The 288,358-nt window shown below is 45.4% G+C and overlaps 2 protein-coding genes across 10 annotated transcripts; one reads left to right on the forward strand and one right to left on the reverse strand.

Moving 5' to 3' along the window:
- Positions 1-77,060: 77,060 nt before the first annotated feature.
- On the reverse strand, positions 77,061-235,973 carry ARHGEF7 (Rho guanine nucleotide exchange factor 7). Of its 7 annotated transcripts, XM_063103174.1 has the most exons (22): positions 235,726-235,973; positions 205,013-205,099; positions 158,749-158,833; positions 155,141-155,271; positions 148,193-148,394; positions 134,452-134,540; positions 126,294-126,388; positions 125,962-126,057; positions 111,479-111,601; positions 105,053-105,191; positions 104,275-104,334; positions 103,454-103,600; positions 101,955-102,041; positions 99,083-99,161; positions 98,739-98,878; positions 95,875-96,099; positions 92,485-92,578; positions 91,304-91,393; positions 88,176-88,352; positions 80,222-80,321; positions 79,153-79,207; positions 77,061-78,073 (listed from the first exon to the last, which is right to left on the reverse strand). In XM_063103174.1, exons 1-22 carry the CDS (start codon positions 235,888-235,890, stop codon positions 77,951-77,953), a joined length of 2,589 nt encoding a protein of 862 aa, XP_062959244.1. In that variant the 5' UTR covers positions 235,891-235,973; the 3' UTR covers positions 77,061-77,950. The 7 variants fall into 7 exon arrangements, with proteins under 7 accessions (XP_062959244.1, XP_062959238.1, XP_062959240.1 ...); XM_063103168.1 differs by lacking the exon at positions 88,176-88,352; XM_063103170.1 differs by lacking the exons at positions 88,176-88,352; positions 235,726-235,973 and adding an exon at positions 205,279-205,333.
- Positions 205,410-216,477, forward strand: LOC134382549 (tigger transposable element-derived protein 1-like). Of its 3 annotated transcripts, none has more exons than XM_063103175.1 (3): positions 205,410-208,938; positions 215,855-216,094; positions 216,180-216,477. In XM_063103175.1, the coding sequence occupies exon 1, from the start codon at positions 207,058-207,060 to the stop codon at positions 208,732-208,734; it is 1,677 nt and encodes a 558-aa protein (XP_062959245.1). In that variant the 5' UTR covers positions 205,410-207,057; the 3' UTR covers positions 208,735-208,938; positions 215,855-216,094; positions 216,180-216,477. The 3 variants fall into 3 exon arrangements, with proteins under 3 accessions (XP_062959245.1, XP_062959248.1, XP_062959246.1); XM_063103178.1 differs by lacking the exon at positions 215,855-216,094 and having other exon boundaries at positions 205,410-205,697; positions 205,793-208,938; XM_063103176.1 differs by lacking the exon at positions 215,855-216,094 and having other exon boundaries at positions 205,410-205,684; positions 205,793-208,938.
- Positions 235,974-288,358: the final 52,385 nt, after the last annotated feature.

The following is a 288,358-nucleotide window of genomic DNA, read 5'->3' on the forward strand; positions in this document are numbered from 1 at the left end:
ACCTGGCCTCTCAGGCACACAAAAGTGACACCCTGACGCCCACATTTCAGATGCCCCCGTGCCTGGCCTCATCTCAGATGACTGCCCTCCTGCCACATTTGACAGCTCACGCCTTGGCCCTCGACCCCTCCAAGAGCAAACGTCAGGGCTCTTCAGCTAAAGTGTGTGTTTATGGTGGCACCATGTGTGTCCTATCCACACAGCACGTTTGAGGCTGTGCTGGCTTCAACGGGGCCTCAGGCTGCTGGATCCTGAGCTCAGATTGTGACTCCAGCATCCCCCTCGCCCCAGACCCCCACTCCACAACTTTCTAGAAAGAATGCCAAGCCTCTCAGACAGACAGACAAATAGATAACAGACAGACAAAAGACAGATGGTAGAAGACAGACAGATGATAGGTGATAGACAGAGGACAGATGTGGACAGATGAATGACAGATCACAAATGGAAGACAGATAGTGACAGATATGGACACAGACAGATGACAGGCGTACACGCACGTGTGCACTATATATTCTTAGGTAACACGTCGTCCATAGTTAAAACTAAATGTGAACATTTCAGCCCACCCAGGCCCACCAGCTCCCAGAGCACAGCTGCTGCTCGGACTGTAGGGAGAGGCCCGGGGCCGACAGAACAGCCAGCAGGAAGGGCGGCTGCAGGGTCCTCGGCGCCGGGTCCTCGCCGGAAGGTGCAGAGCAGGCCCCGCCGGCCACCTGGGCCTCAGCTTCTCTCGGGCGGGCGAGGCGGAGCCGGCGAGCACGATCTCGCGAGCGCCAGACCGGACGGCTTTGCGGAGACCTCCCAGTCCCCGGGGCAGGCGCGAGCTGGTCTTCTGCGCCCACGTGGCTGCGCTGCTCGGCGGGCCCAGCAAAGGTGGGGCCGGGGCAGCTCCGTCCTCCTGCAGGGAACTGCTACACTAAGTCCCCGGAGGGCACAGCCACCTGCGTCCCTGGAGCTCCCACACCTGCACTCGAGGGCGCCGTAAGGAAAAGCAGAGCGACGCGTGGGGGCCGCGCCCTGGGGTGACCACTACACACAGCCGGGCACACGGCGGGTCCGGGAGCCTGGAGGGCGCGCCCAGGAAGGCCGCCCCGGGGCCTCCTCCGGGTCGCCTCCTCACGGCCTGCGGCCGCCCACATGAGAAGGGGATTTGCCGGCTCCAGCGCAGGGCAGCGTGTGGGCTTCCATGCTCCGTGCGCCTCCCCCGGCCTCTGCACCCCGCGGCCCGGGCTCCGGCCACCGCCCCAGCTGTCCCCGTCTGCAGCATGGAGGGCAGCCACCTGACACGGCCGGGGTGGAAAGACGTGTGCAGCCTGCGCGTGTGTGCGTGCGGGCGTGCGTGTGAGTACGTGTGAGTGCTGCATGTGCATGTCGTGTGCATGTGCACGTGTGTGCATGCCCCCCCACACCGGGGCTCACCTGTGGCTTCTCCCCTCCACCCCCGGCCCTCCTGCCACTCCTCCCCGTGCACCGCACCGTGCACAGCGGCTTTCCCACCTCTGGGAAGGGACGAGAGCCGAGCTGCTCGCAGCCCCAGGGCCCGCAGCGCGGCAGCCGCTCTCGCTCTGCAAAGTTCTCTCTCCAGGAATAGCCGTTCTCCATGCACAGCCCAGAGGGAAGCGCAGGACGCGCTGGGCGCCGAGAACCCACGCGCGCTCCCGCTCACCACGCTCCTGCACCTGCGCCTCTACCCTGCATCCACTCCCCCGCCTTGGCCCAGGCAAGGGGTGAGGGCTGTCCCTGAGTGTGCGTGTTAGTCCTTCACGCCCGCACCCACTCACACATGCACACACGTGTGCACTCACATTCCCATACACTCACATGCATACACTCATGCACGCACACACACGCATGCATACATGCATGCATTCACCCATATGCACACTCACACGTGTACACACATGCATACACTATTGCACGTGCACACACTATCATGCATGCACAAACCCACACTTTCATATACACTCAGATACATTCCCATGCTCACGCACATGCACGCATAAACTCGTACACATTCGCACATGCACAAACATGTACACACTGCCACGCATGCACACACACACACACATCCTCTTTCTCACAGACGCCTAAGAGTGAAATTCAAAGTTTCACAGCAGTAGGAAAGGATGTGCTTACCAAGCAGAGGACCGACGTTGCGTCTTTGCCTGGGATGTCAGGGAGCAAGGACATGCGGAGGGACAGGCCACCCTGTGGCATCTGCCTTAACAGGGGAGCAGCCAGCTCGGCTCCTGGGACTGACCGAAAGCCCCCGGGAGAGGCATCATGAGCCAGAGAGAATGGAAGGGGGCACTTCAGATTCGGGGTCCATCCCATTCGTGTACAAGCGTGGGATCGGGTCCCAGGTGGACGGGGGCTGGAGTGGGCATCCAGCAGCGGCCCAGGCAACAGCAGTCACACAGTCACTGGAGGGCCTGCGCCCACAGCCTTTGACCCTTAACCTACCATCAGCGGGACATGGAGGAAGGCCAGGAGTCAGGGGCGTGGCCAGCGGGGCACCTGGGAGAGCCACCGTGGCCACCAGTGCAGAGAGAGGAAGGGAGGAGGGCGGTGGGTGGAACTGGAGCCAGCCCGAGGCTGTTTCCACAACCCACCACACGCAGGGCCCGCGTCCCCATTGCAGATCTGGACCCAGGAAAGCCAGGCACGTAAGGCTGACCGCCAAGATGCGGCGTTTCCAGTCGTTCCGAAATCTGATTGCAGGATCGAGGCTGTGGACATCACCTCAAAGTGCTTCTGCATCTGATGGACCCAACACTGCTTTTTTATGACAAGTGCTTTCTGTCAGCCCTTTACTGTCTTGAAGATAAAGTTGTGCCTGGTTTATTTCACTTAATATAATTTTCTCTATGTCCATCCATGTTGCTGCGAATGGTAGTATTTCATTTTTTTTTATGGCAGGAGTAGTATTCCAAATAAGCCAGGCACAGAAAGAGAAATATCGCATGCTCTCACTTATCTGTGGGAGCTAATAAAACTAAATAAGTAAATACACAAACCAAGGGGGGGGGGGGAGACACAACAATTCCTTGAACTTGTTAAGACAAGTGAACAGATACGATGCTGATGGGAGGGGAGGGGAGATGGGGGGAGGAAAAGGAGGAATTGGTAAAGGGACACAAAAAGCAGCTGTGTTGTAGATTGATAAATTATAATAATAATAAAAGAGATATACAATGCAAAGAAAAGAAAGTTGCGAATTATATTATCTTTCTACATCTACAATTTCAAATATATATAAGGAAAAAATAAAAGTAATTTGTAATAAGGTAACATGTACTAATAGGCAAATGCTCAGACCCAAGTGTTCTAGAGACTACTGATGCCACCAGTGACCTACACGTGTCCTGGCAAGCCTCGTGCCTGTGTGTGCCGCTGATGAAGTGATTCTGCCGTGACACACAACTTCTGGTAAATTCCAAACAAAGTATGACATCTCGACTGCCATTGCAGCTGCATTCTCAGAATAAAACCAGCAGGGTACGTTAAAGCTGAGCAAAAATGTTTTGTGTGTGTGTCACAGGGTTGGGCTCTAAGCCTAGCTAATGACCAGCTGTCCTCTCACCTGCCTGAATGCCTTGCAGGATACTAAAGGCCAGCAGCATGCAGACTGAGTTTGTTTCAAGCATCTCTGAATTCCAGCTACTAAATGCCACCTCAGCCCACCCCACAATCACTAGGACAAGCAAAAGTGCCCCTTCAGTAACAGCTACTGATGTGGTCCAAGTGTGTCATTGATGTGGGAGGACATGAATGCCCAGAGAAGTGACTTGCCCCACAGACAAAGAGCTGCTTGGTGGCCACTCTGAGACCAGAACACAAATCTGCCTCCTCTGCCAGAACCAGCCGTGCAGATGTCCCTGTGGACACTCTGGGAAGGCAGGGGCTCCTTCACGGCCAAAGGGAAAAGGTCAGGCACTCAAATGTGTCACCATTGACCACGGTCCTGGAAATACCCAGTCAGGCGGATGTCACATGGAAGGACTGACTGAGTCTCAAAATCTTTGAAAACATTTTATTGTGTTATTTCTCCTTGCAAAAATAAAACATTTATTGCAACGCAATGAGAAAATGCAAATATACAGAAAAGAAAAACCATCCAAAGATTAGCATTTTGATGTATGTTCTTTTACAAACACACACACAAACATGCACACACACTTATGATGGTTAATTTTATGTGTCAACTTGGCTAGGCTACGGTGCCCAGATACTTGGTCAAACATCAGTCTGGATGTTGCTTTGCGGGTATTTTTTAGATGGAATTAAGTTTTAAATCAGCAGAGGTTGAGAAAAGAAGATTGCCCCCCAAAATGCAGGTGGGCCTCACCCAGCCAGGTGAAAGCCTTAAAACTGACCGAGGAAACCGGCCTGCAGATCACCTCGGACCCAAGCTGGCAACGCCAACCTTCCCCTTGGGCCCCAGGCTGCTGGCCTGCCCTGCAGACTTCAGACTTGCAGCCCCTAGAATCATGCGAGCAAATGCCTTAAAATAAGTTTCTCCCCCCATATACACACACACACCCTATTGGTTCTGCCTCTCTGCGGAACCCTAATATGCACACATATACAAGCATTTTTAATAAAAATAGGATCTTATTGTTCGTATTGAAGTATAATGTGCTGTATACATTTGAGAGTAACATAAAAATCATAATTTGCTCATTAAATATTCTTTTCCATCCTCCCTCATTCCCGGTAGCTACACAGAACTCACGGAGGAGCCCTGAGGTCCACAGCCCCTGCCCTGCCCCCACTCGGGTCTGAAGAGACCACGTCCTTCCCTTGGGATGCCCTTGACAGGGCACCGGGCAGGTGGGTGCACGTGCCCGACAATGGCCTGCACCTGGCCTGCTCCCTAACTGATAACATGATTAGCAGGAGAGCCCTATTGCTGCACACGCAGCATTTTCAGCCATTTATCACAATGTTGATCTTTATTTTAAATATAAATCAGGCAATCATTTATGTCTTTTATGTGCTTTGTATTTATTCAAGAATATTTAACTGTAGACAAAAGGTGACTTACTCATTATTCATCCTGAACAAGCAAGTACGGCAATTTGAAAAGGCTGACATTTGAGCTTTTTGCCAACACTAGCAAAATTATATCCTTCCCATTGTAAATCAATGAAGTAGAATCATTGTGCACAAAGGAATTAAATTGCCTTGTCACTTTAATAAGGCCACCTTATATACACCCTTCAGCCAGCGCCATTGTGCGGAGCGGCGGTGGATCCCCAGCCTCAGCCGTGCACATCTCTGCTGGCTTTCCAATTACATGAATGTCCTCCGAGCCTTTCACACACTCCTCTTTCCTGAGACAGAGTCAGTGTCACGGGCATAGCTTGCTATCAGTGGCACGCACACATCGGAGTGAACTGGTGGCCTAGCTGCAGCAGAGTCGCTTGCAGCATTTTTCAAACTTGTTTGTCGTCTTCCTCCACTCATGCCCTCCCTCATCCTGTCTCACCGTTTCCCTCAGCACACTTCATGCATGCGTGCACACACACTCACATGCACATGCTCAAACAAAAGGCTTATATGCACACATGTTCACATGGATACGCGCATGTGCACAAACGTGCACATGCTCATATGCACATGCACATGCACACACATGTACACACATGCTCACATGCTTGTGTGCACGTGCTCACACATGCATATGTGCATACATTCACACATACACATGCTCATATGCACATGCTTACACATGCACTTACACACATGCTCACATGCACACACGTTCACATGCAGACATGCTCGTGCACATACACACACACTCACATGCAATGCTCACACATGCACGCACACACACGCTCACACATACACCTAGGAAAATAATTTTATTTATCCCATCTTGTTTCCATTAAGAAAGATCTACATTTCCCAGGCAGGAAACGTTTTTCTAACAACAAGCGACAACCCTTCAAATTTAAACATCTCAGGTAGACAGTCAAAAAAAGGGTAAGGTTGGGGAGCAAGGAAAAATATAAAATAAAGACGTAGGTTGACAGCAACACATAAAGCCACTTCCAGTTAAACACAGCGGTTGAAACATCCCTTTATCTCTGCTCTCTCTGCAATAAACTAATCATAATAGAAGAGAGAAGATGTGAACCTCAAGCACACGGAAAGAAAGAGGAGTTGACAGTGGATGAGCGGTGTTGGTGTGTCCTTGGAAGATGGAGAGCAGACAGGTAACGGCAGCTGACGTGGAGGAGCGGCAGAGGGTGACATACGTGCCTGTGGGTGACCCCAGAGGGGCTCGAGAACCAGAGACACCTGTGCCTCTCAAGGTAGCAGTGGGAGGGGGTGTGGAGGACAGGAGGGGTTGAATTTTGGATGCAATGATCCTCAGACCCCAGATCCCTTCTCCTAGCCCCACACCCAGGAAGCGGCCCCTTCTCCCCTCGAGTGGAGGCAGAGAGCCTGGTCTGGGCAGAGGCTGCACCAGCGAGCTCTGGCAGCAAGCGAGGGGCTGCGTGTGAAGCGGGGTACGGCCGGCAACGGACTCATGTTCTTCCCCTCAGCCCTCAGACCCAGCAGCCGGGCTCTTGCCACCACCACCAAGTAGCAGAGTTGTCTTTGGGAAAACTCACAGGCCAAAGAGAAAAGACGACAGAGTTTTAGGAGCCTCCCAAGCAGCCAGCAAAGTCCCCACCAATCACCTACCAGCTGGTGAGCTTCATCCGTGAAAACAGAGCTTCCAGGCACATACTTGGTACCAGAAATCTCCAGGCATTACAGGAAAGTCTCTAACATAAAATACGGAGAAAGAAAGGCAGAAAAAATGAGAATTCAGAGGAAATAGACACAGTAAAGGGGCAGAGGAAACTGTCTTTGGAAGGTATAATTAATACTACCAAAGAGATGAGGTGCTGATTTTATGAAAAAAGAAGAGGATGCCGTAAAAGACGTATCATTCAGAAAACAAAAAGGAAATAGGAGGAAAGAAATTTCAATTCAATTGGAGGAGCAGAGATAGGGAAAATCATCCAGATAATGAAAAACAAAACAAAGACAGACATGTAAAGAGAGAAAAAATTAAAGGATCAATCTAGGAAGGTTATTATCTATTTCCAATAGAAGGGGTTTCATGAAAAATAAAAAGAGCAGAGGAAGGAGTGGTGAGGCTGCCTCATCCCAGTGCTGTGGCCCCAAAGTCCTCCCGCCACTGGCTTCCCCATCCCAGGCTCAGAGCCCGGCCATGTCTGCAGCAGACCCTACAGGGAATAGAGTGAGGGCAGAGGGGACAGAGTGCAGACCAAGTCCTGCACAGAAAGCCCACCTCATGCAGCAAAGCCTAATGGACCAAAGAAATGGTTGCTGGGAAGTCACAGGCAAGTGGAGTATGAGGGTCCTAGAATCAGTGGCACCCAGTAGTAATGGGTACACCTGTCTCAAGATCATGTGTCTAACACCATCCTTCAGTGAAGTATCAAGGGCTCCTTAGAGACATGGGTGACTTCAAGCCAGGCAGGGAAGACACAAGGCGTATCTGGGGTATGGGGCATCCTGTGGTACCAGAATGTGAGGAAGTGCTGGAAAATAAGCAACAAGATGGGACATGTCAAAAAGACACAGGAAGCCACCTGGACATACTCACAGAGGCCTAAACTGAAGCAATCTGAGCAACATATTAAATAGTGACAGAATCGGGCTATAACCCCTAAAATGACATAGATACTCATGAGTCCATGCTCACATAAATAACTAAAAAAATACATTAATGTGGGAGAAGAGACAAATCTTCCTTATAGAAACATTCCACTTAATGCATATAGAAAGAAATAGAAAGTCACCATTAGAACACAGAATAATAATTGGTACAACAAAGATTCATTGATAAATGATAGTGTGCAAAGCTTTAAGGAGAAACAGAGTATTTACATGGCCTTCAAATATTTCCCCTAAAATGTGATCATTACTATATTGGTTTTAATATGCATCCCACAACTTATTTGACACCTCCATCTCCAGGAGCTGGGGCTTAATTCCCCGTCCTGAGTGTGAGCTGGACTTACTTACCTGCTTCTAATGAATAGGTATGGAAAGGGAAAACTAGTAACTTCACAGTGGAGGAAGCTGGAAAACACCACCTTAACTAAGTTCTCGAGACGGATACCAGCAGTAATGGCGTACTGGTATTGTGTATGCCCTGGTACGATTTGATGAGAAGGGCACGTCATCTCTGTCGTATTTTCCCCAAAATCCACAACTTGAGCATAATCATGAGAAACGTTAAGCAAAGCCAAACGAAGGACATTCTACACATACCTGACCACGACTCTCTACAAGTGCCAAGGTCATGAAAAGCAAGGGAAAACTGAGAAACTGTCATAGACTAGGGAGACTAAAGAGACATGACAATGAAATGCGTGTGGTGTCCTGGATTGGATCCTGGAACAAAAAAATGAATTAGTGGAAAACTGGAGTAATTCTAATAAAGTTTACAGTTTAGTAGATAGTACTGCACCAAAGCTGACTGCTTAGTTTTGATAAATGTGTGATAGTTACATAAGATGTTGCTGTTAGAGTGGGATTTCTGGACAGCCATTTGGAAAAAGGTAGAAATGGATTCACACCTCACACCATATACCAGAATAAATGCCAAATGGATCAGTAATCTACATGGGAAATGCTGTAGAAGAAAACATGGGTGAATCTTTTAATAACCTGGAGGTGGAGAACGGGAAGAAAGCTTTTAAACTATAATTTATAATTCATTTACAATAAAAGCAACCACTGATGAATTTGACAAATATATTTGAAAAATATCATAAACAAAATCAAATAACAAGAGACAAACTGGCAGAAGGTATGTGCAGCATCTCTTACAGATAAAGGGCTGATCACCCTAATATATAAAATGATCTTAAAAATAGAGGGGAAAAAAGGTTAAAAACCAGTAGGAAATGGACAAGCTACATAAACAGTTCACAGAACATAATATACAAACAGCCCTTCATGTGTGAAAAGATACTCAATGTCATGTGTAAATACAGACTAAAACTATATTAGAATACCATCTCTCACTTATCGTGTTGGCAACAATTCAAAGTTTGAGCACACACCTGTGGGCGGGACTTCTGGGGGAAGCCGGCCGTCCCACACACAGCTGGTGCGAGCACAAAATGATCCAGTACCTATGGAAGGGAATGTGGCGATATCTCATAAAACCAGCACTTGCCCTTTGACCCAGAAATCCCACTTCTAGGAACTAGCCCTGAAAAATACATCTTCACAAATATACGTCCAAGGTTATTCATTGTGGCATTGTAGTTGCAGCATATAACTACCCAAGTGCCCGTCCATAGGCAAGTGGTTGTATAAACCGTAGCACAGACACATCACTGAATGCCATGAAGCTATAAGAAGGGACATACGTATAAATTACAGAGTGATTTCCAAGGTACATTTTTAAGTTAAAAAAGCAAAGTACGAAAGAATATGTACAGTACACTACCTTTTGTGTATGCAAGAAGGTGAAATAAGAAATATGGGGCCAGCCCCGTGGCTCACTCGGGAGAGTGCAGCGCTGATAGCACCAAGGCTGCGGGTTCGGATCCTATATAGGGATGGCCAGTGCACTCACTGGCTGAGCATGGTGCAGACGACACCAAGCCAAGGGTTGTGATCCGCTTACCGGTTAAAAAAAAAAAAAAGAAAGAAATATGTATGTACAGTGTATGGTTTTAAAAAGCAAGTGCATCACACATGTACATACCTACATATACATATACATACATACACGTGTGTTTACAACATGTAACAATGTTTCAGTCAACAGTGTACCATATGTTCAATGGTGGCCCCATATAATGATAATGGAGCTGAAAAATTCCTGTTGCCTAGAGAGGCGGTAGCCGTCATAATGTCGTAGCAGGATTACTTTTTCTTTTTAGTTTAGCACAGCTCAGCTGCGCAGTGTTTACAAGTCCACAGTGTGCACAGTGACGTCCTGGGCTTCACCCTCACTCGCCGCTCATTCACTGACCACCCAGAGCAGTGTCCAGTCCTGCAAGCTCCATTCATGGCAGCTGCCTTACACAGGTGCACCATTTTCCATTTTTTATCTTTTATGCCTTATTTTTACTGCACCTTTTCTATGTTTAGATACATAAAAACTTACCAGCATGTTTTAATTGCCTACAGTGTTTAGTACAGTACCATGCTGCACAGGTTTGTAGCCTGGGAGCCACAGGCTGTACCACATAGCCCAGGTGTGTAGTAGGCTACACCATCCAGGTTTGTGTAAATACATTCTGTGATGTTCACACAATGAAGAAATCACCTAATGCATTTCTCAGAACGTACTCCGTCATCAAGCAACACATGACTGTATATGTATGTGAGTATGTGTGTGTATGTGTATTGTAAGAATGTATAAATATGGTATGAATTGAATTGGGTCCCCAAGTTTTATGTATTAGAAGCTTGATCCCCGCTGTGACTGTTAAGAGGGTGGGAAATCCTATTATGGTAATTGAAAGGTGGGGCCTTGAAAATGTGATTGGATTCTGAGGACCGTGCCCTAGTGAATGGATTGATAATGGTGGTCGTGCGTGTGGTTCTGAGGGCTTTACAAGGAGAGCACGTCAGAGTCTCTCTCTCTCTGCTCTACCATTTTCCACCATGTAAGACCCCTGGGTCACAGTCACCACCACCAAGACCCTCACCAGATGTGTTTCCTGAACTTTGGACTTCTGAGCTTCTGAAACTGTAAGCAATTACCCAGTTCCAGGTATTTTGTTATAAGCAACAGAAATGGACCGATACAATGTGTGTGTGTGTGTGTGTGTGTGTGTGTGTGTGTGTGTGTGTGTGTGTGTGTGTATCTATTGACACACACAGACACGGGAAGATAGGACAGAAACAAAAAATTATCCTAGCGCCTGGGTGGAAAACAAATAAAAGAGATGTGGACGGCAATAACAATTCTGATCATACTTGTTGTTATACAGTTTTGACTTTTAACTATGTAAAATCTCAACATATTAAAACAAGTCACATATGATGATAAAGTCATATTCTAACATTGAACATAAGTGGAAAGAAATGAACTCCATGGCAGATCGAAGGGAATCAAGCAGCTGCTGAACCCAGGTCCCCAGCTGCACACACTCTGTGTGACATGTTTTAGGGACAAAACCCATTGCAGGGGAATCTTGAACTGTTTTTAATTTGCTGTGGGTGAAGGTGTCAGTCTAGTCATCCTGAGAGGATTCTGTGCACGCCATAGCGTAAAGCAAGTAGGTAAAACATGTTAAATTTGGGGACACCAAGATCGTCACTGCAAAAGAAGGGAAATACCAACGTGGAATGAGGGAGACCGAGAAGTGCTGGGCTGGAGTTGGGAAATGAGTACAAATGCATGACTTCTAGCTCTGTCCACTCAAGGGCCAGAAGCAGAGACGCCCCAGCAGCAATTAGCACCCCTCGAGCCCAGGCCTTTGTCTGTAAACACCACTCCCCACAAAAAGCAACCAGGCTCCTCCAGGTCTCAGGCAGAGAAAGTACAAAGTGAGAGGTTTCATGTCAGAAAGGAGAAAAGCACTTAGCAACTAACGACTAACGGAACGTGTCAAAAAGACGCAGGAACCCAACTGAAGACAACCTGCCAAACTTGAAACAATTCAATCACCAAAAAGAATAACGAGGGTCATGGGTTATAAAACACTGAATTAAAAGGATCACTGAGTCTATAGTGAATTGTTTCCAAAAAAAAAAAAGAGGTGAGAGAGGGAAAGTTATTCTTTACAGAAAGAAAGCCAGTTAATAAATGCGGGACAGAACTAGACAAGCACCATCCTGCAGCTGTAACTGAGATAAGCAAAGGTCGCTGGGTGAAGAGTTATTGGGGAACAGGATACTCACACAGCTTCAATTTATCATCCCACGGATTTCTTACTAATTTCAAAAGGGGAAAGGTATTTTGCACTGGAGAAATGTGGCAGGCATCTTGAAGAACTGATAAGGTTAACAAGTTGTCACATGTTCCTACGCAATGAGACAGGAATGCACAATGTCAACCATGGAGTGGTCTTGCCAAAATGTGTGACCTGAATCCAACCACAAGGAAACAACCAGATAAATCCACTCTGTGGACTCTATACAAGATGACTCACCTGGACTCCAGATGTTGATGACTTCAAAGAAAAACAACAAGGTAGTGGTGACTATCCTAGATTAAAGAAAATTAGAGAGGCGTTATAAGTAAATGTAGTGTGTGGTCTTTAATTGTTCCAAGATTGAAAAAAATTCATAAAAGGCATCTGGGAACAATTGGGTGAGCTGGAGCATAAAGCAGATATGATTTGTGGGGGGTGACACAGTACTGTAGTTAAACTGGAGAATATCTGTGTTCCTAGGAGAGACACGCTGAAGCACGTGCAAACTGAGAATCGCGTGTGTGCACATGTGTTCGTGTGTGCTTGCGTGTGCGTGTGAGAGAGCACATGCAAAGACTGTGATTAGTGATCTAGATGGGAAAATGAAGTGAAGGAGATTATGAGAACTGGAGGATATCAGACAGTAAGTACCGGTCTTCGGTGATAGTGCATCAATACACAATATACAAAACTGGTAAGCCGAGAACACCGAGCCAGAGGGGCCGGATTCAAAGCCCATCTCTGCCTCTTTCTCAGTGTTTCTGGGCCACCTGTTATTTTCAGTTTCCTCACGGGATTGACAAGACCTCACTGGGTTGAGAGAATTCAGAGTTAAAACATGTAAGCACAAGGTGCTAGCCGAAAAAATAGCTACTCAGGTGGACCTAAGCAGCTGTTTAAAGAGATTGTTTAGAAATAAGGAGGAAAATACCTAAGTTGCAACCAAAACACCTGGCGCCCTGGTGCCCTCCAGGGAGCAGATGTCGGGGTGGGAAGGACCCCATTCTTCTTACACCAGAGCACTTCAAAAAGTTCGTGGAAACAGAATTAAAAAATGAATCTTTCCACAACCTTTTAGGAGTACTCTAGTAAACTGCGGGGCATTATTTGCTTGTTAAACTCTGCTCATGAATCAATTTGATGGAAGGCCATGTTCAAGTAAGCGGCAGGCCAAGATCAGCAGGTGGACTTCATCCATCTGGACAGACGCTGGCTGTGACACGCGGACACCTCTGGCTTCCATCTCCCCTGGGAAATGAAAGAGTCGAGTAATTGAGTGTTCTGTATTCTGAGAAATAAAACCCCACAACCAACAAAACATGACATCAAAGTCTTCAAGTTCAACAGAAAACAACAATAAAAGTGTCCTAGTGCCTGGCCCCACCCTGGGCTAGCTAATGCTGGGTAGGGGCTCCACCCTGGCCCACTGGGGCAGCCTTGTGGGAGTCGGGGCCACCCGGCCCCTTCAGGTCCACCTGCAGGCCTGGCAGGAGCAGGGTGCCCACCATCCCAGCCCACACTTGGGACAGGGCCACAGGCCAGCAAAGCTTGTCCTGAAACCACAAGGAGCATACTAAATACACATGTTTTTAATGGACAAACACACACACCCACATGTAGCATTAGAACTCTTTCTAGTTCCAATGTTTAGTCCTATTTTGAAAGTTTCCTGAAATTACATGACTAACAACGTACACACAGAAGCAGTGTGTGGGGACAATATTCTTAACCCTGCTTACTTTGCTAGTTTCAGTTGGAAAATGTTAATATTGAATGACCTTTTTCTGAAGGGTATTTTAAGGAGACACAGCAATTTTCTGTAATATGGTTACCATAGTGATTGGCCCTTTCAGAAGCTGGGGAGAAATGATGTGCATCTGTAATCAGCAGCCGCAGCAACAATGAACGGTTTGATAAAGCAACATTTCGGGATTAATTTGAAGCAGAATAGATAAGAGGCTTTTAAAAAATAGACCAAAAAAATAACTGCGAGCTGCAGGAGCAGGGCCTTGGTAGCGGGCTTGGTCCCACACAGGACCGAGCGGGGTCCCCTGCTGGGGCAACGTGCAGGCAGCATTTCAGGAGGACAGCCTGCACCTGCTCCCAAAGTCCAGTATGGCTGGAGTGAGGACCACGGATTTAAGAATAAAGGGGACCACTAACAGGAGCCAGGGCTCTCCAGATAAACAGCTGATCCCAGGGCTGAGGAGCGAAGGTTCCAGAGGAGCCTGGAACATGGCACATTGTCAGAAAGAAAGAAACTTCTCAAAGAATGATGGCAAGATGCCAAAGATGCAGAAACCAGCTTGCAGGGATGGCCCATGGCCAAACCTAAGAGAATTTAAGCATCGAAATAAGACAGTATCACACTAATAGCCCATTAAATAATATAGGAAACCATGAGCCCCTAGAGATATGAATGAATGAGTGACCAGGAAGTTTAATGGGATATTTGCATAATTTCAAAGTACCTACCCACAAAATGCTAATTAAGAAGGAGAAAAGAGTGGCATACGATGGGTAAGCCTGGCAGATGTCACCTGAATCGAGTGGTTGATGTGACCGTCCCAGCAACAGGGCTGCCTCAGTGCACGCGCCCCTGACACAGGTGACATCACCACAAAGATGCCTGAATCCACGAGGAAACATCACACAACCCAAATTAAGGCACATCCTACAAAGTAACTGGTCCATCACTTCATGAGTAGCTTTCCCATGACCGTCAGGGGAAGTCAGAGGACTGTTCCAGACCGAGGAAGACTAAAGGGACCTGAGGGCTAAACACAAAGTGTGCTTCCAACCTGGATCCTGTTGACATGATGGGCATTGCTGGGATAATTGGCAAAATTGGAACGGGGGTATAGTAGATTGAGTTGTGTCCTCCCAAAACTCATCAAAGCTTGAATTGTCCCCCAAGTTTCATGTATCAGAAACTTAGCCCCCACTGTGACTATTAAGAGTATGGGAAATCCTATTATTATGATAACTGAAAGGTGGAGCCTTGAAAAGGTGATTAGATTGTAGGACCCTGCCATAGTGAATGGATTAAAAATGGTGGTCAGGGGCATGGTTCTGAGTGCTTTAAAAGAAGAGGAGAGTCTGTCTTTCTCTCTCTCTGCTCTCTCTGCTTCCACCATCTTGCAATGTGAGACCCCTGGGTCACTGTTGCCACCACCAGATGGACTTTGGACTGCCCAGCCTCAGAACTGTAAGTAATAAATGTCATTTTTCTTTATAAACCACCCAGTTCCATGTATTCTGTTATAGCAACACAAAACAGACTAATACAGGGTCTGAGGATGAGTTGCTAGTGACTGTAAATGGTCATGCCCTAACCTTGACAGTCGGGTTGCAGTTATGCAGGAGGATGTCCTGGTTTATGGGAAATGCATGCTGGAATATTCAGGAAAAGGCAGCACGTCAGCATCTTGCTCTGAGATAGTTCAGTGGGGAGAACTTTGCACTGTAATGTACATCTTTTCCACAAGTGTCAGAGTGTTTGTAAAACTAGGCTTTAAGAAAGAAGTTGAGGGTGCTCTAGCTTTGGAGTGGCCACTTAAGAAAGGACCTAGAGCATTTCTAAATGTACGGCTTTCTGTACAACTAAGACAGCTGTGCTCTGTGTGCTGTTGGGGAGGACATAGCTCAGGCCAAGTAAAGACGGGGTGTTTGGGTGAGAAAGTTCATGACGAGAAGGTTGAGGCTTTTCCCCACTTTGGTAGTGACAGCCAGCTTCCCATGAAACAGAAGTCAGCTTTCACTGACCCTGTAAGATAGGTCAGAGCCCTGGCTCAGATGCGACATCCAAATGCACCTTAGGAAGAAGGGTCTTCCCCATCCAGACAGCTTGGAGGGGACTGAAGACGTGACCACCCTGCTGGGTAACTGTGGTCAGAAGCAGCATGCAAGCGACTCAGGTGTACTGGGCTGAGCAAAAAGAGCCAGGCGTGGACTATTGTTAAATTAAATCACCATGTTTGGCAGAACTTCTTGGGCATTTAAATGGGCAGTACCAAATATTCCCTCTAAAAAGTCAGTTCCTTCAGCCACATAGGACACCCTTTGACCTAACTCCACCCATAGGCTCTATTTGTATCTGAAAGTGTTCCCTGAACAAAACCAACGCGATGTCAAGAAAGGCTCAGGGGACTGGTGAGTGACATTGCTTGCATTTTGGAGGCCACAATAGTTTCTTCCAGGATTTCTGCCTCTGTATCTAAGTGCCTGTCCAAATGCTCAGGCGCAGTCAAAACGCCTCTTGAAGGAAATGTTGGTCACACCCACAGACCCTGCAGGACTTGCCACCTGGGCATGGAGGAGCAGAGCAGCCTCTGGTGCACTCCAATCTGGCACACACAGTGTCACAACAAAACCCCAGCCCTCCCTGCTGTGGTTCTCCCATGGCGCAGTGAAAAACAAGGGGCCACACGCATGGTGAGAACATTTCTGGTTGTTTTTGCATGAATTGAAGTCCAAAGGTTTGGCTCTTAACGCCTCTTGGGTAAAAATCCACAGAACAAATTGTGCCTCAAAGCAAGGCAAGGGAAATCTGTGTCTCTCAGGATGCACTTGTCTGAAGCCACTTGCAGATGGAAGGACCCAACATTTCCCCCTTCTCTTTGGCTACCAGAAGACTCAGCATTCACCTGAACTTGATGTCACCCCCACGCCCACACCAGGGTGGCAGCCTCTGCTGTTGAGAGTGGTTCTTGCTCTGCTCGCCACATGCCAGCATAGACTGCGGGGCCGTGGCAGCCGAGCCCCACTCCACTCTTTTCAGTCCTGGGTAGCTTGCACCTGGTTTATAACAGAGTTATGCTCATAGTTTGTCAAATAAACTGTACCATAACTGTCAGTGTCCTTGTAGGCATAAACATGTGTAAGAAGTTTGGAAATTAGAAAATAAAAATTGGCTGGCCAGTTGGCTCAGATGGTTAGAGCATGGTGTTGTAACACCAAGGTCAAGGGTTTGGATTCCCATACCAGCCAGCCACCAAAAACAAAAACAAAACAAAGAAGAGCAAAAATTACCCGCAATCCCTCCACCCAAGGACAAACACTGACAATAATTTTGCATGTCATCGCCCTGTGTTTTTATTCCGTGCATTTACTTTATGTAAATACAACTAAGATGAAACATTTATATATATCAGTCCCCCTCTTTGTACTTGACAGGATATTATAAGCAGTTTCCCACCAAATTCCTTGAAAGTATGATCTGTAACGTCTGCCGGGCACTTCACTGCATGGCTGTAGCAAACACTATTTTCCAGCGGTGTTGCTCTTGGAGATTTAGGCTGCTTCTAAATTTTTGCTACTGTGAGTAGTGTTTCAGTAAACATTTGTATGCACGTGTCTATCTGATTCTGCTTCTGCTTACATCCTTACATCAGTGAGGTGACAAAGAAGAGTCACGTAAGCATGACCTGGAAGACTGCCTTAACACACCGGGAGTTTGAGAGTAAGTTCCGAGGATTCTTTGCAGCGAGTGTGAAACTCATAACAAGCTGTCCTGCTGCTCGTGCTCCTGTGGCTCCTGCTCCTGGACAATTCCTTACTCTTCGGTCCTCTCCTGCCGTCCAGTTTCTATTCATCGTCACCTCCGAGTCCCAGGTAGTTTCCACCCCACACCTGTCTTCACCGGAAACAGGTCTTTTAGTAGCAAATGCAGAGTGGGGTTTCCCTGTGGATTTATATGTTCAGAGTTCAGAGTTTAGATAGAATAGTCTCATAAGAGACATCTCAATATGTGTGAGACGTCACCGCAGTGCCATTGACCCCACGAGGGGAGGAAGGGTTTCAAGGAGAAGGGGTCTGTCAACCATGTTGAAAGTTGACCAGGAGAGGAGGCTGACGACGTCGCTGGGAGGTCCGTCTGCTCTTTGAGGGCAAGGCTGGGCAGAGCTGGAGGGGAAGCGGGGCGTTGCCTGTGGAAGTGTGGGAGGTCAGAGAGCTGCCCCGTCGGGGGTGCAGGGCAGCGAGGAGTGGGCACTCCCATTGGGCGGGGAGAGGGAGGACCGTGGTGGTCCTCGCCCGGGCGTTCGAGCCTGTTGTCTGATGCAGAGCTCCCAGAGGCACGTTCCGAGAGACAGCAGATGGAGCGGGAGCCTCCATGATGACCAGGCCTCAGAGGTCCCACGGCCCCACTTCCAGAGCTTTCTATCCACCAAACCAGTCACAAGGACTCACCCACTTTCTGGAGGAGAGAGCTAGACCCCACCTCTTGTCCGGGACAGCATGCAGACCCAGAAACACTGTGGTGACAATGTCTGGAATGCAAGGGGTCTTCAAAAATTCACGGAAAAATCATGTTATCTTTCAATTCTATTTTTCCACGAACTTTCTGCCACAGATTTTTTTAATAGCTTATTGAGGTATAATTCACGTAACATACACATCGGCCATTCTAAGTGTACAATAATAGTTTTTCAAAAATTCACAGAATTGCGCAACCATTGTCACCATCTAAGTTTAGAGTATCTTTGTTATTTCAAAACAAAGAAACCCCTGTACCCATCAGTATCATTCCATACCTCCATTCGCCCTCCAGTCCTGCAACCACTGCATCTACTTTCTGTGTCTCTGGACTTGCCCGTTCTGTACACTTCATATAAACCAGATCTGCCAGCGCCTTGATCTTGGGCTTTCCACACCGCGGAGCTGCGAGGGAATGAATTTCTGTTGTTCATAAGCCAGCCAGTTGACGGAGTCTTGTAACGACTGCCCAAATGGATGAAGACATATGGCAACTCTGTGTGTAACACTTTGAGAAACTGTCAAACTGGTTTTCAAAGCAGCTGCACCATTTGACATTCCCATCTTTAATTGTAGCCATCCTGGTAGGTGTGAAACAGGATTTCACAGGGGTTTTGATTTGCGTTTGCGTAATGACTAACGGTGTTGGGTGTCTCTGCATGTGCATATTGACCATCTGAATATCTTCTTTAGAGAAATGGCTACTTAGCTCCTTTTCCAGTCTTTAGATTTTGTTATCTATCTTTTTATTATTGAGTTGTAAGAATTCCTTTTTTATTTTGGATACAAGTCCCTTATCAGAAATATCATTTTCAAGTATTTTCTGCCATTCTGTGGGTTTTCTTTTTACTTTCTTGATGATATTATTTGCAGCATGAAAGTTTTTAATTTTGGTGAAGTCCAGTTTATTAATTGTTTTCCTTTGTCATTTGTGCTTTTTGTGTGTATCTCGGAAATCACTGCCTAATCCACAGGCATGAAGATTAACTCCTATCTTTTCTTTTAAGAGTTTTATACTTTTAGCATCTACATTCAGATCTAGGATCCATTCTGAGTTAATTTTTGTGGATTGGGTGAGGAAGGGACCCAACTCCTTTTTCATGCGGATCACCAGAGTTTCCAGCACTCTGATGAAAACACTATTCTTTCCCCCATTTTATTGTGTTTCTACCACAGAGTTTTAGAAGGAGAGGGGAGACTCAAGCATGTTTGGAAAGAGGTTTAAGGAGTAAAAGCAGATTAACTGGATCAGGAGGGAAGATGGGTTTGGAGACCAGGCCCATCTCTAACATGTGCAGAACCCAGGACAAGAGGACAAATTGAGGCTCCAGACCAGACCATGCCTTCCCTTCTCATCCCCGACACTATTCAGCATTATGAGGAGCCACATGCACAGGTGTGTGGACATTCAGCCTGCACAACCACGCTGCCGCCTCACGTCCCAGAGCTGGCCTTCCTTGAGGCCATTCTTCGGGCCTGAGAGTATGCACGTGGCAGGAGGAAAGACCCAGGGAAGAGGCCTATAGAGACCAGCAGCAAGCTCAGGCCATTGTGCAGGGAGTGACGGGGCCCAGGCACCTGGAGCAGGACAAGAAGCAGAGTGTGGCTCTCGGTGAGTGTGTCCGCTGAGCCTCACCAGCTCCTCATATTGTGGCTAGAGAGGGCCAGAGAAGAGCTAACCAGCATCTAAAGCAGGATCAGTAAACATTTTCTGTAGAGGGACAAATAGTAGATAGTTTCGGCTGTGTTGGCCAGATGGTCTGTGTCACAACTACTCAGCTCTGCAGTGTGGAAGAAGCCACAGGCAGCAGCAGTGGCTGTGTTCCAGGAAACTCTCTACACAGAAACAGGCATGGGCCAGATTTGGCGAGCCTGGTCTGAAGCACGGGCTGGAGAGTGCGGGGCCAGACTGCCGAGTCCATTGAGGTGCTATTGCTCGTGGACTTCAGAGAGAAGCAAGGAAGGAAACTTGTTCCCTTCCTCAAGTGGAAAAGGCACAAAATGATGGACAGGAGCAAAGAAATTCCCAAGTGGAAGGAGGAGAGGTCAACGGAGCTTACACGAACAGATCACCGTCCTCACCTCAAGAACGAGGTGACTGCACCTCCCGTGACTTTCACGCTTCACCTTTGGGGATGGAGACAATAAATCAGTCCAGCACATGACACACAAGAGTCCAGAGTGGTCATGCTCCTGCAGCCCTGAGTCAATGACATGAAAATGCAGCTAGTGCTGTCAGAAAGAGCAAAGTAGCGAAAGGCAGGTCCTCGAGGCAGACTGTTTCCCAAGCGATCAGCGGTGATTCAGGCATGTCCTTGCAAGTCTGCTGGAAATAACTCTGATTATGCAATGTGGCTGAGGATCATTTTTAGCAATGCTAACACAGATTTTTCCCTCAGCTCTTCTTGTTGCTTTCTCCCTTTCTTTCCCTTCAATCATCCCTTAAGCCGTTCTATTTTTGTCCACTCTTCCTGAGCATTTTTGTCTCACTCAGCAAAGTAGAAAATCCACGTGTCCTAGGGAATGCAGGCTGTGGGTTCCGTCTCAGTTCAAACACCAGCTATGCGACTGTGAGGACATTACTCTGCCTCTCTGAACTTGGGTTTCCCAGTTTGTAAAAATGGGTATGATGATACTTTAGGGAGTTATTTGCGGATAGAATTAGAGTGAAAAGGTCAAATTAGAGGCCACAGTTCTGGCCACAACTGGCCACAAATATCTATTACAATTCGTGGTTGCAACACTGAGGACAGATTTCGTGGTGACACGCGGGAAGTGTCTGCAGAAAGGAATGTCTGTTTTCAGCTTCAACCCAAATAGGAAGCTGTTACCACGGTCTCGTTCTTGACTGTGCAGAACCAGTAAATCAGCTTCTCCGCAGTCTCAGTGTCAAGCCCTCTACCCTCCAGCTCCCCTGCCCCCTCCTACCCCAGGCTTCCCAGGACCACGACTGCACCGAGCCCCCTCCCCCCACAACCCCTCCCCCACGCCGTACCCTCCAGTCCTCTTTACACCATTTCTCCCGGCCCTTGTATTAGAACTTCCTCATAGACACCCTTGTCCCCATGTAGTCCTGCCTCCTGTCATCCTACACGATCAGCTTCTTGGTGTGAGGATGGTGATCTGCTCACATTAGCTCCGTTGACCTCTCTTCCTTCCACTTTGGAATTTCTTTGCTCCTTGGTGGTGGTAACAGTGACCCAGATCTCACATGGGAAAGAGCAGAGCAGATGAAGACCCACACGTGCTCTCCTTTTAAAGCCCCCAGAACCACCCCTGACCCGCATTATTAATCCGTCCACTACAGCATGGTTCTACAACCTAATTGCCTCTTCGAGGCCCTACTTTTCAGTTACCATAATAAGATTTCTCACCCTCAACAGTTACAGTGGGAATTAAGCTTCTAATATATGGACTTTGGGGGACACAATTCAATCAGTCCACAGCAACATGGGACAGAAAGAGAAGGGGGCCAAACTCATCCTTTTTATCTGGAACCCATTCCTGTGCTAACTAGCCCACTCCTGTGCTAACACACTCCCGTACTAACTAACCTACTCCAGTGCTAATTCACTCCTGCACTAACTAGCCCACTCCTGTGCTGACGCACTCCCGTACTAACTAACCTACTCCAGTGCTAATTCACTCCTGCACTAACTAGCCCACTCCTGTGCTGACGCACTCCCGTACTAACTAACCTACTCCAGTGCTAATTCACTCCTGCACTAACTAGCCCACTCCTGTGCTGACGCACTCCCGTACTAACTAACCTACTCCAGTGCTAATTCACTCCTGCACTAAATAGCCCACTCCTGTGCTGACGCACTCCCGTACTAACTAACCTACTCCAGTGCTAATTCACTGCTGCACTAACTAGCGCACTCCTGTGCTGACGCACTCCCGTCCTAACTAACCTACTCCAGTGCTAATTCACTCCTGCACTAACTAGCCCACTCCCACGATGACAGCAATAATTCATTCATGAGGGCAGAACCCTCACAGCCTAATCACCTCGTAAAGGCCCCACCTATTAACATAGTCACAATGGCAGTTAATTCTCAACATGAGTGTTGGAGGGGACAGGACGTTCAAAGCACAGCAGCAGGCAACCACCCGGACACAGTTAAAATGGAGATCCCAGCTTGGTCTCTAACAAGCCCCCAGTGATGCTGAGGCCGCAGGTCCCGGGACCACACTTGTCACTCCGCGTCCCGCCTGGAGACTTCCACTGGGATGGGCTCCCCTCTCCTCAAACCTCCAACACCCTCCCTGAGCTTTCTCTTGCTGCCTTAGCAAGTTACCACACTTTGAGGAAGAACACAACACAAATGTACTATCTTTTAGTCCTGGAGGTCAGACGCCTAACGGGTCTGAAGTCAAGGTGCCAGCAGGGCTTTGCTTCCTTCCAGAGACTCCAGGGGTAACTCATGTTGTGCCATGTCCAGCTTCCAGGGCTGCCTTCACCCCTGTCTCTATCTTCAAAGCTGGCATCTCTTCGCCTCTCTCCTGTGGTCATTTCTCCCTCTGACCACAGCCAGGAGGGGTGCTCCTCTTTTAAGGACCCATGAGCTCAGGTCGGTCCCACCTGGATGCTCTAGGATAATCTCTCCATCTCAGGGTCCTCAACCTGAATCTCATCTGCAAAGTGATTAACACGTGCACAGGTCCCAGGGATCGGATGTGAGGTGTTCAGGGTCGTTGTCCTGCCTACCACATCCTGGTTCCCGTCCTCTCCCCAGCTAGTGACCTTGATGCACTGGCAGGATTTTAGCAGTTCCCCTCTCACCCGTGTGCCAGCATGCTCTGTTTCACACGGACGTCACGCAGCACCTGGCACGTGGCAGACGTTTCAAAGAACCCAGTTTCCAAAAGGATGGAGCAGGCGCTGCCCTCAAACAAGGTGGAGCGTTCTGCTGTCAGCGGCTGAGCCACGCCGGAGAAGAGGCTCTGCGGCCACCTCCTGCCCCACATGGCCTCGCCCACTCCCTCCTAGGACACCGCAAACACCCCACGACCAGTGCGTCTAGGCCGAGCATGCCTGGGAGCCCCCTCTGCGCCCGCCAGCCCAGTCCCGTTCTCATCGTCTGCTGTGGTCTTTCCTCCTATTTACAGATACACCCGTAGACGTGAAGACACAAATCGTGCTTTGTCCACTTCTCAGCCACTCTCTGCGGAGAAAAAAGCCTCTGTGTGGAGGGGAAGACAGAGCCCCCGCAGCAGAGGGCTCCAGGCCTCTGGTGACCTGTATTCTAAGTACCCATATTTAAGTTTCAAATCGTTCTACGAAGGCAAGAGATCAAGATTCCTTTTCTAAAACTCTCTTGGCTGCAATCTAGAAACAAAAAAGATACACGCTTGAAATCATCCTGAGAAGGAAGGGTGAGCTTTGAGCCAAGGAAAATGCTCTGACTTGATTTTTCCTCCTCACGAAGAGTCGGTAGTGAGCTCTTTGTGGATTGGGCTGGAGGTGCCGCGCACCCACGGGTGACATGTCAGCACGTACAGATGCACAGAGAATGGGGGACTCGCCGAACTGCATCGAGGCAGCACTAAACACGCTGGATCCAAGTTAAGACTTATCAGCAAGTTCATTATCGAAAAATAAATCAGCTTTCCTTTGCTTCATGAAAAGATCACATTATAGTGGACACCGCCTTACTTTTGGAATAAAATGTTTTTATTCTGAACCACAAGAAGACGATGAAAAGGATTCCGTAATCTGTCAGGTGCTGGACAGCCACTCGGGGAATGGCACTGTCACCTGAGATGAGGGCTATCTGGCAGTTCCCCACTGTGAAGGGACAGTGGGCTTCAGCCGTGGAGGACAGAAACAGCTCAGTAATGCAGTCGCGAAGGAGAAAACGTTAACTGCAAGCGCAGGTTTCAGACGCGATGCTCATGCCCAGAAGCACTGGCGTCCTTCAGGAACAGGAGAGCCAGGCACCCCAAGGTCAGAACTGTCCTCGCCCCACCTTCTGCACGTCCTCAGCTCGGTCACTTAACTCTTCTGTGCATTTGCAAACTGGAGATGATTTTCACATGGGGCCTAAATCCCCCACAGAGCGAAAAGGGCCAAGAGGAGGTGGGTGCCATCCTCGGGCGTCAGCAGCTCTCTGCAGTGCTGGAACTCACCGCCCCCGCAGCCGGCAGCAGGATCCACTGCAATGGGGCAGGGGTACAACTGCACAGTCCGGGGGAACAGCACCCAAGAGGCGACCCGCACTAGGGTCTCCAGTCCATGAGGTGTGGGAGGGAGCCGCAGAAGTCAGAGAAGTGCTGCACCTGCAGTTACCACGTTACTATCACATAAGGACACAAGGTGGGACCAGCCAGTGAAGGACACACAGGGCGAGGTCTGGGAGGGCCTGGAGAGCACTTCCCTCCCCAGCCTCAGGCCATGCCTTTCCAATCAGGAAAGCCCCCAGCCTCAGGATCCTGAGTTTTCCCTGAGACTTCATCACAGGGACATGGCTGGCAGGAAGATCAGCTGCAGCCGAACTCAGTCTGCAACCCTGCCACCTTCCCAGGGTGAGAGGTTGGGCTGATACCAAGTATCAAATCCCCAGCCACAGTGTTTGATCTTCCGGGAGTGGCCGGACCCCAACTCAGCCATCTGAATAATATAGTCCCCCTCAGCCATCTCATGAACATAGGCCCCACTCCAGGCATCTCATGAACATAGCCCCACCCGAGCAATCTCATAAGCATAACCCCCACTCCAGCCATCTCCTGAGCATAGCCCCCACCCCAGCCATCTCATGACCATAGCCCCACCCCAGCCATCTCACGAGCATGGCCCTGACGCCAGCCATCTCATAAGCATAGCCCTCACTCCAGCCATCTCATGACCATAGCCCCAACCCCAGCCATCTCATGACCATAGCACCCACGACAGCCATCTCATGAGCATAACCCCACCACAGGCATCTCATGAGCATAGCCCCCACCCAGCCATCTCATGAGCATAGCCCCCACCCCAGCCATCTCAAGAACATAGCCCGCACCCCAGCCATCTCAATAATACAGTCCAACCCCAGCCATCTCATGACCATAGCCCCCACCCCGGACATCTCATGGGCATAGACCCCACCACAGCCATCTCATTAATATAGTGCCACCCAGCCATCTCATGAGCATAGCGCCCACCCCAACCATCTCATGAGCATAGCCCCACTCCAGCCATCTCATGACCATAGCCCCACCCCACCCATCTCATGAGCATAGCCCCCACGCCAGCCATCTCATGAGCATAGCCCCACCCCAGCCATTTCATGAGCATAGCTTCCACCCAGCCATCTCATGAGCATAGCCCAATCCCAGCAATCTCATGAGCATAGCCCCACCCCAGCCATTTCATGAGCATAGCCCAATCCCAGCCATCTCATGAGCATAGCCCAATCCCAGCATTCTCATGAGCATAGCCCCCACCCCAGCCATCTCATGAACATAGCCCCCACCTCAGTCATCTCATGAGCATTGACCCACCCCAGCCATCTCATGACCATAGACCCCACCCCAACCATCTCACGACCATAGACCCCACCCAAGCCATCTCAGGAGCATAGCCACCACCCCAGACATCTCACGAGCATAGCCCCCACCCCAGCCATCTCCTTAATATAGTCCCACCCCAGCCATCTCATGAGCATAGCCACACTCCAGCCATCTCATGAGCATAGTCCCCACCCGGCCATCTCATAAGCATAGCCCCCACCCTGGCTATCTCATGAGCATAACCCCAATCCCAGCCATCTCATGAGCATAACCCCCACCTCACCCATCTCATGAGCATAGCCCCCACCCGAGCCATCTCATGAGCCTAGCCCCCACCCAGCCATCTCATGAGCATAGCCCCCACCCCAGCCATCCCATGAGCATAGCTCCCACCCCAGCCATCTCATGAGCATAGCCGCACCCCAGCCATCTCATACGCATAGCCCCCACCCCAGCCATCCCATGAGCATAGCCCCCACCCCAGCCATCTCATTAATATAGTCCCACCCCAGCCATCTCATAAGCACAGCCCCCACCTCACCCATCTCATGAGCATAGCCCCCACCCCAGCCATCTCATGAGCATAGCCCCCACCCCAGCCTTCTCATGAGCATAGCCCCCACCCAGCCATCTCATGAGCATAGCCCCCACCCCAGCCATCTCATGAGCATAGCCCCCACCCCAGCCATCTCATTAATATAGTCCCACCCCAGCCATCTCATAAGCATAGCCCCCACCTCACCCATCTCATGAGCATAGCCTCCACCCCAGCCATCTCATGAGCATAGCCCCCACCCCAGCCATCTCATGAGCATAACCCCCACCCCAGCCATCTCATGAGCATAGCCCCCACCCCAGCCATCTCATGAGCATAGCCCCCACCCCAGCCATCTCATGAGCATAGCCCCCACCTCACCCATCTCATGAGCATAGCCCCCAAGGCCCACCTCATTAGCATGAACTACCAGGGCCTGCCAGGAAACTCATGCGCTTAAAAGTGACCTACCAGGAACCATGGACAAAGGACAGCCTTCTCTTGGGGCTGAGGCCAAATTCTTTATGACACGGGGGTCCAAGCGCATGTGTGCCTGTACCACAGGACAGGCTGGACCAACACTGAGTGACTAGAAAATCACCGGAATTGCCATCTACGACCCAGCATTGTCTAAGGTCACTTGGCATCATAGCAGCACGATTTATGTTTATCTTGTTCTTTTCTGAATGTTTTGTATTTTCTAAAATGGATTTTTTTTTAGAAGGTAGCAAACACTTCAGAAGCCACATAGCCCCATAAGTACAGTATATTTTGCTCAGTTTGACATCGATGCTCCTTCCCAACAAAGTGAGAGCTTAAATCATCCTTTCCACAAGGAGCAAGAGAAGCAAGGACAGGAACGTGTTCCTCAAAGGAAAGGGCCAATTGGCCCAGTGACCGTCAAGTCGGGTTCGTGGTCACCTGCTGCCCGTGCTGCCCACCCCGGACCCTGAGCAGTGAGGGTGGGTGACTGGATCTGTAGTTAACCTCCTCTGTCTCCAGAACTGTGCCTCTTATGCAGCTGCCCTGGCCTTGCACAGCTGCAGAGCACCTGACCTGCAGCCCACCTGACCTGCCATGCTCTGTGAGTGTGGATGTGAGAGAGTGCAAAAGGTCTCCCTGGTCATTTTATGGTCACTGACTGTATGTTGAGATGACGATATTTTGAATGCTGTATCAGTCCGTTTCTGTTGCTTATAACGAAATTCTCGAAACTGGGTAATTTATAAGGAAACAAAATTCATTGCTTACAGTTTCTGAGGCTGGAAAGTCCAAAGTCCGGGGAACAAAGCTGGTGAGGGTCTTGGTTGTGACAGTGCTGCAAGAGTCTCACATGGCAGGATGGCAGAGGAGAAAGAGCAGAGAGAGAGAGAGAGAGAGCGCACAACCTCCTCATGCACCCTCTTTTTAAAGCCCTCAGAACCACATCCCTGACCACCATTTCTAATCCATTCACTACTGCACGGACCTACAATCCAATCACCTCTTCAAGGCTCCACCTTTCAATTACCATAATAGGATTTCCCACCCTCAACAGTCACAGTGGGGGCTAAGTTTCTAATACATAAAACTTGGACACAATTCAAGCTTCAGTGAGTTTGGGGGCACATAATTCAGTCCACCACAGACACACTGGGTTAAATAGGTTACAGCACAAAACTTAATTTTGTCTGTATTACTTTTTCCACGTGGCTGCTGCACCAGGCAAGGTGATGTGTGTGGCTCCAGCTGATTGCTCAGCAGCACTGACCCAGGGGCAGAGGAGCTGCGAAAGTGCTTCCTCTGGGCACAGCCCTTCTGCTCCCCTGCATGAGTGCAGACTGATTGGGGTGGACAAATTTCAACCTGCTGCCTGGTGAAGGTCCCGAGCAGCATCACAGTCGGTTCTGACAGGGAAGCCCTGAGAGCAGGAACTGGAGGGGAGGGACTGTCAGGACACAGATGCCCTGCAGGCTTGGCCTGCCCACCTGGTGCACAAAGCCCCTGGGTGGTCACCCCTGTGCCAAGTCAGGAAGTGGGGGAAGGGTACGGCCCACAGTGACCCCATGCTTTCCCACCCCCCCACACACACCCACAGCACACACACAGCTCACACAGATACCCACAACACACACGCACAACACACACACACCACAACAGCACACACAGCATGCAATACACATACAACAAATACACACCATGTATACAACACACACAACACACATAGCACACAATACGCATACAGTAAACACACCATGCATACAACATGCACACACACACACACACACACACCAGGGCTTTCATGAACCACAGGCAGACACCCTGGCTTACTAAGAAGTAGAAATGAGGAGAACCAGTGACAGGGTGCTCCCCTGGAGAGGCAGCGAGTGCGGGAGCCGTGGGAAAGGCAAGGGGAGGGCCATTCCCAAGACAACAGGGAGCCTGATACACAAGCGTCATGAGACGTTGATCAGTAAATCTGCTTCTGGGTAAAAAGTCTGAGACCATGAGTGTTAAGTGGCTGTGCTTGGGGTAGTTTGCTACGTACACAGCAGTCACTGACCAGTACGGCCAAAAATCCAGTCCACAGGTGGCCGCAGGCGACATCCGAATTACTGCTTTTTCTTCTCCAGACTGCACCCCTTCCACAGCTCATTCAGAGCGTTTATCAGGTTTTAACCACAAGTCTCTCTGCTTTTCTGTCCTCTAGGCTGTGAGCTCACAAAGGGCAAGAGCTCTGTCTTGGTTTTGTCCTGTCCCCGCGTGGCCCACGCACTCTGCCCTCCCACTGCCAGTGTGAGCATAGCCTGTTCAACTTTACGTGCCCTTAGGAATAACTTAATTAGAAAACTGAATCTGCTTTTAAAATCACGGACAGTATTCCACATCAAAAGACACACTTCCTTCTCGTACTGGGCAGATCCTTCCCAGGAGCCTGCTCTGGCCACATGTTCTCCATGACCGCTCTCTCCGGCCGGGTGCCACGTGGAGCTCCTTTACAGATCTGAGTTCCGCCAGGCCAACAATGCGATCCAGTCATGACACCTCTCAGGTTTCAGTGTTCATGTTACAGAAAATGCACAGTACGGTCCTGGAAGGGACCTGAAAGAGCTCACAGCACACTTTATAGTCAAGTTGACCATGTTTCCAGTCCTTCCATCAAAGACAGACAAGAGCTGCCATCTGCCACAAGCCTCGCCCTCATCCATAAGCCCCATTCTGCACGCGGCTGTGGCCTCTGTCAGCCTGGAGCACACGCCAAGCCAAGCAACGTGGGAAATGAAACACCGCGGGACATCGCCAGCCTGTGAGAGCGGTGCCGTGGTTCCTAGCGCTGCAGGAGATCCATGCAGCCCTCGGCGCCACTGCCAACACTCAACAGTCCAGAATCCAGTGTGAGTGTGGCCAGTGAGCCTGGACACCTGCGACGTCCAGCTTCAGAGCCACGTCCCTGCTGCAGAATATCGGCCAGCTCTCCTCTCCCATTGTAAAGATCTACAAAACTCTCCTGAAAGTCTCAGTCCCCAAACACCCAGAAACTGTCACGCACAGTATCTCCTGACTGTCGCCTCCTTCTCCAATCACCGGTGTCTCTTGAGCATAATGTAGGTCCAGCTATTTGTCCTCTCCTCTCCCAGATCTTCCTGGACAGGACATCTGCGTGGCCATTGTCCTGTCTAACTCTTCAATTACCTGCAAGAAAGGCTGCACGTTTCCTTAACCGTTCTTTTATCCTTGTTACATACATTTCCATCTTGCAAACTTCTATATCAAAATGTGTCCACCCTAATCAAATGACATTGCAAACTCTCTTGCCTCATCTTTACTGATATTTTCTCCCTTTACGATGACATTTTGCAGGCTCCGTTTTTTGGATTAGTAAATGTATTTTTGCCATCACTTTGCAGACCCTAGTTCACGAGGTTAATGTTTTGTTGAGTAAAATACCTAAAGCACTTTCTTAAGGATTTACCAGGAAAGTCTATTTATTCTGAATTATTTGGAAACTGGGAAATACAGACAACCTGAGCTGAGCTTAGAATGAGTGACTCAAGACGTGTGGGGAGAGAAGACCGACGTGTACAAAGCAACTTCTGTGTTACCACTCACAGTGCACAGCCCAAAACAGGAGAGAGAAATAGCAGCATTCAGTGCACCCAGCAGAGTCTGATGCTTTAATCACAAATTTAATGAAAGCAGAGTGGAGGTGAGGACATACAAGTCCATTGTCACAGAGATGATACAGAAGGACATAAAGAGAACTTGAACAAAAGGACATGCAAGACCTTTTTGTCCTTGGGTGTGAAGATACCGTCTGAGTTAATAAGCACATGAAAGAAAAATGGTCACAAGACAAAACCATTTTTACCCAGGGGGTCTCTGGTCTTTGATATAAAAGTCTTTTAAATTTTTCTATTTTTATCAGCCTCATCAATGTGAAAAGATAGCTCAAATATAACTGATATAATAGTCACAAATGTGGAAAGCCTTTTTTTTTTTTTTTTGCAAAATCATATCATACTGAAAAGAAAACACAAAAGATGCAGGATAATTAAGGAACGAATCTTGAATTATTGAAGAGAGCCCAGTGTCTCAATAAAGGTTTCACTGTTGATTTTTAAAAAAAATAAAGGGTGTGTGGATAGGGTAAAAACCAGAAATCCACTCCAGGGAGCACAAGAGACTTGTGATAACTATCACGTGTGTGTGTGTAACTTGTTGGAATTATTGTGCAGTCCATATTCTATCATAGACTTTATTTCTCCTCACAACACAGATCTCAATCTGTGTAACAGAGACACAAAAAAGGATTATTCAAAGCACCCTGAATGCGATGAGGAGCCCGAAGGGTCTGCACCCCAGCAACTCCTCTGTTAGGAGGAGAAAACTGGGTACAGCCACCATTCAAAGTTAGCTTCTGTTTTTTATTGTAAAGACAAGGAAGTTTCACAAAAAAATTCAGCCGATTCAATCATTACAAAAGGACACAAGGACATCGGCAGTGTTACAAAAGTTATCTATGGCTAAGTATAGCTTAAACAATGGAAACTAGTAACATCAGTAAAATTAACAATGTGACGTTCCAAAGTACAATTTGTGAAAAACTAAGTTGGTCAAACTGTGCTCATTATCTAAAGTTTAACCTCTCCTTAAGCAAAAGTTACATTCTTATGATAAAATCTAAATATATTATCTCTAAAGTTTCCACCAACATACACCTTGCCCCTAGCAAACATTTTTTTTTTCACATCTTTCCCTTCAGCAATTTTTAAAATCTCTTAACAGGATTGGTATGACAACCACCCATTAGCTCTAAAATCATTAAAGTATATGATCCCACACCTAAGCAGCGATTAGATGGGCTGTTGCCCTCTGGCTGTAGGCTGTGCCCTCCTACCTGAGGGCTTTTGCCCCATACATGTATTTACCTAAAAACCCTATTCTAAAAATCAAATGAGAATGAAGATTTCTAACCGTCCACAAATCTGCACAGTGACTGGAACTTTCCTTTTGCTGTCAAGATGACCTTCATGCCCCGTCTGCAATCTGCAGACTTGGTGTGAGCTAACTGACTCTTTAGAGTAGGATGGGCATTTCATTGTGTGTGTGTGTGTGTGTGTGTGTGTGTGTGTGTGTGTGTGTGTGTGTGTGTGTGTGTGTGTGTGTGTGTGTCAGAAAGCCTTTTTCATATTTTTAAATTTTTATCTTAAAACAATCACAGTTCACAAAAGTTTCAGGTGTAGTAAAGAGGGGTCCTGTGTACCCTTCATTGAGGCTTTCCCAGTGGTGACATTTCCCGTGACTACACAGACATGTGCTGCATAACAACCATCTTGGTCAACAACAGACTGCCTATACGATGGTGGTCCCATGAGATTATAAAGGAGCTGAAAAACTCCTATCGCCTAGTGATGTCACAGCCACCATAACATCCTAGCACAGTGCATCGCTCACCTAGAAGCCACAAGTTGTATCACATAGCCTAGGTGTGTAGTAGACTATACCATCTAGGTTTGTGTAGGTGCACTCTATGACATTCACACAACTAAATCACCTAATGACACATTTCTCAGAATGCATCCAGTTAAACGACTCATGACTACTATAATACCAAAGCCAAGAAATTGTGTGTGTATGCTTCTATGACATTTTATCACATGTGGATTCATGCATCCACTTCTGAAATCAAGAAACAGAACTCTGCCATCATCACAGAGACAACCATCGTGCTACCTCTTTATAGTCATGACCATCTCTTTTCACTGCCCCCTGAAACATCCCTAACCCTGGAAACCACTAGTTTTTCCCCATCTCTACAACTTGGTCATTTCAAGAATGTTATCTTGTGTATGTGTCTTTTTGAGATTGGTTCTCCCACTCAGTATAGCGCCTTTGAGATCTGTCCAAAGCATTGCACGCATCAATAGTTTTTTCCTTTTCACTTCTGAGTAGTGCTCCCTGGTATGGATACACCACAGACCGTTAACCATTCACTCACCGCAGGACTGTGTTTCTAATTTGGGGCTATTACAAATAAAGTTGCCATGAACATTCATGTACACATTTTTGTTTAAACATAAGTTTCCATTTCTCTGCAATAGCTGCCCAGGAGTACAATTGTTAACTGTAAGTTAAGTGTATGCCTAAATTTTTAAGAACCTGCCTGTTTTCCAGACTGGCTGTACCAGTCTGAGGGAAGTGCGGAAACCCTATCTCCTTTTCAGTCCCCTTACCCTCTCCCATTTATAATATAATGGTCTTAAATATTTTCTCCACATATATTAAAAACCACATTGACAGTCCTATAATTTGTACTTTTATCACAAAACATAATTTAGAAAACTCAATAGGAGAAGGAAAATCTATTGTATTTTCCCATTTTTACATTACTCTTTCTTTCTCCTTGATGTTCCAAGATTCCTTCTTCTATCCTCTTATTCTCTCTGTTTAGAGAACTTCCTTTATTCAGCTTTTCCAGGTAGGTCTATTAGAGAAAAATTCTTTGTCATCCTTCACCTGAGAATGTTTTGAGTCCCCTTTTGTTCCTGAAGGATGTTTTCACTGGATATACAAGTTGGGGTTGGCAGTTTTTTTCTTTCGGTGTTTGAAAAATGTGGTGCCCCCTTTTTTGTGGCCCCCAAGGCTTCTCATGAGGAATCTGCTGTCCTTACAACCATTTTTCCTCTTTAGGTAAGGTGTCATTTCTCTCTCCCTGTTTTCAAAAATTTTGATTTTTCTGTAGTTTTTAGAAATTTGGGGTTCACTTAACTTCTTGAACCTGTAAGTCTATGTGTTGTACCAAATCTGAGAAATTTTCAGCCATTATTTCTCTAATATTTCTTCGGTCCCACCCCGCTCCTCCTCTCCTTCTGGGGCTTTGACAGCATGAACGTGAGGTCTTTTGTGACCGTCCTGCAGGTCTCTAAGATCATTTTTTTCACCATTATTCTGTTTTCTCTCGCTTGCTTGCTCAGATCAGGTCATCTCCACCTGCACGTGCGCTGACTCTTTCCTCTGCCCTCTCCACTCTGATGCTGAGCCTATCCATGAGATTTTTATTTTGGTTGTTGTATTTTTCAGCTCTAAAATCTCCACTTGCTACTTCTTTATATCTCCTGTTTCTCCACTGAGACTTTCTGCCTTTTTTGTGTTTCTAGCATGTTCACAATTCTTCATTAAAGCATTTTTTATGACAGCTGCTTTAAAATCCTCGTATGATAGTTCCAATATCCGTGTCATGTCAGCACTGGTGTCTGTTGATCGTCTTTTCTTGTTCAGGTGGAGATTTTCCTGCTTCTTGGTGTGATGAGTCATTTTCAGTTCAATCTCATATATTACATGTTGAGTAGTATGTCATGAGACTCTGGATCTTATCTAAATCATCTATCTTCGTAGGTTTCTGTGCCAATGTGCTGGTGAGGGGTGGGGACACCCTCCTGTTACTGCCAGAGGTGGGTGGGAGTCCTGCGTCCTCACTCCACCTGCATTAACACCCTGGGGTGGGAGGACTTGGGGGCTTGTTACCAGGTGAGGATGGGAGTCCAGGTTCCCCACTGGGCTTTAACTGACATCACCTTAGCTGGCAGGGACCCGGGCGCCTCATCACTCCTCCTCATGTGGCCTCCACTGACCCTGGTGGGGGGCGGGGGGCCTCACTATGGCCAAGTGGGGTTAGAAACTAGGCTCACAGTTTCACCGATGCCACAGGGTGGGGGAAGGGGTCTTCACCTCCTAGTTCCTCACTTCCCCAAGCAAGCATGGAAGAACTTTGCTCATTACTAATGTCTATGGTGAAATACTAGATAGAAGAAAAATAGTTGAAATAGATAAAGTGCTTTGGCAAAATCTCTGAGAGTGATTTCAGAGGAAGTGAGAGTTGGGGAGTGATAGTATGACCTAGTGGATGATTCATTCTGTTTCACGACTTGGGTAGAAATACAGACACATGAGCTACATTCAGCCTATGTCACAATGGTGATGTAATAAGTAGCATTAATTAGCTTTTGTAATCTAGGGAATTTTGGAATGTATATAGCAATAATAATCATAAGTAATATTTAAAGTACTACTTCTGGATTCTGATAATATTTTCTCATAAGAGCCTTAAATTATTCTCTAAGCATTACCAGTGCTCCTCAGCTTATGATAACATGAAACATGGAGTAAAGAATCAAAACATTCGTTTAAAAACAGACACATGGATCAATGGAACAGAATAAAGAATCCAGAAATCAACCCAGGTACTTACAGCCAACTGATCTTTGACAACAGCCCCAAGAACATACATACATCAGGGGAAAGTCTGCCTCTTCAGTAAACGGTGTTGGGAAAATTGGATATCTATGTGTAGAAGAACGAAACTAGACCCATACTCTCGACATATACCAAAATCAACTCAAAATGGATTAAAAACTTGAAAATGGATAAGACCTGAAACTATAAAACTCCTAGGAGAAAACATAGGGGAAACACTTCAGGACACAGGACTGGGCAAAGATTTTATGAATAAGGCCCTAAAAGAACAAGCAACAAAAGAAAAAATAAACAAATAGGATTATATCAAACTAAAAAGCTTCTGCACAGCAAAGGAAACAATCAACATAGGGAAAAAACAACCTACTGAATGGAAGAAAATATTTGCAAACCATACATCTAACAAGGGATTAATATGCAGATGAAAAAATGCTCGCATCACTAATCAAGGAAATGCAAATCAAAACCACACAATGCTAGATTTAAGGAACAAATTACACCAGTTTTACACAAATTATTCCAGAAAAGTGAAGAGGATTTATGTCAAAATTGACAAAATTGACAAGCTGATTCTAAATTTCATATGAAAATGCGAAAACTTTGAGTAACCAAAAGTACTTAGAAGAATAATCACAAAGACACTATCTTACTTCAAGATTTGTCATAATGCTATAGTAATAAGGAGAGTATAGGATTGCATCGAGATAGACAAATACAAAAAAAAAAAAAAAAGGAACAGAATAAGGTCCAGAAACAGATCCACATAAATAGGGTCAATTGATTTTCAACAAAGGTACAAAGGCAATTCAGTGAGGAAAGGACGCGCTTCTCGACAAACAGTGCCGGAATGACTGGATATCCATATGTAGAAAGTGTGTTTCAATTCATTCCCTGTAACAGATGAAAGAGTTAACTCAAAATGTAAAATGCAAAGCTATAAAACACCTGGAAGAAAACATAGGAGAACATCTTCATGACCTTGGATTAGGCAAAGAACTCTTGATAGACCAGAAAGCAGCAGAGGGGAACATGATCCATATAATTAAAAATTGATATATTGTATTTCATCCAAATTGGGAACTTCTCTTTGAAAGACACTGTTAAGGGAATGAAAACACAGGGTGCATACTGGGAGAAAATATTTGCAAATCGCACATCTGAAAAAATTACTTGTACCAGAACGTATACAAAATTCTTCACACTCAATAATAAGAAAACAACCCAATTAAAAACGTAAACAGTATTTGAATAGACACTTCACTGATGAAGATAAACAAACTACTGTACATGCAAATAATATGCTCGACATCATTAGTCATTAGGAGACTGCAGATTAAAAGCACAACGCGATGCTGATGTGCGCCTTTCAGAGCTGCAAACATTCCAAAGTCTGATGGCACCAAAGCTTAAGAGGACGAGGAGCAGACGAGCTCTCACACCCTGCTGGGAACTAACAGAAAATGGAAAACAGGTTGTCAGTTTCTTAAAAAGCTAAACACAAGGGTGCTTCAAAAAGCACATGGAAAGATTCACAGTAACTTTTAATTCTATCTTCCCATGAACTTTTTGAAGTACCCTCGTATACGCCTACTGTACGGCCCAGCCATTCCACTCCTACGTAATTTACCCAAAAGAATCAAAAGCGATGTCCATATAAAAACGTGCCCATGAATGTTCACAGCAGTTTCATCTGTAACAACCAAGAACTGGAAACAGCCCAAGTGTCAATCAACAGGTGAAGGAACAAACTGCGGTAGAGTGACATGGGGAGCAGAGGAAGGAGGGGTCACCAATCAACACACCGCCGTGGACGAGCCTCGAGCTACTTCCACCGAGTGAAGGGAACCAGACAAAAGAGGGTGCAACCGCGGGACCCCATTTTAGAAAAGGCACACTAATCTCTGGTGACAACGAACGGATCAGTGGCTGCTGGCAGTTGGGCGGGGGAAGGAGAAGGCAGGAGAAAGGTCACAGAGAGGCCCGAATAAATCGTGGGGTGTCCGGTGTGCTCATTAGCTGGATGTGGCAATGACTTCACAGGTACATTCATAGGCAAAAACTTACTAAACTGTGCACTTTAAATGTGTGCAGTTGTTGTATGTCAGCGATACCTCTATAAACCTGTTAAGAAGGAAAATCAACACCACAGCCTGAGGAGACGTCGGATTTTGGGGCCTCCGTGGAGACCGGGTTCCTGGGAGCTGCCTCCCATTGCGCTCTCACCCCCTCGCCTGTTTAGCAAGAACAGCAGCCGGCCGGGTCTGGGGGGGGGGGGGACAGCAGAGCCCTCGGATTCAGTCGGGTGTCCACGGCAACCGCAGGTGCAATCCCCAGAGTTGTCTCCAGTAAAACAAGGCAGCCAGCACACAACGCTTGCTGCTGCCATTTTGGAATGAACTCTTTCCAGTGCCTGAGTTAGGAAAATAGGAAACCGTCTGCCACGCCATGGCAGAGGCAGCAGTGCACCCCTGACGTGCTGCCCGGGGCCGCAGCCCCAGCCATGCTGGTGTTCTGGCACAAGGGTCAATAGCACCCCCTTTCACTCTCAGAAATGTCCTAGTTTGGATCATAAATCATCTGATTGCCTTATTCAGGACAACGCCAACTCTTCTGCTGTCTCCCACAGACAGTGGGGAAGGATCCTGGTCCCTGTAGCACTCTGCACACCACCGTGCAGGTCCCCTGCAGTCAGTAACATGTGACACATGGCCTCGTGACAGGAAGCAGCAGACGGCTCCACATGCCTTCATATGGCTGCACACGACGGGGGGCACCATGCATCGTGGAGTTCGGGTCCTGGTAGGTCAACAAGGTGATGAGGTGCCAGAGCCCGGTGGACTGGCTGTGTTGGGGAGCAGAGGCTGTTGGTGCCCCACCATGTCCCCGGGGGTCCCTGGGACAGGTCCCGTGTGCCTGTCTCCCAGCTGTGTCTGAGCTCCTGCCTACAGTTCACACCTGCCCCCTACCCCAGAGGCCTAACCTGAAGAAATGAAAGCCACCTTGCCCAGTGGAGCCTATGAAGTTGTGTCCTCCTTGCCCCATGGCTTAGTGGCACAGGGGAGCACAGACCTGCTCCCTTTCCTCAGGGAGCCCCCGTGCAGGCCAGGTTAGGCTCCAGATCTCCCTGGGCATCAGGAAGACACAGCTGCCCCAGAACCCCAGCCTGCTCAGCCCCTCCCACCCTGCGCCCCTCACTTTTCCTTAGTAAGTCACCTGCACAATTCCCCTCTCAGAATCTGCCTCTTCAGGTTTGGGAAGCAATAGTACCACATTTGGGTAAGGCTGCCATCTGAGGGGGCCCAGAACAGGAAAGGACCCTTGTCGAGGTCCAGACTGAAGTACAGGCTGCCTGGTCCCTGGTGTTACGTCCCATCAGCATGGGAAGCATCTGAGGAAGGCTAAGAAACTGTGTGGACCACCTGGCAAGTTCTAACAGGAGAGTCACTGCTCAGATCTCTGGGGACCTGAGTTAGGCTATCCCCTCTTCTTGGTTCGCTGTCAGGCTCTGGTAGAAACCGAAGCTTGAGCACAGGATGATGCATAATTATAAACCTGAACTCATGAGCATGGCGACCTCGGTGCCGTTTGATCTCTAAAATGGTAAAACTGGACATGGGTGGAAATGGAAGTGATAGAACAGAAGTGACGCACGTGAGACCAGGCCCAGGGGAGCCTGGAACACAGAGTGAGCTGCACAAGAGGCTGGCAGCTGACGCCCACACGGTGCACTCCTGCCTCCAGCCCTTTCCTCAGCCTCCACCTGAGGCCCACAAGAAGTGCCCAATAATCAGTTACAAAGGAGCGAAAAGCACCTGCAGGTTCCTGGCTGGACCTGTGTAGTAGGCTGGCCCTGCACACAGCGGGCAGGTCCCGCACTACAGCCGGACCGACGATGGCCAGACATGGCGAGGAGGCCCTCCTGGGGGCTAACTGCGTGGTACATTGGCCGTCCACTGGCTGTGGATGGAGACACGGCCTGACGTGCCGATCTACACTGACTTGTGGACAGTGGCTCCCACTGCGCCAGGTGGCCAGGGCTCAGAGAGGCCAAGACTGCAAGACTAGTGTCCAGGAGGTCACGGTGGGAAGTCCGTGTCTGCACCTCTGAGCCCATGTCCAGCACAGGACATCCACTGCAGAGAGGCCTTTAATGTGAGCACCACCCAGCCTTCCCTCAGCCCCCTGGGGCTTGCTCAAAGGGCTCACATACAGAATGGCCCCGCAGCAGAGGCAGAGGCCGTGCACGGGCGCCTCATCCTGGCCGGTGCTATTCAGGACCGCGACCACTGACCGCCTCCCCACCAAACCCAGAGACCATCATGGTGCCATGTTCAAGGGTGGCCAGATATACCTGCTGGCAGGTTGATGACACCGGACCTTTCCATCATGACGGAGATAGTATCCCAGGCGTGCACTTTTCTTTCCTACTCTCAGCACATCTGCCAACACCAGCAAAATCACCTCCAACTAGGGGCTGTACCGTATGGCTGTGGCAGGCCATTTGGTGGCCCCAACAAGCCAGGCCTGCTTGTTGTGTCTTTGCGCTGTCCTCTACCAAGCTGACCATGAGCGCGGCCGGATGACTAGCTTTGCCCGAAGGAACATCAGAAAACACGATGCAGACACTTGATCAGTACTTGTCCATGGGGGCGTCCCCTGAGCACCCTGTTGGCCACATGCACACTCTTCCTCAGAACCCAGCAATACGCTGTGAGAAGCCCACCCTAGCCACATAGAGCATGGCGGAAAATCCAAAGCAGTGGCCAGCATCTCCCAGCTGACATCCAGCAGCAGCATGTAGTCATGCTAGGGCTCCTCGGGCTGGGTACCCGGCACCAGTTAGGGTGCCCCGGATGACGCCGTGTGGAGCAGACACAAGGTGTTCTCACCAAGCCCTGCCCAAACTGAAAATCACAAACACGCACACTTTTGGTGGTGTTTTAAGCCAGTGAATGTTAGGATGGTGAGTTAGCACTGCCAGACGACCAAAACAATGACAAATTGGAGGTTCTAGTGTCCAAGGAAGGCACGTGCCCACCGGAGAACACGGCCCTGACGCTGGCGGGTGGAAGCTGAGGCTCCTGCCGCCATTTGCCTGTGAACCAACAGCCGGGGGGGGGGGAGCCGTGCCCTTCCTGGGGGACGTTTGGTGGCTGTTTCACGACAGGGCAACAGCTTTGTCTAGAATCCAGGGAATCCACTGGGGAAACTCAGGACTTCTTTGCCCAACAGTCCCAGTCAATGGGAAATCATGAAACTAGAGGAAAACAATATCAAGGACTCAGACGCTGCAGGTCTGGAGGTTTGAGTCGCCCCAGCAGGTGAGTCCCTCCAGCTGGCCCGACTCTGGCAGAGGTCGAGGGGTCATGAATTGGGCTGTGCAGCTGGCAGCCGTTCACTTGGAGCTCATCAGAGCTGCTGAGGCGGTGGCTTAGGAGGACACTTTACGTCATCTCTCCCTCCACCTACCCAGTGCTGGTGGCCGCTGGCATGTAGGGTTCAGGCGGGAGTGCAACTGAGTTCAGGTGACAGTCCGTGCTTATCAGGTACCGGACCACACCACACGGCATGGTCACCACAGGGCTTTCCGTGCTTCCTGCATCGAGAAGATTAACTTCTCACCCAGAAAACAAACACACAAACACAAGTGCACATTCTGATGAGCAAAACAATAAATATGGACTGTGTGTGGATCTGCCCTTACCTTCTAGATCCATTTGGTGTCAGTTGGCTGCTCTCTGAAACAGATGGCTCCCTGATGAGTTATGTGCTGTGATTTGATTTTGGACACGAAAAATGTTTCCTAGCATGGAAGTCACTATGTGACTGAAAATTTGCTCAGATGTTTTAAGATCAGTAAAGAAACCCAGGACCTCCTACTCGAGGAGTCTCATTCCGCATCAAATACATGAAAATGCATGCACATCCCATGTTTAATACAGTTTTGTCTATATAATTTTTGAAAATGTTTTATAATTTGACTTTTGAAATTATTGATTTATATTTGCCAGTTTTCATATTTTGATGCCAATGCAATTCTATTGGGCCATAGAAAAGCTTGCAGGCCCAAGCTGATAAAAATGACCCTTAGACATCAGTTTAAGTCATGAATGGTTCTTTGAACTGTGTTTTCTAGCTTCTTTGAATCTTGAAATTCCTAGAATGGTATGCAGCAAGAAAGCAGACTTGGTTTATAAATGATTCATATAGGAACAGTTACAAGGAAAAGCAGATTTTGTTTATTTTACTTTAACCAGCTCTAAATCATTCAATGTAAATATAGTAAAACATTCTAGAATTGTTCCAATTTTGATTTTGCCCTCCTGTGTGAGCAGGTCCCTGGATTTGTCCCTTAGTCACAGCAAGGATCCCCAAACCTCCCCCAGCATCAGAATCATCTCAAGGAGAATTGTGGAAAGAGATTTCCAGGCCCTATTACAGACTTGTTGCATTGGGAATCTGTATCCTTTTTTAAACTCCCGAGTGACTTTAATGTAAAGCTGCAGCTCTACAGAATTTATGTGAACCCTGCTATTTCAAAGATGGTACGACCACTTGCCCCTGAGAGGGAGAACACTTCCAGACTCACTGTATGAGTCTGAGTTCTCCAGAGAAACAGAACCAATAGGCTACAGAGTGAGGGGCTCAATGTGTGAGCAATTCTTATAATAAATCTCTCTGTATATATTTCTATATGCATAAGCCAATTCCTCATAATAATTATTAATATGCAGAATAGAGGGGAATAGAGAGAGAGAAATATAGAGACAGAAACACATATACATATACGTAAGGAGATTTATTATAAGGAATTGGCTCACACGGTTATGGAGGCTGAGAAGTCCCCAGATCTGCAGTCACGAGCTGGAGACCCAGGTGAGCCGGTGCTGTCCTAGCTCCAGTCCAAGACCGAAGTCTGAGCCCAAGTCCAGAGGCAGGAGGCGATCAATGCCCAGCCCAGGACATCAGGCAGACAGCAAGGAAATTCCTTCTACTCAGCTTTTTGTTCGACTCAGACCTTCAGAGGTTTGGATGAAGCCACCCACACTGGGTGGCCATCTGCTCTGCTCGGTCCACCCGTTCAAAGGCTGGTCTCACACAGAAGCGCCCTTGCAGACACACCCAGACACTGCCTGTCACGCCACTGTGCTCCTGTCATGGTCTCCAGGCCAGCTGGAATCTGGCTGGGCCACCAGTGTCCCTCGATGAGAGATGCTGAGCCAGGCCTGCCAGGTGACCCTGGTGCAGCCCAGTTCATCCTGGGGTACAGCAGAGAGGCCGAGGGCTCGGGGCCGGTGGAAGCACTGCGGGGCCTCCTGCTGCGTCCTGCTTCCCGCCCTGCTCTCGGCCAGAACCTTCTCCCTAGGAGGTGCGGGCACTCCCACAGCATCTGCCTCCTGGAGGGCCCAACAGCAGAGTAGCCACGGGTCTGCCACCACGAACGTGACAGGTGCTCAGCACGATCCCAACTCCCACCTCTGCTCAATGGCAGTGCCTGGGGAGGGGTGTCTCTCCCACAGCCCAGGTGCCTCCCAGATCCCACAGCTCACAGGACCGCCAGCGCTAAAACCCGAGAATCCTTCCTCCCTACTCAGCAAGGAGCCCTCGCCCGACGCCCAATCCAGGAACACAGGGAAAACGACGTCTTAGAAGACCTAGGGTCGTGCACTGGGCTGCAGCATGTGCCATGCAAATGGTTAAATACTTCCAGTGTCACCGGCCCGCAAGGTCCGGGTGCCGCAGCAGCTGCCCAGGAATCCACCAGGACCATCTGGGCAGCCTCTCGAGGAGGCCTCGGCACAGCTCTGGCGTCTGTCTTCTGCTCTGCTCTGGACAGACCACCGCACCTGCCCTGCACCTGCCAGGGTCTGCAAGCAGCAGCCACCTACTGCTGAGACTTCTGCAGCTACACCGGCTCCTGCCTCCTCGGCACAGCAGCGGCTACACGTGGCATGGAAGATCCAGGCTGCAGGGCGCCCTGCACACCCAGGGTGGCCAGGCTGTCTGTCACCAGGCTGCATGCACATCACCCACTCGTGTGCACTTGTGACTCAGGCTCTTCTCCTGGCCGGGTTCCCAGCAGGACTGTCCCCTACGCCCCGCCTTCTTTCTAGCTCCCCCCCAGGTTGCCTCCCTTCCATCCTACCTGTCCCACCAGCCTCAGCAATCCAGTCCCCAAGAGCCCTGGAGGAGGGTTTGGTGGGCTTTCTGGGGACCTAAAATGGGGAAACCCTTCTCTACCACCCTCCAACTGAACCAGAGGGACTCCCACGTGAGAGGGCTCCTAGTGGCCACTAATGTCCTTGAAGAGTATCCAGTTAGTCAGTAACCTGGCACCTTTCCAGGCGAGGTCATTACTGTGCACATAAGGGCCCATCATGGATCTGGGGGCACAGTTGAGGGCTTTGAAAGGGGTCAACAAAATGGAACTTCTACTTAGTGACTTAGGAAGAGTGAGAGGATCCCCGGGGAGCCCCACCTGCCCAGGATGTGAAGCTGTCGAGAGGCAGGTCCTGCACTCCTGGGAGACACAGTTGGTCGGTGTGGGCTTTAGGCGTTGTTTCTGGGGGGCACCTATTCTGCCTCATTTCTGCAAGGGATGGTCCAGACCAAGCTGGAAACATCGCAACAAGGACTCTGCAGTTAGAGCACCCGGACCCCTCCAAACAACTGCCCTTTGTAGCCAAAACCCATCCCCCGTGCGCTGGTCAGAGGACTTACTTGAAGATAAAGTCCTCAAACCCCAGATCACGGCCTCCAGAGCAGACGTCCAGTATCTCCAGACTGGGAGTGTCCAGACGACAGCTTGTGGGCCCGATCCAGCCCGTCACCCATCGTCTCACGTAGGTGTTGTCTGTGGCTGCCTCCGCACGCCACCAGCTGAGCTGAGCAGTTGTGACAGAGACCTTACGGTATGCAAAGCTTCAAACATTCCACCCACACACTTTCTCCTTCACAGAAACCATGCTGATGCCTGATGCAGGCCAGGGAGGTGCCCGTGAGAAGGAAAGGGTTAACAGCAGACCCCCAGCCCCTGCCCGTCCTCCCTTCCCCAGGAAGCCTGAGACAGGACAGACCTTGGCCAGAGCTTCCCCCAACATGCTGACGGCTTTACCGGCCAGAAAACAGAGTGGGCTGGGGGCGGCTTCTGTGCACTGCCTTCTCATCTACATAAGCATTTGGGCAGGATGTGCCCGGCCTGTCTGGATTGTTCACGATGCGAGTTTAAAGCCTGCAATGGACGGACACACGACCACAGCCTCCGGGCGCTGGTTGGGTGCGCACGTGGGCCCATCAGTCGCTCTGGAACGTGCGCAGCCCCGGGAAAGGCTGCAGCCGACGGCGCGGGCCTCTCGGAGGCTGAGGCTGCTCCTCTCTCCGTCCGTCGTTGGTCATCAGAGAAGCTCGGTGCTGGGGATGTCTTGAGTTCCCTGAGTCTGTGACACGAGATGCCATAGTGCCATGGTGCCAGGCAGCCCCGAAGGCTTTCTCTCCACTCAGCTAGGAATGGCCAGCAATGAGGTAGCGCCTGCGAGGAGCAGCCCTCAAACCCCTTTATTCGCCCTGAGCACAGGGACAGTGCTCCCCGAGCCCGGCCGTCCCGATGCCCCTGCCAGCCTTTGCATCCTCGTCACGCATGTCATTCTTCAGTCTCCTCAGCTTCTGTTATTGTCAGCATCACTAGATTGAAGAGAAAGGCTCTCTCAGATGGGTACGCAGCAGGCCCCCAGAGGCTGCCTCGAGTCTCTGCCACACCCACTGTGTGCAACGGCACCGTTCTCTCAAAACCCAGCTGGGCCAGTGCTCAGGCCCCCGTGCTTCCCTGCACACTCCTGGGGCAGAAGCATCTTTCTGAGACAGCGGGAGGTTCCCTGTCCCTCATCGTCTTGCTGCACAGAGTGCGCCCTGGATGTGAGGAACATGTGTCCTGCAGGAAATCTCACCTGCCAGAGCAGCCTTGGTCAGGGGCGAGGCATCCCAGAGCCTGCGAGAGCATGGCAGGCCTCTCCCCCGCTTCCTGCTTGCTCCAAGTCTATGTGGCTGATGGAGAAGGGACACCCACGTGTCCCCCACACTCACCACTGAAGCTAAAGCTTGTCACTTGAGACGGCTCCTTCTCTAACCTGGCAAGGTGCTGACCGAGGAAAAGCAGCAAGCAACCTCCACAGGCTGCAAAGAGCGGGGCTCCACCTTGGAGCGGCTTCTGAGCACCAGAAGCAGTCACTGCGCTATTGTCACCTCTTCAGCCACTGCCACCCAGCCGTCAGCGGGCCCAAACAGCACCCGACACAGCACTACTGCATCCCTGCAGGCAGGAGCTTGATTAAACCTACCAGTTCAGCTGGATTTCCTCCCAGACCCCAACCCCCTCTAACACACGGCCACAGACACACACACAGACACACACTACCCGTAACCCACAGCAAGGGCCTCTCCAGAGCAGGAGGCAGGGAGGCGGGGACGGAGGAGGACGAGGCGGGAGACGACCTCTGCGGAAGGAGCGGCGTCTGGAGCAGCGCCCTCACTGAAAGCAGGGTCCGCCTTACAAACCTCATCCTCCGTGGCTGGATTAATTAGAAATTGGCCTAAACCAAAACAGCAATTACAATTTTTGTGGGGGTGCCAAAAGAGTTGCCGAGGGTCTTTTGCAAGTAAGACCCCACGAGGGAACGAGCCTCGCCATGGACCCACGCCTGAGACAACTCCAGAAGCATCTCACCATTTTGCTGGCTCCCAGAACTCTTGTTCGAGGCCACATTCGTGGTCCTTGATGCTCTCTGGCTGGATGGGACGACCCCAGCCCCATTGCTGGTCTTGGATGAGGACATGACTTCCATGGGGATCTCTTTTTCTCTCCGACTCCCTTTAACAAATCTGATGGCAAGAGAGTTCTTATTGCAATCGGAGAAACCAAAGATGGAGCCCTCCGAGGCCCTGCAGTCCCCCAGGATGTCCTCTAAAGCACGGGTTTCAAGGTCATGCATGCATGCTTTTCAAGGCAAATGCTTTGCTTTAACAGTTTTCATTCTAGTTTCTAATGCATCTCCAAACAGACAATCTGCATGTGGCATCTGGACTCCCAAAGACAAAATCAGAGTGACAGGTGGTGGAAGTGATGCAGCAAGCTACGGCTAGCTCAATCACACAGGACTCCATGCAGCACCACCCATGGCAGGGATTTGACTTTATATGGTGCTGGAAAAAATGACTTAAGTCATCTCAGTGGCTAGTATTCGTGCCAGCCACAAGGAGAGGACTTGACCCTGAGTGAGAACGCTGAATTCCAGCCTGGCTGTGTGGACACTGACCACACAGGTGATGTGGCTCCCAGGGTGCATTTCCTCACCATTCAAGTGAGAGGGGTAGACTCCTGTCTGAAATGCCCCCTCATGCTAGCATTCTAACACATGACTCATGCCACAGGACAGCCCTGGATTCAGAACATTGGGGGGCTCTAGAGACAATGGGGGGGCCTGAGCTGGATCCCTGACCCCCTCACAAGCCTAGGGACCTCCTTGGTGCTGACGTTAATCACCCCAATGCGGGGACAGCATCGGCACACTCGCCTTCAGGTGCTATGGGCACTGAACAAGATGCACAGAGCAGCTGTGGGGGCTCATGAAATGCTGGCTGCATTTGCATCAACAAGAGCTCTGGAGGACACCACTGTAACCCCCCTGCACAGCCAGCTTGCATCACCCCAGGTTCATCAGCGTGCCACTCTGTTGTCCCAGCAGCATCCACCCTGGGGGAGCCCGGCTGGGGGTGGGAGGAGGCCCATAACCTGCAGGAGAAGCCACCTCCCCCTCCCTCCCGTGCCCAAGTGGGAGAGGACCAGGACTACCTGTAGATGATGGTGATGATGAAGGCCACGGTAATGACCACGATCAAGGCAGAGAACACGTGCACATATACTGCAAAGCAATGTCCTTGGATTATCATTTGGACCCGGGTTAATGTAAACATAAATAAGGAAACAAACAGCCCTGCCACCCTCCGACAGCACCCGTCCCCCATCCAGCTCCATTGTCCAGCTCACTTCCACGGAGACCTCCAGAGCCACCCACAGGCAGACAAGGGCTCCTCATGAAGGCGGCTCCCCAGAGGACGCTTTGAGACCACCCCGTCCACTGGGGTGGAGAAGACATGTTCCCTCCTCTGTTCTCCAGCAAACAGCAGTGCCCAGTCCCTCGAGCCCTGCTATCCCAGGTCCACACCCTGCCCCGTCTCCCTGGAAATGGCTCCTCACCCTCAGGTCAATTCCTCCCCAAAACTGAATCTAAGGAAGATACTTTTCGGATGATAGACAAATTCCACTGGTCTGGACTGAGCTTTCTGTATTTAAAAGGGGCTTCCACAATCCCCACATGGCTCTTTCTTCTCTAAGCCTGCCCTGACAAAAGACCTGGAGCCTTTCAAGGCGGCTGAAGGGCGGCCTCTCTCCACTCCCAGGGACAACTGAGTCGGGAGAGGAGACGAGGCCCCCGCGGGGGTCGCCCCTGCAGAGCCCAGCACAGAGGGCATCCGAGTCCAGGGGCTGATGTGTTGAGCCCCTCTGCTCACTGCTTCGGGACTCAGGCAGATTAAAGGGAATTATTCACAGGGCCCCTAAAGCTCTAATACTTCTATTATTACAATTGTTTTTTCCTGGTGGCTGGCCAGTATGGGGATCCGAACCCTTGACCCTGGTGTTGTGGGTTCCACACTCTCCCGAGTGAGCCACTGGCCAGCCCATCGCTCCCGCTCCTGCATGAGCATCGCTCGCATCGAAGTCCTGCAGTCAGTCCTATTCTCACCTCGTCTCTATCCTTTACATTCTCTTCACCAGGTTGATAGGATTTTTAAAAAATTAATGCAAGCAAAATTGGTAACGCAGCGCCCGGCGCGGTGGTCCTCGTCATTACTACTGTCATCCCTACCCCCTTCTCTAGCTGCTTTCTTTACTCTTTCCAAAGAAAGACACGGGCTTACTTGCAAATGCCCAGCTCAGGTGACGTGGCTTGCCTCACTCCTGCCACCACCTCCTGCTCTACACTCTGCTTTCAAGTGTCCCTAACCTGTGTAATGCTGTTAGACGTGATGTCCTTGGAAGGCACATTCGTTTCCTAGGACTACCTAACAAAGTAGCACAAACTGGCTTAAAACAGCAGAAATTCATTGTCTCACAGTTTGGAGGCCAGAAATCCAAGATCAAGGTGCTGCCGCATTCTCTCCACAGGCTCCAGGGCAGACACCCTTCCTTTTTTTTTTTTTTTTGTCCTTTTTTTTTTTGACCAGTAAGGGGATCGCAACCCTTGGTGTGGGAAGACACCCTTCCTTGACTCTCCATAGCTTCTGGTGGTCGCTGGTGATCTCTGACGTTGCTCAGTTTGTACGTGGATCGGGCCAATCTGTCTCCACTCTCACGGGGCTGCCTTCCCTCTGTGTTTCTCTGGGTCTCTTCTTTTTACAAGAATACCAGTCACACAGCATTAAGATTTCACTCTACTCCAGTACGACCTCTTCTTAACCAATTACATCTGCAGACTCTTTCCAAATAAGGTCACATTCTCAGGTACGAGTGATTTGGACTTCAGCACACATTTGGGGTGGACACAATTCAACCCACAGCAGAAGGTTAGGCACAGCTGCACAGGAAGCTGCCTCCCAGGCATGTGAGCGGGATTCCAATGGGATCTGCATTCCCTGACCTGTGGGGTCTCCGGAAATGGGTGAGATGACTAGGATTCTTTATGTGAGAATTAAAGTCATAAAACTGAAGGGGGTTGAAGCCAACCCGCTCGTAGTGCTAACCCAAATACTTGATTTCTCTGGTATTGATGTAATCTCAGTAAGTAATGATTAAATATACAGTGGGTGCTCGGTGATTGCAGGTTCATCAGGGGGAGGCTGGAGGGAGAGCATGAGCCTTGGGGTTGTGTGGGGTCAGATAACAGGCTCATACTTAACAATGAGCAAATTAGGAAACTGCTGGAGGGTTCTGCTCCAGTCAAGTGGCTTGTTTCTTTCAATGATGACTTTCCCTGGGAATGCAATGATTCCCACCCCCAGTAGACACACCCTAGATATACATTCCCACACTGAACAGCGTGACTTCTGTAACCAAAGGGATGTGGCACAGCATAGCTTCCAAGGCTGGATAAAAGACACACGGCAGCTTCTACCCTGCTCCTTCACGGACAGCTCAGGCCGGGGAAAGACCATTGCCACGTCAGGAGGATGCTCAAGCAGCCTGCATGGTGAGGAAAAGAGGCTTCCTTTGACATCCAGAACCTACTTGCCAGAAAGCTGAGTCATTTTGGAAGTGCCAGCCCCCGTCAAGCCTTCAGGTGACTGCCATCTCATGAGACACCAAGGCCAAACCACCCCTGAACCTCTAGCTTGTCCTTTAAGCCACTAAGTTTTGGGATAATTTATTACACAGCAATAGAGAAGCAGTACAAGAGGTAGCACAGGACTTTCACAGACAAAGTGTACTTTAAGTTGATGTTAAACAACTGATTGAATTAAATGAACAAATAAAGTGAAAGAGCGAATGAAGAGCTTTTAAGGGGCAAGAAGGCAACACTCGAATTCTTGAATTGCAGGAAGCGTTTACTCCGTAGTATGACTTTGCGTCTTAGTGAAATAAATAATGAAATAAATTCAGAATTATCAGTGAGTGAGGTCCTACTAAAGAGGGACACATTTTTGGTCAATGTTTAGCATTCAGTCGTCAGTGTATGATGCACTTCTTCATGTGAGCCGCTGTTTTCTGTTCTCGTTGTCAAGCTGTTGAAGGCAGAGACTGGATCTCTGTCATTCTCTCTGCACAGTGTCTGGTCCGCAGCATTCTGTATGTTGCAAACCACATGTATGGTTTATTACAAACCATCCAATTGATCTTTCAGAAACAGCAGCAATTGAATATAGAATTGTTTCCTTTAATGAATATCTTAGCAAATTCTTCCCAAATATAGTTAAACAAAAGTTCTGAAATCATCTCAGCAAGGCCCACGAAGAAACTGAAGTCAAATACTTAGAAGAAATGACACATTAAATAATGTACCCTAAATCAAGACTGAAGAATGAAGGCAAGTCTTTCTCTTTGAATTCCCAATCCTTTCTGAAAGATCTACTGCTAATTCCCCAAGTTCATATTCTTAATAATACAGATTATGCCATAACACAATGTGCACTTCAAACCAGCCAATTTAAGAAGCTGGTGAAAGGTTTTCATAACATAGAATTATGTGCACAAAGAACTCATAATACCCTGTCACTGAATACTACAACTTACACAGCACAAAGGTTCATGCGCCGTCTTGAACGAGAAAGATGTCAAAGAAATGAAAAATAATTTGAGGGCACAGTGAGAACCCACTGTACTATAGGGCTCACTGCCCGGACTCTTCCTACAGATGGCTCAAGCTTGAAAGAAGTCGCAAGTTAGGAAAAAGCAAAGCCCACACAACCTCTTTGTCAAAAGTGGAGGGATGGAAAGAGGGTGAATATTTGCTTCCTTGCGAAAATGACATACCCACTTGCAAAACAGTGAGCACTCTTCAACCACAAAAAGTTCTTGAGAGCCTGTGTTCTTTTCTGGGTTCTGTAATAACAATAGTAATTAAGGTGCTGTAGAGAATAAGGATCATTTTTCAAATGAGTGACAAGCATAAGGTGATTGTTTTAACTTAAACAATGTTTAATACACATACTAACATTTACAAAATGGCCACACCTGCAAAAAACTGTGATGAAAAGATGCTCAGGGATGGGGCATATTAAAAAAGCAGCAGCAGTGGCAGCTGGGATTTGAGTTCTCTTTCCAACTTGATCTTCCTTGAATGACACATTTCACCACCTCACACTGTTGGGTCTCCATATCATTGGGATACAAGGAAATTGAGGTAATTAATTGTCAAAGACCACGACCATCTCTGTGACATGACCTGGAAATTGGATATCTTCTATAGCTTTATATGATGAAGATTGACAGAATAAAGTCAAATACCTTTTGGATGTTGTTTCCTGATTTTTGGACCTCCAAATGGTAAACTTAAAAAAATTAAGGTGTGTAAGTGCCTAGGAAACTGGAATTCTGTAAGCAGAACCACTCCATGATGGAAACAAAGTGAGCCAGGTTGTAAACATCTGTGCTCTCCACATACTGAGATAAGAGCACCAAACCACCACTGCCACAAAACAACAAGATGATGAGTGCAAAAAGCAGCAAATTATGGCCAGATCGCCACCCAGTGCCATGAACTCAGCTTCAGGAGTACCTGTCATATACTAAAGTATATGAGAATGAGCTGTTGGAATGCAGCAGTGTGACAGGCCATTCAACCCTGGGTGGCCTGGGACTCAAAAAGACCTCTCAAGTAAAATCTAGCTAAGGGTTTTGGTTTTCTGATGAGACAAGCGAAGGATAATAGACTCCTTTCAGGAAAAACGCTCACTACTCAGTTGTGTACAACTGGACTACTGGTTCAGAGAAGCCCAAAATTAACTCTGAGGGTGAAAATAGCAAAAATGGCAGGTGAGAACACTGGTAAAAATTGTCAGTAAAAATCTTTTTCAGAATTCTGAAAATTAACCAAAAGCTTACAGAAATGTATTTATTCAAGATGAATAGCTGAATCTTAGTAAGAACAGCAAGCTCTGGACATTTCAGCGTGCCCCGTTCCCACCTCTCCTGCCACCCTCCAGCTCCATGGTAGCCTTGAAAATCAACAGCCCATAATCATGCTGAAAACTAGTGGCCTGCCAGCCACTGAAGGGAGCTGAACAGGGCTGGAGTGCCTTCGAAGTCCCACTGTCAGAGGTTTCTCATTATTTGATGTGTCTGGTATGTCCCTGCCAGATCCTACTTGCACAATCATCTTTATTTGACCTAAGCTCATTTGGTGAGAACAGCCTTTTCCCTGGGCATTCATTGAAAACAATCAGAGGCAATCATTGAAAATCATGACTGGCTGAAATGGTAGATAGCAGCTGGGGGAAAACAACAAGCTAACCAAAAACCTTAAAAGAGAAATCTGGGGGATGAGATGTCCATGGGGAACTTTGAAAAGCTGTGACATACTCCTGGAAATCTAGAAGGTCCATGCCCAGGAAAGACCTGATAATGCCCTGAGCTCTCACCTCTGGGTGACTTTGAGACTGCATAAGCAGGAAGTGAAGACTAAGACAGAGTTGGGAACTATCTAGCTGAGTGTTGAAGGCGTGCCCCAACACACACACACAACTCCTCAGCAAAGACTGAGAGACAGGCATCAGGAAATTTCTGCCCAGTCATTAGCTGGCCACCAGGCTAGCCAAGCAGAGTCTTCAGTGGTCACATACCACAAAGAATACAGACTTTACAGAACTAACTAAAAAGTCATTAAACAAACAATAAACCCTGGGGTTGTGGGAGAACCTGATTTTCAAAGTTGCTATATTATTTAAAATGTCCAGTTTTCAACAACAACAAAAAAATGAGACATGCAAAAAATGAGAAAATATGGCCATACACATGAAAATGACATCAATAGAAACTGTCCCTGATGAAGCTCACTGAACGTACTAGACAAAGATTTTAAATCAACTACTCTGAATATGTTCAAATAACTGAAAGAAACCATGTCTAAAGAACAAAAGGAAAGTATGAGAATAAGATTTCATCACATAGAGGATATCAATAAAGAGATAGAAATTAAGAAAAGAACCACATAGAAATTATGAAGTTAAAAGTACAACAGAAATGAAATATTTGCTAAAGGAGCTTCAACAATAGATTTGAGCAGGCAAAAGAAAAAATCAGCAAACTTGGAAATAGGGCAATTGATATTACCCAATTTGAGTAACAGAAATAAAAATAATCAAGAAAAATTAACAGAGCCTCAGAGACCTGTGGACACAACAAAGTGTGCCAAATACACATCATGGGAGTCCCAGATGGAGAGGAGAGAGATAAAGGGGAAGAAAGAACATTTGAAGAAACAATGGTAAAAGCTTCCTAAATTTGATTAACATTATTCCATACATCTAAGAAACTCAGTGAACTCTGAGTAGGATAAACTCAAAGAGATCCACATCTAGATGAACTGTCAAAAGTCAAAGAAAAAAATCTTAAAAGCAGCAAGAGAGAAGTGACACGTTGTGCACAAATTAAGATTAACAGAAGTTTCTCATCAGACCTTTAGGCCAGACAGCATGAGATAAAGTATTTGAAGTGCTGACAGAAAGACTGTTAGCCAACATTTTATAAACAGCAATGCTATCCTTCAAAAATTAATAATGAATTAAGACATTCCAGATAAACAAAGTCAGGATATTCATCACTAGCAGATCTTCCTTACAAGAACTACTGAAGGGAGCCCTTCAGGATGAAGTGCAAGTACAGCACATAGCGACTCAAATCTACGTGAAGTAATAAAGAGCACAATTAAGGTGCTCAATGGATGCAGAAAAAAGTCTGATAAAGTCCAACACTCTAGGCACCTAGGTCAAGGGTTCAGATCCCCATACCAGCCAGAGATCAAAAGAAAAAATAAATTCATTGCTCTTTCATGATAAAAACTTTCAACAAACTAGGAAGAGGAGGGAATTTTCTTAACCTGATAAATGGAATCTAGTAAAATCCTAAGTTACCATCATACTTAACGGTGAAGAGCTGACAGCAAGACAAGCACGTCTGCTCTTACCACTCCTATTCAGCATTATACTAGAGGTTGTAGTCAGGGAAACTACGCAGGAAAATGAAATAAAAACCACCAGATTGGAAAGGAAGAAGTAAAACACTCTCTATCTGCAGATGACATAATCTTGTATGTAGACAATCCTAAGGAATCAACTAAAAAAAACCAACTAATAAGCAACTTTAACAAGGTTTCCAAATACAGTATCAATATTAAAAAATCAATTTGATTTCTATATACTACAAATGAACGATCTGAACATGAAATTAAGAAAACAATTCCATTTACAATAACAAAAAAAGAGTAAAATACTTAGGAATCAACTTAACAAAAGGAGTTTGGTACGCTGAAGAGTACAAAATATTATTGAAAGAAGTAAAAGACCGAAATAAATGGAGAAACATCCGTTGTTCATGGACCAGAAGACTTAACATTGTGTTAAGATGGCAATACTCCCTAAATTATTGATAGATTCAACACAATCCCCATCAAAATATCAAAGGTGGGGTTTTTTGCAGAAATTGGCAAGCTGATTCTAAAATTAATATGGAAATGCAAGGGACCCACAACAGCCAAACCAATTTTGGAAAGAAGAGCAAAACTGAAGAGCTCACACTTCCTGATTTCAAAACTTACTGCAAAGCCAATATTCAAAACTGTGTGGTGCTAGCTAAGGACAGACATAAAGAGCAACAGAATAGAACTGAGAGTCCAGAAATAAGCTCTCACTTTCATGGGCAAATGAATTTCAACAAGGGTGTCAATTCAATGGACAAAAAATAGTCTGAGCTTGAATGTCTTCCTTGCACCACATACAAAAGTTCACTCAAAATAGATCAAAGACTAAACGTAAGAGACAACCGTAAAACTCTTAGAAGATGTTGTAGGGGTAGATCCTTGCAACCTTGGATTAGGCAATAATTTCTTAGATATGACACCAAAGCACAAGCAACCAAAGGAAAAACAGAATGGAAATCATCAAAACTAAAGATGTTTGCACTTCAAAGGACACTACAAAGAAAGCAAAAAGATAACCAAGAGAATTGAAGAAAGTATTCACAAATTGTATATCTGATAAGGGTCTAATATCCAGAGTATATAAAGAGCTCTTACAACTCCCTAATAAAGACAGTCAACCCAATTAAAAGCTGGCAAAAAGGATTTGAATAGACTTTTCCCCAGAGAAGATACACAAATGGGCCACGAACACATGCAAAGACCCGTGACTTCATTACTCATTACAGAAACACCAACTAAAACCACAATGAGAGAGTCACATCCAGTGCCAGGGCTATGCACAAATGTGCTGCATGACCTGGGTAAACGGTTCCGAAGTTCCTTAAAAATTTAAACATAGAGTTAATATGTGATACGACAATTTTACTCCTAGGTATATTTCCAAGGGAATTGAACATGTATGTTTGCACCAAAACTTGTACACAAATATTCAGAGCAGCATTTTCCATAATAGCCCCAAAGTGGAAACAACCCAAATGTCTACCAACTGATACATGGATAAACAAAATGTGGAATATCTATACAACAGTGGAATATTATGCGACCATGAGAAGGAATGAATTACTGATATGTGCTACAACACGGATACACCTTGAAAGCTGTATAGGCAAAAGACCCACATACAGTATTGTGATTCCATTTAAATCCAATGTCCAGAATAGGTAAATCCATAGGATCAGTGGTGGCTAATGCCTACTAATAGGTTTGAGGGTTGATGAAAATATTCCGGAATTAGGTAATAGTGACAGTTGCACAACTTTGTGAATATGCTGAACGCCGCTGAATTGTATACTTTTTAAAAGGGTTAAGTTTTGTGATAAGAGAATTTTATCTCACTAAAAATAACAGTCCAAAAAAAAAGGTAACTTCCAATTGTTTCTATCTGCAGACAGAGGGGAAGGTGTTGGATCCTGGGAATGCTGGCGGCTCCTGGAGGCAGAGGGTGGATGGAGCAGGTGGTCTGGTCCCAAGTCTTGTAAAACCAGGATCTGAGAGAGATGTTGAAAGTCCTTTCAGCACTCAATGGCATTCATTGTGACTTATGTCCCTCTTTCTGAGAAGTCAAGATTCATCTTTGTTTGACTAAGTGCCAAGTCTTCACCATTTAGCGAGAGAGATGCCCTCTGCTTGAGAGAGCCAAAATACTGCCAGAGCTTTTCTCCTTGAATCTTTTTGCCCAGAATACCACTGTCACCTTGAAGGAACAGGATGAAGGTTCTGAGTCTGGGGGATCGGGCAGCCCCAGGAGGTCAGCATTTGGTAAAATCCGTCCATCACTAATGCTTCTGCACCTTCTGAGATGTGCAAAGCCCAGAAGAAGAGGAAGACCTGGTGCCTTGCCTCTGAGGGACTCGGTTTAGATAAGGATGCAGAAGGAGAAAAAAGAAAGAAAGAAAAAAAGAAATCGTCCTGAGCCACTGGAGCAAGCACGTGCATTTACCATGAGACCGTGAAGGCAGAGAGAAGTGACCGAGGACAGGCGGGGCCCAGGGCAGATTCTTCCCGTTTGGCATGGTTGCGAGTGCCAGGCACCAGCGCCCGCTTCCTTGAGGGCGGCCCGGTGCAGGCTGGTCCTCGCTGGTCTCTGTTCTTGCCCTCTCTCCTCGGAGGGCTCCAGGAGCCCACTTCCACTCACTCCTAACGAGGCCATACACAGGGCAAGAAACGCTTAAACCTTCCAGCGAATGTGATGAGGGTTTGGAAACAATAATTTAGAAAATTTCAGAAGCACAGAAGGCCAATGCTCTAATGCATAAGAACACATCCAGGAGTTGCAATGAAAACACCCCTTCACGACCATGGCATGCTGGGTTTCTCTCTCTGCACACCTACACCTTCCCCCGCCTCCCTCTGACGACTTTTTTATAACCAGAGGAGCATGTCTCAGGGGAGCAGTCCCCCAGCTCCTACTGCCTGGCTCAGCCAAGGGGCGCCTGCCCCGCTCACCTCCCCACGCACACCCCAGGCTCCAGGCTGTGGTGCAGACCTCAGTGCCGGGCCTGTGCTGCCAGCCTGACGTGGGAGCAGCCACGGAGAACCCCAGGCGGGTCGAGGCTCTCAGTCGTCCCTGCAGGGTTCCTGGCTGGAGCACGCGGCTCAGGCCCTGAGTGTCCACTGGTCTCACATGTGACCAGCAGCCACCCAGTTGTTGCTGTGGCGCTGTTTCCTCAAAGCCAGCCTTCTGCAGCCCCCAGAAGAACAGCTTTCTTCCAGGAAGGAGGGAAGCCCATCAGTCCCCTTCCACATCGAGTCTACCCCATCCGGGAATGGAGTTCCCAGGGCAACCCCCCGCAACCCCCTGCCTCCACTAATTCCCTGAGCAGACAGCAATAAAAGGGTGTTTGCAGAAGCAGAGACCCGGGAAAGGCCAGCAGGCAAGGGCGACTGCTGTCAGCGTGCAGGGGTGGCCCGCCCGGTACTGACTGGGAACCGCTGTCTCGTAGCAGACGCCTTTATAAAAGCAGCACCCGAGGTCCTTGCATTGGTCCCTGGAGACAATGTAGTTGCAGATGTTATACAGAGGAGTGTCGCACACTGCAAAAGCACAGAAACACACAGAGCTGTCATCGCCAGGAACCAAGCCATGGGAGGGGAGCAGTCACGGGTGTGTTGCAGGTTTTGTTATTTTTTAATTATGCATCATACAAATCTCACTTTGAAATCAAGATCAGGAATGAGTTAAATTTCTGAACAAAATATCGTCAGGTTCATCACACAGAACAACGCAGGGTCCTCCGATGACAGGGAAGTTAACGCATCTCAGTGGAGCACACGCCGAGCCGCTGGCGCCACGGGACTTTGGGAGCTCAGGTGTCACGCGCGACTCATTCACACGCAAGCACGCAGCAGTTAAAGTGATCAGCACGGGCTGGGGATTAATTCATGACTTAAAAGTGGAATCAAAAGGGCAGAAAGTTTAATGTCAGTTTTGACCAAAAAGGAAAAAGAAAAAGGAGTTAGTGTGGGACACACTGTGGAAGATTAAAGGGGAAACAGCAGCGACAGCTCCCGGCAGAGGAACTTCGGGCTCAGCTCAGCGACCACGGACATCTGCAGCCGCGATGCTCCAGAGTCCCAAGACGGGGCTGGACGGCACAAGCCCCACCTGAAAGGAGTGCCACACAGGCCCAGGGCACAGGCGGCAGCAGACACCGTCCCTGCAGGAGCTGCACTCCCACCAGCCGGGCGCGGGCCCCCTGACAGGTCTGCACCCAGGCCCTGGGGTCTCCACCGTCCTCCCCGTACACTGTCACGAGGGCACAGGGGCCACCCCACCTACCTGACCCTCATCGAGCCCCAGCCATCTTCTTAGGGTGTAGTCTTCCAGACTAAAGGATTTCCAGTGGAACCCGCTGTTCCGACCCTGTTCCCCCCTTTTCCGAGACACTCCCAACTCCAGGTCTGCAGATGCTGCCACCAAGGCCCTCGCCCTCCAGTCAGGAGGGTCACACACCACGAGTGCGTCTGCTGCAGAATGCCAGAACTGTCCTGCAGGGCTCCAGTGAGAGAGGAGACATGTCCTCACCTCCAGCACCAACCTACCCTCAGGCTGGAGCGGGGTGAGGGGCTTCCTGGGCTCCAGCAGGCAGGCCAGGCACAGGGCCCTGCAGCATCGACTGCCTGCTTGTCATGCCACCACTGGCCCCGGCAGCATGTCCTCAGCGGGCCCCACACCAACCAAATCGCAGCCAGGGCAGCCCCAAGGCATGGGCTTCCCGCCTGCCACTCCATCCGAGCTTTCATTGTGCCCACGACAGCAGGGGAGGAAGGGAAGCCAGGCCCAGTGGTGGAAAAGGAAGACACCAGCACCTTGGGACAGGCAGGCCGGCCGTGTTCCTCCTGCTCTGGAGGAGCAGAGACCGAGATGCAATAAATAAGTTAAAATGCACAGGCACACACATGAACACGCATGTGCGCATGCACACATGCACAACCCCCATGAGAAGCCACCTTTGCCTCAGGAGGACCAGGGGGAGCGGCTCATGGCAGGGTACCTTCCGCCACGTCTGCCCCTGCAGCCCCACCTGCAGTGATAGCATGAACACAGAAGCCATCAGCCACGGAGGACGGCATGGCCCATGTTCACTTCCTCACTCAAGAGGCCCTGGACATGTCTTGCAGGTAGCCCCTGACACTGCAACCCGCCCCCATGTCCCCAAAGGGCCACCGGCTGACCACTGCCCAAGGTTTAAGATATACTCATGGGAACGTGATGATGCATGTCTTGCTGCTTTCCCAATGCCGTGGAAAATCTCCTCGCCCCATCTCACTCTCTGTGGCAGGAGAGGAAGGGGTGAGGGCACACGGTGCCCCGGGGTGGCCCAGAACCAAGGCTGGTCTTTCCACCTCCTCAGGACCTCACTGCTGTGCTCCAGACATGGTTGACAGTTGTGCGGGGTTTGCATGCCCATGGCCTTTCTTCACGTCCCTTCCCCTCTGTCTACTAAAGTCCGGCTGACAGGAGTGCTCTGTCGAGGAGAAGCCATATCCTAGAGACCATCCGATGACCCACAGGCTTTGGGTACCAACACCCAGGTGGAGGGGCACGGGGAACCTCCCTCCTGACTCCCCACCCAGGTCTCCATCCCGTCCTGTGTCGCCCTCTCTCCCTTTGGTTTTCCTAAGGATGGTCTGATAAGGCAACTGATCAATTAGGAAGGGACAGACAGCAGATCTCCTCTGCAGGAGGAGCCGGTAGACTCAGCAACCAGCCCCTCGCCACACTATGAAAGCAGCTGGAATTTCTGAGGTTCACCTCCCTAGTGACACCTTGAAGCCAAACTGTGTTCTCAGCCCCCCAGGATGTCCTAGCACTGGTTCCACAACAGCATTGCCACAGATGAGGCTGGGGCCCTGGGGGACTCTGACTCAGCAGCAACAGGACACATGCCAGGGGAATCCCCCATGGGGGCCCAGCCCCACCTCCCGAGCAGACACTGTGCAGGGAAGTTACCTGGGAAGACGCGTCTCTAACAGGCTCACATCACTTTCCCTTTGACATCCACCTTAAAACCAGAGCACATTCCAGCCAAAAACGATCATTGGTCTCAGTGCCAAGGGCTGACAGGGATGCTTGCATCCTGCGGACACCGCTGAGGCTCACGCTTTCCACCCTGACCCCGTGGGCCCCGTGGGCTGGCCTGCACGTTCCCATCTGTCTGTCCACAAGCCATGACACTGTCGAGAACTGGGCCAAGTGTGCCTTCACAGTGGATGTCACAAACACGTAAATCTCGCTAAATTCAGGGACGTGGCAACCTGACGTGGGAATTGATCTTAACTTCACAGAGTTAGACCGATGGCAGACAATAGACAGATGACGCACGACAGACCCACCGAGGCTGAGGGCCCTGGAGGGGCACCCGGCAGCCGCATCTCTGGCCCAGGTCAAATGCCCAGATGCTGACCGACCCTCTGCAGGTGTCCGCCTCGCCTGACTCACTCCTCATTTCACACATTTGCTCACTCACGCTCACGCATGCACACGCACACACACAGATACACACGTACAGACATGCAGTCACACACACTAACTCAACATACACTCACGCACACTCGCTCCCACAGCGCCACCTCACTGCCTGCAGCTAGGCACGCCCGTGCTGCAGGAGCGGATGGTGATCACAGGGGTCCCGGGTGAGCTGGAAGCTCTGGCGCCCGGCCTTCATCTGCTCCAAGCAAACACCTGAGCCAGCCCCAAAACTGGAAAGACCCAGCTTTGCTAGATTGCAGCTTATCAACATGCCCAAAAGGATGAGAACACTCAGTGACACAGCCACGGCCAAGTCCACGAGGGACAGCACAGGCAGCATGCCCTGTTCCTATGCTCACCCTCCAAACAAGAATAGTCGCATCTGGCAAAATGCAGGAGTGTGGCCTGTGAACTGCAGGGAAGCTGGCTGGCCTCGCAGACCAAGGCCAAAGTGAAAATGACCTCTCAGCCCCGGGGCGTACCTGCCGCACCTGAGAAGACCTCCCAGTCCTGGGGCGTACCTGCAGCGCCTGAGAGGACCTCCCAGCCCCAGGGACTTACCTGCAGCGCCTGAGATGACCTCCCAGCCCCAGGGTGTACCTACAGCACCTGAGATGTCCTCCCAGCCCAGGGGACTTACCTGCAGCGCCTGAGATGACCTCCTGGCACTGGCCCCACACACCTGGGGAGGGCGCCCTAGTCCTGTGCCTGCTCCATCAGGGCTCGCCTCCAGCAGCCCCAGGATCCCCTTGTGGTGGATGGTGGGGGTTGGACACAGCCCATTAACCCCACCCCCCCAGATAGGGAGGCCGGGTGCTCGTGGCTTCTCCCTCCTCTGTGTGCTTCGGCTACCGGCACCCGCAGGAGGCTGGGGGGCCCTTCTCAACCCACACGCCCGGGGCCCTCCCAAGGCAGCCTCCCCACTCCACTCCTGTCTCCTGCATTCTGGGTCAGAAACCACAAGCGCCCCTCCTGGGAGTCTTCTTCTTGTCCAAGAAGGTGCCTGTCCTCTGGTGCAATGGAGCCTGTCACAAGCACAGACACCTGAGGCCCCTGGGCAGTAGGACACCCACGGCCGTGCAGAGCCACGCTCAGAGCTGCAGAGCCACCCCAGCCCCCGGGCAGGAGACGTTTCCCAGTCTCGGGGCCTGGGGAGCACTCCCTAGTCCACCTTCAAGCAAAACAAACAAGAAAACCAAGTTCATCCTCTTTCCTTCCACCCGCACGTGCTTTGGTGACTGCAAAAGTTACACACGAGCACAAGCTCAACTGACAGAAAATTCAATTCACACACAAGCACGAGCAGTGGCGGCGGCATTTTCCTGTCCTCACCCAAACCCCAACGGCCTCACACTCCTCCCCAGGAGGCAGGTACTTCTAGAACTTTCCTTCACCTGATTTTAAGTAAATGCAATCACAGTGTATACACACATTGGCAGTGTGCCCCTGGGGAAAATCACATTCAGACATAGTTTTCTTCAATTCCCGGGGGCAAGCGTCTGACTCAGGATCACAGGCCCCTGATGGGGAGGGGAAAGCGTCACTGTTGAGACATTTCCCTTAATAGAAAAGTCACGCCTGCAATAAAAATGACAAAGTAGTTGAAGCGTATAGGTGGCAGCTAATGGATAAAACGCCTTTGACTTCTTAGCCCCCTGAGAAATGGTTAAATATTTCTTATATATGTGTGTGTGCATAGATATATCTTATTTCTTATATATAAAACCTCGGGTTTGGGTGGGATTTTGGGTAATGAAATTTAAGGCAATGAAGACTTCACGGTGTTTCCCAGGTGATTTCACACATACGAAGGTGTCCACCTCCCTTTCCAGCTACTGCTGTCCACACCTGGCGTGGAAAACAGGCCCCCACGGTCCTCTCCTCGTACCTGCAAATTTCTTCAGCAGGTGTGGCGGGGACTTCTTGATTTCAGGCGCGTACTTCATCGTGGCAGGTGACAGAGGACAAGGGGTCAAGTGAACCTAAAACACAGAGCCCCTCAGCACTGGCAGGACCCGCGGGCGTCCCCTGGGATGGACGAGGCATGCTTGGAGGACTCTGCCTGTCCCCAGGAGGGATCACTCGGTGGCTCACCTGTCCACAATGTCCCCGGCCGAGTACCCTCAGCCCTGTCCCTCTCAGTTACCTCCAAGTAGAGAACGATTCTTCGATCAAACAAGAAGCTGGCCACCTCCTCCGTCTGCCACTCGCAGACAGTGGCAAGCCAGCCCCCACCCGCTGTGATGTCACATAGCCCCGTGAGGTCACACAGGGCTCCAACTCAGGCTGACTGCCTGAAGGACACAGCAGGGCTCAAGTCCGGGTGCTGAAGGGTGACCTGGGCATCGTGGGCCTCTCGGGTCCCTCCCCTCCTGGGCCCTCTTCACCAGCCTGGGGCCTGCCTCCTGGAGCCCAGTTTCCTCATTTATCAAATGAGGCACTGACACACTCTCAGTGTCACAGTGGAGACACACGAGCCAGCTGTGCGGTCCTCTGAAAGGTAAGATCAGCAGGGCAGCTGCAGCAGCCATCGCTGGGGATGCAGGGACTAAACAGCCTGGTGGGAGGGGCGCTCACGACCGGCTTCCAGGCAGAGGCGCAGAGGAGCTGAGTTTCAAGGCCGACTAGCGTTTACGCAGTGAAAGAAGAGACAAGACATCGGGCAGAGGGGGCAGCAGTCACCTGCAGGGGACATGGGAGACCAGGCCATGTCCAGGGCCACAAGTGGCGTGGTGGCAGTGGGGTCCCTGAGGAGCCAGCAGGTGAGCAGGAGCTGCGCTAGAGGGCATATTGAATGAGGGGACACAGTCACAGTGGTGCTGGTACAAGCAAAAAGGAAGGGATGACTCCCAAGAGATGACTCCCAGGCTGCTCCCACCTGGGCTGGGCTGTGGCCTTCTGGAACACGGAGGTCCCCAGTGGCCCCTTCCGGGGCTGACCTTGCCCAGCATTAGCCCACCGGCCGCCAGCTGGCTGGGGAGTTGGGAAGCCCCAGCCAGTGGGGCAGAGCACAGAGGGGCAGCAAGGGGCACAGGCTGATGAAACACCTTGCCCCAGGATGGCCGTTCTCCCCACGTTGCCATGGCAGGGGGTGGCAGTGCTCCTGGACTTTACCACCATCCCCAGGAAGCCCCTGTCCCTACTGCTGCCTGGCCGCAGGAAAGAGCAGCCTGCACGCGCTCGGCTGTCTCTGCCTCTGTCCATCCTGAGTCCTGCTTCCACACGATCGCCGGGCCCAGGCTTACTGAGGGAGTCATGGCTCAGAGCAAGACGTTGCTGCAGCCCACATGCCGTCTTCTCACGGGAAAATCAGGCATCGTCGTGGGGTTGTTCAGAGATGGGAAAAGCACCTCAGACCCACAGCACATTCCGAGGACCCTTCAGCTGTCAACCCTTCCTTAGGTAACACCAGAATGGGATTTGACTAACAACTTGCAGTGGAACACTCAGACCTCACTTCTAGAAGGGCAGCTCACCAGGTAGAAGGCAAGGGATTAGGGTCAGTGCCCAGAAAGGGATGTGAGCCCAGTTTCCCCATCGTTAGGGCTGAATTGTCCACCCCCCACTGCCCCCACCAAAACAAAGAGATGGTACCCAAGAATGTGACTTTATTTGGAAATAGGGTGTTTGCAGATGTAATCAAGTTAAGATGAAGTTCTTAGGGTGGTCCCCAGTCCAGTGTGACTGGTGTTAAGATGAGAAAACAGTCACGGGGAGGACACCATGTGAACACCCAGAGAGGGGAAGACACTGCATGACCACAGAAGCAGAGACTGGAAGACACCACGGATGTCCTTGACCACAGAAGCTGGGAGGGGCAGGAAGGACCCTCCCCTGGAGCCTCTGGGGAGTGTGGCCCTGCTGATGCCTGGATTTCAGACCTCTGTCCTCAGGGCTGGGAGAGACTAAAGCCCTGCTGTTATAAGCCACCACATCTATGGTACTTTAAGACAGCCACTGCAAACTAATACACCCATGTAACAATTTTGCTGGGACAATAAACAGAGAACGAATGTCCTTCAGAATCTTAAAACACCTGTCTAATATTCCTGCTAGAAAACAAAACAAAATAAAACCCAAAGGCTTGAGGAGCATGCCAGGTTGGTCTCGTTGTGCATTAAAGTCCGGCCGGGTGTCAGGCCAGGGCCTATGACTTCAGCAACCCCCCCGGGCCGTGGGCCAGTTTGGTCTCAGGCCTAATTTCCCTGCCCTCCCCCGTGTGCCTGCTATTAACCACACAACACAAGACCGCCAATTAACTTTGTACTGGAACTGATTTGCCACAGTGTTGAAAGACAGCTGGTCACCAGCTTCATGGACAGATCCTCACACACCATTGTCACGGAGTGGGAGCTTCTCTTAGTAATTAATTCCCCTTGTATTGTGCAGCCGCCAGCTTTTAATTTTGCAGTGTTGCCATATGCAGAAGAGATGCCACTTGCATACCTCCTCTCAGTTATTAAATGCCAACCACTTCTGTTTACAAATAAACCAAGTTAATTAAATAGTGTCTAAGCTAGTAAGAAATTAAAATGCACGCATCTCAACCCAGGCAGAGCCCAGATGATCAGCGTCCAGTGATGTGCGATGGGAAAGCATCTGCAGAGATCTGCATGAGGCAGCACCCTCTCCTGTGTGTCCTGTGCCACTGTGGGGAGCAGTCCCCACTGAGACTGGCTTTGTCCCACGCCCCAGTCTTCACCCTCCCCTGGTTGAATTCCAGCAATGCCCAGAAATCACAGGAAATATCTGGCACTTTCCAAGCTAGAAATGAAAGGGAGAGCCATCTCACAGTAACAGCCCCACCCAATGACACTTGTCACTCCTCCAGAGGAAGGTTTTGACAAGCTGCAAATGGGGGATCCTAAGGGCTGACAGCCAGGACACATGTCCTTGGCCGGGCTCCACCCCTGCATGGGCCATCTGCACGTTCCACACCTTCAGAGCATGGAGCCTCTTTGAGCTTAGTTATGTCATCCCTAACCTCCTTCATTCATTAACAGACATTTATGGAGCATCTGCTTCCACTTCTAGCCAAGACTCAGTAGCTGGCATCAGGTTATTCTGTAAAACTGGGCATTATAAGGCCATTGTTATGGGTGGAACTGTGTCCCCCCCAAAAGATATATTGAAGTCCTAACCTTCAGTATCTCAGAATGTGACCTTTTTTTGGAATAGGGTCTTTGCAGATGCAGTTGGATTAAGACGAGGTCATATGGTGGGCCCTAATCCAAAATGACTGGTGTCCTATGGTAAGGGAAATTTGGAAACAGACACACACAAGGAAATGCCATTTGAAGATGAAGGCAGAGAGGTGATGTTTGTACAAGTCAGGGAACACCAGAAGGTAACCAGCAGCCCCCAGAAGCAGCGGAGAGGCCTGGAGCTGATTCTCCGTCATAGACTCAGAAGGAACCAACCTGGCCAATGCCTTGATCTTGGACTTCTGGCTTCCAGAACTATAAGACAACAAATTTCTGTTGCTGAGACACCCAGTTTGCTGTGCTTTGTTATGGCAGCCCAGGAAACTCAAACAGTCACTGTTTTTCAGGCACTGGAGAGCCGGCAACACAAGCCTATGTCCCATGACCACTCGGCTCCCGGTGAACGGGGTTCACAAAAGCAGGGCTGGCAGGGCACCAAGGCCCTGCTTGGGAGGAGCCAGGTCAGAGTCAGGGCTGCTGGAGCAGCTGACTCAGCAGGGAGGAGCAGAGGGAGACTCCCAGCCACCTACAGAGCCACCAGTAGAGGGCAGAGGATACACGGGCTCCAGCAGTGTGAGCAGCACAGCCTCTCACCACCCTCAGCTCAAACTTCCACTCAACTGTGCAGGCAGCCCTGAGGAAGCCAGGCTGGAAAATAAAAGGCAACAACCATCACAACCAAACTCAAAATAAAAACAATCAACAACTGCAACCAAAACTCAAAATAAAAACCACCACAACCAAACTCAAAATAAAAACAAACCACAACTAAAACTCAAAATAAAAACAATCAACAATGCAAACTCAATAGCAATCACAACCAAATGCAAAATAAAAACAGCCACAACCAAAACTTAAAGTAAAAACAACCACAACCAAACTCAAAATAAAAATAAACAACTGCAACCAAAACTCAAAATAAAAACCACCACGACCAAACTCAACATAAAAACAAACCACAACTAAAACTCAAAATAAAAACTCAACAATGCAAACTCAATAGCAATCACAACCAAATGCAAAACAGCCACAACCAAAACTTAAAGTAAAAACAACCACAACCAAACTCAAAATAAAAATAAACAACTGCAACCAAAACTCAAAATAAAAACCACCACAACCAAACTCAAAATAAAAACAAACCACAACTAAAACTCAAAATAAAAACTCAATAATGCAAACTCAATAGCAATCACAACCAAATGCAAAATAAAAACACAACCACAACCAAACTCAAAATAAAAGCAACCTCCACTGCTGAGCAATGACACTGTGCCCCACTTGAGAGGAGCTAGACTCCACAGACTTAGTCAGGACAAGTTACTTAACAAAGAAGACTTCAACAACCGCCACCCTCAGGAGGAAGAAGTCAGAATCCAGAGTTGCTGCAATATATCATGTAAAATGTTCAGCATTCAACAAAAGCTGGGAGACTACAAAGGATCAAGCACGAGTGGCCCTTCTCAAGGGCAAATGGAGGACACCACATGTGTGTGGCCCTGCAATCTGCAGAGGATGCACTGGTCACACAGGGCCAGCAGCAGAGAGATACCACAGACATCCACACACACTGTCTCACTGTCAACTCTTGTGGAGATTAAAGTCCGAAAATTAATTCTCCTTGCCCTTGTGAGCGAAAGCCTAAAGAAATACAAGAATTAAATTCAAATCTAAGACCCTTCTCCCCATTGTCTGCCCCGCTCCATCTCAGCCAGCAGGGCTTCCTGGGGTGTCCCCTCCACACCAGGCTTGGTGTCTTTCACGGGACCTGGAAAGCTCCCCTAGATTCTCCTGCATGCAGTTTCACAGAGCCTGCCACGCTCCCCAAATCCACGACCTAAAGCATCCCTCCATGGCAGCCGTTATCGCAGGAGGTGGCCTTCCTGTGATCAGCTCCTGCCGTGGCTCTCAGCCTCCCACACAAGGGACGCCCCCTCAGGGGTCTGCATGGCCCCACATCTCTGCCACATTGGGGCAGTCTACTTCATAAACACTTTCCCCAACAGATGAGTTGCTAGAGACCCTTCTGCCTTCTTGGAAAGTTGACATGTTTCCAATAGCGCAGCCCTTGGTGGGGGGAGGCGGTCTGAGGGTGACACAAAGGTCTGTGGGTTCTAGGCTGCCCCTGTCCACCTTCCGTCCCCGAGGTGGAAATCCCATCCAAGGGTCTTTTCCCGCCAGGCCCCCCACAGGCTGCAGTTCATGGCCTCTTCTGCGCCCACCTCCGGCTGGCAGTGTCACGTCTGCGCCCACTGCCCTTGCTTCCTCTTACTAACTTTGCAGGTGTCCTCCCACCTGCAATGTCTCCTTGAACTCGTCCACAATTCTGCAAATGTTATATTTATGTTTCCTGTCTTCTGTCAAATATGTCCAAATTTTCTGCAGCTAAAATTTCTGCCCCGATCGTCCACAGCCCATCCCCCACTGCACTGACCGCAGGCCCTCCAGCTGGAGCTTTGTGGCTCTGCTCGTGGTCCCCCATCCGGGCTCTTTCCAGGGACATCTGCTGAGATTTGACCTCCCTCTGGTCTAGCAAAGGGAGCCCCGTCACCTTGTCTCACTTGGTTTTAGCCAAATCATGTCTCCTTTTCGATACCCTTTTTCGAAGGGCACTTAGACCTGGGTGGGTCTACTCTCTCTCATCTCCGTCACCCTCAGTTTTCTAAGACCCACCCTTTCAATTAAGAATAAGTATTCTTTTCCTTCAACCTAGCTTGTGTTCTTTAATCACTGTCCATTCCTCCCTGAGAGGGACCCTGAAGCACGCTATTCACATGCTATTTCCTTCTGGGCAACACTGACCTTAATGAAATACAGATTACATCTCTCTCTAACTATCCATATATACATATGTGTAACTGAAAAGTACACAAAACGAGATAAACGGCTTAATGCCTTTGACCAGGTGAGCCCCAGACGGCTGCCCCAGAAGTCCTGCTTCCACCCAGAAGCTGCTTTGTCCTTACAAGCAAACCCCTGTCCTCGCCACTCCTTCCAGGGGGACACCCTCCCCACGTATAGGGTAATCACTTCCTTGTTTTTCTTTAAATTTTCACAACCTAAGCTTGATCCACTATATACAATTGCTGTGGACTGACTGAATTGTGTCCCCCAAAGTCCATATATTATAAGCTTAATTGCCACTGAAACCCTTTTATAGTAATTGAAAGGTGGGGCCTTGAAGAGGTAATTAGATTGTAGGTCAATGCCATAATGATTGGGTTAATAATGGTGGTCGTGAGCGTGGTTCTGAGGGCTTCAGGAGAGCACGTGAGTCTCTCTCTGCTCCACCATTTTCTGCCATGAGAGACCCCTGCATTGCTGTAAAGCCACCACCAAAAAGACCCTCACCAGATGTGTTCCCTGGACTTTGGACTTCCCAGCCTCCAAAACTGTAAGCAATAAATTTTGTTTCCTTACAAAGTACCCAGTTCCAGGTATTTTGTTATAAGCAGCAAAAATGGACTAATACAGAAAATTGTTAGCAGAGAAGTGGGGGTGTTGCTTATACGAAATACTTGAAAATGTGGAAGTGGCTTTGGAACTGGGTATTGAGGTGAGGGTGGAAGAATTTGAAGAAGAAAGCTAGGAAGAGCCTAGCTGCTTGTGGGAGTTTAGAAAAAAACCAGGGAAAGTTTGGGACTTCTTAAAGACTGGTTAAATGGTGGTGAGCAGAGTACTGACAGAAATATAGACAGTAAAGGCCATACTGAGGGGACCTCAGATGTAAATGAGAAGGGACTTACTGGAAACTGGGGCAAAGTTTACCCTTACTATGAAATGGCAAAGAACTTGGCTGCATTCTCTTCACATCCCAAAGTATTATGGAACGTGGAACTTCTAGGTGCTGACCCAGGGTATTTGGTGGAAGAAATTTCTAAGCAGCAAAGCACTCAGGAAGCTGCATGGCTACTTGCAACAGCCTACACTAAGTTATGGTGGCAAAGGCATGAAGACATAAAGCCAGAATTTAAAAGGAAAGCAGCGTAAAGCTTTGGAAAATTTGGAGCCTGGCCATGTTGTAGAGGAAGAGGGACCATTTTCAGGAGAAAAATGCAATGATGCTAAGAAGATTGGTACAAAAGAAAGTGATTATCAAGAGAAGGGGGAAAACACCCTGAAGGCATTGCAGAAGGCTCTGGGGCCAACCCTTCCATTACAGGCCCCAGGCCAACGGAGACAGAATGGTCTCAGGGAACAGACGTGAGTGCCCCCCACAGGCTTGCTGCCCAGGGCCACTTCCAGATGCTACTCCCCACACCAGCACCCCAGCTGCTTTGGATGCTCCAGCCCTGGCTAAATCGGCCCCAGGTGTGGCTGGCCCTGCAGCTTTGGCAAATAAAAGCCAGATGCCTTGGCGGCAACCACGTGTTGTTAGGTCTGCAGGATCACAGAATACTTGGGACCCTCCATCCCAATTTCTAAGGATGTATGGAAAAGCCTGGAGGCCCAGGAAGAGATCTTTTGCAGGGGCAGTTCATCACAGACAGCCTTTGCTAGGGCAATGCCGAGCAGTAACATGGGATCAGAGCTGCAGCAGAGAAACCCCATCAGTGCCATGTCTACTGGAGTTGTGACAGCAGGACTGTCATGGAGACTCCAAACCTGTGGAGCTACCAGAGTGGAACTCCAGCCTGCGAGAGCTGAAGTGTGGCCTGAGACCAGGAAAGCCATAGGAGCTGAGCTGCCTAAGGACATAGGGAACCAACCCCCACACCAGCATGCAGAGGAGGTCGAACATGGAGTCAAGATAAATGATTTACCAGCTTTGAGATTTAATGCCTGCCCTGCTGGATTTCAGATTTGTTTGGGACCTGTTTCTCCTTTCTTTTGGTCTATTTCTCCCTTTTTAAATGGGAATATGTACCCTATGCCTGTCTCACCATTGTATCTTGTCAGTAGGCAACTTGTTTTCATTTCACGAATGAGACTTTGGACCTTTTGAGTTGAAATAAGTTAAGATTTTGGGGATGGAATGAATGTATTTACCTGCGAGAAGGACATGAACTTTGGGGGCTGGGGTGGAATGCTATGGATTGTGTCCCCCAAGTCGACATCCTGCCACTGTAACTGTTGAGGGTGGGAAATCCTGTTACAGTCATTGAAAGGTAGGGCCAAGAAGAGGTGATCAGATTGTAAGAACATAACTAGGGAATGGATTAATAATGGTCAGGGGCATTGGGTCAGCGGGCTTTAAAAGGAGAGCACATGAGTGTCTGTCTGCTTTGCCATTTTTTGCCATGTGAGACCCCTGCATTGCTGTAAAGCCACCACCAAAGAAGACCTTCACCAGATGTGTTCCCTGGACTGTGGACTACACAGCTTCCAAAACTATAAGCAATAAATTTCGTTTTCTTACAAATTACCCAGTTCCATGTATTTTGATATAAGCAACAGAAGCAGACTAATATGACGATGGTTCAGTTCTTTTCTTTTAACTTTACATAAACCGAATCACTCAGTATACTGTTATATCTGGCCACTCCCCCAAACACTGTGTTGACGAGCTTGGTCAGTGCTGCTGAGCAGAGCTGCAGTTCAGTCCCTGCATTCTCACATGCTTATCCATCCAGATGCCGGTCGTCTTCTGGGCATTTCTGCTGGGCATACACCTAGGTGTGGTGGGAAGAATTCTAAAATGCCCCCAAAATTGCTGCCCCTGGTGTACAGGCCCTGAAAGCCCCCTCCTGTTAAGTCCAGGCAGGACCTGAGGATATGATGATGTCATTGCTACGGTTAGGGTCGTCACTCCTGTGATTTTGAAATGCTATGCAAGGTTCTGTCTTTGAGGAAGTCGGACGTTCTACCACCGGCTTTGAAGAAGTGAGCTTGTGTGAGAGCCGGCCCCATGGCAGGAATCTGCAAGAGGCCACTAGGAGCTGAGGGCGGTCCTGTCCCACAGTTAGCAGGAAGACGGGCCTCAATCCTACAACCACAGGAGCCCCACCCTGCCTGCCGCTCGCCACCTGCCCATCACCTGTGCGAGCCTGGATATGGCCTCGAGCTCAGATTAGACCAAGGTCCGGTTGAAACCTTGATTTCAGCCTGGGGGACCTGAGCTGAGAGCCCGGCTATACTGAGCCTGGAACCCTGACCTATGGAAACCAAGGCCATCAGTGGGTGCCGTTTGAAGCATGACACAAACTCCGTGTAACTTGTTACAGGAGCTGAAGGTTATTAGTACACATGGGTGATGTCTGTATCTAATAATGCCAAACTCTCTTCTAAAGTGTTTATATCATATTCACTCTCTAACCAGATGTGTACAAGAGCTCCATGCCTTCAAATATACTTACTAGTCATAACTTTAATTTTAGTAGTATTATTTGAGTAGTATAATTTTAGGACTTTAATTTGCATTTCCCTTATTATAAATGAGATCAAAGGCCTTTATGTTTATTGGCCATTTTAGATATTCCCTTTTGCAATGTCTTTCAAGTATTTTGTCTTGGGGCTGGCTGGTTAGCTCAGCTGGCCACACCAAGGTCAAGCATTTGGATCCCTTCACCCACCAGCAAAAAAAAATTCTTTTTAAAAACTTACAAAAGTCTTTTCCCTACCAATTTGATGACTGCCTCACACAAGCTGGGTACGGTGTGACGGGCATCACAACTGTCTGCGCCTACCCCTGGCATGACTTGCATCTTCTGAATGGGGTCTTTTGATGGGCAGCAGCTTGTCAGTAGTTACATTAATTTTAATGTAGTCAAATTTATTAATCTTTTCTTTTGTGATTAGAGCTTTTTGTGTCCTGATAAAGACTCTCTCCTAACTCTAAGGTCCTGAAGATATCCTCCCACATTATCTTCTAAAATTCCCTTGTTCCCCACTTGAGATTTAAATCTAAAGTCCACCCAGAATTAATGTGTATGGCATGAGGGAAAGGTCAAATTTTCATATTTTTCCATGTGGAAAAAAAAGTGACAAAGAAACATTTACTGAAAATACTGTTCCTTCCCCAGTTTTCTGCAGGGCAGCCGTTGGTACAGATCTGTCTACACGTGTGAGGGCCTTCTGCAGGCTCTGCTCCACCGCCCATCCATTGGATACCCTGTCCCAACTCCACGTAACCAGGACAAACCACGACATCCTGCAAAGTCAGTCTTTCACTGTCCTCCCTCTTCATGAGGTCCTCAGCCACTCTTGGCACTTTGCATTTTCACATAAATTGCAGAAACTATCTTGCAGGGAAGTGGGGTCACGTTTGGGAAAGCGACAGATGTTCAGTACTCGCTGTGGAGAGTGGAAGCTGGACCCAAAGAGCCATGTGTCCTCCCATCTTCCCCCACTCCTGGAACCTGGACACACTTCAGAACTGAAAGCCCTCCACAGCTGTGAGGGTGTCAACCTGTCTCCCAGCCGACAACGTCTGAGAAATGATGAAACAGGCAGAAGTGCTGAGGACTTGGGTTTCATTAAAAGTCCTTCTCCACATGGTTACTAAGCCAGTAAGCCAATGTCTACATCATATATGGAAACATAAAACACCTAAATTCAGCAGCCAGCCTGTTTACTAAACACACATGTGCATCCTCCTGGGTGTCCATGTATCATCACCATGCACTCCAGCAGAACACTGGGGTGATGTTAGGAAGTAGATCCCAAGATCACACCCTCAGAAGTTGGCTCCCTAGGCGACGGGGAGCAGCGGGGCTGGGCAATTTCAGTCAGCACTGGGGGAACCAGCAAGGAAGGCTGCTCCAGCTGACTTCATCTTGAAAAACATTTGCCTTAGAGTGATTCGGAGAGGAAGGGGCAGCCTACAGAAGAGGTTATGGTCATATACGGAGGTGAGTTTCAGTTGCTTTAGAAAGTGACCACTGCAATACAAAAGACCAATCTGTTGAGAACAGGGCCTGTGACAAGAAAGAACCAACCATGGCAAGGGCAGGGCACATGCTACCATGATCCTCTCCTCTCCTAACAGCATGCTCGGCCAGAGCCCGCAGCGTCAGTCGGGGTGTTGGGAATGGAGAACTGCTGTGGGCAGCACTGACCCTGTGACTCCTCTCCTGAGAAAGTGGAACCGAAAAACTGCCAGGGGTGCCATTTCTAAAACACCTTCTAGGAATGTGGCAAATTCCATCAAAATCAAGGCGCAAAAAATTTCTCCAAGTCGATCACACTCAGCTGTATACAAGGACACTAGGAGCACTCTTGCAACAGCCCCGTCCAAGTGTCCTTTGACAGGTGGCTAAGCTGCAATGCACCCACTCGGTGCAGTACTTATGTAGCCACCAATGACGACATGTCCAATCTACACACGGCTGCATGGAAAGACACCCAGGACAAGGCTCATAAACACAAGTCAAGAAGAACATATTCAATGTGACCTCACATGTGGGGAAAAAATACAATTACCACACAATGCATGTGCTCGCAAGAATGAACAGAAGAATGCACAAGGCACACGACGCTAGCTACTTCTGTGGGATAAGGAGAGGGTACTGGGAAAAGGAATATATGCTGGTACTTCAAGAAGTCCATGGAACAATTCACATTATCTTTTAATTCTATTTTTCCATGAACTTTTTGAAGTACCTGCAAATTCTTATACTTATACCTTCCTTTTACCTTATATTCTTGTGTAGTTTGTTCCCCCCATAAGCAGGTATTATTTTTATGATTAAAAACTAGCAAGAAAAATATAAATGCCCACCTCCTCCAATAAAATGAACAACTCAGATTAGAGATAATCAATGTACAACACATTTATCATCACAATGAAAATCAACAGAAATGATATTTTCAATGCCTACTCACTTTAGACTGAAATGAAATAATCCAAATCCCTGACATTTGAGATACTGGCTTCATCTGGGTTTGTGGCCAGGCGTTCTGCACAGCTGCCGCAATGACCCCCGCTCCCAGGCTTGCGTTTTGGGTGATCAAGGAGTAATTTATTAGAAGACAGTGAAAAATGTAAAACACCCAATGGATGTAAGTTATAACAAAATCCATAAAGACTTCTTGTTACGTAAGATACATAAACCATCATTTGTCTCCCTAAAATTTGGCAGAAAGAATTCAGAACAATAGTTACCAGGTCATCTAAAAAAACTTTCTTAGATCACCGTTTCTAGGATGACTATGCTAGTAGCTTAATTCCCTGAGATTTAAGGGTAAAAGGTCTTAGAAAGATGCCCCATCAAGAAAACTTTCTACATAGCTCCCCGCTCCCAACTCCAACCAGCGGCTTGTTTTCTTTCCCCTGAACACTGGTCCTTACCCTCTTCACTGGACTGATGCAGTGGATTGAATTATGTCCCCCCAAAACTCACTGAAGCTTGAATTCTGTCTCCCAGTTTTATGTATTAGCAACTTAGCCCCCACTGAGACTGTTCAGAGGGTGGGAAATTCTATACGGTAATTGAAAGGTGGAGCCTTGAAGAGGTGATTGGATTGTAGGACCGTGCAGTAGTGAATGGATTAATAATGGTGGTCAGGGGCGTGATTCTGAGGACTTTAAAAGAAGAGGAGAGTCTGTCTTTTTCTCTCTTTCTCTCTCTGCTTCCACCATCTTGCAATGTGAGACTCCTGGGTCACTGTCACCACCACCAGATGGTCTCTGGACTTCCCAGCCTCAGAAACTGTAAGCAATAAATTTTCTTATAAATCACCCAGTTACATGTATTTTGTTATAAGTAACAGAAAAAGACTAATCAATGGAGAAGCGCCTTAGCCAGTCAACACTCAGTAAGGCCCCAGCCTTGGGTAAAGTCAGGGGAAGGTAAGCCATTAACAGACAAGCTCACAAGCAATTTCCTTCTGCCTTATGACAACTCCTGTAATGGACTCCACAGGTATCTTCAAAGGGGCTTTCACTTATTTGACCTCAAAAAGCGGCTTATGCGCATCTCCCAGTGTGGAAGTCCCTGTTCTGAGCATGGCAGATGAGAGTGGCATCCCTAACAGTGAGACCTGCAACTTCAGTTTCCTCTCCTGCAGCTTTCAGTTCTCTTCTCTAATCTCATTTACCTTCAAATAGTCTCAAACTCTAAATTTTAAAGGCAAATGTGATATTTTCCAGGATCAAAAATTCATACCATACCAGAATCTTAAAATATAAAGCCAAAAGAAAACATAAAATCAGTATACATACAGCAAACACATCAAAGAAAATAAAATGACATATTTTGTGACTTAAGAAAAATAGTTTAATAATTACAACAATGTAGTATAAACATTGTAGTAGTCAACACCAGGACATTGTCTGTGACACTTAAGAGTTCCTCCCAGCTGTCAGTGGGTGCCCTGGACATCCCAGAGTGGAGAACTGATTGGCATCAGGGAGGTCCCAGCGCCTCCGCACGTCCACAAGAACAGACGTTGCCGAGCACGAGGAGGAGTTTCAGGTGCTACATCCCAACATGGTCTAAAACTGAAAGTGCTTCACATCTACTGGATAAGAAATGGCTTTATCTCCTCATCACAAAGGCGAGAGCAGAGGAGCGGCCCTGGGGGACAGCGCCCCCTTTCCACGTTCACATCAAATCCCACCACTTGGGAGTTACAGACAGTAGGGCAGGTTTAAAAAAAAAACTGCTCTCAGATACATTTTCTCTGCTCTCTAAAAAGCCCAGGAAGAAACCAGACCCGCAGAAAGAAAAGGCAACGCATAACATGAGGATCTCCACAGTCACCCCATTCACGGGAAGGGATGTTAAAGATGCAAGTGTTCTCATGAAATATTTCACTCTCATCATTAAGGCAGGTTCTGTAAGAGATGCGTCCTGGGTTCCAAGAAGATGTGCTTAAGCTAACTCTGGGTGGAGCAGCTCAGCAACATCGCCGGTCACCAGTGGCGGAGAGAGCAGAGTTGTTCCTGAGTTAAAATCTGCTGACAGCAGCAAACTTCAATACACTCAGATTTAACTGTTCCCCACTGCGATGTCTCACGCATCCCCAAAAATCGACTTGTAAAAATAAGGCTTACCCAGAAAAAAGGCTTGATCTTTAGTTGTGCCAGCATGAAAGAATAAAATGCTAAGCACAGAGTTGGCAACTTTAGTTGAAGATCCCAGTGGGGCAGGAGGTGAAGTGGGGGCTGGGCCCACGCTGGGCAGGAAGCCGGCGGGGCTCCCTTGGGCACCAGAGGGCATGGAAGAGCCATGAGCAGCCAAAAAACTACCGTCAAGGTTGCCCAGTTCGAAGGCATCAAAACACAAAGGATATGGGCGCAGGTGAGGAGCAACGTGACTAACAGATCTCGAATCACAAAGTCCCATGTGATGCCAACAGATTGTTCTGAGACCTCTGAGTACATGGTGCTGCAATTCTGGGTTTTAAAGATGTAACACTTGTTCTCTGTAAAAGTTTCTCTCACTTTAGAACTGACCTCTTCAAAGGAGGGAAAAACACAGCAACGTTCCTGTGGTAACCATTACCTACTAACTTATTTACTGCTGAAGCAGAACGAAAACCTGGCCCTGCAGGCTCTGCCCTCCTGCCCGGGGCTCAGGCTTCCAGGAGCCGGGCTGGGCCCGAGGCCAGCAAAGCCAGGTGAGGCCAGGCTTCCCTGCCCCGCCTCCCCTGCATCTGCACACAGTGGGGAAGATGTGCCCAGTTTTAAACTTTCACTACTCAGTTGAACTTAAGATGTGTATTGCTTTGTTCTTGCTGAGAGAGGGGAAGGTTTATTTTCACTGAGCAATGCACAGGGCTGGCTGCACCTGCTGGTGAAGCGCTCTCGGGGCTGACAGGGACACCCGCCATCCGCATCAGCTCATGGCATTACTGTTCATGTTCCTCAGCTGTAGGGACATATAATAAATAATACATTTTATTTACAGGTTCTAGTTCTCCTCCGGGGGAGGAAGAAACAGTGCACATTGTCGAGTTATTAAACGAGCCTATACAGAAAAGTCTGTGTGATCTCCCAACATACACGCTCGACAGCCACGGGATGCAGACAGCAGACAAGGGCAAGCCCCTGTAGGTGGACACAGCAGTGGTGTCTGGGATGTCTTCAGATTCAGGGCTGAGCGCAGGAAGCCAGTGTGCCACCCTGGGAACTGTCCCATGTCTGTGACTGTAACACTGCTTTAAGAGAGACTTTCCAATGGTACGGAAGTATCTTTGCAGACATAAATAAGGTTAAATTGTCTAGGCATGCTGCAGTGGGAAGTGCTTTCACAGCGCTGTGGAGACGAGGGTGCTCCAGATCAAGGACGTACCTTCCAGAAGCGTCTACAAGAGCGTCTCCCTGTGCCTCTGCTTCCAATGGGTACGTGAACATGACTGCTAATTCATGTGACCAGAAAGGTTAGTGGAAAGGAAATTCTAACAGGGGTATTAGCCCAGGCATACAATCATGGATATGCATTCAAAAGGGAGAATTTACAAGAAATATGTATATGTAATATTTATATATTCAGTGGAAAGTCTGAAAAACCAGGACTTTTTGTCAGTCACTGTACTTATTGCAAAATGAGGCAATTGAGATGTTAACAGAGTGGGATTAATGCAGGTCCTCAGTGTCGATACCTCATATTTGGGTTGTTCGGTGATGCTGGGTCATTTCTATTCGCATGGTAAACTCCAGCTTTTCCACGCACAGAAAGCAGGACGGCTTTCCGCCCAGAGCTGCCCTGTAGTCCTGAATGTCCAGCTTGGTCTCGTAACTGGTCTTTGACAGAAAGAACTAAGGGTGTCCCTTACAGATTGGTCTCATCCCATGCAGGATCGTTCATGTTCTTTAGAACTTTCCTCACCAGCTTTTCTAGGTCTTTGCGGGCTCTCTGTTCTTCCTCTAAAGATTTCTTCATCTTCTTGTTATCCTGTAAAATAAGCAGACCACAATGTGCTCACTATCTCTGGCACTAAATAGGGCTTCCTTCCCCCACTTGCATATCCTCAAGGAGACCTCTGAGGCCTCACTCAATGACATCCCGTGTGCAACTCCTGCGGGCCATGAGGTCAGAGGGGGTCGGCAGAGCTTCAGGTCTACACAGATGCTGTGGGCTCCTCTGTGCACAGTGCTCCTGGGAGCCAAGACAAATCACAGATGAAAAACAGTCCTAACAGCTCTTCAGCTCATAGATGAACCTGCATACAGCACACGATAAGAAAATGGCTGAAAACAGCAAAAGCAATTGTTCTATCCATCCTCCTCTTCTCCTCTTTATAACTACTCTGAGAGGCAAGATAACAGTGACTGCATGAGCACAGAAGTGAGTAGGTAGGACTGCTCCTGCACAGTGTGAACAGGCACTTCTCGGGGTGTGTAGAAAGCATGCACAAACATAGGTGTCCTGTTGCAAGGGGCAGAGCGTGAAAAGGAGAGCTCATCACACAAGGCAGAGACATGGCTGGCAGCCGCAAGGAGAGGCTGGCATGTGTCCAGATCCACAGGGCGGCCTGCCACAGCTTCTGCCCAGTCCCTCCCCATCCCAGGCCATGCTGTCCCCACGTTTCTCCTTGGCCTCCAGCTCCTACCACCCAAAGCTGGAGGCCACAGCCATCCGTCCATCCATCCAGATTACACAAGTGGACCAGTGCACAGCACACACCTGGCTAGTCAGCCAGACTGACTGACTTGTGGCCCAGCTTCTGTGCCATGGCAGAGACTACAGAGTTCTAGATATATTAAACTATTGTCCTGACAGAATTTGAGATGGTGTATGACATCAAAAACAGTCAAGTTAGAGTTTAAACAAGTCACTTTAAAAATTCATTTCCTGGTCCATCACACCCATGGAAGACCAATTGTTTTATTTGCTGAAATTCTGAAAGACATGATTTCCTTTTAGTATTTTTTGGCTTATGGACAATCAGCTTCATTTTTAACACAGTGTTTTCCTATTTTTTCCCACTAAAAAAAAAAAAAAAAAAGATTAAAAAACCAATTATGACACACCTGTCTCAACTCTTGGACTTCATCCTTCAATGCGTACACAGTATCAACAAGACTCCTGAAACAGGAAACAGAATAAACAAGTAAATAGGACAAGGCACCAGGAGGACTCGCAGGAGCTCTTATGGGAGATGCTACAAGCCGAGTGTAGTGAGCGGCCACTATGCCCAGCCCTGTAACCCCTAAATCTACAACTTCAAAACAACCAACTTCCATGCATAGGAGCTTAAATCGTGGTCAAGATTAACTCCAATCTAGGAAGAAATTTATTTATTTTTTTCCATGGATGTGTTCTTTTAATTTAATTTAATTTTATCAATATACAATGTGGTTGATTATTATTATTATTTTTTTTTTTTTAAAGATGACCGGTAAGGGGATCTTAACCCTTGACTTGGTGTTGTCAGCACCACGCTCAGCCAGTGAGTGAACCGGCCATCCGTATATGGGATCCGAACCCGGGGCCTTGGTGTTATCAGCACTGCACTCTCCCGAGTGAGCCACGGGCCGGCCCAATGTGGTTGATTATTGTGGCCTTTTACCGAAACCTCCCTCCCTGCTCCCTTTCCTCCCTCCCTCCCATCAACCTCATATCTGTTCACTTGTCTTATCAACTTCAAGGAACTGTAACTGTTGTGTCGTCTTCCCTCCCCCCACCAGTTTATCTGTGTTTTTATTTATTTATTTTTAGCTCCCACCAATAAGTGAGAACATGTGGTATTTCTCTTTCTGTGCCTGACTCATTTCACTTAATATAGTTCTCTCTAGGTCTATCCATGTTGTTGCAAATGGCAGTATTTCATTCTTTTTTATAGCAGAGTAGTACTCCATTGTGTAGATATACTACAGTTTCCATATCCTCTCACTGATGGTGGACATTTGGGCTGGTTCCAACTCTTAGCTATTATAAAGAATGATGCAATGAACACTGGAGAACAGGTATACCTTCATAGGAAGAAATTTAAAAAGTGAAGTTCCTGAAGCCATGCCCCAGCCCTTGGGGAATTTTTTTGACTCCACTACCGCACAGGAGAGGCCGCCTGCCTGCTGTAAAATACTGGAAGACACTTACTTTTCTTCCGTCACTGTCTGACCATTACTTCTAGTCTCTTCAACTATAATTTTCTCTTCTTCCGGAAGCAAAACTTGTGGAGCAGATTCTTTGCGTGAACCTAGGGTCATTAAAAAAAAAAAAAGAAAAGAAACCTCAGGTGAATACCAGGTAGAACTAAGAAAAATAACTTGACTATATAAGATTATTCAGTTTTTGAATCAGATTATGGATCTTTTAAACCCTAACACTTTCAACAAATAGTAAGTTACAGGTTCTGAGCATATTGCACCGGTTAACCACATTTTGAGCTTTAATATTACTCCAGGAATTTTAGAAAGACATGAGACCAAGCAGAACATATATACTAAATGTTTATAAATCAAATAACTGGCAATTAAAACATTTTGCTCTACAGCAGAATTTTAAAATAAAGATGAAGACGATATAATAAACTTTATTATTTGGTTCTTCTATAAAAAATTTATTCTACATTCCCTGGAATAGAAATGTTTTTCTAAATGAAACAAAGTAAACTTTCACAATGCCAGAGGACTGTTCCTGCCATTTAACCAACAACAAAAGTTTGCGTGGAGCAGCCTCTCAATAAATGTTACAAAATATACACTTGAGAAATTAATTGGGAAATCCAAATATTCATTTTAAAAGGTTAGGAAAGAAGCAAATCTTATTAAATAATGCTTAAACAAAAGATTATTTTCTTAACGATTACATAGCAGAACACATAACATCTATATTTTTGAAAAATTCTATCAGATGCAAATTGGAGAAAGGATATAATCGAAGGCAAAACACAAACACTTGCAAGTGGTATCATTAGAAATCCAACACTCCTTGGACAAAGTGTGCTTAACTGTTTGAAACATGCAAAGGGACTGCAGAAACAGTGGTTCCACTTGCTTGGCTGTTTTTTCTGGCTTGCCCTTTGTCTGTCTCCTACGAGCATCAGACTTCAACAGGGGCAGCACTTGCTTTGTGCCCTTGTCGTCATGGGAAAGCACACGTACAGACGTTCAGAGATGGGATTCTAAAGGCAGTTCAGCAGCGTTTTACTGTGAGCCACGGAGCAAGACTGACGACTGTCAGAGCTGCGGGCGCGTGGGCTCATGAAGCCCTCCCCATGTGCGGGGAGTACCTCCGGCACCTCCACGCAGCACGCCAACGGGAGAGGAGGTTACTGCCACGTGCTGCCCTCTGTGCACCTGCACAACCTGCTCCGTGGGTCTCACAGACAATGGAGGGCACCCACACAAGACCCCTGCGAAACCAGGAGGTCAGGGACTGAACACATGACATGCCGAGCTCCTGTTACCTTGGGGGTCAGCAGGTAAGATGGAGCTCTAAGTGAGCAATAGAGTACAGCTCCAGGTTACCAGCACAAGCTTCAAGAGAGACATTTTACCCCAATACAGGGAAGGGCCTTTATGTGTACTGGGAACCATCTCAGTCCTGTGACCAAATGCAGTCCTCAGAATTTTGTCACAAGCTGTAACAAGTTGGTATATCTGAATGTATTTATAAATTTGTCAGATACTATTTCAAAGACGACCCTCCCACTGATGCCATGGTTACTCTGTGCCAACCTCCCGTGGCAGTAGACCCACCACTGCAGGGAGGCAGAGGGCGTGCTTCCTGCATGTACCCTCCAGAGCACATTCCACCCACCCTTTCCCATAGAGACCTGCATCGCAGGAGTAACTCTTCAGACAGAACCTAATGAACTACAATTGTGACATGGTCCCAGAAAGGAACACATTTTTAAACACATTAGTAGGCTGACGACACCCATGATCCCCAGAAATCTGTGATAGGGTCCAGAGGACAAGAGCACAAACGCCCCTGTGCACGGGAGGGCCCTCGCCTGCTCCAGGTGCCTGCGGCTCCGTGGGATCACAGGAGGAGCCCTGGGCTGCGGGCATGCCTTCTTCCAGGCCTTCCCTGGTCAGTGGGGACCGCTGCTGGGACGTGTGGGCCACATGGAAGAACACTGCTTAGGCAGGAAACCAACACATGAAACAAATCATAGAAAGCATGGGACCAGTCAGGCGACGATTCTCCTGCACTTCCAATACGAATGCAAACCGGACCCATGTTTTCATAAGGAAAAGGTAATTCATGTGCCATTTGCCCAAAAAAGCACAAGAGGACTTACAAAAATTCAGATGTTTATACCGCATGTGCAGAAAACAAATGGCTCCACTGCATCCTCCCTGTGAAGAGGTAATTGGTATCACTGCTCAACGTAGCCCACCTCCCACTCTTCCCATGGCTGTCAGTCACCTGCTGTCCTGCTCTGAGCCCAGGTGGCCCCCATGTTAGAGCCAAAGTGTCAAGTGTCACATTCAATTCGTGATACATTTCTTTAAATGGATTAGCTCATGAAACAAGCTGAAAAAAGTTTTTATGTAACTGCACTTTAGGCAGGTTAAACCTCATTTCCTTCTGGTTATTTTTGCCTCTTCTAGCTTCCTAGACAACCTATGCCAATTCTGTTTCTGGCATTATAGTTTTTAAATGACACAGAATCAAAAGGACCTCCACTTTGTAAAGAAGGGGGTCAGACGGGGGTTGGCTGTCATGCAGAGAGCCGGCTGGGCTGTCCCTTTCACACCCCTCTGTGGTGACTCTCTTCGCTACCTCGGACACATCACTTATTCACTAAGTCTCAATTTCATTACTTGGAAAACAGAGTAACAAAACTAAACACCTCTGCAGAGCTGTCCTGAGGATTAACCTAATATTACATTTTATAACTATCTTTTACCAGATGAACTCATAAAAATAAAACCCATTCCATTATGTAACATCATTAATTTGAGGAACTAAAACCTGTAAGAACGGGTATTATGGTTACATATCTATGACATAGGTCTTATTTTTGCAAATATGATGGTAATTCAAAAAGTCCATGGAAAAATAAAATTGAAAGATAACTGAATCTTTTCATGGACTTTCTGAAGTATCCTTGTGCCCTTTAAGCACATGAGAAGGATTTAATGATATACCATAAAAATGTAAGTCTGAGAATATTCAGGAATGTACTGATTCCTGAAACACACTAATGTGAAAAATGCCATTTATGGATCTGACGGTGAGCTAGGAGGCTCATAAATGAAGATCATTTATTAGCTGCATAGAGATCCATGCAACACTAATAATCTGCCTAGTTTCAATATAACATATTTCTTTAAAATGAAAAATTTTATAGCCTTTCAACAAAACAATGAAGGAATGTTTAAGAACAAAGTTTTAGAAAGCAGGCGGATTTAACAAGTTGTCTCAGAAATTATTAAAGAACTTTTGGAAGCTTTATAGCACATTTTTCCTGAATTACCTGGGTCGGAAAAATAATTTAAAGGCAGAACTACCAGAGAATGTTCTACTGCTTCATTTAAAGCCACCTAACAAGGGCTCAGACACAGATAAACATATTCATGACATTTCTGGCACAGTCAAGATCTGTGTTTCCCAAACTTTTGTGTTTCTGGGAAAGAGGGGTTCTGCAACACATCATTTTGGGAAATGCTACATGCTACAGCTATTACCTGGAGATTCACAAGGCATCTTTAGCATGCTATAGGTTTTGATAAGGTCTGCCAAAACACAATAATTTAATTCAGCATTTCTGAAATTCATTTGAGTGCTGAACTCTTTTTTTTTTCTTCCAACATCGATATTAGCATCTTACAGTTGTCTGGATAACAGTTTGAGAAGTGCTAGACTAGCTTATATTCCTGTCTGTGTCTGTACATATAGACACAAAATTTCTAGTTGGTGGTTATGGTTATTGTTTCCATATGGAGGTGGGAATAAGAAAAACATGAATATAATAGAACAATTTATACTTCATGCCAATCCAATACTTTTCAACCTGGAGGACTCCAAGAATGTGCCTGCAGATGCCTGGTACCCACCCAACACCAGCTGAGAAACACAGCCGCAAAAGTGCTGCAGAGCCACTATCAGGGGCCCCAGTGCACATAGCTGGAGACACAGCAGGCACCAGGACCCTCACTCAAAGGTGAGACCTCAAAGCCTGAGAACATGTTTGTGTCAACATGAGCACAAAAGTAAAAATTTTAGAGATGTTTCAGAATCCTGCTCCTCCTGGCCCGCCCCCCAACATTCACAGATCCCCAGAGATCTGTGGACCTTAGTTTAAGAAACACAGATCTGATAAAATATTTCCATCTTTTAGACGAGATGACTTGCTCCGGCCAACAAAAGATTAAGGACCTGTCCCCAGGACTCTGAATCCCAGCTCCCGACCACCACCTTGGTTGTGCAAACACAATTCAGGACCTTCTCTGACGACACACAACTGTGTCAGGAATATAGGTGCCCACTATCAAATCCAGGGCAGCATCTGGGGTGTGTGTGTGCGCAATCAGGTGAGTCTGTCTGCACCAAAAGCTTAACAGCAAGTTAAGTCTGTCAGAGAAGGGAATATGCCTAGCTGGCTGGCAATCTAGTACACCTATGGCAAAACTCACATGCCTTCTTAAATTTATGATCTTTCTAAAATCTACATCTTATCAGCCAAAATCAAAGGAACTGTCAGAATGGAGCAAAATATAGTAACACTGAAAAAATCTATTTAATAAAATCTCTCCAGAAGTCATCTAAGCCACTTTATAATTTATGGCTGTAGACTTCTATCCTAATTTATTTTTTCTTAGGAAAAGGAAACATGGCTTGTCTCTTCACAGAGTTCTTAGCATTTGTTTATCGTTTGCATCTCGCACCTGCTACCAGGTAATTCCTTTCCTTTCATCTTGCTTCATTTTTCTCAGTCACCTGGATATGCACTTTATAAAACAAAAAACTGACCTCAGTCTAAATAACATCTTTTAAAGTTGTGCTTTTTCCCTCTCATGCACAAACATGATGTTTCTTTCTGAAGACAAACCTTCCAGTGATGTACAAGGAGTGACCTTGAATTGTCTAGAACACATTTAACCTAAGAAAGCGTGAACTGTCTATCAAGGCAGAAAGTGCTCGCTGCCTGGCCTGCCTGTGTTAAGACTCCATGTGCGAGCAGCAAAGCCAAATCACATTAAACTGCACACTGTTGGCTATTATTCCCACTCCCCCATGTAACAAATATTAAAAGCCACAGGCTAGCAAATGCAAAATTTATTTCAACTGTACATAACAGATTTTTTGTTTTATAAAACAACACTTCATTGCCATATGCAACCACAAACAGTAATACGCACGCTGTACAATACAATGCAACATTCAGATATACATCCAAGCGAGTTTTCAAATGCAGCCACCTACTAAAAATGGCTTTTCCCATTCACAGATAAAGAGCACAATATATAGATTTTTTCAAGATCTTACACCACTATATACATATTACCGTGTTTTGACAATTTTATTCAAAACACAATTAATATAGCTTATTATATATTTGTGGCAAGTGTTAGTTCAATGGGAACACTATTTAGGCCATTTGCAAAAGTTCTGATGATGGCTTGACCCTTCCTTCTAGTTCAGATTCATCCTATCATTATAACACTAACTGTGCACATAGATATCACAGAATTGCGTAAACATAAGGTACTACTATCAGCATGACTCAAGCTCCACAAAGGCAGAAACACTGGCCCTCTGGATGCCATATCACCACTGCCACAGGAGAACTGTCTTTTTGGGCCTGTGGCACTAATACTTCTACCCGGGTCCCAAAAGCTGACGGTGACAAACATTCAAAACAAATGCAAACAAAGAAAAAGTCAGGTTATTATTGTGCTGTGATCTCAGCATCAAAAAAAATCATCATCAAAATGGCTTTAACTAGTACAGAAAGGAACGACTGTAAATTGTCAAAACTTTGGTGTGTAGAATATCAATGAAAATGTCTCATTAAGACAACCAAATGATCTTTGATATTAAAGAAAAATCCAAGTGCAGCAACTGCATTTCAATGTTGTAATATGTTGCACAGGATGGAGGCAAACGAAGCTTACTAAGGCATGGCAAAGGCATCTCAACCAATGCACTAGTCATTACAGTCTCAAAGCAGACAAAAAGATACTCTACTATTAATATCAGAAAAGATGAATATTCTATGTAATATAAAAACAAAAGTACTTCTAAATCCATTGTATGATATTTTTCAGTAAATATGTAAACTTCATAGTTACCACATTTCCCCCAAAATTCCATTTGCTATTTGGCTGAACACACCCCGACTGTGCTGGAGATTAATATTGAATTCTGACAAATTTTAAAAGATTGCACCTCAACATCCTTATTTATACTAACTGATATAGAAATACAAAGTCCTCAGATGGCATAAGCAGTCCAGTAGCCACTTGCAAGAGCTGCCCTCACGACTTCTGCGCTGTCACCTTCCCCATACAGAATAAAGTGGCCTGACTCTCTAGACCATGGGCTGCTGCCAGGAGCTCAATGGCACCTCCAGGCTTGTGAGAGCAGGACCCAGCTCCCAGGATAGGACTGATATTGCACAGAGTTCACTCTGCACAAACAATATCACAACACTGAACACAGGTATGGTGAAGGATGGGGCGGTGGGAAAGAGAAATCACGGCCACTTGTAATTACAGCCACCCTGAAGAAAGGAAAAAATGTTATTTACATTTATATGACATCTTGTTTTCTGAAGCTGGTTTCAATAAATACTTAAAAGACAACTGGTAAGGTGCCATTTTAACACCAATAGAGCATGCGTGGGAGAGGACACAGTTCTGCCCCTCAAGCAATGACCAGATGCGGACAGATGTGAAGAATGACACATGACATTCAGTTCTTTCTGAAGCAGAAACTAGTCCAAATGAGGCCCGTGAAAATTCCTTACAACAAATCCCAAGGAAGTGGGGAGGCTTTTTAAAAAGTGAGTTACGTGGCAACCTGGGAAGTCACTGGTGGACTATGACACCCCATTACAACAAAGCATTAGGACTATGTATGGGGTTCAACTGCCTGCTGAGTTGACGTGTCCATGGCTCTTAAGACAGTGTAAGGGTGACGTCAGGGGTGCAGCCAGGCTGGGGCAGAGGCTGGAGCACTTGGTCTTTTAAGGGTACCAAATGCCTCTCTGAACGCAGGCTAGCGCACACTCACAGAGACTGAATGCTTCAGGTTTGGACTTTAAGCCTTTAGCACAAAGGTTTTAGGATAGAGTGGTGCAGCTGGCTGAGTGCCATGTGACAGAATCCCTGCAATTCAGACAGTTTGGTGTGACAACGAGAGCAAATGTCTGAGCTTTGACACTGTACTCTGCCCTCGGAAAGGAGAGCCCCCGCCCTCACAGCCATGCTGCAGCACAGAGAAGAGCGCAGAGCCGTGGGGTGAAGACAGACTCTGAAAGCACATGACACCCACCCTCCGCGCACCTGCCATCGTTCTGCATGATGACCAGGATCCGACCGTCAGAACCAGACTCACAGTACTGCTGTTGCACCTTCTTCTTGTTCCCCTTCCAAAACTACTTGATCAATGTGTCACTATACATAAAAAATTTAGGTCTCTCTATATAAGGCCAGAGTCTCCTCCATGTTGCTGGCATTTATATCACAAACCTGTGTGGTTTCAGTATAAAATTTAAAAGTGTTCATACAGCTATATCCAAAAAGAAATGAAACAGTTGCTACACCGAGAATAAAAAACCAAACCATTTGGAGCTGTAAAACAATAACTATCCATTAAGAGAAGCACCCTCAGGTATAGGCTCATGTGAATATACCATCTCCCTTCAATAGTCAGTCATCGAATGTATACTCGAATTGGCAATTAAGCCTCCACAAAGTACAATGGGACATATCAGGAACACTCTCAAAAGTTGTTAAAATATCACATAAAAGAGACGAGGAACAGCAAGAAAACATCTAAGAAAAGCAGGCTGTGATACAACAAGCATTTGTTAAGAAAAGCTCAGAAGTGCGTTAGTTCTGGTGAGAGATATATGAGCAACAGCTCTTACGAGATGCAGAACCCATTCTGTAACTATGGGCTGTCCATATACTGTCATAGTCAGAGTCTTCTGAGAGGTCTGAAGGCTCCAAGCGGGAAAGGCTACTGCGACGACCCAAGGAGTCTAGACTTGGTTGGTCATCATCAGCCAAGACGTGATTATGCATCAGGTCAGTGCCTTGCCATGCTAAGACGGGCAGACGGAGTGACAGGTGTGGACAGGCAAAGGTGGGAGAAAGGGAAGGAGAACAGACAGGAAGAGCCACAACCAAAAACATGAAACAAAAGCAAAAGGTGATGGGAAGAGAAGGAAAAGAGAAAATATTGTTAAAAAATGGTAACAATGTTTAATTCTCCTTATTTATGGCTGGGTTTTAATAATCAACTTAGCACAACCCTTAGAATAAACCAGATCCATCATCATTTAAATAATTCTAAAACACAATGTTGCTTCCAAATTGCTCCTTTTTAAAGATACTGCTATAAAGCTCTCATTTAAGAAATCTTTTCTAAATTATGCCCAGGTCTAAAGAATGACTGTATACATGCTTCGCGACTAACCAATTCTATTGCACATTCTATTAACATTAAAAAACAGTCTCATTTAGAACATTATTTGTAAAAGGCACCATTTATGTGGCTAATTAAAACTTGTTTCCTATTCAGTAAGTGGATGTATTAAAACACTTTGAAGTATTTTTGACTGACTTCTTCATCTATCTCTCTGCCAACCCTATCAATCACCAGAGGGGGTCTGAACTTACCTCATCAGTCTCTAACCACCATGAGAATTTCGGAGGGAGAAGGGGACTAAACCGCGTTCACAGCCCTCCCACCACCTGTGCACAGGGCTCGCCAGTGCTCAGGGCATGGGTTCGCAATGTTACCGATCCTGACGCAGACCTGCCACTGTCAGGCAGAGACGTGAGCTGATAATGCCACCATGTTAGAGGGAGGACGACAGAAGCAAGTGGTGCAAAACGGCAAGAGAGAGAGAACCCATGAGCGGAGGCAGCTGTGAGTAATGCCTGGCCAGGCAGTGGATGCAAGAGGCATGCAAGGCCGCTAGGGCTGCCTGCTGCCCGAGGCCCCATTGTGATGGTGAACTGCAAACCTCAGCAGCCATGGGCTCCGTCCCTGTTTCTACTCCTGGATCAAAGTGACCTCTGCCTCCAGACCATCGGACGAACTAAATCACGATAGTCTGTGAAGGCCATTCCTTCCTTGAGATAGAATCAGTACCAAAGGTGTCTGGTTTGTGGAGCCTTCTTGTACTTACAAAAGTACACTGAACAGAGCTTAATATCAGGTAAAATATATTACCGTTCTACAAACTATTTTTACTAAGTATTTAATGTGAAAAGAGCTGCTTTCACTATGATCCCATTTCCAAATGTCACATACAATTATAAGCCCGCAAGGCCCCAGAGTGGTTTGCCCATAATGTCAGTGAAAAACTCCACATACTGTCCAGTCCTCTTCTTGCACAGGAGAAAAGGAGACACATGACACAGGCAACGTGACCAACAAAGAGCTGCACAGACTACAGGCCTCTCCTTTCCAGCAGCCGGAGAAAGTGAAGCCCCAAGCTCGGCACAGGGAGCAGCCCCTCGTCACTGGCGAGGCATGGCCAGCACCATGGCCCTCGCAGAACTCACGAACCTGACCAGTCCACCTGAGACCACTGGGCTACAATGCTGTCTCAAGTAACTAAAAGCGAGATGACTCATTTAAAAAACCCCTCAAGTTCAAAATCCAAAAATCTGTGGCCACATTTTATAGCCTATAACTTAAAATACAATCACCACCAAACTATGAAACGTAATGCCTTTGATCACAATGATCTGTATTTACAAATTACTGCTGATTAGACATACACTTCCTCCACACTGTGACAGGTTACCCAGGCCTCTCAGTTTCTCTCCTATTCCACTGACAAGTTACTACAAATAGGTATTTTCACCAGAGTATAAACCAAAAAAAAAAAGATAGTGCTGACCCTTGGCAAAAAATCTTAAAGTCACAGGCAAGATATGGTGCAGTACTGACAAAATACTAGAAATCACAAAAATGAAGTTTCTAGACAATCTACAGATCGTACCAGAGATGTAACCCTGCTAGCCTTATCTTCACAACTGCAGTTGTCCTTAACAAAAGCTAATGCAGCTGAAAAGTGCTTTTCCCACCTTTTCCTTTTTCCCCAGCTTTAGTTTTAAACAGGGCATGATGCTCACTCGAGCCACCACTCGGCAGGTGATGAAGGTGAAGACGTGGGGAAGGAGGTGTGCCTCGAGTCAAGGTGGAAAGGGACCAGAGCGCAACACCTGAGAGAGCCAACTGCTCCTCAAAGTCACGTGTAAGTCATCCAGTTCTCAAAAAAACACACGAAAAATACAACCTAAGAAACAACGGCAGAAAGCACCCCTGTGGCGCCTGAGGCACCCCGCTGTGTGCCCCAGCCTCCCGGCCCTCCAGGCTGCAGATGCCAGCAAAGGGCACAGGCCCCTCTCTTCTGAATGAGCAACATGTGCCACTACATCCACTGCTACCATACTGCACCACACTCTCCACTGCTGGGGAGACCGAAAGGAAAGCTAACTTTTTATTGTCCACACAACAGAGCAGATACTGTTTTCATTTAAGATACTATACATAAGACACAGGAAAATTCCATGGTACTGAAATCTACCAAATAAAAGGCTTTTGAAGTGTTGCTCTAGCGTCATATTTGTGGACAATTCTGAGAAGATTAAAAAAACCAAAAAATACCCCAATATTACACAATAATTTAAATAGCTGAAATAACTAAACTGATCTTCCACTGCCTTCCAAATACATCTTCTCTAGGCAAAAGAAGCTTTATAAGTTCAGCTAGTACCTTAAACTTAAATGTTTCCCAGCAGAATGTCATCTAGAAAATCAGACACTTATCTGCCAATAGCCCAGGTCCTGGTCAAGTGATTCAAGGACATGAGGCTCATGCTGCTGCACCACCCACTGTGCTGCTCAAACCTCACACTCTAGGAACAGCTCAGGCCAATGAGCTGTGCGACGGGCCCACCCAAGCAGCTCCGTTTGGATTGCGATTTGAAACAGTATGAACCCCTGCAATTCCCATTATGTCACTGTGAAACTTACTCGAATTCAGCGTTTGCCGAGTTTTGGCGCTTGTGCAGTAAGCTTCAATGACTTTCAGAATCTGAGCATCTTCTTCCAACGCAGCCGTGCCTGTCAAGGGATGAACACACTTCACAATCTAACTAAAAATTGCTAGTACAGTTAACCAGATGAAGGCAAAGTCATCGACTCCACTAAAAATGACAATGAAGATCACCCCTCCTTTACTTTGTCAGATAACTATTTTCTAAATAGTTATAAAACAGTTATTTTCAAAGTGGTTTTTAGTTTTTAAATTTTTTTATCTGCAACATATCTGGCAAAGGATTGATATTCTAACTTTATAAAGGTTGTCTTATTAATTCATAAGAAACACAGTACCTCCACCCTCAAACTAAAAAAGGGTGAGAGACAGGAACAAAGAGTACACAAAAGAAGACACAGTAAGAAATGATGTTCAACCTCACGAAGAAAAGAAATGAAAATCACAACAATGTTCTCATGTGTTCACACACCAGCCTGACAAAAACGAAAGACCGGCAGCTCTCGATGCTGGCATGGACAGAGAGGGACAGAGAAGAGAACACTTCACTTGGCTGGTGGGAGTGGACACAGCCACACCTCTCTGGAAAGGCCACTGACCATATTTATTGAAGGCCCTTAAAAGGAACATTCCCTCTGATCCATGAATTCCTACTTGGAATTTAAGAAAGTTATAAAGCCCAATCTAGAGTTCTTCATTAAACTGAAGATTATCTAGACACTGACCACCTACCCTCAGAGATCATAGGTACCGACTGAGAATAGAATCTTCCAGAATAATAACACCTAACAGCATCAGCACCAGGCACAGCACCTCACAATCAGCTAGTGTTGAGTACATATTACACATACTGTCACATGATCCTATGGCCAAACTATTTTCTGTTTTCCTATTTCTATATTTTCTAAGACATTACTTGGATATATATATTTACCCACTCTAACAAAAAATGTGGCAAGAAAAGAAGGATAAGACATTTATAGCTGTACAATAATTATCCCTCAACGTCATTTGAGAGAGTAAAATATATACCAGACAAGCCATATATTCACTACTAGAAGACAAACTGCAGAAAGCCAGCACCCGTCGCTCCTGCTGCGCACGCTGTGGCCGCGGCTACATGCCGTGCTCCCACCCACAGGCACCCACGGGCACTCACTTTTCCTCAATGCGAACTCTTCATCTGAAGGCTTCCTTTCAGGTTTGCGCTTAGGGAGTAGCTTTTTCATGGTCTTGGGACTCTTACTGAGATCCTAGTGAAATAAAAAGGAAACACGATGTTGATATACTCCAAAGTCAATCATTCTTACTGGCATATCAGAAAAAGTGTCAAGGTGAGAAGTATTAAACCACGATAGCCATTGTTAAGAGCTTCCAACTTCTCTCATACTTTGATTTTTTCTTTGCTAGCTGCTGAACATTAAAATTAACAGGGCACTTTCAGTATTAGTCACTGGCTGACATTTCTCCTTAACTCTGATAAAAGCCCTCGTGGTCCGTGGATTCACTATTTCTGTGACAGTGCACAGCAGAGATGCTGCGGTGAGTGGCGAGCAGGCTGGCAGCATCTGCGGAGGAGGGAAAGGACAAACGGCCAGAGCACAGGACATCCAAGCACACTCTGGAGGGAGAGCACAGGACGGGGCTGCTGCTGATTCTGGAAGAGACCCACCTGGTGAGCTGACTAGGAGGACATGGGCCTGCTTCAAAGAAAGGTAAGTGAAAAACAATTCCTTTAAGAAAAGGTTTTGAAGCCTCAAGGGAGAAGCAAGGGCACGAGCTTCGGGAGCAGAGGCTGCGCACAGCCAGCATACACCAGTGCAGGTCTGTGCACATCAAGTGGTCTGGTCTGATCTGTGCAACACATCCTCTCCAGAAAGTGCAGGAGACAAAGGCAAAAACTGAGCAAGCAAGACACAGTCCTGTGGGGCAGGTGAGGTTTTGAATGTCAAGCATGTATGAAACACTGGTATCAAAAAAGGCTAACTCCCGCGTCACTTCAATATATAAGCCATTCATGAATCCCAAAATGAGGACCTGACACCCAGAAGGTGAGACGCACTCGGGATGAACCAGAGCCAAAGCTCAGAGGAAACAAGGCTTGATTTTTAAAGTTCTCTCTTAAAAATCTCATCTGTAAAAATAAAAATTTAAAAAGCTCTTAGAAACGCAGCAGAAATTAGTTCCAGAAGAAACACATACACGGTGTGCTCTCCGGCTTCCCCAGTTGACAGTGAACAGAGGTGCAGGGGCTGCTCAGGGTGCCCAGGCAGCACGCATGCACTGGGGCGAGAGCAGCTCCCCACACCCTGCACGACCCCTTCTCACCGGCCCTGCTGAGGTGCTCAGTAACATCGGAGAGTCCAGCAGAGCAAGAGCAGCCGATTAATCTACATGAAAACGTTAACGTTCGCTCAACACCTCCTCCCTCCCCTTTCCGCTTCTTTGCCTAACAGTTTTACCCCAATTTTCTTCCCTGGTAGTTAAATCTCCACCAGTTTTCAGCAGCCTTATCTCACTTTATCTTTGGACTAAACACTAAACTATACAGTAAAAACACCAACATTCTTCAGGCCCATGATAAAAAAAAATTAAAATTCTGACTTGAGCATATGACCACTAGAAAGGTATCTGCCATGGAAACAACCCAAAAAAGGGCTGATTATAATTTCTTACATGGTACTTTTCTATGGCTCTTAAAAATTCCAAGGGCTGCCAGTAAGGATGGAGAGAGGGCCTGCGCCAGCTCATGGCAAACACAGCCCTCGACTGGACGTGGAGGCTCACCACCAGGCCCCGCTCACGCACTCACTCTTGCCCACACGCATGCTCACGCTCACGCTCACGCACACGGCCGCATCCACTCCCACGCACGCCGCTCACACCACACTCCTGCTCACATACATGCTCACACGCACACAGCCGCATCCACTCCCACGCATGCCACTCACACACATGCTCACACGCACACAGCCGCATCCACTCCCACGCACGCCACTCACACACATGCTCACACGCACACAGCCGCATCCACTCCCACACACGCCGCTCACAACACACTCCTGCTCACACACATGCTCACGCACACAGCCGCATCCACTCCCACGCACGCCGCTCACACCACTCCTGCTCACACGCACACAGCCGCATCCACTCCCACGCACTCCTGCTCACACACATGCTCACACGCACAGCCGCATCCACTCCCACACTCCTGCTCACACACATGCTCACACGCACACAGCCGCATCCACTCCCACACACTCCTGCTCACACACATGCTCACACACACACCCACATCCACTCCCACGCACGCCGCTCACACCACACTCCTGCTCACACACACACAGCCACATCCACTCCCACACGCCACTCACACCACACTCCTGCTCACACACATGCTCACACGCACACCCACATCCACTCCCACGCACGCCGCTCACACACATGCTCACATGCACACCCACATCCACTCCCACACACTCCTGCTCACACACATGCTCACATGCACACCCACATCCATTCCCACACACTCCTGCTCACACCACACTCCTGCTCACACACATGCTCATACGCACACCCACATCCATTCCCACGCACGCCGCTCACACCACACTCCTGCTCACACACATGCTCACACGCACACCCACATCCACTCCCACGCACGCCGCTCACACCACGCTCCTGCTCACACGCACACAGCCGCATCCACTCCCACACACTCCTGCTCACACACATGCTCACACGCACACAGCCGCATCCACTCCCACACACTCCTGCTCACACACATGCTCATACGCACACCCACATCCATTCCCACACACTCCTGCTCACACCACACTCACGCTCACACGAACCACACTCATCATTTCAATTATCGGCGTCCTAAAGTGAAAATATTTCTCTGAATACACCTCCCAAGACACTTCCTTTCCTCATCAAAGTAGGTTTAGGTAGAAGTGTAAGAAACTATATTTATGGAAAAAGACTGTATTTTAAGTGCACCTAGCGTATACAAAAGTACAGGATTGGAATGGAGAAGAAGGAAGACTGCCTTACGATATCTTGCACATGAAAGGGGAGCTGCCTTAAATAACTTTTCCTCACTTTTATTTATAAGTGTTCTCTTCACCTCCAATAGCTCCTGGTGACAAAATGTAGGGCTCCTGGACTGCACCACAAACGTAAAGAGCAGGTCAGAAGGCGCAGCAGCAGAGCGTGCGAAACAAAGCAAGTCCCGCACAGAGCGCACGTTCAAAAGCGTCCTGGGCTGCACAGGTCTGGCCCTCCCCTTGCAGGGTTTGCCGCAGGCTCTCCAAGCCCCTGAAGCAGCAGGAGTGAAGAGGAGAGGACAAAAGCAGGCCCTTCTCCACAGTTCTGAAGAAGCTAATCTGTATCTCGTATGTCACAGACAGAAATGTAAGATTTTCATTTGTGAATTCGTTGAAACGGAAAAAACTGGGGTGAAGTACAGAACAACAAATCTAACTCCCCAGACCTGAAGGCATGTCACTGCTGTGTGGCGGTGTGAGGGACCGCGGGACCTCACCTCCTTGTAGCAGAGAGCAGCGGATGGTCGGAGGGGAGGTGCAGGCCGCAGGCAGCTCAGGCTCCAGGGCTTGGGGGTTTTCGGAGGCTCCAAGGGTCCCCAGTTGATGGTGGTGTGCGGGGTGCCGTGGTGGGAGGGATGGGGGAGCGTGTGGTAGGCGGGCGCCAGCGGCACGGGCTTGCTGTCGGCGTGCTTGCTGGATGGCGTGATCGGGTGGGAGGGGAGCTGCCAGGGCAGAGGGGGTAGAAGAGCAAACACAGAACTAAGACCCCAAGGCTCCCACTGTGAGAGGAACCTGGATCACACACAGTTCATTCGTTCTTAAAAAACACTCCCAGCGAAACAAGCCCCAGGTTATTGTTTCCATCCCACCTCTGACTCCCAGCAGTCAGTCTCTGAGCAAACGTGTCTTGTGCACCCCTGGGCTGGGTGTGGGGCTCCCCACTATCTGCTCAGGCCAGGGCCGTGCTACAGTCAGAAGGGAGAGCTCCACGCTGGGGGCTCCAAACCCAGACACTCCAGCCACATTTACTTGCCTGGAGTAAAGTTTGGAAAAAGGTACTTCATTTAGTATAAGTATCAAAATTTTATAAAATAGGGGTGGGCAAAACTAGGGCCTGACTCCTGCTTTTGTTTTTAAAAAAGAAAAGACAAGAAAGAAAAGCAAGGAAAGGAAAGGAAAGGAAAAGAAAAGAAAAAGGAAAACTTGTTTTCCTGGCACACAACAAGACTGTCCTTGTCCCTGGCTGCTATTCGTGACAAAGGCAAAATACAGCTGCAACAGAGACCTGTAAGCTGAAAATATTACCACCTGGACCTTTATAGAAAACCACCAGTCCCTGCTATTAAACAAGTTATTTTCTTGGAAAACTCAGCTCTAACCAAAACAATGTTTGTCGAAATCTAATTTCTCAGAGGAGCATGTTATTAATGAGGTTTACATTCCTGAAAAACCCAAAAACATCCCATCACACTGACAGTTAAATGATAAAACATTAAATAAAATAAGAACACTCAAACTCAGCCAACTCCCTTAAATTAAGCAATAACAGTGGGGAGGGCATACTTGATGGGAGAACGAGTTGAGTGATTCTGTGAACTGGAAGCTGGAGTGAGGCCGTCATCCTAAGGATGGGAACACAGTCTGAAACTCAGCTGGGAGGGAGGGAACGCCCACACAAGCTGATGCCCTGGCATGCAAGAGCAGAAGTGATAAACCTCCTGCAGTAACTACGTGCTAACTGTGGGGGAGTGGTGAGACTCACACTATGCAACCACTATAATTTTTTTCAAACTAAATAACTTACAGATAGATAAAATTACATAAAGCATCCCTTTTAGCATTAATGTCACAGTAAGTAATGCCTGGCTTTGTTTCCCCTCACTTGAAAAAGTCAGAAGAGGTATGCTTTACGCTAAAATTAGAATGTGATTCAAGATGCGGGGAAAACACATGCTCCCATAAAACGGACTCCCTACAAGAAGGCCGGAGAGCATTTCAAATGTGAGGCATGGTGCCGTCACACGGAGGGGCTCCATCACTCCCCGCTAAAGGGACCCTTCCCAGCTGCCAGTGATGTGAAAACAAACACTGTGATGCCAGGCCCAGGCGCAGGGCACAGCTGGCCTGTTGTAAAAGTGAACGGAGCCTAGTCTCACACTGTGAAAGGAAGCGTGGATGGAAAGCACTTCCACTGCTCTTTACACGCCACTGCTCTTCACAGACACACTTGCACACACGAGGGTATGTTAGGAAGTTCAGGGAAAAACGGAAGTAAAAGTTAATACAAATCTTCCCAACTTTCTGAAGACCCCTGGGATCAATTTAGTTCCATGAAAGCTAAGTGTCTTCAGTATTTTGAGAAGTATGGGGAAGTTATAAATGGCAGAACCACTCAAAATGAAATGTTAAGCTAAAGCAAATAAGTAGTTTTAACCTCCAAATTGTTGAGAGAAATAGAGTGAGGCCATGAAACTTTGGTCAAAATGTTACACTATCATGACCCTTCTTGACCTAAAACTTTAATATGAAGAATAACAAATGGAAGAATGAGCTACATGGTAGAAAATGTCCTAATAATTAATGTGGTTCAAATAATGAACCTTAATGTAAAGGCTAATGAATGGAGAAACTACACGGCATAAACTATCCTAATAATCTAATAAGGACATAAGAAAAATCTACAAACTAAAAACGCCTGTGTTATGATTCATTCTTTAAAAGGTTTGGCCCAGTTTTTCAATATTATTTGGTAAAGATGATGAATGTTAAAATAATTCAATACCAATTACCAGTAGAGAGGTTTAAATACTGAAACTTTGGTGCTGATCTATTTTGAAACACTGTAAGTCTCTAACATAACCAAAGAGCTACTGAACTTTCTAAGTGAAAGATAAATGGAATTTCTTAAAAATCAAAGTAATAAGTCAAAAATTATGTTTCAATGCTTTCAACACGAACCTCGCCCTTTTCATCATCATAATCACTTATTTTTGTTGTTCTTTTAAATGAAACATAATAAATACAAGTAAAATTCTCAGAAAAATCACTTATGGACTGGTGGCTCTTGGGGCGTTAGCAGGAAACTCCCCAGGGCCACTCCAAGCAGAGGAAGCTTCCCACCTGCATGTCACTGAACTGTGTGAGCACGCACAATTTAGGGCTGCTTCACAAGAACGATCACCGTGACACAATTCACCACAGATGGAGAGGACCAAATCTTTGCAAAGAAGTACGAAGCAAGTATTCTACACTCGTGGTCCAGATACTGATTGTGCTTAAAGCAAGTGATCCCTGGCTGATGGCTCCAGCACAGACTGCCACTGTCTGGAGCTGGAAGGAGGAGGAGCATGTGAGCCCTTACAGTGTGAGATGGCACAGAATGAGGCTTCATGGGGGGGTTTCCCACAGGGGTGACTTTCGTTTGCTTCTGAAGACGATCCACCCATTCATGCAGATCATGCTGGTTGCTGCACGACACAAATATTCGCTCAATCATGCTCCCTGAAAGAGACAAGAAAAGAATGGGCTGAAGGGAAACACCGGTAAAAAGCACACACAGGGCACACGCACACACCCAGAGCAGAACTCAACAGCGCTTAACCACCACCCTCCGAAATGTGCAAGCAGAAATCTGCACACGAATGGCCAGCTGCCTCCCCCTGCATCGCGGTGACCGATGGCATTCACACAGTTAGTGCCTGTCACCTGATATCTCAAAAGCATTTCTATGATTTTCACTGTCCTCAAGCTTTGTGATTGTCATTCCTGTCGTTGGTAGCTTTCCCTAAAAAAGAACACCCCCCACAAAAAAAATAAAATTAATAATTTTCTAACAAAGAAGATACCATTATTAAAGTAAATATTTAATGATTTTAGGAATGGCAGAGGAATTGTTTTTGCGAATCAAAAAAAATTCTTGTTTGTAGCAGATGCACATATAATATAAAAATCTCTGTCTCAAATAAGAAATCATGATACTATAATCAAGAAATTAAAGTGGTAAAAAGGTACAGAGTACAAAACAAGAACAAAAATTTCATCTGATGAATTACTCTAAACATAAATACCAGGACAATAATATTACACATTGTGATGGAAACACTACAGCACACGACAGCTGTTTCAATTGGCAAGTTCATAAAAAGGAAGCACCTATTTGCCTCATAGAGAAATGCAGAGGAAGCTTCAAGCCTGAAGGCAAAGTAAGGGTGGGAAACTGAGGCAAGAAGAGAGATTGTGTAACAGTTATTTTGTAGTTAACAGAAAATAAGCAGTTGTGCTAAATGCTGCCCACCATGAAGAAAACGGTGGGCAAACCTGTCCTCTGAAAATGGAAGGAATCAGTAACTGTGCAGCAAATGTCAATGGAGAGATACCAGAACAGGGATGCAAACTGGCCATTATATACAAAGCAGAACTAAACACAAAATAACTTGGTCCAGTTCATATAAACCGGGGCACATGGTGGCAAATCCAGTCCTCAGGAAAAGTCCATCAGTGTTTGGGGCCAAGCTGCTTGAGGAATGACTAGTCAGCCAAGGAGCTGGACTCTGTCTCTGCATTTCCAAAAACAATGTTTGTCAACAAGGTGTAGGGAATTCTATCCCCCACTGAAGACATCTGGCAAAGTCGGAACCTGGCAGGTGTCCCTAAAATCCAGCAGGTACAGGCCAGAGAGGCTGCCAACATCCTACAGGACAGCTTCCCTCCCCTCTGGACCAGAGTGAAGATTATCCAGTCCAAAATGTCAGCAGTGCCGAGGTTGAGGAACCCCGTCCTAAAGTATGATAGGTAGAACAGTAGACTGCTTGATACTTCAGTGCCCAACTGTATTTGAAAAATGCTACTACATACTGTACACTCCTTTCCAAGACTCACGATGCACATAAATATTTTAAAAGCTTGGAGAAGTCCTACAGAAAATAAAACTGCGTAACTGTCTAACCTGGCATATCCTAACACCAGCACACAGGACGTTATTATTGTTGTTGGGTTTAACATTTTCTAACATCCCTCAACGCCAGTGTGTTCTAAGAGTAGAGATGTACACTGATGATGCACATACCATGGGTCACTGACTTAGAGAAAGAAACCCCAAGAAACTGGACCCAGAGTGAGAACAGGATCCTGTGAGCAGGATGAGGTCTGCAGTGGCAAGCCACGACAGCATCAGGGCACATCCCATGTGAGCACCAGCCTCACAGGCAGGGACCTAAGCCCACCGCAATTGCAAGCTCTTCTCCCTTAAGAGAGCAGGGACCCATCTCCAGCCAACAAAATAAGATATGGGGGTTATAAAATACAAAGCCAGATAGTGCTGATGGGAATGAACTCAGATTTAGGTTTATCAGGGTCATTTAACAAAAGTGTAGCTGCCAGTTTGGGGGGAACCCATAGTGGGTACTATCTCAGCCACAGACAACCCCTCCTCAGCACTGGCCTCACAAATTAAGACATTACTTTTCTGAGTTTGTCCATATATGGCTATGCGCTGCTGCATCTACAACAGTGGCTAGGCCATAGGCTAACCATGCAGCCTTGGTGTGTAGTGGGCCCTACCATCTAGGCCTGTGCAAGTGCACAACGACGAAATCACCTAACAATGTGTTTCTCAGAACACATCCTCGCCATTAAGCAACACGTGACTGCATAAGCTTCATCAATGGTAAAGTCCTCTTCCGGGGTAACAAAGGCCTCTTTGGGTGGCAGATAAAGGCTTCTGTGCAGGTACAGTCAAGCCGAGTCAACTTTTGACTGAATATTCTCTAACATTCTTATTAGGAAGAACAAAAAGTAACACTCACTCTACAGGAAAGCAGCTCAGAGAGGACAAAGTAGCGTCGGCTGCCGCAGCAGGCTCTCACAACTGACCAGCCCTCAAAACTGATGGGAAGGGCATTAGATTCTGTAACTTCCCAGAAACAAAAATAATGAAACCTGCCAAGAGCATGTACTAGACATACAGGAAAACGGAAGCTACTTACTAACACCACTACAAATTAGTACAGCAATGGAAAAGACCCCCTTGCATTTTCTTCTCAAATCAGCTCTCACATTTTCTCAAAGCAGTGAAATGATTATAAAATAGCAAGGTTAAGTGATCCTACATTACTGCGTCAATCACCTGATGTTTGCCCGGGTACTTGGCTGGACCACTTACAACACCTCATAGCCCACACTACCCCACGGCACCCACAGCCCCTTACTGAGCCCACTTGGCAGAACAGCAAACTACACTGCAGAGGAGCAGAGTGCTTGGCACGAGAAATCCCAACTCAGGGACAGAGACTGATCTGCACCACCATGGTCTGTATCTTGGCAAGGTTGCTCTACAAATTGATACTTCTTTCCTTCTTTTTTGCTTAGAATTAAAATAAGGATATGTTTGCATAGTCACACAGAAACACACCAACAGCTGTGTGTCCATATATGAACATATAACATTATACACATAACACTACGCATAGCACATACCTAGATACATGTAGTATTTAACACGAAAATTCAAAGCCAACCTGAAAATGATTCTCACATCCACAAGAGACAATAAAACGTAAACTTAAAATGTGTATTTTACCTGATAGATAAAACCACTCATCCTAGGACTGGCAGACAACATTAGCAAAATATTTGGGAAGAGTAGAAGGTATCTTTCGTTCTTTTCCTAATATAAAAAACAAACAAATCCAAATAATTTTTTTATCAAACATCTACTTAAAGATGTGAGCACAAATACTTTCAATGTTGTTTTCATCCACCCCATAAACTTTAAATGGTTTACATGAAAGACTTAAAAGTATTGCTTACATATTAAAAATCATTTGCTTTAATAAGGTAAAAAAAGTCAGAGAGACCACAATTAGAAGACAAAAATTCCCAAGAATCTAAAAGGAGACATAGAAACAGAAATGCCACACAGCCCTTTCCAAATGCTGACATTTAAACCACTACCTTAAAAAGGGAAATAAATACTAAGAAGTAGTTTCCTTGAGCATATTCCTCAGAACACTAGACCTATGCAAAGTGCCTTGGGAAAAAAAAGTTTCTATACTTTAAAGAAATCATTGAAAACAACGTATTATATTCCCTCTGGAAGATTCACAACATGCACTGGGAATATTTAGAGCAAAGGCTTTGAGAAGTTCTGTCATACATCTTTTCAACTGATTACAATCTTTTCAGTTATGAGCCATTTCTAAAGGAGCACCCATCAATGCTGCTTAGGTTTACTATCACAAAGAACACACTTTGGGAAATGTTTCCACAGATAATTTTAAATAAAGTTAAAAAGCACATGATTAAGAAACAAATTGCTTCAGGAAAGATCTAGGGTTTTTGATAATGGTAGTAAATAAGAAAAGTCATGATTTCTTATAGTACCCAAACTATAAGACCTTAGTATGTAGAGGGCGTGATATTTTAAAATTTTGTAGGTGGGAAGAAATACACATTGTAAGTATAAGTTTCAGTTTTCTTACTGACTTAAGAGTTTCATGTTTCATTGGCAGGTCTGCTCATGTTAATTATTTCTGGCAAAAGTATAACAAATTTCAAAAAGAGGTACCTACTTAGTGACTCAATGAACATGTAACTTGTGTGAATCGTGAATCACAAACTGTTCAATTTTCACTACGTGGGGATAGAAGGAGAATCTGGTTTGATTGCTCACTCAAAAAGAACCCATTAGAAAACTGTGACCTCCATAAGCAACTACCAATTATTATACATTAATAGAAAAGTATAATGACCCAAACCATCAAAAACAGCAGATTCCTGAGAGTGAGAGCCTCGACAGGAAGCCCTTGGCCAGACAAGCATACATGCAGTCCTGCCTGAACACATGCTTCAGTTCATATAGGCTTTGGCCCAAAGTGATCTTGGCTGGATCTAAACTGGTCAACAAATCCACACACAGCTCTAAGTCACTCTAATATGCCATACGCCTCTATCATATTTGCAAGGATAAAAAGTAGGCCACAAATTTAAATTTTGTTATTACTCAACATCCTTTTAAAATCTTGATCACAAATCTTAAGAGTCGGGCAGACAGCAGGATGGCGCTCTGGACTGCAGTACCTCGCTTCCTGCACACTGAATGAGGACCTGGGACATGTAGATGATGCTGCCCAGGGTCTTAATGTCATCCCCCTCCCAGCTCCGGATGGCTTCTGTCAGGATCTGCAGCTCAAGCTCTTTCCTCTTCCGTACTTCCTGACACTGGGCCTGAGAAACACAGAACAACACTGCTAAAACAGAGAGATTCCCAGAATCTTAGGTTTTGACCACACTGCTTTGTAGCTTACTTCTTAAGACAGACAACTATCAAACTATTTGCTTAATTGTATGGAATTACAAGCATTTGCTTAAAAGTAGGGAAACAAGTCAAGAGAAGCAACACACAAAAATGCTCTGAAATATTAAAACACTATTTTGGAAAAATATAGAAGACTTTTGCCACTTTTAGAAAGAAACGTAGTGTGCACCAAAGAATTTTTTTGTTCTGGTTTTTTAAGTCTGACAACACAGAAGACTGAGAAGAGGGAAAAAGGAAATAAGGCAGATATTTAAAACTGCAGTTGGTAAGACAACATGACAACAGTTAAGAGAACCACCAGTGTTCCGTTTCTCAGTATATCACTAAAGACACTGTAGATGGAGATTACAAAACATTTTAAATAATTTTAAAGCAGCAATAACATCAACTATGTTGTGTCTTTTTAAAATTTAAATAATTATTGTGTCATTCTTCTGGTGTTCATAGTCCATTAATGCAAGAGAATTTACCATCCATGGAATGCCTACTATCTATTTTTGTTTTATCTGAGTAAACATTGAATTCAGTTCTCAAGTAATTTCTTTTTCATCTTTTTCAGTTGATAAAATGCTTTATCACTTACTGAAAGGTTTTTGAAGGCAGTCATAGATTTCTGAATATCTTGTCTATCGGGATGATAATCCTTTGAATAAAAGAAACATAATATTAACGTTCATAATCAAATCCTTCTTAAAAAGGCATACACTATAAACTAGCTTGAACATTTCCAACACTTTTCAACCCTTAACATGCCCTTTCTTCCTCAGCATTGAAGTGTTATTTCTTATTCCTTAAAGGAATCACAGAGCCAATGCACTTAGGGGAAAAGTAAGATGGAACAGAACAGGGAAGAGCAAGCCGGGGCCCATTCTATAACTAAAGTTTTTCTGAAACGCCGCAGCGCCCAATTGTCACAGCGGCCACAGGTTGCTTCTGCACGAGAGCGGGACAGCAGAGGAGCCACAGGAAGACCAAGGGCCTGCCACTCACAGAAAAGGTCCGCAGACACGAGCCAAGAGAAAAGCTTGCACCCAGCTTTGTTCCAGCCTGCAACTTGGTATTTAAAAATAAGATAAACATAGCCATGAATTAAATGGTTCCTTTGCTGTTATTACTCTGTAACTTATTTGCTTACTGTCTGTAGCAGCAGCGGGACAGGGGGAGGAGGAAAGGCACATGCCTTTCTATGGGGCTGGGGTAAGCAGGAAAAAACTTATAACATGGGATTTAAAAATATCAGTTTGAAAATACACAAAGTTGAAAACACTTTAAACTCTTTTTGCTGGTTCTGGCTTGTGAACTAAAACACACATAACAGTCTCTCTGGTGGTGAGGCTGGCCAAGGACAAGGAGCACAGTACCTCCATGTGTCTCTCCAGCTCCTTGAGCAGCGTGGGGTACTTGTCCAGGCGCATGAATGGCTTGCTGAGGCCCGTGGTCAGCACGAGGATCCCTGGGCTGCTGGCTCCTTTCATCTCCATGAACTCCCCCAACTCCTCACTGGGCAGCACGCGATATGGCAGCAAAAAAGAAGACACTGGAATTTAGCAATGGAAGAACTGACGGCAGGAGCCAGGATGTGTGAATACACGGTGTTTCATTCAGTATCTTGAAGGCTACAGCTATTATAACCTGTGCTGGTTGCTTCAAAGCACCAAAGGGGGACCCTCAAAGGTTCCCATTATTGCTCTCGGATGAACAACATGTGTAACAGAACGCGTAGGACTCCCTGTAATGCCATTAAGGAAAAGGCACTTGAGCATGTCGACGCCATGCAGACATGCCCAAACCTAAGCACACGCTCCTATAGCTGGCATGGTTTCTGCTTATCTCAGAACTTCGAGCTGTAAAGAACTACCACCGAGTTGCTCACATACAGGCAGCTTCAAAACTACAGCGCACTGAGTGAGCACACCGATACCCTCACTGCCCTGTGCCCAGCAAATGCCCCCAATGCCCACCTGCGCCAAGCTTCCTACACAAGCAGCTGGAAGCGGCTGTGACCTTGGAGTGTGCACATGCAGCACAACAAACAGGGAAGTGTTGAGGCTTCAGAATCTTAAAAGCATTTTCTTCTCACCGTTTCATTTCACCCTCACAGTGTGTGAAGAAGAAAAATGTCCTAATCTGAAGATAAGGAAACTGAATGTATATTCAGCAATTAAAGAAAGTTAGAGACAAGTTTTAAACCCTTCTCTAGTCTTCCTGATCTTCGCCATCACCTGTACTGTATTTCCTCTAACTTTCCCTACAACAAGGCCTCTAGTCCACACAAGTCATATCTGCACTCAGAGTTCCAACAGTCCTGACATCAAAGTGACACAGGCAGGTGCCAGAGGGGTCAGGCTTGGCCACCACACTTTAGTGACTGCTGACAGTGCCCTCAACGCTGTGCTGTTCCATCCCCCTGCTGCAAAACAGGTAACCTGGAACGCCCTGCCAGGCCCAGTCTGTCCTGCTCACTGCTGGGCGAGCATCACTGCAGGCCCTGGAGCCCTGTGGCCCATGGCTGGGGGAAGAAGGGGCACCAGCTGAGGTTGCCCATGTCCCATGCCAGGAGACCAGGTGACCCCTCAACCACCACATTCTACCCTAGAATGAGTATGAAAATCCTAAAAGAAATACTGAGGGAAAAGCTGGTCCTCAGTTCAGGTCTCACAAGAAGTGCAGGGATCCTCCACTGCCAGGCCTCCCTCACCATCCCACCCACTCACCCCCTTTATACCAGGCCCACCACCCAAGCTTCTGGGAACACCAGACACATTAAGGGCACCTGGAAAAAATACAGCCAATATTAGGCTAAGCCACATGGAACTGCTAGTTCAAAAATGGTGAATACTGACAGTTTCAGATGGTTCAACCTAAAACTGACTTCCAGTGGGGAGGCATGAGAACAAGCTGGTGCTGGCGAATCCCATCTCCATCCCACCCTTATCTGGTTCACATCGACCCTGCTAAGGCATCCCAGGGGAGAAACTACGCCAACTTAGAAATCTGAGGTTTCAAGTCTCAGGCTAAAAGCAAATCAATGAAGCACTAGGAAATTAGCCCTACATTTCTCAAGCATGTAAGACCTCTTTAGAAGACTACTATCTATAAACACCTGGGTGGTCTTATTAAGAAAAGGCGCCAGAGTGCGGGCCTGTGCTGCACAAAACACACAGCCGTAATGTGGTTGACAGTGCCTTCTGTCTATTCACCCATAGAATCAGTCTGTTAAATAAACATATGTACACATTTAGAGATATTATCAAAATCAGAGTGAACTATAAAGATAGGAAGCTTCACATATCCTAGTTATAAAAAAATAACAGGTAGAATAACCATATTCTCAATTCTATATATAAGGCTTCATAATTATTTTATTACTGCAAGACAGCCCCTAATGAAGATGCAATTTTAAAAATTATTAGCATAGAAATTGTCAAACGACTTCCGGGTGTGTTTGTGGGTGTGCACGCATGTGTGTTTGTTTTCACAGATGACTCACTGCTCTACATCTTGTGTCTGTAACTTTGTGATTTCTAAAAGTTGTTTTCTGGGGAAAAGCACAGCACTGGGAGTACTGAAACTGAACACGGTGATATCTTCAGGACCTTGTTGTGGATAACTGCACCGTTCACCCCCAAAGCTGTACTGGTTTGAAAAGTCATGATGAGCACCCTAGTACCTGAGTACACTTTCACGTTTTCACTATCATTTCTAAACACAGAGACACCCTTCTCCCTCCTCGACACTGACCTTCCCACCAGAGATGGGTGGTAATAGGAAGGTTGGGGACAGATTGCCCCCACTGCAGTGCCACCACTTCCCCCTCCCCCACCAGCTGGGGCAACAGCCAGCACTGCAGAGGGCAGAGGCATCAGGACTGTGCTGGTAACACACGCATTGTTGTGTGTGTGCTGCAGGTGAAGACTTGCCATGAGAGCCACTGTACGGGCTGCCACTGCTAGAAGGGCTGAAGATCTCCGTGTGAGTCACAGCCCAGTCCCTAGTGGACAGTGCGACTGGCCCGTCCTAGCCCCTCTGACCACAGGCAACGCTGTTGCTTGCATTCACAACAACCCACTCCTCCTTACTCAGAAATGCTCATCTCCTTCGATTGCTCACTCCACCAATGCCTGAGGCGTGAGCGGAACGCACAGGAGGAATTTACATATGACCAACATTTCTCCAAGTGCTAAGCAATGTACCAGGAACAGTCCCATAAAAACAAACTTCATGACACTCAAAGTATATTTCAACTCCTTTAAATATAATCCATACAGGACCTTTTCTACCAAGATACAAACCAAGCAGAAATCTGCTCAGGTCATTATTGGTATTTTGCAGTTTATTTGAAATTTCCTAACTAGTCTTGGCAGAGAAAAATTAACAAAACTACACAGGCTTTCATCATCACCCCCCATCCTAAAACTAAAAAATTAAGTGAAATTTTTACAAGGAAAAGTAACTTATTTAACATTCATATAACATTCTTAAGATGCCAGAACAGGTACATGCAGTTAAGAAAGGAAACAGAACTTCATAAATCTTCACAGATCATTGTTTTAGTTCCATTTTAGAGTTTTTAGAAAATGTAGTACCATAATAAAACAGAACAGCTAGTTACAGCTATTTTGACAAAACAATGGCTCTTTCAGCTTAATTTCCACCAACGCTAGCAACACTCACAGTGTCTACTCCCCTGCACTCACTGAAACGATGCTATGGGCTGCAAGACATCAACAAAAGGAACAGAGGGGAAAAGAACTACCACATAGCCATGCAAAAAGTAACACACTATTAGAGAAAAATCATTGTTCACAGACTAAATTATGAAACCAACAGTCTATTCAAAATAGCCAGCCACAGACTACGACGTCTGCTGTCCTATGATCACGCAGAGGTACATCTATCTCAGTGGTAACTCCATAGAACTGGTGACCCTGCACATTCACAAGATTTACTCAGAATTTAAACTAAAACAAGACAAGGACTGTGAAGTCATGTAAGTTTTAACTTTCAAAACACTACACTTAAGTCAATCCTTAGAAAGTATACTCAAGCACAGAAAACAGATTATCCACCCATAGGTGTGGCAGCTTAAAGACAGTAGCAAATATAGGAAAGCAGGCAAGGGTCAGAAGCTACAACTCCCAGCACAAACAGCAGGAACACTGAAAGAAGCTCTTGGCTATAAGAATTCACAGTCCCCATTCACCGACATATACTTTGGGAGTGGGCTGTGGTTTGTGGTAGACTGGGTGGGAACCCTCTCGGCTCAGGGACCTCAGGAGGGCACACAAGCATCACGTCCTACTGCCACCAGGCCCTGCTGGCTCTGGGGACTTTCCTCTCTCTGTGGCTGAGACTCTTAGGGCCGAAGGCTACAGAGACTTGCTCTGGGGCTGCTGTCGGAGCACGGCCTGAGCCCACCCACCTCCACACCCTGGGCATGCCACACGGAGGAGGCTCAGGCACTCACCGACTCAAACACTCATCTGTACTCTTTCCTCTGGTTACTCTGAGAAACACTGTGCTTACATTTCGCACACGACACAAACGGTCATCACGGGTAATAGCAGAGAAGAAGATAAGCAGCACAGTCTCATGGGCATCTCCCCTGAAGGTTAGGAAACCTGAACAGTCTTAGTTGCTTTAAATGTCATCTTTAGGATGGGGAAAATATTTTAGTCACACTCTTTCCCCAAAACTGTTTACCCTACTCTCTTTCTATATTCCCATCCCTACAGTGTCAGTCTTCCTCTCCCAAAAAAGGGGAGTGGGAGAAAAAAATGAAAAACCATTTTTACCATTTTACCCTAACATCCCACTTGATTTTTGTTTATCTCCCTGATCACTGCATCAATAATTCCTGAAGAATTTTCAAAGAGACAAATGTAATACATTTCACTTTCATGGAAATTTCACCTAACTCAAAAGTTCCTAGGAAGAGATGGACAGCACGTAACTGCACATGTGCTTCATGCTCGCTAATGTGGCCCACACTCCCAGCGTGGCGAGGAAGAGGAAGGGCAGACAGGAGAGCACTGAAGGCGGCCTCCTCGGGTTTTTCTTTTCTATGACTACTGTGTATTCTCTCATCATACTGCCGAAAGCTGCTGCTTCATTTCAGGATTGGAAATGCTTTAACACAAACGGGAAGTTCAAACATTTTTAATCCTTTAATATTTAAAATATGTCCAGTATAGGAATGCTGGTCAGAACTCACTGCATCCCTGTGGTCTCTGGAGTTCTGGATTCAATAATCACAATCTTTCCCCTGCACAGGTTGCTTAGCAACTGAGGAAGGGAAAGGAACAGAATGCTATGCTTGTGTAAGATAAGGGGAATGATGCCAGCAACCTCAAGGATAAGGCACAGGAGGCTGAGAGGCACCTGGGAATCTTCCACTTCTGCAGCCTCTTCCTTGGAATAGCTCCACTTTTGTCCCTAAGTCCCTTATAAGCTTCAACTCCACCCCTGGGGGTTATGGAGAAAGCAGCTACACAGCATTTGAGTGGACTGATACTCTGCCCAGTCCCCATAAATAACTATCCATCAATAATAATAATAGTAAACTCCTTGCATTATACTGTTAGCTCACAGACAGTCCAGGGTCATTTCATTTTTTTTGTTGTTGTTGTTAAAAACACGACAACAAAACAATGAGCATTTATTGAACATTTATCATGTTCATGCTGATATGACAGTTTATATATGTTTTGCTTAATGCTTATAATAACCCTATGAAAAGACACTTTTCAGAATCAGGAAAGGGAGCTGAAACCACAGAGGTGAGGTAACCTGTCCAAAGCTCCACAGCAGGAGGGCGGCAGTCAGGACTCAAGGCCAAGTCTGCCCTGCTACCACTTCTGCTACAACCTGACAATGCCCACATACTGCTACACTTGAACCTCACTGCGTTTCTAAACAAGTAAGCAACACCTGCTCATCAAAAGTGAGTTTAAAGTTGAAATGTTAAATTGAAGCTAAATATTTAAATTAGAAGCACAATGGCAGTTATCGGGATGTTACTAAGACAATAGGTGTTCCATTTATGGCTTTGAAAAACCTTGAGCTGTTTTCAAAAGAAACCATGATTTTTTTTTTTTCCCTTAAAACATTTATGGAAAAACTGCTTCTCTTAGAAGCAGAAAGCGAGCCTCTGAGTTCTCAAGTTGTGCGTACAGTTACCTAAAACAAAGCCAACCCTCCCTCCTCCACATTCACTGACTGCTGAGACTCCCCCAGGTACCGGAGACAGCTAAGCAACTCCCTCCGTCTCTTAGGAAACACACATCGCCTTGCCTTATAAAACTAGCAAAAAACTTGTACATTCTGTTCCACTTGTTTTAATTTGCTTCAGGTTGAAAAGCTAAAGTTAATGTCTCCAATTTAACATTCTGCCTATAAAATCTAGTCCTAATTTGAAATGAGACTCTTTCTCTTACAGCCTATCTAATTGTCTCATGAACTTCCCGTTTTATGAACTGAGAGAAATATGATTCTAGTAGCCTTGATGCATCCTTTGCTACATTCCAGAGTACTTACCAGTCCTTTCCACCTGTTTTCCAAAGGGCTCTTAGGCTGGAGGGAAGACTTCAATACAGATCCTTCTCTTTTACAAAAACACCACCACTTCAAAGACTCTTTACCAGCATTTCTCAAAGACTAAGTCTGATGGGTAATTAAAGTTATCATCATTTCATAATCAAGTGAATATTAACATTGTTTTTCACGTACTATTCAAAGACCACAGAACTGTCCCCCTTCCCTGCATCCAGATGGCAGAGTGAGCAAACCTGTGTTCTGTGAGGACGTTCACTGCAGATGGGTGATTGGCACAATATGCAAGGTACAAGGTTTTCATCTGTGGCATTAGATTCAAAAAGCAGCCTCCAACTCTCTGCTGAGCTTCAGGCAACCTGGAGACACACAACACACAGGGAGATAATCATTAGTTTCACACACAGAAGGAAAGCTGGGAGTGACAGACTCTGAGCAAGCAGACCTCCCTCTGCACCCATCTGTGAAGACAAGATGCACAAATCCAAGCATATATCTGCTCGCATCATGAGTCCAGCAGAGACAAGGGGCCACTGGGAAGCAGCTCTGCTGCACAGTTCTCTCTGCAGCATCTGGCTGCCAGGAATTGGACACAGCACAGCCACAGACCCACATGTCCAAGTTGTTAGGGCGGTGAGAAAAACAGATGCCATGAAGACAAATTTTACATAAAATAAGAAGAATAATCAAATGCAGTTATTTGGTTGGGTAAGGTTTTCTATTAAAGTAGCATAAAGACTGGCACAAGAAAACACACAAAAGCCACCTTTCAGTTCAGGTTTAAGACTGGAGCTGAGCGTGTCTACAAGACACCTCTTGTGGAGTATACTAACATTTATAAAGCAATTGTATTTCACAGAGCCTAGTTTCCAAAGCCCTGTAGTTTCAGGTTTAACCTAGCTTTTTGAAATTACCTCTAGAAATGTTAAGCTTGCAAAAGACAGGAAACTTTCCCCAGGTTAAAGTCTCTGCTGTGGATATAGAATTGTTAACACAGCAAAGTTGCTGGTTGTCAAGGACAGACATCCTTGGAGCAGGTTAACCTACTGATTGATATGTTAAGAAAGTTGCTTTATTGTTATGTAAAAATACTGAGGAAACTGCTGTAAGAAAACACAGTATTTGCTAAGAACAAGTTTTTGTTGGTGGATCTACTTAACCTTTTGCAAATTGCATTATGGAATGTCACTTTGTTATTTCACTGATGTTACCAGCCTCTATTGTTAAACTACACTTAGCCATAACTCCATCTATGTTCCTTTTCTGTAACTTTCTGGTTTGGAGAATAAATACTGAGACTGAACCCCAGTTCAGGATTAATTTTCCGAAGGAGGAATGCCTCTCTCTTGAGGGTTCCTGGAAATTAATCCCTCCAGGGTGTCTCACTGCTCAGAAGAAATGGGCTTTGAGTAATCCTTTTTGCATCTCCGCTACCCCGTGTGATGCAAAGCAACAGCCTCTCCCTCCCAAATCCATACTATGCCAGTGACAGTAACTGTAAAAGGCATCAACTCACAAGAACAAGAAGAACAGATAAAGAGGCAACCAGAAGCAGTGCTGGTAGCTGGATGGCAGACTCCACAGCCAAACCCTCTGCAGGCCCGAGCCCCGGGAGTCAGGAGCTCGGGGCCAGGGCACAGCAGGAGAATGTCTGCGTACGAGGGAAAGTATGCATCTCTGCAGACCTCCAGGTATCTGGGGTGGGGACACCAGCAATAACCTGGGGCAGAGACACTGGTGCTGCAAGCCTGGGAAGACGCCTGCCCATCTCCATTGCACTCCAGCTCATCTTTGCCCCAGAATCCTAGAACATGACAGGAAGGATGACATCCTTCTCCTTAGGGAATCTGACCCAGAAAATGTGACCAAGAAACATTAAAAACAAAACAAGAGTCAATACATCTCAACCCATGGTCAGAACTTCTACAGTGTTGTTAGTGTGCCAATCTTAATTACAAGAAAGCATGGAAGGATCAACAAACAGTTTTGCAAAGAAAAAAAGGAAAAATTTAACAAAACACGAGAGGCCTTAAAGGGAGAAAAGGCAAAACTCTTCCAGGTAACTATTATTACTAGATCCAGGTACACGTGGGGATCTGCCCTGCCTGCTTTCTCTGCCATTCTTCTTTTCCCGCCAATTCAGCAGCCACCAGCCACATGGGACTGTGTGAATTAAAGTTAATAAAAATTAAAAGAAATGAAAAGTGCAGTTCCGCAGTTCTATCAGCCTTGTTTCAAGGGCTCCACAGCCCCATGTGACCTGCGGCTGCTGTGTTAGGATAGCACAGACACAGAACGTTTCCATCAACACCAAAAATTCTACTGAACAGAACCGGTCCAACTCACCCAAACCATGCTTCCAAATGCTAAACATGCCATGCATTTCTTATGTTTTCACTGTGTAGCTGATTTGCACTTAACTGAAGTCAAAGTAAGCTAGTGTTTTCACCCGCTAATGGAATCATTCCCAAATGTGAGCTGCTAAGTGGGGTTTTAGTAGCCTTCAAGGCTTAGCCACAGATCTGTCTATCTGCAGGATAAGGATAAACAGTCACTGACTCAACTAAGTAATTTCAACTATTTATTCAGCACCATTACAGGGCACTGGGAACAGATTAATTAAACAGAGTAAGAAACAGCCTCTACCTTAAATGTGACTGCAATCTTTTGAGGAATACAAAACAAGCAGAAAAGTGAACTGAACTTGGAACAGGATATGATGTCTCAACAACTGGAGCTGTGAATGGCTGCCAGCCCACAAAGCAGCAAGGATGTGCCTCCCAGGGTGTCCTGTCAGAAGAGCCCAGCGCCCTCTGTAACCCAGGAGGCCCTAATGACCAAACACAGCAAGAACACTGTGGAGGAGTGTACTAGCATTTATAAAGCAAATGTATTTCACAGGGCCTAGTTTCCAAAGTCCTGTAGTTTTAGGTATAACCTAACTTTTTAAAATTACATATAGAAATGTTAAGCTTTCAAATGGCAGGAAACTTTTCCCCAGACTAAAGTCTCTGTTGCAGATAAAGAATTGTAACACAGCAAAATTGCTGGCTCAAGGATGGATGCCCTTGGACCAGGTTAACCTAAAGTTACTTTATGAGGAAACTGCTGTAGGAAAAGACAGTATTTGCTAAGAACAAGCTTTTGTTGGTGGGTCGACTTAACCTTTTGCAAATTACATTATGGAATGTCACTTTGTTATTTCACTGCTTAGCCATAACTCCACCTCTGTTCCTTTTCTGTAACTTTCTGGCCTGGAAGATAAATACTGAGACAGAAACCCAGTCCCGTGTTAATTTCCCGAGGAGCAATGCCTCTCTCTTAAGGGTTCTAGGAAATTAACCCCTTTGGGGTCTCTCACTGCTCAGAAGAAATGGGCTTTGAGTAATCCTTTGCGTCTCTGTCACCCAGGGGAAGAGAGGTGACAAAGAGAGTGCAACTAAGCATATCCATGGAGGACAAACTAGCACCTTCTTTCTGTGAGGAGCCAGACACTGAAGGCACCTGTGTTTTGAGAATATTACACACTTACAGGTGAGCCGGTGATTCATACTCAGAGACACAGTGAAATATTCGGAATGAGAGAGAACCCCAAGTGCCTCGCTCAATGAGGATAACTGCATCATTACAGGATGCAAAGGGCTTTGAACAAGAAAAGAACATTGCCAGAGACAGGCACCATCTAAACTGGGTTCAAGTGTGATGATGCACGAGCACCACTCAGTGCTGGACCACACCCCATGTTAGGACTTCATCTCCCACGTGGTCCAATGCTACAGCCCTGACCTATTCAAAGGAGAATATACCTAAAATCTAGATCAATGGAGTTTCGCTTCCTGTATTTCATCAATTGATGAAAATCCCGTCATATTTTAGTGTTGTGTATAAACAAATGACTTCATTACACAAATCACACGAGCTTTTTCTCTCTTTCAACCCACTGAGCTTAGCCCCTGGAGTTTCACTGCCTCTCTCAGCTCCAAACCAATTCTCCATCTCACTATCACTGCCACCACCAAAGGGTTTCACAGTTCACAAAGCCCTGGTCATCTCTGACTCACTGATGGCACCAGCAGATGAAGCTCTGAAAGGTCAAGTGAGTGCTAAGACTCAAGACCAGGTAACACACCAACACCTCCCACACGTGACACCATCTACACAGCTGAATTCAGTTACAGAAATCACCAATGCAGAACATGACTTAAGAATGAAAAGAGCTCTCTGTTGAGCTGCCCCAGGTTGTTGTCAGAATGTGATAATATGCAGGTAGGATGCCCGACACATCGCTGACGCCAGATGCAAAGGAAGGGTGCTCATGGGCTGTTTGCACCTGCAGCCTCCTGGCAGAGCCAATGCCCATATCTAGTAGCAAGTTTGGAGTGATCAATGAATGGTGTGACAACAACTGCAGTCATGCATACTGTCTCTTTGCAAAAGGTGAAAGGGGATAGCCAAGGTGTCATCCCAGAATGAAAATGACTAGGTCCCATCAAAAACATTTGCAAAATCAGACAACTGCTTAACAATTTTCCCTGTACCACATTCATATTGGTATCACTAACCAGGATAGAGAGAACGTTCCCAGTTCAATGACTACTGATTTCAGAGGGAGACCAAGATCAACGTCAAGACATTTAACATGCTGGGTGAACCTCAGTGTATGTCCCCCTCCTCAATGAACTCAGCACCATCTGTCCAGGATCAACAGGCAGCTTTCAGAAGGGAGACTCTGCAGGTGACCTCATGTTCCCACTCAGGGTGGGGCTATGGCCACAAGGCCCTGATGGTGACATGGCATCTGGCAGTCTTCTGTCAAGTCCTCTCTTGCCGGTTTCCAAACCAAGAATGTGAGCAGCTCTTCCAAGGATCCCAGCACCCCAGGGAAGAGCACCAGGAGGATCCACACTAGGACTCTGCCCACTGGTGTCCTGGGCTGACCCTTAAGTCCCAGTCACCACTGTCTCTAGGACACAGCGGGCAGAGCCCACCTGCACAGGTCGTTGATCACCCATCACTTTCTAGATTTCTTAGACATTCTAGATCGGGAAATGTGCTTTGAAATCATGTGTCTATGAAACCAGCAGTCTGAACAAGTAAGGATGGTATGGCCAACAGCTAGCTGTTAAGGGACCTCACCCAAGTGAAAGAGCATGGCAGCCCAGGGCCAGGCTCAGTGGTGATGTTATAAATCTACCATCCAGACCCTGCAGCCACGCCTTCCACTGACCCAGCGAGGCAGAACCCCACGACCTTGAGTCACCACTGTCTGTACCTCCTAAGCACCCACCTTCTACAAGCGTGCACAATCATCTCCAAATTAGTGACAAGTCCTATTCTTTGTTGCTTAATAAGGATGTACACAGACCAGAAGCATGCTCCATGTCTAAGCCAGTCTGATTCTACTCCAAAGTTAAATATTATTTCTAGATCACCCGTGCTTAAATTATTTGGATATTTCAAAAAGATGGTTTCCAAATAAAATAAATTACATCCTCTAGTTTTACATTTAAATTTTGATGATAATCTAAAACAAATGCTGTTGTGAAAATGTTACAGTAATGGTCCAATTAGTGTTTACAAAGATGCATTTACTTATATCTTAAAATAAGCTTTATAATTGTTTTTTGAACCAAATCAATACACAATGTATACTAACTAATATAACGGTTACATAAAATACTTATATACTACATTATTTTCTTTGACAAAGTGAAGTCCTCTCATATATAAGGCAACAAATGGGAACTCAGTCTATGGTTGTCATAATATGTTAAAAAGGAGTTTGTCACTGAAATAAAATCTGAATGTAAGTGTAAACAAAATGCAGGGACAAGGAGAAGGCTGTGGTGAGAACTGCATGTTCCCGGGGACTGGAAGAGTAAGCAGGGTTCAGGGAGAGGAGAAGCAGGACTGAGTCAGAGGAGAGCTGGGTGGGAAAGCACCCTGCCCAGCCCACCAGGAGCAGCAAGGCAGGCTGCTGCCCAGGCAGCAGAGGCTAGAAGGGAAGGCCGGCAGCTATTCTGTGGAGGGACTTCCATGGATCACAACAACTTTGGAACTGATCTAAATCAGCTTTCTTCAAGAAGTAAAAATCCCCAAGATTTTGACAGGTCCTGCTCAAACACCTGCAAGGCCAGTCGGCAGAGCAACACTGTGAGCAGGTACGTGAACGAAGGTATCTGAGTCACGTGTGGACTCAGTCCGAGGGTTTCAGAAAGAGTGCCTGTGCTGCAGAGAAGATGGATGGGAGGGGAGGACCCAGGAGACCTGAGCCACAGCCGGGCCATGGAGAGAACCCAGGAGTGGGCATCCAGGGGCAGGTCAGAGGCAGGACTGTACACCCAGCCACTGACTCAAGGTGGGAACAGCAGAAGAGCTAAACACACTCTGGGGTTTCCAGGAAGAGTCGACAGGTGGAGTGGTAAGGACCAACAACAGGAGAGTGGAGTGACCTGGGGGGCTGAGAGCACATGTGGCAGGCAGGGAAGAGAGGACGAGTTGGTTCCTGACCCGTCGACTGAATCTCTACACAGACAGGCACGAAAATGTTGTCAGAAACACAAGCAGAGCAATCACAAGAGAAATCAGATCTGGAAAGGCAGATTTGAGAGGACCCAGCAGCTGGCCTTGACAACTTAAACACCAGAGTTGGCAAAAATTACACCACACAAAGAGAGGGGACCCAGGACAGAATCATGAAGGTCAGCAGCAGGGGACCTTCCAGAGGTAACTAGATCAGAAACACAAGCCAGGTGGCTAAAAACACAAGAGTGCCTGCAATTCTAACCACCAAATTACCACTTCTAAGCTTCCTTAATCATCCACGACACTTCTTTCCCGATCACATTCCAAGTGAAAGTCTCCGGCCTTTCTCAATTTGTGACATAGCTACAGCCTCCTTCCAAGTTACTGACTAATGTCTGATGAGGGTAAGAATAAAAATACATTTTGCTGTTTTCCAGCATTTCAAATATATGCGATGATGGTTTAACTAACTGGTGGCAGTCTCCCCTGCAGCTGTTTTAGAAGAACAATGATTAAAACATCCACATTAAAATATAAAACCCAGAACAATGGACTGAACATCACACCAATTCAATAGATCATTCATTAAATTCATGAAATCATTCTCTACTGCCAACCCAGTCCCAGACATCTCCAGTGAGGCAAAGAGAAAGGAGGACTGAAAAGCAGCGCAGCCTCTCCACCACCTTCCACAGACGTGCCCTCAGACAGAGACAGCGGGGCACAGTAAAGCTAGGTGAGGACGAAGCCTGAGAAATGGGAGCATGAGAAAAAAGCTGCCCCCGAGGCCCTCCAAAGCCAGCATGAGTCTCATTTATGACTGAAGTTACCCACGGCTTCTGGGAGAAGCTGGAAAAACGCACGTGCACATGGGAAATAAACTCCCAGCCGCAGCCTCTACCACGGCCCGGCCGGCGTCTACAGACTGTCCGTGGGCCCCAGGCGCTTCCACTCCACCCTAGAGAAGCCCCGTGGAGGAGGCATTACCACTCTGCTCCACAGATGAGCAGCTGGGACACAAGGAGGCAAGGGGTCATGCAGGACACACAAGGATCTCAAACCTGAACCCATAACCTCACCCGAAATCCTTTCCTCAACCTTGCCTTCATCTGTTCATGGCACTAATATCCTCCCAATCAACTTGACTCAAAATCACAATCTTAACTATCACCAGAATAGAAGCTGGAAAATCATAAATATAGCAGTTTCAACACTTTTATAAAAAACAATTCAAACAACAAACATGCTCAGAATTTAGGGGGAGAAGTGGGGAGGAGGGAGGAGAGGTAGGAGGGAGGAAGGAGGAGGGAAGGAGGAGGGAAGGAGGAGGGAAGGAGGAGGGGAGGAGGAGGGGAGGAGGAGGGGAGGAGGAGGGGAGGAGGAGGGGAGGAGGAGAGACAGACGGAAAAGGAAAGAACCCAGAAAACACAACAGTGGCTGAGAAACGTGGTGTGAAAGGGCCCCCGCCCATTTGACAGCGGCCTGTCTGAGAGATGCCGCCAGCCCTGGCATTTCCACCATCTGCTGTCAACACTCTGGCACCTACTCATAACAAAGAGCTAGAGAGTTATTGGGTATTTTAGTTTTATTTATTTCTTTTTTTTAGGGGGGAGTGTTAGAAGAGCATCGAGTCACTACCAAAAAGTAAAAATAAAATTTGGTACAATAACAAGGTCATTCTGAAAGAGAACTTTTGAGGTTCTATCTTCAACAGAATTTAACCTGCTTTTCATCATATAATACAAGTCAATTTCCAAATTACAAATGGGTTTTACTTGAAAAACTTGTTTTGAAGACATGGCTGGAATTCATTTTCCCACAGAGGCAATTTTATTAGCCACACTTCTACACTCCCAGGCCAGCCCAAAATCATAACATAACAGGATTTGTAGTAAATCACATATTATTGGGAACTCTCCATCACTTAAAATGTTAAAGGAAAACTGCATTTCAAACGCTCTGAGAGCACACTTACCGTCCAGTCTCTCCTTACATGATTAAAATTCATTTTCCCATAAAAGCCATCCTAAAACCACCCCAGCCCCAAGTGAGGTGGGGCCCTGTTCCCAGCCAGGGGTGGAAGCAGCCAGGCCCCTGGGCAGAGCCCTCTGGCAAATATGCTGCTAATGGAAAGGAGTAAAGCTGTAAAACAGACTCTTGACAGGGAAGATGGATTCTCAGAATCGTTTGTGTCTCACACTACACTGAACAGAGTCCACCTGGCTCCAAATCTGATCCCACCAGTACTAGTTGTATGACCCTGGACAAGTCATTTAAATTAACCTCTTGATGTCCTTTCTTATCTTTAAAAACCTACCTCATGGGGTCATTTAAACAACTGAATGAATTAATACATGTAAAGAACTGAGAACAGTGCCTGGAACATATTAAGAATTTGTTAAGTGGTAGGTCTGTAAAAGGAAATTCACCTTATACAGTTATCTATCCTAAGACTTACAAAAGCAAGATTAAATGTGTCTAAAAATTAAGTAAGGGCTAAAAATGGTACAGTCACAAAACAGACAAATGAGCTGCTATTAAACTCAATAGGCCTTTGGGGAAAAGAAAAAAAAAAACCCTCTTGACAACACTGAAGTGGTGAGTACACCCCTGCAGCTCCCTCCCAGAGTGCCCTCTGCACATCTGCAACTGCTTCACCTGCAACCAGATCAACGTCTCCCATACTGGGTGTCCACAAAGGAGAGGTCCTGCCTGCAAGTCACGCCTGTCCCGCACTGAGGCTCAATCCGTTACCTCACTGCCCAAATGAAGCAGGCAGATTCTAAATCCTGGCCCCAATGTTACATGAGTTCTCCCACAAACCAAAGTTTAAACAAGCGAAGGGCAATATAAACAATATTTATCTCTGGATGGAAAGATTATTGGTGATTTTAATTTTCAGTTTGTCCTATTCTGTAGTTTCTGGATATTTTATGAGTCTGTAACTCTTTTATAACCAGAAAAAAATACGAATGCCATTTTAAAAAGTGTTCCCTGCCGACTGCCTTCCAGGCCTTTCCCCCAGCAGCGAGCAGGACGTCCACTGGTGCTGCTACCAGGCAGGAGGGTGAGGCCAGGAGGCCCCGCCAGTTCAGAAGGAGCAAGCACATCACAACCACAGGGGCCTCTCCTCAGGAAAAATCGTAGGAGCTGCAGAAGAGCTCCAGGCACAGGGCAGTTCTTGGGAGAAAAGCAAACAAAAATGGGAGAACGAGTGAGCACATGGGTAGGTGGCTGCAAGAGGCTGACCTCACCCACGCAAGAGTGGTCGGGAAGGAGGCAGCAACCATGGCCTGCAGTGGATTCCCAGAGGCACAAACCAGAAATCCCAAGAGAACAAGAGACTGTCCAAGTAACTTTCACAAAGAACTGAAGTCAAGTTCACTAACACCTTCACAAAAGCACTACCAAAGGGTCATTAGTGTGTGGCTTTTAAGCAGCAGATATTTATTAAACAGAAAAGAATCCCAACAAAATCAAACTGCCTCCTCTCTAGTCTCTCTGCATCCTCTAGCCCTGACCCCAGATAACTGCACAGAGCAGACAGCTCATTTTCACAAAGGAATGCTGACCATGACCCTGCCAACCTTAAAGCCAATGAATGAATGGCTTCTAACTACTCTTTAAGAGTCATCTAAACTCTGGTACAAGGCCTCAGAGGACATGCTCCAGCCTTGGTCCTGGCTCACGAGCTTCAGCCATGCCAAGGCCCCCCTGGGGTGCTCTCCTCCTCCAATGTGACCTACAATCCATTTGGTCTGTCTAGTTCCTGGCAGAGAGCACCTAGAACCCTTGGGATCTCCTGAGAGACAGGGGTGCTTTTTGTTACCCATAGTGAACCCCTTTCAACCATACCTGAGCTGAAGCTACGGAGGTGACTCTTGCTGGGTCCCTGGATAGCATTCAGGATGGGGGCTGGATGCCAAAAAGGTCAGAGGGCTGGAACTTTCAGCCCCATCCCCCAACCTACAGGGAGGTACAGGGAGGGGCAGGGGCTGGAGACGGAGCTAGCCACCAGTAGCCAGTGATGTAATCCAGCATGACTATGTAACGGAACCTCTCCAACTCTAACAATGGGGCGTGGAGGGCTCCGGGTTGGTGAGTGTGTGGAGGTGCTGGAAGGGTGGCATGCAGGAGAGGCAGGGAAGCTCCACACCCCTCCCCAGACCTCACCCTATGCATGTCTGCCATCTGGCTGTTCTGAGTTGTACCCTTAATAATAAACTGGTACTGGGAAGTAGAGTGCTCTCCTGAGTTCTGTGAGTCGTTCTAGCAAACGTCAAACCTGAAGGGGAACATCCAGTCTGCAGGAAGCCGGAGTCTGGATAGCTTGGACACCCTATGTGCAGCTAGGATCAGAAGTGGGGTCAGTCTTGTGGGACTGAGCCCTAAACCTAAACTCTGGATAGCCAGCATCAGAAAAGTATTGTACTGACTTGCTAGCAGTACATTGGCTGGTGCCGGAGGATTGCAGTAGAGGCTGGTGTGAGAAAGAAACCTCTCTCCTCCCTGTTATCTGTCTGATTAACTCCTGTGTTCCGTTATCTTCCCCCAAAATTTGTTTTCGGCAGTCTGTATGATTTCCTCCACAGCATTTCCACAACTGTAGTTCTGTGATTATTTATACAATTTTCAATTATCTGTCTCCCTCCCTAGACTATAAGCTCCATTAGGAGAGAGAACATTTCTGTCTCTTAACATCTGTCTCATCAGCACCTAGAAGGCTTCTGGCATGTAGCAGCACTGTGTGAACAAACACTACACAGCTAAGAGAAGCAAGAACTGTGATTTGAAAAACAGGAAAAGGAGATGGGTTCTTCAAATATGAGAGGCTCCACTTCTGGCTATAGCCAACTTACTCATCAAGCCGACGCTCCTGCAGATACCACAGAAACTTTGAACAAAATATAAAAAATGTAGACCTGGTAGCACTAAAAAGCAGGAATATTCTGGAAAAAGAAATAAGCACAGGGCAAGTCTCCTGTCCTCCCAGCTTTTTGGCTGATGCAGCCAAGTCTGTGTCAGGCAAACAGCTAAAACTCCAACAAAACCACAGGATTGGGTTCAACCAGAACCCAGGAAATAAGAGAGTTAGGGAGCAAGGCTGAATTTTGTCTCTATTTCTACCCAAATCTCTGGCTGACTGCTGGGTAGCACTTGCATAGGGCCAACTTCAAGCATCTGCCCAAGGGACAGAGCTTGCAATCTGAGTCTGACCAAGTTAACCGCCTGTTAAACAGACAAAATTTAACAAAACAAAGTTAAAACAAAGTTAAAAAAAACAACAACAAAGAAACCTAACATAATTGAGAGCATCCACAATTCATAATGCACAACACGCAACTGAAAATTACTAAAAATAAAAAGAAACAAGAAAACGTGTGACATCCTCACAACAAAAGACAATCAATGGAAACTGACTCAAGAAGGACCACTGCTGAAATCGGAAGACAGGATTTTAAGCAGTTCTTACAGCCATGCTCAGAGATGTAAAAAAAAACATGCTTGCAGTAAATGAGCAAATACAAAATGTCAGCAGAGAAATAGCATGAAAAATAAATTCTAGAACTGAGAAAATACAAAATAAAAATAAATCTCAAACTAAAAAGTCACTGCACGGGGAAGACAGGGGAAGAGGCAGGCAGACGACCTGAAGACAGAGCCACAGGAACCTCTCAATCTGCTGGGGAAAATGACAATGCCTCAGGGTGGGGGACGATACCAAAAGGTCTACATACACATAACTGCAGTACTAGAAGGAGAGCAGGAAGAGTGTAAAACAGAACAATATTTAAAGAAATAATGACCAAAAATTTCCCATATTTGGTAAAAGACATAAATTTACAGGTTCAAGAACAGAAAACCCCACCCAGGTAAATACTGTCAAAATGCTGAAAACCAAAATTAAAGGCAACATCTACAAAGCAGCCAGGGGAATAACTATTTGAAATCTGCTGATTGGAATATACGAAGGCAATCAACAGACAGAATCACCAGATGCAGTGAAGGCCTAAAGACAGCCAACAAATAGCCTTCACGTGCTGAAAGAAAAGACCTGTCAACCCAGAACTCAGTTTGCAGCAAAAAAATTCTTCAGGAGTGAAGGAAAGACAGACATTTTCAGATAAACAAAATCCAAGAGAATTCGTCCGTAACAGACCTGAATTAACCCCCCCCCCAAAAAAAGTCTAAAGGAAAATACACCAGATAGAAACTTCACCATTTTTAGGAAGGAAGGCACCACACATGGTAAATACTGAGAAAACATAAACATGTGCCACACACCAGAGGGAGGACAGTTCCCAAGGCACAGGGAGAGTAGAGGGCCCGGCTGAGACGGGGTCCCAGGAGAGAAAGCACTGGGTACATACGTCTCACCTAGGGGTCAGCAAACTTTCTGTAAGAAACCAAGTAGTGCTCAGCCTAGGTACGTGAGCCAAACAGTTTCTGTCACAACTACAACGCTGCTGTTGTGGTATAAACACAACCATCAACAATATGAATAAGTATGGTTGTGTTACAATAAAACTTTATTTACAAAAATAGGCAGCTGGCTGGGTGTGACTCACAGACCACAGTTTGCCAGCTCCTGAGTCTAAACAAAAGGCAACTCTGAAAGGTATTGCTGGAAATCTAGGAATTGAATCTGCAGTGGAAATGAAACAAACAAAAGAAATAATAAATACAAAACTGCTACACATAAGTGGCATTCAGTAAACTGCAAAGTGGTACAGAAATACAGAATATAGGACAAAAAAGATGAAATCTGCAGTCTTAAAAATGGGAAAGATAAAAACTTTCAGAATATTCATGAGAAGAAGGAGGAAGGAAATAGTTGACAAGGAAATCTACTCTCATGCATTCCATTTCACCATGGAAATCATGTACCATAAATCTGAGGAATGTGACTGAAATAATACCTAAGTCATACCAAATTCAGAGACAACATAAGGACTGAAGCTTTATTAGAGATCTGACTTGAAGACTATTACTTTACCTCCCTTTATTTCAGCTTTTTAATCAGTAACATGAGGACAGTAATTCACAGGGCTGAGAAAAGGTCCAACAGAGGTACTGCACTGCAAAATGTACTTTTAAATATACAGCTTACCCTCGAGCATCACAGGGATTAGGGGAACTGACCCACCCCCACGAAGTTGAAAATCTATGTATGACTTCTGACTCCCAAAATACTTAACTACTAATAGCCTCCTGTTGACTGGAAGCCTTACCGATAACATAAACAGTTGATTAACACATATTTTATATGTAATATGTACCATATACCATATTCTTACAATACAGGAAGCTAGAAAAAAGAAAATATTGAGAAAACCATAACAAAGAGAAAATACATTTACAGTTATCTACCGAAAAGCTCCACACATAAGTGGACTTGCACAGTTCAACCCTGTGCCGTTCAGGGTCTGCTGTACGGAACTAACTTACTTAGACCACATTACCTACAGCCGATGAGAAGAATGAAAGCAAGCACACCCCTCGATTCTGTGCACAGTATGGTCTCCTGCAAAGACCTCAAATTGTCAGCAAATTACCTTCAATCACTCAAAAGAAAGCAAAGTGATTCCCAAAAAACTCTCTTCATGGTCATGTAAGTAATGCCACTTTTTGAAAACCAAAAATGCTGCGAAAGAAAAAATAACGTGAATTTCTGTTTGAAAGGCATTATTTAGGAAAAAACTCATGGCCGATCATGCACAACACACCTCCACTCCTCCAAACACAAATCTTGGAAATGTGGCAAACCACGGCTCTCACACATCGGCACAGCATGGTGCACATATGGGTGCTTTATACCCCACCCACTCCTCAGGGCCAGGAACAACATCGTGCCGTGAGACAGCGTTGTCCTCGGCCTCGGCAACACAAGGCGGACATAGGAGCCACACCGTCTATCACCTTCACGCTCCCCACCAGCCACTCTCCTTCTCTTCTGGACTCTATTCATCCCTTCTCTTACTCCCCAAGACACCTTAAAAATCACCACTCTTGTGAAGTCATCCCCATTCCTCTGACGATCTCTGCTACAAAAACGAGACAGTCTAAAATACAACTCTTACTAAGTAACCCAGTTTGCATATTTGGAAATGTGAATTCTAAAATTATGTTAAAGTTGATCCTTTAAATACCAATTACACCAATGAGTTTTGCCAATGTTTAGCATCTTACTTACTTGGTGCATTCTTCTAAAGACTGAACAAGCATTTGCTGGAAAGAACATATTTCCTCTAGGTTTCCCATTAAATATGACGTATTTGCTGAACTTAACCTAGAGCCAAAAAAAATAACAGTAAAAATATGTAAATAGTTTTATTCATGTTCTTCTCCTATCCCACCCCAATGCCCTACTAGAGTCTTGACCTCATAAACAGGTTACTTATGTCTAAGGCAAATGGGTACACTGAGTTCTGTTCCACTGCTTCACCCTCTCTTATCTGGAAACACAAAAGCACAGCCTGAGTTGAAGACTATTTCACAATCAGTGCAATTTATCATCTAACTTACTTCTCACTGGTCTGCAAAGGCCGTAGATAGGTTGAAAGCACAGTCTGAAGTTCTTTAGAATATTCATTTTCTGTTTCTAAAATATTCTGTAGCACCTACAATAAATGATGAATAAATGTTATTTGACATTTCAAGTGTTATTTGACACTAAAATTTACAAACTTTGGAAAGTTCGTCAACAATTTTCAGTTCACATTGTGGCTTCCTTGTAATACTAATGTGCTAGTATCAACACTCCTGTGATCACTAACCACCAAGCCCATATGATGACCTGTTACTAAGGCCACACAGCTGACTTCATCTTGCTGCCAGCCACATCTGACACAGGTGTGTCAAGTGAGGCTAGAATTAAATCCATCATCACATAATAGCGTGGAGTCTATTCAGATGAGGGGAGAAGCCACCACGGGTCATCAAGAGAGCACGTGTGCACACCTACAACACTGCGTTGTGCACAAGAAGCTTCTCACAAAGGACATCCCACATGCTTCCCATTCCTGTTAAGCCCACAAGCAGATAAAACCACCTATGGTGACAGGATTCAGAAAAGACATAGGGTGGGGAAGGGACAGTGGAGAAAGGGGCATGAGATAAATTTCTGGGGTGACACACAGGATCTATATTTTGATTTGGGTAGTAGTTACACAGATTACACATTTGTCAAAGCTCACCGAACTGTACCTTTAAAATCTATACATTTTAGTATATGAAAAGTATATTTCAACTGAAAAGCCAAAGTTTACTCTTTAGATTGAATCTAAAAACTTAGAAGTAATTTCTGGCAACTATAGATTTCATTAGAGAATACAACAATCTCAGATCATCCTACACATTATGTTTATTAAAAATTTAAGGTCTACTAATGTAAGCAATCTTTAAATAGCCACTACTTTTTTTTAAGGTAGCAGATTATAAATTAATCTTAAAATGTTTCCTGATACCCTATATTAGTGTAGCAGATGTAACCAAAATTAGTTAACTCCTGGGACAGATACAAAACAGCTAAACTACAACATGACCACTTTTTATCAGCAATCACCAATAGCAAAGGCACTTGGCAGGGCAGGGCGTGAAGTTTCCAAAGCCCAGATGCAAAGCGCCAAGTGTTACAACAACTGGTGAGCTGGGTTCCCAGTTACTAATGCTCACTACACTCCTGGCACTAAGCAAGGTACTCTGCATATGGTATCTCTAATACTTGCAGAAAGTTCTCCTTTCAGAGAGGTCATCTTATCACAAATCAAACACCAGTGGGTAGCAGGCTCAGTGCCCCGCCCTGCTCCACCCCGCCCCTCGGTACCTGACAGGAGTAAAGAGAAATCCTCTCCCCCACTCTCTTCCCCCCCGCTCTGCCAGCCAGTGTATTCTTAACCAGGAAACCCTACTACGTATATTTTCTGAGCATCTAGTACGGGCACTAAGATGTGCTATTTGTCTTCCTATGCTAACAAATAATTCTAAATTAATCACACAAAAGAAACTATGCAGAAGTAATAAAGACAAACATGCTGTTTTCTCCCCATGATTTTTGATGTTCCAAATGTAAGTTTAATTGTTTAAGAAAAAAGTCTTCAATAAGTTATATTTAAATTTCACCCTTAATAAACACAACTCGGATTATTATTTTGTTCACTACTGTTTCCTGTAAATTCTATGGAGAGAGTATAGTTATTCAGGAGTAAACATAAACCTGATTAAATAACTTACATACTAAACTATTTAAAATGAAAAAAATCAGAGGCTCTTTCACTGGTGACACTGAACTCTGGTTCCATTCCTGAATGGCTCTATTCATGGCAGACAACTGGCAGGCAAGCCAGAGGAGGAGGGACCACTTGGGGAGTTCGCCTCCTTTGTGGGGAAATCTGGACGCTGATCCCATGATTATAATGTCTTCCTTCTAAGAAATGCTGGTTGGACACAAATGTCAAAGGCCTGGCAGACAGAAGACACACTGTGACGATAGCCACTGCACCCATCACCAGGGACTTCTACTCTGAACCAGACCTGACCTTCAAAACCAACGGGAGAAGTAAGGTGATGGGGACCTTGAACTAAGAAAATCTGTCACAGATGTATGTATAAGAAGAAAAGTCTTACTCCAATGTTAAAACATAGGTAAGAAATATGATTTAGTTTCTTAACCACAAATATTGGAGACCTATTTAGCAACAGTGCCTATATAGCACACGCTTGAAAACCTATATTTATTTTTTTCAAACAGAAAACCATTCCTGTGTGATGTAAGGAGGAAAATAACCAACAGAAAACATCACTGGTAGGAACATGAGTAGGAGAAGACAATGAGACACCCTCAATTGCAGCACTAAGCAGAGTACACAGACATAAATGCTTCATAAGAACATACCAAAACCAATTCCAAAGAACCCTCTTCTAGAAAGCCCAATTCATTAGAAAAGCTGGCTAATTTCAACTACTAGCCTTGGACACTACTTTCAAATAGGTGCTAAAGACAATTTCTATATACTCACAAGCAAACAACACAAGTTACACTTAGATTTTCCACAAACACATGACAAGACCTGGCTCCCTGGTTCCTGCCTGAATGACATCCCCTCTGCTGGGAGGCCACATGCCCTCCTGACCTCGGCAGTGCGTCCGGAGCTGCCAGCTGTCACCTTGCCTCCCCTCCTCGCCTTCTGCACACTCTGGCTGCTGCAGGACCCCATGGAACCTCACAGCCTGGCCGCCACAGCTCCATCCCACCACGGCTGAAAACCCAGAGAACGTGTGCAGTTCTCAGGGAAAAAGCTGAAGAACGGCCCAGAGAGCTGAGCTCAGCCAGCGCGAGCTTTCCCTGAGTCATGAGGCGTGGACAATCAAGTCCAGTCAAACAATGGTGCCACACAGGAGGGTGGACACATCAGTCAAGCCACAGACAATCCCTGAACTGTCAGCCTTAAAGCAAAACAAAACAAAAGGGCTGACTTCTTTCTTTGCAGACACACAGAAACTTACTTTATTAGTAGTCACTAAAGGAGCATTTAGGATCTCTGATTTTACAGATGGGTTCCAACTTTTTATATGTCATCAACAGTCCTTTAAAAATAAATAACTGATTTACATACATATAAGAGAAGAAACAGATAACATTTTTAAAGGTTTCATCCAGATAAAAGATCATCACCATAAACTAAAACCCCATTTCCTTATCATAATCCTAGTTCACAAGCATAAGAAGAAAAGCTAAAATGGCTCATGTACTAAACCTCTTCCATCCACTCTGACCAGCCCCGCCCCGCCTGCTGCCACAAAGTAAAAATGATCTAAACATTCTCCTTTCAATGCGGTCTATTTAACCTAAGTATTTAAATCGTCACAAAGTCGACAAGGTAGGACTTCAGCTACAAGTCAGCCTCCAATAGACGATCTGACTGTAGGGAGAGGAGGGAAAGAGAAGGCTGCGCAAGCAGCAGTCCCCAGAGCCCCTGCTGGCCCCACAAGTCCACACTCAGCAGGGAACCCTTCCACCACCCACCACCACCCCCCCACCGCCCCCGCAACTACTGAGTTAATGCAGATTACTGATCTGTTTGTCTTTAAATACTATTTAATACTTAGTTACTTCTTAACTCTCAAAAAAGAATTTGAAAGGGCCATATAAATGTTTCTGTTTTATGTTACTGTATCTTTTGAAAGAAATTACAAGTATGTTATTACAGTATTCCTAAATTTGGGCATTCACAGGGACTTGGGATATATTTCTTCCAAATGTTAAAGGTTTACTAGATAATAGCTACTGCAAAAGTCTGTGAGTCCACTATGACACATGTTCCAGAAGGAAACTGACACTAGCAAACGCCTGCTCACATGTGTCACGGCATGCAAAGAGCTGGCCTTAGAACCAGACAGACCTGGACTCAAGTCCTGGCTCTGCCACTTACTTCCTGTGACTGGACAATTCTATCGGTCTGTTTCCTTCTTGTACAAAAAGAGATTTTACTAAGTACACAGTTACTCAAGAGTGTCTGTCACTGACTTCAGGTAGAAAGGAATCTTACCAACCACCTAGTATAACTTTCCAAACCTGGAATCCTATTTGGAGCTGCTTCTTGAATGATTCCTTTAGTCAGGAGGTAACTGTTTAACAAGACAGCCTTTCCCATAATTAAACAACTCAATTCTTCATTCATTCATGAACTCTTAACTCCTACTCTGTGTCAGGCTCCTGCTACCTCATGAAAACCTTAATCTATATCATCTTATATTAAAAAAGAAATTATATAAAAAAACAATGGGGAGCAAAGTTCATCAGAGAAGCTAGCAGGCTCCTCACTGCCCGTATAAGATGTGGTTGGGATATGAGAAAGGAGGGAGACATCTCTCTAGAAGAACCACAAAGGAATGGAGCCCCACACCCCTCCCTAATTCCTCAAGGTATCTAATAATTAACCTTATTCGCCTACAGGCCCCAAGCAGAGCTTCAGATGTCACAGGATTTAAAAGAAATCTTGGCTAAGGTGGAAAAAAGCAAAAGATAAAAAGATGAAGCAAAACCAGGGTTTAGGGTTAGTGCTGATGGATGGTCACAAAAGACATCCTGGTACCACAGTCTCAGTTTTTCTGTCCCTTTTCCCCCACCCAGCACCCAGAGGCCACAGGCAACTACGGGGGCAGGGGGGACAGACAGGAGCAGTGTCTCCGGGGCACAGGATAGGTCCCTGGAAGTGTGTACTGGCATCTGATGAAAGATGCATGTCCTTTTTGTGTGTTTATGAATTAAAACTAGTGACTCCTACTTATTACATCATATTTGCAGTATTTCAAATGCAAAAGCTACCCCACTGTCCCAGGATGAGTGGAAGGAAAACCACTTCCTGTCCCCATACAGAGAGTACCGACTAATGAACTACCGATGAAAGCGAAAGCCTGCAAAATAAAACCGCAGAGCATCGCAACACGGAGGCCTTCACGACTTGTTCTCTAGTGACGAGTGAGAGCACTCCTCCCCACAACATGAGCAGACTCAAGACCATCTCTCCCAGGGCTGGGCAGCCAAACCCGTTCTTTGATCCCTATTGGGAAAGATACCGGTCACCAGGCTGTGGGTGCAGTGAAGGTACTTTCACTGTCAGACCTACCAAGCTCAGGAACATCACATCACGTCTCAACACGTCTCCTCTAACTGTAGGATCAGGCCACCCTGGCTGCAGCTCTCCCAGGCTGTCCTCAAAAGCTACTGGGATGCCTGTTTACAGAGTGGTGTGGTGGCCTCAGTAGTGCCTTCTGCTCCTAAACGTTCTTCCTGATAACCATAGAAACCTCCGCTGCCCAGCACTTTACTAGGCACAGGAAGGCCAACCACTAATCCTCCTAACAATGCTATGAGGCCAAGGCCAGCTTTACCAACCTTATTTTACGAATGAAGGAATGTGCTCAGGCAGCCAGGGGGCTTACCTCCAGCCACCCACTGCCAGGCAGCACGGACAACTAAACACGAAGCCAAGATTCCTTCCACTGTCCTGGGCTGCCCTGATCTTAGCTGAGCTACCTACAACAAGGGCACCCCAATCCTTCACTGACCTAAGACTCTGCTAACAGACTGATCTCCAACAGCAAGCATAGGAGAAACTGAAGGCAAGAGTGGGGGCTGGCTGTGCCACAAAGCTCACCAACTGTGTGGGTACCCAAACAGCTCTGATTCTCTTCTTCCTTCCACTGCTGCTCTCCAGGCCCAAGGCCCCCACATCCCTGCTCATGGTCCACAATAGCTTTCTCACTGGCCCCTAAGACCTCCAATTCCATCTCTACCACTGTGGATTCTGGGGTCAAAGTACTCCTCCAAATCACTATCATTCACAGAAGAACCTAAAACTCTGTCACTCAAAAGAAACCATTCTCTGCAGTGTCTTCTATGTCAACTTTTTAATACCATTAGGTCATATTACCTATATAATTTTTATATTCTACTTATCGCACTTAACACAAAAATATTCTTTGATATTTTTAAAGGCTCGTGTGCATTTTAATAATTACAAATGGACATAACAGAGATCACTTATTCTGACACAGCTGTTTATTCAGGTTGCTTGCAATTTATTACTATCAATGACTCACACACAGTCTATATTTGACTAAAAACAACCAAATAGAAATTCTACATTGAAAGGTGCAACAGTTGAAATGAAAAATTCGCTAGAGGGACTCGACAGCAGAGTTGAGTTGGCAAAAAAAATCAGCCAACATGAAGAGATCAATAGAGATTATCCAATCTGAGGAACAGAAAGGAAAAATGAAGAAAAGTGAACAGAGGCTGAGCGTCCTATGGGACACCATCACGCTTACCAACACGTGCACAATAGGAGTACCAGAAGGAGAGCAGAGGGCAGCAGAGGACAAGTACTCCACGGTGACAGTCCTTAGTCACTAAGAACCATTTCTCACTTCCCAATGCTTTCTGGTTGTCTTAACCATCACACCACTGTAGGAAGACACATACACCCCACTCACATCTGTCTCCTCACTTCAGAATGAGTCTCCCAGTTTCAGAATGTCTGCACCTTCATCTGGAATACTCTCCCCTCACTCCCCTCCAGTGATCCCACGCTGAGACTAAAGTCCTTCACTTAACCTTCCCTAATAACATCAGTCCACAGTGCAAAGCCTTCTTATCTCTCCATGGGGTTAAAAATACCTACCCTCTCTAATTTCTGGGAAAACAAAGCTACAAAGGGAGTTGAGGTGAAAGTCAGAGTCCAAATTAATCAGATGAAGGGAAGTGAGAGAAAGAGAAGAAAAAGGTGCAGAGGGTAAGACTCAAAGTATCTCTAGGGAAGAGCAGGATCTGGAGTCGATCAAGGAGGAAGGAAAAAGAAGTCAAGGACTGCTCCAGAGGCAAGTTCAGCAGCATGGTGCCTAAAGAGGCCTGCCAACAAGGAGGAGGAAGAAAGGAAACCATGAAAAAGAGGCAATAAAGACAGAGGCAGGAGGCGAAAGAAAACAATCGTGTCCATGTACTAAACATAAGCTCCACAAAGGAAGAGAGTCTGCCACTTCCGTTCACCGTGATACCCCCCATGCCTCTAACAGTACTTGACATGGAGTAGGAACTAAAAAGTGTTCATTAAACGAGTCAGTCGTGCTGTAATAAGACATGGGAGGTGCAAGGGGAAGGAAAGTGCTCAAGAGAATACTGACTGTGCAGACCCACAGCACAAGACTGTGGCAAGAAGTCAGTGTGGAAGACCACTCCTATTCAAACTCAACACCATTTCTCACCATTTCTTAACAAAGATACAGAAAATGAAACACTCATGATAAAAGGGCCAAAAAACACTTAAGTTGCTATTTTACATGAGATATTCAAAGATATCATGGGTTTACATTTATATCTCCTGAACACAAAAATAAGGAAGATTGGGGATAGGAAAATAACAAAATAAATGCACATTTTCCAAATAATTCAACATTTATACACGTTTAGAAAGTTTACTGTTATCATACTGAGTAGATACACACCAGCAATTTAAAAATGTTATCTAAATAAATGCCATTTCTGTAGCATATGCAATTGTTTAGGGACAAAGAAGGTTCAGATTACACACATTTAATACCACAGATTTTCTTTTTAAGCTCCACAAAATGATCATATTAAGTTTCAAAATGCAGCCAAGTTCAGGATCCAGAAACACGTGTCTTTAACATGTGTAATGTCTAGACACTCTCCTCTAATCCCATGCCATCTGATACACATACATCAATCCCAGGAAAGACTATATAAAGATACAAAATAAACTAGAAACCATACTGACCTAAAGTATTTATAGTCTATTCCAAATACTAATATAATGGCACTCACTACATATAAAATTTTTAAATCGAATTATACACCTTTTAAAATCTCATGTTTGAAGACTTAATGGTATGAGGAAATATTCACAATACCACATTATGTGGCAAGAGCAGTGTACAATTCCATATATACAATATTAAAACAAAAATGTAAGATTATAAAAATACACAGAGATTAGAATGAAATATACCAAAACATTAATGGTGGTTGTATCTCAGCAGATACCAGATCATTTTTATTTCCTCTGTCATATTCTAGGTAGTATACCTACATTCTACATTGCTGAGTTTTACAGGGGTTTAAAAAATGAAAGTTATTTATAAAAAATGTTTTGCATTTACTCACCACATTATAGTAACTTTTGTTAATGGCAGTCGTATCAAATCCTTTGGGAGGACTCTTCAATGTTCCTGATTTGGGAGACACAGGCTTTTCTGAAATGAAAATGTAATGTGCTTTTACTGATCCATACTAGAGATGACCAGTGCGCTGGCCCTCACGCAGCCCGAGGCTACTCATCCAACAGCCCCAACCGAAATGAGAACCCAGCAGGGAAAACCGAGGAGAAGGCCCCCACAGAGTGACCGCGGAGCAGGAGAGACCACGTCTCTCCCGGGCTCAGCTCAGTCACCGCATAACCATCACCCACCCCATTCTCCTGTTTTGGGTTGAAAACATCTGAGAGATTATGCTCCACAAGTGTCAGATAAAAACAGACCAGTTTAGCCACACATATAGCTTATCAGTGAAGTTAATATGAAAGATTACCCAAATAGAATTAGAGAAAATGTTGGCATGTGAAATATGCATAAAAGCATATGTATTTCACAGGGTCTGGTTTTCCAAAGACTTGCAGTTTCAAATATTAACCTTGCAAAGGACAGAAAATTTTCCCCAGGCTACAAAGTCTCTAGGAGCAAGCTGTCTGCTGGGGGAACTTTAGAAATAAGAGTATTTAGATTTTATCATAAGAATGTAACTTTTGCTTAAGGAGAGGTCATTCTTTAGATAATGAGCCAGTTTGACCAACTTAGCTTTTTACTAATTGTACCTTGGAATGTCACTTTATTTTACTGATGTGACTAGTTTCCATTGTTAAGCTATACTTTTGTAACACTGCTCTTGTCCTTATGTCCTTCTTTGATGATTGAATCAACTGATTTTCCTTGTGAAACTTCCTTGTCTTGTCAATAAAAAGGAAAGCTGATTTTGGATCGAGGCTGCTCCCCTGATGGGTGGCAGTCCCTCCAGGCCTCAGTGATGGTACTTTGAGTGAATTCTTTCTTTCTCTTTTCTCTGTCTCAGTTACACAGAGGAAAGTGTAACAAAGTGGTGCCCCGTGTGAGGAATTCCCCGTGGATCAGAGACTGACCTGCCAAGCATTGGAGAAGAAAAGGATGTCCGGCTCATCCTGGCAAGGGAGTCCCTAATAAGGGAGACGCATCCCGGTAAGGGAATCACAGGTGGCTTTCGATTAGTGATTGTACGCCTGCGGCAGTGTCTAATTAGGGCTTCACCTGGAGGTTTTGCTTTCTCTCTCTTTCAATTTTCTATCTATTCTTCCAGCTATGGGTAACTCACTGTCTACAAAGGAAGCTCAACATAGGTCACAACTTCGATGTCTCCTTAAGGCAGCAGGGTATAAGGTAACTAAGTGTCAACCAACTGAATTGTTATTGGTTATTAGACAACAATGCCCTCAGTACCTTAAAGAAGGGAATCTTGATATTGAGGGTTGGGAACAAATTGGCTGACGGTTAAAAAAATGCAATAGGTCCGGTTAAGGCTTCTCATCTAACGGTTTGGAGTTTATGTCGAGTTGCTTTAAGACCTATTCAGGACCCTAACAAAAAGCAACAACATGTTTCTGTCACTAAGGAGGATAAGAAACAATCCTCACCTCCTCCTCCCCCACCACCTTTAGAGGTGAACAATTCAACCACTCCCTTGATGGAGCATTGTATTTAAGAAGGACACAACATGGAAACTGATACTTGTCATGTCTTTCCTATTGTGAGAACTGGGACTCAGCTCAGATATAAAAACCTCTCATTTTCCTTGCTTCAGAAATTTAGAAAAAGCATAACAGAAAATGGCTTACATAGTATTTTTACTAAGGGGCACTTAGAATCAATTGCTACTGGGTATAATATGACCCTTTGGGATTAGAAGACACTTGGAAAAACTGTTTTAACTACTGCTCAATACACTGTATGGCTGCAAGAATATCGGGAAACCTTACATAAGGCACAAGCTTTACTGCCTCAACAAGGATTTGACCAGACAACCCGGGCAACCGTAAAAGCTTGGAACAGAATTTCTGAAACAAATACTCCCACTAAATCTTTCACTACTATTAGACAGAGCCCCTCTGAGCCATATATAGATTTTATTAATCGTCTTCAAGATGCCATAACTAGACAAATTGACAATGCTGAGGCAGCCCAAGTACTTTCACTATAATTGGCTTTTGACAATGCTAATGAGGACTGCCAAAGAAAAATAAAAATTCCACTCTTGCTGATATGATCAAAGCCTGCCAGAATGTGGGCACTGAAATCCATAAAGCCCAAATTCTTGCTGCAATTCTCCAATCTAAAACATGTTTTAAATGTGGAAGGGAAGGTCATTTTCAGAAAGATTGCAAACCAAGAGAGGTAGAACAGACTAAACCAAAACAAAAATGCCCTAAAATGTAAAAAAGGGTTTCATTGGTCAAATCAGTGCAAATCTAAATTTGATATAGAAGGCAATCCTATTTTGGCAAACGAAGAAGGGGGCGCCAGATCCTGCGCCCCAATAAACAAAGGGGGTCAAATTCTCAATGCTGAGGCTCAAGTCTGGACTCCTCCTCAGGACAATATTTCTCTCCCAGACTTCAAATAAATGATCAAACAATTGTCAATTTGACCTTAACAAAAGATGTTATTTTAGATGAAGCAGGACAAGTGAAGTCAGGGACAACAAATTTCTCTGGTCCATTCCCTTTTAACGCGCCTGATATTGTACTGGGCAATCCAAAATACTCTATAAATGGTGTCCAAATTATTCCAGAGTTAATTCCACCTGATAAGTTGGGACCAATTCATGTTATGATAACTAGTTTAGGATATCATGTAATTCCGAAAGGGACTCAAATAGCTCAACTTGTTCTCTTGTCCTCTTTGTTTTCTGAAACAAAATCTGAACCTCAGTCTCCTGCTTCTCCTGATGCTTTCTGGATACAAAAATTAAATAATGCTCAGCCACTGTTAACATTATCTGCTGAACAAAAGTTAATTACCGGGCTGGTAGAATTGGGGGCTGACATTACTATAATTGCAAAAAAGGATTGGAATCCATTATGGAAAATAACTTCTTCTCCAGTTACACTTACTGGACTAGGCGGGTCCAAATCCCCTTGTCAAAGTAAAAATTCTTTACTGTGTACCAGCCCAGAGGGACAAACTGCCTCCATTATGCCTTATGTTCTAGATCTCCCTCAAACTTTATGGGGCCGAGACCTCCTTATTTAATGGGATGTTTATATTGGAACATCTTCAAATTTATCATGACAGCCGCTGCCACACTCCCGCCATTTAAACTTCAATGGACCCCCAGTCCTCTGGTTTGGGTGGAGCAGTGGCTTCTTAAAGGGGAGAAATTAAATCAAGCTACTTTAATTGTCAAACACAGTTACACCTGGGACATTTGGAGCCATCATATAGTCCCTGGAATGCTCCTATATTTTGCATTCCTAAAAAATCAGGCAAATGGAGATTATTACATGATTTATGAAAAGTTAATGCCTGCATTCTTCCCATAGGGGCCCGAAAGCCTGGGCTCCCTAACCCAGCCGTCATTCCTAACAATTATCATTTAATCATCATAGACCTAAAAGACTGCTTTTTCACCATATCTTTACACACAGAAGACAAAGAAAAGTTTGCCTTCTCCCTTCCTAGCATTAATGCAGGAGCGCCTGCTCAAAGATATCAATGGAAAGTTCTCCCTCAAGGGATGATTAATAGCCCTACTACTTGTCAGGACTTCGTGGATCGAGCTATTTGACCCCCTCGTCAGATGGATGTCACTCATTATGCTCCGTTTGGAAGTCTTAAATATTTACATGTTACTGTTGATACTTATTCTGGTCTTATTCATGCCACTGCCCAAACAGGAGAAACTGCGAAACATGTTAAAAAACATTGTCTTTCTGCCTTGGCCGCCATGGGGATTCCAAATCAAATAAAAACAGATAATGGTCCAGCATACCCCTCCAAAGTCCTTCAAGTATTCTGTGACAACTGGAACATTGAATATGTCACAGGAAACCCATTTAACCAAACTGGCCAGGCAATTGTCAAAAGAACTAATGGCCTTCTTAAATGTCAAATAAGTAAACAAAGGAGGGGTAATATAGAAATAGGACTGGCCTTTCACGAACAGGTCTTTAAAGCTCTGTTTACACTAAATTTTTTAAATTGTAACTCCCCAAAATTAACGGTCACAGAGCGACACTTTATACCTCCTAAAAAGAGATGTAGACCCTTGGTTTTATATCGCCATCTGCTGATGGGACCACAATGATTGAGATCTGCCAAATTGTTAACATGGGGGAGAGGGGTACGTGTCTGTTCTCTCACCCACAGGCCCACCATGGATTCCTGCTAAGGCTTTTAGACCTTATGTGGAGACCCAAACCAGACGAGGAATTGAATCTGATCCCAAAATCTCAACACCACGCCATCACACCTCAATCCATCTCACCGAGGATGGTACACATCAGACCACTAGTAATGAAAATAATGACAACAAGCTACAAATTGACCTGGGTAAATTTAAAAACTTCAGCAGTCATATAGCTTTCAATAGCTCAGCAACTCATTTAAGAAACAAAAACTAATCTAAAATCTACCAGTTTAACTAGATAGTCTCAAATTTTCTGGCATCCACTTGGTTATCTTAAACAGACTTCTAAATTCTCTTCTAGTCTCATCTATGTATTTCTTCACAAAATCCTATGGTAGAATTCTATGCTATTTTCTTAAAAGGAAGAAAGTCTTCTCTGCATCTTCCTGAAAAGGTCTGCATACTTTGCTTTACAATGTAAATTTGTTGTCTTGCTTTCTTTAAGGCAGGGAGAGGCCTCACCAATAAGTCTTTAAAAAAAAACACACACACAATCTAAACCTGGCTGTCCTTTTTACTAGTGAGCTTTTTTTTTTACATCTTGAACAAAATATAAGATCCTTGTTTGTTGTTGTTGTTTATGTCTGCATATATGCATGTGTAAGCTGTATGTTCATGTCTGTTCGTGTAATTGTTTTATGTGCAAGGTACCAAATTGGCTTATAATTAATGCATGCTCATTAAATAAGCAAGTATACTTTTCAAGTTCACGTGACTTAAATCTTCTAAAGGTTTGATAAATATATTTTCAAAATTTGATTTAAACCTTTTACCTAAAATTGTCTCTAGGTCAATATGTCTCCTTGTTATCTCAACTCTGCCTCCTGGCCATGCTGGGAGAAATGATATCTTTTATGTATATACCACCCTCAGTCTTAAGCTCCACATAGCTCCAAATGCCACATGGAAACCCGGGACCTGAAATGGCCAGTGAAAAGAAACCTATGCCAAATATTGCATAGGCCCTAGTTAGCATTAACTGATAAGGGTATAGATCTAATACACCAAGTTTTTGGCTGGGAAACCATAAATATGTATTTGGTAAAAACAGCTAAAACTCAAACTGGGCTTTCTGTAATCTGCTCTGACAAATGGATGCCTATTTACTAACCTGTATGTGTAAAAATGTTCTTTCTTATCAGCACACATCACTGACTGGGTTTACTAATCAAACAGGATTACTAAAGGTCTTTTCACTTAACTGCTCTTGGTGCAAAGTTGTAAAAGGTTTTCTTTGTCCCTTAGATAACTGGTTTAAGAAACTTATTTCATGATAAGTCCTTGGGTTCTCTGACTTTAAAACCCTTTGTCACTTCAGTTTTATTTTTTTGTAGTAATTTGTGATCTTATTCAACTACATGTTTTAGGGCTTTTGTTATTTAACAAAGCTTTCCAACACGAAATTCTGAACGTTTAAAATAACTTTAAGGAATTCCAAGGGCCCTGGAGTTTCTCAAATGATATATAATAGATGTATCAAAACTAATTGGCTTACTTAATAAATTAGACTATATGGGAAAACATTGTTAGTACTGAAGGTGTTATGGATATGTGTTCCTAAATCTTGTAAGGTTCTTAAATATCTGTGTCTTGATATAAATGCTGGTCATAATCTTGGTTTAATTATAATTTTGAAATGTTATGTCTTCAAATGTTTCACGAGGAAACGCTGATACGTACAGCTTCCAACAAACTTTGAGTTCATAGCTTTGGACTGAAGTTCCAAAATTATAATGAAGAAACTGATGTGTTTGTGAAATTGTTCACAAAGGTCAAAACAACAAAAGTTAACTGGTAAATTAATTAGGAAAAATTGTGGGTTTTTACAATTCCTTGTTTTGGGGCACTGCTGGTTTTCCTAATGTTCTCTGGATGTGGGAAAACTCTCTCTCTCTCTCTCTCTCTCTCTCTCAAGCTATCTATAACTAACAACAGTTTGGTAAAATGTCATTTAAAACAGAAGTAAAAGTATTTTTCCCCCCAAATTTAGTGACTTTAAGTATTCTTATGATTATTATGACAATGTGGCTATTTTTATAAGTTCAATGAAAATTAACTCTCTCTTTATAACAGGATATAATTTAAAACTTTGGATATAAGACAGCATGTCTCATTTCCAAGTTGCTGATCTCTCTTTCATGTTTGCCGTAATTTGGCCTAAACTGCTGCTTCATCCTGCTGTTCATCTTTCCCCCTGACGTGGGACAGATCACTGAAAGAAAGTGAGCCAAGATGCTTCTTTCAATCACCACCTGGGAAAGAGCCTTCCCACCACAGAGAGATTTATACAAAGAAAAGTAAAACCTTTTCAATCTAGATATTGATCAACAATGCTTTTATGAGGAATGCCTTGATCATCAAGGGGGATATAACATCCTCTCTACAAAAGCAGTTCTCTAAATTCTCCTGGCCTTAAAGAGCGTGTTTGTAACTTGGATGAGACATCCTGTTCTTAAACAAAAGATTTGTAATTAATTGATCAAAAATTTTACAAAGACTAGATGCTTTGGAAACAGTAATGTCTTGGACAGTTTAACATTAACAAACTTTCTGGACTCAGAATCAACTATTATATGGAGCAGTATCCCTTTCCAGAGTTTCAACAATTGGTAATTAAACCCAATTCACAGCACCTGGAATGATGCAGATGCAGCCACTCTGAGATGACGACATCATCAGTCCTCACCTGAAGCAAATTAAAAGGACTCGCCATGCTATATGATACCAACTTTGCTTTAAATGCTTTTGTCTTAACTGTGAAAACCTGATCTATAGCTCTTGCTTTTCTTTTAAATAAATAAACGGGGGAGAGGTGGAATATGCACAAAAGCATATGTATTTCACAGGGTCTGGTTTTCCAAAGACTTGCAGTTTCAAATACTGACCTTGCAATGGACAGAAAATTTTCCCCAGGCTACAAAGTCTCTAGGAGCAAGCTGTCTGCTGGGGGGAACTTTAGAAATAAGAGTATTTAGATTTTATCATAAGAATGTAACTTTTGTTTCAGGAGAGGTCATACTTTAGATAATGAGCCACTTTGACCAACTTAGCTTTTTACCAATTGTACCTTGGAATGTCACTTTATTTTACTGATGTGACTAGTTTCCATTGTTAAGCTATACTTTTGTAACACTGCCCTTGTCCTTATGTCCTTCTTTGATGATTGAATCAACTGATTTTCCTTGTGAAACTTCCTTGTCTTGTCAATAAAAAGGAAAGCTGATTTTGGATCGAGGCTGCTCCCCTGATGGGTGGCAGTCCCTCCAGGCCTCACTGATGGTACTTTGAGGGAATTCTTTCTTTCTCTTTTCTCTGTCTCAATTACACAGAGGAAAGTGTAACATTGGCAGATACATAACAGTAATAAAGCATCAAGACCTGCAGTTCTAGACTAAATTTTAGGGGTTCAGATCACTCAGAATGCAAAGGCTCTCTGAACAACTAGAATCTGGCTCAAGGCTTGAAATAATCACCACATAGAGCAGACAGAAAGGAGGAAAGGCACCACAAGCAGAAGTAAAGACCAGAGAGAGCCTCATCGCCTTCAGAACCTCCACACCAGGCACAACAATTACAGCAGTCACAATTACCCAAGGATTCACGTGTTTTAAAATGGCACTGCTTACACTCAGCATCCATTCAACAGTCATTCAGCATAACAGCTACTGAAGCAGTGCTTACTAAGCAAAAACATGGCACTGTGTGTGTGTGTCTATCACTGGGTCTATGGGGTATGTGTGACTATCAATGGCTGTACAGGTGTGTGTGAGTGTGTCTTCCGTTGGTTCTATGGGATGTGTGTGACTATCAATGGCTCTACAGGTATATGTGTGTTGGTCTACCACTGGTTCTATGAGATGTATGTGTGTCTATAGCTCTACAGGTGTGTGTGTGTCTACCACTGGTTCTACGGGATGTGTATATATCTATCTATGGCTCTACAGGTGTGTGTGTGTGTCTACCGGTGGTTCGATGGGATATATGTGTGACTATCAATGGCTCTACAGGTGTGTGTGAGTGTGTCTACCACTGGTTCTATGGGATGTGTATATGTCTATCTATGGCTCTACAGGTGTGTGTAAGTGTGTCTACCAGTGGTTCTGTGGGATGTGTGTGTGAATATTAATGGCTCTACAGGTGTGTGTGAGTGTGTCTACCACTGGTTCTACAGATGTTTGTGTCTATTGAGTGGATGCTGAAGGAAAGCAGTGCCAGTGTAAACATCTGAATCTGTGCCACAACATTTCATGGTACCAACAAAGGGAACCAACAGAACGACAAAACAGGAACATAAAGGACAAGCTTGGAAGGAGGAGAGAGGGAAGAGAAGCTAAGGAGTCCAAAGGTAACGTCCAAAGGGCATAAATACAAGAGAGAAGCCTCTGCGCACTGAAAAGAGCTGTGAGGTGGCCTCTGGAGGCAGAAAGGCAGCTGGGAGGGACAGCCTCTCCCAGGGCCAGGGCCTGGAGGGGCAGAAGACCTTTGCTGTTCACCACAAGCTCCTCTGACCTACTTGCCTTGTTATCACGTGCTTGCATTACCTTCGCATCAATTAAAATTTTTGAAAAAGAGCATCTCTAATACTGGCAGACTAACAACCCTGAGCCCAAACTACTGTTCGTCAGCTGGTCTATGGGCTGTGCCTTGAAACTGAGGATATTTCATCACTGTTACTGGGTGGTGGCCACAACCACAGAACAGCCCCCACTTTGCACCGTGACATCGGTGTTTGAGTGCACGCACACTAGGTATGTTAATCTGCAGGAATATTCATTTCCACATTCTGGAAAAAATCCCAAACCATCTAATCCTGGACCCCTCAATACATAACACGACATTCCTTACACATGCCTGAGAGGCTGATATCTTCTAATTTATGCTCTTCCATCCTCTAAAAAAGTGATTTATATCTGGAAGAAAGACTGCTGTGACACCCACCCTGTAATGCAGCCTTATCCTGGGTGCTTTCAGAACTTAATATCCCTCACACATGCGCACATTTGCAAATGCACACGTGTCCAAACCCAATTCACACCAAAGAAGAGTAAGGGACAGCACAACTGTTTCCAGTGACACAAAGGAAAACAGACTCCACATTGCCTGTGCCCCTCCCCTGCACAGGTTATATTTATATCAAACACTTAACACAACTAAATTAATAATTGCGTCCAAAATGCAGCTGCATGTTATGTTGCTTTTTTATGTCAAAAGTAAGCAAAATATTAAAAAGTGACTAATTTAGAAAGCAGCAGTGTGAACTAAAGATCTGGGGACTGGCAAATGAGAGTCCCATTTAAGTTCTCATACCATTGCCGAGCACAGGTTATTAGTCATACTCTCGAGCTAACCAGGTCCTAAAATAAGTGAAAAGAAATACCTTTACATCAGATAAAGAAATGTCCAGAAATGGAAGAATTAAATTCAGCACATTAGAAATAGTCACCTAAAAGATAGCCAGTTAGTGTACACACACGTGCACCTGCAAGCACCGAGAGCGTGACTTCTGCGCTCACCCACCCAGGCTGGCCTTGACGGTGTTCATCTGCTCCCTGCTTGCACCATATTGTGCCAACCAGCTACGACTGAAAAGTTCCTCCACTTTTACTGAGTAACAGCAACAGCCAACGTCACTCACTCTTCTTGGATGGGCCTTGTTGCTTCCCTCTCCTTGCTTCTTCCTTGGATTTAGGAAATTCTGCATTGTGTGTGTGTGTCTGTGTGTGTGTGTGTCTGTGTGTGTGTGTGTGTGTGTGTGTGTGTGTGTGTGTGTGTAAAAAACACACAGACATCTCTGTGTACAAAATGCAGTAGAAATCCATGGTATTCATATACCCTAAAAGGTGCATAGAAAATAAATGCTAAGTAACAATTATGTATCTTCCTTAAGATTGCACATATTCAGGAATAACATACAGTGCTTTTGATGCAATCTTTAGGAAGATCCTTACACAGAATCTTAGAAGCTATCTGTCTTCAAAGAGGGACTATTTCAAACAAGAAACCATACACACGTTAAAAGCACAAATGCACAGCTTGACAAGAACACTTCTATCTCTAACCACAAGAGGGCAAATAATCAATGGCTATTTAACTTCCCTAGGGAAGTAGAGAAATTGGACAATTGATAATTTATCTGGTCATACGCAGCCTAAAAAATATCATTTAGAGGCAGACCTTGGTTTTTGTTTATTCAATATGAACATTTGTAAATCAAAATGTAACGCAGAAGTGAAGCCCTCAACTCAAGGAAGTCAGTGCTTTCATTTCATAAGAAAATGATGCCAACAGAACTGCCGTTTAGAGAAGTCTATTTGTCTGAAAGCTGGCACAATTTTCTTTTCAAAAAATTAAGCACTAATTACATTATAAATTACCATGCTTACATTAAACATTCTCTTCAAAAAAGAGGGAAAAAAAATCAGAAAGCCTCATGAACTACTGAAAAAAATACAATACTGAAATGTACCTGTGATCCTAGGGTTTCATTCTTAACTACCATAAAGTGATATGGTAAAAAATACAGTTTCATGCCTCCTGTCTCAAAGGCCCCATTCACAATCAGACCGGCATAACTTCCCTACAATATACACAGGTGATCTGAGAAGACTAGAGATGGGGAGTTATTCCCAAAAGAGGTTATTCCCTTGGTTCAACTATCAGATAAAGAATACTTTGCATAAAAAATCACAAATATAAGCAAATAAGGTAATTTCTTCTATTTTAAAAAAATAGGAAAAGGAAAAATTTCCGAACAATCCTACTTAGGTCTCAGTTAAGTATAAAAACTACAAATCTGGTGTGGCCCTGCCAAGAGCTCTTTGACAGCAAAGCACTGTGCATACACATTTAAACTATTCCCACACACACACTCAGAAGCACAGACTACGACACACAAATGGGAATTTCAGGTAGAAGGAAGTGATGCAGCTGTTCCCGATGTAGGCTGACAGTCCCAAGCACATCACAGCTGGTGCCTCTTAGAGCTTCTTACGCCGCAGCCAGCTCCCAGGGCTCTCACTCCACTCCAACAACGGGGCCCCAGAGCAACAGGTATGCAACACAGTCCTCTGGACTTTGAAAGGGAAACAACACGCTGTAAAACAAACTACTACCACAGTGGACACAACAGCATTCAAATACATTTGAAAATCACTCCCAGAAGTCACCTGAAGAGGAGACCCACCAGGTTAACTCTGAAAATTCCACAAAGGGAAATACCTGAAAAGTAAATATTCACTCATCCATACTTTTACTATGGCCATTCAAAATGAGACCAGAATTCACATTTAAATGAGCAGTTCACACAGAAGTCATGAAAGCCACATGATGGTCAGAAAGAGCAGACTCAATAAGCGCCTATGCATCTGGGCCGCGCCACTCCTGATGGTCTGCCCCACGTGGCCGCATGGGGCCTCAACCCCTCACCTGGGCAGGGAACGATGAACCCTCCTTCCAGCCTCCCACTCGTCCCCAGAGAAGACAGAGTTCTCCAACCAGAGCCTGGACTCGGGCAGTGGCCCAGCCCCGTGCTGAGTCGTGGAACAGCCACGTCCCAGCAGCTTTGGTGCTAGGTTACCATTTCCATCCCCTCAGGTAGCTCTACACACAGATAGAGGTTTTTCTGATTGTCATCATTTATTTGTACCCTACCCCTTAATATCCCAACAGTACTTGTCTTCCGGGGTTATGGTGAAGACTGACTGAGGTCATAGATGAAAAGCACTTTCTACAGTGACAAGAACATAATAAGTAGCCAAAAAATCTTGGCTGACTTTATTAGTATAATAATGAAAAGCACTTGCTTTTTTAATACTATTTTTAACTACAAAAAACCAGCAACAATGACCTAATACAATGGCTATTATCAAAACACAGAAAACCCAAGGTGGGGAGGCTGTCGGGAAAATGGTGGTAAGAAATGTGCCACTGCTGTGGAGAGCAGTGCGGAAAGCAGCTCCTCAAAAGCCCCTGTCCAACCAGCAACCCCACCATGGGCACACACCGAGGAGAACGGAAAGCAGGGACTCCAGAAGGCGTCCACACGCTGTGTCCTTAGCAGTGCTATTCACACAGCCAAGGGGTGGAAGCAAGCCAGGTTTCCATCAAGGGATGAATGGATTAAAAAAACATAGTATATATGTACAACGGAATATTATTGGGCCTAAAAAAAAAGGTAATTCTGACAATGCTACCACATGGATAAACCTTAAGCACATTACACTACGTGAAAAAGCCAGTCACGAAGGTAACAACTATATGATTCTACTGACACGAGCTTCCTAGAGCAGTCAAACTCACAGACAGAAAGCAGAGTGGTGGCTCCCCAGCAGGGGCTGGGGGAGGCGGCGAGGAGTTATTTAGTGGGACAGAGTTTCAGTTTGGGGAGATGAAGAGTTCTGGAGACGGATGGTGGGGAGGGCTGCACAACAGTGTCCATGTGCTTAATGCCCCGGACTGCCCACTTAAACATGGGAAATGGTATGTTACACATATTTTACAACAACTAAAGAGGGAAAAGGCATGTGTTGTTCCTAACAAATCGAATACCAGAACACTTCACAAATAAGGGCTGCCTGCTGCCCTATTAAAACACTTTTCTTCTTGTTACCTTGAAAAACTGAGCAGCAACTGCCACTCACTGAGCCCCCTCCATGCCCCACAGGACCCTAACAAGTGAGTGGTCATCGCACTCATCTCATGCTGGGGACACCGGCAACTCTGAAGGCTGTCTCCCCTCGCCCCATGCACGGCTACGACTTCACACCCCGCCCTCTCCACAATGCCTGCTGACCCACTGTTCTCCACAAAGCACTCTTTCCCCAAAGAGAACCAGAGACACTGCATGGTACAACAGCTCTGCTCAAACACGAGGGCAATACGCAAGTCAAGTTGGATGAGACTCACCCACACTTCCGTCTGCCCACCCACACTCCTCCCCTGCAAGACGGTGTTTCTGAAATCTCACTCTGCTTCTTTTACATCTCATAAGAGCAGCCATTCATACACACATATGAATCCACTGTAAGCTCCCTGAAGGCAAGAACTACGTGGTCACATTCATGACACCTGGCAGTCTTTGCACAGTTTCTTCCTAATAAATAACGTGGATCCATGGAATGAACATGGGCTGAGCAACGCCTGCATTCAGGAAGACAGTACGCATGTTCCGTGAACACAGAGAACCTCTGCCAGGCACACTATGGAGTCCTTTATCCCAGCACACCAACATGGGGGTAAGGTAAAAATCAATTCCGCTGAACAGAAAGTTTGATCCTAACACCAGGAGGGTCCTGTATGCAAGTTCAACTGGAGAATAAGCACTTAGTGTGCTGACTACATCCACGTGTTGCTGCTGCTCCTCATCAGAAGCAAAGCGCCAGTCAATGCCACACGCAGGCCAGGCTTGGCCACTCACCGCTTGGCTTGATCTCGCGCACGTAGTTGCTGGGGAACCAGCCCGTCCTGCCATTGTGCGTGCCCTCCCACCAGCCTCCTTCCTCCACGCGGGTGACATGGATGACGTCGCCTTTCACAAAGGAGAGCTCATCCTCATTGGTCTGCTGGAAACTGAACTTGGCTCTTACTACGAGTTGATTGTTGCTGTTATCAGTCATGTCCTGAAAAGGGCGGGCAGGGGGAGAAAAATTACACAAAGTACAGACTATTTCCCTATGAAATAATTATATTATATTTAAAGTAAAGAAGCTGAGGTTTCCTGTCCTTCTGTGGGTGGTACCCTGACCACCACCCTTGCCCCAGTCCCCAGAGAAAACCCTTTTACTGGCTTGAAAGGCCTTAGTCTGCCACTATTATGCCTGCATAAACATACCCACATTTCTGTACATACTTCTCTACAACTTACAAAAAATACATTGTGGTCACTTTTCCAGCAGCACTTACAGTTACTTAACTAACTGCATAACATTACACTGTATGCCTGTGCCATGAATTATTTTATCAGCTCTCCACTAATGGATTTTTACATTATTTCCGGCTTTTTTATACTGTAAAACGAGGATGCATTAAAAATACTTGCACATATATCTTCAAACACACTTGTAAATAAGCCCGTACATTAAATTCTGGTCAGAGAACAAGTATATACCTTAATTTTAATACATATTTTTCTAAATTGCTCCCCAAAAAGGTTCTACAAACTTACACCAAGCTACCTTCCCACTAACAGTATCTAAGAGTTATTACTTCTTCAAACTTTCACCAACACTGGATATTGCCAAACACTTTTATGTTTGCTAAACTGATGGGGAAAAATGGTACCTCACTTTAATTTGCATTTTTCTCAGAGACGGACCATATTTTCGGACTTCTGAAAGATGGAAAGAGGAAGGGAGACTGACTATGGGTTTTCTTTTGATCTCCATCCACCCAGGTCTTGGCTCTGGAGAGGCTGGCAACCCAAACCTGCCAACGAGAATAGACCAAAAGAACTCCCCAAGAGAAGCCTGCTGTCGCTGGCCAACAGGGTGGCCCAGCAGATACTAGCAGAAAGCCCACTCCCTGACTCACTCCTCCCACTCAAATCTCTTCACAGCAACACAGAGAGTCTCATCAATGGTCCCCCAGCCACTGACAGCAAGTGACCCACATGCATCACAGCACCCACATGCAGGTGATCCTCCTGCACTACGGCACCCACAGCAACAGGGTAGAATGTCCCCTGGCCCATGGAGCACCAGGTTCTCCCCACACCAGTCACCTCAGCACCCACACCCATGGGGGCAAACAGCCCTGCCTAGCCACACTGGCCTCTCCTGGCACACCACCCACACCTGCAGGAAAGGAGCAAGCTCAGCAGCTCCCCACCCCCACCATCCACAGGAGAAGAGCCAGGTCCAGCACCTCCCCCCACACACATGCACCAGGGAAGACCCAGGCCCAGTATCTCCCCGCCATCTACTCAAAGACAGGAGAAGAGCCAGGTCCAGCACCTCCCACCTCCATCCAGCCACAGGGAACAACCTAGTCCCAGCATTTCTGACACTCACACCGCTTTACTCCTACATCTAGCAGCACCAGGGACCCCATAAGAGCCCCCACCACACAAGGTGGAAGAAGCCAAGCAGAGACCTCCACAAGGACTCTGAAAAGTGAGCTGTCACTGGAACCTCAGCCAACTAACAGAGGCCAGGACCATCACAGAAACCCAATCAGGACTGTGGCCTGCTAGGACAGAAGACTGAAACAGGATCCAGTACCTCCTAGCATACTCTCTGAAGTGTCCAGGACGCAATTCTCATTCTGAACACCAGGAAATCACAGCATGAATGAGGAAAGATATCAACTGAGGCCAACACCAAGAGCAACAAAGCAGGCACTGAATCACTGCAAAGGGCTTTCAGGCAGCCATCATAAAAAGGCTTCAAAATGCAACTACAAATTCTCTTGAAACAGACAAAAAGAAAAATAGAAAACCTCAGAAAAGCAATGGAACTTATAAAATTTACTCAAACGGAATGGAGAAAAAACAGACTGAAAAAAATGAACAGGAACCCAGTGACTTGTTGGAAATAACAAAACATCTAACAGTGTATCATCAGTCCCCGAAGCAGAGTTTGAGAAAGGGGGTGGGGCTGAAAAGTAGTATTAAATATATGGCTGCAAATATCCCAAATTTGTCAAAAGTTGTAAACATATAGATTCAGGAACCTGAGTGAAAACCAAATAGGATAAGCCTAAAAAATTCAGACTAAGTCATATCACAATTAAACTTGTGAAAATTAAAGACAGAAGAAAATCTTAACATTAGGACAGTAAAAAATATCCATGGATATACAAGATCACAAAACATTTACCTCCCATACACCTTTTCTCAGAGATTGAGTGAAAAATGTGCTCCTCCAAAACAGGGGAATTAACCAAAAGAAAAATGAAGATGGAGAGGGGATCAACACCGGTCAGAGGGGGTCTCCACGTGGTAAAGAAGGATTCTCAGCGCCAGCAGCTGTGCTGCGAGGCTGGACAGCAATCCAGAAGGCGTGAAGTGGGGAGGCACATGTTTGAATGTGTAAGAAGAAATCTTAGAAACAGGCAAAAGACTAGCCCTGCAATCTGAAAAGGGTACATATGAGACTAAACAAACAATTACTAATTCCAGAAAACAAAACGCTATTAGGAAAAAAAAGAACAGTCATGGTACACAACACGGCTCTGCTGAGATTATTATTTACCTAGTCATAACAACACATAATGATATCTGCAGCCATGCTTTTTATACTACTTTTCAGCCCTGCCCTGCTTCTCAAAGTCTGCTTCTGGGACTGATGATACCACTGTTAGACGTTCTGTTACTTCCCACGATTCGCTGGGTTTGATCCTGAACACTGACCTAACAGACACCACGAGGAAGCCCGCACCAGGAGGCACTTGTGCAGGTACAGGGCAGAGGCAGAAAGAGTCCTAACCCTTCCTCCACTGTAGGAGTCCACACTAATAACAGTCAAAGTAGCCCTCCCCCCCCCCCCGATATCGTGCATATTCAACTTCATCAAGTACTTTATTTTATCCAGTATTCTGAAATTATCCTAATAATCCGAAACCAGGACATCTTGGAGTGTTGTCTTCACACAAATCCCGCCCTCTCCTCCATTCCCTAAAAGTAGCTATAATTTCATGTAATTTCATATACATTTCATGCATAACTTCATGTACAGTAGAATAAAAGCTTGTTGAGGAGTCAAAGACCCAATTCCTTCTCCAACAGTAACTATCCCCCAGTTCTGTGATCTTGTGTGGATATCCACCTTCTCCAGGCTTCAATGCCCTCATAAAGTACGTCATGCAATGTTAGATGCCAAACATTAGACAATGCCCGTTATATTATATTACACCATATACCATCAATTAAATTATGGTATACCTTCAAGACACGTGCTACTTTCAGTTGTGTTAAAACATTTAAGAAGAAAAAGGACCCAGAATTGATAAAATATGGTATATTAAAGAAGCACAATGTTTTTCACGTTTGTTGTATGGGGAGTTGAAAAGATTTAACAAAGCATATGTAATACATAGTTTCCTGCATGCCTTAGACACACACTTGTGAACTCAGTGATGGGTACCAAAGTAAGATTACTTGACAGTGTCATGCCAATACCAAAAGAGAGCTGGCATCCCCGGTTCCAAGAGGCAGTGGGAGGCCACAGGGAAAGGAAATGCTTTAGGAGCTCAAGTCTTTTCTCCCAGAAATGAAGGTTGACAGAAGCAACAACCTCACAAGCACTGTCCCCAAACTCTGAGGAGTGCGTCGGGAGTTTGAAGTCATACAAACGAGCGGTCACAGCAGATGGAGACTCAGAGCACAGCAGCAACACAAGAAATTTCAGGAGCATCACCAGAAGTTCTCACAAATAAAAACGTGTGATGTTGAACCTCACACACAAGAAAATCCACACCCAAGTCTACAGCCTGGGCCTGCCCACTCGTAATTTAATTATGGAGCTTCTCCTTCTGTGGGTGGGTGGGAGGCACATCACAGAGCAGAGCTGGATAAAGAGCTCAATTCAGCTCATAGTATTGGAAAAGCGGTAGAAATAAATCACCCAAAGAAAGGAACAGTCAGGAACAATGAAGTAGCACCCAAGTTAAACACTGACTTTCTGCACAAACAAAACAGAACAAAACACCAAAACTGTCCAAATCTGCCTGTATGCCGTGCAAGAGATCTGTCCTTGAGCAGAGAAATGAAAGCTCTGCACGTTAAACACAAGAGTATGAGAACCACCAGCAACGGAGAGGGTGGTCAGGTGAGACTTTCTCAAACTGAAAGAGATGCGAGCACAGGAAGCAGTGCGCGAGCACAGGGTTTGAGGCAGCACCCTTAAAGGACTGCTCTTCTCTGGGCATGGGGGTGCTCCACACAACGTCAAGCTAAGCTTCACTATCAATGAGACCACAAAACTGCTGTTCAAGAAGATTAACTTTTTATTACGGGAACTTTCAAACACTTGCAGGAGTAGAGAATAGATAGGGGGGCCACCTTGTGCCTTAAATTATTTTTAACCCAAGAAAATTACCTCAAAGCACTATTCATAAACTACATACAGAAAAGTCTAAGCAAAGAAACAGTCACTCTCCTAGCATAGTAAGACGTGGCATATACTATAAAGCAAATGTATTTCACAGGCCTCCAAAGCTCTGTAGTCTCAGGTTTAGCCTAACCTTTCGAGATTACATATAGAAATGTTAACCTTGCAAAAGACAGGAAACTTTCCCCAGGCTAAAATCTCTGTTGTAAGATATAGAATTGTAACACAGCAAGGTTGCTGGCTCAAGGACAGACAAGTTACTTGATTGATATGTAAAAATGTTGGGAAAATTGCTGTAGGGAAAAACAGTGTTTGCTAAAATCAAGCTTTTGTTGGTGGATCGGCTTAGCCTTTTGCAAATTGCATTATGGAATGTCACTTTGCTTGTTCCACTGATGTTACCAGCCTTTACTGTTAAACTATAATTGGCCATAACCCCACCTATTCTTTTCCTGTAACTTCCTGGTCTGGAGAATAAATGCAGGGTGAGAACCCCAATTCATGGTTAATGTCCCAAGGAAGGAATGCTTCTCTCTTGAGGATTCTGGGAGATTAACCCCTTCAGGGTCTCTCACTGCTCAGAAGAAATGGGCTTTGAGTAATCCTTTTTGCAGTTCCATCACCCAGGGAATAGAGGTTACAAATCTGTGTAAAGCAAAGCAACAGTAAGAGATGCCCTGCCGTGTCCCATGAAAGAGAAGTCATCTCACCAGCAGCCCACCAAATACCAATCACAACCACAAACAGACATAGGTAGGACAGCTTAAGACTTCATTTCTAGTAAACTTAGTATTTGTCTAGCTAATGAAAAATTAATACTACAGTTATTACGATCTCAGTAACTTTTATTATCAACATTACATTTAACTTTATTTTACTTGAAATTATAAATTTTCAATCCAGTCATCCTTTACTCAAACAGAAAAAAAGAAAAAATTAGATGAAAATTGCCATGGTTGAATGGGTAAGACATCAAATATTTCTTTACCCAAAGCATGCTGATTTCTCTTATATTTTTCTCATGTATTTTATAGAGCTAATTTAAAATATGTTTAAAGTGGTTTGTATATTTCTCCTTAATTTGAATCATAATGTTGCCAATGGTACTCTACAAGTTCCTCCAGCACTCAATGTCATGAAGCAGAGAGAATGGCAGTACCTAGACCCACAAGGCCACTGCGAGGACTGTGGAGCAAGGTGCAAAGTGCTGAGAACAGGGCCTGGCACAGGCAGACCCCAGCACGGGGGCACTGCACACAGAACCAGACCCAATACAGCAAGGCTCCTCCAAGAGGACAGCAGAGGGAATCAGCGGGAGTTCAAAGAGCTCAAGAATGCATGAAAATTATACTCCTATGTCTTTCAGTTTTTAACACTGCCTTGTAAATTATACTCAAATTTATTTCCCTCTGCAAAATATAGGAGTACTCCAAAAAGTTTGTGGAAAAATAGATTTAAAAGATACTATGAGTCCTTCCTTGAACTTTGTGAAGTATACCCGTACAGCTCTATGTAAGTTAACTTTTATTTCTTGAGGATTACTATTAGCTTACTTAGCAATATTCTTCCATGTGTTCAAGCAGAGAGAAAGCCACGGTTCCCTAAAGACTCTAGAAGAATCAGGTTCTCTTAAGCCTCACATTATAAAATCATTTTATGTTTTTTTTTTTTTAACATAAAATAACTTTCTAAATGTGGCATGAAAGAGAAGTCATGTCTCTAGCAGCTAATCAAAATAACTGCGACCATCCATCAGCTCTAAAGAGGGCACGTGCCTGCGCACAAGCAGCCAGAGCCTCTGCCTCCTCTCCAACCTTCGCATTCAGTCCGGTATTTAAGCTTTCCCTAGCCTCTCATGTCCACCTCTGCCGTTGCCTCCTGTACCCTGAACATCCATACACAGATCCTTCTTCACCTTCCAGGATCACTGTAAGTTTCTTTCCCCACACCATGAACACCCCCCCATTGTAAGGGATTCTCTCCTTTGTAAACTGCATCTTAACTTAGTAAAGCACTCTAAGTCATGCTTTTATGAAGAGAAAATAGCCACCTTTAGATTCTTTCATTTCAACCATCTCTTCTTTGAACAGCTAAGTACTTTCATATACATATTTCTTATTCTCCTATATTTGTACGTTTGTGCATACCAGATTAACCTAGTTTTTCAAAGGCACTCACTAGCATAGTGTCTGGATGCAGGAATGATGGAGGCAAAGGCAAGCCGTCTGCCACTGTTAAGAGAGGCATGTGCATCTATCTTTCCATACACACTCGAATCCCCCAATCATACACAAATTAACAAAATCTCTCAAACTTACCAAACTTCGATACTGGCCCTGGAACAGTTTTGAAGTCCGACTGTGTGAAGACTGGGATCCAAGGGAATCAAAAGACTTTATTCGATGAGATGAAGGCCGAGCACACACGGAGTCACTTCCCAGTCCAATGTCTGAAAAGGCCATGCACACAGAAAGAGAGGGAGCTTTAACGCCTGATACCACACACCCTTGTCCACACCGGACTTTAAAACTAGGGCAGCACGATGGATGCACCAGAGACCACAACAAAGCAGGCCATTTATGCAGCTAACAAAGAACAAATTCTGCATCCACTACATAAATGACTTGCATTCATTCCCAATTACCTTTCCAGAAATTATCTGGAGATAACTACTTATCGGTTCCTCTCTGGTACAATTTTTCAAAAATTTGTGAAATGCTTCATAACCATTCTTAATATGAGAACAACCAAGGCCCAGTTCTCAACGCCCCACACCTGTGCACCCACAGCTCAATGAGTGCGCGGCGTGCCAGGAAGCAACAAGAGGGACTATGCAACTCAAAGAAAAGAATTATCCGAACAGCAGAGGATGCTCATGTACTTTTTTGGCCAGAGAACACCTTCTGAGGATTGTTTCCTCAAATCGAGGGCAGCACATGCTCAACGTGAAGTGTGGAGAGGATCAAAGTAAACGGACATTGAAGGACTTAGTTCTACTTTCTGGATTCCCTTCATGATCAGACACTCCACTCAGGCCAACCAACAAGTAAATGTTAACAACCCATTTCTTAGAGGTGATTAGATTTTAAAAAAATAAAATAAAACAACAAAAAAAGCCAAGACTGTGCAAAAGTCTTCTAGGGAAATCATTGTTCGAGATCCGGGTAACCTTGCCGAGTCCTAAGGCTGCCCAGGGAGGCTTCTATAAAAGCCCTCTTAAAGTGATGGTCTCCAGGTCCTGGGTTTGTTTGGGTTTTTTTTGGCATATCTGTCTGGATTTGTCCACAGAGTGTCTTACACAATTTTGAACTAGCTGTCAACATTTATAAGTCTGAAGCTATCACAGAAGAACCCAGATTTCCAGCTCTTCTTGGCGTACTTCGGGTATGGTAACACCAGGGGGTTATACTCCCTCCCAGTACAGCTAGGCTCAGAGCTGGGCAGGGGCTGCACCAGGGATCGGAATGATCTCCACAAAATCTGCACAGCACATTTTTTACTTGAGAACAACAGAGCCTTGTGCAACCTCAAACACAAAACCAGTGATAAAGGGCATTTCCTGCAGACTATGCCCACAAGGGCCACCGCCACTGCCCCTGGCCTGCAAAAGAAATCTCAGTACAATGAAGGCATCTAAGGAGATCTATTACTTTCCCATCACCAATCCTTCTGTCCAGTTAAAAGGCAAATATGCATCTAAATGCCTTGAGAACACACATGGCTTTCCTTAAGTGACAGAATTGTTCCAAAAATGCCCGCGGCAACCCTGGAAGCAGCAGCTGCAACTGTCAGTCAATCATTCAAATTTGAAACCTAAAAAGATACCAACATTTCCATCACACCGACTTCAAAAACAAAGAGCAAACAACAAACAGATGAAAAAACTTTTTCATCTGAGAGGGGTCACCCCTATTCTGTAAAAGCTGAAAAGCACCATGTTTAACTCACAACTTCCAGATACTCCTTGTAAAGGACAACGCTACTTATCTTACAGCCAACACATATCCCATGCTATCAAGACCATATGAAGAATGCTTTTGCATAAGGTGAGGGTAAAAAACGATGGCGATGTGCCCAAGAGATATGTGACCCCAGGTCTCTTCTGTAAATCACAGCCCTTCAAACCTGGACTAGTGACAACCACAGGACCAAGTGAGCCTCTGCACCCCTTCTTCCTACTCTGATCTGCTTTTACTACTTAGCATCTCCACTTAAAACGTAAGCAGAGGAAGCATCTCTGCTGAAATCCAAAGTTATCTTTTCTCCCTGTGAGCAGCTTTCAGAGAAGTATTCCATGGGAACAGAGGAGTCAAATTAAGGATTACTTGTACATTTCACCTATCTGTGCTATCCTTTCTTGTCCCTGTCTGCCACAGAGATCTGGGTTAACTAGAAGACCCATCATCCAACACTTGGAGGCATAAATGGACATGCAAGCAGTTCGCAGCCAGACGCCTCACGTGGTTAGGGAACATGCGCCTGCCACACCTCATGCATGATCTCACACAGTACTTCTGCATTACATCCTAGCGTAATCAATCCTAAATATATTTTCCTCTCTACATCACCCACAACTCCACGTAACTCATTTTCTTCCTTATTTCTCTTGGTTCATATTAAAGCTATCATTTTTACAATGTAGGGATAAAGTCAACTTCAATGTCTAATTAATTACCTTTATAAAACTCTACAAATGCTCATTTGCAAAACATCATTAAATGATGCGCCAATTTCAATTATTTATATCCATTTTTGTTTTACTGCCCTTAAAATATTTATTTCCTAGATGCTTTCAGCTGAATGGTCCTAAGAGGTTTGCAATCTTTAACTCTAAGCCAAGCTATGAAAACGCAGCCGCATTCAATCATCTGTGTGAGGTCTCAGCCCTGCTCCCAGTGGTGAGGCCACAGCTGCTGACCAGGGCACAGCAGCCAGGCAGCTCCAGCAGCAGTCACAGCAGTGTGTGCTGAGAGGTGGCACTGAGGCCAGTCTGTGCCACAGAGGAGGACTCTCTGCCCAGTCTTTCCTCCAAACGCACCGAGGTAAATGCACATGGCATAAGGGCCAGACCGAACAGAGAAGAGACCCTGACGAAGAAACTTAAGATGTTTCTGTTTGAAAAAGACATCTCAACTTCCCCCCACAAATCTGAAACTTAAAAGTCTGTAAAGGTAAATAGAAAAAAACTAACTTGAAAACAAAAGAGCCGCTAAAGTTCCTTCTTTCTTGAGCCACACAGCGATCCAAGATAGAACTCTTCAGGGCTCACTGGATGGCGTGGGCCTGCCCTCAGGGAACTTCACGGCTCACGTGCCTTCCTCGGAACCTCATAAAGAACAGCGCCTGCCCTGGCTGTGATCTGAGAGCCCACAAGAGGGGCATGCCGTGTCCCCACTTCCATATACCCCCTTCTCCATTTCAGGAACAACCAGGCTCAGACCATGCAAACAATGTACCTTGGTGCCTGGCCGCCCTCAGGAGACCTGGACAGACAGGTGTTTACTCTGGAGGCCAATCCGCTGGCCCCTCCTTTGTCATGGTCACAGCTCAAAAACATACTGCTCATTAGATATGAGGTTAAATCAGCATAAGCTCAATAAAAACCTAGAGAAAGGTGCATCTAGCTTCAAGACAGCCTGTGCACCTTCCCAGGTGAACAAGACACTTTTCCTCTGCTATAGCTTCAGTGGGAAGTCTCTCTACCACAAAAAGGAAAACACCTCATATCTACCAGAGGACCTAAAGAGGAAAATTCTGTTCTACTAAGGAAAAAAAAAATCACAGCAAAAGGAACAATCAAAAACAAAATGCAACGAAAGCTTATATTTCAAATTCAAAGTGCTCACTTTGCCTTGCTAACAGAAAACCAAGTTTCCTCCCTCTTGTCTTCCCCCCACTCAAGTTCAAAAAAAAAAAGGAGTCTTACCTGCTGTTACTTTATTTAGAGTCACTAAGGAACTGAGGACCTTGTTAAAATTCTGCCCCTGATACAAATCATTTGCATCAAATGTCTGAAAGAAAAAATTAAACAAGTAAAGTTAGCACAGTCTTTCGTTGGGTGCAGGATAAATCCAGTTCTCCCAGCGACATCAGGGTGCACACGTACAGAATTCTCAACCTGAAACCACAAAGAGGAGGCTCTACCTGCCAGAGCAAGGCCAGTGAGCCCAGCTTCGGGCAGGGCCTGGGGGAAGAATTCCCTTATTCAGGAGCAGTTTAAGCCCTTGGCCTTAGACCAGTGTCCTACCCACCAACACCCCACCCCTGCTCCACCCCACCTTTATACCCCGAGGCATGAGCTCTTGCACAGAGTAGAGACTCCTGGCACTGCCTGCTGGCACTCAGCAGATGCTCAGCGGCGGCCCCGCCAGCCTTCTCTCCCTAGATTGAGGCAGAGGCGCTGAGCAAGGCACACAACAGACGTCCCTTCCTAGCCACTGAAAAGGCGCTAAGATGACAGTCAACTCCAAAGCTAACAGCAGCAAAAGAGCACACTGGATATGAGACTTAAAGGAGGAAAGGCAGAAGAAGCGGATTCCAGAAGAGGAGCGGTGAGGCACAGGGGACCCTCCACTCTCAAGGCAGAGCTCTGAGGTCAGGACCAGATGGTCTACGTGCAACCACATTTACTCCAGTCCAGGGCTGTCTAGAGCCTGGGACCACAACAGAGGCAGTCTCATCGTACTAACGGGGACTTCACACCACCTCCTGAGGAGCTGTGAAAGATAACCACAACAGCTGGCCTAGGTACATTACGGCTGGAGTCAACAAAGGTGTGCACACGCACACACACAGACGTGTTCAAACACAGCTCTCATCCCAAATAGCGTCCACAGACTACACAGAGCTTTGGATAACCTCACACGAAAATGATCTCAATCATCAAATCATCTACAACTCTGTCCCAGAAAAATTATAAAATTTCTTTCAGAGGTGCAAATAACAAAAAGGCATATTTAGGTACCAAAACGTATATCATGTTAACATAATTTCACTGAGCCAAAAACCAAAATCGTCCCAGGAACGTGTATCAGCAGATGAGGGTCCCACCTCCTCTCCAGGTTCGTCTGTCACCTCTGCCCTCATCTGGAGCTCTGCCACCCTCTGCTGGGCGGTCCCTCCCTCTCACCAGGCCTCCTTGCAGACCCTGCCAGGAACTCCCCGCTCTTCCTCTTCCTGCCTCCCACCCCCACCCCCTTTCCTGGCCAACTCTTACTCATCTGACTTCCTGACAGGGCTCTGCCTGGATAGCCTTACTCAGCTAGGTCCCCAGCCAGGCTCCCCCAGAACATTTATCACAATAACTTTATGGTCGATGCCTGTGCCCCACCTAGACTGTAAAATCTACTAGAACACACTGTATGTCTCCCAACACCTAGCAAAACAGCTGGCACACAGTGAAAGCTGCATGTGTGATGAACGGATAAATGCACCAACCCATCTGGCCACCCATCCGCAGGAGCTAAATGTGACTATAGGAGTGGAGTTCACACCAAAAGAAGCTAAGTAAAAGATTGCAAATTTGAATAAGTATTGCTGTCTTATTCAAATATCACCTCCAGCTAATAGTCTTTTGTCTATAGTTTTTACAAGAATGAGTTAAGGTAATCATGAGTCAAAATAAATTTTATTTATTATAAATAAACATAAATAAAAAAAGAAAATCTAAAAGTTGAAAAACTACCTCAAGAGGGAAAGCCATCAAACCACTATAAATCAAGAAAGGGGTTGAAAACCTCAGCTCTCTCCTTAAAACCTTAAAAACTCACAAGAAAAAATTAAATGGAACCATTAAAAAAAGGAACAATGTAAATACATCTATATATGAGGGTACTTCAAAAGGTTCATGGAAAAATTGAATTAAGAGATAATACAAACCATCCTATGAACTTTTTGAAGACCCTCGTATGTTTGTTAATATCATTTCTAATATGGATGAAGTGCAAAATATAATTGATTTCATGAAGTCAGATCCTTCCTATAAAAATACTCCTTAGAATAGTCTTTAAAATCACCTTATAATACAGAATTTAATTAATCCACTGTAATATGTTTTATTTAAGAAGAAATTCCAACTCAAATGAGAGTCTCATCTAGGCTGCCCTATCCATCTACATTTTTAAAATGACAAATATGAGTTAAGTTGCATTTATTAAGGTTAAGAGTTAACCTTAACAGGCCTCAGTTTCTTTATATGCAAAATATAAAGTTCCCTTACTTATAAAATGCTTAAGTAGGTGATATTAATGTCTCACAACTCTAAAGATCTAATTCCAGAGCTTGGAAAATTCAAGTCATGGTATTCTACAAAAAGAAATACATATACAAATTTTACTAACCTTCATTGTGGCAAGGCAGCAAGTCACAAAACCCAGAACAACAGGATGCTAAAAACGTGAAGCTTCCTGTTATTCCAGAACTATACATCTTTCTTACTTGGATACCAGGAAGCATGTGATTGGCTGAAACTGCCCACCAATGGGCTTCACCATGACGTCAGGACTGAAGTGAACACACCCCCACTTCTCAGCAGGAAACTGAACAATGAACAGACAACTGCATGCCAGTTAGAGGGAAGAATGCACGTCCCAGGCCAACAAAGCGCTGTGACTGAAGCGCTGCTCTAGAGAAAGATAACAGACGACTTCCTGAAATAGGAATCTACTCAACAAAAAGCAAAAACAGAAGAGTCTTAGTACAGAGAACCATGGTACTACGAAAGTAAGAGGACGGTCTCGTTAGAAATTTTACAGAAACATCAGTACAAAAAATTAATGTGTGTATTTAAGAATTACCAGGAAATTTAACACACTTAGTGTTTCCCTCACACGGCTAGGTGCTTAAGACGAGATGAACGCACAGCCTTCAACAGGACGCACACCACCCTCCAGGCCCTCCCGCCTGAGCTGCCCACAGAGCAGCACGGTCACAGCCCTGGCAAGAGCAAGGTGCACCCAGGAGGGAAGGAAGCAGCAGCCACTGTCCTGGGCCTTTCTTCAGGCAGCTTCTGGAGCAGTGGTTCTCAATACAAGCTGCACATCAGGATCTCCTGGGCACGCTGGAAGAGCAAGATACTCAAGACACCTTCCAGACCAATTAAATTAGAATCTTTAAGGGAGGAACCCAGAAACCAAAATTTTATCACTCTCTAAGTGATTCCAATATGCAGCCAAGGGTGAAAAGCACCTCCCTGGGGAGCAAAGGAAGGTCATTACGAACCCTGTCTGGTGGCAGGCTCACACAGCAGCAGGTACACAACCACCTTGTCATCTTGTCACAAAGCCAGCAGGTACACACTCCCATACAAACTCGTGCTGGGGGAGAATGTGGCTCACAGACACACGGGAGGAAGGATCACTCACCACCCAATACCTTCTAGAATCTATCCATCTGGAAGGAGTATTACAAAAACTCACCCTAGTTTATGTGTAAGTAAATCAAATTATTCTACATTAAGCAGAATAACCCAATACTCCCAAAATATAATTACCCTACCAGTTTTCCACCAAAAAGCCCATAATATTAAATTATTGTTTATTTTTAATATTTAACTTTCAATAGAAGCAATACTACACAAACACCAAACCACATAGAAATCAGGGATAAAAGAGACCCAGAATTCAAAAGTACTGCCTAAAAAGTTTCTAGTGTCTCTTGAAAAAAGACAGGTAAGGCCTCGTGAAGCATCTGATTCTCAGCGACTCACCCTCATGGTGGGGATGAGGGGACAAACACGTACTGTGGGGACACCACCATGACAGGAGGCAGCAACCCACAAGTGCCTCACATCTTCCAGACAGGAAAGGATGCTCTGAACCTGCCTTTCCAAGCCCCAAAATCTCCTGTCAAAACTGACCTACCTGATGACGTCCTGCAGAGGAAAACTTTTTTTTTTTTTAAATACAAAACTACCACTAAGGAGAGAAGAAAAAAAAAAAAAAGTTCCTCAACTGCACTGAACAGACATACAGAACAATCGTGTTACATACATTTCAACCCTCTCATTTTAGAGATGAAAACGAAGCCCAAAAGTAAAATGACTTTTCAACTCTACTCTAAGTCACTAAGATTGGTATTGCTGACTGTTAATCCCATTAATAAAAAAGTACATCTGTTAGACTCCACGTTTTTGCACGGCTCTGCAGAGAGTGCTCCTTAAGAACCTGAATTGCAGCTGGCATTACTTAGGCAAAATATCTTGCCTTACATGAAACACAGACCACATACGATACAATCTGGGCATAAAATAAACAGAGAAATTGTCAGTGGCCACAAGAGTGTCAGAGAGAATCTCAACCACAGGGACAAGGTGCAGGGTAAGGAGGACTTTGACACACTCTGGGGAGGACTGGCTGGAGCCAACCAGCACAGGATCAAGGGCTAGATCCACAAGGCAACGGTATCAGTGATGACCAAGAGCACCATTTCTGACAGATCTCTGAGCATCACTAACACTTAACCCTAACGAAAAGAAAATCTCTCCCCTGACACAAAGCAGAAAAAAACGTCTTCAGTATCTTGTCCACATTCTTGTTACTGGGTGCTGCGGATTGAATGTCCCCTGCGAACTCACTGAAGCTTAAACTGTGTCCCCCCAAATTCCAGGTATTGGAAACTTTGCCCCCACTGTGAGTGTTGAGAAGGTGGGAAATCCTACTGTGATGACTGAATAGTGGGGCTCTGGGGAAGTGATTAGATTGTAGGACCATGCCGTAGTGGATGGATTAATAGTGGTGGCCAAGGGCATGGTTCGGAGGGCTTTAAAAGGAGAGCACGTGAGAGTCTCTTTGCTCCACCATTTTCTGCCATGTGAGATCCCTGCATTTCTATAAAGCCGCCACCACCAAGAAGACCCTCACCAGATGTGTTCTGTGGGCTTTGGACTTCTCAACCTCTGAAACCATAAGCAATAAATTCCATTTTCTTATAAGTCACCCAGTTGCAGGTATTTTGTTAAAAGCAACTGAAACGGACCAATACACTAGGTCTTCACTGAACAAGAAGCTACTGGACTCCTATAAAAAGCTAGATACTAAGTCTCATCCACAAACCTGTGCCATGGAAAACAAGACTGTTTTAGATTAGAAGAGACTTAAGAAGGACCCTGTTTGGGATAAACCATCTACAAATGACATTTGGGAATGAGTGGGGAGATCTGAACACAGACTGGGTATTAAAAGGTGTTCAAAAATCATTACTAAAATTGTTAAGTATGACATTACTCTTTTGGCTATGTCAGAAAAATACCCTTATTTTTGGAAAGATGTATTTTTAAGTATTTAGTGATACAATGTCATGATGAATATAACAGGTTAAAACGTCACATATTCAAAAAAACAAAACGAATTTAAGAAGTTAGGCTTTGGGAATATAAAGACAAAAGGGGGAAGGTCATGGTCTCCCAGCTCAGTAGGAACCTCAGGAGAGGGCGTGGGGCCACGAGCAGCAGCAACACAGGGTCAGGAGTGGCCACATCCTGAAGGGTGAGCAAGAGCTGTCCAGTGAGGGAGGGTGCCCAGACAAGGAAGGCACGGAAACTGCCAAGTCTCTTCTTCCAGCTGTTAATGCTTCTCAGATGAAAGGTGGCTCCAGCATTGCACAGCTTCCTCCACAACCTGGGTTGTCAGGAAGAGAGAACCCTTGCACCTCCGCTATACAGATAAGCCGAGACCACAGTGATAGTTCACCCCGGCTCACAGGAGCCTTCTCTCTCCTAACCCAATGCTCCTTCCCTGACCCCACACAGCTCTCAGTCCAGCTGTGCAAGAACGCACTGCTTGTCTCCAGCCCCCAGCACTGCCAACACAGCACATGTGCAATGCAGGGGCCATCCTTCCATGGTCTATATCAGCAAGAGTCTAACTCTTGCACCAATGGGAAAGGCTTCCATCCATACGCCCCAGCCTTGAGGCAGCTGCCCCAACATGCACTAAATGACCAGCTTCACCTTTCAGGCATGAGAGCCTTGATGGTCCTCACCAACCCAAGATTCATGTCAGGATCACAGATATCGACACAAAAGAGGACAGACAGCCTCCCCGCCTGCACTCTGAGTTCACTCAGGGTTCTGGTGAGCAGTGCTGGCACCCTCACTGTCCTCCACCCTCTCTCTCCTGGCTTCTCTTATTGACAAGAAACAGCTACCTGCCTTGAGACTCCTCAGGCAGACCTGCCAGCCCCCCCTCAACGCTGAACTTCCCAATGCCCTTCGACACCGTGAACTCTCAGAGTGGCAGCCACAGCCAACCTTACCTAAGCCTCTTTCTAATAGGGTGTGAGCGATGCACAATCACGAAGTCACTGGCCACAAAGGTGAACATCAGGAAGCGTGTGAACCTCAGTGGGACTCACGCACAGCAGAGAGAAAGTGCCTGGCCTCAGAGCAGCAGGAAGGGGCACTGCCCCGGAAGACACCACCAGCACCCTTTCTCAAGGTCCTTTACTGGGGACACCGGGCCTCCTGGCAACTGGAAGGGGAAAAAAGTAAACCTCAGACTCAGTGCAGAGGGTCCCACCTCCCCCATACGGAAAGGGTGTATCTCTCCTGCCACTCTAGTGTGGGCCACATGAGCCGCACACCAACTCAGGGGCAACTCGGGGTCAGCAACCACAGGCCACCCACACGCTGCTCTCCTCCAGGTCTCAGGTCCCCATTCCCCCATTACTGTAAGGAAATAATCTAAGTGATTCACTTTCAGAAATAATTCAGGCCCAGCCCAAAAGTTGTCTGACTGGTCCAGCCCATTCCTGGGGGGTCGCTGAATAGATAAAGTTCTCCTTGAGATGGCAACGAGTTACCAGCCCTTCACTGTTTACCTCGAATGGATAAAGTTCTCCTTGAGATGTAACGAGTTACCAGCCTAGTCCTTTTCTGTTCTCTTCATTCCCTAGTGTTTCTCCTTTCACAGGGTTTCAAGCGGGCCTTTTTCACAGACTTGTCCTGAGCCCTCAGACAAAGAAATTTCTTACAAGGGGGTAGTAAATTGGGGTAATCTTAGACACCAACCAGGAAGATCGTGCACCCCACAGTACTCTTGACCTATGACGAGGTGGGGGCAGGGACTTGTTCACTAGGGAATAAATTGCTTGCTACAGCCCTTTTCCATGTGCCTTCCCTTCAGACACCTGAACATTGCAAGGCCATAATCAAAGTCTCGCTTTGCTGTACCTCATGTCTCTGTGTCCATCCTTTGGCCTTGGACGGGGGAGGGCATTTCTCACAATTACAGACTGAAAACAGAGCTCCCTTATGCCTGCAGCCTCCTGGAATAAGCTTTGTAAGGCCCCACACTTACCAATAATTACCACTACGTGGAATGAAGGCCATGGCTTTCTCTACCACCCGTTGTCCAAAGAAAAATAAGAAATTAAATTATTTCAAAGGAAAGAAAAAATGTTCTAAAAATAAGGTTGATGAAAGTATACCCAAAAAGTACAGTTACAAGTAAAGATGTTTTAAAAGAAATATGCCAAATATGGATGTGACAAAATCACCCCAAAAGTAACAACTTCTTTTATCAAAGAAACTTTCCAAATACCAAAAGGATCCTAGCCAAGAATATATCATTCTCTTTGACTCAATCCAAGCAAGGACTGCTATAACCTCCCTAAGTATCAGCATGAGCATCTTTTCTTCAGAGGCATCACCAAACTCAAGGCGTCACACAGGCCACTCATCACAGACAGTGCCGCACCTGTAGACTCAAACTAGCACTCACCGAGAACCGTCACATCAGCTTGCATGACCCATGCTGCTTCACTCTTCCACCTGAAAGTGTGGCTCCCTCTAAATCCCAGCCCCGTGTGCCCACTGTCCTGCTCTTGCAGTACACATAGCCTCTGTTGGGTGAAAAACCTGGAATCATATAATCCAGACAGAGGATTAAAATTATCTTTATAAACAAAAGATAATCACTAATTCAAAGAATATCACCAATCCAGCCAATTCCAAAAGAGCCTATTGAAGATTATAGGCTCTTTTCATTTGGGCTGTTCTTTATTTTCGTTTTTAAAAATACTGGCTAGTCTTGGACATCGTCTTATATGAGATACAATTTGAGGGCAAACTTGACAGAAAATGAAAAAGAGGGTTCCAAACACAAGAATGGCACAGAAGATGACCTGAAGTCTAGAGTCCACCGGACATGGCAGTGTGTTGGACGCTCATGTAACTGGCCACACCAGATCACTTTTGAGGGAGAAGGGAGCGCTATTAAAAATCAGTCTGGGGGCCGGCCCCGTGGCGCACTCAGGAGAGAGCAGCGCTCCCGCCGTGGGTTCGGATCCTATATAGGAATGGCCGGTGCGCTCACTGGCTGAGCGCGGTGCGGGCGACGCCACACCAAGGGTTCCGATCCCCTTACTGGTCACAAAAAGACAAAAAAAAAAATCAATCTGGGACAGCAGACTTCAGTAAAGCAGGACCATCCCACACAAACATGGGTATGTGGCTACCCAAAGTCTCTGAGTCAACAAGGAGAATGGGGCGGTGCCACGGGGAGGGAGCCCCGCCAATGCCAAGCAGCTGGAGCCTGTGCACAAGTCTGCACGGCCATGCACTTCATTGTGTTCCTCACCTGGGAGAGGAGAAGGGAACTAACTAGCCTCCAATGTCACTTCCAGACTCCTCTAACGGTGCAGTGCTTAAAAAGTGACAAGTGACTTTGAAAGAGGGAGAACCAGGTTGAAGAGAGAACAAGGTAGGGGACAAGGTGAGGGGTACGAAGCTCAGAAGCGGGCCATTAAGGACGGAAGGAGAGTAAGAGAACCGAGTTAAAACTCCACAGAAGGTCAGCAAGGCACTACTGGGACGCAGCTGCTCCTCCTGCATGTAGTGCCAGAGAAAGGAGCTCTGACTTCCAGATGACAGGAAGAGAGATGAAGACACTGTGCTGGGCCTACCACGCAAAGAAGGCCCTGCACCCTCTGGAGAGGAAACCCCAAAGGCTAGCCAGGGCACTTACCTTTAGGATCCTGGCACACCCAGGAGGCTAGAGAGGAGGTGCAGATGTCCACACACACAGAAGACTGTGTGCTGCGCAGCACACGAACCGTGGCCTGTCCTCAGATGAAACCAGAGGTTGCTGAGGGTCAGCTTCATTCGACACATCCTCACTGACCATGGGTGGTGTGCTGTGCTCGAGCAGCAGGAAGGTCTGCCCTGGCTTCAAGGAGCTCACAGACTGGTAGCAGAAAGAAAGTGCCTGCACCATGCATTGAAAAGGGCTTCACAGAGCAGGTGACGACTGTGTGTGCTCTCAGTGGATGTATAGACTTCAGAGCAGACAAATGGAAAATGATGGACCCATGCAGATGCAGACGTAAGGCCACCATTGGCACAAGGAACTGTCCTCTGGCCCGGTGTCCCTCCCCTGCTGTCCAGCCTCCAAGCCTGGGGCAGTACTCCTCAGCGCACCCAATACTCTGACTCAGAGACCCACAGAAGAACCAGCCACACGGCCCCAGAAGTGCCACAGCTGATCTTCAGAGACTTTACAATCTGACCAGACCCACTTTCAGTCTTCACATTTGCCACTCCTCTCAAAGTACTCTTTTTCACATATTCCTTATTTTATGGTTACACTGTAATAGCCAAATTTAATAAAGTTTAGTTCCTGAACTAACACCTGCTATAAGGAGGGCTCACTTGTGCACAGGGAAGATGGGGTTTCACTTGTCACCAGTGTCCAACCGGTAAGCTGATGCTATCAGGGTGACCCCACGTGTGTGCATACAGCAACAGCAGCAGGTGCACAGTCACCTTTGCTCCCAAATGCGATACAGAGGATGGGCCAGATGGAGGATGACTTTGTCTTTGCAGAAATATCCACAGGGGTCCTCAGGAAAACCTCAACCAAAAGAATACTGTTGCAAAATGAAGAGGCTTTAACAGTGCAAGTTCTAAAAGCGATGGTGATTTAATCTTGTGTATTCACCCTGAGCAGACTATTCCCTGATTTCCTGTGACTAAACCAGGCTCACGGCAACAGACTGTGTGGCTGCTGTCTATCAATCACTCCTCTTCACGGAGAAGGAGTCTGCAACCCTCCCACTGCTGGGCAGCTGGCCTGGCCACATGACTTCCTCTGACCAATGAGACGTGAGCACAAGTGACAGGCACCAGCTCCAAGCAGAGACGCACACTGGTTCTAAGCAGAAGCATCAGGAGCCTCAGGGTGTTTTAACCAACCTCCCTGTTCTTTTCCTTTAAATGAGAATTGCAAGGCCCAAAATGAAGCTGCGCTGTCATCCTAGATCCTGGAGTAAAGACAACACTTGGAGCACAGCAACACCTTATGTGCAGCTAACACACAAATAAGTGGGATAATGAACCTTTGGTGTAAGGCACTGAGATGTGGGAGCCGTTTAACACAGCACCATCTAGAAAGAGGTGACATTATGTCCATATTCCACATTTTCCCCAACAGAAGTTATTCTTGAAGACGAAGTGAGTACAGCTCCAAAAAAACAAAACAAAATAGAACTTATTAAGTGAAGCAGATAGGTCATTTAGAGTAAGACCATTTTAACACTAGGTGGTAAAAGTTAACATCTCTTGGCTGGCTAAGTCAGACACGGAATTCTCTGCTATTCAAAATAAGAAAGGCTGTTCTCAACAAAGTACCTATCACTCCATATGTGGGGAAAATAGGACAATTTAGTCAGGCTCCCTCAGCTCAGGTCTGTTTGGGGGTCATGCGGCACATTCTTAATTCTTTGTGAACAAGCTGTGTGTGAGTGAAGTTAGTGCACATGTGCACCAATGTATCCTTTTAGTTTGTTGCTACTGTGTGTTCTTGAGTTTGTTAGCAGAGCTAGGCGGCACAGCTTGCATCTAAAAATAGAGTATGTTTACTCTGCGGGCAGCTGCTCAGTTTTTCTTTGGACTTTGCTGGTAGCAGTTGAGTTTCTGAATTTCTCTTTGTACTGCTTAGCTCTCAGACGTGTGTCTGCTGAATAAAGACTATTTCTACTTCAGCCAAGGCTCCAACGACCTTTCTGCCGGTTACCTAGCTCATAGACCTGTGTGTGAAGTGTTTGTGAACGGGCTCAAGGGGACTGTAAGCTCCATACAATTGTCATAGTTGGCAGGATTCTGAGCAGGTACAGGAGCCAAGAAGCCCTTGGAGAAGGAGGAAATGTAGCTACTTTTGAACACGTTGTGCCCTGTGGCCACTTTCCTGTTGACGGGGATCTGGTTGCTGCTCGCTGTAATGCAAGGCAGCCTAGACCAGGCACTGAAGCAGAAAGCCCCTTGGGAGGGGGAGGAAATGTGGCTGTCCTTGAGCGTGTGGTGCCCAGTGGCCACTCTTCTGCTGACCAGAGTCTGCTCACTCTGCTGCAAGTTGATCAAGATTTGAAGAGGAAAGCAGAGTTGTTGGCGGATGACGTGCAACGACTGGAAGATACGAAGCAAAAGGCAGAGTTGTTGGAAGCACGGATAAATGTCCTGGAAGATGACATGCAGCGACTGGCCACTCCAGCTTCTCACACCAGGGAAGATGACGAACCCAGCAGTGAGTCGGGGGAGACTATGCATCCCCAGGCATGACCTATTGTGCATCAGAAACGAAGCACGAGGGCCAAGCCCCATGGCTCACTCAGGAGGGTGCGGTGCTGATAACACCGAGACCACGGGTTCAGATCCTATATAGGGATGGCCGGTGTAGACCGCACCAAGCCAAGAGTTGCAATCCCCTTACCGGTCAGGAAAAAAAAAAAAAAGTGAAGCACAAGCAGCCTATGGGTGGGACCGGGCAGGCAACCAGTAGGCAATCCACAGGTGACCCAATTTTCCACCTATGTCCCGTATACCCAGGTTGAATTAGTTGACTTGGGGAGACAGTTTTGGCAGAAACGGGGAGCCCCTGGCTGCTTGGCTATTGCAGTTATGGGACCTAGGGGTGGATAGTGTGATATGCTCTGGTGAGGAGATGGAAAAATTGGCCTCCATCACTATGCACCCATCCCTGAGGCAATGGCTACAAAATAGCCACAGGTATGCTCAAGGACCAGGTAATCATTCCTTAATGGAATGGGTGAGTACAGCTGCCCGAACCATGTGGGCAAATGCTAGAGAACTGCCCAAAACTGTTAGTAAATGGCAAACGTATTCTGAGTTAGTTCAAATAATTTGGGAGCTGGGGATGAGGCAATCCATGTTTAATGTGAACACTCGTGGCCAGCATGATGAAAATTTTACAGGCAGCATGAGAGACGTAGTGCTACAGAATGCCCTGTCAACGTCCTTTGGGTCACTGACGGCCATGCTGGCCCCATACATTAGTCATCCTATACATGAGGTAACGACCATGATAGCCAGCTTCGGTGAAGCAGAGGAGAGGAGACAAGCAAAAGAGGTCCGAAAGGTGGCTAAGACCAAGCCTCCAAGAAATACTCAGGATTTTATCCCAGAGGGACGAAGCAAGACTAGCCGTAAGCAGATGTGACTTGACTGGCTTGCAGCAGGGGCTGATAGGAAGAAAACTGACTGGCAGCCAAATGCAGTTCTATTTGCCTTGTGGCAACAATTGTACCTGAACAGCATTGCACCAAATGTCCAGAAACAGGTAGCAAAGTGTGTTCAGTGGATTTAAACGTTTTTTTATTGCTCCCGAGGAGACAGATGAACTGTTCCATTTTGACTAGGGAGCAGGCCAAAGTGCTCATGTTTTGGGGGCAGGCGAGGACTGGAGGCCTCATGTTGAATTGGCAATGATGAAGCCGATGCGCTGGCTAAGGTAAGGTGGCTGGAGAGAGCTCCAGCAGTTGATGTAGCCCGGTGGTTACATCGACGAATGCAGCATCTGGCAGCAAAACCATGTGGATGGTGGCTCAAAGATGGGCTCTGCCTATAAAATGGGAAGATGTAGTGAATGCCTGTCATGTTTGTCCAATATGTGCTCAAGAGAATCCACACCCCTGGCGGATGCCCCATACAGATGGGCAAATAACTCGAGGAAGGGTGCCCCTGACTCGATGGCAAATGAACTTTGTCGGACCAGTGCCAAGGTCGGAGAATTTCAGATACATCTTCACAGCTGTTGATATGGCTACTGGTCTTCTGTTTGTATGGCCTTGTAAGGCCCCAGATCAGGTAAACACTGTGAAGGCATTGAAAAGCCTTATGGCCGTGTATGGCCAGCCTGTAGTCATTGAGAGTGATAATGGAACCCACTTTACTGGACATGTGGTTCAGAGGTGGGCCTCCCAGTTGTCCATCCAGTGGAAGTTACACATGTCATGATCATCCCCAGGCAGCAGGAATGACCAAACGGTAGAATGGTCTTTTTAAAAAGCAACTAAGGCTCTCTATTCAACCCCCATCCCTGAAGGGGTGGACATGGCGGTTATGGCCAACAGTCAGGATTCTAAATGAGAGACCCCACAAGGGCGGGCCCTCTCCAGTGGAAGCTCTGTTATATAGAGCTGCAGTACCTATACGACTGCAAGTCACTACTAAAAATGACCTTTTGAAGCCAGGATACCATAAGAACGGAAATGTTCTCTTACTGGCCCCAATCCGTTTGCAACAGGGACAGACAGTACAATGGGAATGGCCTCAGAGAATAAAAGCCCCCCATATACGCTGGGTTGGCTTAACAGGGCCTTGGGGAAAAGGATTAGAGGAAGGCTTGCAAGTTTCACCTTGGGTGACAAGTACCTGGTCTCCTCGAGTAAAGGTAACGTGGCCTGGAACAGATAAGCATTCTATTCTAAAAGCCACATTTGTATTATCATTATGACCAATTATAGGTTCCCCTATACTGTTAGACGTAGCACCTATAGATCCCACAGTGTTAGCAGATATAGTATGGTATCATAAAACAGGTAAGGTACCTATTCCTACAACCATCCTTTCTCAGGATGGCAAACTGGCATGTATCTTACCAGAGGGGCAAGAACTTCCCCTATTGGTACCAATAACCCTTCTGTCTTTTCGCCCATAGTGTTCTGGCTGCAGGCACTGCACCAGAGTTGAATGGGTACATGCATATGTTGCCATGATCATCTACTGAATATGCACTGAACTTCACATCAGTATGACTACAAGATTCCCATGGAAAATCACACCAATGATGACTACTAACCGGACATGTGCGGCTAAAGGGCAGAACTACAGGACAAGCCTTAAGGCATATTGAAAAGACAAGAGGTTGTATAAAAAAAAAAGCATCATTTATCCTCGCTAAGGGAACATCGCAGAAGATTTTTAAAGTGTAGATTGTACGCAAAGGGAACCTGAATGAGTGGATTGTGCGGAAAACAGGATAACTTAGGCTCCCTCAGCTCAGGTCTGGTTGGGGGTCATGCAGCACATTAATCCTTTGTAAACAAGTGTGGGTGGAGTTAGTGCGCATGTGCACCAATGTATCCTTTTAGTTTGTTGCTACTGTGTGTTCTTGAGTTTATTAGGAGCTGGACAGCAGAGCTCAAGTCTAAAAATAGAGCATGTTTACTCTGCGGGCAGCTGCTTAGTTTTTCTTTGGACTTTGCTGGTAGCAGTTGAGTTTCTGAGTTTCTCTTTGTACTGCTTAGCTCTCAGATGTGTGTGTGCTGAATAGACTATTCCTACTTCAGCCAAGCCTCCAAGGACCTTTGTGCCAGTTACCTAACTCATAGACCTGAACGTGAAGGGTCTGTGAATGGGCTTGAGGGGTCTGTGAGCTCCAGACCCTAGCCCTAGCTCTACACCACAGCAAACCGGATTTTCCGTTCTTCCCAAATTCTAATCCAGTGATCACGTAAAACTGCTAAAGGCTGCTATTTTACGAAAATCTGCAAGAAAAAAAACAAAATTGCCTGTAAGTTAGCGCTGAAGGAGCGCATTCGTTCACAGCAAACTCAGGCTTCTCTCAGCTGATCCATACCCTGTGCAGGCAGTCCAGGAGCAGGCAGGAAGGCAGGGCAAGAGACAGGGCACAGCCAGGAGGGCTGTCTGGGACAGGGACGCAGTCCCACTTTGCACATCTGGGCACTTATATTAGTACTCCATCTCTACAAACAACTTGCTCTAAAACTCAGTGGCTTAAACAACATTTGCTGTCTGACAACATCTGTTTGTCAGCATTCAGGAGTTGGCTGTGACTGTGGCTCAGGGTCTCTCGTGGGAGGCCATCAAGGTGCCAGCTGGATCGGGCAGCCTACCTCACTGGGTTAACAGCCCAGCTCAATCAAATGACTGTCGGCAGGAGGCCTCAGTTTCTTGTATCCTCCTAGCATGAACGATGCCTTCCCCCCAGCGAGTGATCTGCGAGAACAAGCAGGAAGAAAGCTAGTGCCTGCAACTGCAGAAAATTCATGCCCTAGTCTCCAAAGTCATGCATGCCACACTCTATCCATTAGAAATAAGTCACCAAGGGACCCCACCCCCAGCCCGGGCAAGTGGGCGCCAACCAGAAAGGCGCCCCCCCAGAAAGGCCCAAGACCCATGGCGACCACAAACCCTGAGGCACCAGCACGACCGAGAAGGTAGGTGTCGCCACTACCAGATCCCCCCCCCAGCCCAGGTGAGTGAGCACCTAACAGAGAGGTATGAACCTTCCACCCACAGGCACTGAGGAAGCTGTGCCAAATTGGCAGTCCTGGCAGGATCCTAGCCAGACAATAGTGTCAAACCAGTGGACCGTGAAATCCCTTGCCACAATGACTAAATACCAAAGGAAAGATACCAGAAATATGAAAAATCAAGAAAGTACACCACCAAATGGTAATAACTCTCCACCTCTAGATCCTACAGAACAAGAAGCCCTTGAAATGTCTAATAAGGAATTTTGAGCAATAATTCTAAGAAAACTAAATGAGATACAAGAAAACTCAGCTAGACAACACAATGAAATGAGGAAAAGTATACAGGACCTGAAAGAAGAAATGTACAAGGAAATACCCTGAAAAAGAATGTAGCAGAGCTTGCCAAGCTGAAGAATTCATTCAACAAAATAAAAAACACAACAGACTTTAACCAAAAGGCTTACAGAGACAGAAGAGAGAACTTCTGATCTTGAAGATAGGCTGTTTGTAATAACATAGGGAGACAGAAAAAAAAGAAAAAAGAATTAAAAACATTGACAGACAACCTTAAGCACTCAAATATCCAAGTCATAGGTATTCCAGAAAGGGAGGAAAAAGGAGATTGCATTGAAAACATATTCAACAAAATAGTGTAAGAAAACTTCCCAGGTATAGGAAAAGACAGAGATCTTCAGATTCAGGAAGCTCAAAGATCTCCAAACGTATTGAACCCAGAAAGGTCTTCTCCAAGACATGTTACAGTCAAATTGGCAAAATTCAAAGACAAAGAGAGAATCTTAAAAGCTGCAAGAAAGAAGCGTGAAGTTACCTATAAGGGAGCCCCAATCAGACTAACATCAGATTTTTCATCATGAACCCTAAAAGCCAGAAAGGAATGGGATGATACACTAAAAATACTAAAAGACAGAGATTGCCAGCCAAGAATACTTTACCCACCAAGGTTATCCTTCCAAAATGAAGGGCAAATAGTATTATTTCTCAGACAAACAAAAACTGCAGGAGTTCACTACCACATGACCACCCTTACAAGAAATTCTCAAGGGAGTACTGGGTTTGGTACCTGAAAAATAACTACCACTGCCATAAAAACTCAAGAAAAATCAAAACCCACTAGTAAAATAAAAATGCTAACAATGAAGAGGGAAAAAAAAAGTTTATTCACAACCCAAGAAACCAACAAATACAGAAGACAAACAGTAAATCGGAAAGAAAGGACCAAAAGAAACTTAAGACATCCAAACAAAAATCAACAAAATGCTAGGAGTACATCAACACTTTTCAATAACAACTCTTAATGTAAAAGGATTAAATTCCCCACTCAAAAGACACAGGCTGACTTACTGGATTTAAAGGTGGACCCAACTATATGCTGCCTTCAAGAGACCCACCTCACCTATAAAGACACACACAGACTAAGAGTGACAGAATGGAAAAAGATATACCATGCAAATAGAAATGAAAAGTGAGCCAGAGTAGCTATTCTTATATCTGATAAAATAGACTTTAAAAAAAAAACATAAAAAGAGATAAAGAAGGCCACTACATAATGATAAAAGGATTCATCCATCAAGAAGACATAATCATAAATATATATGCACCCAATGTCAGAGCAGCCAGATTTATAAAGCAAACTCTATTAGACCTAAAGAATGAGATAAACACTATCCATAATAGCAGGGGACCTGAACACCCCACTATCAATATTGGAAAGATCATCTAGGCAAAGAATCAGCAGAGAAACACAAGATTTAAACAACACTCTAGATCAACTGGACTTGGCAGATAACTACAGAACATTCCATCCAACAACCTCAGAATATTCACTCTTCTCATCAGCACATGGATCATTCTCCAGGATAGATCACATGTTAGGTCACCAATCAAGTCTCAACAAATTCAAAAAAATTGGAATTATCCCATGTATTTTTTAAGATCACAATGGATTAAAATTAGAAATTAATAACAAACGAAATTCTGGAAACTATACAAACACATGGAAATTAAACAGTATTCTACTTAATGATATATAGGTCCAAGAAGAAATCAAACAGGAAATCAAAAAATTTATTGAAACTAATGAAAACAATTATACATCATACCAAAACCTGTGGGATACTGCAAAAGCAGTAGTAAGGGGGAAATTTATTGCATTAAATGCTCACTTCAGAAGAATAGAAAGATGGCAAGTGAATAACCTAATACTTCACCTTAAAGAACTAGAAAAACAAAAACAATACAAACCCAAAGTTAGCAGACAGAAAGAAATCAATAAGATCAGAGCAGAACTTAATGAAATTGAAACCCCAAAAATGATACAAAAGGTCAATGAATCAAAAAGTTGGTTTTTTGGAAAACATAAATAAAATCGACAAAACTTTAGCACAGCTAACTAAAAAAAAGAGAAGACACAAATAACAAAACTTAGAAATGAAAAAGGTGATATTACAACTGATAGCTCAGAAATACATGAAATCATTAGTGACTACTATAAACAACCATATGCCAACAAATTTGAAAATCTGGAGGAAATGGATAAATTTATGGACACACACAAACTACCAAAAGTGAGCCAAGATGATGTAGAAAATCTGAACACACCAATAGCAATAAAAGAGATTGAAGCTGTTATCAGAAGGCTCCCAACAAAGAAAAGCCCAGGACCAGATGGGTTCCCAGAAGAATTCTACCAGACATTCTAAGAGGAATTGACACCAATTCTCTACAAACTATTCCAAAAGATTGAAACAGAGGCAATTCTTCCAAACTCATTCTATGAAGCAAACATCACCATGATACCAAAACTAGATAAAAATACAACGAAAAAAGAAAACTACAGGCCAATATCCTTGATGAATATAGATGCAAAAATCCTCAATAAAATACTAGCTAACAGAATACAGCAACACATATGCAAAATTATACACCATGATCACGTGGGATTCATCCCAGGGATGCAAGGTTGGTTCAACATATGCAAATCAATAAATGTGATACACCATATCAATAAGATCAGAGACAAAGACCATATGATCATCTCTATAGATGCTGAAAAAGCATTTGACAAAATTCAACACTCATTTATGATAAAGACTCTCTACAAGTTAGGTATAGACGAAAAGTATCTCAACATAATTAAAGCCATACATGATAAACCCACTGCCAATATCATCCTGAATGGGGACAAGCTGAAAGCTTTCCCCTAAAGAACAGGAACTAGACAAGGATGCCCACTGTCTCACCACTCCTACTCAACATAGTGCTGGAAGTACTAGGCAGAGCACCTCAGAGAAGAGAAGGAAATAAAGGGCATCCAGATTGGAAAAGATGAAGTCAAACTGTCCCTGTTTGCAAATGACATGATCCTATATATCGAACAGCCTAAAGCCTCTACAAAAAAACTCTTGGAGTTGATAAATGATTTCACCACAGCAGCAGGATACAAAATCAACACACAAAAATCAGTAGCATTTCTATTCTCCAATAGTGAACATGCAGAAAGAGAAATCAAGAAAGCCTGCCCATTTACAATAGCCACCAAAAAAATAAAATACTTAGGAATTGAGTTAACCAAGGAGGTGAAAAATCTCTATAATGAGAACTACAAACCACTGCTGAGAGAAATTAAGGAGGACACAAGAAGATGGAAAAATATCCCATACTCTTGGATTGGAAGAATCAACATTGTGAAAACGTCCATACTACCCAAAGTGATATACAAATTCTATGCAATACCCATCAAAATTCCAATGACATTTTTCTCAGAAATGGAAAAAACTATCCAGACATTTATATGGAATAACAAAAGACCATGCATAGCCAAAACAATTCTAAGCAAAAAAAATAAAGCTGGAAGCATAACACTACCTGACTTTAAGCTATATTACAAAGCTATCATAACCCAAACAGCATGGTAGTGGCATAAAAACAGACACACTGATCAGTGGAATAGAATAGAGAATCCAGAAATCAACCCACACAACTATGGCAATCTGATCTTTGACAAAGGCACCAAGCCTATACACTGGGGAAGAGACTGCCTCTTCAGCAAATGGTGCTGGGAGAACTGGATATCCATATGCAGGAGAATGAAACTAGACCCATACCTCTCACCATATACCAAAATCAACTCAAAATGGATTAAAGAATTAAATCCATGAAACAACAAAACTTCTTAAAGAAAACATAGGAGAAACACTCCAGGAAGTGGGACTGGGCACAGACTTCATGAATACGACCCCAAAAGCACGGGCAACCAAAGGAAAAATAAACAAATGGGATTATATCAAGCTAAAAAGCTTCTGCACAGCAAAAGAAACAATTAACAGAGTTAAGACAGCCAACAGAATGGGAGAAAATATTTGCAGAATATATATCTGACAAAGGATTAATATCCAGAATATACAAGGAACTGAAACAACTTTACAACAAAAAAACAAGTAACCCAATTAAAAAATGGGCAAAGGAGCTGAACAGGCATTTCTCAAAGAAAGATATACAAATGGCCAATAGACACATGAAAAAATGCTCAACATCACTCAGCATGCAGGAAATGCAAATCAAAACCACACTGAGATACCATCTCACCCCAGTTAGGATGGCTAATATCCAAAAAACTGAATGATAAATGCTGGCAAGGTTGCAGAGAAAAAGGAACTCCCATACACTGTTGGTGGGACTGCAAAATGTTGCAGCCTCTATGGAAAATGGTATGGAGGTTCCTCAAACAATTCCAGATAGATCTACCATATGACCCAGCTATCCCACTGCTGGGAATATACCCAGAGGAATGGAAATCATCAACTCAAAGGTATACCTGTTCTCCAATGTTCACTGCAGCACTCTTTATAATAGCTAAGAGTTGGAACCAGCCCAAATGTCCATCATCAGCTGAGTGGATACGGAAAATGTGGTACATCTACACAATGGAATACTACTCTGCTATAAAAAAGAATGAAATACTCCCATTTGTAACAACATGGATGGACCTAGCGAAAATTATATTAAGTAAAACGAGTCAGGCAGAGGAAGAGAAATTCCACGTTCTCACTTATTTGTGGGAGCTAAAAATAAATAAATACACAAACTGGGAAGGGGGCGGGAGAAGACACAATCACAATTCCTTGAAGTTGTTAGGACAAGCGAACAGATATGAGGTTGTTGGGAGGGAGGGGGGATGGGAGAGAGGAGGGAGGTTTTGGTAATGGGACACAATAATCAACCACATTGTATACTGATAAAATTTTTAAAAAGAAAAAAAAAATAATAAAGATTATGGAGTGCACCTAAAAAAAAAAAAAAAAAAAAAAGAGTCACCAGTCCAGCCCATACTCAAGGGAAAGAGAACAAGGCTCCACTTGTACAAGGCAGGAGTATCAGAACCATGAAGATATGGCTGTAAAGTCACCAGACGATCTTGCCACCACTGAAGTCCTACGTTGTTCTCCTCAATGTGTGTTACCAGTCCTTCTCACCAGTTACGTCAGATACAGTAGCCATTCTGCAGAGTGCTGACACAACTTGACAAAGAAATGGGACAGGGTTCCCTAAGGTAACAGAAGGACATCTGAACATTCAGCGAAACTTGAAAGCCTCCCCCACCTATACCCCAAGGTCAGTGGCTTCCAAATTCCCAGCTACTACTGAAAATCGGGAATATCTTCCATATAATAAAAACAGGAAAACAAACTTTACGTTTCAAAACAGATTGTTTTACATTGCAAAACAGACCATATAATGAAGATCCTGTTAGAATATCTCCATTGCAAACAACTGTACCCGACTCAAATTGGCTTAAAGAAAAAACGAAATTATTGGTTCACATAACTAACATGTCAAGAATGGCAAGAGCAACACGTTCAAATATAGGAAGCTTTCTCCAGCTGACTCTACTCCACTCTCCTCAATGTGGGCTACAGTTTTGGTCTCCCTCCCAAGGCAACACAACCACCAGTCGCCCCAGGCTCATAGCCACCAAGTCAGCAATGTCAGCTGCATCTCACTGGCCTCACCTGAGTCCCATGTTCCTGTGGCCCATCAGGCAAGCCAATTCCATGGCCAGCGAGGTAGAGCAAGAAGAGCTGCACAAGCAGCCAACGGTACTGTATGCGATGTCCTAGCAGACCTGCTCACGAACATGAGATTTCAGAGGCACACACGCATACAGACAGCTCCTGGTGCTGACCAACAGCTTCCAGCACTAAGACTGAACACACGCACACAAAGACAGCCTGGTGCAGAATGACTCCCTTGTCATCTCTATTCCATCACAACTGCTTTCACACACATGCCCCTCCCCAACATTCTCACCAAGTCACAGCAACCTGGCTGGGCCTCACAAACGCAGACAGCACCCAGCACGACCAACTTCGCCCCACCTTGCAACACAGACGCACAAAAAGAGGTAAGGTGGTTTGCACCTAAATGTCCTCACTGGCTGATCACACTTCTAGGTATACCCAGAAAGAAAATGCCAGAGAACAGTGGGACAGAAAGGTCTTTTTCCTTCTCCTCCCTTTTCACCACCTCAATACTAGTGGAGAGACCCCTGTAATGTAGGCCTGAAGACTTTCTCAACTCACTGAAGCTTTAATAGTCTAAATGCCTCGAGTCCGCTCAGTTCCCCCAATGAGTTCACAAGGAGGCTATTTTTGATGCAAGAGATTGTTACTTTTGGCACAGTTCTGGAGCGTGGTTTGCAAAGTTTAAAAATATAATTTTACTTAATTCCACCTACTTCTACACCCCAGGGATAAAATTAAAGTTTGATGATGGATTCTATCAATTATAGCACTTTCACCCAAGGTTCCCCCAAACAATTTATCTCAGTTTAAAATGAGAACCAAATCTTATTCAAGTCTGTGGATTCCACTGCATCAACACCCAAACACTAGGATGGGGAACACATACTCAAAAAAGAAATAACCAAAGATTTTAGGCAGTTTCCCGGAAGGGGCAGGAGGAGCGGAGGAGGAGCCGGGGCACAGCAGCAAGAAGAGAGGCGAGACAGCCCCTCTAAGCAAGCGGCAGCAGCTCTCCCTTCTCCAGCCTGCAAGCAATCTCACACAAGACACATCAGGGAAGGTGCAGCACTGTCAGGCAGGGGAGAAAGGAGGAAAGCCACTCATCTGAGGACCCCTGTGTGCGTGCTGTTTAGACAGCACGCCAATCAACCTTACAGACAAGGAGAAGGAGCCTCCCAAAGACAGCATGACAAAGATTACAGACAGCGTGACAAAGGTTACAGAGGCAGACCCATGATATGAGCCAGTCAGTCAGGCTTCGCCCACAAGCCACACTGCCAGCCAGGGGAGAGAAGTGTGAAGCAGGCAGGGAGGGGGAGCCATTTGCCTCAGGTGACAGCAGAGTCCCACACAGGTCACACAGGCTGACTGGGCAGCACCCAGCAGGGTGAGGGGCAGTCTCAGACACAATCCATGGCACACGCATCCCATGCAGCCCACACTCATTCACTAGACTTCCATCTTCAAGTGCTAGGGATGCTGGCCTGCAAAGAATAGCTGGCTGTCACCATAATTTGAACACTATCACAGAGAAGGGTCTGGGCAGAGACACGACACCTGCTTGAGCTAACAGTACATGCAGTGTTAACACTGAGTGCTAGGAAGGCGAAGAGTACCTCCCATGACTTGAAACACAGGAGAAATGTTTCATGCTGGTGTCCACAAGCACGTTGGCTCCCACCCATACCAGGTGCCACTGAAATGACAGAAATGAAAAGCTCTCAACAATTGGTGGAACAGTCAAAATAAGAAATTCTTAGGGCTGACCCATGGCTCACTTGGGAGAGTGTGGTGCTGATAACACCAAGGCCACGGGTTCGGATCCCTATATAGGGATGGCCGGTTGGCTCACTGGGGAGAGCATGGTGCTGACAACACCAGCTCAAGGGATTTTAAGATCCCCTTACTGGTCATCTTTTTAAAATAAATAAATAATAAGAAATTCTTGAGGACAGGGAGTAGATGGAATCTAAATGGCCTCACAGAGTTCAGAGCAGCACCGGGGAGTCACCTAACAGCTAGAAGGGGACGAGCAATGCACCTTAGGAGTGTCACTACGACAGCCCCTCCCTCCTGGATAGGAAGCCAAGCACCCAGACCCCTCTCTGCGGAGAAGCCACTGCTGGCACCGGACTCAAACAAGAGATGACCCTGAGGTGCTACTAGACCCGTACGGCAGACACTAAGAGGAAGAAAACGGAAAGACAATCCTCCCAGAAGTGAAGTCCCCTCAGAACTCAACCACCAGAACAAAGCCTGGACCGTCCCCTACCTGGAGTGTGGCGTGGGAAACAGGTGTAGAATTCCATCCCCTTGGCTCTGCTCATGGAGATCTACCCAGAGCCTTCCCACTGAGTTCTCCCTGCTGCTCTGGCCACACCCCCACAGTAAAGCCCTCTGGACCAATGTCCCACCATGCGACTGCACAGTCATGTCAGCTACCGATACCACCTGACTGGATCTTTAGTCACAGACAGGTATAACTGACGAAGACCAAATCCGCAGAAAATAACAGCACAGAAGAGAACAGCCAACTTCTGGTTCCCAAGAAGATGCAGAAAACACACCTCCCCATGTTTCCAGCTACATGCAGCTAAAGGCCCTGGAAGCTACATATAAAACAAATGTAAGACTCAGAAAGCTACAGAGGAGAAGGCAGGCTGGCAAGGGCTTCAGGGCCCAAGAAACAATATGAAAAATATGGTTTTTCTTTTTGCTTCAAATGCCACAGACTGGGCACTGAAGAAGTCAGCAACCCAGAAACACCAATGGGCACAGACGAAAACAGCCCCAAAGAAAAGCCTGCCTTCTCTAGCCAAAGGACCAGGAAAGGAGCAGCCCACAGTACAGAAAACTTTTCGACAATAACCACCCTACCTCAACCAAACACCAAGGGGAAAAAATGCAGTCCTACCCTCAATGGTAGAGGCCAAGAGGGGAGCCTGGATGTCCACCCTCACTGGGCTGAGACAAAGGGCCACTCCTCGGCCCTACCGCAGCAGACCTAGTGGAGAGCCACCGTTTCTCATATTTCACACAGGAGGAAAGACTAAGATGATAAATCAAGAAATACAGATTTTTGGAGGGGCTAGCCAGTTAGCTCAGTTGGTTAGAGCACGGCCTTATAACACCAGGGTCAGGGGTTTGGATTCCTTTATGGGATAGCCACCAAAAGAAAAAAAGATATACAGATTTCTGGTACATTATTTAAAATTATAAAGGCAACTACTGAAAAATCAAAAATCATAAAAGAGCACAATTAGCAAAAACTGGAATACAGAAGGGGTTGTGCGAGAGGCTGGGGCAGGGGAAGTGTACTGCATACCTTCCCTTTACTGGAGATTAACCCAAGGAACCCACAGTGAGAAAGAAAAAGAAGTGGACTAGAAAAGGATTTTATAGGTAAATATCCACAAGGCTTCCTAACAATTAGATATGACAATGATAAAATGAGAAAGTACACATTCTTTATAAACTATCCGATGCTGTGCCCATATAACTTTCACTAGGAGACATGAAAAGTTCAAAGGGAGTTTGAGTAACCAGAAAAGACAGATCAGCAGATGGTGCTTGGGAAGTGACTTGAGCGTAGATGCCACCAGGAACAACCAGATCGAAGTGAAAAGCTCACCAGTTTCAGAGAGAAGAAAAAAATAAAGAAAAAGTAAGCTTGTGACCAAATGATTTTTCATTGAGAATGTTTTTGTTTAAAAATAACTTAGGTGCCAATTCTTTCATCTAAACATTATAAAATGCTACATCTGTCTGTCCTTCTCCATTTAATCACCAATTCTCAGTATATGCACACTGCATCCTTACCTCAAAATAAGTACCATTTAACAAAGCTTGCTAGCATGGATACAAGGACGTAATGTGACCCTCACGTGACTGCTTCTTATAACTCTTGACTATTTATTGGCCTTAGTTCTGCTTTGTAGGTGTATGTTTGAGTTCCTAGTACTGGGCCCAATTTCTCTTAACTTAAAAAAAAAAATCTCTTTCTAAAACGTTTGGGCACATGTCTAGCTGGGCTGACCATCTCGTTCCACACCTACTGCAATCTCCAAGATTAACAGTGAAAGGCTCCCCCGAAGCACCTGCTCCGTCTGTAATTCCTCTTCACAGACTATAACTGTACTAACAACTCTTCCCTCTTCTCTTCTACACTGCTTAAGATTAAACACATGAAGATAAGAACGTCAACAATAGGCTCAACTTTTAACATAACAGTATCTTTAAAGAACGTCTCAATAACTGCTGAAAGCTGGCCAGCACTCCTCTCTGGCTCTTGGTTCCAGTTTCAGGATGTGCATCAGGAAAGAAGCCTTAGTGTCCTTCGTGCGCCTGGGCAGTCCGGAGAATGATCAAGCACACACACGCTGTGCTTCTTCCACAGCCCCGACGCTCACAGAAGCTCCTTCACGGCAGCTACTGCCCGGCCCCTGCTACCAAATATGCTTCATCTGAACAAATATCAGGTTTATCTCATCCCCTAGCAGATAGGACCCAGAATGCTACAGGCAGTTCAGACTCCCCTTTAAGTCCCATTTAGGACGGTTCATCAAATCCAGGAGGTTTTGTTGGTTTCCACTCAACAAACCAACTTGAGAAACCCAGATGCCAGCCAAGCAGCAGCAGCAGCAGGCTTTCCCCACGCTGCTTCATTCTTCCATCTGGAAGTGCTTCTCCCCCTAAATCACAACCCCATGCCCACTATCCTGCTCTTTCAGTACATGTGGCCTCAGCCCTGTGCACCAGTCATGTGTGTTCCTTCCATTTCCTTTCAGTTCCATGCACTTCTCTATAATGCTCCAGTCCAACTACCTTGCTCATCCGTGCACTCCCGCAGGGCCAGGCACAGCGTTAGATCTCCTCACAACTGTGTGCAAACTGATTAACACCACCTGGAGAAATAATCCAAGTTCTCCACTCACAATGAAATCCAAGCTGTGTTCCTCAGCTTTTTACAACCTACCCAAGAAATGCTGCAGCCAAGGTGCTCTTGATGGCATCCCATCTCTTCCCAGTAATGCTCCAAGTCACATGAAATGACCTCACCTCCTCCAGGGGCCGGTCCTAATCTAATATTTCAATAAAATGCTGAAAGAACAGGAAGAAGGTAATTTTCCAGGTCTCCTGTTGGCAAAGGAATGTAAAATATGAAGTTGGGACAGCATGAAACTCTTACTACGCAAATCTCCCAGTCCCAAAGCTGCTTTGTCCTGGTCCTTCTTACACCTCCACTTGATCAGTGTTCAAATTCTTAACAATAATAAAAAATGCATTTTATTTTATAACCAGTACACATGCAATCCATAAAGTTGTTGTACAGTTTGAATTTTTAATAAATTCACCACTAAGAGATACACCATTAGTAAATATAAAGTGGGTAGAATTTACTCAACCTTGCTAATGATTCATTTGCTTCAGTCTCTTTATTTTCCAAGTAATAAATCTTTCACTATACTAAATGGCTATTAATTGAGTTATGCTTCATACCAAAATTATGGGGAATATGTCGAAAAACTAACATTTTTGCAATTACACATCCTAAATCTTAAGTAAATTTCCTTCCAGTTGCATAGAGCAGATTATTTATGTCATCAGTATGAACACATTTATTAAAAATTCAAACTGCAGAACGTTACGGACATTGCATTACATAGTTTCCTAAAATGATCAAACGCCCAATTGTCTATAATCTTCCACCAACTGTACAGCTACCATTTCCTTCTTGGAGCATCAACTTACTTCAAATTTAGAAGTTTTGGAATCTCCATAAACCTGGATTCAAATGTCAACTCTGCTACTTAGTAACTGTTAGACACAGGCATATTTCTCACCTCTCTACATCTCCATGTCTCCTGCTGTGGTGGGACAACTGCATTGACCTGCAACACTGCCTCCTAGCAGGTCTGGCACCGAGGAGCTACTCAGGAAGCAGGAGCTATTACTACTAAGCAGTTGGCATACATTTTTTAAAATTATTAGTACATTTCTACCTCTTTTTGCATGTGCACCATTTCTTCTCATACATAAAATGGAAGCTGTTCTATCTGTATTTGATCTTTCTTTACCAATTAACTTTTTTCTATTTACACCTGAGGCCCACATGAATAAAATTCAGTTCATGGCTTCAGTGTGAATCAGAGACTGATTTTTTGCTTGATAATGAAAAGCTCATAAAAAAGTAACAGAGAGCTCAGAACTGACTGGCTAAGTTCACAAATAACACCATAAAATCTTTGGATTCTTAAAAGCAGAATAATATTTTCTTCTCTTCCATATCCCGAAACGCACACAACTTTCTAGCTTAGATGCACAGCATCATCCTCAAATGCTTCTTACTGACAGAGCTTGAGGTCCCAAGGGCAGCCTTATATCAAAAGGCCTGGGTACTACCTGGCAACCACCAAAACAGTAAGTAATTCAGGCAAAAATCATCACTGGATACAGAAGTACTGGGTGAAAGGCTGGTGGTGGGGAGGGGTTCACAGGTTTTAAAGTATCACCCACAGATGGCTAAGTACAAAGGGAAAAGGCACCTTTACAATGGAGAGATCTGGTGGACATCACTTTAATCAAGTGATGGAGCTGAGCGACATCAGTAATGGAGAGTAAGGTAGTGTACTTCTGATATGACACAGTGGCATGTACAGAATATTCCTATGTAGAACTCCTGACAAAAATGTCCAACCCGAATCAAAGCATGTCGACTGTAGGGCACTCTCTTACAAGAGAGCAAGCCTGGATTCTTCAAAAATGTCAAACTTGAATATGGTTCACATAAAAATGACATTATTAAAAGAGGGTTAAATTTCTTGGGTATGATAATAGCACTGTAGTTACATAAGAGAATATTCTTACATTTAAGATGTACAGTCTGAAGTATTCAGAGGTAAATATCATGAGGTCTCCAACATGATTTAAATGGTTAGTAAAATAAAATACAAATGGGTGTGTCTGAACTCACAGAGAGAGAAACAAAGGGCAAAGTGCCAGTCTTGGTGGTCTACACGAAAGATACATGCATGTTCACTACTCTAGTCTTCCACACCCTGTTAGCTTTACACTTCTCAAAATTAAAAATTAAGAGGAGAAGGGACTATGGGCTCTCTCTAGCATCCCCTCACCATACCTAGCCTCTCTTTTAGGTAGAAAAATAACAGCAGTTGCCATCACTCATAGGTCTTTCCTATAAACAAGCACCCAGATGAACAATCCTGACAGGCCTGACATCTTTTCTTAAAGATCTCAATTGCTGCCACACTAATTTTCCTTCAAACTCCCAGCACAGCTGGGCTGCCCTAGTTTTGCAATGAGAAACTCCTCTCTGCCTCTGGATGCTAGGCAGCACTTCCTTGCTCTTCTGCAGGCATGGGAAAACCACATGGCTCCCTCTCCCAGAGGCATCTCTCATGCTCCTCTCTACACCCGACCTTTAAAGGGCCCAGTTGGTCAGCTTTAAATACCAAACTAATCATATCAGACACTCTGCAGGGGAACCTGGAGTCACTATTTTTTTTTAAGCTCTCACACTCTGAAACCCAGGTAGGCACTGTCTGTCTAACCTTAAGTCTCCCTGAAGGTGAGAGCAATCACTCCACCTGCTCAGAATGAAGAGGAAAAACACTGATGGCCACAGGAACCACAGCACCACTTCTCAACTGGAGGACCAGTTAGTTTCTCTAAACTATCAGAGAAAACACCCAATACAGACTAATATAAATTTGGTCAGAATACATATTCTGGATAAGAAAGTTATTTTTTTAAAACATACCAAGTGCAGATTTTATATCTAAATATGGTCTGAAAAGGACTCGGGCTTTGTTTTGTTGGTTTTTGTTTGTTTGTTTGTTTGTTTGTTTCTTAATTATTCACTGGGAACCTGTCTTGTTGCTGGTTCCCAGGACATAAAGAAACTCCTCAGGAACTCAAAGTGCTTCAGGGCAAGTACCTGTCAAGAGAAAGAGGGAGGGGGACTTCCCCCTTCCTACAAGACAACCTGGGATTTTCTTGGTTTGTTTTCAAATGAAAATATAAAAGTGATGACTAAAAGATAATCAAAGAAACCTGTTTTATTAGACTCAGAAAAGGTGGGAAGCAGGAAGTAGAAGAGGGGAGTGAGGTGGGAAGCGGACCCTGAGCGACTGCAGGATGTGCCACGGACAGAGGAACAGGCAGCTGTGCTGCTACAGGGTTCCTGAGACCCTCCGTACTGTTCCACTCATCAGTCACGACTGTTTCATTTTTCACAGAGACTTACTGGAAAATAAAAACACACACCCTCAGTAAAGCTGTTTTCACCACCATTTGACCAACACTGAATATCCTTGTTCAACAGCAAACTGAAAAATGCACATATGACCTAACATATTCAAGATAATGAATATTTCATACACAGAAAAACACGTCTTTTACCTATTCTGGGCCAATGACAACCTGCCTGAGGCCAGTGAGAGGCCCTGCCAGCGACATTCCCAGGACATCTGTGGTCAGCTGGGCTGGCCCAGACAAGCAAGCACCAGAGCAGTGGCAGTGTTACCTAACATGGGAACCTGCAAACACAATGCTCAGCTCTGGAGACCCTGCAGATTCTCCAGAGGTGTGGCCCTCCCTCCTCCCTAGACTCCAACTGCATGCAGAACACATCCTATCCAGTGATGGCATGTCTCATCTCTTATACTCCCACTTGAGTCCAGCTTCCAAAACTCCTGATGGGCCATCACCACTTTGCAACAGGAGGAAGAGTCTGGGCTCCTTCCAGGGTAGAGAGAGATGATGACGACACAAACCCACACGTGGGTTTCTTCAATACACACACACCACCCATTCCAAGATTCCCCAAGGTCTCCCACAGTGGTCACTGGAAATGTCCTGTCCCTGTATGAGGATCTGAGAAAGCTCTGGATGTTTTCCTGACCCATAACCCTCAATGCAGAACCACCGAGGGACAGGGAAAGAGGCTACGCAGCACTTACTCTCTGTCTCGCTGCTGCTCTCTGGCGGACCTTCTCAACAAAGGTTTAGAAATTTGCCAGATACAGTTTTCTAACCAGACTTGAGGTCCTTTCCTACTCTAAAACTCCACAGTAACGTGTAAGTCTAAGAGTCTTCCCAGAAACACAGAGAAGCAGAGCCTACAGAACCCCAGCTGCCTTCTCTGGTGCTCTGCCAAAGGTAAGCTAGCACCAAGAAGAACAGGAGCCAGGACCAGCCAACAACCAGCCAGGCTACACAGGACAGCCAGCAGCAGGGATGCCCAACAGCTGCCCGTTATCTCTCAATCTGACCCTCGTGTATCAGGACTGGCAGCACCCATGTGATAAACTGCTACAGTTCATATGAGCTATTTGACACAGATAAAAAGGCTCCTTGTTTACCTACACTTTGGCTAGAATGAATTTATAAAGCAAGGCCCTGAAGGAATAAATAAAACATAAAAGTTTAAGTACTGATGAGAAAGAAGAATAAAGGTATGAATGGGGACGGGGATGGGAGAAAAGGCTACACCATGAAAGAGAACAGATGGGGTGGTGCAGACACTGAGCCCCTTTGCTACAATCCTGCACAGGCGCCCCATGGTCTCTGAATGGGACGACCAGAGATCCCAGGATGGAGCATCCTGGGGGGACACTGAGCGCTATTAATGAGGTATCTGAGACCCCTGGATGGGCACCCCATGGTCTCTGGATGGGACCTAAACAATTCCTTGAACTTTCAGAATACGAGAGATGCTGGGGGGGGGGCGGGTTGGAGAGGGACAAGTTGGGTAAAGGGCATAAAGAAAAATCACGATTTGTAATAATAACATGCTTATAATAAACAATACTTTAAAAAAAATAAAACACCAAAGCTGCCCTCGAGGAACTTACCATTAGGTAAGGGAGACAGGTATATAAGGAATGACACTGTGTTGAAAGTGTCACAGACAGACAGAAGCAAGCAGCAAAAGCCATCCAAAAAGAAAACAAGCAGCACCAACAGGGATGACGTCTTGGCTGGCTTTAAAGACTAGAGCTGTGCAGGTGGACACAGAAATAAGTGCGTTGCTAGTACAAAGGGAGGAAGTGCATCAAAACGGCCCCATATGGCAGATGCAGCAGGCATTCACAGCCTGGCCCCACCACTTGCTAGCTGTGAGACCTTGGCAGCATTCCTGGACCTCTCAGCATCTTGATTCCCATCTAAAGTGGAGCATACTTCATAAGAGTTGTTACAAGGTTTAAATGAGTTAATACGTGTGAAGCCACCAGAACAGCACATGGCACAGAACACGGGCCATGTATTTGTAAAATAAGCTAATTAACACATACTACTTAGGGACATCTCAAATAGTTTGACACAACTGGAACCGAAAGTTCAGGAGCACCAGTGAGGGATGGAAGGGGCAGAGGTCCCATCATGGTCAGGCTCCTGGATGGGACGCCCTGCCTGACAGGAACCCTCCCAGGCCACGTGAGCAGGAAAGTAGCGCATCAGTGGCAGGTGGCAGCAGGACACGAAGAGAAAGGAGAGGAGGCGGCACAGCAGGTGGAGCAGACATCCCAAGAGCTAGTCCAGCCAGCCAGACCCCCTGTGCACACAGCTGCACATCACACACAATTCCCAAACAGAAAATGCCTTACGGACCTCAAAAGTAAACAGCAATTGTACAGCAAAAAGCATCTCTGCTTGTCGACAGCTCATTCTTCTCTCAGCAGCAAGTCATATTTTTTAAGTGTAAACAGATCAGGAACTTAAAATCCTCCAGTAGTTTTTCACCACAACTAGAATAAGACCACACTTCTACCACCAGCCTACAGAGGAGGAGCTCAGTGTCCTGGGGAAGAGCGTGGAGCTGGTAATAGACACCTGTGCGGCCTCAACAAGTGTCCTTATCTACAACTAGGAATGGATCGTGGCCACTTCCCAGGGCTGTTGTGAGGATTTAATGAGATAACACGTGTAAAGCACCTGGGACAGAAAGGCACTAGTGGCAGCAGCTGCAGCAGACGTACTAAAAGCCTGTGAGACCATCCCCGGGCCCTCCTTCAGCCCCTTCCTGAATCTGCCCCCTCACCCACAGCACTCAACACTTGAGCCTCAGCGGCCTCGTCCTCTGACACACCAGATCAACTCTATCTTGGGGCTTTTGCACCAGCCATTCTTCTGCCTGTAAGCTCTTTCCCTCACCTTTGCATGGGACTTCTCACCTGAAAGGTCACCCCCCACCCCCAGAGAGGTCCTCCCAGGCGTGGGGTCCTACAGCCTTGGCCAACCCTCAGCGTCCTCACTACCCCCTCACTCTCACTGGCCTTTGCACAGCCTCCATGATCATCAGGAAGTCTCCTGCTGGCTACCTTGTTTATTCTCTGCAAATCTCAACCATACAGAAGTGTGCCTTACCTGTAAGCTGCTAAGACAGTGCCTGGCACCCAGTGGGCATGCAAAAAGAAGCTGCTAAATCAATAAATCAGTTCCTTAGTGGTTATTTCAGTGAACACTTACGAATAGAAATAAGCAGCTTACCGCCAACAAATGAGTATCTAGAGAAGCACACAAGAAATGATGGAAGCTAAGGGAAAGTGGCAATGCTCAATGTGAGGCAGGTCTACCTAGTAAAAGGTCAAAACCCAATTTAAATACATTTAATGCAGGAATGAGTCAAAACTCACACTGTGCTATGTTCACAACGAAAGAGGGTGGCTAAAGAGGAGATACTAAGATCCCTGGAAACACCCAGTAGATGGAGTCTTTAAATTCTGCCAGACACAATGACGCACGTGCTGGACAGAACCAACCCAGCCACTGCCCGCAACTCCTGCCCCACACAAAGCCCAGGCATCAGCCACACCCAGAATTCCTTCCCAGGAGCTGCGACGGATTCTGGGCATTTTCCTTCTGCTCACGACCCCCCGTGTACAGATGAACCGGACAGCTGGCGAAGGCTGAGGCATGGTGGCTGGGCAGTGTCTTCACAATGCTGAAGCACAGTGGACCTGAGACACCAGCTTCCGCTAAGGCAAGACAAAAGACTCGGAAGGGCTTTAAATGAAAGCTCAAGTTAGCTCAGCTGCTCAGACAACTCACGGCGCTTCCCAGCTCCTCACAAGGTTCAGGAGTCATAAAACAAGAGCGAGACCGTGGGGGAAGGTATAGGGAGAGCAAGACAGAAGAGCCACACGAGGCCTCTCCCTTGCTGGGCATGCAGGTCTCTGCTGAGGACCAGAGAGGAGAGTAACGCCTCTGCAGAACCACCAAGAGAAAGAGACGCTCACACACAAGTAGGTGCTGACCAAGGATTTCATGAGTGTGGTTAAATGTGAAAACCAGTAAATGATGTGACAGTATAAGCTCTAAGAAATAAAACAGTAACCAATTTTAATTATCCACAACCCCAAAACATCTTCAGTGGTCTCTATAAAAACATTACTTTAGATTTGAAATAGCACCAAATACCATTCCCTTTTAAAACAAACCTTTCATATTGAAATAAGCTAACTATGATTCTATCTTACTTCCGCTGCTCCTGGGAAAGCAATCCTTGGATCACACTTCACAGGCTCCATCCCTACCAGTTAACATAACCGTGACCCCTAAGAACACTCTGACTACTTAGTAACTCTTCCTCCCTGTTCTGGGCTGAGCTCACAATACAAAATACCCCCAAGTGATGCCACAGAAGCAGGTATTCAGGGAGAGCACTCTCCAAATAAAGACAGAGGTCCAGAACGGGTCAAGTTCCTTTTCCTGGTTCCAGAGCCCAATCTGACCCTGCTACTCTGTGAGAATAAACATGTAAAAGTGACGGGAGGTCTTTACAAGGGACAAGATGAAAGGCGGGTTCCGACCCCAGGAGCTGAGCACATGGCCCCACCACACTGCCATGCTCCACTGAGACGGGCAGCATTCTGCCCTACCGTAGACATTCGGGAGGAAGTAACGTGCAAGATCGGTGTGAACTCTAATGCCAACTTTGTGAAAGTAGAAGGAAAAAGGTGTGAGTGGGAGACTGTGTACTCCTGAAAACTAAAAGGAAATATACCACAATATGAATAGAGGTAACTTATTAGTGGTACAAGTGGAATGATTTTATGTAACTTCTCTGTGATTTACACTTCCATATACACACACATATCTCATACAGTTGGAAGAAGAAAGCAGCGTTAAGTGTGGCTGGCTGGTGAACAGCATCTCTGCTGCTGTCACGACGACAACGGAGCAGCTGCGAGAGCACTCTGCCTCCAGCACCTCTGATAGCCCCACCCAGCTTCTTACAAAACAGTTTGCCAAGCCCTGGTTTACAGCTCCATGACCCCTCTTTCCACCATTAACACGGTCTGATCCATACACTTATACACCTAAGTGTGTGACTGTTCAAATCTAATGCGGGTTTACAATGGCATGTGGTGCCTTAAGGGTCAAGGCTGGCACAGTCCGAGAGCAGGCAACACCGTGACAGGATGAAGGAACCACAAACTTCCCCACAGCCTGGGCCAGAGGAGGGACTGGAGAATCGTTGATTTCAGGGGATTTTGAGAGATCTGTAAGAGCTATTTACGTATTTGGGATATCAGCCCTTATCATGGATATACAAACTTTTTCTTAGCGTACCACTTTTTATGCTCTCTTGACACTGGCTTCGTCTGTTCAAGCTGTTATAAAAATATACCAAAGACTGGGTGGCTTATGAACAACAGAAATTTATTTCTCACAGTTCTGGAGGCTTGGAAGTCAAAGATCAAGGCACCAGCAGATTCCATGTTTGGTGAGGGCCCACTTCCTTATAAATGGACATCTTCTTATAGTACCCTCACATGGCAGAAGGGGTGAGGGTCCTCTCTGGGTCTCTTTTATAAGGGCACTAATCCCATTCATGAGCCTAGTCACTTTCCAAAAGCCCCACTTTCTAATACTGTCACCTTGGAGGTGCGATTTCAACATATGAATTTGGGGGAGACAAACATTCAAACCACAGCAGCCACATAAGAGCTTTTAGGTTTTTTCCATCTGCTTTTGGAGCCTTATTCAAAAACATCTTATACCTCTTCTTTGATGGCTTTTTAAACATATTTTAAAAACTGTTCCCCAATTAGAAAAGCACTCAAACTAATTTTAAAGATCACATCAATGGTAATCCACCATCTGCAAACCACATGTGCAAATCGAAACACACATATTATGAGCCAACTTCCTGAAGTTACAAAGAGTGAGGGACTTGTACACGCAGGTATATAATCTGGAGCAATATTAACCAAGAGGCATTTTTAATGCTTTTTACTTTTTCTACTTTTTAAATTTGCTTTCAAAGAGTGTTACCAACAAGCCCCATTCATTTTCAAAGAGTGTCACCAACGAGCTGTTCCACAATCTCCACGGTCACCTGTATCACTGCACACACATAGAGCTCCCCATGCTAAATTTGGATAAAATCAAAACCCAAATACCTTAAATCTTCATTTGAAAAACAGTACCAACCCACACAGTTTAAAATAACTTAGCCTCTTCATCACAAACAAAATGCTCTGACAAAAACCTACCAGGAGCATCTGTAATTTCCTCCTGTTAATTCCACTTGGTTATATAGACCCCTGAACAAAAGTCACTATAGGAGTGCAAAAGTGAGCTCGAGCTTAAAGAAAACCACTTATTTCATGTGTTCAAAGCTCTTGTTTGACCAATCTCAAAACTGTAAAAAAAGAGAGGAAAAAAAAAATCCAGTGCACATAAAACTCTTAGACTCCCTATTTCATGACTATTTAGCAAGCACATTCTTCTTATGAACACAATCAATGGAACAACGATAAAAAGCTTTAAAAAAAAATTAAATATTACCACAGCTGCTTTTCATATTGAAACAGAAAAGACTGAGGCCCACTATCCTTGTACCTGCCATGACATAAAACCCAGTAAATCTGAGAACTTACCTGTGGTCCTTGCTAGGAGCCAGTCTAACATATGGTCTTGCTATCATTAAACAGTGTGACTAATTCTATGCCAGGTAGCAACATGCTTGCGAGAAGCAGCCAGCTTAGGGACCTGCTGGATCTGAGTTCAAATCCTGAGCCTCTCACTTGCTTGGCTGGGACCTGGCACCTCTTAACCACTTCAAGTCTCAATCTCCTAATCTGTAAAATGGGAAACTGCCATCTTCTCTGCAGGGCATCATGATGATTAAAAAAACAGTACATATAAACACCCAGGCACATAATCTGTTCTCAACACATGTGGGTTCCATCTCATTTCAAAGACTATTGTATTCCTTCCTCTTAAATGATCTAGGCTCACCATGCCCAAAGTGGGAGCCACTTATCACGAGGGCCATCGAGCACCTCAAACACAGCTATTTCAAACTGAGACGTGCTGTGCCTGTAAGAAATACACACCAGACTTTAAAGACTCAGTGTGAAAAAAAAGGAAAATGTCTCATTACTACATGTTGAAACAATAATTTTATGGATACAATGGGTTAAACAGAATGTATTTTTAAAACTCATATTTCTTTTTACTTTTTTACTGCACTTACCAGGAAATTTAAAATCACATGTGTGGTTCATATTATATCTCTATTTGATAGCACTTACCTAGACAATTAGACATTCCAAAGACCTGAAATGAAGGGAAAAGTCTAGTTGTTCACACTAGAAATGCCGCCTGGATACAGAGGTGACACTATTGTGTACATCCTTCAAGACAGTTTGGCGAGGCCCTAAGATATAAGACAGAGGCCATCTCTGACACTTTTTGCCAGATAAAATTATAATAGGATTACAATGTCTGAGTAGAATTTGTCTTTCTTTGCTTTTAAATATCTACAAAATATTCAGAGAACAATTACTCACTTCTTCTGAATGACCCTTTTGTTACTTAATTTAACTCAACTTTCTTAACTAAAGGAAAGTTCTAGGCATGAATAAACTGACTTCAAGAGTTTATTCAATAAATCAGTCAATAAACACTACATCCTGACCAACGATTTCATTCTTACCAGAGTTAAGACAACAAAAAGTGCTCAGCTAAAAACAAAGACTAGTGTGTGGCCTCAAACATATCTCCAGTGCTTCATAAACCTTCAATGCCATGTTTTAGTAAACAGCTTAACTATACATCTGTCTGAATCCAGGACAAAGATAGTACTTGGGTGGGGCATCCCATCCCTAGCAAGGAACTACAGATTTACTTCTGTTTTTATTTAAATTCTTAGGCCTGCATCAACAAGTTTGGAGTTTCAATGTAAGCTGTCTCCATGTTTTCTTTCAATAGTACTTTTTAAATACTCTTTTGGACAAAATCCCAATCATAACCTTGGCTAAAAAGTCTAGAAGAGAACTGCCAATTAGGCAAAGCAACATAATAAATTTTAAAAAACTCGGCCTTCAGAAATACACAGGGAATATTAGTGTTTTAGAAATAGGTAAGTCAATTTCTTTCCCAAAACTTCACTTTCATTAAAGCATACCAGCTCATTACAATGCTGGAGAGCCCACTTGAACCACTTTCAAACTCTCCCAACTTTCGAAAGAGAAAATGAAAACCTCATCATTCATACACAAAGGAAAACCAGCCTTCTCTCCTCTGCAGTTTCAAGATGCACCGACAACCAGAGCTCCTGCTTGCACAGAGCAGCCCTAGAACACCCCTGCCCAGCACGACCTAGGTCACCTGCGTTAAAGTTGGACGGCAACATTGCCAAGTTTTGAGGTTTTCAACTTTTATTTCCTATCCTCGTAGCTTTTCCTTCACATCCTCCTTCAAAAGTCCAGTGCAGGAAATTCTGAGTGCCTCACATGTACCCAGAAATGTGGGGAACTGAGCAAGATATAAGAAAGATAAGCCAAAATATTTATCTGTAAGAGGTTTCCATCTTCCTGAGAGGGAAGAAAGCACAGAACAGGTGTAAGAAACTCACAGGACAGCCTGGGAAGGAGTGCTCACGTGTGTCACTACTGGCAAGGCAAGCAGAAGTATTTCTATTTACATACTTCTAGGGACAAAGAAAATTTCTCCAAAGACAATATGGTAGTAGGTGTTCAAAGCCTTTCAATGTCCCCACCTTTGACCTTGCAGTGCTTTATCAGGGAATTTATCCTACAAAAATAATCAAGGATGAAGGGATTGGTACAGAAATGTCCATCACAGGGTTCACTGTTTACAACAGTGAAAACTTAGAAACCACTTCTACATCCAAAAATGGGGATTATTACAACAAACTAAGAGGCAGCCTTTAAAATAAGTGGTTGGCAAATATTAACATGGAAAAAACAGTCATGCTGTATCAAGTTAAAGCATGTTACAAAACATTATGTATACAATGATGTCATGGATATTTTAAAAGTGTATTTCCACCATATGCTACCAAAATAGTCATAAAGTATAGAGTCAGAACACTTCATCCTAAACAGTCTCATAGTCAAGGGAACTGCTTTCTTTCACAGCTGTAAACACAAATGAACTAACTATAGCATTATTTCCCGTACATGAATCTGCCACTTCTGGCTTATCTGCGGTCATCAGTGACATAAATTAGTTTGTAACTGTTAACAACTTACCTACAAACACAGGTGAGTTTAATGTGAACAAATGACGTGCTCAATGTTTCAATCCCAAACCTCTGCAGGAAGGATCGTAAGCAAGGCCATCCACTGCACAGAGGGAGAAGCCCCAACAAAGTCTGCATGCCTAGATCCTTGCCCCAGCACAGTTACACAGCCCCATGGGGTTTCGTCTGTTCAATTCAGGTGTGGAGACTCCCACATCCCACCCCACTCCCCACGACCTGAACCTGTGAACTCTGGAGATGGAGTTCAAGCATCAGTATTGTTTAAAAACCCAACAGCGGTTCACATGGCAGTTATGGTGAGAACTAACATGCAGCCATGTGTCCTTATCCGTGAAACAGAGGCTGTAATAACTCACGACATCACATGAAGAACACATAAGGCGGCATGTGACAAAGCTTTCCTCATCTAGACACATACAGTTCAAGAGGGCCACCTCACATAACATCTTACCTTATTACAACATTACAAACATAGAAAAAAACCTAAATTCTTATCAAATTCCATAAAAGTTCATCCATCTAAGATCAAGAACACCACAAGGATGCCCACTCTTGCCACTTCTATTCAACACTGTACTGAAAGTCCCAGCCAGAGCAGCTAGGTAAAAAAAGAGTAAAAGGTACAAAGTAGGAAAGGAAGAAATAAAATTGTTTGATGGTGGCATGATCTTACATGTAGAAAACCCTAAACACTCCACCAAAACCTCTCAAAACTGATAAACAAATTCAGTAAAGTTGCAGGATACAGAATCAATGTACAAAAATCAGTAGCTTTTCTCTACACTGACAACGAACTATCTAAAAAAGAAATTAAGAAAATCCCATTTACAATAGCATCAAAAAAATAAAATAAAATACTTAGGAGTAAATGTAACCAAGGAGATGAAAGATCTTTATACTGAAAAATATAAAACACTGATGAAAGAAACTGAAGAAGACACAAATGGAAAGAGATCCTGTGTTAATACAGCAGAATTAATGTCATTAAAATGTCCATACTACTCAAAGCAATCTACAGGTTCAATGTAATCTCTATCAAAATTCCAATGGCATTTTTCACAGAAACAGAAAAAAAAAAAAAAAAAAAAAAAATCCCCAAATCCTTATGGAACAAAAGACCCAGAATACCCAAAGCAACCCTGAGCAGGAAGAATAAAGCTGGAGACTTCATGCTACCTGACTTCAAAATATATAACAGGGCCAACCCCGTGGCACACTCGGGAGAGTGCGGCGCTGGGAGTGCAGCAGCGCTCCCGCCGCGGGTTCGGATCCTATACAGGGATGGCCGGTGCGCTCACTGGTTGAGTGTGGTGCGGCCGGTCACAAAAAAAGACAAAAAAAAAAAATATATATATATATATATATATATATATATATATATATATGTATAAAACAAAAGTGTACTAACCGAAAAAGCATGGTACTGGCATAAAAACACACACATACACCAATGGAACAAAATAAGGAGCTCAGAAAGAAACCAACATATTTATCTTCAATTGATCTTTGAAAAAGGTGCCAAGAACACACAATGGGGAAAAACAGTCCTCCATAAATGTTGCTGGGAAAACTGAATATCTACATGCAGAAAAATGAAATTGAATCCTATCTCACACCACATACAAAAATCAACTCAAAATGTATTACAGACATAAGCATAAGACCTGAAACTGTAAAACTACTAGAAGAAAACAGGGAAAAACCTCCATGACATTGGTCTGGGCAATGATTTCCTGCATATGACCCCAAAGCACAGGCAACAAAAGCAAAGACAGACAAATGGGATTTCATCAAACTAAAAAGTTTCTGTGCAACAAAGGAAATAATCAACAGAGTTAAGAGACAACCCACGGACTGCGAGAAAATACTTGCAAACTATCCATCTGGTAAAGGGCTAATATCCAAAATACATATAGGAATTCAATTCAATAAGAAAACCACCTGATTAAAAAATAGGCAAAAAACCTCAATAGACAATTCTCAAAAGACATACAAATGGCCAGCAGATAAATGAAAAAATGCACAACATTACTAATCATCAAGGAAATGCAAATTAAAACCACAATGAGATTTCACCTCACATCTGTTAGAATGGCTACTACCAAAACCTCTGTACACTGCTGGGGGGAAATGTAAATTAGTACAGCCATTTTGGAAAGCAGTATGGAGGTTCCTCAAAATACTAAAAATAGAACTACCATATGATCCAGCAATCCTGCTTCTGGGTATATATCCAAAGGAATTGAAATATTATGTTCATTGCAGTACTACTCACAAAAGCCAAGATATGGAAACAACATTAGTGTCCATCAATGTATTAAAAAAATGTGGTATAAACAATCGAATACTATTCAGACTTAAAAAAAAGAAGAAAATCCTGTCATTTGCAACAACATCAATAAACGTGGAGGACATTATACTAAGTGAAATAAGCCAGGCACAGAAAGACAAATACTACATGATCTCACTTGTATGTGAAGTATGAAAAGTCCAACTCATAAAAGCAGCGAGTAGAATAGTGATTACCAGGGCTGGGGGGACGGTGGGAGGGACAGGGGCTGGACTGGGAAAGTGGAAATATTGGTCGGTCAAAGGGTAAAAAGTTTCAGTTAGACAGGAAGAATAAGTTTTAGTGATCTGCTGCACAGAATGGCCACCGTAATGCATATTTCAAAACTACTAAAAAGAGTAGATTTTAAATTTTCTCATAAGAACTGATAAGTATGTGAGGTGATTCATATGTTAATTAGCTTGATTTAATCATTCCACAATGTATTCCTATATCATAACATCACATTATATCCCATAAATATATACAATTATTTGTCAATTTAAAAAATAAAACATATGCATTTTTTAAAAAAGAAAAAGAAACTGGAGTAACTGCAGAGCAAGCTTTATGTGAAGAGCTGATCTATATTTCATGCAGCAAAATTTCCAGCAGTGAGGAAGGGAAAAGAGCAGATTTCTGTTCTGAACCTCCCGGGACTCTGGATGATTTCCACTTTTCCAGAGGAACAGTTAAATAAATGAACAGCAATTCTGAAACCAGCAGATAGTTTAGTTTAAGTATAAGCTGGTATACCAAGAACCTGAGAAGTATTAATTATATTAGGGTTACCTTCCTTATCGGGTCAAACACACCTGTGCCAGAAATGGCCTATGAGAAAGAAGAGCTTTGGTTTGCCTACATTTAACAGATTCCCTTTTCTCCTTGGCAACTGTGAGAACAAGCTCATCCAGTTTCATAGGAAATGTTTTCCTTTTCAAACCAAGGAAGGTAACATTAGGTGACACTGTATGGGAGTTCACAGCCAGTTCTTAAGCAGAAAAGCCTCATTAATATTAAACTATCTGTCAAGATTACCCTTTTTTAGTCATCCAAAAGAATTCCCTCCTGCGTTCATGAATGGCTGATCCCATCTGGGTAGAGGATTATACTAAGAAACAATGAAAAATAACTACTTGGGGGAACAGCTCTCACTACATAATTATAATTTGGATTTTACAGCAGCTTGAAAATTCAATAAACTTAAATACCTGAATTTCTAATAGTGCTTAAGTCCATCTTTTCTGTCAACTTTTCAAGATTCATAACTATAAAAAACATGTATATTATATACATATTTCTGAATATGTATGAATACACTAAATACCGAGAACAGTGGACATTTTTTTTAAACAGAACTAAATCAGAATTAATAGCTATATCATATTAAATAATAATTTTGTTGCCGATATCCCTAAAACTACATGTTATTAATCTAGGTTTAATTTAATGATATACTACTTAAACAACTAGAATGTTATATCTTTAACTTTAGATCTTGAAATAAAAAGCTGGTAAACATTTCACAAGTGTGATGGCTTTAACCAAATGGCTTTTCCTAGGAAGGTAACCTCTGCTTTTGCTAGTTACATTTCGCCTGCTTCAGTAGTTTTCAGACGCTTAATTAGATAAGGTTGCACTGGATGGGAAAATCTTGGAAGCTAATATATTGTAATCATTTGAATGGACCAATAAAAGCAAATGCATACACACACTCTAGTAGCTGCAACACTTGAATCAGAACTCAAAAGTAAAAGAGTAAACAGGAAAAAAGAAATTAATCTTGATTTCTCTGTGGCTATTTCACCTGAGGAAATGCAAAAAAACGTCCTATCACTTTCCTGGCTTACCCCACTAAGTTACTTCTTCAACAAGACTCTACATGCACCATTATTATTATTATGCTTATTATTTATTATTTTGGTTGTATTTGAGATACAAATAGATAAAAATTGGAATTGTTGTGCCCAGTTTTTTTGTTCTAACCAAAAAATAAAAAAGATTTTAAAAGATGCATGCTAGGTAACAAAGAAAAAGAAAATGAAGAGATCGTTTAAGTTGTATGCACTGCTTTCCAACACAAAATTGTCCAATATTTAATTTTTTTAATTTTCCAAATTAAAAATTTTTTTCCTACAGTGCCTCTCAAAGTTCAACAATAAATGCAAACTGCATAATATTCCTTTAAAACTCATTTATAAAACTACTTTCATAATCAGAACACATTGGGGGATAATATATGATTTTCTACCACTAAGACGTGTGTGCATATAAATAACTGATATAGTAACCACAAAAGTTCAGCTCCTCTTTTCCCATCAAAAATCTTAGAGGAGAGTTTAAACTGGCAGTAAACTAAAAAATACACACACCAAAAATAGTCTGTTAAAAACACAATTCAGTCTAAACTAATTCCTGGAAAAAAGAGCCTTGTCATTTAAAACTATAGAACAAAAACTAATTTAGAACTTAAGCTATCACCTTTAAGTTTCATGCTTGTAATTCCAAAATGTTTCTTGTCTCTCCCCTTTCAGAGTTTTGTAAAACTGAAATGTGTAAATCCTAGAGCACATTTCAAAAGTGCAAGCATATTTCCCTGCTAAGTGCTCATCTCTCTTTAAAAACCCTGGGAAATTTCTGCACTGTGGTACACATGGGAGACCAAGTCCTTCAGGGCAGAGCCCTGTCCCTTCACAACACAGATTACAAGGCTGGAAGCCAGAGTTGGATCCACACAATACAGAGTACCTTTCTCAGACTAACTTTCTAAAAATCCCAGTAAATGGCCAATGTATGTGGTTTTACCCATGCTGTTTTGTTTTTTTTTAATTTATATTATCTCTTAAGTAATAAGGAATTTAAATGTGACATACTGAACTTGAAAGAAAACTAACATTTGCCCATACACACATATATATATATTTTTTTTTTTTTTTTTTGGTCTCAAAAGATGACCGGTAAGGGGATCTTAACCCTTGACTTGGTGTTGTCAGCACCATGCTCTCCCACGTGAGCCACGGGCTGGCCCCTATATTTACTAGAAGAGATATTGACTCCTTAAATGATGGCTGGCTAGTACAGTAATTTTTTCTTTACAAGCAAACTTACTTGCTATCAACCACAACTTCAAGCTCATTCTATAAGCACAACTATTTACTGAAGGCCTATGATGTGCCAAGCACTACTCTAAATGCCTGGCATATATGAGGGAATAAACTCCCTTCTAGAGCACCTTTAAATAAGCTCTTATTACAAAAAACAGTTGCTATATGAAATATCAACAGCAACCTTTGGAAAACTAAAATCCAGGCTTTTTTTAAACATTTAACTTCTTTAAAACAACATTTTCTCAAAAAGTCTTACACTAAAGTCATCTTAATGTGCAAATTGAGTTTCGAAAATATGGTAACATAAGGAAAACTCAGTAGTTTGAAGAGGATAATAAATTCCCACAACAGAGGTAAAAAAAAAAAAAAAAAAAAAAAAAAGTAAAAATTGCTACCAGATAAGCAAGTTCAATTATAAAGTGACAAGCTGATACAACAGAGGGATAGACCTTACCGAAACAATGTCTTTTCCACCTTTTAAATCCCCTAAACACTTTCACTTATTTGTAATGATTTCCTCACTGACATCAAATACCACCAATGATAAAATATCTTCGTGTTTACAATCATTAACAAAAACAGTAGCAGGGGCTGACTGGGTTAGCTCACTTGGGAGAGCGTGGTGCTAACACCAAGGTTACCGGTTCAGATCCCAATACACGCCAGCCGCCAAAAAAGAAAAAACAAAAACAAAAACAAAAAACCAGTAGTACTGTACTTCTGTCAATTCCCACATGTTTAATGTCAATTAAATATACTTTCCATATAACCTTCCCTGTACATTTGATGACTTCTAGACTTTTTTTCCCCAAGAAACCTACAGTAAGAGACTGTCCTTCACGAAGGGAAACCTCCGTGGGTCGCTCTATGTAACATGCTGTGTCAGAGATGCTGTCAAATGCTGTTATCCAGGGGCTTGGTACCATGCGTCTTGGTTCTCAGATAAAGACACCAAGGCTGAAAGTGGTAAAACAGCAGACATAAGAGGAGAGATTTAAACACAGAACTGATTGCAACCACATCGGCCGGCAATTCCCAAGAAAAGCTAGATTTCTGGATCTAAATCACTACCCCAAGAATGAGAAAAATCGCAAACGGTAAAGTGAGATGAAAGAGAAATTCTCAAGGAGCTGCCACTGAAGGACTGAAAATACCACGCTTAGAATAGCTACTACAAAAACATGCAATATGAAAAAGACATCCAGCCCAGCATTTTCCCCAAAAGCATGTTTTATAAGCCCCAATCACAGGTTAACATGTATTCTCTAACCTAAACGTTCAATGCTGGAGTTCCAGTAAAACCACCGAGTTTGTGGTCTGAGGAGGAAAAAGCAGGGAAAGGAGTGAGCCCAGCAGGGTCTGGGGCCCGTTTCATGTCTGCCCGGCTTCGCCTGACCCCTGCCGAGGACGCGCGTCCTCCGAGCACCCCTCACGGAGGAGACGAAGCTGGAGCAGGCGCGGGAAGTCGGCTCCCAGCTCCGGCAGGCGAACGGCGGCTGAAGAGCTAAACCACCGGCAGCCCCAGCCCCGGGACCGCTTCTCCCGGTCGGCCACCGGCCCGGCGAGGCTGCACACGCTGGCTCCTCCCCGCGCGCCGCCGCCGCCCTGCGGGCCGTTACCGGCCCCGGCCCCGGCCCCCGCCCCGGGCCCCGCGCGCTCACCTCCAGGCGCAGGGAGGCCCCGCAGCCGCGCAGGAACTCGCGGATGTTGCTCAGGCACTCGCTCTCGCTCCGGGGCTCCGGGTACACCTGCAACATAAGAGCACAGCGCTGAGCGCCGCGGCCGGCGGCGGGAGGCCGCGGACCGGGCCCGGCGGGCGGCCCCGGCACGGAAGGCGGACGGGCGGCCCCGGCCAGCGAGCCGCGGCGGCCCGGAGCAACCCCGCCGGCCCCGGGCGCCAGCCCGCGCGGCCGCCGCTTCTCCTCACCCTCTTTCCTTCCTCCCGGGCTGCACCAATCTCGGTCCCTCCCCGCATCAGGAAGTGGGCCCGGCGCCGGAAGTGACGTTGTCAGACCGCGCCCCCGCCGGCCCGCGCACCGCTTCTTCCGGCCGGCGCCGGGCCCTTACCTCCATCGCCGTCGCCTCCCGCCGGGATTTTGGCCGCAACCCGGAGACACAGCCCACCAGTCGGCCCCCACGCGCGGCGCCGCCTCCCGCCAGCCCCTCGGCCTCAGGCCCCCACACACAGCACGGCAGGCCCGGCGCTGGACCTCCGCCTCACCCGAGCGGACGCCGGCCCGCCCACAGGGTTCCCGGAGAACTCGACCTTGGCGGCTTGCGTGTCCCTCGAAGGCATGGGAAAGGACCTGATGTTCCTTCAGTTTCTCGCCTAGGTTCCTGGCCAGCGTACTTATTTTCCTAATGCTTCGACTTAAGATAATTAGCAACATAAATTATGCATGTCGGGATTACAGTCCAGTGTTTTCTTTGCCCTAATACAGGCCGTGTACTTCTTGAATGAGTAACCAAATAACTTGTTGCATGACAGTGAATAAAGCGGCTCGGAAGAAATCGTGCTGGAGCCTCCACCCCAGGCGCAGAGCGGAGGTCAGGCGCGAACAGGCTCGCGGTGGAACCGTGCGATTCCGTGGCAAGAAACTAAGGAAACCGGGATGAGTACCAATGACTGGCACAGTCTGAGGAGAGGCATGAAACATCAGAAAAGCTGGGGTTTGTTTTGTACTTAAGGATTATTTTAAGTGGTTAAGAAGAAAACTTCTGTTCTGAACTGTACGGGAAGACATTAAGTGTTGGTATTTACACTAAAGCATCATCCAGAATTCTAGCATTTGAGGACATTCAAGGCGCTTTTTGCCTTCTGCCCTATAGGAGGAAATCACTCCATTCTATCAAGCCACTAACAGGGATCCTGTGGTTTCATTTCAAAGCGCTCAAGTCAAGTCAAAAACAGGGTGTTCAGAGATGCCAAGAGGGATGAAATTAGGCCTATTTTCCCCTGAAGTTGAGAAATTCTTACAAGAAAGTTCTGACATGTTTCCCTCCAAATTGAACAGATTTGTTTTTTCATTGGAATGGAACAGCAAAAGCAAAGCTACCTCCTAGTTCCATTTTGCTCCTTTCCTCCCTAAAAGAATTTTCAAAAATTATGTACCACATATGTAATTAACAACTGAATTTTTTCTTCATGATTTTAATTAATTGGAAAGAGTGTAATTTCTGACATTCTGATAACGGCATTTTAAAGTGAAACTGACATTCTTTTTAAGAAATATATCCAATGGAATCTAATAGAGAAACAATATCCATTCTCTATCTACAAACTATATGAAAAACTCTTCTTTGAAAGTCAGATGTTAATTCTTTTTTCTTTTAACTCACTTCCATTCCACTGTGCCCCCAAATTGTATCCTAATGCAACCTATTTTTATGCTTGGAAGTCTTACTGATTACACTTATCTTTTTTTGCAAGAGACCCATACAGTTATTCATTTACAGATTCTCCATTTCTGAACTAAAACATATGTAACCCCAAAATCAATACTTATACTTTCTCATTTATAGAACATGCAGAACAGTGAAAAATTTGAATCACCTTATGTGCACATTCCCACCTGGGTGTCAACAAGGCCATCCTATGCCTTCTTGTTTTAGTTCTCGTACTATAAACAAATGTCCTTTTCTTGATCTACTTAGTGTCATGTTTTTTGAATTTTTGTGCTTTTTGTTGGTGACTTCACTGTTTTAAATGGCCCCCAAGCGTAGTGCTGAAGTGCCGTCTAGGGTTCCTAAACGCAGAAAGGTTGTGATGTGTCTTACAGAGAAAATACGTGTGTTAGATAAGCTTCGTTCAGGCATGAGTTATAGTGCTGTTGGCCGTGAATTCAATGTTAATGAATCAACAATACGGTACATCCAGAAAAAGGAGGAGGAGATCCGCCGATCTGTACGTGAGGCTGCTCCAGGAAGTGCTAAAGTAACGTCTATAGTGCGTGATGAAGCTATGGAAAAGATGGAAAAGCAGCTGAATTTGTGGATTCATGAGATGATGACCAATAAAAAAAGCATAGTGGACAGTATCATTGTGAGGCTGAAAGCCAAAGAAATTTACAGTCATGTTACCCAGGGTCAGGAGAATGTTAAACCCTTCTCAGCCAGTGCGGGCTGGCTTGCTCGTTTCAAGAGGCGATACAGCATGAAAAATTTTAAACTTGCGGGCAAGGCCGGTTCTGCAGATCAAGAGGCTGCAGAAGAATTTAAAAAATACCTGCTAAGCATTATACATGAAAAGGGTTACGTGGAAGAGCAGATTTTCAACGCTGATGAGACTGGCTTGTTTTACAAGAATGTTGGTAAACGAACCTATGTAATGCAGATGGCTTCCAAAGCCCCTGGCTTTAAAGCATTCAAAGACTGTGCAACCTTGCTATTGTGCACCAATGCCAAGGGCGACTTTAAGTGCAAACCCCTAATGGTATACAGAGCCCAAAACCCACCAGCACTTAAAGGGAAAAACCTGAACTGTATGCCAGTCCATTGGAGGTGGAACAAAAAAGCATGGATGGTATCCAAAATATTCTTGGATTGGTTCCACAATTGCTTCATCCCAGAAGTTGAATGCTATCTCCAGGGTAAAAACCTTGCCTTCAGAGTTTTATTGATTTTGGATAATGCCCCAGTTCATTGCCATGAAGAACGTGAAAATGCCCACCCCAACATAGAAGTTCTTTTCATGCCCCCAAACACTGCATCTCTCATCCAACCCCTCAATCAGGGTATAATGAAAGCTTTCAAGGCTCACTACATAAGGCAGCTTTATAGTAAGGCTTATGAGTCTCTTGACACCAACGAGGAAACCACCGTGATAGACTCCTGGAAAGCAGTCACCATACGCAACGTTATTGATTATGTTGGCTCAGCCTGGGACAGCATCAAGCAGGCTACTATCAATAAGTGTTGGGAAAATATCTGGCCAGACTGTGTGAAAAATTTTGAAGGCTTCAAAAGTGTTACAGAAAATATAAAGAACAGTGTCAAAAACATAATGCATATTGCACAGCAAATAAGTGGAGAAGGTTTCAGTGACATGAAGGAAGAAGACGTGGAGGAACTTTTGGCAGAGAAGGCAGTAGAACCCACCAACAAAGACCTGGATGAGATGGGCAAACACAGCATCAGAGTCAGTGATGAAAGTCAGCCTAGGACTCCAAGAATCGTCCCTCTCACAGCGGCCAAAATATCAGAGTGGAATTCTGCCTTGGAAAAAATTTTCAATGACATGGAAGAATGTGACCCTGTGCTTGAACGCAGCCTCACATTTAAGCTCCTAACCTCCACTGCATTTGTCCCGTATTCTGAGACACTTAAAGATTTGAGGAGAAAGGCCAGGCAGACAAGGCTGAAGCAGTTTTTCGAGCCAGTTTGAAAGGTGCCGACACTGTCGACAAGTTGCAGAAGCCAATGTCCTGAGGAGAACTGCCAGACCATGGCATGCCACCCTCACTGTCCTGCTCCTCATCTGCAGGATATATTCCCCCAGCCTCTCCTTTGGTTTTCATGGGGCAAGCCAAGGTCAAGAAGTTACACCGCATGGACACTGACCATCACACATCCTGCAGTTCCATCCACAGTAAGATTTTAGTTAATGTTTTTATAAAACCTTAAATGCTTAATCTTTGCTTAATGCTTTTTTCAGGACTTTCTGTATTTACATTTTTCCACAGTATACAGTGTGTGTTTACAGTACTATGTGTTTACTATCTGTGTTTATGTGAATGCTGTGTATGTGTACTATGGGTATGTATGACAGAGTTAAACTAGTACAATCATATGCTGTAACTGAAAAAGTGTTTTATTATAAAGATACTGCATATAATTATTTGTAAGAAATATATATTAAATAAGCTGTCTTTGAACAAAAATACACACAAAATAAGGTTATGTGCTGATTGGTTGACAAAACGTTGTGACTAGAGTCTTGCAGGAACCTAACCCTGTATTTCCCCAGGAGCCATGTTGCAGTCATCAATAATTCAACATTCAAGTAACTTTATAGCATGTAATACCACAAATGATGAGATTATTAAGCCATAAGGGTCTAATTGTGATGATTTTTCTTCTGAATTGAGTTAACACAGCTATTATGAGTACAGAAATCATGGAAACAATTATTACAGTTTTCAATAATTACTAAATATAAAATGCATAATTTTATTTTGGAATGTATATCTTAATGAAATGTATGGGGCTTTTTAAAAAATTAGTTCATTTACACATAGATGACTGTCACTTTTTGCTAGAGTGAGATGTGGTCCAGCATCTACTGTTTTCCTATCTTGGGGTTTTTTATGCAGATGCTGAAAAACCTTGTACATAAAAATAAGTACATAAAAACTGGAGGAGTTTTATTATGATGTAACTCAGTTCTCTCAAGCCTTCTGAGTTATATGGCCAAAGTCCAATATGATCTATCATAAATTTAAAAAATTTTAAATCATCAATTACCAACTTCATTAAGGTCTCCTTCAATTTCTGTGAAAGCTAAGAAGTGGAAGCCCTTGAGTTACAAAATTCTAGGCATTAAGTTCATTGACTCCTCGACACCACGGATAGTTCTAATTGTCCCTTTGTCATGTGGCCTGGAGGTATTCCATCTTGCAGCAGTACACCTCAGGAAGAAAAGAAATAAGAGAGAGGTCTGCCTTTTTATGTGGAAGTGGGAGAAGAGCCCCCTGTGAAAGGGGAGGTGGGACAGCCAACCCAGTTTCTTGTCTTCCACGGCCACAGGCACCTTCTCAGCTGGTCACTTTTAGATGAGTGCATATGCAAGTGGAGGGTCTGGAAATGGATTTCATTAAAACTATCCTGTGCCAGCACATCCCTTGGAAAGTCTTCTGTACACATCTAGCTAGTTCAAAGAACACTGTACCTAAACAACATGCCTGTTCAGAAAACTAATGTCAGAGAGTCAATACTTTATAGCAAGTGGTGCCTGGCTCTGTAACAAACATGTTGTGTCATCTTGGACAGGTCACCTGACCTCTCTGGGTCTGTGCCCTTATCTCTGGTTTAAAGCAAACACAGCCTTTCTCAGAGAGCTGCTAGGAGGATCACATGGAGAATAAACCAATTCAGCAATATTTATTGGGCCTAGACTCCATGGCAGATCATGTTATAAGCATTGTGAAAGCAAGAGAGATAAGGTCCCTGCCCTCTTAGAGCCAGGGAAGACCTGCACACAACATGGCGAGTACACACAGGACCAGGGCAGGGCCAGCTGCTTGACCAACACAGAAGGTGACGTCTTAGTTGGGCCTCTACAGGTGAAGAGGCAGATGGAACTGCATATTGGTGTCACATTTCAGAAGTCCATGGTGTTTCCAAGGATGGTGAGTCACCAAGGGCAACTCAGATCATGGGTGAGGCTGCAATGGAAAAAAATATATTTGGAACACTGTGATACAAAACAAGATAGTTAAAAGTCCCCCTTCATCCGTTGCTGAAGAAGTTATATGAATGGTCAGTGAGCACATGAAGAAGTATTCAACATCGTCAGTTATCAGGGAAATGGAAGTTAAAACCACAGATAAGGCTGCACCCCATGCCAAGACGCAGTGCTGGGGCTGAAAGTCTAAAGATGTGCACCTTCTGAGACTCTGCTTAGCATTTAGCGGTTCACCTGCTTTTTAATTCTATGGCAGTCATTGCTTTTTTCTAATCAGACTGCAGCTGTCTCCTGACTGGGACTTGTTCTCATTCCCAGCACTCTGTGCGCACTCCACAGTCAGTGATGTTAGAGGGAAGGAGAATGCAGGCATGTGGTTTTCACTGGGCAATTCTGCTGGACACAATTCTTCTTCCAAATCCACTGGAAAACAAATGAAGCAGGCAGAAATTTCAAGACATGGTTGCTAAATATCAGATAGGTAACTACTTCCAGAAAATGAGTAGCCTGGTAAACAGGTAGTTTACTGAAAGAAATTAAAGCCTTTAATAAAGCACGTTTTTATTTTGCTTTTCTTCTTCAACAAATCTCAAAGTTCAAGTCTTAGAAGGAATGCTAGGGGAAAAACAAAATGTTTTCCATAAGTAGGAAACTGGCCAAATTACAAAGGCTAATAACAAACAGGAATGTACAAAATCTCTGGTTCCCAGTCTAAATTCAGATATGCCCAAGAAATGAAATGTTAAGAAGAGGACCAACAAGACTACATTGCTTAAATTAATTCATGTATCCCCTGAGGCTTGGTTCCCACAAACTCCAAAAGCACATGTTAAATCCTTCAGAGCTGGTGGCAACGGTCCCAAATTCATGCCAATACCAAAAATGGACAAAGAAAATATTTAAGGATAAAACATTCATCAGATAAACTAGAATAAATTTCTCCACTGAGTCGTACTTTGTTTTTGCAATAATGTATGTTAATTGTCAAGTGAGAGCAAGCAGGAAAAGAGCATGTGCCCTGCCACAGCTCAAGGTCAGTCTGCAGGGGTGTAGACACCAGTGAAGCAGGTGTGGCTGGGCTGAGCCACTGGTGAAGTATCAGCACATTCTATCAATAGTGGCCATTTCTTGTGCCTTTGAAGGATCTTGATACAGGAAAACAGCAGTACAGATTCATAAGACAACTCAAATTGAGTCTTGTAGTCAGAGATTTTTTTTAAGTTTTTGCCTGTTCATATGCAATAATCATCTTTTTTTTTTTTTTTTTTTTTTATCTTTATGCTTGTGACCTAATGAAAACAATCTATAAATTATGGCATGGTATTCTGTAAATATAAGCTACTGATTACTTTCTCCTTAAGCTCCATTTCTCTATTGTTCCTTTGTTTCTGTATCGATCCTTTGGCATGTTTCCTCTCCTCCTAAATGCATTTCAGAGTGGATGGTGATATCTTTTCTTACTGTCAACTGTTGAGGAAGCCTATGGGGACATGTGGCCTCTGATGGATAGGTGCTAATAAATCCAGCATGGGTACTTGCTGTGTATCCTGATGGTAATAGTGCAGGCCCATAGGTTCAGAACCTTCTAAGAGAGGTGGAGTTAGGCCCCCTGTGAGCACGTGCTCTCTGACTGGGACGCGGCCTCATATATCTGCTATGTGCCTCAGTGACAACTCTGTGTCCTGCCTTTGATCAGGACACCGCAGGTGAGGGTGTTAACCCCGGCCATGCGGTCCCTGACGGTGCAGCACTGTTTAGATGTGTGCTGTCAGACGTCTCAGAGGGTTACTGCGGCTGCCCTGCCGCTTTGCGTTTGCTTCGCCTCCACCACTCAGATTTGCTTCTGCGGCATCCTCCTGCCTTCCCCTCCACACACAGCAACACCAACGGGCAACACTAAGAGCTCCAGGGCTGCGTGCTGGCCTTGCTCCTGCCCTCCTGGCCAAAGAGATCGCCTTTGGCTTTTAAGCTGCCCAAAAAGCTGCACTGACGGCAAGTTAAAGCCTCAGAGCCATAGTAGAGAAGACTGGACACGACTACCTGGAAAAAACCTATTTTAATCCACATGCGAGCTTGTGGGATTTGAAGACATGCGAAGAGGGCTGGCTCATTTTGCAGAGGAGATGATGAAGCCAACGGGAGCCATTCCCCCAGAGGAAGAAACCCGAATACGGGGCTTAGAAACAGCTGAGAACACTTACGGTTAAGCACCTCTCTCTATAAATAGCAGCTGAGCCCTGCCCTAGAGCAAGGCAGGGGAAAAGAGGAAAGAGGAGGAAGCACTGGCCTGGGACACTTGTAAGCCATGAAAGCCTTTTCCATGAAAGAACTCAGGGGCCCGTTGGGACTTTCATGTTAGCTCTGAGTAATAAAAATGTGACAAAAAGATCATTATCACTCAGAACTCAATTGTCAACAGAGTGTGCACTGAAATAAATAGAGCCATGGCTGTGAATAAGATGTGTAGCAGTCTATACTTGGGAAATAAATTTTTTAAAAATCACTTAGAAAAACTGATCTTCATTAGTTAAAGACTACTAATACATGCACAAGAATTTTATTTTGTTCAAGTTACTGTAACTGAAATATCTCATTGCTTATTTATAATTTACCTGTCAAGTCAGTCCTCTATTCAAAATCCTTAAAAGCTCCCCATTTCACTCAGAGGAAAAGCCAAAGTCCTTTGAGAGAACAAGAAGACAAACTACAGCCTGGAGAAGGTATCTGCAAAACACACATCCAGCCAAGGACTTGTATCCTAAATATACAAAGAACTATTAAAACTAAACAATCAGGAAACAATCCAATTTTTAAAATGGGCAAAAGATCTGAACAGACAACTCACTAGAGAAGACACAGATGGCAAGTGAGCATGTGAAAAGATGCTCAGCATCATACGTCATCAGAGAGATGCTAGTCAAAACCACCACCACTGCCCACCTGACAGAATGATCAAAATCCAGAACACTGACCGCACCAGATGCTGGTGAGGACGGGGAGCAACAGGAGCTCGCATGCACTGCTGGTCGGAACACAACGCAGTGCAATCCTGCAGAGGCAGATGGGCAGCTTCTCACAGAGTAGCCCTAGCCTTATCACACAGTCAGCAGTGTGCCCCTTGTTGGTACCCAAGTGAGTAGGAAACTTACGTCCACGTACAAGCCCGCACACAGATGTTCACAGCAGCTTTATTCGTAATTGCCAACACTTGGAAGCAACCAAGATGTCCTTCAGTAGGTGAGTGGATAAACAAACGTGATACATCGTACAGTGGGATTATTCAGTGATGAAAAGAAATGAGCTATCAAACCACAAAAAGATATGGAGGAACCTTAGTCTACAGCCATACCATCCTGAACACACCTGATCTCGTCTGATCTCGGAAGATGTGGAGGAACCTTAAATGCACATTGCTAAGTGAAAGAAGCCAATCCGAAAGGCAGCGTACTGTATGATTCCAGCTACAGTATATGACGTTCTGGAAAAGACAATATTATAGAGACAGTGAAAAGATAAGAAGTTGCAGAGAGAGGGATGACTAGGTGGAGCACAGAGGGTTTTAGAGCAGTGAAATTATATGATACAATAAGGCAGATACATGTCATTATAAAAAGGCAGCTGGCTGGTAACAGGGATCAAACCTTGGACCTTGGTGTTATCAATACCATCCTAACCAACAGAGCTAACCAGTTGTCAGATGCATAGGATGTACAACACAGAGTGAACCCTAATGTAAACTATGGACTTAATAATAATGTATCGATACTGGCTCATCAGTTGTAACAGGTGTATCACACCAATGCAAGATGTTAATAATAAGGGAAACGGGGCGGGGGGGGTGAAGGGAGGGTATATGGGAACTCTACTTTCTGCTCCATTGTTCTGGAAACCTAAAATTGCTCTAAAAAATAAAGTCTAATAATAATAAGCCAAAGTCATTACAGTGGCCCAGCAGGTCCGACGCAGTCTGTTCTCTTGTTACTTCCTTGACCTCATCAGCTAACTACTGCTCTCCCACTCACACTGGCCTCTGCTGTTCCTGGAACTTGCCACAGGCTCCTACCTCAGGACCTCTGCACTAGCTAATCCCTCTGTCTGAAACACTCTCCTCCTGACCTTCACCTCACCCCTTCCTTTGCTCATATCCATCATCAAGTCTCTGTTCAAGTGTCCCTTCTCAGTAACGCCTACCCTGACAACCCAATCCAAAATTGTTCTGTTGCCCTACGTGCTGGCACCCCCCCACACACACCCGCCCTGCTCTGTTTTCCTTCATAACACTTATCACTGCCAAACACATGCAATTTACTTAAGTGCTGTGTCTACAGAATATCTCCCTGCATTATACAATATATGCCCCATATGCAGAGTATGTGGTCTGTTTGGGTGACTGCTGTATCTCAACACATGGCATGTACAGGCACGTATTATGTTATTTATATAGTGAACTAATGAATTGAGGACCTGTGCCTATGACAGTCCACGTACCATAAATCTCTTGATTATAGCTACCAAATGTGAAGTTGAGTGATGCTGATGTAGAATCTAGAACCAAAAAATAATATAATTGATTTAATGTAAGAATCAAACATTTAAGACAAACTATCCTGAAAAAAAAAAAAAAAAAAAAACTTGGACATATTATCACTGCAGGCAAAGTGATAGAAATGACTCTCTTGCTTTTACCTTAGAGCCTTAATCCCTGCCTGTCATGACTGACAGGTTCCTGTTACTGCCATTTTGCCTGAGGCCAGCTGGTGGGCACCTGCTGCCCAGCCCTTGCCCTGGACTGTCCACATTCGGTGTCCCAGGCTCAGTTTTCTCTCTGTGTGTATCTGGACATCAGTCCAGCTAGTGCTGCTGAGAGCGAGGTCTGGTTACAGCCCTCATGTCCTTATCACTAAGGAAAATCGCTGGCTCCAAGGTGGGTTCCCCCTAACCAGCTGGCCTGGTCCCTCGGGCCTCGTCAGGCTCCTGTCGCCTGCTTTATGCAGCCATCCATAAGCCCTGCATGTCTAGTAGGGCTGCGTCATGTTGGTTTCCTAAGTTTCACAAGGTGGCCAGAATCAGCCGCAGACCTCATGTGATTCTGACATTTCAGAGATGACAGAGACAGAAGGAGAGACACAGAGACAGGAGGCAGCAGAGAGGGAAGGCAATGAACAAGGAAACTGCCACACTGCACTTACGTTACCACTGACACGCTGTCTGCTCGGCCTCGTGACAGCTTCAGGAGAGTGGACAGCCCTTGGCATCCTGCACGTTCTCTTGGGTCTGTGTTCTCTCCGTTGCTCACTGATTCTGTCGTCTGTCATCTCCACTCCACTTTTGAGCCCATCCAGTGAGTTTTACTTCAGTTATTCTATTCCTCAGTCCTGTACTTTCCACTTGTCTATTTTTCGTAAGTCTTATTTCTTTGTTTCCAGAGAACCTGTAATGGCTTTTTGAAGCCTCTGTATGACGACTGCTTGGAAATCCTTGTCAGATGATTCCAGCCTCATTCACTGGGAGGAGAAATGGTTGCTAAGGTCACCTGTGCAATGCCACTAGAAAAGGAATCATCTAGAAAAGGTTCCATGCCGACCAGAACCAGATCTCCAGACCAGAATCCAGTTATGTCTCTGCCTGGTCTAATGAGTTCTCCAGTGACCAGACTTGGGGGTGGGGCATTGTCAGAACTGTCATCATTTTCTCCATATTTAATAAAACAAAATGGATTCTCAATTGCTACTGAATTGGAAAGCATAAATCGGAATGAAATCAAGCAACATGTCCTCAGTTTTGCTGGAAGGACAGAGTGAGCCATGCGGGCTGCTTCAGACCTTCAAAGAACAAGGGGCCCCAGCTGAAGGACAGTACCCACTACCATCCCTCAGGAGCAATGTCAGAAGGAGCTGCAGCTTAGATGAGCTCCATAGAATGAAACATGTCCTTAAAGAGCAACCGTCTGCCCAGTTCTGTTTTGAACTGGCACCCAGATCTCTTCCCCAAGGCCACTCCCTAACTCCCACAACCTAGCAACAAGGTTGCTTTACTTTCTCTTAAGAGCCTCAATGTTAAAGAGAATCTTTACCCAGAACAGTGTCCACTTCATCTTCTGGTGGCTGTCAGTGACTGGTTATCTTAGGTAGCTGCCATAGTGCCTCCCAACCCTTACTTGAATATTTCCAGGGTGCCTCCTTATGTGCCTCAATTTAAGTAATACATTTCATCAAATCTCACAGACCTCCTGAGCTTGGTCTCTTAACAGAGATTGTGTTTCTCTACTGTTTTATGAAAAAATGTTCTAGATACACAGAAACAAATGGGGGCTCCTATTTTTCAGATAAATTCTGAGTCCCCTTCCCACCCAAGCAGGATTTCTTTTCGATCTTTCTACCTCCATGTTTAAATACTCTAAAAGCCCAAGGAGAAGCAGACTTGGGGTCTGTTAGGAAACTTGTCAAGCACATGGGGGGACACACCACACCACGGTCAGCCAGCAGCCTGTGCACCTGTGGAAAAGCCCTCAGGTGAGCACACCTTGGGCTCCTGTCTTCTTAAAAGGCCATGCATACAATCTGCTGGTCCCAGGTTATGGTACTGTGGGTTGATTAGCTCAGTGAGCTAAGTCAGTGGTTCTCAGTGGTGGTCACCTGGACCAGCATCAGCATTACCTGAGAACTTGTTAGAAATACAAATTTTCAACCCCAGACCCAGGCTCACTAAATCAGAAATTCTGGGGTTGGAGTCCAGCAATCTGTATTTTCACAATCCCTTCTGATGATTCTAATGTACACTTAAATTTAAGAACCACATAACCACCTAAACCAAAGGTAAAAAAGATGGAAAAATAATCATTACTTGAAAAAAACCCAAAACGCACGTACTTCTAATTCTGATGTCAGTAATGTCACTAACATCTTTATATGTGATGGGCAGGTCAGTGTTGAACAGCCTTTCCACATCTGGCTGTAAGAGAAGGAAAACCAAACCAATCCAGACATCATTTTTAGCCCATAAGCTCTTCGATGGTGTGTATATGTATATACATATCTATCTATCTATATATATATATATATTTTTATGGGGACACACACGTCACACTCCCCTCAACACCCCATCCCTATTCCCAATAACACTCTCTCCCCACCATCCTCCCAAAGAAAAAGGATTAACTGGAAAGAAATGACTAGTGTGCTCACTGCTCCCACACGTGGAGCCAGAACTGAATTGTGCATGTTTCAATGCTTTGAACTGGAAAAATAATACCCACAAATGTTGCTTAGATTTATTGCATCTACTTAGGAACAATATTCTCAATAAACACCACTTGATTTATTTTATCTCCTTCATTTCTCATGATATGTATACATTATGAGTATTTTCTAAATGGAAAGAGAAAGTAAATCCCAGGAGAGACACACATATGTTCTTAAAATTGTCATACAAATAGCCCTCAACTTGAACCTGAACTCTCTAAAAATTATACATTGACATCCTTAAAATACCTTAACTATACCAAATCTGTACTTTCAGACGTCAACTACAAAACAGACATAGTAAAGAGCATTAGTTTTTAGCAGTGTCACCATCCTTACCTTAAAATCCTACAAATAAATCAAAGGGGAAAGATTAAACACCTGACGTTAATGCATTTATAAGATAAAGATGAATATCATAGAAGTTCTCAGAGTGAACTGTTTAGGCTCAACACAACACTCGTGACTTAAGCCAATGGGTTCATCCATCATGAAGGAAAAGAACACATTTTAAAATATGGGAAATGAAAGAAAAAGATCATATACATTTCCCTGAAGCTACTGATTGAAATACAGTTTTCTAGAACCTCCTTTATCAAGAAAAGTACAGCTGAAGGTCAACTTCCTCTTAAGAAAATTTTCAGGAAACTTGACCAGTACCGTAATATGCTCAGGCCCCTGCAGATCGCTATAAATTCATACGCCCCAACACCCGGCAGGGTTCCACGGGCGCCCAGCCATCCAACACACTTGCGGGGTGGCTCGCTCTCACTCCACAACTGTGTTTCCAGCATCTTCTGCTCCCCTCAAACCTCCATGCTCAGATGCCTCCCAGTTGTAGAAAACCTGCCTCCCTTCTGGACTCACGCTGGTTGCTTTGGCACACAGGCTCTTGCTGAGGTCACCAAGGACAAGGGTGACCACATATCTAGGTTTGTCCAGGCAGTCTGGTTTACACCTGTTGTCTAGAACAATGATTAACAGTGCCTTCTTCCCCTCCAGGCGTATGGCTGGGGCTAACAGGGTTTTTTGAATTGCTCACTTGACCTCTCAGCAGCATGCTAGCGGTCCTCTGCCCCCAAGCTCCTGGTCACGCCGCCCCCACTCCCGACTGACCACTTTGACCACCCTCCCTGAGTCTTCCCAGGCTCGTGGGCACTGCCTGCTGATGAATGTCCAGCACTCCCTCGGCTGGTCCTAGGCCTTCCATAGTCACACCACAGCTTCCCCAGAGGAAATCTCCCCACTCCTACACCTCAGTTCGCATCTCCAGATGACGATTCCAAACCCGTACTCCATCCAGGTGTCCTCTAAGCTCCCACTACCCCACGCCTAGATGCCTCTAGCAACACGCTCAATGCAGTGCTTTTGTGATCTGCCTGCACCTGCCGAGGCCTCCCGCAGCACTGACTCACAGGCCACACCGCCTCATCCTGTCACGTGCGGTAGAAACCCAGGAGTCACCCGAATGCCTCTCCCTGCCTGAGTCCCTCTCCACGCCCCCCTTGCCTCTCCACTGCCTCCGATCTAACACCCGCCCTGCTGCTCTCAGTGGGCTGCATCTGACCTGTTCTCCACACCGCCGCTGGAGTGTTGTTTCTGAAACACACAACTGATCACGTCATTCTCCCCTTAAAAAACCCTGAAAAACCTCAAAACCTGTGCAAACAATGGCCCACCAGACCCCGGGCTCCCTGGCCCTGCCATCACTCCCAACACACCGGATCGCCTCTCACTGGACCTTGCATGCACATACCCTGCCCCAACGACAGCTACTCGCCCAGCAGGGCTCACCGCAAATGCCACCTCTTGAGAACCTCTCCTAAACCGTCACTGTCCGCATCCAAAGGTCCAGTCAGGCTTCTCTGCTGCACACGTGTGAAAATCTGCTCCTCGCCTAGAGCACGCGTGTCATTCATAACAGAATCGATCGTGCGACTTCTTTACTGTTCGCCCCCATGAGACAGCATGCTGTCTATTTGCACTAATCACTCAATCTCCAGTGCCTAGCACAACTCGTGGAATATGGTACACTCCCATTAAAGACTTGAGGAGAAAATAAACAAATAAGTAAATAAATGAGCTCTCTGGAAAGAATCCCTTCCCCCCATGAAATGTAAGTACACTATTAACCTTTGTACAGTAAAATTTGTACGGTAAAATTCACGTTTTCTAGATTCACAGTTAGATTCAAAAGTCGGGAATAGCCAGTAAAATGAATTAAAGCTCCACTACACACAACAAAAACATAACTATGCACCGGGTGAAGACTGTTATAACACGTATTGAAGTATCATTGACATACAAAAACTGCGTACATTTAAAGCATTAAATTCAAGAAGTTTCAACATATATGCGCCCTTAAGAAACAACACAAGTATCAATATAATGACCATCCCACTACCCGGAAGGTCCCTTGTGCTGCTTTGTAATCACTTCCTCCTGCCGCCTGAAGAGCCCAAGGGACACCGATTACTTTCTGTCTACATTGCATTTTCTAGAATTTTATATAAATGGAATCGTACAGTATGCACTTTTTTGCTTAGCTTCTTTTATGTGACATAATTTTGAGATTCATCCATGTTATAGAGTATTCTTTTTTATTGCTGACTGGTATTCCAGTATGAAGAGACGCCACAACTTGTTTACCCTTTCACCAGTTAAAAAACATCTGAGCTGCTTCCAGTTTGGGGCTATTAAAAATAAAGCTGTTATGAGCATTTGTGTGCAAGATTTGGCATATTATGTCATTTGCATTTTCTTGGGTAGGTACCTAGAAGTGGAATGCCTAAGACATTTGGTAGAGGTATGTTTAATATTTTAAGGAACTGATATGCTGTTTTCTGAGGCTGCTGTGCAGTGTCACATTCCCACATCACTAACGTTCCCTTCTTTCACATACTCGTCCATGCTCGCTACGATCACTCTTTTAGCCCCTGTAATAGGCGTGCAGTGATATCTCATTGTAGTTTTAATCTACATTCCCCTAATGACTAATAATGTTGAGCTTCTTTTCATGTGCTTAATTTCCGTCTGTATATCTTCTTCAGTGAAGTGTCTGTTCATACCATTTGCCCATTTAAAAAATTTTTTTTATATTAACATTTACTTGTACCTATTTGTGGAGTACAGTGTGTTGTTTTGATATATGCACAATGACTCACTTAGGATAGAAAGCACAGTTTTGTACCTGTTAGTCCACCACTTCTCATCCCCCCACTCCCCTCCCAGGATCTGGGAACCATTATTCTATTCTGCACTTCTATGAGAACCACTTACGGTGTTTGTCTTTCTGTGTCTGGCGCACTTCAGTTAACATGATGCTTTCCAGTTCCATACATGTTGCTGCAAATGATAGGATATCATTTCTTTGTACAGCTGAGTAGTATACCATTGTGTATATCTACCAGGTTTTTTGATCCATTCATCCACTGACGGGCATTTATGTTGATTCCATCTCTTAGCTATTGTGAATAGTGTTGCCATGAACATGGGAGTGCAGGTGTCTTTTCCATATATTGATTTCACTTCCTTTGGGTATACACCCAGTAGTGGGATAGCTGGGTCATAAGGCAGATCTATTTTTAATTCTCTGAAGAACCTCCACACTGTTTTCCACAGTAGCTGTACCAATTTACATTCCCACCAGCAACATAGGAGGGGGTTCTCTTTTCTCCACATCCTCACTAGCATTCATTATTTTCTGCTTTGTTGATAATAGCCATTCTAACTGGAGTGAGATGATACTGTGGTTTTGATTTGCATTTCCCTGATGACTAGTGATTTTGAGCATTTATTCATGTGCTTGTTGGCTATTTGAGTGTCTTCTTTGAGAAATGTCTGTTCAGCTCCTTTGCCCATTTTTAAATTGTGTTACTTGTTTCTTTGCTGTTGTTTGAGTTCCTTATACATTCTGGATATTAGCCCCTTGTCTGATGTATAGTGTGCAAACACTTTCTCCCGTTCTGTAGGTTGTCTCTTCACTTTGTTGATAGTGTCCATTGCTGTGCAGAAGCTTTTCAGTTTGATGTAGTCCCATTTATGTATTTTTTTGCTTTAGTTGCCTGTGCCTTTGTAGTCTCACTCAAAAAAGCACTGCCCGCTCCCATTTCGTGCAGCATTTCCCTATGTTTTCTTCCAGTAGTTTCATAGCTTTGGGTCTTAAATTTAGGTCTTTAATCCATTTTGAATTGGTTTTTGTGTATGGTGAGAGGTAGCTGTCTAGTTTTAATCTTCTGCATGTGGATATCCTGTTTTCCAGCACCATTTACTGAAGAGGCTGTCCTGTTCCCCACTGTATATTCTTGGCACCTTTGTCAAGAATCAGTTGGCTATGTGTGTGGGTTTATTTCTGTGTTCTCTATTCTGTTCCATTGGTCTACTTGTCTATGTTTATACCAGTACCATGCTGTTTTCGTTACTCTAGCTTTATAGTATATTTTGAAGTTGGAAATGTGAAGTCTCCACCTTTGTTCTCTTTGTTCAAGATTGCTTTAGCTATATGGAATCTTTTGTGGTTCCATACAAATTTTATGGTCATTTTTTCTATTTCTGTGAAGAATGTCACTGGTATTTTAATAGGGATTATGTTGAATGTGTAAGTTGCCTTGGGTAATATGGATATTTTGATGATGTCAATTCTTCCAACTCATGAACATGGGATATCTTTTCATTTATTTGTGTCTTCTTCAATTTTTTTCACCAGTGTTTTATACTTTTCATTGTAGAGGTCTTTTACCTCCTTGGTTAAATTTACTCCTAGGTATTTCATTTTTTGGTAGCTATTGTGAATAGAATTACCTTCTTGATTTCTTTAGCTATTTCATTATTAGCATACAGGAAAGCTATTGATAATTGTGTGTTAATTTTAAATCCTGCCACTGTACTGAATTCATTCATTAGTTCTAGTAATTTTTTGGTGGAGTCTTTAGGGCTTTCTACATGTAGGATCATGTCATCCCCAAATAGGGATACTTTGGCTTCCTCCTTTCCAATGTGGATGTCTTTTATTGCTTTCTCTTGTCCTACTGCACTGGATAGAACTTCTAGTACTATCTAGAATAAAAGTGGGGAAAGTGGGCATCTTTGTCTTGTTCCAGATCTTAGATGAAAAGCCTCCAATTTTGTCCATTCGGTATGATATCGTCGTATATGGCCTTTACCGTGTTGAGGTACATTTCTTCCATACCTAGTTCGTTGAGTGTTTTTATCATGAATGGTGTTAGATTTCATCAAATGCTTTTTCTTCATCTATTAGAACAATTATGGTTTTTTCCTTCATTCTGTTGATGTGATATATCACATTTATAGTTTTGCGTACGTTGAACCACCCTTACATCCCTGGGATGAATCTCACTTGATCATGGTGAATGTCCTTCTTAATGTGGTGTTGGATTCTGTTTGCTAGTATTTTATTGAGGATCTTCATACCTGTGTTCACGAGAGACATCAGTCCATACCTGTGTTCACGAGAGACATCAGTCTGTAGTTTTCTTTTTTTGTTGTGTCTTTCTCTGGTCTTTTCTGGCCTAGCCCAAAGTCACAAATATTTTCCCCTATGTTTTCTTCCAAAAGTGTTTTAGTTTTAGGCTTTACATTTAGATCTATGATTCATTTTGAGTTAATTTTTGTATACTGTGTGAGGTATAGATTGAAGTTCATTTTTAAATATATGGATATCTAATTGTTCCAGTATTATTTATTGAAGAGAATATCCTTCCAACAGTGAATGGCCTTTGCACCTTTGTTGAAAATCAATTGTCTATGCATTTATGGGTCTAATTCTGAACTCTCCATTCTGTTCTATTGATCTATTTCTCTGTCTTAATGCCAACACCACAGTGCCTCAATTTTTGTAGCTTTATGAATAGCCTTGAAATAAAGTCCTCCAACTTTTTCTTCCTTTTCAAAGCTGTCTTGGCTATTCTAGATCCTTCACATTTCCGTATAAACTTTAGAATCATTCGTCAATTTTTACCAAAAAAAGAAAAAAAATTCTGGAATTTTGGTTGTGATTCTTTTGAACCTACAGATCAATGTGGAGAGAACACCTTAAAAATAGTAAGACTTCTGACCCAGATGTTATGTATCTCTCCATTTAGTTTGGTCGTCTTTAATTTCACTCAGCAATGTTTTCTTGTTCAGAGTATTCAGGTCTTTCTTATTTTTTGTCAGATTTATCCCTAAGCATTTCTCTTTTCTTTCTTTCTTTTTTCTTTTGCTATTGTAAACAGTATTTTTCATTTCAATTTCTGATTGTTTCTTGCTAATATATAGAAATATAATTAATTTTTTTATATTAATCTTATATCCTTCAACCTTGCTAAACTCACTTACTAATTCTAGTAGTTATTTTGTACATTTCACCTGATTTTCTACATAGATTACACATAAAAACAGTTTTACTTGTTTTTTTCCAACCTGGATGCCTTTGATTTCTTTTTCTTGCCTAATATACTAGCTCAGACCTCTAGTATGAGGCTGAACAGAAATAGCAAGAGTGCACATCTTTGTCTTGTTCCTCATCTTAGGGGGAAAGCCTTCAGTCTTTCCCATTGAATATGATGTTGGCTGTAGGTTTTCATAGATGCCCTTATTAGGCTGAGCAAGTTTCCTTTTATTCCTAGATTGCTGGAAGTTTATATTTTATCAAGAATGGATGTTGAATTTGTTGAATGCTTTGTCTGCATCTATTGACATAAGCCTATGATCTTTCTTTTTTTAGTTTGTTAATATTGAGAATTATATGGTTGATTTTCAAATGTTAAAACAAATTATAAACCCCTCTTGGTTATGATTGTTACACTTTTCATATAATATTGAATTTGATTTGCTAGATTTTTTTGAAGATTTACATCTATATCCATAAGGGTTATTGGTCTATAGTCTTTTCTATAAGGTCCTTAAAAGATTTTGTTATCAGGGTCATGCTGACCTTATAGAATGAGTTGAAAAGTATTCCTTCATTTTCAATTTTCTAGAGGAGCCTGTGTAGAATTGGTATGATTTCTGCTTAAATGTTTGGTGAAATTCATCAGTAAAGCTATCTGGCCTTGAATTTTCTTTATGAGAAGCTTTTTACCCACCAATTTAATTTCTGTAATAGATACAGGGCTATTAAGCTTATTCATTTCTTCTTGAGTGAGCTATGGTAGTTTGTGTCTTCCAAGGAAGTTGTCCATTTCATCTACGATGTAGAATTTATTGGCATAAAAATGTTTATGATATCACTTATTATCCTTTTAATGTCTGTAGGATCTGTAATGATTCCTCATGTTGGTCATTTGTGTCTTCTCTCCTTTCTTCCTGATCAGTCTGGCAAGAGGTTTATCCATTTTATTGATTCTTCTCAAAGAACCAGCTTTTCGTTTCATTGATTTTCTCTAGCAATTTTGTGTTTTCTATTCCACTTGATTTCCATTCTATTCTTTATTATTCTCTTTCTCCTACTACTTACTTTGGTTCTAATTTGCTTAGACCCAACTTGTCTAGCTTCTAAGGTGAATGCTCCATTACACACAACTAAAGACTTAATTGTGTGCAGGGTAAGTACCATCTCACTCCCACAACATCATTTTAACGATTCATAAATAGTGTGCACAAGACTCACTTACTGTTACTTGCTTGGAGAGCCAACCTTAGATAGCTGACATAGCAGTTACTCAGATTCAGTCTAAGTAAATGTGCTTTGTCAGAGGTACAGTAAACGGAGTCTTATTCTCCATGTATCATCGATTAATTAAGTCAGAAAGACACTCAAGTCTATTCTCCTGTCACTTAAAAATATGGCTTGTGTGGTACTTTCTGCAAGTTTAACCTTTGCCACAAGTCTGTGAAGAATTTGACCAATCCTATTTATAGAGCCTGTTCTCAAAAGAAACAAAAATGCATTATCAAAATAGAAGCAACTATAACCAGAAAACTAGTTTCCATTAGAAGCAATCTGTTACCAGCACTGATATGTTATGAGATTAATTATACAAACACTGGTCTTAAGGCAATTTTTCCAGCACCATGGGGGAAACACACACACACACACACACACACACACAGATTATTTGAAAAAAATAAAGGCCTGGGCTCAGATTCCACATGTTCAAGTCAGTCTTCTGCTCCTCCTAGAGAGCCAGCAACAGAGGCAACTAGAACCAGGACTATTCTTCTCAAAACCCTAATTTTTCTGTCAAAATCCTAATTTTCTGTTTAAATAAGTGGATATTTTACATCTTCCCTTAACGTAAATGGCCAAGTTGTAATCTTTTGGCATGTGTTTAGAAACTAATAGGCTTCTTCAGAAAATCTGAGTTCCTAACAAAAGACTTCTGAAAAATCTGCTAACCATAGATGGACACTTTAAAGTCTCTTATGAACTTAAACTACTTTAAGGACAAGAAATTGGTGGGAAGCCATCTTGGCATAGGAACTTAGTAGTGAGACGTTCAGAATTGAGGGAGAAAGCCATCGCAGGCCATGGGATTCACAAATAATCCAAACTAGACCATCTTAAAGAAGGTGTTGCTAACAAAAATCATACTGTCAGAACAAGACTTCATGGCAAGAAACTGCAAATTCAAAACAAACTTGGAACTGTGGATTCCCATTTTAGACCAAAGCAATGTAATATAAACTGGAGAGGCTTAAATTGCTTTTATATCCACGTTTTTCAGGTCCCGAATATATATATAGCTTCTTTAGAGAAAAGGTAGGACTATTACCAGCTCCTTAAAAAAAAAAGAACGGCTCCAAGTATAATAATAAAGTTATGCACACAATATCAAGCAATGAGAAAAAAAGAACACTTTAAATAACTATAACATTAAATAACTCGCACAGAAGAGATAAGAATGCAAGAAAGTAAGACATGGATATTTGTGCATGCTCTGTCTCTGACCCTCTCTCTTTCTCTCCTTTTCTCTCTCTAATGATGTAGGGATTCCAATTCTAACACAGTGATTCTCTTGAAAAATCCCTCCAAACAGCCAAGAGAACAAGAAACACAAGCACGACCTTTAACAAAACTAGAAGGTACTGAAACCACAGGCCACCACTGTGAAGTTAGGAAGCATGTTGCAGGGTGGAATTGGCTTCAGCAGGGGCAGGAGGGTGCCTGCCAGGTGGCGGCTGCAGGCAAGGGGGCCCTTTCAGCTGGGGGTGCTGCAGTGTTAGACACAGTCATTGGGCCCACCCCCCACAGTGGCCACCCCTTGCCATCCTTGCAGGAGCTGGAGGCTTATTCTCTGGTGAAAAGTGAACCAAAGAGGTCCAGAACTTGGGAAGAGCACGTGCAGACAAGTGTCAAGGGGAGGCTGAGTGCTGATGTGGACCCTGCTCTGAGCAGGCAGCTGTAGCCTGCTCTGGCCAGGTGGCAAGGCCACACAGGAGACAGACCCCAACAGGTCCAGACCTGTGGGCACCGCCTGAGTGGCTCATAGTGAGACTCAGTCACCCTCGACCCCAGCAGGCACACAGCATCTCCTAGTCATGGGGGTGCCTCACTCTTTAAAGAAACCCTTCAAGGAAACGATAATGAATATCCACAGTAAGAGAAAGAACTCATCCAGAAACAAGAACGGTGGTGTTTATTAAAAAAGAAGGGAGAAAGAGACAGAGCCAGAGGGAGTGACAGGAAGGAAGAGACAGTCAGGGAGGGAGAGAAAGAAAGAGAGGGAGAAAGAGAGAGCAAGGAAGCAAGAGATGGAGAAAGCAAGAGGGACTCCAGAGAGCAAGAAACAAAGAGCTCGTAGACATGAGAAAAGGCTAGTCAAAATAAAAAATTTCAGTAGAGAAGTTAGAAGATAAAGTCAAGAGGACATCTTCAAAAGTAGAACAAAACACAGAAAAGGTGGGCAAATCAGACGCCGCGTGCAGGGGCCGCAGCCAGGCAGAGGCCCCCGGCCAGCTCAGCACTCGTGCCAGAGCCTCCCTGCAGGGACCTCACGAAGGTTGCGTTAGTCCTCGCAGGTAAAGAGCTTAGAACAGTGCCCGGCACACACACGCCCTCGACGGACGGTGTCTCCGCTTGGTATCGACAAGAGGTCTCAACAGGTAGAACAGAAAATACTGGGGAGGCAATTATCAAAGGAAGAGTATGTTTTTCCAGAAATGAAGCACACAGGATATTTTTTAAAGTGTAGGCAATGGTTTGGGATTGAATGTATGTATGTATATGTGTGTGTTCCCTAGTTAAGGGTGTGTGTGTGTGTGTGTGTGTGTGTGTGTGTGTGTGTGTGTGTGTGTGTGTGTGCGCGCACATGGATGTACAGGTAACGTGTATGCACCTGTTATCCACGGCCACAGTACTGCTACATAACAAACCACGGAGCCTCAGCAGCGGACTACAGTGAGTCTGGCCTGGGCTTGCTCACACGGCTGTGTCAGCCCTGGCATGGGCAGTAGGCCTGCTGATCATGGCTGTGCTGTCTCCAGTGTTTGAGGCTGGTTGTAGGTGGGTCCGGGATGGCCTGGGGATGGGACAACTGAGTTTTCCCGTGTGGTCCCATCCCTAGCATCCAGGCCCTGAAGAGTCCTCGTGGTGGAAGCAGGGTCTGAGACAGGTGGAAATGTGCGAGGCCCGCTGAGGCCTAGGCTGGGAACTGGCACTGGTCACTTCTGCCGCACTACGTTGGCCAAAACAAGCCAAGGCCAGCTCAGATTCAGAAGTGAGGAAACGGACTCTGCCTCCCGATGGGGGAGTGGGAACGTCACCTTGCAAGGGGGGTGGCTATGGGGAGGTTGGAGAATCAGGGTCACTTTTGTAATCCACCTTCTCTACTCTGCTCTGTGCATCATTCCCCAGAGCCACCTGCCAGCACAGTGCTGGGAGCACCGTCACTTCAACTGCAGCGCAAACGGTTCTCCTAAGGCTGTGCAGTGCGCAACTCACATACCCATATGCAACTGCCTCGTTATCCCGTCTGTAAAACGAGGCGTTCGGGCTGGATGACCTCTACTCCTTCACACCGAAGGCTGACAAACGGTTTATACTTAAGACCCTGTTGTTTCTCTCATGACCTGCTTGAAAAGGTGGTACAGAACACGTGTTGGTACGTGCGTGTGTTTCTGTGCATGTGACGTGGTTCGCCAGCATGCACATAACAGCAACCTGATAAATACATTGATCTGATTTAAATGAATTTGAATAAATATTTTGAAATGAATTTTGCACACATTCCACTTAAACATCCTCACCCTTCCCCTTGTCTTTTAAACAACAGCAGACACAGCACTACCCTGCAAAGATGGAGTTGAGAACTACCAGTCTGGTTCACAAAACTTTGGAAGTTCAGAGCTAAAGTTAGAAATATAAAAACGTCAAGAATCAAATTCTCCTAACCTAACTCTGTAGACTGATGGACGAGGGGAAAGCCCAGGACCCAGGGATGGCAGAGGCAGGGTGGGACTGGCTGGGCCCTCACTTCCATCTGTGACTCCTGGCCTTTCTCATGCATGAAACTTTATATAAGTGAAACCTGAGTCCCCCCAGCTCGGCCCTCTGGCCCCCAGCCACGGCTGCGTGGGCTCAGCAGCTGCCGAGACCTGGCGCTTGCCAGAGGGCCCTGGGAACCACGTTCAGCAGCTCCACTGACCCAGACAATGGTGGTCTGTCCAGGGTGGGAAGGGAGGGCTGCCAGCCCCCGAAAGTTGCAAGAGTTTTCCCCGTTGTGAGAATAATGCAGTATGCCTGGATATTGGTGGCTCTGGGGTTCAAATCCCGGCTTAGTGTTTTCTGGACACAATGGGGAAAGTCAATTGATAAAATAACAATGACTGCCATGTGCTGAGGGATCACTCTGTGCCCAACACATCCTCTCGTCTATCCTGGTAAAGACCCTACTGCCTGAACAGGCCATGCCTCTCAGCTGGCATGCCAATCTCATTTTTAGGAGGAGGAAATTGAGACTCAGAGAAGTTAGGCACGTTGCCCCACATCACAGGGCACATGGCTGTGGCACTGAAGCCGGGTCGTCTGACTCTGGAGCACACAGAGGACCATGTCCTACAGCGTCTCTGGGCAGGGACTGGGGGTTTGGGGGACCACTGGCCCTCCTTGCCCTGGCATTTCATGTGGCAGAGCCCTATGCCCAGAGGAACGATGTGCCTTTGCCACCTTCCACCTTCAGTGATAGACGCATAGGCAAATCTCCAGCTCACAGGAGGTTCTGTCCAGAAAGCTGAAAACATCCTGACGACACAACAAGAACGAGCAGCTCTGTCCGCCACCCATCCCTTCCCCCAGTCTCCTCCACTTGTTACATTTACAGCAATAGGTTACCTCCAAAGGGAGAAAAATGCATGAAATATCTACAAAGTACTTTAATTTTCAAGGTTTGCTATGCATGCACATGAGCTGGGGGTGTATGTGTGTGCAAATGCAAATTGCACTACATGGAAACCAACTAAACCCCAGCAGAGGGGAGCCCCAGCACCGCAGTGACAGTTATTAGATGCAAGAACTGCACTGGTGTCCTGCTGGCGCATCCCCCAGTGGCTGTCGGGAAGGAAGTCGATGCTGGGCAGCATAAGCTTTCCACGGGGCAGCACGGACTCTTCCCAGGTGCCTCTGGTTTGTGTCCACTCCCAGGGAAGAATGGCTTTCAAACTTCCTGGGAAACCGAACACTGGCAGCTGAGCTGTGCCCCTCCTGATGGCTCCCTCTCTGCCCTCTTCCTTCCTGCGACCCCGTTGAACAGCAGTCCATGCCACACTGTGTGATACTCAAGCCTGCTCTGCCTGGGGGGCTCATTTACGTCATCTTCCTTTGTTTTGTTTCCTGATCTGGTGTGTAAATTCATAAAGGCAGTAACTACCAATCTTCCCTTAAATTCAGCATAGGTGTCAGCAGCAGTTTTGTTGTCTGGGGAAAGGTCAGAGACTTGAATTAGAACCTCCACCTCCATGTGCCAGCCGGGTAACCTGGGGCAAAGCAAACTGCCAGGCCTCAGTGTCCCCATCTGCAAAATGGGCATCACGTGAAACGGCATTTGTAAAGGAGGTTAGCACCATGCCTGCAACTCTGGGCAGACACATCTTTTTTTTTAAGAGAGAGGTACCCAGTACCAGCCAGCCGCCAATAAATAAATAAAGGTGTATACAAAGGTGGCCGTACTTAAAGGAGAGCACACAGATTCCAGGGAGTTACTTCTATTAATAGAATGAGGGCCTGGTCTGGGGTGGCACAGGCTGGACTCAGGCTTGGAGAACTCCCAGAGCAGCCGCCCTGATGACAGCCATCTGGCCTGTCCTTTCCCCCACTCCCTCCAAACCCCAGTCAGATGCATGTGTGCGCATGTTTGTGCATGTGTGCACATGTGTGTTTATGTGTGCACATGTACACGTGTTTTATGAGTGCAAGCACGTGGGTGCGCGTGCACTTTGCATACATGCACATGTGTGTATGTGTGTTTGTGTTTGCACACCTGTGTGTGTGCTCATTCATATGCGCATGTATCAAATGCCAACATAAATACTATAGCGTTTCCAGTCTGGCTCTCAGGAAATCTCTTTAAACGTTCCTGATTTAAATTGAATTTCAGTTTGTTTGCCTTATTTTGAATGAGCCAGCAAATGCAGTTATAGCTACCCTCTTCTCCAGGCCCTGAAACTCAAACCAAGAATCACGCTGGTTGAGGACTTTACAGTTACATGCTTCAAAAGTAAATGTTTATTATTGCAAAATTAACTATTCTGAAACCTTAATCAAAGTAGTTTAGTTAGAAGCAACTTGATCTAACAAATAATTCAGTTTGCAGGGTTTAAAGAAGTCTCCTTAGAAACGCAGTCTGGAGATACCCTGTTTGATGTTTCCTCTAGGAGTGACTTACCTGCCAATCAGCAAGTCTGTATGAACAGCCATGGGGCACAGCCCGCGTGAGCACCTCAGCACCATGACTGCATTCTTGAAAGGGCCACAGGCCTGTGGAAAGGCAAATTCCCAGCAGTGGGCACGCAACCTCTGCTGAGAGCCACTGAGATTCATTTCCCACCCACCCCAGCCCCTGGCCCACCCCAGAATCCTAAGACTGAGCAGCAAGTGAGTCTTAAGTCAATTGAGAAGAAGCTTTTTCTTTTTTTCATGCTACAACAGATTCGCTGATTTTCTGCAAGCCTGCAGGAAGGTCAACGAGGGCTGCCAGGTTACACTTTGGGGAAATACAAACCATGCTCTAATTTACATGTCAGGAAAATCATCAGTGTCTGACCTGCTCAAACGCTCGTCTCCTCTAACTCCTTTACTCTTTGTTCTTTTCAATCTATACCTGACATTACAACTTTTGATTTCCTTCTGTCTTATATTATTCTTGTTTTATGTTTTCTCCCATACTTAAACCCACAAGACCCTGTTGTCTAGTTTTTTTTTATCTCCCATGGCACCTGTCATGATGCAGACAAGTAAGACCTTAAGTTGATTTGGTTCAAATTTATTACACGCCTGATATGAGTTGAATTACGTCCCCCTCCAAATTCGTATATTAAAGTGGGAACCCCCAGTACCTCAGCATGTGACCTCATTTGGAAGTGGGCTCACTGCTGATGTAATTAGTTGAGATGAGGACATACTGAGGTCAGGTGACCCCTAATCCAATATGACTGGTGTCCTCAAGGGGAAATTTGGACCCAGAGTAAAGACCACCCGGAGAACATCCCCTGAAGACTGGAGGTGTGCTGCCACAAGCCACGGAACTACCAGAAACCTTAGAGAGGCCTGGAACAGATCCTCCCCCAGCACCTTCAGAGGGAGAATGGCCCTGCTGACACCTCGATCTCAGCCCTCAGGCCTCCAGACTGTGAGACAAATGCACACACACAGGACATCCAGCAAGGCCACAGGGTAGCATCTGACTCCCAGTCACATTCCACAAAGGTTGTTGGATCCAGAGTCTCCCACGGAGCACACCCATGGATTCCACAGGGAAGCCTCTGTGTTCTATTCCCCTGGGACACCGAGAGGTTGAACCAAGTTTCTTGACGTTTTCATGGTGAATTAAACGACTTCATCTGCTCCACAGTGACGTTAAAATAGCATTTCATGATTCCCATTATTTTAACATGTGTTGTATTAATTGTAAAGTAATTTTTCATCCTCTAAAATTTCTATATCTTGATTTCACCTCCTTCGGCTAAATAGCCTAGGGATGGGAGGAGTGTGAACTTACAGGAAGAGCGCCACTGGGACCACGAGCTTTCATGGCTTCCGCGTGTTTCTGATCACAGGAGAAGCAAGGAAATCCGTGAGGGCAGACCCTCCGAACGCCCCAGCCCTGCCTGCAGAAAGCCCACGTGCAAGACCTTCAGACACGAGGACTGGGGAAACTTCTTCATTCCCATGTTTTCCTCCCCTACAGCAAAAAACATGTTGTTGGCAGTAATGAAAACTGTCTCTTTTCTGAACTGCTCATGTAAAATTTATAATTCCCTCTTCCCAGTTTCTAACCTTCCACCTTAACAGAAAAGAGGTAGAACTTCACAGAAGGGAACCAGAATGAAAGATTTCTTTAAATGAGCAGAACAATCTGAAACTCAACGAACGTCCTTTCAGTTCCCTTCACTCTTTTTCTAGCTCTAAAAACAGAACAAATGAACGTAATGGAAGGAACACATTAGGACATGTTTTCTTAAAGAAAGACGCGTGGGAAACCGGAGCCACCCCAACACCGTCCAGATCAGTTGCTCAGGCCCAGTCTAACGGTCAATTTCACGTTGTGAACTTGCAAGATGTTAAGTTGCAGCTGCTCACGCTGTTCACTGGGGTTAGAGAGCTCACATGGCAAACAGGCCAAGTGAAGACCCTTTCAATTCCACATGAATATTCAGTTAAGTTTGCAAATAGGTCTGAAAGAAAAACGTTCTCAGACTCACATACCCACATGTACGTAAAAGTCATTCGGCACGTGTGTTTTGTGGCATGCATTATTTGGTGTGCATGCAAACTTCGGAAAGCTGAAACAAATAACTCTTCCCAGGAATGGAAAAAGCTCACCGAACTTCTGAAACCAGGGATTTCAGAGGTAGAGAATGGCTAATATTTCATTCTCCAAAAACCTACCTTTGAACCGCAGAGAATCAGTAACTCTGCAATTTTCTGCTTTGACATTAATCTTCCATTGTGATGAGAGTCAGTTTAAAACAAACCAGTTGGGCCTCAAGGGGACTAAAACAGCTTCAACTTAAGAAATTTCCAAATGGCTCTAGTTTCAGAACTACATTTCAGTTTGGCTCCTACAAGCTAAACATTTTATTCAGTCTTCTCTTTGTTGTTTTAGAGATTAAAGGAGTGGTACAGTTTTCTAAGAAAATCTTTCCAGAATTTAAAAGAAAATGATCATTGAAGTCTGTCAACCAATATTAATGCAGTTAACACACTAAACATGCGTTTTGATGGTGACATGTTTTTCATCAACACAGCATATGAACTTTCTTAAAGATTTGCTCTTAGAAATGTTAAAGTATTTTATTTAAGCCTATTTTGGTAAACTTAGCATGCATTTTCAATGCTATTCAACATCTGTCTTTTATTACCAAAGGTACCGATATCCAGATGACAACAGAATATCCTGAGTGCCTTGAAAGTTAGATCCTTCTCCTTAGTGCCATCTTAAATCATAATTTTATTGTGATATTAGGTTCATTTACAAGCAACATTTTTGTTTCATGAATAGGCAGGCAGCTATTCATTCTAAAATGCAGATTCTGCTTTTATAAATATGTTCCAAGTAAGAAAAATACCCAAAACTGGAATACATGCAAAATTCACATTCAATGTTGTCTGACCTAATTTTAAATGTAGAACCTGAACATGTATAAACTTAGTAAGATTAAACGTTTTACTTTTTCAAGTCACCTAACATTTTATTATCAGCAATGGTTTGTCATCCTGCATGGAGGCCAACACACCCCATTAAAACATGAAATACTTCTTATTATGGTGGACTTCGGTTTCTACATCTAACACCTTTTAAGTCATGGTTGATCTTAACACTACATATTGGCAAAAAACATTCGGGATAACATTTTAGTATTTCTGACATGCGGGAGAGGCATCTCGTCTTAAACGCTGTCCTGTTTCCCCGGCCTGCTCTGTGCGCTTATGGGAGCTGAAAACAAACTTTAATCGCTTGCAGAGATGCGGGTCAAGGTTCACTGTCCAGCCCCAGGGGACCCACCAGGCAGGAGGAAGAGCAGCAGGGTCTGCAGGACCAAGGATCCCGTTCACAATCAAGTACGAACCTCAAGCTACAGTCTAGAATCCCGAGCGAGCCTTGGGGAAGGCAGGGCTCGTGAACCCCGTGTTCGCCCGCCCTCCTCCCGGCGTGGGCACATGAATTTTTTCGAGGGGAAAGTAGTAAATCATTTGGCAGCCCAGCCCTCGGCCACTGCTGCAGGAATCTTTAGAACATGCACAGCCACTGGTCCATTAAACAGAAGGAGGGTGAAACTCACGCAATGCCACCGACAGAAATCGTTCAGACAAAGCCAGGGGAGGCCACTGCGTGCTGCTGGAACAGGCTTTGCGATCGGGCCACGCGAGGGGGCGAAGGCGACCTCCCGACGCGGAGGAGCGAGTCAGCAGCGTCCGGGCGGAGCAGAACCCTGGCCCGGCCGCCCCCCGCCGCCCGCCGCCCCGCACACAATGGCGCCCCCGAGCTCCCGCCGCGGCCCCGGCTCGGCGCACAAAGGAGGGCGCGCACCCCGGGCCGCAGCGCGCCGGGGCCGGGGGCGCCCGGGCGGCACTTACTTTCTCGATTGTGCCGGGCAGCAGGCGCTCCAGCAGCCTGCACAGGACCACCCCGTCCTTCAGCGACGCCTGCAGAAAGCCCTCCGGGTCCGAGACGGTTTTCTTGGGCGACTCCAGCACCCCCAGGGCGATGAGCCACGTAACGGTCTGCTCGGCGGAATTCATCGCGGCGGCGCCCGGGAGGCGGCCGGGGAGGGGCGCCGGGCCCGTTCACCTCGGAGCGGCCGCCCGGCCCGCGGCCCCCGCCGCCCCCGCCGCCCGCTCGCCCATGGAGAGGCCGGCGCCGGCGATTGGCTCGGCGCGGCCCCGCGGGTCCGGCCCGGCTCGCGCTCCCTCCGCGCGTCCTGGCCCGCTGTCAAGTGCCTGCTCCGGAGACGCACGGAACCTGCGGGCGCCCGGCGCCGCCCCCGCCGCCGCCCCCCGGCCTCGGCCGCCGTCGCCCGATGACATCACCGCCAGCAGAAGAAAGACGCGGCCGCCCGCGCCCCGCGCCCCCGGCCCCGCGCTCCGACCCCGCGCCCGGCGCAGACCCGGCCCCGCGCCCCGCGCCCCGCACCCCGCGCTCCGACCCCGCTGCCCGCGTCCTGTCCCCGCGCCCCGCGTCCTGTCCCCGCGCCCCGCGCCCCCGTCCCCGCTCCCCGCGCCCCCATCCCCGCTGCCCGCGTCCTGTCCCCGCGCCCCGCGCCCCCATCCCCGCTGCCCGCGTCCTGTCCCCGCGCCCCGCTCCCCGCGCAGACCCGGCGGCCGCACCTGCGCTCACCTGCGCGGCCCCGGCCCCGCGCCCCCACGCCCCTCCTGGGGACTCAGCCCTTTGTTTACATTTCCAATTCGTGGACGTTGAAATCGTTATGAATGCTCTTTTTATTTTTGCCAGTTTATTTCAAGAGGTTGGGGTGCAGAGGGAAGATGCTGAAAAGGAGGCGTTCGGCTCTCTCCGCCACCGTGCAAGCCAGTCATTAGGGAACTCAGATGACAATTAAATCTGGAACCAGATGGGGCTGGTGCGGGGAGGGATTGATCTTCCGGGGCTCTCGAGGCCCTGGAGACGGGGGTGCCCGCGCGCGGCTGGCGTCTCGCGTGCCCCCTGCCGGGAGGCGGTTGACACGGCGGTGACCTCAGCGGGTCGGGAAGGGGGTGGCTCTGCCAGCTGGTGGCCCAGGCCAGAAGCCTGGCGTGACTCCGCTTTAAATTGACGATGACGTTGCAAACCCTGCTGGAGGGAGGTCAGGAAAACAGCGCAGCCCGGAGTGGTTCTGCGCAGAGGACCAGGAAGGACTATGGGGACAGCTCGGTCCAGACAGGGCGCCTCGCTGCGTGGAACGTGCAGGCCGAACCCAAAGAACTCAGACATCAACTGTCACGTCATGTGCAAGCTTCTTCACATATTCACATCCAAGGAAGGAACGGAGCCTCTTTGCAGAAGGACATGGGCTGCCATCTACTCCACCCAGGCCCCTGAGTGCTTTCCCTGTTCTTGTGCTGTGACTTCCCATGGCATTAAAGTAGCCTTAGCAATCACCTAGAGGGAGCTTACTATGTGCCAGGCACATGCATTAGTCCACTGAATGACAAAGTCTAGAAACCATAAAAGACTTTAAAAATAAAGAGGCTTAATTTTTCTTCCTCTGCTTTCTTCCAGAGCACTTCTAGTGCAATTTTTAATTGCATGTATTTCCAGCTTTGAGTTAAGTGGTTAAATTTTCTTTGCAAATACAAACACGAAATAATTCAACCAGCAGTATGGATTCTGGATTATGAGGGTGATATATTCGGTGATAACAGTTACCATTTCCTGAGCGTGCACTGCTTCTCTAGGAAGCACTCTCTAGCTGCGTTGTCCCACATCGTCATGACTATAGCCTATGAAGTTACTCACTGTCCCCACTTTGCCGGTGACACTCCTATAGCCAACCAGTGGCAGAGATGGGACTCAAACCTCGGCTATCCCACTCCAGGACCCACATACCTAACTGGTTTTCTATTACAACCTTGTAAGCTTTCTAGGAAACAGCGCAAATAACAGCTATCTCAAGTTTTGTACCCAGAGTCTTTCTCAGTGGAAGAATGTCAACCCAAGGGTATTTGTCCACTGAAAGTCCTATTTATTCTCATTACTGCTGAACTGGAGAAATAGTTTAGAATTAGGTCTGGCAATTATAAGCTGGTGTACAAGAGTAAGACTCAGACCAGCTCAATAAAATGGTCCTACAGAAAGCCAGCTCTCAGGTACAAGTGCCCTTAAGAGACCATTGAAACCGGGTGCCAATTATTATCAAAATGGGGACTCATAGGCCAACTGTTATACCTAGTCTTTCTGGCAGAAGTCCCCAAATTTTTAAATGCTTTATAGTTATTAGTTGTATTCTTTACCTTGGGTATACATTAATTTCAAAAAAGTTTATTTGGAAGGGATTCTATAAAGTAACATGGCTCAAAGGTAGGTGTTTTTAGGTGTTTAATTGAATCGTCTTAGTATCCAGGGTAAGCATTTGGTTAAACTCTCTTTAACATTTTTCCTGTTTCCTATTACAGAGCGTATGTTCTGTGGAGTAGAATCTGTAGCCATCACTCATTGATAGGTCTATTGGGTTAGAGCCAATTAAAACTGTTGCTGTGGTTTGAGTGTCCAAACCTCCAAAACTTGTGCTAAAATTTCTTTCTTTTTTTTTTTTTTTAATGGGTAAAGGGATCGCAACCCTTGGCTCAGTGTGGTCCGCACGATGCTCAGCCAGTGAGTGCACTGGCCATCCCTATGTAGGATCCAAACCCGCGGCCTCGGCGCTACCAGTGCCGCACTCTCCCAAATGAGCCACGGGGTCGGCCCTTAAAATTTAATTGCCATTGTGACAGTATTAAGAGGTGGGACCTTTAAGAGGTGATTAGGTCATGAGGGCAGAGCCCTCATGAATGGATTAATGTTATTGTGGAAGTGTGTTAGTTATCACGGAGTGGGTCAGTTGCCACGGGAGTGGATTAGTTATCACAAGTGGGCTCCTGATATAGGGATTAAGTTCAGCCCCTATTTTTTTTCTCTATTCTACATGTTTACTTCTGCCTTCTACCCTTCTGCCATGGGATGACCCTCACCAAATGCCAGCACCAAATGCTCTTGGACTTCTCAGCCTCCAGAACCATGAGCCATAAACATTTCTATTCATTATAAATTACCCAGTCTGTGATATTCTGTTAAAACAACACGAATGGACAACAAAAAACTTGATACTGAGAAATGGAGTCGTTGCTGTTAAAAATACCTGAAAATGTGGGAGCAGCTTTGGAACTGGGTAATGGGTTAAGGTTGGATTAATTTGGGAGAGCAGGCTACAAAAAGCCTAGATTGCTATGATTGGGGCATTGAAGGCAATTCTGGTGAGGCCTCAGAAGAACAAGAGCTGTAGGGCAAATTCAAATCTTAGAGATTACTTAAGTTGTCATGACCAGAATGTTGGTAGAAATATGACAGTTAAGACCATTCCGATGAGGTTTCAGATGGAAATGAGGAATAAGGAACTGGAAACTAGAGGAAAGGCCATTCTTGTTATACAGTTGCTAAGAACTTTCTGGAACTGTGTCCATGACCTGGGACTTTATGGAATGTAGAGCTTAAGAGCAATGAGCTAGGATATCAGGCAGAAGAAATATCAAAGCAGCATTCAGGCTGCTGGGTGACTACTTTTGACCCCATACAGTGAGATGTGAGAGGAAAAAAATGATTTAAAGATGGAATTTATCATTGAAAGAGAAGCAGAACAAAAAGATTTGGAAAATTCACTGCCTGGCTGTGTAAAGAACGATAAGGCATGTTTAAGAGTGAATACCAACAGTGTGGCCAAGTGACCATTTGCTAAGGAAATTAGTATGTATAGAAGGAAGCCAGGTGCTATTCATCAGGACAATGCAAGAAAGACCCCAAAAGCATTTCTGAGATCTTTAGGCTACCCCTTCCATCACAGGCCCAGAGCTCTAGGAGTGCAGAATGTTCTACGGGGATGGGCCCAGGGCACCCTACACAAACTCACTTCCCAGAGTCACCTAGAGTCTCTACACCCTGCATTCTGGCACAGCATTCCTAGCTGTCCCAGCCATGGCTCAGGTGGGCCTAGGTGTGGCTTGACCTTCTGCTCCAGAAGGCACAAGCTGGAAACCTTGGCAGTTATTCACATGGTGTTAAGTCTGCAGACTTGCCAAATGTAAGATTTCTAGGGGCATCCCTACGTCCACCCTTATTTCAAAGGATCACAGCCTGGGGGAAACAGCCAGACAGAAACCTACTGCAGAGAGTCCTCTCTAGAGCAGGGCCTAGTGGAGCCAGGGAAGTGGGGCCATCCCCAAGACCACAGAACTGTAGGACCACCAGAGTGCAACTGCAGCCAGGGAGAGCTGCAGCATGAGACTCCAACCTGTGAATGCTGCTGGGTGGACTGAACCCAACAAAGCCATAGAGCAGGGCTGCCTAAGGCCTTGGGGGCCCAACCCTGCCCCAGTATGACCAGAAGGCAGGACATGGAGTCAAAGGAGACTATTCTCTTGTCTTAAGATTTAAAGTTTTCTCTGTTGGATTTTGGGCTTATTTGGAACCAGTTACCCCTTTCTTCTTGCCTGTGTCTCTCTTTTGGAATGGGGATGTGTATCCTATGCCTATTTTGCCTTGTATTTTGGAAGTAGATAACTTGTTTTTGTTTCACAGGTTCACAGCTGGAGGGAATTTGTCTTGGGATCAGTTGTACCTTGAGTCTCACCCATATCTGATTCAGATGAGACTCTGGACTTTGGACTTTTGAGTTGAGGCCAAAGTAAGTCAAGATTTTGGGAGCTATTGGCAAGGAATGGATGTATTTCATATGTGAGAAGGACATGAGTTTTGGGGGACCAGGGGTGAAATGCTATGGTTGGAATGTCTTATCCAAAACTCATGTTGAAATGTATTACCACTGTGATCGTATTAAGAGGTGAGATCGTTAAGAGGTCATGAGAACTCTGCCCCAGTGAGTGGTTTAATGCTGTTGTCACAGGAGTGAGTTGGTTATTGAGGGAGTAGGATCCTGATAAAAGGATGAGCTTGGCCATCATTTCTCTCTGTCTCACCTGCTCCTTGCCCTTTCACCACGTTGTGATGCAGCACAGAGGCCCTCACCAGATGCCATCACCATGTTTTTGGACTTCCCAGACTCCAGAACTGAGAGCCAACTAAATTTCTGTTTCTTGTAAGTTGCCCAGTCTGTTGTATTCTGTTATAACAGCAGAAAATGGACTAAGACAGTTGTGCAAGGAGAATGTTGGCCCTGTGTGTACCTGCCCCTTCACTCACCTCGAAATGGTGTGCAGCGGCTTTGCTGGCAAGCCTCCGTCCTTCAGTTCACTCATGTCTCATGAGAGGACTTCAGCTTCACTCCTAGCTTGGCTGCCTGCTAATGCCTGATAGCCACACCCCAGGTCATTGTTAGCAGCACACCTACAACCCCAGCTGCAAACCAGAAACTACCCAAGCTCTGCTGAACTATGCTAACTCAGCTTGTGTTGGGTCACTTGGAAGATGGTCTTATTAAAATGTTAAAGTCTGTCGCAACCTTAAGCGGAACAAGCAGATGGCTATTCACCTAGAGTGTGCAGGAATCACTCCCCACAGAACTGCTTTATTAAATCGGGCCATCTTCCTGACTGAAGAATGTGATAAGAAGCATTTCTACGGAACTCATTGAATCTACTGTATGTTATTGAAGGTATTCATTCTATAAAACAATGTTTTATTGATTTGGGATAAACATGATCAAATGCTAAAAATTAAAGATCCAAGGCAGCAAAATCGTTTCTAGACATATGTGGCTGAAAAAACACACAGGATCAGAAAACATTTGACCAATGCATGTACAGAAACATGATGCCAGTGAGACGTTTATTCTGGTTTGGGTTCCTCTAGAAGCACATCCGGAGCCAACAGCTTGTATGCAAGTAGTTTACTGGAGAAGTAATCCCAGGAAGGACAGTGCAGAAGGAGAGAAAAGTGGATAAGGGAATAAACGTGTGTAAATGAGCAACTGGGGCTCCATTCCCCTGGGGAGCCTCTGAGATGCAAAGCGGCACAGGTCTCAGAGTCTTCTGACCAGCGGACAGGGAGGCTGAGACTTTATCCATCGATTCCCACCTCCTGTGGTTGAGGGCCTCCCCCGGGCATGGCCCCTGGTTCAGCAGAATCCCAGGCCCTTCAGGCCTCGGGGTCACTTCATCAGCCGGTGCTTCCATTGCACCTGATCCTCGCTCCAATCCAGCACAGGTGAGAGTCACAGCACAGAACCAGGGGTAGAGGTATTACCACCTCGTGTAGCACCAGCAATGGCATCTGTGATGGTTAATTTTATGTGTCAACTTGACTGGGCCATGGGGTGCCCAGATATTTGGTTCAACATTATTCTGGGTGTGCCTTTGAGGAATGAGATCAACCTTTGAATCAGTAGACTGAGTAAAGCAGGTTACCCTCCCCAGTGTGGGGGGGCCTTATCCAATCAGTTAAAGGTACGAATAGTACAAAAATGCTGACCCTCCCCTGAGTAAGAAAGGGTTCTCCAGCAGATGGTCTCTGAACTGGAGCACTGGCTGTCCCTGGGTATCCAGCCTGACGGCTCACCCTGCAGAGAAGACTTGCCCCTCCATGATCATGTGAGCCAATTTCTTATAATAACTCTCTCTTGATAGATGTAGATACAGACAGATAGATACAGATGTCCCGTTGGCTCTGTTTCTCTGGAGAACACTGACTGGTAACAGCATCCTGTGGCCATGCCATCTGGCTGGTGAGAGATGTGTGTATCTGCTTCCCAAAGTCCCTTCTGATACCACCTGCCTTGGTCTGGGCCTTCCGCCACACCTCCCGATACCCACAAAGTAGAGTCTGAGCCAGAGCTTCAGTGCAGGCTGCTTATTGGGAGGTGATCATGAGAAACACACAGGAGGAAGTGGGAAGATGAGACAGGGAATGGGAGAAGCTAAAACAAAGTCTGAGTTAGTAAGTGGTTACTGCTGTAGGCCCCTCGATTTCATCACACTGGGGCCCTGCATTTGTTTCCCGTCCCTGTGGCAAAAAAGTCCCACAGACTGGGTGGCTGGAAGCAACAGAAATTTATTCTCTCACAGTTTGGGAGGCTGGAAGTCTAAAGTCAAGGTGTTGGCAGGGCTGGCTCCTTCTGGAGGCTCTGCGGGAGAATCTGCCAGCTCCTCTCCCAGCTTCTGCTGGTGGCCAGCAATCCCTGGGGTTCCTTCCTTGGCTTGTAGGCAAATCACTTCACTCTCAGCCTCTGTCTTCACGTGAAGTTCTCTCCCCTTCTGTGTCTCTGTCCAAATTTTCCTCTTCTTGTGAGGACACCCATCACTGGGTGAGAGTCCACCCCAATCCAGAATGATCTCATCCTGAGCTGATCACATCCTCAAAGACCCTATTTCCAGGCCGGCCCGTGGCTCATAGAGTGCGGTGCTGATAACACCAAGGCCACGGGTTCGGATCCTATATAGGGATGGCCGGTTTGCTCACTGGTTGAGCGTGGTGCTGACAACACCAAGCCAAGGATTGAGATCCCTTACCGGTCATCTTTAAAAAATAAAATAAAATAAAAAGACCCTATTTCCAAATAAGGTCATATTCACAGGTACTGGAGTTAAGACTCGGACACATCTTTTGGGGGACACAGCTCATGCACAAGAGGACCCTCTGAGAAACCATCAGGCTCCTGCCTCAGGAGCATCCCACCAGAGGAAGGGAGGTGGAACGTCCCATCATGTCACTCAGGAGGTGTCCCGGGCCCTCTTTGTGATGCTAGGAGCAGTCAGTGGGTCCTGGTGTGGTCATCCAGATCCATCCACTGTGGACCCACCTGCCATCATCTGTTTGCTTCAGCAGCTATTAATAATTTTCACTAGATTCAATATTTCACTTGGAATTGCTGTATCTTGATAGTCCCTGAGTTACTGATCAGCTGCCGTTCTGGTGAGGCTCTGTTCTTCAACGCTATATGGCTACCCTGCAGTACAGTTCCTACACGACAGGCAAGCTAAATGCCCTCGTGTGTTCTGTGTTCACCAGTTTCAGCATCATGAATTGGTGCTCCAGACAATTCAAAACAGACCAGTGATTTTTTGTGTGTGTCATTATGAATTCATGGACTTTGAAAAGCACATTTAATGTGTTTAAGTTTATTTCCCTCTTCCTAGCTTCTCTTTTCATACTTGTTGGGAGATATTTCCCCACGAGCTCTCACATTTCTGAATATCCAAGCTGAGTTATGACAGCTTTTGTTCCAGACTATTCTTTCAAGAGTGCCTTATAGTAAACGGCCTCAGAAGATAAGAGATATTGCCCTCCCAGGCAGAGGGCAAATTTGCTTGTCTCCATCTGGGACAAAGTTTGAGCAGGTTTGCTTGCAATCTCTTTAAAGATTGGGGTCCCCTAAGCTCGGGGTCCTCAGCTGTGACACAAGCCCACTGTGGGTGGGCCCTCCACCCGGCCCACCCTGCATGTCCTCTGTGGGCCTTGGGAGCAAGACGCACTGATGTGAACCTGAGGACCCTGCAGCATGCTCAGCCTTGAGTGATGAGGTCCTTTGTCTCTGACCCAGGAGTCTCACATCTTCTGCCAGAATCCCCAGACTACAGCTATCTGTGTCAGCTTGCAAGTAGGGTAAAACCTCAGGTCCATTTAGCTCTTCACAGTGCTCGTTCCCAAGATGTATGCTCAATCACTTCTTTCTTCTGGATATAGCTTTTACTGCATCCCATGAGCTTTAACAGAAAGCACGTCTTTCCCATTGCTTCCAAGGGGATTTGTGGCTTCTCTTTTACTTCTTCTTTGACTAGGCCTTTATCTAGGAGCACATTCCATAATTACCAGGAAATCCAGAGTTTGTTGTCCATTGATTGTGATTAGGCAGTTGAGTCTACAAATCTCTGCATTCATCCATTTCTATTGCTTATAACAGAGTACCTGAAACTGGGTTATTTATAAAGGAATGAAATTTATTTCTTACATTTTTGGAGGCCAGGAAGCCCAAAGTCCAGGGAACACCTATGGTGAGGGCCTTGTTCTCGGCGGTGGCCCTCTAAAGCAACCCAGGGTGTCACATAGCAGGAATGGCCTGCGCAACAGCGAGCTGACCTTCTCATCTCTCTCCCTATAAAGCCATCAGAACCACACCCGTGATAACCCATTACTTCACAAATGGATTAATCCATTCATGAGGGCACAGTCCTCACAATCCAATCACCTCTCAAAGGCTCCACCTTTCAATTACCGTAATTGGATTTCTCACCCTTTTAACACTGTTACAGTGGGAGCAAGTTTCCGACACATGAAATTTTGGGGGACACATTTGACCCATATCAATCCCTATTTTCCAAAATTTCTAGGATTTTGAATGTTCCATGAATGTACAAAAGAATGCATACATAAGGGTACTTCAAAAAGTTGATGGAAAGATTTGTATTATCTTTGAATTCTGTTTTCCCACAAACTTTTTGAAGTATCCTCACACTCTTGAATTAGTTTATTTTCTGTCACTTATAGCAGAATAACTAAAACTGGGTAATTTATAAAGAAAAGAAATTTATTTCTCACAGTGTGGGAGGCTGGGAAGTCCAACATTGAGGGAACACATCTGGTAAAGGCCTTCTTCCAGGTGGGACTCTCTGTAGAGTCCTGAGATGGCACAGGGCATCATATGGCGAGGGATAAGAGCGAGTGCCTACATGCTTACTTGCCCTCCTCATAAAGCCACCAGTGCCCCTCCCATGATAGCCCACTCATCCATTAATCCATTAATCCATTAATGAGAGCAGAGCACTTATGACACAGTCACCTCCCAAAGGCTCCACCTTTCAACTTTGCCACATTGGGCTTTGAAGGGGAGAACAGACCATAGCAACTCACTCTAATCAAGAGAATATGCATGTAAATTATGTAAGGTTTTTATGCTTTTTAAATTTTTATTTTATTTTTAATTGACATATATAATTGTACATATTTATGGGGTACATGTGATATTTAATACACTATACAATGTATAATGATCAAATCAGAGTAGTTGTCATATCCATCACCTCAAACATTTATCCTTTTTTTGTGTTGGGAGCATTCTAAATCATCCCTTCTAGCTATTTTGAAATATGTAATAAATTATTGTTAACTATAGTCACCCTACTTTGCTATAGAACATTAGGACTTACTCCTCCTATCTACATCTAATTTTGTGCCCACTAACCATCTCCATATCCTCTTCTCCCTGATCCTCTTCCCAGCCTCTGGTAACCACTACTCCACTCTCTACTCCTGTCTAAGAGACCCACTGTCTTAGATTTCTCATATGAGTGAAAACATGTGGTATGTGTTTTTCTGTGTCTGGCTTATTTCACTTAACATAATGTCCTCTAAGCTCATCCATGTTGCCATAAATGACAGGATTTTATTCTTTTTTATGGCTGAATAGTATTCCATCATGTACATGTACCACATTTTCTTTATCTGTTCATTCACCGATGGACACAGGTTGGTTCTATATCTTGACTGTTGTGAATAGTGCTGCAGTGAACATGGGAAAGCAGAAATCTCTTCCACATACTGATTTACTTACTTTTGCATATATACCCAGTAGTGGTATTGCTGATCATATGGTATTTCTATTTTTCGTTTTTTGGGGACCCTCCATAATGTTTTCCATAATGGCTACACTAATTTACATTCCCCCAGCTGTGTGTACAAATTCCTTTATCCACATCCTTACCAGCACTTGTTATTTTTTGTCTTTTTGATAATAACCACTTTAATTGGGATGAGATGGTATCTCAATGTGGTTTTGGTTTGCATTTCCCTGATGATTAGTGATGCTCAACATTCTCTCATATATCTGTTGACCACTTAAATGTGTTCTGAGAAATGTCTATACAGATCATTTGTTCATTTTTCAATTGAATTTTTCTTTTTGCTGTTGAGTTGTTTACATTCCTTATATATTCTGGTTGTTAATCCCTTGTTGAATGGATAGTTTGCAAATCTATTCCCCCATTCTGCAGGTTGTCCCTTCACTCTGTTGATTTCATTCTGTTTCCTTTGCTGTGCAGAAGCCTTTTAGTTTGATGTAATCCCACTTTTTTTTTTTGCTCTTGTTGCCTGTGCTCTTGAGGTCTTATCCAAAAAATCTTTGCTCAGACCAATGTCCTGAAGTATTGCTGCTTTCTTCTAGAAGTTTTATAGTTTCAGGTCTCACATTTAAGTCTCTAATCCATTTTGAGTTGATTTTTGTAAATGGTGAGAGACAGGGGTCAGTTTTATTCTTCTGCATGTGGACGTCCAATTTTTCCAGCACCATTTGCTGAAGAGACAGTTCTTTCCCCAATATATGTTCTTGGCGTCTTTGTCAAAAATCAGTGGGCTCTAAATACATGGATTCATTTCTCAGTTCTCTATTCTGTCCCACTGGTCTATGTGTCTACTTTTATTCCAGTACCATACTGTTTTGGCTTTGTAGTATATTTCAAAGTCAGTTAGTATGATGCCTCTAACTTTGTTCTTCTTGCTCAGAATTGCTTTGGCTATTCAGGACCCTTTGTGATTCCATAAGAATTTTAGGATTTTTTTTTCTGTTTCTTGGAAGAACATCATTGATATCTCGATAGGGATTGCATTGAATCTGTATATCACTTTGGGTAGCATGAGCATTTTATCAATGTTAATTCTCCCAATCCATGAACATGGGATATCTCTATTTATTTGTTTCTGTTTTAATTTCTTTCATCAGTGTTCTATGGTTTTCATTGTAGAGATTTTTCACCTTTTCGTTAAATTTATTCCTACGTATTTTACTATTTTTTGCAGCTATTGTAAATGAGATTGCTTTCTTGATTCCTTTTTCAGGTTGTTCTCTATTGGTGTATAGAAACGCTACTTATCTGTGTACTTTGATTTTGTTGATTTTGATTCTGCAACTTTACTGAATTTGTTTATCATTCTTGCCTGGGGCTTGATGCATCCTTTCAAATTTCAGACTCAAATCTCTCTTCAGCAGTAGAATTGTGGTTTCTAGATGCTGGAAATGTAAAGGGAGAGGGGGGATGGTGAGTGCTTGGTTAATAGACACAAAATTATGCTAGATAGGAAAAATAAGTTTAGTGGTATACAGTAGTGCTAGGCATCTGTGACTAACAGTGATCCAATATATGCTCTCAAATGGCTACAAGAGAGGAGCTCAAATGTTCTCATCACAAAGAAATGATAAATGTTCGTGATGATAAATATGATAATCACCCTGATTTGATCATTGCACATTTTATACATGAATTGTAATATAACTCTGTACCCATATATGTGTACAATCAATACATGGCAATTAAAAAATAAAAGGTTAAAAAAAATTACTCTACAGTTTCAGTTTAGGAAAATCTTTTTTAATTATTCATTTATTTAATACCTTCCTTCTCCATCTCTCTCTCTATTCATTTGTTTATTTATTTATTTATTTTAAAATTTTTATTGAATCATAATTGATTATATATATTTTGGGGGTTCAATGCTGACATAGGTTGATCAAATCAATTACTAGCATGTATATTGTTACAAGTCATACTTATTCTTTATGCCCCTTGTTCATTCTCCCCATCCCCCTCTCCCTCTGCCCTTCCCCCTCTAATCACCCTAGATTTCTTCTCTCCTTCTGAAAGAATAATGATTACTCTGCTGATTTGTTGCCTAGATGATCTGTCCAATGCTGAGAGGTTTGATCAGGCCCCCCAATATTATCACAGAGCAGATGCTTCTTCTGTCACTCTGGAATGGGCTTTGTGGAGAGAGATGTCCTCTTCTTTTCTTTGGTGTCTGCTGGTGACTTTCCTTGTGTCAATGCACTCCAGTGGCTGGCAGAACATCTGCGTGGAGGTTGTGGCATCTAGCCACTTTCGTGGCAGCCATGGTTATCATGGTGGCTGTGGTGGGCCACCCACGTGGAGGTGATGTTTTTGGCATGCTCCTTGGTGCTGGCAGAGTGCCTCATTGTGGGAGGGGGGGGTCTGGTCCTCAGATCCATACCTCAGGTACCTGGGCAGGCCCCAAGTTGCTGGAGGTGTGCCTGGGCCAGAACTATTTTTTTGTCCTTTGCTTACTTTCAAAATGGTGGAACTTCCTGTGGGGACCAGTACTCAAGCTGTGTGGTTGAGCTAAATTGCTGTTTTGCTGCTGATTCCCTAGAGAATGCTTTTTGTGCAGCTCAGATTTTAATGATTGACTTTATAGGTACTTCTGGCCCTCCAGAGACCTGGTGTACCTGGGTTGTGTAACTCTGATCTGAGCCTGAGTCTTTTCATCAAACTGCACCCCACGCAATTCTATATTCCTGACCAGTCTCCTCTGAGTGGTCCTTCGCTGATTGGAGGGCAGATCACCTGTCCTTGCTGTGCCCCAGTGATCTCCCAGTGGGCCTGTCTCCCCCACTGCCTGTGCTCCAAACACTTCCCACAGTTATGGGCCCTGCACCAGTCCCTTGCAATGACTCACTGGCCTCCAAGTGGCTCCATTTTTTTCAGTTGTGGCTCCTTGTTTTTGTGCAGGTCTACAGGAACCCTATTAGTGGTCTTGCTGGCCTGGGGGCCACCAAGGCCCTCTTCTCCCCCTGCCGCCTCCAAGCAACTTGATACAAAGGGCACAGCTGTGGCTTCTCCCAGCTCCTGCTCCATGCACTCAGCAGCTCTAGCCTTAAAACAGCCATGGCACAAAATGGTTGGAGTGTTTTTTTCTTTCTCTCATCATGGCTTCTCCCACCTTCATGCACTCTGTAGGTCTCTCCTCCTCTTCCCCTGAGCTCCAGCAGCCCCAGCTTGGCTGTTGTTGCTATTTATAGTTGTAAATTGGTTGATTTGTGGGAGAGAGTGTGGCTGGGGACTGTCTATTCTGCCATGTTGACTGGACTGCCTCTCTTTTTTTAGTATTATGGAACTTTTATTATTTTCCTTTTGATTCTTCTTTATATATTTTCAATGTTTTATTTTTTCCCTTCACGATTTCCATTTCTTTTTATTTTTACTCTGTGCTTTGAAATGTGTCTTGTTTCATATTTTACTCCAGTAATTTAGGTGTTCTTCTCTTCTAATTGGTCAATTAAAATTTCTCTTTACCTTCAAAGTTGTTTTTGTGTTGCACTTAAAACTCCCTAAGTGTTTTTTGTCTTATGTTTATAATCTTAGGAAAGAAAGTGTAATTTGAGGGGGTAACACTTTCCTTCACCATCAAGGAGATTTATGATGGTTAAAATGGTTGTTCCATTATTTTATGGCCACAATCGAGAGAAAGGAGGACTCTAGAGACCCTCAGGCTCTAGGACCCTCCTTCCTCACCTTGCACAGCAGCTGCTCCCATGGCTTCTGCCTGTCCAGACCCTTACACCAGCGTCCCGCTTGCTTCTTTCCAAAACATGCAGGCCTCACCCATTTCAAATCTGGTGAGTGTTTATGGCACCAGAACTCCCACTCCCAGCCTCTGCCTTTCTGTCTTCTCTCTGCGCTCTCCACTGGTCCCTCCTCTGCCTGTTCTGCTAACAAACATCGCCGCTCCTCCACCTGCCCCACCACCTCTCTCTGCCTTGAAAAATCTCTGCACGACCCTGTCATCTTCTCAAGTTACTGGCCTGCATTCTTCCCTTTCCTAATTCTTCACCCCCCGTCATGCTGGCATTGAGTAGAACTCTTCCACTGGTGTGTGGAAACGCCTGTGGAGGAGGAGTGAGCTTACGTGTGACCCCAGCCACGGCTGCCCCACCTTACAGACCCCCCACCAGGGGCTGGGCGGGAGAGGACCCTGCCCCACTTTTGTTTTCGCAGCAAGAGCACGAGCAGGAGGTTCTGAAACAGGCTTTTCATACTTGCTCTTAGTGGTCTTGGGGTTCAGAAGTCCTTTGAGAATCTGATGAAAGCTAAGAAAACGCTCCTCAGAGGCGGAAAATTTCAGAGGAGATTTAGATTCCTAAGGCCAAGTGTCAGTGGGCCCCAGGTTAAGACTGTGCCATCTCAAGAGCACATGTGAACAGAAGACACGGGAGCCTAAAGTACACTATGACCGGCACACTCGCTTTAAAAAAAAACAACAAGCACTTGAAGATGAAACTATTTTGATCACCTCTTGATTATATAAATGATAATGATGCTATAATGGGCAAAGCCTGTTGGACAGAAATATGTTTTAAAAATAAAATCTGTTTTCTCTCCATGTGAATTTACTCCGGGATACTCATGAGTGCTGTTCTCAGTGCCCTTGCCTGGGACCCAGTGAGAGAATCGTCCCTCTGTTGTAAAGCCTGAAATAAACATTGCCTTAAAAGTGCATGGTGCTTTGATTTTTCTTTAAAAGCACCCATTAACTTTTACCATGTTTCATGAAAAACTTTACAAAAAACTTCTTCTGGAAAATTACTTTTTGAAATAGAACAGAAGCAGATACTGGCAAATCCATATTTGGTGACATAATTTGTTGCCTGGCATTCTGTGTACTGGGGAAGCAAAATCAATCTTACGTGAAACATTTTTGCTTTATAAATGGCTTCAGCCATTAGGTGTAAGTTTTACTTCCAAGGGGAAACATTTTTAATCGCCCCATTTTCTTTTATTTTGACTTATTCCAGAAAAAAAGCACATCAAAGTAATTATGGGTTTGATTAGTTGGTACCTGGTTTTAGAGGCCACAGTTAATGAAAATGAGGAAGTCTCTTAAGAAACAGGGCTTTGCACACTTGTCCAAGTACTAAGTTTTATGAAGATTCTGCCTGAACAATGTGAGCACGTTAGCCCGGGGAGAGAGAGCCTCGCTCCCCACCACGGCGCTTCTGATGGGGGGCCCCGTCAGCTCTGGGGACCAGGCAGAGATGAAGGTGACAGGGTGGGATGGTGGGGTCACAGAGGACTTAAGAAAGTAAGGGGTAGAATAACCAGCCCAGGAGAAAAGTCGTTCAACCTAAAGGATTAAGACAGGAAGGTGCAGATGACAGAAAACTAGGGAGGACGGGCTCCTGGAGAGAGGCTGGGCAGAGACGGTTGTAATAAAACGTGCACGTGGGATGCCAGCATTTCTCACGTCAGGCTAAAGGGAGTGCAGAAGTGAAGTGTCAGGACCAGGAGGTGTATCCAATGATGAAAAGCAACGGACATTCGTGTTTTCATGGAGGTGGCGTTTCTTAATGTGGGAAAAAGGAAAATATCCATACTATTAGGAAAGCTTGGTAAATTAGAGCAGTAGCTTTATGGATTATTATGAAATCAGTAAGATAGTAAATATGAAGAATGTGAAATAAAGGTATACAAAATTAAGCCTAAATTATTTATACCGTGACTGAAACTACACACCAGAAAAAGAGCAGAAGGGACCGTGACTGATAATACCGAGCTGCTTGTGAAGGTGCTGAAACAGGGGAGAGTTTTCAGCCTTGACGCTGTGCAGGTGCATTCTGAACCGTTTGCAAGGTTAGAAGACAACACAAGTGTTTCCCGTGGTGTGATGGTGCCTCTCTGTATCGTGCAAATACAGATCTGGATTACAAAATCCCCTGAAAGGCATGGCACTGTCATCTCTCAGCGCTGTCATCTCTCAGCTCCAGACCCCCACCCCTGCCCTCCCTTTCTGGGCTCTGCTCCGTCAAGCTGGGCCCAGGGCCCTGCAGGCCTCCACCCTTCGTCCTTGGCTCCTGGGTAAGTGCTACCAGCAGTGGCTGCAGAGAAGGGCAGCGAGGCCAGGAGGGAGAAGAGGCTGCTCCTCGCTAGCTTGCAGTTCCTGCCACCCGCCACCTGGCAGAGGCTGTTTGCTCCTGTCTCCAGTTTTTCCTCATGCTCCTAGAAGCAAGCCCTTTGCAGCCCTCTGGGGGCTCCAGTGCGGCTGGGCAGTCGGCCTCTGCAGGGAGCTGAATCCCACTGCCTGGGTGGCGTCCTCTGAGCTCCTGGGTGGCCAGCAGCCTGGCACCGCTCCCCGCTGCATGTGGGCCTCCCCCCACCTTTCCACTCTGAGAACCAACCTCCCCTCCGCTGCCTCCTGTGGTCACCCCGATGTAACCTCAGAGCTCCCGTCGCCTTATGGTCCTCCAAGGCCTGATGTTATACACCCGGTTCCTCAGGTTAAATTCCATCTGTTAGAACTGGCAGCGTGGAGGGACGCTGGCTGACATGGGAGTCTGAGGGGACATTGGGAATGCCAGGCAAGAGATGGTTTAGATGGCAAGAGCTGAGGAGGGTTTTGAGTGAAATTAGGAGTCAAGAATACGTGGGATGTGATCATCAGCAAAAAGCCATCAAGCAAAGAGGAAAAAGCAGGAAAGGAGAGCGAGGAAGAGCAGAAGCGCTCACGGAGACGTGCCGAGATCCAGGCCATGAACGACGCGAACGATAAACGACCGTCCCACCAACCACCAATGCCTGAGGCCCGGAGCAGCAGATTCTGCTGTTTTGAGGAATGGGATATTAAAAAAGTTCAAATTTCACTCCTTTCTCCTCTCCCCATAAATAATCGATGTTAACATTTTCTTTTTGTCCTTCCATGAACTTTTCTGCATTTGTGCTGTGGTTTGAACGTTTGTCCTCTCCCAAACTCGCCTTGCAATGTGATCGCCATCATAACAGTGCTAAGAGGCCACAGCGGCTCTGCCTCAGGGCTGGGATTGATGCTGTTACGAGGTTGTCCCTTTACCCTTCTGCCTTCCGCCACGAGAGGACACAGTGTTCCTCCCCTCCAGAGGATGCACCAAGAAGGCTCTCACCTTGGACTTCCCAGCCACCAGAACTGTGAGAAAAGAAATTTCTGTTCTTTGTAAATCACCGTGTCCCGGGTATTCCGTTATAGTAGCACAAACGGAGCAGAGGACATGCAAGCATTCCTCCCTATCTAGTTGTCCTGTGCTTGAGACCTGAACCCTGCAACGAGTTCATTCATTCTCTGAAACTGGTTCCTTTCAATCACATCTTGGGGTGCCGACACTGTAGACATTGGCTGTGCTCTTGGATGTACTTGACGAGAGAATGTTGGGGAGGGGGGTGCCACAAAAGAGGAGAGGAAGCCTACATCAGCCCATGCTTTCCGTTAACAGAGGCATCTTTCGCTCCAGGAACTTGTTTACATTCTTTTTTTTTTTTTTTAGGATATCATTTATCTTTATTTATTTATTTATTTATTTATTTTTAAGTTTTATTTTGTCGATATACATCGTGGCTGATTATTGCTCCCCATCACCAAAACCTCCCTCCCTCCTCCCTCCCCCCCTCCCCCCCAACAATGTCCTTTCTGTTTGCTTGTTGTATCAACTTCAAGTAATTGTGGTTGTTATATCTTCTCCCCCCCCCCCCGGGTTTGTGTGTGTGTGTGTGTGTGTGTGTGTGTGTGTGTGTGTGTGTGTGTGTGTGTGAATTTATATATTAATTTTTAGCTCCCACCAATAAGTGAGAACATGTGGTATTTCTCTTTCTGTGCCTGACTTGTTTCACTTAATATAATTCTCTCAAGGTCCATCCATGTTGTTGCAAATGGCAGTATTTCATTTGTTTTTATAGCTGAGTAGTATTCCATTGTGTAGATGTACCACGTTTTCCGTATCCACTCATCTAATGATGGACATTTGGGCTGGTTCCAACTCTTGGCTATTGTAAAGAGTGCTGCGATGAACATTGGGGAACAGGTATACCTTCGACTTGATGATGTCCATTCCTCTGGGTATATTCCCAACAGTGGGATGGCTGGGTCGTATGGTAGATCTATCTGCAATTGTTTGAGGAACCTCCATACCATTTTCCATAGAGGCTGCACCATTTTGCAGTCCCACCAACAATGTATGAGAGTTCCTTTTTCTCCGCAACCTCGCCAGCATTTATCGTTCAGGGTCTTTTGGATTTTAGCCATCCTAACTGGGGTTAGATGGTATCTCAATGTGGTTTTGATTTGCATTTCCCGGATGCTGAGTGATGTTGAGCATTTTTTCATATGTCTGTTGGCCATTTGTATATCTTCCTTAGAGAAATGCCTACTTAGCTCTTTTGCCCATTTTTTAATTGGGTTGCTTGTTTTCTTCTTGTAAAGTTGTTTGAGTTCCTTATATATTCTGGATATTAATCCTTTGTCAGATGTATATTTTGCAAATATTTTCTCCCACTCTGTTGGTTGTCTTTTAACTCTGTTAATTGTTTCTTTTGCTGTGCAGAACCTTTTTAGTTTGATATAATCCCATTTGTTTATTTTTCCTTTGTTTGCCCGTGCTTTTGGGGTTGTATTCATGAAGTCTGTGTCCAGTCCTATTTCCTGAAGTGTTTCTCCTATGTTTTCTTTAAGAAGTTTTATTGTTTCAGGGTGTATATTTAAATCCTTAATCCATTTTGAGTTGATTTTAGTATATGGTGAGAGGTATGGATCTAGTTTCATTCTCCTGCATGTGGATATCCAGTTATCCCAGCACTATTTGCTGAAGAGGCAGCCCCTTCCCCAGTGAATAGGCTTGGTGCCTTTGTCAAAGATCAGATGGCAGTAAGTGTGTGGGTTGATTTCTGGATACTCTATTCTATTGCATTGGTCAGTGTGTCTGTTTTTATGCCAGTACCATACTGTTTTGGTTATTATAGCTTTGTAGTATAGCTTAAAGTCAGGTAGTGTTATGCCTCCAGCTTTATTTTTTTTGCTCAGCATTGCTTTGGCTATGCATGGTCTTTTATTTTTCCATATAAATGCCTGGATAGTTTTCTCCATTTCTGAGAAAAATGTCTTTGGAATTTTGATGGGGATTGCATTGAATTTGTATATCATTTTGGGTAGTATGGACATTTTCACTATGTTGATTCTTCCCATCCAGGATCATGGGATATCTTTCCATCTTCTTGTATCCTCTCTAATTTCTCTCAGCAGTGGTTTGTAGTTCTCATTATAGAGATTTGTCACCTCCTTGGTTAACTCAATTCCTAAGTATTTTATTTTTTTGGTGGCTATTGTAAATGGGCAGGCTTTCTTGATTTCTCGTTCTGCATGTTCACTATTGGAGAAAAGAAATGCTACTGATTTTTGTGTGTTGATTTTGTATCCTGCTACTGGGCTGAAATCATTTATCAATTCCAAGAGTTTTTTTGTAGAGGCTTTAGGCTGTTCGATATATAGGATCATGTCATCTGCAAACAGGGACAGTTTGACTTCATCTTTTCCAGTCTGGATGCCCTTTATTTCCTTCTCTTCTCTGATTGCTCTGGCTAGTACTTCCAACACTATGTTGAATAGGAGTGGTGAGAGTGGGCATCCTTGTCTAGTTCCTGTTCTTAAAGGAAAAGATTTCAGCTTTTCCCCATTCAGGATGATATTGGCAGTGGGTTTGGCGTATATGGCTTTAATTATGCTGAGATACTTTCCCTCTATACCTAACTTATAGAGGGTCTTTGTCATGAATGAGTGCTGAACTTTATCAAATGCTTTTTCAGCATCTATAGAGATGATCATATGGTCCTTGTGTTTGAGTTTATTAATATGGTGTATCACATTTATTGATTTGCATATGTTGAACCAACCTTGCATCCCTGGGATGAATCCCGCTTGATCGTGATGAATAATTTTACGTATGTGTTGCTGTATTCTGTTTGCTAGTATTTTAGTGAGGATTTTTGCATCTATATTCATCAAGGATATCGGCCTGTAGTTTTCTTTTTTGGTTATATCTTTACCTGGTTTTGGTAACAGGACGATGTTTGCTTCATAGAATGAGTTTGGGAGATTTGCATCCGTTTCAATCTTTTGGAATAGTTTGTAAAGAATCGGTGTCAATTCCTCTTTGAATGTTTGGTAAAATTCTGCTGTGAATCCATCTGGTCCTGGGCTTTTCTTTGTTGGGAGCCTTCTGATAACAGCTTCAATCTCCTTTATTGTTATTGGTCTGTTCAAATTTTCTACGTCTTCATGGTTCAGTTTTGGGAGCTTGTGTGTGTCCAGAAATTTATCCATTTCCTCCAGATTTTCAAATTTGTTGGCGTATAGTTGTTTATAGTAGTCTCGAATGATTCCTTGTATTTCAGATGAATCAGTTGTAATATCACCTTTTTCATTTCTAATTTTTGTTATTTGAGTCTTCTCTCTTCGTTTTTTTGTTAGCCATGCTAATGGTTTGTCAATTTTATTTATCTTTTCAAAAAACCAACTTTTTGATTCATTGATCTTTTGAATTGTTTTTTGGTTTTCAATTTCATTCACTTCTGCTCTGATCTTAATGATTTCTTTCTGTCTGCTAACTTTAGGTTTGGATTGTTCTTGTTTTTCTAGTTCTTTAAGGTGAAGTGTTAGGTTGTTCACTTGCCATCTTTCCATTCTTCTGAAGTGAGCATTTAATGCAATAAATTTCCCCCTTAATACTGCTTTTGCAGTATCCCACAGGTTTTGGTATGATGTATCATTGTTTTCATTAGTTTCAATAAATTTTTTGATTTCCTGCTTGATTTCTTCTTGGACCCATATGTCATTAAGTAGGATGCTGTTTAATTTCCATGTGTTTGTATAGTTTCCAGAGTTTCGTTTGTTATTAATTTCTAGTTTTAATCCATTGTGATCTGAGAAGATACATGGGATAATTCCAATTTTTTTGAATTTATTGAGACTTGATTTGTGACCTAATATGTGATCTATCCTGGAGAATGATCCATGTGCTGATGAGAAGAATGAATATTCTGAGGTTGTTGGATGGAATGTTCTGTAGTTATCTGCCAATTCCAATTGGTCTAGAGTCTTGTTTAGATCTTGTGTTTCTCTACTGATTCTTTGCCTAGATGATCTGTCTAATATTGACAGTGGGGTGTTCAGGGCCCCTGCTATTATGGTATTAGTGTCTATTTCCTTCTTTAGGTCTAATAGAGTTTGTTTTATAAATCTGGCTGCTCCAACATTGGGTGCGTACATATTTATGATTGTTATGTCTTCTTGATAGATCAGTCCTTTTATCATTAAGTAGTGTCCCTCATTGTCTCTTTTTATGGTTTTTAGTTAAAGGCTATTTTGTCAGATATAAGAATAGCTAGTCCAGCTCGCTTTTCTTTTCTGTTTGCATGGGAAATCTCTTTCCATCCTTTCACTCTTAGTCTGTGTGAATCTTTATGGGTGAGGTGGGTCTCTTGTAGGCAGCATATAGTTGGGTCCTCCTTTTTGATCCAGTCAGCCAGTCTGTGTCTTTTGATTGGGGAATTTAAGCCTTTTCCATTAAGAGTTGTTATTGAAAGGTGTTGATTTATTCCTAGCGTTTTATTGGTTGTTTGGTTGTCTTAGGTGTCTTTTGTTCCTTGCTTTCTGATTTACTGTTTGGTTTCTGTGTTTGTTGGTTCCTTAGGTTGAAGATAGCGTTTTTGTTTGCTTGTTTTCTCTTTATGAATGCCATTTTTATTATATTAGTGGGTATTGATTTTTCTTGGGTTTTTATGGCAGTGGTAGTTATTTTTCAGGAACCAAACCCAGTACTCCCTTGAGGATTTCTTGTAAGGGTGGTCGTGTGGTAGTGAATTCCCGCAGTTTTTGTTTGTCTGAGAAATATACTATTTGCCCCTCATTTCGGAAGGATAGCCTTGCAGGGTAGAGTATTCTTGGCTGGCAATCTTTGTCTTTTAGTATTTTGAATGTATCATCCCATTCCTTTCTAGCTTTTAGGGTTTGTGATGAGAAGTCTGATGTTAGCCTGATTGGGGCTCCCTTATAGGTGATTTGACGCTTCTCTCTTGCAGGTTTTAAGATTCTCTCTTTGTCTCTGAGTTTTGCCAATTTGACTATAACATGTCTTGTAGAAGGCCTTTTTGGGTTGAATACGTTTGGAGATCATTGAGCTTCCTGGACTGAAGATCTGTGATTTTTCCTATACCTGGGAAGTTTTCTGCCACTATTTTGTTGAATATGTTTTCAATGGAATCTCCATTTTCCTCCCCTTCTGGAATTCCCATGACTCAGATATTTGAGCCCTTAAGGTTGTCTGATATCTCTCTCAGATTTTCTTCAATGTCCTTGATTCTTTTTTCTTTCTTTTTGTCTGCTTGTTTTATATCAAACAGCCCATCTTCAAGTTCAGAGGTTCTCTCTTCAACGTCGACAAGCCTGCTGGTTAAACTCTCCATTGTGTTTTTTATTTCGCTGAATAACTTCTTCAATTCAGCAAGTTCTGCTACATTTTTTTTCAGGACATTGATTTCCTTGTACATTTCCTCTTTCAGATCCTGTATACTTTTCCTCATTTCATCATGATGTCTAGCTGAGTTTTCTTGTATCTCATTCAGTTTCCTTAGAATTATCACTTGAAATTCCTTGTCAGTCATTTCAAGGGCTTCTTGTTCTATAGAATCTAGAGTTTGAGATTTATTAACTTTTGGTGGTGTACTTTCTTGATTTTTTGTATTTCTGGTATCTTTTTTTTGATGTTTATTCATTGTGGCAGGGGGTTTCACAGTCCACCGGTTTGAGACTAATGATGAACTAAGATGTTGCTGTGGTTGCCAATTTCGTATGGCTACCTCCGTGACTGCTCAGTTGGCCTCTAGTGCCTTGTGTGTGTGGTTGCCTCGGGTCTTGGGCCTCTCCGGGGAGCCACCTTTCTGGTCAGCTTGGACTCTGCTGGGCTGGTGGATCACGTACCACAGGGTGTGTGATCTCTGTTGAGCTTTCACTTCCTGTGCAGCACTTCTCCCTGTTCCGTGTGCTCTGGCCCAGGCTGTTGGATCGTGCAGTGGCGACCCCACAGGGTGTGTGGTTTCTGTCGAGTCTCCGCCTCCCTGGCCGCATGTCTCCCCACTCTGTGCTCACTGTGCAGGGCTGGGACGTGTCTTCTGCAACCCTCGTCTATCAGCTGGGCCTTCAAGACCCTGCTCAGCACCGCCTCGCCCAGGAAGTCTACCAGGTTTCTGCTAGGCACAGACGACCGGTCGCTCTGGGTGCCTTTGTAGCACTGTGTAGATCTTTCTCGGGACTTGTTCACCTTTGTATCCCCCCAGCATAGACCGAATCTAGCACCCACCTGCAGCCAGCTCTCCAGCAGTTTCAAGCAGACCTGGGAACTCTCCTACCACACTATTCCCAACCAGAAATTGGTTAGGCTTTTTTCTGAATTGGTGGCCGCAGAGATGGTATCTGCCTCCCAGTAACAGGAAGTTTACCGGGGGCTGGAGTCCAGGGTGTGGTGGAGTGACAGTCGGCCCGCCTGTTCTTCCTTGCCCTCCCAACACTGGCCGGGGACGCCCCACGCCCCCAGCCCCACCAGGGAACCACAGAGAGAGTGGGAGGGGAGGCCGGCCTGCAGGCTCTGGAAAGCCCCGCACCGGGGCAAGCAAGTGGGAAGGCTCAGTGAGGGGCTGAGCCGGGCGGAGCTGCCAGCACCTGGGAAAATGGAGGCAGCCCCGGGGTGGTGAGTGAACCGGTGATGGAGGCAGGAGCCGGGTGGGCGTCAGCTCCCCGAACAGGGCTGGGCCCGGGGTCACTCACTGGGCTGTGCCAGGTCGGGTGCTCACTCTCTGCCTCTGGTTTGTCACCTTCCCCATTCTCGGCCGCTGCCGCCTGGGGCTGTTCAGTCAGTCCTGCGGCGTGGCTCCTGCGCTCCCAGGAATCTTCTTTAATGCTGGCCTGAAACCTCGAATCCTGAATAGGGCAGCTGGCCGCCTTCAGCATGACCCCGGCCTCCGGGATCCTGTCTGCATCCGCAGCAGCCCTGGCGCCATGTTCCCTGTTTAGAGACTCGCTTTTGCAGCTAAGAAACAGTTCTTTTCCTGCTCCACACTTCAAAGCTGTTGCCTGTAAATGTGGCAGCCTCTCCTGCCGGGGGCAAAGTGGCGGTCAGCCCCCATGACCGGCCAGCAGCAGCGGTCCTCCCTTAAGAGATGGCGAGAGGAAGGTCCACAAGTTTCCCGGCTGCCTGAGGCCCAGTGGCCACCTTTTCCACCTCAGCTACTCCGCGCCAACTGCGGCAGCCACCGCCATCTTGAAAACCGGCTACATTCTGATTTTTGTACAGGATTCCTACAGGAGGCCCTATGTGTCTGGGGACATTCATAGAGGTAAGTGAAAAATTATCCCTGAGACCAGAGTTAACAGAAGTAGGAAAAATATCTTTGTGTAGTGCACCTTCTTCAAACTGGACCATGCATTGAGATGCATGCGGTGTGCCTGGTCTGTGGTGTCCAAGAAGACACAGGTGACAGGTTGTGGGTAATAGGACCACGCCTCTCTGGAATGTCAGTGTTTCCTAAGGACTAGAGGGCTGGGGGATGCTGATAAAACATACCCAGGTACAACATTCATATGAATCAAGTCAAATCTCAAGAGCTCAAAGGAATTTTGTTGGTGCCCCAGGCTGCTGGTGACCATCTGGAAACACAGCTCACGGCTCTCCTCCAGCAAGGCGGGGCCAGGAGCTGAAGCTCTGGGCGGTGCTGGCTACTCCAGCAGTAGCCTCGTCAGATGCACAGGGGTAAGTGACACTCTTACTGCCTTGGGCTATAGTAATAAAAATAAATGCTTGGGGACCCCACATCCTGAGAAAAGGTGCTCAGCGGTACACCAACGTGAAGGTTCTGCCAGCCTGACATATTACCTGTCTGCAGGCCAGGCAAGAGAGGGCGAGGAGAGCACCGTTGAGGGCTGCGAGCGCTCTGTGGGTCCTTCCCTCCCCTCTGGGGAGGGGGCTGTGTGTCACCCGCCCGAGCCAAGAGAGGGGGCTTGAGTGTGTCATGCAGATTCCCCGGGTTGGTGGGGGTGAGTGACAGGCACCAGAGCGTCCATGGCTGCTCCGGGACAACTTGAGCCCTGGAATGTGGGGGGACAGAATCTGGACGTGGGTGTTCCCCAAAGGGTCGCCTCTGAAGCTGACATTGGAGGGGGGACATCCCTGATGCTCAGAGGCAGAGGGGTCTTCAGGGGCCACTTGGAGGAGGCTCCGTGCACATGAGGGAACTATAGGTGGAAGGTCCCTGCCCGGATGCCTCAGAAGAACCTACGAAAGCACTCCACGTGGCAGAAGACGCCAGTTCTACCCGCAAACCAGAACTTCTGCAAGTGACGACTTTCCTGTCCTCCCCTCCTTCCTCCCCGTCTCCCTGGAGGAGCCGGAGGCAGTGTGATGGGGGAGGGGGAATCCAGGCAGGGACAGTGCAGGGCACACACACCACACACTGTCCCACTCCCAGTCCCGAGTCAAGGTGGGGACCGGGTGAGGGAAGTTTAAAACTGAATGAGACATTGCAGGTTTAATATTAAGATGGACTGGGCTTTTTTTATACCTAAAAAGCTTGATGCTTTGTTGATCATCTGACAATAGCCACAAAGGCCACGGCTTCTGCCACGGTCTCCTCCAGAGCATTCTGCGGTGCCTGCAGAGAAGGAGCGGACAGGTCCATTTAAGGAGGCTTTGCTGAGAAAGAACAAAGCCGCTTTCTGTTTTCATCCTACAGAGACCGGCTTATTAATAAACTGGAGACACTTTTCCGTAAAAAGAACATTCTGACAAAATGGGGAAGGCAGCAGGAAGCTAGAAAATGACCCCCAGGACTGGCTGGGGGAGGCCAGGCACATGCACCTGGCCTTCTTGATGGCATGGGGGTGGAGGCGTGGACATCTGGTACCATCGGACGTCGTGACCTGAGCCAGGACTGTCCACCCAGTGGTCCTCGTGCAGGGGCAGTGCTCATAGCATCGCCTCCCAAGACGGGGACAGCTGTGCTGCAAGGAGACGTCCAGGGCTGCTCCCATGACCTCTGTGGTCCTCCTAGTGAAGGAGCTGGTGATCTGATTCATACATCAGTCTGTTGCAGGACTGGTTCATTCAAACCCACCTATTCTTACACATGGCCAAGTTCTAATCCCTGGTCCTGAAAAATTGAGGTCTAGGCTTTGAAACATCATGTCTATAAATCCTGCTACCTGTCTTGGTCAGCTCGGGCTGCTATAACAAAATAGCACGGACTGGGTGGCTTAAATAACACACGCTTATTATTTGTAGTTCCAGAGGCTGGAAGTCTGAGATCACGGTGTTGGTGGGGTCACAGTCTGCTGAGAGCCCCTTCCTGGGTACAGACGCCACTGTCTCCCTGTCCACACAGAGGAAGAGAGAGAGGATGGGGGTGGGGGTAGGACCTCTTTCCCTTTCTCTTCTTATAAGGCCCCACTCCTATGGATTAGGACTCCACCATTGCGACCTCATTTAACCCCAGTCACCTCCTGAAAGCCTCGTCTCCAAATGCAGTGACTCTGGGGGCTGGGCTTCAAGCTATGGATTTGGGGGCACGACCACCGCACAGCCCTTCCCGAGAGACTGTGCCTTGGGACATCCTCCGTGGCACTCCACACCACCTTGGTCTGAGAGTGTGCCACCTCCTTCTGTGCTTTCTCTTAACCAGTTCAACATTTACCTGGGCTTAGCGGGTCAACTGCAAACCAAACTTGTACTTGTGTTTCAGTAATGAAATCAAGAAAGGTACATGGCCTGATTCTGGGATCTCTCGCCGTCTGCCAGTCCATCGGGGACTGCACAGCCTGTCCTGGGATAGATGCCACAGAACCTTTGGCCATAAGCTCTTAAATTGTCTCCCTTTAGGCTGGTGATTTTGGAGGTAAGGGTGGCTAGTGGGAATGAGGGTTTTAGGGAAAGTAGTGAGATGCTGAGAGGTGCCTGCTTCAAGACATGTTCAAGCACAATGAAGTCAGTTTTCAGACACATCAACGTCTTATTCGATTCCACATATCACACTTACTGCAGCATTCTGAGCAAGCGGACAGGATGGACCAAAGGGTCGTATTGACCTACTCGTCAGCTCAACCATTTTTCTGTTGTCCAGAAAAAGCTCAAGCTATGCAGACAATTTTCACAACACGGATATACCAAAGTTAAAATGCATACACTCGTTTTTACATAAGGAATTTATTAGTCACCCAAGTGTCCAAAATCCAGACTCATAAACAATAAGATTTTTAACTCATTTACACTGGCGCTTTAAAATTATTCTCAATGTGCCTGTACATTTCACATCTTAATAAGTTTTAAGGTTCTGTCCTCAAGCTAACTTATGAAAACCTTGCCATATATACTGTGACAAGACAACAGAAGCATTCAGCACCAGTGCACACACAGCCACCCTGAGGCTGAGAGCCAGCCAGGACAGCTAGCGCAGGACATAGCAGCGCACTCTCGTCCCAGACACCGGCCAGTGACCGCGGCGTTCGATGCCTGCCTCTTACAGCCCAAAACGCTACCACCAGCCTCGTTATGAGCTGGGGGCTACAGCAGCAGATCTCCAATATTTTTACTTATGGAAAACTATTATAGCCTTTCATGTTTTCAAATTGACGTCTAAAAGTTTTCATTATAAGTTGAAATAGTTGCAAAGGATGTAATTTTCAGTGTGCTATAAACATTGACTTAAACTCATATCACTCCTTTAACTGTATCCAATGAAATCTTTGTACCATAAAAATTTCACACCCACTATTATCCATTTAAAAATTCCCTGATATGTTCTTCTTTAGAAGTCTGAGCTTTTCCATCTACTTTTTTCCTTAAAATTGTATTTTTAATATACTTTCCCCACTGACTCTATCTTAATGTAATTTACTTTTATATTTGAAGGACCTTTATCAATCACTCTGGCATAGTTCTCTGCAGCCAAAATACATATCTAAATAGAAATATATATTGTTTAATGTGATCATAAAGCTCTAAGTGTCAAAAACATTTCTTCTAGATTTTATTATGACTATAATTTTATCAGTTCACAGTTGATAAAACCAATATGGCATGCCGATTTTATAACTGAGTATTAAATATAAAAAATGGTTCTGGAAATGATTGTTTTAATGAGATGGATAGGGCTCTTTTACTTTTTCAATTAGTTCACGTGCTCATGGGTAAATATTTCTTATAGCTAGCCTGAGACAAAGTTCAGCTTTTCTGTTCAAGTTTCCTCCCTTTCCATGGTAACTTGACCTTGGGCTGACCTCCAGCGCTGTCCTCTGAAAGCCTATACAGGTGAGTGTCAACTGTGCCACTAGGTGGCATTGCTTGGATGAAAATGACACTGGTTGGTCTTGGTCCTCTGCATCTGGACTGGGGACATGAACGGAGGGGGCCACCGTTTGGGACTCTTCCCACTCAGCATGTCCCTACCCTGGGTATGGTAAGATGTACTGCTGGGACATCTTTGAGCCCCACGGGACTCAGGGTCCTCACCAGGTATGTCCCCTATCCCGCAGGACAGACCTCCCACCCAGGTGGTTCCCCTCTCAGCTGGACCAGTGCACTCTGCCCTGTCCTTCACCCAGTGGTCTCACCTCCTGGCCAGTCCATGGAATTATTCAAACTAGTCACCTTCCCTTGGGAACCAGAGGCACCGCACCCACTTGTGATGACACAGCCTGCCTGCTGCAGCCCTGCAGGTGCACTCTGTCTCCAGGGCAACCCTGAGTGGCCCTGACACTGTTTAGGGCAGCAGATCCTTCCCTCCCCAATGAGATGAGCAGGAGGTGAGAACTCCCCAGAAAGGATGCCTTAGGGATCGTGTAAAAGATGTCTGCTTCTGTCTGGGACCTGGGCTGTTAAGCTAGGGCTGCTCCATGTCCCCAACCATGCTCAACTTGTTTCTTCATGCTTGATTTGTCACTTGGTCCCCAAGCTGCTGCATGGACGGGTGTCCCACATGCCCTGTTGGAAAGATGTGCTTCCCGTCCTGTGTCCTTCTGTGCATCTGGAGCCCAGAGTGGCTGTGGTGCTCTCATGAATCCAAATGGTGACTGGTGCCCACGATGACCCCCGGTAGCATTGCAACCACCATTGACAGATGCCTGGAAAAATCAGGTTCTGGAATACCCTGCTGGCTTTTGTAACTATGACTCTGAAAATGTCTGCAATAGTTTTCTGATGCCATCCTGGAATGGGGAACAGGAAAAACGTGGGTGTCCTTGTGCTCCCCCATACCAGGGGACCCCAGGGGCTGTCTTCAGGAGCCCGTAGCCAGGGGTCCCTCACATGGGGGCACCGCCCTGGGCGCCATGTGCTGCTTGTCCAGGATTCACCTAGGGCAGCTGTTCCCAAGCTTGTCTGTGTGTTGGAATCTCTTGGGAAGTTCCCCAAAATGCTTATACCTGTGTCCCTTCTCTGGGGTCAGGAGTTTAAAAGTCTAGGCTGTGGCTTGGGCTTTGAAATTTTGGAAAGTTCCCAGGGGATTGTAATGAGCTAACAAGTTTGGGAAGCACTGGCCAGGAAAATGAGGCAGAGATGTCCCACGCTCTCGTATGCCCCAGCTCTGCAGGATCCCACCCCAAGGTGGCGGGAGCCCCTGCCACCGTGCTGTGCCCCCGCTCACAGTGTCTAGCTCTAGCTCGTCTGGGAGCCTAGGAAGCGACCCTTCTCCATTCACTGTTGGTGGCACAGAGTCGAGCAGGGAGCCCGTCAGTCTCTGCTTTTGATATTCACTGGCTGACTTTAAAGCATAAATCCCTTTTCTCTTCAACACACATCTCTGGTTTTATAAATACATTTTGGAACTCACAAGCTCAACATCATCTCTTTTATTCCTGCTCAAGAACTGGCTCGAACAGGGAAAGGGATAACGTAAAAATGTATATATATACACATAGCAAGGTGGGAGGGACCGCAGGGAGCACCATGCTGGCTAATACTGCAAGCTCTTGTGACATCATGATGCACGTGTGACATGTTCAGTGTGTGTCATGACTTCCTGGGGAGTTGTGAAAAGGACTGGGGATGGATGGCATGTTGGAAGCATGTCGAACATGGTGGGTGAGAGACAAAAGACCACGATTCCCTGGAGGTTGGACCAGTGGCCTCCTGGGTCCTAACAGCTTTCTAGGCTGTTCTGGTCCCTGCTGTAGTGTTCCCTCGGGTGGGGCTCTCTGGAGCTCCTTCGAGCTCATAATGAACTCCCTCTTTTCAACTGAGTGCACAGCATTTTAAAACAAGGCCATCGCTATTCTGTCATGGAGCACACCTAAGCAAGGCATGCTTTAGCATCCTTGAGCTAACTTCTGTGAATGCTCTCTCCAAATATTATTTGCTCTGATTTCAGTTAATAGGTAATAATTGGCTCATTAGCCAACTATCAAATACCTTCATTTCATTTAATGCTATGTGTTATAAATTTTTCATGATTATTACTTCAACTCATGAGTTCTTTAGTGTGTTTTAGTTTCAAAATAATTTTTTTTAAGAGTTCTAACTTAATGGGATTTTGTACAGAGAATATGGTCTGTGTGATATTAGTCATTGATATTTGTTGAGACTTGATTTATGACTTAGTAAAGAATTGTTTTTAAAAATTCGTTCCATACATTCTTGGAAGGATGTGTATTCTGGAATTATTAGGTGCAGGGTTCTAATTACATCCAATAGAGCAAATTTTAAATTTTTTGCTTAGAATATCTGTATCTCCAGTATTTTTTTTCCTGCTTTATCTATAACAGTGAGACAGATGTGCTGAAAACTCCTAGCAAAATGGTTGATTTGTAAATATTTTCCTGGATTTCCATCAACTTTTTTTTGTAACTTTCGAGGTTATTTTATGAGGGACTCCAAATACACGTGTGTAAATCTGGTTGAGGTTGTCTCACAGCTCAAATGAACGCACTGTTCATGTTTTTCTAGCTTTTCTCTATCTTATTTTGTATGCTTTATATCGCATTCACTAATCTATTTTTCTGCAATGTCTAATCTGCCATTAATCCAACCCAGTGTATTTTTCATCTCAGACACAGATTTTCAAGTCTGAACATTTGTTTTGGCTCATTATTACATACTCATGTTGTCACTACGGAACACTCACATGTAGGCTGTGAGAGTGTACATTGGTACATTTTGGGGTTTTGTGGGTTTTCATTTTTTGGTACAGCATTTTTGGAAACCTGTTTGGTAATATATTCTAAAATCTAATATGTGCTTCCACTGTGCCCCGTCATTTTATTCCTAAATGTGTACCTGTTAGAAATGCATACATTTGTGCACCAAAAGACATGTGCAAGAATGTTCACAACAACATCATTCATAATAGCCCCAAACTGGAGGTAGCCCGCACGCCTGTTGGCTCTAGTTTGGATGCACATATCACGGTGCGTTCTCACAGTGGAACGCTGCCTTGCAGTGAGTGTCACACGCTGTGCCCACGTGCTATTGCTACACTAGGAATAGGGACAATTTCATGAACGTAACATTGAGCAATAGAATCCAGACCCATTTATAATTCATTGTACATAAAGTTTAAAAATGGCAAAACGAATCCATAACGAAACAATTGGAAAGACTAGTCACTCCGAGGAGAGAGAGTGGCTGGGAGCATGTGAGTGGTCTTCTAGTGAATTCTCTGCGTTGATCTGGGCGGTGGTCCTGCAGGTGTGTTACTCTTGTAAAAATTCATCTAGATGAGCAGTTGTGATTTGTGAACTTTTCTACATATGTTATATGCTTTTTTCATATACTACATATACTATAGCACGTAAACATACACATAATACTTTAGTTTAATAGTTGACCTAAAAGTATATCTATATTCTTTAAAGTTGATGTGTAGACATTTAGGTAAACGAGTTTTAAGACCAAAAAATACATAAGTGAAATTACTGAGTGAGAAAAGTTGTATAAGATTCAAGGAATTAATTAAATATTTATTTTGTAATAATTGAGCTAAGATTTGAAATATCACTCATCCATGAGCAGAACAGTAATAAAGCTGCTGATGGACACCCCCTATTGGTCAGCAGTGGTAAGTGCAGGTAGAATCCGCACATGAAATTAGACGCTCAGTCGCTCTAACGTTATAAACGGGTATTAAAGTTCAATGGGGGGTGGAGATGCAATGGTTTTGTCTGGTAATACCTGCAGCTATGTTCAGAACATTCCATGAGCCTCATCTGTCATTCAGCCATCTGGGTACCCCCGGGACCAGACCCCCCTGTCCCCGCGAGGTGCACCCAGCCCCCGGGAGGCGGGAGGCGGGAGGCGGGAGGCGTGCGCGGAGCCCCGGGACCTGCCTCTGTGGCACGGACGCTCCGTGCAGAGCAGACGCTGCTGAGAAGGTGCAGACTCTCGGCAGCGACTCCAAGCCCCCCTTTGTCAGAGGGCCCAAGGCCGGGTGTCCTTTCCCAGCTGTCTGGATTCCAGGTCTTCCTTCCCCGATGACTACTGGGGAAGCTTCGGGGGTTCGGTAACAGCCCCCGCACCCCCCAGCACCGAGGGCGCATCAGCCTGTGAGCTCACAGGTCCCTGCAAGAGCTTGACACTCACCTCTGCCTAGGGGGACGGTCTCCCGGAGCCCCTCGTGCCCGCTCCCGGGAAGGCAGGTGCAGGTGCAGGTGCAGGTGCAGGTGCAGGTGCAGGTGCAGGTGCAGGAGCCGCGCTGGCCTCGGGCCCTGGGGACAGCCGCCTCCTGCCCAGCTGTCTGCCAAATGCTCTTCTCCTCGGACACCACCTCCGCCCTCCCTAAAATGAAGAAGTCTCTGTCACCAAGCCGGCTCCGTGTCCACGCCAGCCTTGGACCCCTCCTTTTGAAAACTCTTGCTCATGTGGACAGAAGGTTGGGGACGTCACCCCCCACTCCCCATCTAATATGTAACGTCTCATCCGCAGCACAGGAAAAGAAACGTTGAGGAAGGCCCAGTGCTGGAAAGACAGGCAGAGACGGAAAAGGCAACTGGCTTGAATGGAAGAAAATGTTATGCTTTTACTTATATATTCTTATTTTTTATCTTTTAAGATTGTGGTAAAATGCACATAACATAAAACTTACCATCTTAAATATGTTACAGTGTAGTTTATTGGTGTTAAGCTTATTCGCATTGCCGTGTAACCAACCGAATTCTTTGCTTCTTGCAAAACAGCAGCTGTGTCCACGCTGAACACTAACCCCGTCCCCAGCCCCCGGCCGCCCCCTCTACCTTCTTTGTGAAGTAGAGGACTCGAAGGTCCTCATATGAGTGGGGTCCTTTTGTGACTGTCTTATTGTTATACGTTTATCTTTAATGAGAAGGCCTTGATGGCATTTTAATGACCTCTGCCTAATTGCTGTATAATTTGTTTTGTAACCTCTTCTATTCTTTCTTTTTGATACTTTTCTCTTCCTCTTTTCTTAAACTCTTTATTCTACTATTTCATTCTATCTTTTGCTCTCCATGCATTTCATTCCTTCCTTCCCGCTTTCTTCCTGTTTGCCACACGTCACTGGAAGTCAGCGTTGGAATCAGTAGCGGGTGGCAGTGGCCCGCTGGCACCTGAGCCCTGCAGGGCGGGCCCTTCTCTCTGCAGACTTGCCTGGCAGAACCAGAGGCACGTCCTCCTTCACGCCAGGTGACAGCCTGTGGTTCTCGCAGGGCCTCCTCTTCCCTGTCCTGGTTGGACACAGGTGCCAGGCCACAGGGTGGGCCGCCCTGAGGATCAGCCGGCTCTCCGAGGCCCCCTGTGCTTTGTTTTCTGAGAAGACAAATGAGCCCCACACGTTTCAAAGGCTGAGGGTGGAAAATGGGAGCAGGTGCCAGGGCCTCCGGGAGGGAGGAAGGGTCCTGCATCCATACTTGGCCCTGGTGGGAAAGGGAAGCTTCCAGAAGGTGGGCGAAATGTGGGCATGGTGAGGGGCTCTGGGGGAGGGGGATGACTGCCCTCGGAGGAGGGAGTGTGTGCTGGCGAGGGCAGCACCATGGGCGGAGGGGACGTAGCAGTAATCGATGGGTGATCGTAAGGTGCGCAAGGAGCTGGGGTGGGCGATGGAGCTGGAGACTGCAAAGGCTGTGGGCCTCCAGGGTAAGGGTGGTCCGAGGAAGTGAGGACCCCCGTGATGTACGTTATGGACTCTTTGTGCCCCCCGAAAGACAGGTTGAAGTTTAGCCCCCAGTACCTGAGAATGTGGCCTCATTTGGAAATAGAGCCTTTGCAGATGTCATTAGTTGAGATAAGACGACGTCCCACCAGAGGAGGGTGGCCTCGAATCCAACACGACTGGTGTCCTAATAAGAAGAGGAGATTAGGACAGATGGAGGCACACAGAGAGAAAGCGACCACATGGTGACAAGACAGAGATTGGAGTCATGAGGCCACAAGCCAGAGATCACCAGGAAGGCCACCACTGGGAGCCACAGGAGGTGTGCCCCTGTGACAGGCACTCCCTGCGGGTTCAGAGGCTGTGGCCCCGGGCACACCTTGGTTTTGGGCTTCTGGCCTCCAGGACTGTGGGCGAAGATATTTCGGCCGTGTGGAGCATCTCGGGTTGTGGCACTTGGCTGCGCAGCCCCAGGAAGGCAACGTGTGTACGCGGGACCTGCCGGGCGCCGGGCCGACAGCTGCGGCTCCTCACGTGGGGGAAAACGAAGAGGCAGCCAGTGTGGCCGGGCCCCGGGCCGCACCGAGCAATTCGTTGCCACTGCAAATTAATCCAGTGTTTTGCCTCAAAGCAAACCTGCACATGGCTAGAAAGCAAGGAGGCTTCGGCCCCCCAGGCAGAACTGGAGTGTCCTCCCCGACTTGTCCCCCTGGATGGAAGCTTTCCTGAGAGAGCTGGGACCTGGGTCTCAGGATCTGTGTTCCCACTGCTGCTTGCTCTGTCGAATGACAGGTGACGGTGAGAGCCCATGGCGCAGGGGCTGGGAGGCCATTAGGAAAGCCCTGCACCGAGAGCGGAGCCTGCTCTCCTGCCTGCGAGATGTCATACCCCAGCAGGGTGCTTAATCCCTCTGAGCCTCTGCCACCCGCACATGCAACGGAGTAATGTATGGCACACAGGCTTATCGGGATGACTAAAATAAGTGTTGCTTCTGCGGCACTTGCTATGTGAGTGACACTGATCGCTGGTCATATAAAGCAAGGAAAAGAAATGCTTCCTCTTTGTTTTCGTTTCTACACGCTGTCAATTTCTCCGTACACACGTGTGCGCGCCATGAACCAGAAATAAGAACACTGGCAAGGACAAGGTTAGCATCTTCCTGCCCGTTCCTAGCACACAGAACAGGGTAGCTTGTGCCACATGTGGCCCCAAGTGCATAGGTTACAGGATGTTTACAAGTTACAGTAAGTGTGGCATCCCAAAGCAATTTCCTAGACCAAGACCCAACTCTTGGAGGAAGGAGTGAAGAAAAGGTTGATGTGCTAACGTTGACCACATCATCCGCACTTGGGGTACACCGAGTGGGTGGGAGGCCAGGAATATAGCCCAGAGTTCCTTTTCGTTTATAATAGGATGAATGTTTCTACAGTGGAGACCAGTCTCTGATCCATTATTTGCAGTGATGAACAGGTCTCTTAGATTTTCTACCTGCCTCGATCCCAACACGGATTAGACAATCCGTTAGACATTCGTTACTCAAGCATCAGCTTCTTCTGTCCTGTGTTCGGTCGTCCACACAGCTAGAAACACAGCTGTGTTTTCGATTGACTCAACCAGAAATAAAGTCAAGGCAATCTGGCCCTCAGGAAGATGGAGCAGGGGTGGCAGCAGCCTTTTGACCCCTGCAAGGAGGCGGGACGTTGCTCAGGCCCAGTGAGCTACCACCAATCATTGGGCAGGTAGCGCAGTCCCCGCGGCTCTGGAAGACAAGGGAAACTGACAGCAACCCGTTTCTCCTGCTTTTAACCCCGGCCGGGCTAGGTTTGGCCCAGCCTCCCAGGAGACGAAGCCAGGCCTGTGAGCCATCGCAATTCCAGGGCTATCACGGGCTGCTCTGGGTGAAGCACAACAAGGAGACCAGGCCGACCACTGCCCGGGGCAGGGCCTGGGAGCGAACCTGCAGCTTTTACATGACCCCAGGGCCAGGAAGGCCACATAGGCCTTTCTAATGTAAGAGCCCATCAGGCTTCTCTGACGCGTGAGCTGTTTCCAGGACATTTGCCCCAGGTGCTCGTCTCTGAGACAGGCCCCCGGGGGCACCAGGCACACCAGCTGGAACATTAGTAAATGCCTTCTCTCACATCTAGAACCCAGGTGCTCCTAGCAAGTGGGGGTGCGACCTCCAAGTCTGCACAGAGCGTTCTCGCTTCATGATGATGTTCTCGAAGATGAGAATCGTGATGCATTTTTCCATAACTAAAGGGCTGAGTAGCATGTATTCCTGGAACATGGCGACACTCCACAAATGCCTGCTGACCGACTGATTGAAACGGTCACAAGTGTTTTTGCAGTTGGTAAGGGCAAAGGATCTGGAGATGGTGTAACAAGTCCAAAAATAACGTGTGGCAAAAAAGGAGATGAAGTACCATGTTCCTAGTTACTCTTGCTAATATTTAATTTTTTTTGTCTTAGTACCTTCACGTGGTAAAAAATTCCCAAAGCACAAAAAGGTGTAAAAGAGTTGTCCTTTCTATAAAGGATTCCTTCCCTCTTTCTACGGACACACTGGCACAACGAGCACAACGCTGCACCTTGACATTGTCACGTAAGAACGCAGCTTGACAGTCCTCCAGATCGGGCACATCTATCAACCTCCTTCTCTTTGTCCCTGCCAGTGCTCTTCATTATATAGTATTTTTAAAATACTGAACAGTATAGAGGATGCAGGGATCGAGTCATTCCTATATATCTGATCCATTACTTGGAGCAATAAATGGTTCACTCAGAAGGTTTTCCGCACAGCTCCACTTCAGACACTCGCTCCTTAAACACGACCCATTCATTACATTCTCTACACTCATTACCCACGTTAGGCAAATCAATATTTTACCATGTTTGCTTCAGAAATATCTTAAGTGAAAAAATATTATGTTCAGTTGAAGCCCCTAAGTGCCCTTCTCTGGCCCCGTTTTCCTTCCCTTCATCTCTCCAGGGAGCCCAGCTGTTCTTAAGTCTGGGTGCTTTAATCCCAGGCATGTTTTTATTTTTATCTTTTACAACACCCGTGTGCGTGTGTGTGTGGGGGGGGATACATACACACACTTGTGCATACATAGAACCATATATAATATATGGCAGGTACCAGCACATTTTTCTGTAAAGGATCAGATCATAGACACCGTGGGCTTCGTGGGCATGTGACCCTGTTGCAACTCCTCGGGTCTGCTGTTGTGCAGGGAAACAGCCACAGACAACATACAAATGAACGAGCACGCACGGCTGTATCTAGTAAACTTTATTCACGAAAACAGGACACAGGAAGAGTTTGGTTCTCAGGCAGTCATTTGCCAACTACTGACATACGGTACTTTTAAAAGTTTTAAATAAGTTCTAAATAAATGATGTCACACTGTATATGTCATTCTACAATGGTTTTCCCCCCAGTCAGTGTAGTATTTTGGGACTTACTACACATGCGGATAGGTGTAGCTCTTGCTGTTTTAACTGCTGCGTAGATCAACAGTAAATGAAACCTCACCCCTTGTTTTTCTACTCACTTATTGAGGAAATTTAGATTGTTCTGAAGTGCCTCCTTTAGAAACACTGCGAGCATGCTTTTAATTTCCAAGATGCTTTTTAATTTTATTATTATTGTTTTACGACTGTTCCTGCTCATAGTTCCATTGGGGGATCTCAATTTCAGCCCTGCCAACTTTGTGTTTCTGCTCTTTTTTCTGACCCTGGAGATATTGATCATGATTTTAAACTTCACTATGTCTTTTTAATACTGTCTTTTTAATGTTTTCTCTCTCATTGCTACATGCTTGGAACAGAGGGGTTGCCTCAAAACTTCAGTTTCTGCACCTGTCTTAATGGGGATTCTTTGTCCTTATTTTACACATGCACACACAAGGGCACTTCAAAAAGTTTGTGGAAAAATAGAATTAAGACATACTACGAATCCTTCCATTAACTCTTTGAAATTCTCCCACATACGTGTATACCTAGTTAGCTAGTCAGTTAGTTCTGCTATACTATGTTATGTGCATTCCTAAAAATCACCATGCTATGCAAGGTCGTGCACCAAAACCACGGGGGCCATGGGAACATGAGGTGAAAGGCACGGAGCCCAAACACTCCATCAGCGGAACACTAAGAAAGGAACCAGGTAGACACGCTCACACGGGTTCTCCCAGGTTAAATGCGATCTTAGCCATTAGCAAAAGCAGCTGCTTTACCACGCAGAGCCCCTGACGCTTTCCCGTGGGAGTAGGCGCTGGGCATCGGGGCCTGCGAGCTGCTGTGGAGGGGGGAGTGGGGGGTTCCCCGAAATCACATTGAAAGTTGTTTAGGGGAGAAAAATATCTTTTCTTCCACCGCTCTTAGGCTCATTGGCTGGGGCTCCTGTAACACAAAACAGATTAGCAAAGAAAAGGAGACGAATTGATTTAACGTGGGACCCTTCGTGAGGAGCCAAGGACCCCTAGGTCTGCCGGGGACGGGACAGCCATGGGGACAGCCATGGGGACACGTAACAAGGAAAAGAGCGGGATGATCCAGCGCCGTCCCTGGGAAGAGCACGGCTCCCCGGGTAAGGGGAGGGCACCGTCTTGGGGAGGGTCTTCTGACCCACTTCGGGAGAAAGTCAGAGTCCTTCCAGTGACTGCTGTTTCTCACATTCTTTCAGCTTGAAATATCCAACGTGACAAGGGGCTGCACTGTGGGGGGGGGGGGGCAGTGTGACAGCAGGTGGGCGGGCGCGGCTCCCGCCCCCGCGGTGCGTGTCTGAGGTCCGCGTCCCTGCAGCTCTGGTGTCCCCCTGGCCGGCGCCGCTGGGCGGAGTCTACTGCTCCCACCTAGTGTTGCTAGTGGATGAAGACACGCAGACGCAAATGCAAAACCTGCGCTGTGATCAAACGGTTTTCCAGTATGCCAGCCATGCTGGGACACATGTGTTTTCAAGACAAGAGCTATAGCAGAACTGACTGTGTGCAAGGCAGCCATGTCACCTGCCCACCTCCCACCCTCTCCCTTGCCAGAGAACTCTTGGGGGCAATAGGACAGATGTTAAAGAGACAGGATGCCTCTATGAAAGTTTCAAATACTCCTTCTCTCTCACGGTCTTCCCTTAACTTGTGCTCATGATCATGTCTTGGGGGAGTTGTAGGGTTTGTACATGTGCATGCATGTGTGTGCATGTGTGTGTGTGTGCATACGTACGTGCATATGTGTGTGCGTGTCTGTGTGCTGTGAACTACACACGCATGTGTGCACATGTACATGCATCTGTGTGTGCGTGCATGTCTGTGTGCACGCATGTGCCCTGCACAGACACTTGCGGAAGAGCTGGGCCCCTGTGAGCCCCAGTGTCACAGAAGCTGAGTGAACCATGCAGGAGAGAACCCCACCTCCCGGGCCCTCTCTCCTCTGGGCAGCTGCTCCTCGGTGACCTCCTCCACAGCTGCAGTGGTCCTCAGCGGCTTCTGCACAGGCAGGGCAGAGCCTCTGCAGCCCAGCAGCGGCCAGCGGTCAGTGAAGGACGAGGCTCCACAGTTCTCTCTCCAGGAGGCTGATTTCTTGGCCTGAGGTGTTTTGACTCATCACGGGAGGTAGAAATCCTGAGCAGGAGAGTCAGACATTTCTAAAATTGAGGGATGAGGTCTCAGGGCCACCCTGACTTTGGGAATAAAAGGGACGTGACCTTGTTTTGTAACCAGGCTGGGTGAGTAGGCCCCGTCAGCTGAACATACCCACTGCTTCACCGATTCCTACCCTCGTAGATAGAAATCACACTCCTTGTTTTCTCTGTATGTTGCACATGCCCAGGAAATGGATCTCGATAGACGCTTCGTTCACCCGTGGCAGCGGTTCTTCAAGTCCCTGAAAACTGCCTGTGGTTCTTGAAGCAGGTGAATTTCTTGGAGTTTGAAATAAAAGGTCAACCACCAGAGGGCACCCCAGGCATATTCCGCACCTCAGTTCTGAAAACAGGCTGCCAAACCTCCAGCCGAGAGCAGGTGTCCTCAAAAATGTGATTAGAACTCAGTGCCACCAACTCTTCAGTCCTGGCTCCTCCCTCCATGCCTCTGGACAATCTCACCCCTAAGTGTCCTCTTTCCCCCAAGCCCATCTTCTCCACACCCCCACCTCCTCCACTCCACACACATGCACACACGCACATGCACATACCCACACACGCACACGCATGCACACACCCATGTGCACACACTCCCACTGTATTAGTCTGTTTCTGTTGCTTGTAACAAAATACCTGGAACTGAGTACTTTGTAAGAAAATGAAATTTATTGCTTACAGTTTTGGAGGCTGGGAAGTCCAAAGCCCAGGGAACACATCTGGTGAGGGTCTTCCTTGGTGGTGGCTTCAGAGGCACAGGGTGTCACACTGCAAGATGGCGGAAGCAGAGAGAGACTAACTTCTCATGTGCTCTTCTTTTAAAGTCCTCAGAACTACACCTCTGACCACCATTATTAATCCATTCACTAGGCACGGTCTTACAATTTAATCACCTCTTCAAGGTCCCGCCTTTCAATTATCATAATAAGATTTCCCACCCTCTGAACAGTCACAGTTGGAACCAAGCCTCTAATACATAAAACTTGGGGGACACAATTCAATCCATACCACACACACTTATGTGCACATACGTGCATACACACACACTGCACACACATACACAAGTGCACAAACACATGCACACACAATGCACACATGCTCACATATCCACACATGCACACGCACATACCTACTGCACACAATGCACACATGCTCACACACACACACACGTATACACGCCCCTGCAGTCCTGCCCTTCTGCCTCCATCTCTAGGGGATATGATGTGAAAAGCAAGTTCAGTCTCTCATGTGGCCCCTAAACCACCAGTGCTCCTGGAATCGAACCACAAAGCAGGCAGCCCCTCCCCTCATGAATATCTCTTGACACTGAGCTGAGAGCTGATGTCCTCAGATGGAGAAGAGGGAGGTGACAGGCCTCTCAGCCTCTGCGGAAGTGTCAACAGTGACACAGCTGTCCACGAGCCTGAACATAGGTACAAAGATGGAAGGAAAAACTGCTACCCTGTTTGTTCTGCAGACTTGTTCTTAAAATTGCCAATTTCATAAAAACTGATGAGAACCCTGGCACTCTCCTGAGTCAGAAATGCGTGTGGCAACCAGCCCCAAATTTCTCTGGCAGCCAGAGAAATTCGTCATTCTCTGACCATGTCCAGTTTAGAACCCAGGTGGGCCCACCTGGATCCTTTTGCTCTGGGAATCTCAGTGTCACAGCAGCTGACTAGCCTGGTGCACGGAGTCTTGTCACAGCAGCTGACTAGCCTGGAGCACGGAGCCTTGTCACAGCAGCTGACTAGCCTGGAGCACGGAGCCTTGTCACAGCAGCTGACTAGCGTGGAGCACCGAGCCTTGTCACAGCAGCTGACTAGCCTGGAGCACGGAGCCTTGTCCCTCCTGTGACCTCATGGAGTCAGCTTTGTTACTGGCTAACACTGATTGGGGCATTTCTCTTATTTTAAGTCACACACGTCTTCTGTAGAAAATTAGGAAAACATGGAAAAAAAATTGAAATTGAAATCACCTGTAATCCTCAACTGTCATTTCGTTGAGCGCCCATCAGTCTTTTCTCCATTTACTTAAGTTTTTAAAAGTGAAATTGAGAATGCATTTAAAACTGGGTTTTTGTACTGTTTTTGTCACCTAACATTATATGTGAATATTTCTCCTCTCGCCGTCATGATATCAGACATGTTTTAGTTAGTGGTTTTACTATTTTAGTTTTTGCATTTAGGCCTTCCATTTAATGGGACTCATCCTGGTACACAATGTAGGGATCTAATCCTACCAGTCTGAAATACAGTGTCCCTTTGTCCTGAAGTTTCAGGGGCTTCTGTCGGTGCAGGAGATGAGGTGGGAAAGGTGAAAAAGAATCATTTGGCTTTGGCATCCTATTCTGAAATGTTTGGAATTTGTCTGAGACAACAGAAAGACACTGAATGGTTTTAAGTGATGGAGTCACATGATCGAATTTCAAATGTGTGTTTCTGAAAGGTGATTCTGGTGGCACTGTAGGACGTGGACAGTGGGGCCAGATCAGGGACCTGACGGCCAGGACAGAAGGGTTTGTGTGATTGGAACTGCAGTAACGACAGCAACAGTAACCCCAACACGTGCAGGGACCAAGTAGGACTGGGGAAGGGAAGAGAGCAGACCCCCGAGGCCTGGGCCGCCTGCTGGGAGGTCCCCACGCGGGGCTGCGTGCAAGCGGCTGGCCTGTCTGCTTGTTTTCCAGCGTGTTTCTGTAGTGGGTACTTAATGACACTTTCCCACGACACCTCTATGACAAGCTGAGATCCTGGAGCACATCCCTTACCTTATTTCTACATCGACAAAGATGTCTGTTGATAAACATGCTGGACGTGGCTGCATCCAGATTTTCGTCACCATGTCCCTACAGCACACCTTCCGCCGATATGCGCTTCCCACCGACATGCTCTTCCCACCATGCCGGCTGTGCCTTCTGCAGTCGCAAAATGTAAACAGAGCAACCGAGACCGCAGGGTTCGGATCAGGCCACCATGTGGCTTTGCTGCGGGCTCTCCTTCCAGGTCCCTCGGAGCAATTTGCTGCTTCCCGACTTCCCGCCAGTGCACCCCATGGCCCTCTGTCCACTGTCCCCACTTGCTAATGCAGGAGCCAATCTGTTCCCTGTACCATGACATTGCAATTCTAGAGAGAACCTTCAAATTGCTTTTATCTAAGGGAAAAGGAAAAAAAACCCTCATCTCTCAATTTTATTAGGAACTAATTTATTTTTTAAATAAATGCACTCTGCTTTCTTCTGATAAAGACTAGAGAGCCAACAGGGGTGCGTTTCTATTCTCAGAGGGTCGCTCTCCCTTCAGGTCACCCTTGTCACCTTGGTTCCCCAACTATACATATGTTGATGTATAAATTCTACTTTCAACAGAGAGAAAAAGTTAATGACTTTTTAGAAACTTGCATTTAAAATAACAAAGTAGAAAGGAGATACACAAAGAGCTCCAGGTTCATCTCACTGTACTCAGCATTTTGTCACCTCGTATTTCTATTTTTGCAGCCAAGTTAGGACAGTGAGCTGGTATTTCCTATTTCCCTGCAGCTGACAGGTGTGGTTTTCCATGGTACACGCAGCCAGCTGCTACGTGGATAAACGCAACTCCAGCGGTGACTGGGCACCTTCGCTGTGGTCCTTCCTAGGGCAGTTTAACAAGTGTCGACTGAGCGCCCACCATGTGCCGACAGCTGGGACGTGAGGAAGGACGAGGGGACCGGGGCGCCCCGCGGCTGTTGTGTGTCACTCACGCTGCACTTCACACGCCCCTTCAGTTCTCATCTGTCCTCTCTCCCATCTAACTCAGCACTGTAAAAATCCATGATTTTATATCATAGTCCAGTGGAGTCTCGGGCAAGCCACTACCTCCCTGGGTTCCAACGTATCGTCACACAACAGTCACCCTGATCATTTCTGACTTGACTGTAGAATGTAGGGTATCTGGGAGATTTGCCCCCTAAACCTTTATTTCATATTTGGTGTATGATGAAGCTGCATAGACATCTATAGGTTTTTGGACAAGTGTGTCTTTAATAAGGGATAAAATGGGACAGTGTCAATTTTATGGATCAAGAAAGAAATATCGAGAAAACTGTTACACTTGCCATCTTCCAGTTTGAGACCTCTGCTCGCTCTTTGCCAGGCAATACGACAAAACTAAAGAATGTGGTCAAGCCCTGTGCCACCACAAGAGGAGCTCAACATGAGCTGAGTCACTGTCACATGGACTCCATCCTAAAAATACGGGGTGACATCCCCACATCAAAATAGAAGGAGCCCGTGTGTAGGGAAAAATGGAATCGTGAGTAAAGTCACATCTCAGAATCTTTTCTCAACAAAAACTTAGGAAAGCAAGAGCGTCAGATGTTCCAAGTGACCTCATTTACCCAGGGGCTGTCTGGGGACTTAGTGAAGAACGTCAAACACGAGCAAAGGGTGGTGAGCCAGGGATGTGGGCGAGAGCAGCTGCCCCAGCCGCGGCTCATGACGGGAGAGCGACCTCACTGTGGACCTCGTCTGCGGAGGCCCAGCAGGTGTCCCGTGGAATGCGTCCTTACGGAGCAAGACACCAGGGTGAGGCAGGACCGCGAGACAGGCCAGAGCCTGACAAATTGTCAGCACCACACCACAGCTGCAAACACAAACTCAGCCCCAGCAGGCCCTGCGTGCTCTGACCCTTCCAAAAATGTCACAGCCCTTCTGGTTACTCTTCAGCTCCACGCTTTCTTGAGGACCTAGTACGTGCATGGCATTTGGCTAGGTACAGCCGGCTGGGGGTTCTGCCAGGCGCTGAGTATGTCTATTCTAGTTTTGCAGCCCAGAGCTGGGGAAACAGCCACAGGATGGGTTCAGGGGCCCACTGGACCCACTGAGAGATGGAGCTGAGTCAAAACTCCCCTGATCGCCTGACCTCCAGGAGCCCCTTCACTGACTGGATGGCCACAGGGACATTTTGGTCTCCTGGAATCAGTGTCAGTCCAGAGCCAGTGTCCAGGAGTCCCTGAAAGTTCTGATTATTTCCTTTTTCCCAGGGCACAGTCCCCTAGTAAAAGGACGTAGGTCCCCCTGTGGAAAGGCTGGGAGAAACTTTAACAGTGTCCTGGGGTCCATCCTCAAAGGACTCTTCTTTCATGGGTTCTGAGTCTGTAACTGGCTCGTGTCTGGGAAGTGAATCAGGACAAGCACTCGGTGTTTATGATTCACATCAGACTCTGCTCGCTTGGTCTAGAGCTCTTCTGTTTGTACAGATCTAGTGAGAATTCACCAGGCTTCCCATCTGCTTGCCTTCTAGGAACACCGCGGTCAACCAGCCAGCGCCGTGGGCTCTGCGTCGCCTCTGCCGTCCAGTATGGTAGCCCCTGCCCGCATTGCCTTGGGCAGCTGAGTGCCGCCACTTGGCCCCTGCCACCTGGGTTCCTATGACTCCTGCTGCACTTGAGTTTCAACTGAGGGCTGTGTTCCTACTGTGAGGCCCGGCCTGCAGAGAAGAGCAACCCAGAGCTCTTCCAGGACACACATTTCCCCCTCAGGAATTTATCCCTCACAGTCATGGCGAAAGATGTGTCCTCTGGACCCCTCAGGACGAGCTGGTCTTAGACGACAAATCCCTTGTAACATCCCGATCGCCCTGAGCCTTTAGAGAGCTTCTTCCACTGCATACCGAGGCGGGCCTGGCCCTTTCCTTCATGCTGTAGGGACCACCTGAAGGTTTGTTTTCTCCAGACGAACCCAACAGCCTTCTCTGACTTCTCAGACTCGATTGTTGAATCCAGCCTGACCCAAAGTCATGTTCCATCCACCATCGTCCCACGCCCTTCATATCCATTGCCACGAATGCCCCCGGATTCCTGTCTGCACGAATGGTGCTGCGTCCTGCACCTCTGCTTGGGTCCCTCACCTGCGAGGCCTGCTGGGACCTGCATCTAGTGATAGGTCTAGAAGCAACAAGGGCTGGTGGGTGGGTCTCTTGCAAGGCAGCTGCCTCGGTCTCCAGCAGCAAAGGGGTCACCTCCTCAGGAGGGGCAGGGCTGCTGCTGCTGCTGGAAAAACAACACAGCAGAATGTACGGGCTTGACGTTCCAGCTTCACCAGGATCTGCGCTTCGTTCCCGCTCCGATGTTTGGGATTCCATTCAAATGGATCATTTTAATCCAGCATGGAGAGGGCCACAGCAGAGAGGGGACACAGGTTATGTCTGGAGAACAAAGGGGCTTCCAAATCAGCATGGATGGAGGCGCCTTGTGGAGAATGACCAGGAGGTGGGGAGCTGGGGGATGAGCGTCTGCACATGTGTGTATACGTGTGTGTGGTGTGTTTACATGTATGTGTGTGTGCATGTGTGACATGTGTGCAGTGTGTGATGTATTGTGTGTGCGTGTATATGTATGGTGTGTGCATTGTGTGGTGTATATACATATCTATGTGTGTGCATGTGAATGTGTATATGTGTGTTATGTGTTCATGTGGTGTGTGGTGTGTATGTATATGTGCATGTCTGTAGTGTGTGTATATATACATGTGGAGTGTGTGGGGGGTGTGAGTATGTAGTATGTGTGTATGTGTAGGGTGTGTGTATTTGTGCATGGGCAAGTGCATGTGTGAGTTCATGTATGTGTGCAAGTGTGTGGTGTGTGTGATATGTTGTGCATGCAATGTATATGTGTGGTGTGTGCATGTGTGTGGTGTATATATACGTATGTGTGTAATGTGTGTGCAGTGTGTGTGCACATATCTGCGTGGTGGTGCGCTGTGTGTGCATGTATGTGTGTGCATCTGTGCATTTGTGCTGTGTGTGTATGTATGTATGTGTGTGTGTGTGGTGTGTATACGTGTGTTGTGTGTGTATGTGGTGTGTCCTGTGTATGTATGTGTGCACATCTATGGTGTGTGTGTGAGTGTGTATATGTGTGGAGTGTGGGAGGGTGTGTGTGTATGTATATGTGCGTGTGTGAGTGCATGTGTGCGTTTGTGGGTGCATGTGTGTGTGTGGTGTACGTGTATGTGTGCATGCGTGAGTGCATGTGTGTGCATTTGTGCATTCATGCATGTATGTGTGCGAGTGTGTGGTGTGTGTGTTGGGACAAATGTGTTTCTGTCATTGTGAAGTTTAGATTGTGAGGCAGGAAATCATAAGAAATGGCACTGACTCACATTCTCGAGCTCTCCTAAGACTCTTGAGAGTTGATCATACACGAGTGTGAGCTCACTTGACCCCAGCAGGACCCTGTGATTGACTTCGTCACTGACACCGACGTGGCAGGAGAGAGGAGCAGGCTGGCGCTGGAGCTGGTGCATCGTCCGGGTGACAGGGGTTCCAGAGTGAGCGGCCAACTGCTGCGGGGGTAAAGGACAGGGGGCAGTGCGAGTCCCACACCTGTGGCACGGGCTCAGGGAGGGGGAGACACAGGCTGGGAGTGGGGCCAGACACACGCATTCAAATGTTTAATATGGTTGTGCCTATTTATTTATTTAACTCAATTGTATTTGTTCATTATGACACTCTTTTTTTCACTTTCTTAATGAGGTTAAAGTATTATAACTTTTACTTTTTCATTCCCAAACGTGATAAATACAATGCTCTTCTTAATCACACACACAAGCACAAACACACACACATATTTGGGGGGGTCAATTTTACTGACATATAATTTACAAACATGCACCAGTGTAAGTATGAAATTTGATGGTTTTTAACAGGTGTGACACTCATGTAACCACTGCTCACTGCAGCAATGACGTAATAGGACATTTTCACCACCCGATGCCTCCATGGACTTTCATTCATATTTTAATAGAAAGTTCTAGAAACTAGACATAATTAAGACTATTCTACTAAAAAAGAGGCTGTTTTGCTGACGGCATGTGGGTGGGTTGGACATCATGCTCAGTCATGCAGGCAGCGACATTCACCAATTGCCACCCATGTTGGAGGCGTCTTGTCGGGGTGAGGGACGTGGCTTGCCGAGCAGGGGCTTGGGCTCCTCACCCTCGTTTCATCCCAGGGTTGCCTTATACGTTGAGATTAGGTTCAATGCAGCATTTCCTTGAAAGAAAGTGTGCAGGCGCTGGAGCGAGCTGGAGCGACACTGCCGATGGCTGCCCTTCTCCCGCTTGGGTACGTGCCCACACCAGGCCCGGAGGGGGCCCAGCTACACCCCGCTGCTCTCATTCACTCACTTGGATTCTCTGCATGGATGCTGGTACGTGAGACATCCAGGCAAACATCCTCAGGACTTTCAACACTCGTCAACACCCTCAAGGCAACAAAGCCCCAGGCTTCGAAATGCAGCCTCAGATGACAGAGCTGCCTGGACTGGGCACAGATTTGATTCCTTCTTGTCCTGGGGACTGATGCTCTCGGTCACTCTGGACACAGCTGAACCAAGACACTGACCCCCTGGGGTCGACTCTTCTCTCTTCCCCAATCCCAGTCCCAATGAGCCCATGACCAAGGATGTGAAATGTGTGACAATATTGGTAAGCAGAATCAAAAGGCCTTAGTGAACAGATGGATTTGGGGAATAAAGGGGATAGAAAGATATTATTACGAAGTTTCTAGTTTGAACAACTGGGAAGGATAAAAGGGAATTTGGGAGGAAGAACAGATTTGGGAGGGAGTAGATAATACGTCCTAAACTGAACATACTACATTCGGATTGGGACACATTAGGCTTGAAACACCGGAGGCATAAACAAATGAAGGTGTGTGCTGAGGCGCCAGAAACACCACTGCGGGAACTCAGAAAATGGAAATCAGAGACCCCTTGACGCACAGGTGGTGTTTCAGGTCATCGGGTCAGAGGGACTCATTGAGGGTGCGTGGAGTGTGGAAGGAAAGGACTGCAAGTGGGACCCAGGGGAACTCCCCACAGGTAAGAGATGAGAGAAAGCTCAGGATGTCGTGGAAGGTGGTGAGGAGAGAATCGCAAGAAGAAAAGAGTGGCTGACAACGAAAATTCAGAGAAGAGTGAAGTAGAACGAGGATGGGGAAAAGTCAGTTGGATTTGTAACTTAGGAGGTTATTGGTAGTCTTAAGGAGTGTAGTCCCAATTCCACGATGCGTTATGGGGTTGAGGTGTAAATGTCAGGTGAGGAGGAGGACTGTGTATACCTCACTTCTGATGTGCGGTGGTGAAGGGAGGCAGGACATAAGATAAGAGCATGTATTTATTTACCTTACAGATCACGTGCTCCAAGGTAAGGCAGAATGTGTTCAGTATCAGGAAAAATAAGGTAGAGTCTCTAAGTCAAAATAACTCACCTGTGGCTTTCAATAGAAAAGGAACAAAAACAAGAAAGACGACAAATTAGATACTGCAATGACCACCAATTCCTCATCAGAAAAACAATGGGGTCACAAGACAGTGAAACAACCACTTTGAAGTGCTGGAAAGTCAAAAGAACCCATCGACACAAAATTCTATGTCCAGGAGAAATATCTTTTAAAAATTGGGGTGAAATAAAGACCAATTTAGATTAGTGAAGCAGAAAGAATTCATCATCAGCATATCTGTGCTAAAGGAAGCTCTTCAGGCAAAAGGGAAATGATACCAGAAGGAAAAGAGAGCATGAAAATGGTAAATAAGTGGCTAAATACTTACTTTCTTTTTAATTTCTTCAAAATACATGTGATTAATGTAAAAATTATGGCATTTTATTGTGGATTTATAGCATTGATAGATACTACACACCTACTATAGCATAAAGATCAAGGGGTGAAAAATGAAAATATTTGATTGCAAAGTTCTTTTATGTTTTACATGAAGTGGCACAATAATAACTCTAAGCTGACTGTGGAAAATTAAAAATCTATATTGCTAACTTTTTCAGCAATCAAGAAAAATTGCACAAAGAGCTCAGTGGAGAATTCAAAAGAGAAATTTAAAGAGCATTCTAAAAAATATTTAATTACCTCAAAAGAAGATAGGAAATGAGGAAAAAAAGGGCTGAGCCCGTGGCGCACTCGGTAGCATGCTGCGCTAGCAGCGCGGCGACGCTCCCGCCGCCGCGGGTTCAGATCCTATATAAGGATGAGCGGTGCACTCCCTGGCTGAGCGCCGGTCACGGAAAAAAAAAAAAAAAAAAAAGGAAATGAGGAAAAGGAATACAAAACATGAGAATAGCAGAAAACTGATAGCAAAACAGTAGACCAAAATCTAATCATATCAATAATTACATTAAATGTAAATGGACTAAAAACTCCAAAGATTGTTATATTAGATTTTTTTAAAAAGCAAGACTAAATTCACAGTGCTTAAATATAGGTATTGTAGGAATAGAAACTTAAATAGGTTAAAAGCAACAAGATACACCATGCAAGTAATATTAGAAATATGAAGTGGTTATATTCAGATAAAATAGACTATAAGACAATGAGTATTACCAGAGATAGAGACACTTCACAATTATAAAAGAATGAATTTATTAAGAAAACATAACCATCATAAATGTGTATGTGCTTAATAAGAGTTTCCAAATACATGGAGCAAACATTAACAGAACTGAAGGAAGAACTAGACAAGTTCACACTTGTAGTGGGAGATTTTAACATTTTTCTCTCTCAGTAATTTGTGGATTGATTAGGCAATAATCAATTGACATTCATGGAACCCTACACCAAATGACTGCAGAACATACATTTTTATTTAAGTACACGTGGAATGTTCTGCAAGACAGACCACATGCTGGGACATAAAGTAAGTCTCAATGTATTTCAAAAGAGTCAACTCATAGAGAGTACCTTCTCTGACAGCAAAAGAATTAAATTAAAAATAATTACCAATGTATCTAGTCAATGTCCACATATTTGGAAATGAAACTTTTGCTACACAGAATTCTTATCCTTTTAAGGACTTCGATGTAATTTTTGCTTATATTCATAGTCTTTTGAGTAAATTCCTTTTGAAGGTTATAGATTAATTAAAAGCAAGACCTATGACTTATCCACTGTGTGTGTCGTGGTGCTTTGCATAAAGAAGACCTCAATAAATGCTTGATGAATGAGTGAATAAACTATGTTTTCCAGGAATGTAGGGAAAGTTTAACCCAAAGAAGAAATTACCTAGGAAAAATGTCAGGGATTGTCAACAGGCTAATGAAGAGAAATAGGTAGGGAATTTGGGGGGCGACCTTGAAACAAAAGATCATAGGAACATGCAAGTGCTCATGTACACACACACACACACACACACACACACACACACACACACACACACACACACACACACTCTCTCTCTCTCTCTCTCTCCCAGGCAGGGCCAAGAACCACTGGCTTAGACTATTCATTTGTGGGAAAATGGATGTAGGGACAGCCTCTATGTCCTCCATAGCTGTCTTGCTTCTTCACCTTTGTTGCTGACCTCCCCATATCCATAAGTGTGCAAACAACAGCCACAAGCCCGGGCAAAGGCCTGGGTGGTTGAGCCTCAGCCTGAGCATCTCTTAGATGAAGTGGTGTTTACAGCTCTTGATCCAAACCAGACAAACCAGTTACTCATGGAGAGCCCAAGTCTACAGTCTCACCCCTGTGTAGATAACAGCTGCTCAGGGCCATCTACACCAGGGACACAGCATTGTCCAGTGTGAGAAATGCCCTCACCTGTCCAAGGCCAAAGGATGGACACAGAGACATGAGGTACAGTGAAGAGAGACTTTGATTACAGCCTTGCAAGTTTTGGGAGTCTGCAGGGCAGGCACAAGGTAAAAGGCTGTAGCAAGTAATTTATTCCGTAGTGCACAAGTCTCTACCCCCACCTCCTCATTGGCTGAAAGTGCTGCGGGGTGCACAGTCTTCCTGGGTGACGCCTAAGATTACCCCGATTTATTACCCTTTGTAAGAAATTTCTTTGTCTGAGGGCTCAGGACAAGCCCATGAAAAAGGCCCGCTTGAAACTCTGTGAAAGGAGAAACACTAGGGAATGAAGAGAACAGAAAAGGACTAGTAACTCGTTACCATCTCAAGGAGAACTTTATCTATTCAGCGACCCCCCAGGAATGGGCTGGACCAGTCAGACAACTTTTGGGCTGGGCCTGAATTATTTCTGAAAATGAATCACTTAGATTATTTTCTTGTACCCAGATTGCAAGGATCCTGGCTTTTCCGGCTCTTGAAAACTCCTTTAGATTTTAATCTTTCTCTGGACCTAGATAGATACAACCCTTTCTAAAGATACAACCTCCCAGAACCTGTTTGACCCAAGTATCAGTCTTTGTTGTCCTGGTCAGAAATATAA

This window comes from Cynocephalus volans, chromosome 7 (assembly GCF_027409185.1).
Source record: "Cynocephalus volans isolate mCynVol1 chromosome 7, mCynVol1.pri, whole genome shotgun sequence".
Classification (NCBI taxonomy): Eukaryota; Metazoa; Chordata; class Mammalia; order Dermoptera; family Cynocephalidae; genus Cynocephalus; species Cynocephalus volans.

What these genes read in the sequence shown, in the direction of transcription:
- LOC134382549 (XM_063103175.1), top strand. Translation starts at nt 207,058, where the DNA reads ATGGCCCCCAAGCGTAGTGCTGAAGTGCCGTCTAGGGTTCCTAAACGC.
- ARHGEF7 (XM_063103174.1), bottom strand. Translation starts at nt 235,890, where the DNA reads ATGAATTCCGCCGAGCAGACCGTTACGTGGCTCATCGCCCTGGGGGTG. An exon ending in CCTTTGCAGACCAGTGAGAA is followed by an intron (nt 126,058 to 126,293) that starts GTAAGTTAGATG and finishes TTTTGGCTCTAG; the next exon opens with GTTAAGTTCAGCAAATACGT. An exon ending in TCTTTAGAAGAATGCACCAA is followed by an intron (nt 111,602 to 125,961) that starts GTAAGTAAGATG and finishes GTGTGTCTCCAG; the next exon opens with GTTGCCTGAAGCTCAGCAGA.